This window comes from Vipera berus, assembly GCF_964194415.1.
Source record: "Vipera berus genome assembly, chromosome: 1".
In the NCBI taxonomy this organism is placed as follows: domain Eukaryota; kingdom Metazoa; phylum Chordata; class Lepidosauria; order Squamata; family Viperidae; genus Vipera; species Vipera berus.
In genome coordinates, this window is record NC_138202.1 from 315,251,730 (window position 1) to 315,540,087 (window position 288,358).

General features: G+C 39.7%; 2 protein-coding genes across 3 annotated transcripts; one reads left to right on the forward strand and one right to left on the reverse strand.

Moving 5' to 3' along the window:
* Nucleotides 1-9,174: 9,174 nt before the first annotated feature.
* KCNG3 (potassium voltage-gated channel modifier subfamily G member 3) lies at nt 9,175-31,977 on the reverse strand. 2 transcript variants are annotated; one of them, XM_081319492.1, is made up of 2 exons: nt 31,246-31,977; nt 9,175-9,909 (listed from the first exon to the last, which is right to left on the reverse strand). In XM_081319492.1, the coding sequence occupies exons 1-2, from the start codon at nt 31,923-31,925 to the stop codon at nt 9,264-9,266; spliced, it is 1,326 nt and encodes a 441-aa protein (XP_081175618.1). In that variant the 5' UTR covers nt 31,926-31,977; the 3' UTR covers nt 9,175-9,263. The 2 variants fall into 2 exon arrangements, with proteins under 2 accessions (XP_081175618.1, XP_081175617.1); XM_081319491.1 differs by having other exon boundaries at nt 31,213-31,977.
* Nucleotides 31,978-84,760: 52,783 nt separating this feature from the next.
* Nucleotides 84,761-225,899, forward strand: MTA3 (metastasis associated 1 family member 3; the record flags this gene model as incomplete). Its single annotated transcript, XM_081315101.1, has 19 exons — nt 84,761-84,831; nt 94,339-94,406; nt 99,680-99,773; nt 106,056-106,182; nt 117,253-117,316; nt 120,220-120,337; nt 129,222-129,324; nt 138,192-138,291; nt 142,751-142,939; nt 145,497-145,571; nt 148,482-148,540; nt 151,576-151,700; nt 152,034-152,185; nt 154,706-154,928; nt 171,693-171,779; nt 177,032-177,181; nt 185,755-185,786; nt 206,032-206,186; nt 225,749-225,899. The coding sequence occupies exons 1-19, from the start codon at nt 84,804-84,806 to the stop codon at nt 225,897-225,899; spliced, it is 2,100 nt and encodes a 699-aa protein (XP_081171227.1). The 5' UTR covers nt 84,761-84,803.
* Nucleotides 225,900-288,358: the final 62,459 nt, after the last annotated feature.

Sequence of the window (288,358 nt, forward strand, 5' to 3'; positions counted from 1 at the left end):
ATTCCTTATATGTTTTAGTCTCCAGTCCCCTGATCATCTTTGTTGTTCTTCTCTGTACTCTTTCTAGAGTCTCGACATGTTTTTTACATCGTGGTGTTGAAAACTGGATACAGTATTCCAAGTGTGGCCTTACCAAGGCATTGTAAAGTGGTATGAACACTTCACGTGCTCTTGATTCTATCCCTCTGTTAATGCAGCCTAGCACTGTGTTGGCTTTTTTGGCAGCTGCAGCACACTGCTGGCTCATATTTAAGTGATTGTCCACTAGGACTCTGAGATCCCTCTCACAGTTACTACTGTTGAGCAAGGTACCATCTATACTGTACCTGTGCATTTGGTTTTCTTGCCTAAATTCAATTCACCATTGAATTTCATTTTGTTAGATAGCACCCAATGTTCAAGTCTGTCAAAATCCTTCGGTATCTTAAGTCTATCTTCTGGAGTGTTGACTATTCCTGCCAGCTTGGTATCGTCTGCAAATTTGAATACTTCCCCATCTATCCCCTCATCCAAATCATTGATGAAGGTGTCGAAGAGCACTGGGCCCTGAACAGAGCCTTGGCACCCCACTACTTCCCTCCATGTAGTGAGAAGCTGGTGTTTGGTCTGGCGGTTTGGAGGGCTGCACCAGATCAAATGGAAGGGCTACTGCCCTCCTGTGATCAAGTGGGATCTCCTCCTTGTTGGTCACCCCTACAAGGTGACTTTCGACCCTTTCCAGGGTGCCCCAACGATGCAAAATTGGATGTGGAAGACAGACCATTGAGGACCACACACTGAGTACGGCCAGTCAGTTAGCTAAAATCTATCTGCTGGTGATGCTGTCTAACCCACATTTTTCTATCTTATCAAATAGTAGGTTGTGGTCTACTTTATCAAATGCCTTACTCACAAACTACTACTTGATAACATAGAAAAATGTGGGTTAGACAGCATCACCACCAGATGGACTCGTAGCTGGCTGACTGGCCGTACTCAGCGTGTGGTCCTCAATGGAACCACATCTACATGTGTGTAGTGGGGTGTCCCAGGACTCTGTTCTGGGCCGAGTGCTCTTCAACATCTTCATCAAAGATTTGGATGAGGGAATAGATGGGGAACTCATCAAATTTGCAGATGACACCAAGCTGGTAGGAATAGCCAATATTCCAGAAGATAGGCTTAAGATGCAGGAGAATCTGGATAGACTTGAACACTGGGCACTATCTAAAAAAATGAAATTCAATGGTGAAAAAAGTAAGGTGCTACATTTAGGCAGGAAAAACCAAATGTACATGTATAGTATAGGAGGTACCTTGCTCAATAGTAGTAATTGTGAGAGGGATCTCGGAGTCCTAGTGGACAATCACTTAAATATGAGCCAGAAGTGTGCTGCGGCTGCCGAAAAAGCCAACACAGTGCTAGGCTGCATTAAAAGAGGGATAGAATCAAGATCACATGAAGTATTAATACCACTTTATAATGTCTTGGTAAGGCCACACTTGGAATACTGCATCCAGTTTTGGTCACCATGATGTAAAACAGATGTTGAGACTCTGGAAAGAGTACAGAGAAGAGCAATAAAAATGATTAGAGGTCTGGAGGCTTAAACATATAAAAAACGGCTGCTGGAATTGGGTATGGGTAGTTTAATGAAGAGAAGGATGAGGGGTAACATGATAGCAGTGTTCCAATATCCCAGGGGCTGCCACAAAGAAGAGAGAGTCAAGCTAATCTCCAAAGCACCCGAAAGCAGGACAAGAAGCAACGGATGGAAACTAATCAAGGAGAGAAGCAACCTAGAACTAAGGAGAAACTTCCTGACAGTTAGAACAATTAACCAGTGGAACAACCTGCCTCCAGAAACTGTGAATGCTCCAACACTGGAAGTTTTTAAGAAGTGACTGGACAGCCATTTGTCTGAAATGGTATAGGGTTTCCTGCCTGGGCAGGGGGTTGGACTTGATGACCTCCAAGGTCCCTTCCAACTTTACTATTATGATTATGATTATATCCACAGCATTCCTCTGGTCCACTAATTTTGTCACCTGGTCAAAGAATGCAATACGTTTTGTCTGGCATGATCTGTTTTTGACAAACCCATATTGGCTTTTGGTAATGACTTTGTTTGCCCCTAGGTGTTCGCTGATTCATTGCTTATCTTTTCCAGAATGCTTAGAATTGCGGCCTCAATGAAGTACCTTATTGTTTGGATCAGTATATATAAACCAAGCAATTTACTACTATAAAACTAAAGTTTGTTAGTATCTCACAGGCAAAAGAGAAGAAGACAATTTCTGCAGGAAACTATGACCTTTAACATAAGGCATCTGGTTAATGAAAAACTACTGAATAATCTGTAGGTCATTTAGCCCAAAAACAATGGGCTTTCAAAGTCTTCTAAGATCACACAGTTTCTCCTCACACTAGTAAGAATCTACCTGCCTGTACTAAGTGGATTTCTGTATCCTTTTTGCCCACCACTTGAGTTAAAAATTCCTATCCAAAACGTTTTCTGTTCTGGATATAACCAGCTGATGCAATATCCATGTTGTGTTTACATAAGCATAAATTTGCAGAAGTAACTGTCAATCATTGACCATAACCCATTTAGAGAGAGAAGGTATAAGAGATGAATTCAATGGATATGATCGGTGACTGGCAAGCAAAATCTTTTGGTAAGCAAAAAAGAAATAGGAACTCTTAAGAAAAAAAGGCTTTTTATATTAAAGAGCTGGCACTTGGCTTCTACAATTATTTATAGATGAACAAGCATTGCTCTGAATAACCACTATAAAGGAGTCTTAATTTCCTGTTCAAAATAATGTGATATTAAAATGAAATCCACGCAATCATTTTTATACTTTACTTTAAAACCTATGGCAATTCAAACAATAAGTTGCTCAGTGATAAAATAACATGCATTGCTTTTACAAGTCCAGTGTAAAAACAGTATAACCTGTTGCTCCAAAATGTTTTATTAAAGACTGGAATAGGGATGAATAAAGAATAGGGTTTTTATTTTAATATATATTTCATCTGATATCTCACTAAAACTAATAGAGCTTACATTGCAAAGGCATGATGAAGTTTGAATTCATTTAAACAGATGCCTTTTGCTGAAAAAAAAACACATCATCCTATGTTTCAAATTTCTTTATTAGAAAAATCAGTCACAATATCAAAATACATTTTAAATTTCTTGGATGGATTCAATATTTTAACATTAAGTTACTCTGCTGACCTCTTTTTGTAAACAAGAATAACTTAGACATGCTTACTTTAGAGAATTTTTCATTACATGCAATAACAATTTATTTCCAGGTAGGTGTTGAATGATTTATTTCATATCTAATCCTTCATCACAGCATCACATTTTCCTGTTTTATTATTTGTATTTCATTTCTTATGTGATGAAATTTGCTTTGAGGGCCAAGTAGATCTCTTGGTCCAGTTATCTAAACATTACATAATTAAACAAAACAACTAAATTTCTTATTCCTTTGCTTTCTTTTTATTTTCCATAGATAAAAATGTGAATACCACTTTGCACAGATAGGCAGCTTCTCCCAACACAAAGTAACAGAAGCTCAGTAATAAATAATGAACAAGTTAATTAAATAAATACAATGGCTTCTGACTGATAAAGATGTATAGGAAAGAAAAGATATTCTGAAATCACAGACATGTCACAACTTTGTTTTCTTAGGAGTGCCCATCACATTGAAATATCTGATATGCAAAACATAATTGTAATGCTGACAACAAAGCTAAATGACTGTGGCCGGAACCTGGGTAGCTGATAAGTATATGAATCTAAGAGAAGGGGTAGTTTCAGTTATGAGTGTATCTCAGAAAGTTACATCAATGTCACCTAGATTTCATACACATTTTGTGCTTTGGAGAATGTTGATAATGGAAAGAGCAGAGATCTGCATTGGGGGAAATTGTGCCACATTCTGAATTAATGTAATGTGGTGGTGGTGGGGTGGGTGGGAAGAACTATTCTGCTAGCTGACATGAATTGATGGGTGACAAAGTCCTGCTCAAAAACTAAAGAAAAATGATTGGCTTCTTCAGAGACTCAGGAATGAATGAGAATGGTGATTGGCAAGTCTTAGAAAAAGCTTTAGTTATTTGAAATACTAGAATCAATCCATCCTATATAAACATCATCATAAAAATACAGGCAATTCCCCAGGACTATGAAATAAAGGAACAGATGTTGGGAGCAAGTACTTATTTCTCATGCTGCCATGTTATAGGGTAGTCCATCTCTGAAATAAGACTTGCCCACTGAAAGGAAGTTAATATATCCCTTCCAGAGGTTTTTTAAAATTAGAAATAATATGAGTTGCTACTATTATATCCTGACTTTATTTTGTACATTTCAAGGTGCTGTACATAATGCTCCTGCCTACTGTTTTCCTTATCCCCTCCACAAACCTTGGACTGAAGAGAGGACTAGAGACATCCAGCTGGTTTTTGTGCCTAAAGAAGAACTACAACTCACAGGCTCCTAGTTTCTAGTCCAGGACCTTATCCATTATAGCAAACCAGGTTTATTGTTAAATAATACTTCCATAATGTACGTTGTTTTGTTTTGAGGGTTTTATTATTCTATTTCTGAATGTTTTTAGTGCATTTATGCTTCTAATGGATGTTTTATCTTTGCATGCTAAGAGTCATCATTATTATAGTATAAAAATATATACTTGTTTTAAGCATCTCTATTCATGCATACACATAAAAAAATATTGACTACAAGGGATTGAAATAATTATTTATGATTTAAAGATTCATGAAATAATTGACAGAATAATGGACATGAAAGAAAAGGATGCACAAAAGACTTGTAATGAAAATACAATATTTGCAAGAAGAGAAATGAGTTCTATAAAATATTATAGATTATTTCCTTAACAAAATGAATGAAAATTGAACATATAGCAAGAGAATGTAAAAACTGCTTGGAATTGAATGAAAAGAATAATGTTTTAGAGTAACATAGAAGTATAGGAGCTATGAAAAGGAATCTCTGGTGAAATGATGAATTGAAAGGGGCTATGACTGAGAAATAAGACACACAAGAAAATGGTATTGAGAAATAGAAAAAAATGAGTTGGAAAGACTGTAATCAAGGAGAGCAAGGAACATCTAGGAAAAATGAAAAGAAAATCAGACCAATTCTGATGGCTGATTTAGAATGAAATTGAAGTGAGGGAATCCTGAAACAAGAATTTTAGAGAAGTATATGGGAATGACAGCAGTATGTTGAAAGACAGGATTTTTTTAAAAAAAAAACAACCCTCAAGAAAAATTGAGCTAATAAATGCTGTGATAACATGATGAAACTGAAAGTGCTCATATTAAAATATGGATGTAGCTTCCATTCTAAATTTTTATAATTTGCCTAATGTATGAGTGAGTGAAAATACACCTGGGGAGAACATCGTTTTCCAATTTAGGGAAAAGGTAGCAAGTAAATGAACAGCATAAAAATATGAGCTGGTTTGGTCATAAGAATGAATTGCAAAACAAATATATGAAGGAAGAGTGAATGGGTCAAATGGAAAGTCATGTTTTGGTAGAGTTGATGAAAACTTCAAAAGTGAGAGATGAGAATTATACAGAACAAAGGAAAATGCGTGATGTATGGATGTATGATGTTTTACAATGATTTGCAAGGGTAGAAAGATAGAAGAAGAGTACTGAATGGTGCAGATGGACACTAAATTAGCAATATTGACTTTCCTTTTTCTTACCTCATTGGTTAATTTCTTTGGCTTATTATTTCTTATTCCTCTTCTGCACAAAGTCAGGTCATTATGCAGCTTTTCAAGTCATATGAATAGTATCACTAAGTAGTACAATGTAAGAACATGTTTTTTTTAAAAAAAAAATCCAGTTCTACATTTAATATTTATATTTTATTAGATTTATATACCGCCCTTTCCCAGAGGACTCAGGGTGGTTTACAGGGTATTTAAAACCAAAATAGAGAACACATGCTGTATTTTACATAGTAGAACTTACATTGAGTTAGCAGCTCCTTTTACATCTCAGTGGAGTTTTATTTTCATTTGTTCAGTCAATAAATTATTTGCAAGGATGTTTATTTAGACATATTTCTCTTAATAAGAATCACTATTGGACTTGAAGATAATAAATCCACTTGAATGCAACATAGTTAATATACGATTCATGATAATCCAAAATATGTTTATTATATTAAAAAAGGGGAAAGGTTTTAGTGGTTATGATTATATAAACAATCTCAGGGAAAATATAGCTAGATAGTTTGGGCTTTTTCTCTAGAAACTAGGTGAATATGGTTATTACTTTGTGAGTCTATTCTTCAATTGCCCTTTTCCACACAAAATTTAATTTGGAGAATTATTCCATATTTCAAGTATGTATTTGTTCAATTTTCCTAGAGAACCATGTATATTTACTGTCACAGTTATAACTATCCTTCCTCCAAGGCACTCAGGTCTGACTTATGGCATTATCCAATTTATTCACACAACAGGATTGATAAAAGGAAAGATTTCTTTGTACAACAGGTAGTTAAAACTATGAAATTTGTTGCCCTCAACTACAGTAATGGCCACTTTTTTATGTTTTTAAGGGTGCTGGACAGGCTTGAGCAGCTAAATATTACCTTCCAAATCCCAGATAAGACACTTTAGAATACCAAGTGCTAGGAAACAATAGCCAGGGAAGGTTATTTCCTAAATCTATCCTGCTGATCATTCTGTGAGGCAGAAGAGGGGGACTAGATGGGCACTTGGCGCCATCCTGGCCTGATCCAGCCAGGATTTTCTAACGTTCTTAACGATCGCTGATTTAAGCTGTGAGACAAAAAGCTGCACAAGGCTGTTTAATTATGTCAAGGAACAGCAAGAATCTGAACTCATCAATAACTGTCTCCCTGGTACTGTATTGTAATATGGGGAAATTCAAGGTATTTTTATAAGTCTTCGCAGTAATGAAGCTTAGTTTGCTTCATAAGTCGTGTTTAGTTCACAAAGCAAACCCTCCCTGAAAACATCTGTCAAAGTTTGAAGCTATGTTTCATGACAGCTCTCTTCAATAATTCATCTTTGGTTCCATTGCATCACTTTGACTTATTGCCATGTAAAGTTAATAGGATTGGAATCCTAGACATTTTTTAAAAGGATGGGGGGAAAAATAGGCCCACAGAAAAATATATCAGAACCCCCCCCCCCCAGAGATGACAGATTCTCATCTAAATTAACCTTGGATGTTTTAATACAGGGCTACTTGACTTTAACAAAGTTAGATTATTTCCTGACAGTAGCACCATAAAGCATCTCATTAAATGCAGTAATGAGTTGACTGCCATGTTCTTCATTCTTCACATCACTGAAAGGATTTAGAATAATTTTTAATCAATTTTTTTATATGAAAATAAATGATACAATTTATTTTTAGTAAATTTTTTGTTGAATACGCTTCCAAGAAAAATTCTATAGTAGTATTTTACAATGGTTGATCTCAGGGCATCTGATATTAAAGATGGTATTTTACATATAATTAATAGGGAAAAATATAAATACTTTTCAAGAGAATCAGATCAGAAATAGAAATATCATTCCTTTATCTTTTTATGTATCTATTCAAACTTTGTTTTTCTGACATTGCGGATGAATGTGCAAGGTTTGTAAATGGAAATGATGACAAAAAAGAGCATGCATGATACTAGCAATGGTATATTTTCAAACCTCCACTTTGTGGACATTATAGACTTCAAAATATTATGTCAATTTTCTGCAGGCAGATTTTAAACTTGGCTTAGGATTTGCCTTCAATAGCAGCTTTTGGGAAGGAAGACAATGATTTTTCTCAAAAACATTTATACTATTGCTATAAATCAGGAGTGTCCAATATTGGCAACTTTAAGACTTGTAGACTTCAATTCCCCAAATTCCCCAGTCAAAATGACAGGCTGGGGAATTCTGGGAATTGAATTCCACAGGTATTAAAAGTTGAGAAGTTTGGACACCCCTGCTACTCATAAACAAAAATCTACAATCTGGGGAACTTCACTGGGTGTACTCTGATTGTTGTCCTTCATTACTACTATTACTACTACTGTTACTGTTCAATCTGTATTCCACCATTCTGATTAGATTTTTCCTCAAAGAAAAGCAGCCTCCCACACTAAATCAAAATACCCAACTTTCAAGAATAGCTTTCATGTAAGTTTCAAAATAAAGAATCACAATTCTCCCCATAATTCTTGGTGTACAATACCAGTCACTTTGTTCCTTATATTGAAACCAAGACCCATATGTATTGTGCCAGATCCAGACTAAATTGTACTTAGAAAAAACTTCAATGAAATAAATTGCACATAATAGTGATAGCTAACAAATTTCAGTCATTTTCATGGGTTTCTTCTACATAAACATGGATCTGACCGTATTTTTTTTAAAAAATAAACATGTATTTGGGTGAATATGTTTGTTTATATCTACGAAGGAAGCAATTTAAGGCTTCCGAGAATATATTTGCCCCTCCATCCTGGGACTATTTGTTTTGTAGCTCCGGATCCACCTCTGATTACAGTTACTAAAAATTGGTGGCATCGTTTTCTGCCATTTTGACATGAGACATATCTCCAGAATGCCCTAAAATAGACTTATCACGGTTTGTAAAATAACAGCAACTCTTCTTTTTTGATCAAAACTTCAAAGGGGGAGGAAAGAATATTTTGGCTCTGCCCCTTTGCATCCCCAATATCCTGTCCCTTAACAATCCACATGCTGTCACGTGTGGTCCTGGCAATTAAAAGTTGGACACTTCTTATTGATATGTTATTTAAAATGCATTTCAAAACTATACTATCTAGGACAGGAGTGTCAAACTGCCGGCCGGTGGGCTGGCTGCATCATGCAGAGACTGCGCCCACCCCAGCTCTGGCAATAATATGAAAAGTTGTGATACGTCATGACACGTCACGTGACGTGGAGAGTTTAACACCCGTGATCTAGGATTTGGAGAAATGAGTTGGAAATGTTCACAACCGCTGAGACTATGAAAATGAAGATGTTTTCTCCCTTATGAATCTCAGGTCTTCTGAGGTGAAGAGCAAGTGACCATCCCTCAAACAGAGTAGGGAGATATTCCTCTTAAGTCACAGAGTATTGTACCAGCTTCATAATTCCTCAGACGGCAAGATGGAAAACGATGAGGAAGAACTTACCACTTTCTTCAATATTTTATGTTCTGCTATGAAATGCAATATGTGCTATTTGTTAATTTAAAAATTCTGCAGAAAGACTCCTGCTACATCTAGCAGACCGGAACTTGAGCTCATGGTAACACTGCACAAAGCTGTGGTAGATGAATGTAATAGGCAGAGCTAGCAAAACAATTCCACTGACTACACAAATCCCTCCAAGAATCCTTCCAGGTACTGTGATAGGACAAACATCCCCATAACCAACTGTGGTCATGGAGATGATAACCCACCAACAAGCAGCAGGAATGCTTGCATAGCCTTCATTGGGTTTTCCTATTTTCAGTCCGTGTTCAAGAAGTTGGGCAAGAGCACTGAAAATTGCCATGGCAACACAAACGAAGACCAGCAGCATCACCATCTCCCTGTAGCATCGCTTCAAAGTCAGGCCGAGCGTCTGAAGGCCGATGAAGTGGCGGGCCAATTTAATTACCCAAAAAATCCGCATCATTCTCAGAACCCGTAAGGTGACTCCAGCCCTCTGAAGCTGAGAATTCTCCCCTGTAAAAATTGTCATCAGCACAGAAATATAATACGGAGTGATAGCCAGCAAGTCAATGATGTTCAGTGGTCTCTTAACAAACTCACACTTGTCTTTGGAGACAATGAACCTCACAATGCACTCTGCCGTGAACCAGCCGATGCAAATGGCTTCGATTATCCTGCCAAAAAGAACATAAGCAAAACTATTAAATTTCTTTAAAACTCTTTATTGGGAATATTTTTCAATGCTTAGAGGCTTATTTAATGGACACTTTTACACTGACATGGACTCAGACTTTTAGTAGAAAAATATGCCAAATTCAAAGTCAAATTGGAGTTTATACAGTTTTCTTATTGTTTTTTCCTTCCAAAAATCATTATTGTGTTAATTTAATTTAATTTAATTTTATTAGATTTATATACCGCCCTTTCCCGAAGGACTCAGGGCGGTTTACAGGGTATTTTAAAATCACACCAATACAAATACAAAAGTTAAAAAACAATTAAAAAGATTAAATTATCCCTGAAAATAAAAGCCCCAGTAAAAATTCTCAGTTAAAAGTCTTCCGTGTGGATATCTCACCTGGCTATGTTTTCTTAAAGCTTTTTTAAAGTTATTTTGATTTCTGGGGGAAGGGATTATCATTATCATTAAAATCTGAGGACTTAAGATGTTGGTCAGGTTAAATGTTTCATTTGCTTCTTTGATTTTGTGTATATATGTGAAACAATTGATTTAATGTTCCTATATTTGGTTCAGACTATACTGCAGTTTAATTTCTCTGTGAATTCCTCTTCAAAATACTAGTGCTAGGCCATTTAAAATGCTTTTCTGGATGAATGATTACTATTCAGCAGTAAAATAGCTCAAGCAGTCCTCTCTCTCAAAGCATTTGAAATCGCTGAATAGAATGGAACAACTCTCTGTGGTTACCATAACCTTGAGAGCAGCAGATAGTTTTTGCGAACAATTAGAATTGTTCAAACAGAAGCACTAAAACACTGAGGATTCTTCTCATTTAAGCTGAGTATCCTGTTCAGACATGTCTCTAATGCTTTTTGAACAGAACACAGATTTAATCATTGCAGCAATGCCACTCATCAAAATAAAAGCCAAAGGAGATCCAAAGATTAGGTAACCTTTATATGTGCTGGACTTCAGTTGGCCATTCTTTGAACTAGTATAGTACGGTAGGGTTGCAATGTTCCAGATGTCCAGGAAAGAGCAAAGAAAAGTGGAGTATTCTGCACTCTTTGGTTGCCATCTGGTGGGCATCCAGATATTTGCAGACCAGATGTGATAGTTCTGCTTAGGGAGATTAAAGTCCAACTCATCCAAAAGACCTGGTTTGTTGGGAAAGCAAGCTCTATAATGATTGCCCAACTTCTTTCCACCTCTAAAATCATGCTAAACTATACCCTTGCTGTGTCTTCAAAACAGCAAAGTTTAAAACAAAGTAGAGATTCCAGTCTAGCAGTGCTATTATTCCAGAAGTTGTAATGCATGAGGAAGAGAAGACTTGCACTGTAATTCTGAAAATGTGGGACAATTTGGACTCCATGTATATAAAAAGGGCCCAAAGAACACTGCATAACACCATCAGAGGTAGTTTGCAACAAACAGTTCTACCCTACTGTTTTCCTGAATTAATTAGAAATTGTCAAAAATAACATTTTAAAATTTACTTGGTTTTCATTTCTGCATTTCTTTCACTTCTATCAGCCAGGTATTGAAAAGACACACACACACACACACACACACACACACACACACCCTTTGCCTACTGCTTCCCTTGTGTTGCAGCTAGAAGTCTAAAAATTCAGAACCAGTCTCTGGAAATCAAGGATGCCAAAGTAAGCAAAATCCTATAGCAAGACAAGCATAACTTGTAACCTGTAGAAATGACCAAAGGTGGAATCCCATGTCAGCATTTGTGCTTCCACAATGGAGATACACCAAAACAGTTAATCATAGAGACTTCCCATAGCTGTACTTTTGGCTCAGGCTGTTTTATATCCACCTCCAATGTTTATGATGTTTCAATACCTGCATACAATTTCACCAAGAAAGGAAAGTTTTCCTCCAAAATGCTTACCTGTGAATTGAATGGAAAAAAAAGAAACTGCTGTTGAGAACAAAATAAAAAATAAAAAATGGGGAGATGGTGCAAATGACTGGACTTATCACTGCTGAAAAGCATGGATTCCTTTGAAGATTTGTTTAAAAATGCTTTTCTGATCAATTTTAATCCCTTTTCTAAAGTCTAAGCAGGATTTCTATTTTTTTTTAATTTCCCCTCACTTCAACTCCATCTGTTTCCTTCTTCTTTGTTGTTTCTCTGGAAGTAGAAAGGTATGTTTGTGTGCTTCTGTGTATGAATGATTTGTGTGTGCCAAAACCTAGTGGTTGTATGTGCATTTTATAAACTCAGCACCTTATTTTATCAGTAATTAATAATCAGTAATTATTAATTAATATTAATATTTTGGTCAGTTAATATTTTTGTTTGTCCTATCTTTGTTATTTTTTTCCAAGTAAGATTTCTAATAATTATACAGACAAAGCTATACGCAGGGGAAATTTCCAGTATTGAATTCAAATATAATTAGTTCCTCTACTGGACCATGTGAAGAAACTGAACGTGGCACAGGGCTTTTGCCTACATCAGGGGTCTTCAAACTTGGCCCTTTTATGACTTGTGGACTTCAACTCCCAGAATTCCTCAGCCAGCTTTGCTGGCTGAGGAATTCTGGGAGTTGAAGTCCACAAGTCATAAAAGGGCCAAGTTTGAAGACCCCTGGCCTACATGGTAGTTTTTTTTGTCTGTTTGTCTTTAGGGTTGGGGGGAAGGGAAGTATCTTAAATTTAAGGTTGACTTTTTCAGGTAAATATGGTGCAATCTTTTTGCATTGAAATGAGTGGCTTTTTATTTAATTTATAGTTATAGTGTTTTAATTTTGTTTTTCAATCATTTAGAATTATTACCATTACATATTAGAGAGACAGCAGTACTGAGTGTCAGCCAATCATTTTTATATACTATTTAAACTTAATGACATGATCTACCTCTAGTTTACTGCCTATCAAGAGAATGTACGTATTCACCTAAGACTAGAGACATATTCAAATAACAACTAGATTATGTCTTTTAAAAAATGGGAGAATTAGTTCTGCTCATCTAGCATAACATGAATGCTGTAATTCATAATAGAGCTTAAACTATTCAATTATGCATATTTTCCTCCATTTCATCTGTTTTGTTTCACTTTTCTCTCTTCGTTCTGCTTTCTGAAATATGTTTCCTGATGAAGACTAGCAGAACTTGTGAAAATCCTAATAGATGCTACAATAGCGACATTTCATTTCAGAGTGGTAACTTTGTTCTGATTTTTTTAGTTTAAACAATGAATTCTGCAATCTAGGTTTACCCTGGCCTCTGGTTTCCAATTTAGTTGCATACACAATTCTGTTAAGGAGCAAAAAAAGCAAATAAATATAGAATAATATGTTATACAATAGCTATATGTCTACTCAGTAGTAATGCAAATAATTCCAGTATACTTCCCCCACATTGTAATGCCGAACTACAATCCTTTTTTTTAAAAAACAAAAAAAACAACACAAAATTAGTTCCAATGGAGAATGTAGTAATATTTTCTAACCTGGTGCTCTGCCGAGATTTGAGAGATACTATTTATTTGACATATTTATAAGGGCACCTGACTCCAAATGAACCTGGGCAGATGAAAAACAATTGGTCAAAAAATAACGACTTACCTGGAAGGAATGACCCACAAGTGAACTCTCACACTGGCCTACCGCCTCCTCCATTCAGCCTAATCCAAGGCCTGGAGGAAAAAAACCAGGTCTTCAGAGTTTACCGGAAGGAGAGCAAGTACTCAAAGTTTTCCATGTGTTTAGGAATTAAACTCATTCAGAAATGTAGTTCAGCATTACTTGCAGGGGCGCAGAGAGAGCTGACATGAAAAATAATGACGCTAAATATTCCAATAGATATGGCCATTTTATTTCTTTTGTATTCAGTTTTCTTTATTTAGAATATTTATTACACTTCTAAGAAAATTATTTTAACAATTGTAGGATGATTCTAAACTTAGGTCTCTTACAACTCCCCGAGTCCTAGGAGGTTACTCTAGATCAATCTTTTCATTTAATCTGTTTCTTACTTTTTGCTCTTACTGATAAGACTTAAACAAAATAGTCTTCTAGTTTAAACCGCTTCAGAATTTTTTTAAAAAAAAATCAGTAATAAGGCTAGTTTGTTGTATTCAAAGTAATTATATTCTGAGCTGTCAAAACAGCTTTCAGTTGCAAATTGCACATTTTCCTTTACAAAGTTTTATAAAATTCTTCTGCAAATTTATTGAGAGCTAAAAATAGAAAAATCAAAGGCATGGCCTCATCATCCACTAAATATCTGAATAAAATGGAATATACAAGACAAGAAACATGAAGGTGGGAAAACAAAAGACAAGACAGCCTGTGATTAAAGTTGACAACATCAGTTTGTGGATGAGGATGTGCTTTTATTCTTGCATCAAAGTACCTTTAGAAACCAACCACATATACCTACTCCACCCTTACACAATCCCAATAAAATCAGTAATTAACCGTTTTTGAATTGTTTAAAAGTAAATGTGAATTTGGGGTAGAATAACATTTATTATTTCTTCAGAATGAAGATTTACTAGCACTTACCTCCAAGTATACTTAGGATTCAGTGGCTCATGAAATCTAGCACAACGCTATTTGTATTTACTTCGCTCGTTTCACATTTGCTATTCTTCATCATTCTTGCCTATGCCAACAGACTCCTTCAGAGTTGTTCTTCCTGTACCCACCCTTGCATAATTCTATCCTATGATAGGTCAAACTGGCAGGGAGAAAGCAGAACTGCTTAATTCCTTCTTTGCATCTGTCTTTATGCAAAAGGGAAAAAAATAGCCCAACCTATCAAAAGCAGCACTGTGGGAGGCAGAACAGGAATGCAGGTCAGAAATAGGCAAAATTGATAAGAGAACACCTATCTCCTTTGGATGAGTTCAGCTCTTTGGGACTAGATAATTTACATCCCAGGGTACTGAAGTAGTTCACATATGTGATCATGGAACCACTGAATGAAATCTTTTAGAACTCCTGGAGCACAAGGAAACTGCCAAAGATCTGGAAAAGAGCTGATGTGGTTTCAATATTCAAAAATGACAAAAAACAACAACAACGACGAAAAACCCTGGATGCAGGAAACTACAAATCAACCAGCTTGACATCAATACCTAGGTAAAGGTAAAGGTTCCCCCGCACATGCGTGCTAGTCGTTTCCGACTCTAGGGGCCGGTGCTCATCTCCGTTTCAAAGCCGAAGAGCCAGCGCTTGTCCGAGGACATCTCCGTGGTCATGTGGCCGGCATGACTAGACGCCAAAGGCGCACGGAACGCTGTTACCTTCCCACCGCAGTGGTCCCTATTTTTCTACTTGCATTTTTACGTGCTTTCGAACTGCTAGGTTGGCAGAAGCTGGGACGAGTAACAGGCGCTCACTCTGTTACGCGGCACTCGGGATTCGACCCGCCAAACTGCCGACCTTCCGATTGACAAGCTCAGCGTCCTAACCCACTGAGCCACCGCGTCCCTATCAATACCTACAAAACTCCTAAAAAATAATAATAATCAAGCAGCAGATTTGTGAATATCTAGAAAGGAACAAGACAATTACTGGAAGCAAGCATAGGATTGTTAAAAACAGATCATGCCAGATCAACCTTATTGCTTTCTATGATAAAGTAATTAGTGGATCAGAGAAATGCTGTGGATATAGTGCACTTGGACTTCAGTGAGGCATTTGACAAAGTGGACCAGTGCATGTACGTCTATGTGTTGGGATGCATGCAGTGGGGTACCTCAAGGTCTTGGGCCTGGTGCTCTTCAAAATCCCCACGAATGATCTAGATGAGAGAATAGAAGGGGAAACTCATCAAATTTGCAGACAACACCAACCTAGGGGGGAAAGTTAACACTTCGGAAGATAAGCTCCAGATTCAGGATCTTGACAGACTTGAGCATTGAGCCCTATCCAATAAGGTCAGTTCAGTGGTGAGAAAAGTAAGGCCCTGCCCTTAGGTAGGAAAAGCCACTTACATAGATACAGAATAGGAGGTATCTGGCTCAAAAGTAGTAACTGTGAGAGGGATCTAGGTGTCCTGGTGTATCACTGCTTAAGAATGAATCAGTAGTGTGCTGCAGCTGCCAAAAAAACCCTAAGTATCTAGGCTGCATCAACAGAAGGATAGCATCAAAATCACAGGAAGTGATAGTACTGTTTTATACTGTACTAGTGAGGCCACACTTGGAATATTGCATCCAGTTCTGGTCACCACGATTCAAAAAAAGGTATGTTTAGCTTAATAAAGATAATAATAAAGATAAGGGTCAGGGGAGACATGATAGCTGTTGTGACTCAGGGCCAGCCTGTGGGTCCGACAGCCGGCTCCGATGTATCGGATGACTCAGATGAGGGGGAGGAGGGAAACGAACCGGCTGATGATGGTTTGGAGGCTTTGCAGAGCCCTCAGCCGGGGACCTCTTCTCAGCTGCGTGAGCCCGAGAGTGCGGAGGAAGATGACCCACAGCTGGCCCTGTTCAAGGACGCCCGACGCAGGAGGCAGTCGAGCAGGAACAAACAAAGAAAGACTGCGGGACTCCTCGGGAGGAGGCACAGGGAGACCACGCCCTGAGCTCTCTATAAAAGGAGTGTTTGGGGAGGGGCTGGTTGCTGAAAGCAACTTTTCCGCTTGAGAAGACAAGCTCTAGTGTTTTTGTTAACTGCGTAATAAATCTTGGCAGATGCCTTTTAGCCTTGGACGCTCTCCAGTCTCTTCTTTCTGAATAGGGGTTTGCCTTATTACAAGGCCAGAAGAGGGCTGGTTCAGAACAGTTTGCTTTCAGCCACCCACCCCTTATTACTACGATGGAGCAGCTTCTTGCCGAGAATGCCCAGCTCACCCAGCAACTCACTTTGCTGGCAGCTCAGGTGGCTCAACTGCAAGCTCAGGTACATGCTGCACCCCCACCCAGGAGGAAATGTCAGATAGCTATGCCGGATAAATTTGCTGGTAATCCAGAACTGTTTCCTGCCTTCCTGGGACAATGCCAGCTTTTTATCAGTGTGAGAGCAGCTGATTTCCCCACTGACCGAGATAAGGTGGGATTCGTGTTGAGCCTTCTGTCGGGAGATGCAGCTCGTTGGGGCACGCCTCTGTTGGCACAGCCTAGCCCTTTGTTGGATAACTTTGGGGGGTTTTGTGACCATATGCGCCTCATGTACGAGGACCCGATTAAGGCGCAGACTGCCACCCGACGCCTGAAAGCTTTGAGGCAGGGTCAGCGCCCTCTACAGGCCTATATCAGCGATTTCCGGCTGCTTAGCCAGGATTCCGCCTGGAATGAGGCTGCGCTCGTGGATGCCTTTCAGGATGGCTTGTCAGAGGAGATGTTGGATGAGCTGGCCCGCGTGGACATTCCCTCAGATCTGAATGGGCTGATCCATCTTTGTCTGCGGATCGATGCCCGGCTGCAGCAGCGAATGAGTCGCCGTGCCACCCCACAGACCCCTGCCGCCCCTGTTGTGCGTGAGCCCCCAGTCCAGAGGGAGGAGCCAATGGAGCTGGGTGCCGCCAGGTCCCGTCTATCGGTGACGGAAATGGACAGACGACGATCGGGGGGGTTGTGTTTTTACTGTGGGGACCCTGGACATTTGGCTGCTTCTTGCCCGAAGAAGCGTCAGCGGGCGTCAGTGACCAAGCCGGCCCCGAGAAAGTCCCCTGCTTTGCTGTCGGGAAACGGCCCGAGCCCGATCTAGACGGTGTGATAGATCGGGCGACCCACAACGACCACGCCGAGCGACGCCATTCCGACGGTGCCTGTGAACCTCCACGGCATTTGATTTTGGAGGCACGTCTGATCCTTCCTGGCAAGCCAGAGGGGATTCCGGTCCATGCCTTAATTGACTCTGGGGCTACCACTAACTTCATGGACTCGGCCTTCGTGGCCAAATGGGCTGTTCCCCAGTGTCCGGTGGATCCGCCCATGCTAGTGGAGACTATTGATGGTCGAGTGCTCCTGTCTGGGCCTATTACGGCCGCCACGCAACCAGTGTGTATGGCCATCAGTTCCCATGTGGAGGCCATCCAGTTCTACATCACTTCGGATCTGCACTTCCCCGTGGTCTTGGGACTGGCGTGGCTCCGGGCGCATGATTCACAGATCTATTGGTCTCAGAACTTGGTCACCTTCCCGAGTTTGCAGTGCGTGGACCACACCCGCCATATCTGTGCCGGCCAGGTGGAGGGCTCCTCAGGAGTTTCTTTGCCTCCCGAACTGTCCGACTTTGCTGATGTGTTCAGCGAGTCAGAGGCGGACCAATTACCCCCGCACAGGCCCTACGACTGCTCCATTGATCTAGTCCCTGATGCGCCTCTCCCAGTGGGGCGTTTGTATTCCATGTCGGAGCCCGAGTTGGCTGCATTGCGGGACTTCTTGACAAAGAATTTGGCTCGTGGTTTCATCCGGCCCTCGTCCTCGCCAGTGTCTGCCCCCGTGCTCTTCGTCAAAAAGAAGTCGGGCAAGTTACGGCTCTGCTGTGACTACCGGAAACTCAACGCCATCACGGTGCGTAACCGCTACCCGCTGCCCCTCATCCCCGAGCTCTTGGACCGACTCCGGGAGGCTAAGATCTTCACGAAACTGGACCTGCGTGGAGCTTACAACCTCGTCAGGGTTCGGCCGGGTGATGAGTGGAAGACGGCGTTTGGTACTCGCTATGGACATTTCGAGTACACGGTGATGCCGTTTGGCCTGACCAACGCCCCCGCTGTGTTTCAGCATTTTATGAACGACATCTTTCGGGATCTGTTGGACCAGTTTGTCGTGATTTACCTGGACGACATCCTGATTTACTCCCCGTCGCGTGAAGCGCATCATCAGCATCTCCGTCAGGTCCTGCAGCGCCTCCGGAAACATCGGCTGTTTGCCAAGTTGGAGAAGTGCCAGTTCTACCAGGTGACCATCGATTTCTTGGGTCACCGCATTTCTCCTGAGGGCATCGCCATGGAACCGAGTAAAGTTGAGTCGTTGCAGAGTTGGCAACCCCCACGTCGCGTGAAGGATGTTCAGCGACTTCTTGGATTTGCCAACTACTATCGAACATTCATTCCTGGCTTTGCTGCCCTGACAGCCCCCCTTACCCGGCTCCTGCAGAAGAAGACTCGGTTCCAGTGGAACGCCCCCGAACAACAGGCGTTCCAAGCTTTGAAGGACGCCTTCATGAAGGAGCCCATCTTGAAGCATCCTGACCCGCAACGGCCGTTTGTCGTGGAGGCGGACGCCTCCGACATTGCCATTGGGGCCGTGTTACTCCAGGCAGCGACGCCCAACGGTACCCTTTTCCCTTGCGCGTATCACTCTCGGAAATTGACCCCCTCGGAGCGCAACTATACCATCTGGGAGAAGGAGCTGCTGGCCATCAAGGCGGCGTTCGAGGCTTGGAGGCATCATCTGGAGGGGGCGCGGCATCAAATCGAGGTCCGGACGGACCACAAGAATCTGGAAAGCCTGCAGACCGCTCGGAATTTGAACCAACGCCAGATCCGGTGGTCCCTCTTCTTTGCGAGGTTTGACTTCCGGGTGCGGTACATACCAAGCGGGCACAACCAGAGAGCGGATGCTCTGTCCAGGAAGCCCGAGTACACCCGAGTGGAAGACAAGCTTCCGCCCAGGACAGTGATCCCCGTCGAGTCTTTTGCTGCGGTGCGGGAGCCGGTGGATATACGGGCTCGGATCCGGGAGGCGCAGCAGCAGGAGGCGTGGGTGGCTCAGCGGAAGGAAGAGGTGGGGCCAGATTCGCCTTGGTCGGTCACGGATGGACTCCTGTATTATCGTGACCGGCTCTATGTTCCAGGAGGGCCACTCAGGGGACTCGTCCTCAGCCAATGTCATGATAACCCGGCTGCGGGGCATTTTGGCCTGTTCAAGACTCTGAACCTGGTCTCCCGTACCTTCTGGTGGCCCCGAGTCCGACACGATGTCCAGTCTTATGTCACCTCCTGCGTCCCATGCAGGCAGGCCAAGTCAGCGACAGGGGCCCCGCCTGGTTTACTGCAGCCTTTGCCAACGCCCAAGAGACCCTGGGGGGCTGTGTCCATGGACTTTCTGACGGATCTACCCCCATCCTCCGGCTTCACGACAGTGTTTGTGGTGGTGGACATGTTGACCAAGATGGCGCACTTCATCCCCTGTCGCGGCTTACCGTCAGCTCGCGCCACTAGTCGCATGTTCATCCAACAGGTGTTCCGGCTGCACGGCCTTCCCGATAGGGTCGTCTCCGATAGGGGGGCCCAGTTTACAGCCCGCTTCTGGCAGGAGTTGATGCGGGCGTTGGACATTAAGGTTTGCCTCTCGTCCGCGCATCATCCTCAGACCGACGGGGGTACCGAGAAGGTCATCGGCATCTTAGAGCAGTATCTGCGCTGCTATGTTAACCTGCAGCAGGACAATTGGGTGGACTATTTGGCCATAGCCGAGTTTGCCTTTAACAACTCGCAGCACACCTCCACGCAGATGACACCGTTCTTGGCCAACGTGGGTTATCACCCCAGGTTTTTCCCCCTTTCTCCCGTGGACTCACCGGAGCCGGCAGCGAACGAATTCATGGCGGAATTACAGGCGATCCATCGGTTGGTGCGACGGCAGCTGGAGAAGGCCAAGGCCGACTACAAGAGGTTCGCCGATCGGTCGAGAAGGGATACGCCTCCATTATCGGTGGGGGATCGGGTCTGGCTGTCCACCAGGAACCTACCATCCACTCGGCCGGCGAGGAAGCTGGACCACCGTTACCTTGGACCGTTCCCAGTCGAGGCCGTCATCAACCCGGTCGCCTATCGTTTAACTCTGCCACGTTCCCTGCGCGTGCACCCCGTTTTCCATCGGTCCTTGTTGGTCCCCGAACAACCGGCTTGTCCACTTCGCCAAGCGGAACCTCCCCCATCAGGACCTGGTGATGGCGACAGCACCCCCGAGTACGAGGTCGCCAGCATCAGGGATTCCCGCTGGCTGAAAGGTCGCTTCCAGTACCTGATCGAGTGGAAAGGGTACGGGCCGGAGGACTTCACATGGGAAGACGCGACTGCCGTTCATGCCCCTGCGTTGGTGACTGCTTTTCACGAACAGTTCCCATCCCGACCGCATCCGGATCGGCAGACCCGGGGGAAGGGCCCTGCGGTGCGGGATAGTGTTGTGACTCAGGGCCAGCCTGTGGGTCCGACAGCCGGCTCCGATGTATCGGATGACTCAGATGAGGGGGAGGAGGGAAACGAACCGGCTGATGATGGTTTGGAGGCTTTGCAGAGCCCTCAGCCGGGGACCTCTTCTCAGCTGCGTGAGCCCGAGAGTGCGGAGGAAGATGACCCACAGCTGGCCCTGTTCAAGGACGCCCGACGCAGGAGGCAGTCGAGCAGGAACAAACAAAGAAAGACTGCGGGACTCCTCGGGAGGAGGCACAGGGAGACCACGCCCTGAGCTCTCTATAAAAGGAGTGTTTGGGGAGGGGCTGGTTGCTGAAAGCAACTTTTCCGCTTGAGAAGACAAGCTCTAGTGTTTTTGTTAACTGCGTAATAAATCTTGGCAGATGCCTTTTAGCCTTGGACGCTCTCCAGTCTCTTCTTTCTGAATAGGGGTTTGCCTTATTACAAGGCCAGAAGAGGGCTGGTTCAGAACAATAGCAGTCTTCCAATATCTGAAGGGCTGTCATGGGGAAGAAGGTGTCAATTTATTCTCTGTAGCAACTGAGGCAGAACAAGAAGCAATGTATGGAAGCTCATGGAGAGTCAAGTGGGAACAAGAAGGAATTTCCTGAGAGTGAGAATGATTAAGCCATGGAACAGTTTGCCTCCCAGAGTTGTGGATGTTCCACCACTGGAGGTTTTCAAGAAAAGATTGGACAGCAATTTGTCCAGGATGGTATAAGAACTCCTGCCTTGAGCAAGGGATTGGACCAGAAGACCTTCAAGGTCCCTTCCAGCCCTATGATTCTATAAATCTGTAAAACCATTGGTCCAGTTTGATTAACACTGGTCACTCTGATTAAAATCCTTTTCAAAAATATTAGCAATTTTTCAAGTTCTATTATATGAAATCCTTATAATACCTATGGATTTTTACATAATGTATTATATGCTTCAATCCAATATGATGCAGGTATGTGCTAAAAGGGAACTTGTGTAACATTTATTAACCTTCCAATGTTTAAGAGCCAGCAACTTTTTTAGCATGAGAAAGAGGGAGGGAAAGAAAACGGCTCTTAGTTCTCAGTATCACTGAATATGCTAACCCCAAATAGCTCAGCTCATATTTTAGATCTGCCTCCAAAATAATTCAGTGTATTCTAGACAATGACACTAGAAAAGGAAGAAAAGGGGTGACTTGCCCATAAGAAGTAAGGGGGCCCTAAATAGTCTTGCCAGGAAACAATTGAGCATCAGATCTAATTATCAAGTAGTTTCTCCTTTTACTCTAGCCCCAGTTCAAGAGGCTTTGTGCAACCAAATTTGATGCACCGGAGGTCCTATTTGTTCTCCCTTTTTGCAAAAATCAATTAACCTTTCTTGTTGCTTTCCTTAGCTTTTATCCATTTTACCTCCCTAAGCTTCAAAGCCAGATTGTAATACTATATTTGGAAACTGACAACCTTCTGCTTATCAATGCTAACCTGAAGACATACCATTCAGTACAGACAAAGCAAGGTCTTAAGCCACAGGTGTGTCTACTTCACTGAAAGTAAGTCCCATTAAACTGTGAAGTTTTCCCCAGGGAAAATGCATATACATTTGCAGTGTTTAGCACGTGCTAAAAACAGTATGTATGTTCTTAGCTTTTCTTTCTAAAGCAGCTGTGTTAGACAACAATTTCCAGTCTCTCCAGCAAGCCTCTCTATGGTAACAGTCCTGCTAAGACCAATGGGAAAGTAATCCAACTGTACTGGATGCTCTAAATTGAGATCTAGTGATACAACTGAAATTTTAAAACGATTTGTGGATTCTTGAGTGTAGTGGAAATATGTCTTAATTTTCTGTGTTTTAAAGGGAATTTAAAATGAAGTTTAAGTGCTTACATGCTTACAAGATTTTGCCAACTTTCTTTTAGCTTATGATGAAGTTTTAGTTTTCATTCAAAGTATGAATATTCTGCTACAGGACCGACATTCTTTAGAATATCAATCAGCAAAATGATAGCTTTTGATGGATATGATTAACTGCCTAGCTAATAATAGCTAACATTTGCAGAACCAGATGCTGAGGTTTAATTTTGTTTAAGAATCCAGTCATTTTATGCTCAGACCCACAACTTTTGAATACGATGTTAAGGGCTCAGTCTTGTTTCTGAGGCTAATAGGTTACTAACAGTCATCTCTAAATCTCCAAAAGCATCCATAGACAGATTTACTGTCATTACAAAATTAGTGTGCATGTGTTCTATGTGGCTTCATAGCAGTGGTGGGATTCAGCTGGTTCGCACCACTTCAGCAGAACTGGTAGCTAATTTTTTGTTGCCCAGGCCCAGAATTGACTTCTGGAAGCAGCATCCACACAGAGAAGCAGTTGTTCACATATTTGAATCCCACCACTGCTTCATAGTGTCAGGTGGTATTACCTGTTAAAGCACTAAAAAAGCTTCCCAGGATTAGATTTTCCATAGCATAGAATTCAATAGGTTATGCTTAGAATTCATTTACTGGGAAGTTCATAGGTCAGAAATATTCAAGATCCTTTATGATGTCTCCGCCATTTAGGTTAGGGTGGAAAATACAAGTGGGGTTTACATTTTCATAAGCTAAAAAAATTCAAGCTCAGTTCTTCCATTTCTCTTTCACAGAATGAAGGGAAAACCTGCTGTGTATTATTGTACAAGTTTACCCCCATGACAGCTACCGTTCTGTTTTCCAAACAATATGGTTACATTATATATGCATTATATGTAACTGTTTTAATGTGTTATACTAACAAAATTTTTCTCCTCCTAATTCATCCTCATCAAGGTGATGCTAGCATTCTTTAAAAAATAGCAACTTTGAACATGCAACAGAACATTCAAAGAAAAAGTAATGCATATTAAGCAATGGTAAGTATGTAGTTTCTCATACCAAGACGATCCAAATAACAGGGTAAATGATTATTGCAGGATCCAATCTGGGCCGGTCACCGGGACCAGAAGTTTTGTCTTCGACCCAGATTGGATCCTGCAATATTATCCTGGGACACGCATATTTGCCTTCATTCGTGATTGTTCTGTACTCCTGGTCTTATACTTTGCTGCTTTGTCCCTTTCTTCCCTTTTTCTTCTTTTCTTGTTAATCTCCTGGCTGATTTAAGCTTTACCTGTAGTTTCAGTGGGAACAAAGGGAATGAAGTATGTATGATTGTTGCCCTGGGGACTGCACATTGTTTTAAGGGCAGAGCTAAGACAGGTGCCCTCCTTGTCTGCTTCATTGTTTTAAGGCTCATCCTCGCTTGCTCTCTATGTCACAGGAATCTATGGACACACAATGCTTGCAGCTGTCTCAGGACTGTGGCAAATCCCTTAGTTGGAAAGACATCAAGTGGCTGTGGATTGCAAACAGCCAGGTAAATCGTGCCTCTGAAAAAATCAGCCACCATTAAAATAGAATGAAAACAGAGCTTTTCTCTGACTGGCCACGGCTGCTTAAGATGCAGTGTCCCTCTCTTTGGAGATTCCGTGCAGTGATGTTTTGCTGGTTACTTGAATGACTTGGTTTTTGTCAGGAGGCTATTGCTACCTGCTTCCTCTAAAAAAAAAAAGAGCAATTAAATGCAAAGCATAAATTTATTATTGATTTCTATAGGAATCAGGTGCTTAACTTAGCAAACATGAGAAAAGCTACTTTGCATATGATGACGATGAGATGTGGCCTAGGAATATTAACACAAATTGTTTTCAATATGCAACACCAGCAATTTGGGGTTGTTGTTTTTTATATATTCCCTGCTGAAATACTGTGGGTTGCAAATGCATTACGTTTTCTTCCTTAATTGTGATAATTTATTTATTGTTGAGAGCAAAAAGGGACAACTGCTCGTGGAAAGCAAACCTGGTATTTTTAGAGACCACAAAGTAATCTTATACGTTAATCCGCAATACATTGTTTGGCAGTAATTTCTACTTCACCTAGTGGATTTTTTTCTAATCCAAACATGCAGAATTAGGATATAAGGCTAAGAGTTCTCAGCTAAATGACAACTAATCTGCACTTCCACAATCTGTTCTGGAAGGCAACATTACAAATAAAATACTTGACATACGATATCATCATACAAACATTTTTTCCTCACTATCTTTAATTCTCAAAAATATGCATGCCAATCTGGATTATTGGATCTGGAATAGTCCTACTTAAAATGAATAAAACTGCATCAACTGCAAATGACTGGCACTCTTGACATTTCTAAATAAGCTCAAATCTTCTGAAGACATTTGCTTGCATATTAAGATTGCTAACATCTATACAACTAAATTGTGATGATGTTTATGTATTCAATTCACTTCTACTTGCCCTCTTAAAAAATAACACCCAAACAAACTACATTTGTGTTCCAGTGTTAGCAAGCTGAAACTTACACTTTTCTAAGAATCTAGTAAAATGCAAAAAACAAAAAAAAACAAAACAAAACAAAATGGAAAGCCACTGCTTGAAACTTCACAAATTATTGAATTTTAGAGGATTGGGAAAATAATATTAGGAAAAGGTTTGTTCCCTAATGAAAAGAAACAAATAATTTGCTCCAAATTATTCCAATACTGACTACCAAAGTTTGGGTGTCTGTTTAGTTTATCAGGAGTGATGCACAAAGACTAGTCAACATGAGCCGTGTTACTTGCAAAGTTTTCACACAGCTGCCACTGAGTGATTTTCTAAAGTTTTGCAATTCAGATAAAGCAAGCTTACATGCTACCCCAACCTGAAATTGTACGTGTATTGTTAGATTTTTTTTCCCCCAATAACAAACTAGTGCAATTTTAGGCTGTTCACGTATCACATTAAGACAAAAATGAATGCATGGATTAGAGCATGGTAGGCCAAACTGCAGCTAATAAGTTGTTTGCTGGATCACTCTGCCAAAATTCAGCAGCAAACTGCCAAATTGAGATAGTAGTTTTTTAGTTAAATTAAAAAATAGATTTATAAGATGCATATATTTAATTTTCAGTAATTTAACAAGAGCCAAATTGAAGAAATGCATTGAAACTTCCATCTCTTCTTTTCTGTTGTCATACTTTACTGCCACATCCCCTGTAGTATTTTGTGGTTGAAAAAAAAATAGTTAAGAAAAATAAAGGGCTGGCATTAGCCCCCAAATGATTATTCACCCTTGGCTTAACATTATATATGAACCAGCAGGTACTAAAGATATTAAAGTGCTCACAAAACTGGATGTTCTTGCAATGACTACCTTGAGGTGATCAACCAGTGTTTTTTGAAATTCATGTGAATGTAAATCTTCATCTGTGACCAGAGTTATTCAAAAACACGCCTATATTAGTGCAGCTAAGTTTTAAACAATAGTATGGGAAAAATTGTAGGAGAAAATATTCTACAGATAAAGGAGAATATTGGGTAGCTCAGGGTTAACACGAGGTGGTCCTTTGTGCTCTTTTGACTTGGTTGCTTTCTTGCAGACGTTTCATTACCCAAACTAGATAACATCATCAGTGCTAGTTTGCTATCATTACCTGTAATAATGAAACAGCTGCAAAAAAACAACCATGCACAGAGAGCACCAAGGACCCCTCAAAAAATATTCTGCTGAAAATAAACTGTTCTCTGTTAGTACTGACTCACATTATCAATCAGCGTAACTGAGCACCTTGCAGACAAATTCTGCAAATTGTTTCCAAATTGTTAAGATTAAAGTAAACAAGTGAATGTGATGTTAGCAATTTTGTGAGACCAATCTCCTTGCTCAGAAAATAAAAGCAAACTGTGTGTGTGTGTGTGTGTGTGGAGGGGAGGAATGCATAAATAAACAAAATAAAAAACATTTCCAGAACTTTTCTTGTCCCTTCAGAATGTGATGGCAAAGAACAGAGAAATGGTAGCCGTAAAAACCTTTGGTTTTGAATTTCAGCCAACACTTTCATGAATAGATCTTTTTTTATTTTATTTAGGAGGTTTTATTTAACTACTTGGTATGTACAATAAAACAAACCTCTTTAACATTACTTACAGCATTTTGGATAGCTGGCCATCTCCTACAGGTAGCATAAAACTAAATTTCTTCCATTGGGAGAATGTGAGACTAGAGTTCTTTTGAGGTCTGTTTCAATTCTAGGACTCTATACAGCAGATATTTGTCTTCTTTCATTGCATGTATTCAGTGTATTATGTAGAACTCTATAACACACATTTCTGTGAGTTACTTTCCATTAGCAAAAAAGAGGTGGATCACACCCTCCTGGCAGATTTTAATAGAAAACTAAAGATCTATTGGTATAGCAAACATTCTTTTTAATGTAGGGTCCTTGGTGCACTGATGACATTACCTAGTTTGGTAATGAAATGTCTGCAAGAAAACAACTAAGCTCAGAGAGCACCAAGGACCCCACAGTTCAACCCTAGTTAAAAATATTTTCTTCTTTTAAATCTTTCTGGTTTTGTGACTTTATATGATCACTGATTTGCATTTGTGTGTGCGTGTGTGTTGGTAACATTTATTACTTTCTTATTTTATTTGTCCTGGTTTAATTGATGTTGTTTTTTGTACTTCATTGTTGCACCGTAAACTGGCATAGGGCCTGAGTACCTGAGAGATTGATTATTTTTAAGTATTTATGCCTGCCCAGTACATTTTGGCAAAGCAGGTTCCCTTCCCACCCCTTCTAATAAACACTGTCATCTTATGGGACCAAGGAAGCATGCCTTCTATGTTGCAGTCCCTGCCCTCTGGAACAGCATCCCTCCAACGATGTGGACAACACCCTCTGTCTTAGGGGAAAGCACTTAAGACCTGCCTCTGGTGTCAGGCCTGAGATTGATGTGTTTTGGGGCCCTTTATTTGGTTTGGTCTGATATAGTTTGATTGTTTTAGGCCCAGGTGCCTATGGGGTTTAACTGTTTTATTGTTTTATATTTGTAAGTTGTTGTTAGTTGCAAAGTCATGTCTGACCCATTGCAACCCCATGGCCAACGTTCTTCCAGGCCTTCCTGTCCTCTACCATCTTCTAGAGTCCATTTAAGCTCACGCCTACTGCTTCAGGGACTCCATCCAGCCACCTCATTCTCTGTCATCCCCTTCTTCTCTTGCCCTCAATCTTTCTATTTCTATAACAATGAGTGGCTGTAATAAAGCTCATTGTCACATTCATCACCATCATCATTTGCCACTGGCAGGCCTGCCAGGAGTGTGTGGATATAAATTTTAAAATAAATAGTTGTATATATTTTATACACACGTCAGATCTGTACACATTACATCTGTTCATACAAGAGATATCATTATGTTATTACTTGTCACTGAACTAATCTCTTTTTTTTGGTGGGGGGAGTTTAAAGCTGTTTTCATCACATCACCAAAGCAACCCTATCGGATGATTGGCTCCTGACCCATGCTCCTTAAAACCAAAACATATACTTAAGAATAATTTGAAATAAATATGTTGGAGATCATTAGGTTCAATAATAGAAGCTACTATTTTAAAAAGTTAGCTTTGCAGGTATGTGGACTAAAAGATCATTTCAGTTTACCCAGATTTAAGTGTCATTTTATCCTATTTTTGAATAAGCCTATAAAATTTCATAATACTTGTACACTTAAACACAAATGGTTTAAATAATTGTTTCATGTCTATGGGATTAAAAAATCTTACTGTATTCATATCTTGAGATATATAAGGAAGCAAAATAGAGCATCACGTATCTGTAAGCTTAATCAGTATTTGAGTGATGACATTAATAAGCTTGCTCACATTAAGGTTATAAAGTGTTCTTTAATTTGAAGCATACTTTATTCTGTAGCACTTTTTAAGCTGCAGAATCCATTTGGTAATCCTGCTTCTTGAAATTAGATAACTCGTTGAGGTAAGACTATTTCAATTAGTACAATCTTCTGGGTCCATTAAAAAACCAAGTCAAGAGTGCACAGGTGTAAAGTACAATCTGATGATTGCAATCAGACTCTAGAAACAGGACACATGACTCCACCACCATTTAAATTCAAATGTCGCATTCTCCCAATTCAGACAAAACTGGTTGACAACCCTTTTGGTAACCCATTTAGAAAGCTTCCTCTTAAACGCATAGCTTTCAATTTGGAGTTTGTATATAGGTATGAGAAAATTATTTAAAAAGTAAGATGATTATTTTATAATTATGTTTTATTTCAGGGGGTAGGTTAAATAGCAATAATCACAGTTTCCAGTACGCCAGTGGCAGCACGTGCTATTGTATAATAATGTAATAAGCCTTTCCTCTTATTCCTTTTGAGTACTATAAAACTTGGAAAGCAAAATCTGGATGACTGCAACCATGGTGGAAAGTAGAAAAAAATCAGAACTGCAGGAACAAGAGTATTTTAAAGGCTGTGGTTCTGCAAAACCAATAGCATAGATTATTTCATAAAGAGAAAAGATTCTAGGAATAATGGGCATTTGAAGCAAATGAAATCTGGCATATTTTCCTCTCTTACTTGGGACACAAAGATAATTAAGATAATACTATTACTGGCCCAGCTTCTGTGGGTGGAAGTAATTAAGCTTTCATGGATCTACATTAGACAAATGGAAGAATACCATTATAGGCATATTCTCAACAGCATCACAAAATAATCCAAGAAAATATATCCACTCACTTGTTTCTTATTCCATGGGATAAACCCATCAAAAGCTGTCTGTGTACAATATGTTTGTTTGATGCATGACTGGGTGCATTATAAAATCAATAATCTTTGAAAAAGTTGGTGATCTGTGGGACAATTTGTTTTATGATAAAAGGAATTTCCCTAGACCTTTTTCCCAACTTGACACCCTAAAGTATTGCAATTACAATGTCAGATATCTGTCGAGCAAAGACAGCAGTCATTCTATTTAGCTATTCTGGATTTTATAATTCTATCACACTTATTCAGAGAAGGGTTTCTGGAGATGGTATATACAGCTATGGTTCAGCAGCCAGCAAACCTGAGGAAATGCAAAACAAATTTCAGTGCTAGAAACTTGATTGCTTCTAAGATGCCAGATAATGTTGGTTCCAGCATGATTAAGAACTGAAATCTCAAGGCTATTTTTTCAAACTTCTTTTAAACTTTCATAAAAATATAATAACTTTCATAAGGGAGACGATATGTTCTGGGCAAGATGAACAAAATGTAAACGGAGTTCTACTGGTTGATTCCTGGCTGATCTGCAGTTTACCAGTAGCAATCTTTTTTTTCTAAATTAAGCTGCAGAAATTAACAACGCTTGGGGTAACCATGAGGGGATTTTTGTGGAACTGAAAGTTCAGTCTGGTTACCAAAAATAAATTCTTAGGCTCAGAATGTGCTGAAAGACACCCTGTTCTTTAACTTCTTTACCACTGACTCTGGTGGGTGGATCTTGGGGCTTTTGGTAAAAAATAAAGTAGATTCAAAAAAGCTGTTCTCCTTAGTTCTAAATGGCTTGTAAGTCACTTACCTGGCATTGAACATGACGTTAGTACACACCTAACATTACATTTCTTCCTACAGCTGGAAGTGATAAATAACTGAGAACAACTGGCAAATTATCTTTTGGGAAGAATTTTACTTGCCTCTATATGATTTTTCCCAAGATAAATATTGTTTGACTGAAGGTCAGTAAATAAAATTTGGCAACTTCTGTATAAGACAAGTTTAATAGACTTCTCTGGGGAATGATAGAATCTTTCCAACGACAGGGACAGCACATTTTTGCATGATAACCAAAAGGACATTTATTTGTTCCAAAGCAGCCATTATAGTCCAGAAAATTTGGTTGGCTGATTCATTTCAGCATTATTATATCAGTCACACTGGAGCTCAAAGTGGTTTTATCTTAAATCTGGTAGCTCTTATATTTTCAAACTGTCAACCCAAAGGAAGACAGTTCAAGACTCACACAGTGAAATCTTGTTTCTAGTAGCCCGAAATAAACCCAGTTAAATGTAAGCTTAATTCCCAGGAAAACCCATCTATTAGTTGTGTGGTTACACAGAGATCTAGAAGTTATTGATCTGGTTTTCAAGAATCACCTGGCTGTTAAACCAAGCTTACCCCTTGCCAAATGAGATGCGGAACGAGTTGGGATCTCCAATGTGGCAAACTGATGCTGGCAGAAGAAGACACAGAGACCAGAATGGGACAGAGGTCACACCACTGATGGGGGAAATATTAATCACTTCATCCTACCCTGAAGGCTCCCTGATTGAGTCTGCTGTGTACCTGCTCTGCTCCTCCAGGCTTCGGTTCTCAGCTGTTCGCCACTCTGGCATGGTGCTGGCACACAGCACCACCATGGAGACGATGACGAAGAGGATGGAAACGGTGGCCAGGATCTGGGCGGCCACCGACGAGGTGGGCTCCTCGAAAGTTCTCCTCATCCTTTCCAGCCATTTCTTCTCGCCGGCGCCAGGTGGGGCCACAGCATCCCCGCTCTCCTGGCCCTGGGAAGGTTGGGGCTGGCCGCTGCTTTTGCTACTGCCGCTCCCGGCTCCGGAGGGCTCCGCCCGGATGTCTTCTGCCGAATAGTAGGTATAAGTATCGGACATGCGGTCGTCCAGCCGGCGCTGGCAGCAATAGTCCAGGTGAGATCCCTCCAGGCCCCAGTAGATCATCTCGTTGTAGAAGGAGAGTTCACACATGTGGGGCACGAAGCGCAGGTGGCCGTAGCGCACGTAGAGCAGGATAAAGCCGAAGGCTTCGGAGTGCCGGTCGAAGAAGTACTCGTTCCGCTCGCGGTCGTAGTCGTCGCACACTTCGAGCACGTCTTGCTCCGACAGGCAGCCGTGCAGGCGGCTCACCCGCTGGAGGGGAAAGTCCTTCAGCACCTCCCGAGCGAAAGAGTAGCGGGTGCCCCCCACGTTCAACACCACCACCGGCGGGCCACCCCGGCCAAAGGTCATGGCTCGGAGGAGTACAGAAGCAGAAGCGGGGCGCGGGCGGGAAACGGCGGGTCCGGCTGCCTTCAACCCCCGGGGAGCGGGGCCAGGAAGGGCGGGATCCGGCTGACCCGCCCGGCTTCTCCTCAGGCAGCCGGACGCTCTCTGGCTTCTCTCGGTCTCTTCACCCACCCACCCACCCCTCCCGCCCCCCTTCGTCGTCCACGAGGCGGGAACGGCGGCTCTGCTGTCCCGGGAAAGCGACGAGCGCGCGGCGGTGCGCCTCCTCGAACAACCCGGAGTCTTGGCGACGCCTCGGGCTTTAGCGAGGGGTGACGGCGGGCGCCTCGCTGCGCCCGGAGCACGCGGTTACCAGATAACCGGGATAGCCTGTGCAGAGGAGCTGCAGCCGCCGCCGCCGCCGCCTCCTCTGACCAAACCCCAGCCGGGCGTGGAGGGCATGGCTTAAGAAGCTGAGGTAAACTCCTGCGAAGTTGGGTCGGTTCTGGGCTCCTCCGCTGCGCGCAAGCCGGTTTTGCGCCGCACGCCACCAGCTCTGACAGCGCCGCTCTCGGGCTGAGGCGCCCAGCGGCTTTCAGAGCGGAGACGGAGGCGGTGGGGAAGAGACACGCCTCTCTTCCCTCGCTCCCTCCCGCCCTTCTTTCCCAAGCGTCGAAACGAGCGGAGTTGCCTCTCTCCGACTCTGCGGGAAGGAGAATTAGAAGCACCTGAAATGTTTCCTTTTGCTTTTCACTCTTGATCAGTCAAGCGCCTGGCTGAAGGTCAGATTTTCTACCCACCGGCAGAGATTTCCGGTCTTGCTCCACAGAGTTCTCCTTTCTCTGGTCTCCCATTTGGGAATGTTTCATTCGCCTTGACTAAAAAGTTCTGATTTCTTTCCCAGACCAGCATGTTGTGAAAGAATCGACAGGTACACCTCCACATTTTGTGATATATTTTTGTTATTATTTTGGCTTGGCGGCTCTCACACATTGATATCAATTTAACTGATTATAAAGCACTTTTAATCCTTCTGGACTTGGATACAATAAGTACGCTTCTGAATGTTCTTTAAAACAAGCTTCTCTAACCTGATGCAATGCATATATACCCAGCCTTCTCCAAACATCCTTGGCTGGGAATGATAGGAGCTGTAGTCTTTCTGGAGAGCAACTGGAGGAAATTAGCTTGCAGTTGCTGTTGATTCTTTTGGAATTGATGCCCTGATTATGTGTAGAGCTTCTGGAGAGAAAAAAATGGGACGAAGAGAATAATAAATACAGTTCTTATTTTCTTGTAGTGCAGAGTTGGACAAAAAAGCCCTTAGCAAATGTAGGCATTACATTCATCTAAGACATGCTTTAAAAACTAGTGAAGCAGAAATATTTGATCACTACCTTTCTTCTTGTTTATTTAAAGTTTCTTGGAGTTAGATGGCATTTGTACTATGTGTGTTTCTGTATAACCACCACTGATACACATCCTTTGAAGCTTATTATAAGATTTCCCCCCCCACACACACACACTCATATATAACATTTTAACATGCACCTGAGAACATCATGAAGAGAAGCATCAGTGACAGTAACTTAGCTGTCCCTTTAAGTACTTTCTACCCTTGAAACATTTTTTTCTGTATTCCGGTTCTTAGGTTTTCTTGATTTCTGATCTTGCAACTTTTCATAATTTTGCGCTTTAGTAGAAAGGAAACTATATTTGTATTCCCCTTTAGCTCACTGAAACCATAGTCAATATTTACTATAACCCATTTCATACAGTCTTTGAAAAAAGGAGGGGCTACGTTTAGAGAACAAATACAATAGATTGTATGGAGAAGGTCCAACTTTCAGTTTCTTCCAAGAAAAGTTGAAAATGTTCCCAGTTATGAAACCTTGGAGAGCTGCCAGTCAGGGTTACAAGAACTGAATTAAGAAAACCAAAAAGTCTGACTGAGCATGAGGCAGCTCCTTATAATTCAGTGAATTTAAGGAATGACATGATATCTGTCATTGATAATTGGCAAGTAAATGGCTTCTCCATGCAGTCAAATAGTTTTCCACTTGAGGCATGTGACAAGGGTCATTTTTATATTTAGTTTATTCACAACAAGTCAGAGCAGAATCCACATGTCTTTGCACTTTAGCATAAAATCCATTAGCCATTTCCATTTACAATTGGACTGATGCCCATTTATCTTCTGAACTATACAGTTGTGTTTAGCTGGTATGTCTGTAACTGACACAAATGTGTTTGGAACAGATTTAAATAATAAAATCTTTATATGCATAATTAATCCAAACACACTCAAAATATTGTAAGTATACAAGAAATCTTTGAGTCTGTTTTGTATTGGTTGTGTTTATATTTGTGATCAAACATCTGAGAAACTGCTGAGATACAAATACAGACAAAATTAGAAAAATGAAATATATCATTACTTTTTCTTTTATTTTTAACTATGATTTCAAGAATGATAGATCTGGGAAAAAATGCATGCTAATGGAATTAAATCAGATCAGGTTTAAAGAGCTTTCTACCAAATGACTAGAAACAATGACCAATTTATAATTTATAATTATAAATTATAAGTATAATGTATTCAATTTGTGATGAAGACAACATCTAATATTTTACAAATTACTAATAATTACTCTTTTTATATACTTCCCAGTTTGGACAAAGAGGTTTACTCGGTTTTTAAACTGCCTTTAATGCCTATCAAAGGATGCTGTTTATCAGATCATTTTATAGCATTGTGTTTTGGTCAGATGTTATTCTCCAAGGCTGATCTGATGACGTTGAGGGCTGAAGACAGTTGGGTCCCCCTCCTATCCTAGTAGGAAGCTTGACATAATCTATTACTGCTCCCTAAAGAGGGGTCTCTCCTACAGTTTAAAAAAAGCATGCAAATGCAAGTAGATAAATAGATGCTATTTCACTGGGAAGATTATTGGGTTCTCTGCACCTTCGGCTCATCTAGGAAACAGAAATGAGCATAGCCCCCTAGATCTGGACATGACTTTCTCTCCTGTCTTAGTCCATTAAGGCAAAATCTTTTAACTAAATCTCTTCAAAATATACCTTGTTTTGTTCCTGCTCTCAAAATAGCCCATGCAGCGTGCAGGGTCAAATAGTGTACACAGTGTGAGATCAAACCATATCCCTCTGGAAGAAATGCTTTGAGTAGTCAAAATTTCATGCTTTGTTGTATTATGTCCGCTAGAGGTCACAGCTAAAGTCATTTCATCTATTCCTTTAAGCGCACATTGATTTTCTGAGGAGATGGGAAAGACCTGTCCCTTAGCTTCTCAATTAATTTTATTCTTTCAAATCTCCACATTCCTTTTCCAGACAACCTCCCTTTGCTCAATGTATTTGGGTCTAGAGAATTGTTTTTTAAATAAAATGACTTTTCAAGTAATGTTTCACAGATCAGTGAATTGTGTGCTGATATTTCACCTTGTATCTAGTTTATTTATTGCTAACATAAAACTGAACTCAGAAACAAATGTTGTGCCCTTATACTCTGCCTGTGTTTAGGGAGCAAAATGTCAGTTATCAAACAGACAACATTTGATAGTTTTCCTCCCAGTTTTTTGGGGGTGTTATTAATTTATTCATCAATACTTTTTGGGAAAGGGATGTTCGGTAAAGACTGTCCCATGTTTTTCTAGCCTAATATTCATTTCATCTTTTTTGAAAAATTCTGTATTCTGAGAAATACCCTGTTTATCCACTAGCACTTCATTTTATACACACACCTAGTACTTAATTTGGGGATTTTATCCTTAGAGGGCAGCAATTGTTCTAGCATGTCTATCAGCCTGGATTCTTTCTTATGCTTTCCTTGGCAGGAAGTTTCTTCATTTTTATCATTTGCTGCTAAGATGCATAGTGTTTGTAATCTTTGTATAGGCATTCTTTTCTTGTTCTAGTTAAGTCATTTATAGTGCATTCATTACTTTGATGAGCTCTATATGAGGGTTCAATATTTGATTTGTAAGTTGTATCGGATCTGTTATTTTGCTAGCTCTTTTCATTAGAGATCTAATTACTCATCTTTTTGTTGTTATTAAGGTAATTGTTTTCCTTTTCATACTTAGTGGGTTAAATGTGCATTATTATCTTGCTCTGCCAGACCATCTAGGGATGATAACCCATCAGCCATGGTAACAAAGATCTGTATGTAAGGAGGAGAACCAGTATGAATACATTGCTGTTCATGCCAGACCACAGATTTTGGTGTTCATTTTCACGTGCCCAAATTCTGAATATCAATTCATCAAAGCAGTTTTCATTCAGGCAAATGTCCTTGGTGGGTATGAAGTAGAGTCAGCAGCAGATAAAGTCCTCTTGCCTTTATCATTACATAAAGATCTTGCAATTTACTTTATGTAGATATAAAAATGAAATCCTGGTACAAAAATGGCCTATTGAATCAGCATCAAAGGCAAAGTGGAATCTATCTAACAAATATCAGTATAAAATAAAAGAGGATGTGAAACCTGGAAAATCTTAGCTTGGAGGCTAGTTTCCCCCTCCTAGCATACTTCTCTTGGCTGGTTGCCTATTTCTAAAGAAGCGTCAGCCTCAGTCCTTTAAAGCTATACTTGTAAGTCTTTTGAATAAAGTTAACTGCTACAACTCAAGAAGCATGAGAAATTTTAACGTGAGATAATAAAAGCCCAGTCTAGCACAATACCAACAAAGAAGAAAAATAACAGGACTTCCGGTGGCGGCGCGGCGCCGAAGACAGCCGTTTCGGGCTGCCCGCTTCACAGCTGAGTTGTTTTCACCCGAAACAGCGCCGAACAGCTGTTCGGGTGGATTTGAAGCCCCCTCCTCAGGAGAAGAGGAGGGGGTGAGGCCCCAGGTAGGGGTTGAGTTCTCCGGGGCCGCCTGAGCTTAAAGCTTGGGCGGCTGAAGGATTGAACTCCCCCGTAGCCTGGGTTGCTCCCAGCTGTTTAGCGTCTCTGCTAAAGGAGCAGAGCCAGGCGTTTGCGACCACCCCTGCCAGAAGGAAAGACCTTGGAATAAAAAGGAGCAGGCGGAGCGGTACAGGAGGACAAGGTGAAGAGGACTTTTATTTTTACTCTCTAGCTTAATGGATTTTATAAACTTAAAGTGAAAGTGCGCAACAAGTGAAAGTGAAAAGATGGCGGCTAAACCTCCCTCAAAAACCCTTCGGAGTGCGGGAACTTCCCCGGTGCAACAGACATCGCTGCAAGCTTTGCTTCCTCCTGCTGCATTAACGTCAAAGGAGTTACAAGATGCCTTTGAAAAACAATCCCAGGTAATATCAGAAATGCTGGGTGATAAGTTGGCAAAGGTGGAGGAGAAATTGGAGAAACTGGAGGAGAGAATAGAAGAGAAGTTTAAAGTAATGGAGGAGAAGATGGATGAGAAGTTTAGTGCGATGAGGGTAGACATCTTGTCTACAGTGGAAAGCGTGGCTGAATGTGTGCAAGGTTTGGACGAAAAAGTGGAGGATCTTAGTCAAAAGAATGCTATATTAGAAGTAAAGGTACTGGAGAATGAAGATTTAAGGAATAAAATGGACGGAGAACTGAGTCTTGTCCAGTATCATCAGATGCAGTATGCTATTAGAATCAGGGGCTTAAAAGAGAATCTTAAAGAAGACCTAAAGCAGCTGATCTCTGAAGCTTTGGAAGCAGTATTGGGTCAGCCAGCATCTGAAATAAAGGGATGCATGGACAAAGTTTTTCGTGTAAACTCATGGATTGCTAGGCAGAGGAAGCTACCTAGAGATGTGGTGGTTTATTTTATAAAGAGAGAAACTAGAGATGAAGTCATTCAAGCTGCTTATGATACTAAAGTTGTGGTTGCTGACCAAGAAGTTTTGGTTTTAAAAGAAATTCCTCCAAAGATTTTAAGGAGAAGGAAGGATTTTGCATTTCTTGTGCAGGAACTTAAGCAACGTGATATAAAGTTCAGATGGGAGATTCCTGTTGGATTGGTGGTGATGCATGAAGGTGTCGAGCCCCGCCGGCCTCCCGTCCGCTCGGGCCTCAACACTGGCTGTGCCGCCGCAGCCGCAGCCGCGCCGAGCAGCTGTCCGGTCCCCAGCTGATCGGCGCGCCCGAGCGGCACCCCCCTCCTCTCCTGGACGGCGTGGCTCCATCCTCCTCCACATCGAGCCGCCGCAGCTCCGCCGAACAGCTGGCCGGTCCCCAGCTGATCGGCGCGCCCGAGCGGCACCCCCCTCCTTCCCTGGACGGCGTGGCTTCATCCTCCGCCACATCGAGCCGCCGCAGCTCCGCCGAACAGCTGGCCAGTCCTCGGCTGACCGGCGCGCCCAGGCAGCACCTTCCCCGGACCTTGGAGGGCGTGGCTTCGTCCGGGCTACGCGAAGCGCGCCGCCGCGATTCCGCCGAGCAGCTGCCCGGCGCACAGCTGTTTAGCGCGCCCGGCCCCGGACGGTCGGCGGGCGCGCGTTCACCTCGTCACCGGGGACGACGCCAAGCGCCCACCGGCCCGGTGCCGGACCCTGGACTGCGGCAGCCGGACCCTGGACTGCGGATGGCGCCCGGGCGGCAGCAGGCTGCACCCAACGAACAGTTGGACCCGCCCCAGCAGATGGGCACGCCCCAGCAGTTGGGCACGCCCCAGCTTACTGCGGAGGGGGGTGCGACTGTGCCTGTTTTGCCACGCTCTGTTACTGGACATGGGGGGGGCTTAACGACCGCAACGCCAGCACGGCATGGGGCTCGCGAGGGAGCGGAAGGACAATACTTACCTGGAAGGGGGCTTGACAGGCTGCAGCAGCGCACACGGTGGGTGGTGGCTATGCACGGTGATGGGTGGGGTTTTTATGGGGAGGCGGGCGGATGCCGGTTTGCTTTGAAGGGGTGGGGTTAGGGTGTGGTACAATGTTAAAAGAGCGGTGAGGCTAGGAGCCTCAACGCTGACTTTACCGCGGTTTGTTTTGGAGAAGGAATAAACCTTGTCGCCCGTTCCTTTGGAAGTGCTTTTGTTTCCTGGCAGAGGACGTCGTGACAGTAAGTCAGCGTTGTTCTAGGATACCTACTGCTGTTACTCACGCTTTGGGCATGGCAGAGGATCCATCGGGGCTTGATCTGGCAGCCGAGGAGGAAGGGGCTGTTGGGGCTGCAGATGTAACTCCCCCTGATCCCGGCGAGCCAGAGGGGCCAGCAGTGCGGCCGAAGACCAAGGGGGTTATAGCCTCGGCTGAAGCTGGTGACAGCTGGGAGGTAGGGTCTCTGGCTCAAAGCGGGGGAGGGTGGCAAAGCCCTCCCTTGGAGCGTTGGGACCAAGACCGTGGTGAGGGCCGTCCACGGGCCGGTGTGCCGGCTTGGAGGGAACGGCGGCTGACGGAGGAGGAAGGCGAGGAGTGGAGCTACTCTACGGCCCCAGGGGCCTACACGATGGACGTGTTGCGGGACCGTTTTGGGGAGTTTGGCTATCAAGACACTGCACCTTGGTCACCTGCGGGACCGGCTCAGGAGTCGCGGCGCTGGTCACTACAGAGGCTGACACCCGGCCAGGCGGGCCAGCCCAGTTTCCGCCTGGCAGGCCCAAGGTTTCGGGCCCCGCCATCACGGCTGACGGAGGTGGGAGCTGTTCAGGCCGAACGACAACGCCCCGGGGTGTCAGACCGGGCAGAGGCCACCAGGTGGGCAACAACGGCCGGGGCTTCCGCCCGGCCATGGAGCGGGCGGCACCAAGCGCCAGGTACAAGGGGGCCCAGGGCCCAGGGGGACCCCTGGGGCCCGGGAGTGTTCTGGGGCCCTCCACCACTGCCGGTTACGTACGACGGCCATCCTGACCGGCTTGCCATGTTCCTAAGCCACACCATCCACCACCTGGACCAGTACGGTGCAGCCTATACCTCCCAATGGGCCATGGTGGTGGCCATCACAGCAAGCCTGCAGGGAGAGGCCGCGGCATGGGCGGCTGACCTGTACGGCGAGCATGCCCGGGAGCTTGCTGACGTCGGGTTGTTCCTGGAGTCACTGCGGACGCAGTTCGAGGATGTGGCCCGTACCCACAGAGCCGAGGCAGAGGTGGTGGGGCTGCGACAACAAGGCAGGCCCGCAGCGGAGTATGTCGCTGAGTTCCGCCGGGTGGCTCGTAAGCTCCGCTCTTGGCCGGAACGCTTGCTGGTTCACCACTTCCAGTCGGGGCTGGACGGCGCGCTGCGGAGGGCGTGCGTGGTGCGTGGAGTGCCCGAGCGACTGCTGGAGTGGTACCGGGTCACCGTGGAACTGGACGTCCGGCTGCGCGAATGCAGGGGTAAGGCGGAGGGGGTGGTCGGGACCCGTAGGACCCCCGAAAGGCCGAAGGAGGAGGGCCGAAAGGCCGTGGCCCCAACGGCTAGCCCACCTGTGCCGCCTCCAAGACCGGCTATAAGGTGTTTCCGGTGCGATCAGCCGGGGCACCGAGTGGCCGCTTGCCCCCTGCCGGCACCTCGTGCCGCCGCAGCAACTCCCACCGGAAAAGGCCCTACCGCACGGAAGTCGCTGGAGCGATCAAGAGCAGCTCACCAGCTGGCATCCCTGATGACCACAGCGGCAATCGGCACAGAACCACCCGAGGCCATCGACCCAGAGCCCTACGAGAGCCTGGAGGAGGAGGAGGACCCTATGGTGAGTGACCCAGTGGTGCCCTTCACAGTACCGGTCGTACTCATCAACCCGCGTACGGGACGTAGGGAGGCTTGCCCAGCACTGATCGACACAGGCAGCACCCGGTGCCTTATCAGCCAAGTGGTGGTTGCTCGGCTGGGATTGGAGGTACGCCGCCTGCCAACTCCTCTTCGTTTCCAGCAAGTGGACGGATCCCTTTTGGGGGGGGCTCCAGTCACTCGGGTGACGGGTCCTATTCGATTAGAGATGGGGACCCACTGGGAGACTTTGCGCTTCCTTGTCGTACCAGCAATGACGGAGACGGTGATTCTGGGACTGACATGGCTCGACAAGTGGGGTCCCACAATCTGGTGGGGGGAGGGTTGCCGGCACTTGCGGTTGGGGACAGGGCCACAACCACCACCTCACGCATATGTGGGCCCTGCAGAGCGGCCTGGTGGTGAGCGGGTCCAAGGGGCAGAGGGGGTGGCGGAAGCCTGCTTCCCACAGGTGTACGCCGACCTAGCAGAGGTTTTCGACGAAAAAGAGTGCGACACTCTGCCTCCCCACCGAACGACGGATTGTGCTATCGAGCTGGAGCCGGGCGTAAAACTGCCGAAACCGCGCATGTACGCGCTGACGCCTCGCGAGATGCAGGAGCTACGTCGTTACGTCGACAAAAACCTCGCGAGGGGGTTTATCCAACCTGCCCGATCCAAGATAGCGGCGCCAATACTGTTTCGGGAGAAGGATGGCACGCTTCGCTTGTGTGTCGACTTCCGAGGCGTCAACGCGGTCTGCGTTGAACATCTGTATCCGCTGCCACTCATGAAAGATCTTCTGGCACACCTGTCGACGGGACGCATCTTCACGAAGCTAGACCTACGGGAGGCGTATTACCGGGTGCGGATCAAAGCTGGGGATGAGTGGAAAACGGCGTTTAACTGTCCGCTGGGCAGTTTCCAGTTCCGTGTCATGCCGTTCGGACTCCAGGGGGCCCCAGCCGTTTTTATGCAGATGATAAACCAGGTGCTTCACAAGCACCTGTACCGCGGGGTGTTAGTGTACCTGGATGACATTCTGATATACACTAAGACTATGGAGGAGCACGTTGCCCTCGTGCGCCAGGTGCTTCGAAAGCTGCTGGCTGCCCGCCTCTATGTGAAGCTCACCAAGTGCGAGTTCCACAAGACGAGGCTGGATTATCTGGGGTACCGCGTGTCGGCGAGCGGCATAGAAATGGACCCTCGCAAGGTGGAAGCCGTCCTGCAATGGCAGGCGCCGCGGACGCGGCGACAGCTTCAGAGTTTCCTGGGGTTCGCGAACTTTTACCGCCAGTTTATTCCAGGTTTTGCAGCAACAGCCCTGCCGCTGACGGACCTGTTGCGGACGCGGGACTCCGGGGTGAAACCACGTCCAGGGTTGAAGCTGGCATGGACCACCACGTGTCAACGGGCGTTCGAGACATTGAAGGCCCTGTTTGCGAAGGAGCCGGTGTTGGTACATCCTGATCCCGGCCGTCCGTATGTGGTCCAAGTTGACGCCAGCGATGTCGCGGTAGGGGCTGTGCTGTTGCAACGGAACACGAAGGGCGAGTTGCAACCCTGTGCCTATTCTTCCAAAAAACTGTCATCGGCGGAACGTTCATGGGCGATCTGGGAGAAGGAGGCGTTCGCTGTGCGCGCGGCCTTGGAGACGTGGCGACACCTTCTGGAGGGGGCTGTCCATCCCTTCGAGGTCTGGACAGACCACAAGAACCTGGAGGTTCTGCAGTCCCCGAGGAAACTGGCGCCCAAGCACGTCAGATGGGCTCTCTTTTTCCGGCGCTTTAATTTCGTCCTGAAGTACGTACCGGGGGGGCGGAACTTCCTTGCTGACGCACTCTCACGGCTGCCGCAATACGACACCAAACGAGAAGCGGTTATACAAGAACTCATACCGCCCAGTGCATCCCCGAGCGTGTCCCAGGCAGTCTGCAGCGTGGGGGACGATTTGTCCCGTGCCATGGACGAGGCCTTAGCTACAGACGCCTGGCTGAAGGAGCATCCTGGACTTCTGACTATGCGTGACGGCTTGGCCTGGCACGGGGATAAGCTGTATGTGCCTCAGGCACTACGCCCCGCCATTTTGCGCCGTTGTCACGACGCCAGGCAGGCCGGTCACTTCGGCTTCCTGAAAACGTTACACTTAGCACGCCGTCAATTCTGGTGGCCGTGCATGAAGGCGGATGTGGAACACCACGTTCGGGGATGCCACGTATGCGCCACAGCAAAACCCCGCGTTGGGAAGCCATTGGGCTTGCTACAGACGGTTTCGGACCCCGTACGACCATGGCAAGACATCGCCATGGACTTCATTGTCGGGCTGCCGGACAGCAGAGGGTATTCAGTAATCTGGACGGTCATCGACCTTTTTTCCAGACAGGCGCACTTCGTTCCCTGCAAGGGGTTGCCGTCCGCCAAACGGTTGGCACGACTGTTCATGACTCACATCTATCGGCTGCACGGGGTTCCCCGACGGATTATTTCGGACCGCGGGGTCCAGTTTACAGCACGGTTCTGGCGAGAGTTTCTACGACACATCGGCTCTACCCAGGGCCTCAGCTCCGGTTACCACCCAAGCACCAACGGGGCCGCTGAAAGGGCCAACGCCACGGTGGAAAGGTTACTCAGGAGCTATGTGTCGTTTCAGCAAACAGACTGGGCAGACCTCCTGGTGTTCGCGGAAGTCGCCCACAATAACGCCGTGCATAGCAGCACGGGTTTGACACCATACCGAGTGGTGGCGGGGTATGATTTTGTCCCTGTTCCGGAGTGTGGACAGGGATCGGCGACACCCACCGGGCTTGAGGAGTGGATGCACCACATGGGGGCCGCCTGGAAAACCGCTAGGGAGGCGATGGTGAAAGCGCAGGCACGGGTGAAGGAGCAGGCAGACAGGAAAAGGGAGCCCTTCGCCACCCCCAAGGTCGGGGAGTGGGTGTATCTGTCAACCAAATATCTGCGCTTACGGGTACCAAGCAAGAAGCTAGGCCCCAAGTTCCTTGGCCCTTTCCAAGTGATTCAAGTGATCAACCCCGTGACCGTCCGTTTACGGTTGCCAAAATTCCTAGGGAAAATCCACCCTGTCTTCCATAGCAGCCTACTAAAGCCCGCTAGGGGAACAACAGAAAAGGCGGGTGAGAACGCTCCGGGGCCTGTGCACGGGGATCAGTATGAAATACAGGCAATTTTAGATTCCCGGGTACGGAGGGGCCAGGTACAGTATCTCGTAATGTGGAAAGGGTATCCCTTGGCCGAGGCGTCATGGGTAAGCAAAGGGGATGTTCAAGCAGAACGTTTGGTCACGGCGTTTCACCGCACACATCCCTCCAAACCGGGGGGTAGCACCGGGGACGCAGCGGCTTGTATACGTGGGGGTCTATCTTGTCGCTCTTCTTTTGCAGGAGGACAGATGGTAGGGGGAGCCGACTGTCGAGCCCCGCCGGCCTCCCGTCCGCTCGGGCCTCAACACTGGCTGTGCCGCCGCAGCCGCAGCCGCGCCGAGCAGCTGTCCGGTCCCCAGCTGATCGGCGCGCCCGAGCGGCACCCCCCTCCTCTCCTGGACGGCGTGGCTCCATCCTCCTCCACATCGAGCCGCCGCAGCTCCGCCGAACAGCTGGCCGGTCCCCAGCTGATCGGCGCGCCCGAGCGGCACCCCCCTCCTTCCCTGGACGGCGTGGCTTCATCCTCCGCCACATCGAGCCGCCGCAGCTCCGCCGAACAGCTGGCCAGTCCTCGGCTGACCGGCGCGCCCAGGCAGCACCTTCCCCGGACCTTGGAGGGCGTGGCTTCGTCCGGGCTACGCGAAGCGCGCCGCCGCGATTCCGCCGAGCAGCTGCCCGGCGCACAGCTGTTTAGCGCGCCCGGCCCCGGACGGTCGGCGGGCGCGCGTTCACCTCGTCACCGGGGACGACGCCAAGCGCCCACCGGCCCGGTGCCGGACCCTGGACTGCGGCAGCCGGACCCTGGACTGCGGATGGCGCCCGGGCGGCAGCAGGCTGCACCCAACGAACAGTTGGACCCGCCCCAGCAGATGGGCACGCCCCAGCAGTTGGGCACGCCCCAGCTTACTGCGGAGGGGGGTGCGACTGTGCCTGTTTTGCCACGCTCTGTTACTGGACATGGGGGGGGCTTAACGACCGCAACGCCAGCACGGCATGGGGCTCGCGAGGGAGCGGAAGGACAATACTTACCTGGAAGGGGGCTTGACAGGCTGCAGCAGCGCACACGGTGGGTGGTGGCTATGCACGGTGATGGGTGGGGTTTTTATGGGGAGGCGGGCGGATGCCGGTTTGCTTTGAAGGGGTGGGGTTAGGGTGTGGTACAATGTTAAAAGAGCGGTGAGGCTAGGAGCCTCAACGCTGACTTTACCGCGGTTTGTTTTGGAGAAGGAATAAACCTTGTCGCCCGTTCCTTTGGAAGTGCTTTTGTTTCCTGGCAGAGGACGTCGTGACAGAAGGTAAAAGATATCGTCTGGTTACTGTGACACAGGCGCGTGATTTCTACAATAATGTTTTAAAAGTGACCCCACTACCACTTCTGGAAGCTGCAAAGGGATTTGGAGAAGGGAAACCTCAAGAGGCCGAAGGTGGACAGACAGAAGAGAATGGTGACGGAGGGGATCAAATTATAGCCTCGTCGGCTGTTGCTGGAGAGCAGAGGGTGCCGCGTGCCGCTTTAAAACGAGCAAAACAAATAAAAGAGCAAGACCAGCAGAAGGTTATGGAACTTTCAAAGCGTACTTACAGTGAAGCAGTGGGAGGAGTGCGGCCCAAAGGAGACAGAGGGGCTATTAAAAATGTGCTCCAACAGCTTCGGGATGCCACGCATGGCGACTAAATTTCTAACTTGGAATGTTAATGGACTAAATTCACCACAGAAGAGAAAGAAAGTCTTTCAATATCTAAAACAATTCAAGATTGATGTTATATGTTTGCAAGAAACGCATATTAGGGTTATGGACCAAAAGTATTTATCGAACTCAAGGTTGGGCACGCAATTTGTTGCCTCTGCGATGAATAAGAAAAATGGAGTGGTTGTTTATGTTAAAAGTACTTTAACAGCGGAATTAATTGAAGCAGATAAGCATGGAAGATATGTTATGATAGATTTGTTGCTAGAAGGCAAAAAAACGCTTTTAGTTGGACTATATGCTCCTAATCAACAACAAGCTGATTTTTTTAGTTTACTTCATACAAAGCTTACTCAATTGGATTACAAATCATTTATTTTTATGGGTGACTGGAATGGTGTTTTGGATGTACAGATGGATAAGGCTGGTTCTTTTAAGCGTGCTCCGAGTCATGCCAGATTGCCTAAATCTTTTTTTGAAATGAAGGATGATCTGGAATTGCGAGATATTTGGCATGATACACACCTGCATGAAAAGGATTATACTTTTTTTTCTGATAGACATCAATCTTTTTCTAGGATTGACTTTATTTTGCTGACTAATGACTTTTTTTCTAGGATTAAGAAGGTGAAGATCTGTGCTAGAGCTATTTCTGATCATAGTCCAGTGTGGTTAGAGATCAATAAGGACAATAGAGATAGGCGCTCGTGGCGCGTAAATGAGAATTTGTTTAGAAATCAGAGAAATGTGGAAGAATGTAAACAGCGGATGAAGAATTTTTTTGAAATTAATATGAACAAGGATACTTCTATGGACATGGTTTGGGATGCTAGCAAGGCCTATATGAGAGGGGTGTTGATATATATGAATAATAAACACAGACGTATCTTGGAAGCTAGAAGGAAAGAACTGGAGAATGAAATTAGGGAAAAAGAAAAGGCCTTGATTTTGAATCCATTGGATGTGAGGACTAAGGAGGTTATTAAGCTATTAAGAGGACAATTTGACAAATTAATGGCTGATCAAGTGGCAACCAATTTGCGGTTTGCTTGGCATAATACTTTTTGCAATGCTAATAAGCCAGGTAGATGGCTAGCTTATAGATTAAGGAAAAAGCAAAGGGCTTCTAATATAGATAAAATTGAACATAAGGGAAAGGTTGTGTTTCAACAGGATCTTATTAAGGAAGCCTTTCTGGACTTTTATTCTAAATTATATGCCAAGGAGAAGATTAATGAAAAAGATATTGCTGTATATTTGGAGTATGCTAGCATCCCGGTTCTTACGCAGGCACAAAAAGAGGAGATTAACCAATTGATAACAGAAGAAGAAATTCTTACAGCAATTAAGGAATTGAAGCTGGATAAAGCGCCAGGTACGGATGGTTTGACTGCGGTTTACTACAAAACTTTGCAAACGGAGTTGATAAAGCCATTAAAGGAACTGTTCCAGATAATTCAGAGAGGGGGAAAGGTGCCTCCGTCTTGGAGAACTGCCTTTATCTCTTTGATTCCGAAGGAAGATCAAGATGCTACTCAAGTAAAAAACTATAGACCGATATCACTTTTAAATACAGATTATAAGATATTTGCTAAGGTGCTGGCTAATAGACTGATGAGGGTTCTGCAACAGGTGATTCATGGGGATCAAACTGGGTTTATTGGTGGTAGGCAAATGAAAAATAATGTGAGGCATATAGTAGATGTGTTAGAGTTTTTGGAAAGGAACAACCAGATCCCGGCGGCGCTAATTTTTTTAGATGCTGAAAAAGCCTTTGATCAATTGAATTGGCAATTTTTGATGAAAGTTTTAGATAAAATGAATTTTGGGGATAAATTTTTGCAACCAATTAGAGCATTATATCAAAAACAAACTGCCCGAATAATAGTTAACAATAGTTTGACTGAAGCATGTAATATTGAGAAGGGCACAAGACAAGGGTGTCCGTTATCACCTTTATTATTTGTTTTAACATTGGAGATATTATTGATAAAAATTTGGAACTCGGAAAAAATTAAGGGTATTCAAATTAGAGATCAGGATTATAGATTGAGGGCGTTCGCAGACGATCTGGTTGTTACAGTGACCCAGCCAGAAAATTCTGTTGTGGACCTGATGGAGATAATAATGCAATATGGGAGGGTTTCTGGATTTAAAGTTAATGCACAAAAAACTAAAATTCTGGCCAAAAATATGACAGTATCGCAAAAGGCTCTTTTAGAAGGATTAACTGGATTTGAGATTGCTAAAAGGGTCAAATATTTGGGGGTGTTTTTGTCACCCTCTAATACAAAGTTATATAAAAATAACTATGAAAAACTATGGGGTAAAATTCAAAAAGAAATGGAGAGTTGGGAAAAACTGCAATTGTCTTTGTTGGGAAGAATTGCAGCAGTGAAAATGAATGTCCTGCCTAAATTTTTATTCTTATTTCAAATGATACCGGTTCTTAAGAAAGATTCTAATTTGGAAGAATGGCAACGGGGTATCAATAAATTTGTTTGGGCAGGGAAAAGGCCACGAGTTAAACTTAAGATTATGCAGGATATTCGTGAAAGAGGTGGTCTTAAAATGCCCAATCTTAAATTATATTATGAAGCTGCTGCGTTAGCAGGGATAAGTGATTGGATAAATTTGACGCAAGAGAGATTATTAAATCTTGAGGGCCACGACTTGTTATTTGGCTGGCATGCGTATTTGTTGTATGATAAGAAGGTAGATAATGTGTTTAAAGTGCATATTTTAAGACAGGCATTGTTGAGAGTTTGGAAGAAGTACAGACATAAGTTAGATTGTAAGATACCATTGTGGGCAATCCCAAAACACGCAATAGAAAATATAAATGTTGGTTTTAAACATGATGTGACTACGTATAAGGAGATTTTAAGTTTGGAAAGAAATGTCTGGTGTCTGAAACCGTACAGCCTCTTGCGAGATGAGGAGATTGTTCAAACTTGGTTTCAATATATTCAGCTACGGGCCAGGTGGAAAGAAGATCAGAAAATTGGTTTTACAATGACTGATGAAAATCTGATAAAGCAAATTAGAAATCAGGGTCCAGCACATATCAAACGGATATATCTTGCATTGATAGAAATTGACTCAGAAACAGAACTTGTTAAAGATTGTATGATAAAATGGGCCCAAAACATCCAAGAAGTTATTACAATGGACACGTGGGAAAAGATCTGGGTGAGGAACGTAAAATTTACACAAGCTCAAAACTTAAGAGAGAACTTTTATAAAATGTTTTATAGATGGCATTTAGATCCTAAAAAACTTGCAAGTATGTATCCGAATTATCAGCCCAAATGCTGGAGGTGTGGCGATGAAGATGCAACATATTTTCACATATGGTGGACTTGTAAAAAGGTTAAGGCCTTTTGGATAAAAATTTGGTGGAACATGCAGAAGATTTTTAAGCAAAGGATAAAGTTTTGTCCGCAACTTTTTTTGTTGGGCATAATTACAGATGTTACGGTTGTGGACACTAAGTTGATGTTGAACCTAATTACAGCAGCAAGACTCTTAATAGGTCAATATTGGAAGAAGGAGGAACTGCCGACTATAGAAGAATGGACTTTAAAGGTTTCTGACCTGGCAGAGATGGCAAAGATTTCGGCTTACTTGAAAGATCACTCGCAAGAACGTTATATTATGGAGTGGAGAAAATGGATTGAATATATCCAGAACAAATACGGGACTAAAAAGTTTCATGTAGCATTTGAATAAGTCTTCCTTTCTTTTTTCTTTTTTTTTTCTTTTTCTTTTTTCTCTTTTTTATATATTTAATATTAATAGTGCTTGTAGTTATCCTATACGAGCTAGAGAGCGATAGATCTTAGAGTTTATGATTGTTAGCATATGGATGTTCATGATTGTTTTTTTTGTTTTTATACCTTGTACTTAGCTCTGGGAAGTCGGGGGGGAGGGGTAGGGAGGGATGGGTAGGGGAGGGGGAGGGGGGATTGTTAAAGATAAACTGTATGTTAAAACTTTTCAATAAAAAAAAAGAAGAAAAATAACAGCTCTCAAAAGAAACCAGCATGGTTACATAAAGAACAAAAGACAAAAAGGGCAAGTATAACAGGTGAAAAGAGGCACATAACTAAGGCAGAATATCAGCAAATAGCCCGAGCCTGCAAAGATGAAGTGAGGAAAGCTAAGGCTCAAAATGAACTAAGGCTTGCGACAAAAGTCAAAAATAACAAAAACAGCTTCTTTCAACATGTAAAAAAACAAGAAAAAAGTCAAGTAAATGATTGGCCCATTGGTGGGAGAAAGTGGCAAGAAGGTGACAAGCAACAGGGAGAAAGCAGAACTATTTCACTTGTTTTTTGCATCCATCTTTACACAAAGGGAAAAAAACAGCCCAACATATTAAAAACACTACCGTAAAAAACAGATTAGGAACACAAGTTAAGATAGGCAAGAAAATGGTAAGTGAGCACCTGTCCAGCCTAGACAAGTTCAAATCACCAGGACCAGATGGATTACACCCCAAGGTTTTCAAGGAACTGGCAGATGTTATCTCAGAACCACTGAACTATATCTTTCAAAGATCCTGGAGCATTGGGGAACTGCCAGAGGACTGGAAAAGACCTGATGTAGTTCCCATCTTCAAAAAAGGAAAAAAAAATGGATCCAGGAAATTACAGACCTATCAGCCTGACCTCAATACCTGGGAAGATTCTGGAAAAGCTAATCAAACAAAGAATCAGTGAACATCTAGAGGCAAACAAAGTCATTACCAAAAGCTAACATAGGTTTGTCAAAAACAGATCATGCCAGACAAATTTTAGTGCATTCTTTGACCAAGTGACAAAATTAGTGGACCAGAGGAGTGCTGTGGATATAATTTATTTGGACTTGAGTAAGGCATTTGATAAAGTAGATCACAATCTACTACTTGATAAGATAGAAAAATATGGGTTAGACAGCATCACCACCAGATGGATTCGTAGCTGGCTAACTGGCTGTACTCAGCATGTCCTCAATGGAACTGTACCTACAAGGAGGGAAGTGAGTACTGGGGTGCCCTTGGGCTCTGTTCTGGGCCCAATGCTCTTCAACATCTTTATCAATGATTTGTATGAGGGAATAGATGGGGAACTCATAAAATTTGCAAATGACACCAAGCTGGCAAGAATAGCCAACACTCTAGAAGACAAGCTTAAGATACAGAAGGATCTTGATTGACTTGAACACTGGGCGCTATCCAACAAAATGAAATTCAACGGTAAAAAAAGTAAGTTTCTACATTTAGGCAAGAAAACCCAAATGCACAAGTATAGTATAGGAATATACCTTGCTCAAGAGTAGTAACTGTGAGAGGGATCTTGGAGTCCTAGTGGGCAATCACTTAAATATGAGCGAGCAGTGTGCTGCAGCTGCCAAAAAAGCCTGCATTAAAAGAAGGATAGAATCAAGATCACGTGAAGTGTTAATACCACTTTACAATGCCTTGGTAAGGCCATGCTTGGAATACTGCACCCAGTTTTGGTCACCACGATGTAAAAAAGATGTTGAGACTCTAGAAAGAGTACAGAGAAGAGCAACAAAGATGATTAGGGGACTGGAGGCTAAAACATATAGGAAACGGTTGCTGGAATTGGGTATGTCTACTTTAATGAAGAGAAGGATGAGGGGAGACATGATAGCAGTGCTCCAATATCTCAGTGGTTGCCACAGAGAAGAGGGAGTCAAGTTATTCTGCAAAGCACCTGAAGCCAGGACAAGAAGCAATGGATGGAAACTAACCAAAGAGAGAACTAAGGAGAAACTTCCTGACAATTAATCAGTGGAACAACCTGCCTCCAGAAGCTGTGAGTGCTCCAACACTGGAAATCTTTAAGAAGAGATTGGGCAGCTATTTGTCTGAAATGGTATAGGATTTCCTGCCTGAGCAGGGGTTGGACTAAATGACCTCCAAGGTCCCTTCCAACTTTGTTGTTGTTATTAATGTCATCAATCATAGACTTAATTGGAAATACTTTTAACATGTGTACAACCTCTCATTTTTTAATTTTGTTTTTTTTTAATTCAAAGTCCATAACCAAATATTTTGAATTGGGAACCAGTAGTAATAAGCTTATTATAAGGGTGCTCTGGCTGACTGGCCTGTTATCAAATGGCAAGCTGACTCTGATCTATCTTTTGTTCCTAATTATGAATGTTCCACACATCTAAAACAGTGTTTCTCAACCCTGATGACTTTAAGACGCATAGACTTCAACTCCCAGAATTAAAAAAATGGGAGCAGCATTACCTGGGAACAAGAGATATGAAAAGATTGCATACAGATTTTATTTTATTTTATTTCTCAAGAAGTAGTGAATAAGCAACTCATGACAAGCACTAATTTATAGGTGTCAGTATTTAAATAATGATCAGGCACACTGAGCCAAATTTGCACAGCATAATATCTTTTAACATATATTTTACATCCAGGTGGCCAAAGCTAGAATCATGGAGTTGGAAGTGAATTAAGAAGTCATCAGATCCACCCTCCTGCACACTGCAGGATTCAGTACACCATCCCTGATAGATGTTTGAAAACCTCAAGTGAAGGGGCAGAAGCCACTACATAACTTATTCTATTCAATGGCAGCTCTTTACAGTCAAAAAATACTTCCTAATGTTTGCATCCTTAATGTTTCATCCTATTAGCCTTACTTTCTGGAGCAAATGAAAATAAGTCAGGAAAGGCCTCTGCAGCTGAGAATCCATAGCTCGGTTCTTGGCTGCAGAGGCCTTTCCAGAAGGTCTCTGACAGTGAAATGGAGGTCGGGTGTGTGTGTGTGTGTGCTGCACACATCAATCCAGAGCTCCATTCTCAGCTGCAGACACATTTCCTGAAGCCCTCTGATGGCAAATTGAAGGCCAGGGGCAATGTGCATGATTGGTGGTGAGCAGCTGCAGAAGAAGTGGGCCGGCAATGGTAAGCAGGTGAATGAACCTTTATTGTCAAAGTACAACCATGTATACATTGAGATTGGCTGAGCCTCCCTTCATGCCCCCACCCCCAACTTACAGTGACACAAACCCTCCATCTTATTACAACATGTGAGCTAATTGCACAACGCACCGGCCTCGCAAGTCAATTATACATAAAAGTTTATAAAATTATTTCCCATTCAAAAGCCTAACAGGCCATGGATAAAAGCTGTTCTTCAGCCTGTTGGTACGGCTGGCTATACTCCTATATCTCCTACCCAATGTTAGGAGAGTAAAGAGATACCGTCCAGGGTGTGAGTCATCCCTAAGAATTTTCCTCACTCTTCCAAGGCAGCAAGCCCTGGCGATGTCATCCAGTGGTGTCAGGGGACAGCCCACAATGTCTTGTGCTGTGCTCACCACCCTCTGTAATACTTTCCTATCCGCGGCTGTCAGACCAGCATACCAAACCACAATACCATACAAGAGGACGCTCTCTATAGTAGACCGGTAAAAGAGGGTCATAAGCTGTTGTTCTACCCTGTTCTTCCACAAGACCCTGAGAAAGTGAAGTCTCTGTTGGGCCTTTCTCGCCACCTGGGTTGTATTAACTTTCCAGGTCAGATCTTTGCAGAGGCAGACTCCCAGAAATTTAAAGGAGGAAACTCTCTTCACACAGTGTGGGGCAGGTTCCTCCTTTTTCCTCCAGAAGTCTAGCACCATCTCTTTCGTCTTGCCAATGTTCAGGTGCAAGTTGTTGTTACAACTCCATATGGATAGTTTTTGTACCTCTGCTCTGTATGCTGTCTCATCCCCACCTCCACCTCCACCCCCCACCTCAACCCTAGCTTGATTTTTAGGCATGCGCCTCACCCCAAAACTATATTAGGCCCACCCCCAAAAATCAAGCTAGGACTTATTTTGGGGGTAGGTCTTATTTTCAGGGAAACACAGTAGGAACCTCTCCTAATTTTGTATCATCTGCAACTTTGGCAAGCATTTCTTCAACTTCCTACTCTATATCATTAATAAAAATGTTGAACAGTAATCAGGTCCAGGACAGAGCATGCCACTTGAGATATTTCTCCAGGTAGATTTGACACTACTTATAACTACCCTTTGAGTATGATCCTTGAGGCAATTGTGAAATTGTCAAATCTACATTTGACCATTTTCTTAATAAGGATGCCATGAGAGGCTTTGTCAAAAGGTTTGCTAAAGCATAGGTATACTATATCCATATTTTCCTAATCAACTAGGCTAATATTAGTTACAAAGTGGTTATTATATGTAGGTAATCTATAGTTACGTTTACATTCTAAGACTGGTGGAAATGTAATAATTCAAATCCTAAGAAAGGATCTAAGAATTGTTATTATTGCCATTTAAATGCATATACCACCTTCAAAAAAAAACCAAAAAACCCCTGAATATTTGAAACCTAAGCATAAAGACTCAGATGTGAAAGGCAGGTTTAGGAAACAAGGTCCCGAATTACCTGCAGAAAGACATCAAGAAGAAGCCCAATACAGTCTGTAGGTGTGAGCCTTTCAGAAAATGGAAACAGTAGAAATGATGCTTGTTACCCTAAAAAAAGATAACAATAGCAATTGCATTTAGACTTATATACAGTACCACTTCATAGTGCTTTATAGCACTCTTTAAGTGGTTTGCAAATTCAGCATATTGTCCCCAATAATCTGGGTCCACATTTTACTGTCCTTGGAAAGATGGAAGGATGAGTCAATCTTGAACCGGTCAGGATTGAACTCTTGACTGTGGGCGGAGTTTGCCTACAATACTGCATTCTAACCACTGTACCACGAGGACTTATAAGAGTGGATATTGTATCTCTTAAATGATTGGGTGGAGAATTATAGGGGAGGGCATTTCTTGAAAAGTAAAAGAGGTTGATTAAAGTGGCTGAACTGCATGAGAATGTTTCTCACTTTTTCCTCTGTTTCTAAATGTAGTTTGAATTTATGAAAACATCTGGGTGCTTGGCTGGATTTCAGCAGATTCAATTCTTCCATCTTCAGTGCAGCGTGCTTTTGCCAAAATCAATTCACTGTATTACATTTTTGGCTTCTTTTGATCTCTTTTTTATCCACCCCCACCCCCCCCCCCCACATACCTTTTTACAGTTCATCTCTCATTCCAGAAAAACAAACTAAAATGCTTTAATTCAGGCCAGAAATGGATTTTAAACCTCTTTTTGGAGAAAACTTTGAAGCTTTTTGGCAGCATTCTCCATTCTTCCCTGCCCCACAGCCAACCCTTTAATGTCTGCAGCCAACAAGTAAGAACTGTTCAGGGCAGGAACCGTTAGAAAATATCCACATTGTCTCTGAATGGTTCATCTGCGTGTATTCAAGGCAGCCTGTCCTCTGGAGAGATTTACCTAGGTCATTTCCATTTACTTGGATGTTCCATATCAATAAAATTACTACAAAGAAACACTTATCACTACTAGGAATTCCCTGCAAGGGAATCTATAACAGAATGAAAATATAATCTTTTGCCCAAATCATTGGATTAGATTGGATGTACTTATTCTATTAATTAATAAAACAAAATGGTTACCATAATTTAGTTCCAGTGCCATCAATTGTATTTCCTGTCCGTAAATATTTCAGTTTAGACTTTTTTGGGGCTTAATACAATACCTGAATCATCCGGTACAACATTTTCCCCAGGAAGAGCCACAGCAGATGCTTGAGTGATTGCTAGAAGCCTGTTCTGTACCAGCCTGCTACCGGCCCTGCAGCAAAAGCAGGGACGACCCCTTTACAAACGGCAAGAGGCTGGAATAAAGCCTGCCAAATTTATTCACATAAAACAAGAGCAAGACAAGACACCAACCATAAAACACGAGCTAAGACGCAGGAACAATCCAAGCGGTTGCCTTCAGCAAACCAGCCCTCCCACACATTCCCCTTAAATACAGTTCAGGGCATGGCCTCTCTGTGCCTCCTTCCGAGGCGCCCCATTGCCTCCCTCTGTTTACTCCTGACTGACTGCCTCCTGCATCGGGCGTCCTTGAACAGGGCCAGCTGTGGGTCATCTTCATCCACGCTGTCAGGCTCACACAGCTGGGTCTGCATCGTGACCAGATGAGATGGGCCTTGCTGGGGGCTCTCATCAAGCTGTCCAATCCCCTCAGCAAGCTGTTCAACACCCCCCTCCTCCTCCTCTGAGTCGTCCGACCCAACTCCCGAACCCACAGGCTGACCCTGAATCACAACAAAGCCTAACTGTAAAAAGTAGTTGGTATCAGGAAAAGAAGTAGGGGATGACAAAACAAAAAAAAACTGATTTGATTTGATTTGATTTAATTCACTGAATATAATTACTCCCCATGTGTTTAATATATTTCCTTTTTGGATACCAACTTGAAAACTACCAAATACTTAATATCCAGGGCTTTTTTGTCATAGAACGCTCAGAACAGAGTTCCAGCACCTTTTATGGATGGAACCTTGTAGGGTAGGCAAGGCAGGTTGTATGACATGTGTGAGTTCTGGCACCTTTTTCTTTTACAAAAAAAGCACTGCTTATATCACATATACTTACATAGCACAACATTTTAGCCGTCACCATGGTTTTTCCAAGGGACCCAATAATGCTTATAGCCATTAGGGCCAGTAACTATTGCAATATTTTGCTTATCTACTTTATAAATCATGGGAAATTATAAAAGAGATACCCAATCTTGAATTAAGGAGAAATTTAGAACAATTAAGTCAGTGGAACGGTTTGCCTCCAGAAATTGTGGGTGCTCCATCACTGAAAGAAACATAGAAAACTGATGTCGGAAAAAGACCTAGTGGTCTATCGAGTCTAACCTTTGAAGTTGTTTTAACGAATTATTTTTTAAAAAAATTTGTCAGATGATGGGCATGTGTTTATCCTAAGCATGTTTAAACTCAGTTACTGATGATTGATCCATTACCTCGGCTGGAAAGTTGGTTCCAAGTTTCCACTACTTTTTCTGTGAAGTAATTTCTAACGTAACTTTTGAACTTCCCTCCTGTCAGTTTGAGGTTATGTTCCCGTATTTTTGATTCTTGCTTAATATTGAAAATGCTGCCTTCTGTAGCTTTATTCATACTCTTAATATATTTAAAGGCTTCAGTCATGTCCCCTCTTTCCTTCTCTCGGTCAGGCTGTACACATTCAGTTCCTTTAGTCTCTCCTGATAGGTTTTGTACATCAGACATTGCACCACTTTTGCTGCTCATTTGTGGACTCGTTCAGTCTTATCAATATCTTTTTTTAAGTGAGGTCTCCAGAACTGGACACGGTATTCCCAATGGGGTCTGACTAAAGCCCTATATAGTGGGATTAGGGCCTCCTTTTTCCTGATGGTAATCCCTCTAATAATGCATCCCAGATTTTTGTTTATCTTCACAGCTGCCTAGCCACATTGTTCACTCATTTTGCAATTATCTGCTATGAGCACACCTAAATCCTCTCCTTCTGTTCTTCTCTCGAAGACTGTACTCCCAACACTCCAGAGGATTCTTTTTCCCCAGGCGCGTGATCTTATATTTAGAAACACTGAACTGCAGTCTCCACATTTTTGACTAATTTTCCAGCAACGCCAAATCATTTTCCATGTTATGAGGAAAATGTGAACTCTTATTACACACCTTTGTTTCATTAGCAAAAAGACAAACTTTACCTAGCAATCCTTTTGTTATATCCCTTAGAAACAAGACCTGGGACTGAGCCTTATGGTACATCGCTTGTGACTGATCTCTGTTCAGACAGTGCCCCGTTAACAGTTACACACTGTGATCTATCCCTGAGCCAACTTTCTATCCACTGAACCGGTGGTTAAACCCTACCTCACCTGTCATCTCCACCTCTAAAAACCCTGGAAAAGTACTGCTAGGACTGGTATAACCCTCCAATCTGCTTTTGTTACTGGCATCTACTTCTGAGAAGACTGGGCAGAAGTATTGCTTTAGAACAGACATGTCAAACACAAGGCCCGGGGGCCAGATGCGGCCCACAAAGTGGTTTCATGTGGCCCACGAAGCCATCCTGGAAACAGTGAGGGAACGGCCCCCACTGCCTTGGCCCTGGCCCAGAGACCCTCCTCCTGCCAGAGACCCTCAGATCTGTCCCACTCCTGCCCAGGCCCCCATAGGCACCCTTGATGCGAACCATGTAGAGCTGGCCATGCCCACCCAGTAGGCCATACGCACTCTAGCCACGCCTACCCAGTAGGCCACGCCCACCCTGGCCACACCCACCCGGCCCCTTGAGGGCAACCTCAACACTGATGCGGCCCTCAATGAAATTGAGTTTGACACCCCTGCTTTAGAAAGTTTGCTATAGCCAGGTCTTGCTTAACCTAAGAAATGTTTGCATTTTTGATTTTGGTGATTGCAGAGTTTTTTTTCCTCTTTCTATCACTAATCAACCTAAAAAAGGTTTTATCCCATTTTTAGATTTAGCCAGTTCCTCCTCTTTCTGTGTTTTAGCAGCATTAATAACTTGTTTGGCTTCCTTCTATAGGTTCTTGAACACCTTTCTATCAGCTACATTTCCACTATCTTTGCATTTGTTATATGCTGGGTGTTTTTTTTTGTCTCCTTTACTATCCTATATACGTACCAGGCTTTTCAACCTTTTCACCGATTGTACCACTTTTAGGATATGGCAATATTCCAAAGTACCACCAGTCGCCTAGCAAGGTGTCAAAAACTTGATGACCTAAAAAAAGGAAAAAAGTGAAAAATGTACAGGTAGTCCTCGACTTAACAACAGTTTGCTTAGTGACTGTTCAAAGTTACAATGGCATTGAAAATGTGACTTATGACCATTTTTCACACTTATGACCGCTGCAGCATCCCCAGGGTCATGTGATTTACATTCAGATGCTTGGCAACTGATTCATATTTCTGACTGTCATAGTGTCCCAGGGTCATGTGATCCCTTTTTGTAAACTTTTGACAAGCAAAGTCAATGGCTGGGGGGGGCATGGCCAGCTTAGTGTTGCTCAGGTTGGGGGTGCCTGGGGGGGCAGGCGGGGCTGTGGGGAGGATCCAGGGCTCTCCAGTGGAGGGAGTGGGACTGGGACTGGGGTGGGCACCAGGGCATGGTCCACTGGAGGAGCCTCACTGGAGGAGCCTCTTGGGCCATGAGGGGAACTCCCAGACGGTGGTGCAGGCTGCCCAGAGCCCTGGGCAGCAAAGGGCAAGCACCCAGCCTGGTCCTTGAGCTTCCAGGGCACCAGGACCCTGCAGCTCAACCCAGTCCAGCCCCACTTGCCCAAGGGGGCACCTGGCTATGCTTACCTCCTCCTTGAGGCTGCTGCTGTTGCTGTGCTCACTTCCTTGGCCAGGTTGCTGATGGTGGATGCAGGAGGGCAAAGTGCGTGGGTCAGAGGGAGGCCCACTCCCTCTCCATGGGAGGAGACCTGGCTTTGTAACCAAAGCATCCTTCCGATAGGATGGGAGACTACCAGGAGAGGCCAGGAGGAGGGGGCAAGAGGATGGCCAAAGGGCAGCAGGGCTGCTGGTGAACAAGTGCTAAGGCAGGACTTCCCTCGGAGCCTCCCTCCCTCTCATTATAACCTTCCTTCCTTCCTTCCTTCCTTCCTTCCTTCCTTCCTTCCTTCCTTCCTTCCTTCCTTTCCTTCCTTCCTTCCTTCTTCCCTTTTCCTTTTTCCCTTCCCTCTTCATTCTTTCTTCTTCCTTCCCCTCTTTCCTTCTTTTTCCTTCCTTGCTCTTTTCCCTTCTGAACCTCTTTTTCTTTGTCTTTCCCTTTCTCCTTTCCTTTCCCTTCTTGGATGCTCAAATGCAAAAGGGGAAACATTTCTCAACGCCTCCTTGCCTTGTGATCAAATGCCGCTTTTTCTAGTAGTTTGTGGCCACTTAAAAGATTAAAAAAACAAAACCAGGCTCAGTTTATCCCGTACTTGCATTTAGTGGGGGCGTCCACAGACCACAGTACAGCAAAACTGTCGAAATTCTGGCTGTGATAGTTGATCAGAGCTCCTCCGTTTTTTATGTGCAATAGCTTTAGCGTTTAGAATCAGAGGTAGCTTAGTTGCTTTTCTATTAATACATAATCCTTTGTAGGGACCCTGCCTTGGTCTAATTCAGACTGGAAATATAGCAAATATTTTTCCCCATTCTGCTTTGTCCTGTTTTCCCCACTGGAAATGGCTGTTAGCAACACACAAGGAGGGGATACTTTCCTAAGAGCTCACAATTCAAGAATACCAATGTTAATACCAATGTTAAGAGCCTTGGTGGAGTAGTGGGCTAATGTTTAAGTAACACCAGCTGCCTGCAATTAGTGCAGGTTCGCATCCCACCAGGCTCAAGGTTGACTCAGCCTTCCATCCTCCCGAGGTAGGTTAAATGAGGACCCAGATTGTTGGGGGCAATTAAGCTGACTTTGTAATAATGCCGCTTGGGGGTGTGTGTGAAAGCCCTAATAAGCAGGCATATACATAGAATGAAGGCTACTGCTAAGCTTGTAAGCCGCCCGGAGTCTTCGGAGAAGGGCGGGATATAAATGGAATTAAAATTAAAAAAAATAAAAAATAAAATAAAACTTAGATTGCCAACAAAGTTCTGTCTGTGACAAAAACAGAACCGAAAATTGCTTTCTCCTCTGAACTGGAGCATTTCCAATCAAATTGCCTCTCCTTCCTTCCTTCCTTCAAGGCAAAATGGAACACATTTATCTAGGAAGCGAATCAACAATAAATTCACACGGCATATCAAATGGTTAGAATATGTGATCCTGTCAAATTGCAGCATTTGGTAGAATTTATTTACTTATTTAAAAATTATTTGTTTAACAAACTCCCCCCCCCCCGAAATAATTGATGGGGTGAAAATGTTAATTAACTGAGGAACTAAGAATTAGGCTTAGCCTCTATAATGGTTGGTGCCTGTTTTATTTTGCAATTTGGTGTTGAGTGAGGCAAGTTGGGAAGAGGAAAGAAGAAGAATTGGTGCTCAAGCTGAAGGTGATAGGTTGCACTGTAAAGGAGAACTTAAATTCTGGAAGGATTGAGGAAGAAGAGATAATTAAGGGATCAGTGAATAATGAAAGGATAGACATGCAATAGGTCTCAGAGAAGATAGGGTAACTTGGTAAATTAAATGCTATCTGCAGTTCTACCTGAAAAGTGCAGGCTGAGGCTGTTGGGATTAAAATGATAAGAAGTATTATTATTAAATTTATATGTGTTACGCAAGTTAACATACAATTACACAAATATAATTTAAATGAATATAAAATATGGTTTTTTAACATTGAACTTTATTCACTCTATGAAAGTTGATTTTTTCTTTCTCTTTTTTCTGCTATTGCTGTTGGGGGGGAAAACTGTTGCACAGACTGTGGAGTCCTTGATGCTGTCTGAGCTTCGGTTGTTTGCTTGTAGATGTTTCATTACCTGACTAGGTAACATCATCTCTGAGTGAGTGTGGGGTTTTCTCCCTGTTTATATACAGTAGCTTACCTTGCCAATGTTGGTGGAAGTTTGGTTTTGTCTTTGATTAAAGCAATGACTGTTTGTCTGGTGTTAATCCCTGCTTATCTGGGTATTGGCTGCTGGAAAGGATGTTTTTTTGTATTTCTGTTTTCTTCTTGGCTATTTTATTATCACTGTTGCACTGAGTGTAAATGTGGCTTATTTTTATTCACGGTTGAATGCATACACAGAGACTTCGTGTGTATATGCATGTATATCTTTCTATTCTTCCTTTGTCAGGAATTTTCTCAAACTTAAGATAGTTTTTCTTTGGGAGGAGATAAACATTGTATAAAGCTATGAACAGCCTCTTTAAAAAACATAAAATACTTGGACCAATATGCCTTCTGGAGCCTTTTACCATAAATGCATTATGTAATTCTCTTCTTTCTAACTTATGGAGCCAGTCTGATCTAATGGTTATGGCACTAGGCTAGAAACCAGGAGCCTTAGGCATGAAGGCCAGTCAGTTACTTTCAGCCCAATTTATCTAACAGGTTGTTTTTGTAGGGTAAATAGCAGGAGGAAAAAGTATGTTTGCTGCCTTGAATTATTTATTAAAAAAACAATAAAAGTGGGATTTAAAACATCTAATAAACATTTAAATAATAAGCTTTTCTTCATATGTTTTCTTCCTGGACAAAGAGGCCCACATTTTGCAAATTCAGTTCTTGACATTTCCATGTGGCATAGAAATCCTGCTGAGCCAGTTGAGTTCCACAGAGAGAAATCTGTCCTATCTTCAAGATTAAATTGTTTCTAAAGCTTCATGCATGGAACTGCATATCAATAGACTTAGCAGAATCTTGTGTTGACATAGAAAGAATGAAAAAATTGCTCCCTCATTTGTTAGATTGCTTCATTTCTCTTTGCATAGAAAAAGGTGCACTGCTGATAGTCCTACTGAACAATTAGTGAAGAGGAATTGGATAGTCATGTATATTTCTTTCCTTTAGGTACATATAACTATATTCCTGTGTAATAGTCGAATCTGTTTTACTTTAGTCACAAAAGGATTATACTTGGGTCATACTTTGTTTTGCCCCGTCCTCAGTGGGATTCCTGTGCAAAGTAGGGTAATCTTTCTCATTCCCTCTCATCATTCCCAAAACCATGAAAAACAGATACTCCTTAACTCTGTAATGATGTCATCACTACTAGACATAAACAATTATTTCTAAATCTTTTGATCTCATTTTGGCAGAACTAGTAAATGCATTCCAAGCACCAGACTTTAAACTCCAGTAAGATGAGAGTATCCAAAAAAAGGATGTGAGTGATGGTGATTCAAAGTCAATATAATTCCCGTAGGATGGAACCTCGATGCACACGTATAATAGAGGGTGCTTCATATTTGCTGGTTTTGAAGAGGTCCTCCCACTGCCATCTCTTTGGGGCTCCCTGAATGACAAAAATGGCATAAGGTCTTTCTTTGGCTTATTGTATCCTTCAATATCCTTCAATATTTTTTATGATCATTCTTACATATATTTTTCAGTATTCCTGAATATTATTTGATTGCTGTCTCATTATATAATTCTGTTATTTTCTTATAATGCCTTGGAATAAAGCCTTGAGTACTCAGATTGTGTGGCCTTTGCTCCCAAATCCAAAAGAACCTGTAACCTATCCCTGCTGGGCACCTTCCTCTGGGCACATCAGAGCAATAGAAAAAACCCAAACTCTTCATTCACTGGGAGATAATTGTATGCTCTGCATTAAAAGAAAGGCAACTTTATTCTACATATTGAGAAAAAAAACTCAACTCAGAGTTTATGTCTCTGCTTCTCCTCCCTCAATTCAGGTACATCAGTTCAGGAATATCTACAGCAAGTGGCGTAGAAATCATTCTATTGATTAAATAACAAATGTTCCAAATATGGAATGTGGCTTTATGAAAGAGACTCTAAGGATAGAGTGGAGAGAATTCACTGACCTTGCCTCAGCCTTGGACCGTTCCCCATCCTTGCCTTAGATAATATTAAGTCGGACACAGTAGTGAAATGCCATCCCATTCAGTGAATCAGAGAAGAAAGAGCCAATGCTTTCCTTAAATGGCAAGGAAGAATGCAGAAAGAAGAGAAGCAGTTGGGGAATGTGCCTTTCTATTAACAAAAGGAGATAAAGAACTATATGCAGTTATATGCTTAATTCATGTTAAACAAAGGTTTTTTTCCTCTTCTTTCAAGTCTAGTGCAGTTGTCCCCAGCCAAAATTTAGCATTTGAAGTCCACACAGGTACAAGTTGCTGAGGCAGAGAAACACTGATCCGGGGGAAAGCCTTTGCTTACTTAGACAAAAAGTGATAATGGTTTTTTTTTTTAAAATCTATTAATTTGCAATACAATTTCATTTTTTGTGGAGGGAGGACATTCAAAAGAATCAGCATCCAAAGAGAAGTTACTCTTCCTATAGAAGTCAAATGAGTATTTATTAGACAAGAATATGTATGGTGTCTCCTAATCCAAAGTGAGAATTCTCTATTTCTAAACAAAGAAATAGAGCTGCTTCTGATCTCTAAATGACTGCTCCTATTTATATAAATGCAAGACACTCCTGAACAACAGCATTTCCAGCTTACAGTCTCCCAAAAACCAGATCAAAGCTGCTCTGCAATTGTGTTCGTGTTTGCTGACCTTGAAATTCAGAGAAACCTATGTACTAAATAGTGCTTTTCCTCCTGGGGATCAATAGCAAAGTTCAGTCAGCCAGTTTCTCACGATATACTACTTCACATCCTGGAGCAACAAAAATCCCCATAGCCACCATTAACACAAAACATCACCACCACCATCCCAAAATTCCAGCCATTCCTAGTGTCCCTCCTATTCATGTTTCCAGAACAAATTGCATTTATTTTATCATTTGCAAAATCATCATTTTTTTCTGAGACAATGCTATTAAAGGGAGGATGGCAAGCCATCATTTTCTGGTACATTTAAAAGTTTCCTAAAAGGATCAGGTGTCAGCAATTTTGCAAATTTAGTTGGTGTTTCTCTAAGAAGGTGCAACTGTGTTGCATATTGCTGGAGTGAAGGAGAGATGTTTTGAGCAAGGGTAACATACAGGAACTAGGAACAGGATGCTGAAGATTTTCTGTAAGGGGATAGAGATAGATTGTCCTAGAATAAAAACATTATTGCAAAGCTGGGGTGAGTATGGCCTGCGCATGACACATCTGGCCCATAGGCCGCCCGTTTGCCAACCCTGGTCTAGATTGTTCTTCAAAAATGCTGAAGTTATACTGACATTACATTCTTTCCAGAAAACATTCTTGACTAACTGTAGGGGTAATTAGACATTAATTATCCAGAGAGATATAGGAGTTTTCCCCAGATATACAAAGATATGTTGATAATCTGGATTTCCCCATCCTTCTTTGAATAGTCCCTGGGGATAAAACCTGGAGTTTTGCACACCAGCTCCTCCCCATTTCCTTTCCAGGCGTCTCATTAGCTCTCCTCTCTCCATCTCCTTGCTATTTCAGTTCTAATATTCTTTAATGTAAATTCCCTATTTTGAAGTAAATTTTAATATGATGCAGCTATCTGACAGTAAGCAGAATTTAAGAATCAGCTAACTTCCACAAGCTTGTGTACTATGTGAAAGTTTTTGAAACATGATCTCCCTATAATTAATTCTGTGGCAAATGCTTCTTCCTTCCTGTTGCTTGAAATATTTTTTTTCCATTGAATTTAAAGGTTAATGAGAAATCTGTTCATTAATTTGATTTTTTTTATAAATGAATAACTGAAATTATATCTAAATATTTTGTTAATTTTCTCTTTTACATTTCAATTTAAATGCCATATGGGGAGAATATTAACATATGAAAATAAATATATTATTTGCATAGATGAACAGCTAACAGATGCCCCTAGTACGAAGAAATCTCATTCTCCTTCAGTAGTAGATCCTCTCTTAATTCAATACAAGCAGATTTCATTCAGCCATGTTAAATTGATTTAAAAGATTTCCAGTCTCTCTCATTATCAGAGCTAAGAAGATGCCCAGAAGACCATGTAGAAATATAGTTAAACAGATAATTAAGTGAAAACTGCAACTATAAGTCAATGATACAATCTATTAAGACCCAGGAAATTAAAATGCCTTCTGTGCTGTTAGTTAGATAACAAAATGTTGCCAAATTCATGGCCTGAAAAAGAAATAATGTTACTACTGAGAAGGCCATACCATGTTTGTATTTTGGAAAAGTGGTGAAGCCTCAAACAGGACACTTGATCAAAATTTTAATAGGAAGCCTTTTTTATATACATATCAAAAAATCTCTAGTATTATGCAAGAAAGAGATTGGAGGTTTGGGGCAGTCAATGAGATAATGAGAAAGTGCATTGTGGAATACTGTGTGGCCCAACTTTAAGAAATCAGCAAATTGGGTTAATTAATATACAATCTACAGTATATTGGAGGCCCCTTTATTTCAGTTATGGCTTCTCAGGTGATATCTCTCTCTCTCTCTCTCTCTCTCTCTCTCTCTCTCTCTCTCTCTCTCTCTCACACACACACACACACACACACACACACACACACAGAGAGAGAGAGAGAGAGAGAGAGAGAGAGAGAGAGAGAGAGAGAGAGAGAGTTGTCTCTGTGTATTAAGCCTTTTTTGTTGAAGAAGTAAATAGTATTCCTAAGTATTGTAAGCAATGTTAGAGTTAGATCTTTTTTGCGAAGTGATTTGGCCACAGATCACTTACACTGTTTGAAGTGCAATAAGAAAGAGAGGTTGCTCTAAGATGGGCACTGCTGGCATATAACTTTCTTTAAAAAAAACCCCAATATTTGCTAAGACATGTTTGCCTGACAAACTAAAGAATGGATCTTCCCCTTTCTGCACGTGATGACTACTTTCTTTTCTATTGAATTATATCCTGTTATGTCCTCCCTCTTCCCAAACCTTATTGAATCAGTATGGGGGAGGTGATCTGCTTTGCTATTGTAATTTTATTTTCAGCTTCTAAATTATCCCACTCCCCTTTAGAAATTTGTAATTTTCCTTATTATGATTGGTTGCACAGTCAGCCAGATGTTTAGACAGAATTTTATATTTTTATAACCATGGTTTGTTGCACAATCACCCAGATGTTTAGAGTAGATTTGGCATTTAACCCACCTATCAAGTCCTTCCCAAGGATCTGGGACAGGCATATGTTGTTTAAAAGTTTAAAAGCACTATCTTAGGATGTAAGCTGTTCCAAAAACTTCCTTTTGCAATTGACTAATTATTTCTTTTTCAATTCCATTGGTGCTCAAGTGGTGTTCCAGATATTTGGGATTGCACCCAAGGTGTCTAGTATTATTACTTTGCTTTCTTTTGTCACATTCATTGACCTCCGTTGACAGGTCTGCATTTTGTAATTTTCTCTATTTCTTCCTTTATATTTTGCTGTCTTAAGTTACTGCAGTGTCCACTATTCACTTTTTTGTCTTTCTTATCAACTGTTGTTAAGACTGTGTTGATATGTAATAGGTGCTTGTCTGTCTGAATTCTGAAGTCCCAGAACATCTTTAGCTTCTTTATTTTCTATTATTTTATCTATTTTGTGCTCTCACCAGTTCATTTGGAAGCAAATGGTATTTCTTGCAGATCTTCCAATGCACTATTGTTCCTACTTTGTCATGCCAGTGTTTATAGTCAGTGTGTGCAATCTTTTTTTATATAAATGTTTTATTAATTTTCTATTTTGACAAACAAGTGCTCAATAGACAATGTGATAACTGAGTTCATTAGTAATTCTGTGGTACATATAAGCTTCTTCCAACTAAGTCCGATATTACACCTGCCAGTATATCCTCTCTTCTTCTGGTAATAATCATTGTTTCATATTAAGCAAATACAATTATTATTATTGTTAGTAAATATACAATTGCATATCAACATTTGTTACCTTTTCCTAATAATATCAATAATATCAGTTTAAAATATCTTTTCTAGCCAAAGAATATCTTAATTGCATTTGCACTCAATTTCCACTTATTTAATCCATTGTATTTTTGCTTTTTTTCAATTTTAATTTCCCAACCATGTTCAAAGTATCCCAATAATTTATAATTTCAAAGCAAGCTATATTTGGGCAACCAAAAGGACCCCTTATTCAAAGTTCTTAACATATTCTTATTTCCCTTTTCATACCAAGATATAATATTCTGATTACAAATCCTAACTATCTAGTTATAATAATACTTCTAACAATCTATTCTTAACCATATTCAAACCTCTAATTAATAATACAGCATGCCCTCTAATAGATCAAAGCTTCTGTTTCCTTCAATCTTACTCTAGCTTTCTTTCTTTGCCAACTAACTTTCCAAGTCAATGCATTTGGATCATCAAATAATTATTCCTCTATTTTTGTATATATTATTTGGAACAAGATAAACAATTTGGTTAAAGTGCTTTTGGAAGAGCTAGCCTATTGATATTGATTAAACTGCCTCCTTCCTTCTCCAGTTTCCCACAGTTCTGTTAATGACTTTTTCTTCCATTCCATCAGCTCTCCTTCCTTGTCATCCAGTATGTTCTGAAATCTTGGTTTATAAAATGTCTTTTCTGTTTCCAATATTATCATTGTGTTTTCCGAGTTTTTATTTATCTGAGTCTGGTCATTAGTTTCTTCCTTTAGATCATCAATGTTTGTGTCAGCATTCTCTAGTTTTCCTTCTATTTTCTGGGTTGCTGGTTCCTTCTCTGTAGTTGTCTTCTGAGTTTGCACATTTATCTCCTTTGTGTTATTATTAACCTGTTCAGAAGCTAAAGTAATCAACGAGAATCTTCTCCTTGCTTCCCCCAGCAGGGCGAAACCAAACACGAAAGACAGAGCCCTGTGTTTCTGCGTCTGCATCGCTGCAACGTCAAAACCAGAAGTCAGTCTCTGCGATCTTCTTGAAGTAGCTAACTAAATGGTCTGTTTCTTCAGCTTCTTTGCAAAGGTGGCATTTGCTGTCTGTTGTTTTCAATTCTGAGTTTGTATGCCTTTGCTCTTAAGACTTGGTCTTGTGTAGCCAGAATTAATCTCTTTGTCTCTTTCTTAGCCAGATCTTGTTATATGCTTGGATGATGATGATGATTTTCATCACACAGTCAGCCAGATGTTTACAACTGGATTTGGCATCCAATATTATACGTCCCTCAATGCATTTGCCTTACTTGGCACAAAAATCTCCCACTCTTTTGAAGAAAAGATACCATTATCTTTGGGACAAAGATAAAAGGAAACTCTAATGTTCCAAGTAAAGTATTTATATCTAAAATAAAATGAAAAGGTACGCTCAGTCTACCTTCTTTGACTTATGAACCTTTCATTTTTGTAATAACTTCATTTAGTTTCTTTCATATTTCTTAGTCCAACAACCAGTTTCAGTGAGTTACTTGCCTCAGTGAAATAATTATCCAGTTAAATTGACTAATCATTCATATCAATTTAGCATTGTTTCATCAAGCTGTAATCAACCTACACATAAAAATATAGATTTCAATAATAGAAAATCATATCACATTCATCAGGACAAAAACTGTTCATTAAGACCTCAAAGCAGGTCATGAAGTGAGATCTTTTAATTATAGTCTCTTAGCTATGAAATTTGTACCACCATATGGCATTCTTACTTTAGGTGTTTTGTGAAACGTTTGTTTCTATATAGCATTTCTTTACTTTTTTGTCTGTTTTTTTATTTTACGAAGTTGTCACATGTAAATGCTATAGATGGTTATTACTCTTTGTTTTATTACTGATAATAATTTGCAAATCATCTCTGGATTTGTTTATTGCAGCAATGTAGCATATACATTTTAATAATAATTACAGAGAGCAACATCTGGGAAGTTTAGCATAATTTGTTTATTATCTGAAAACAAACATTATCTCATTTTTAAACAACTACTGGAAATAACATTAAACCTGAAAAATTGATCCATTTTTAAGCAATCAGAATTGCTTAATGGCTATTTAAATCTGTGCATTATGTGATGTTGAAATCATTCCTCTGGTTGATGTCAACAGGATTGGAAATATGTCTGAGGAGGAAAATGATTTCTAGATTTTAACACATACTTGAATGAAGGCATGGTATTTTACAAAAAATGTTTATTTTGCACTTGGAAATAAGACATTTATAGTGGATGCAATTTGATGAAAAACCTTGCTCAGCATAATATACCTCATACAGTAGTTGAGAGGATAAAATGGGGTAGGTAGAACTTTGCATACTTCTGTACCTTCAGCTCTCCAAAATAAAGTGAAATATTTAAAACCAAAGTCTTCCCCTCCCCTTTGTTTTTCACTGAGCATTCTGAATGAGAAGTATTTTAGGCGTACAGTATCACTGACAACCAAATATAGGCATACTTTTTTTTCTTTTAATTTCAGAAATTTTCAGTGCTTAATTTTGCCACAGCCAAGTAAGCCACTCTTAGGGTCTTACATTATAAATAAGTTCTAGATATATTTGAGATATATTGAAAGATTTATCATAATTGGATGTGCTTTGTTTTCAAGAATCTTTCACAAAAACTCCACTGTTGAACGTTGATCTGATAAGGATGTTGTATTTCCGCTTGGGGTGTGTGTGAAAGCCCTAATAAGCAGGCATATACATAGAATGAAGGCTACTGCTAAGCTTGTAAGCCGCCCTGAGTCTTCGGAGAAGGGCGGGATATAAATTGAATTAAAATAAATAAAAATAAAAATAAAAAATTACACTAAATAGAAAGTAATTGAAATCTCAGTTTCATAAAAGAAAAGAAAAAACAACAGCTGAATTCCTAGGTCTTTGAAAAACACAGATAATGTATTTTCTTTGTTTAACTGATTGAATATAAATTCTTACTTTAAATAAGAACTGAAGAAGACAGTTAGTGAGTCATTCATTACAAAGGCACACCAATTCTAGCTTCAAAGCTATTAGGAAAGTCCAGCAAATGCCATAGGAAAAACCATAAGTAGCAAAGCAACCCCTTTTCATTTTGCTACTTTTCACCACATTATCTCTAAATCTGATGTTCCTATACGCAATAGAAGATACAAAGCATTTTAATAAAAGACAGGACTGGCATATGCAGCATACAACAGAGATTTATTTCATACTATTGAATATATAAAAATTATTATCCAATTTTATGTAACAGTACATCAGACACTTGATGGTTTTTTTTGTCATACACTTATTTTGATGCTGTTTGCATCCTTTAGAAAGGTAAACATTGACTTAATACAGCAGGGGTGTCAGATTGCTGGCCCACGGGCCGGTTTCATCATTCTGAACGCGTACCCAACCCATTGCTGGCAATGCAAAAAGAGTCGCGACACATCGTGACACGTCATTTGACATGGTGAGTTTGACACCCTTGTTATACAGAAATTCATTGCCATTGATTTTGACAGGATGATATTTGTTTATGACAATGATAAATGAGGAATCAAAAACCATCCAACCTTGTCTGGCTAAAAGGTCTTCTTTAATGAAGAGATAATTTGTTGCCATGATAGTGAAAATTACTAGTGAAGCAAAATTTTAATTTGATTTTAAATATTAATTATAATAATGGAACTTTCCTGAATACTTTTTTAAAGGATGGGCTGGGAAGATAAAATACTACAGTGAAGGAAACTATATGGTGAGTAAGTCAGGAGATATCCACAGATATAGCAAGTCTTCCAACATGCTAATTTCTAGTTGATCAACAAAGTGAATGTTGATGTGCCATTCTTAAGGAATCTGGAAATGCTGCAAAATATTTTTCCAAGTCTTCTTCTATGTATGAGAATTGAACAGTGCCAAAATTGTTTTCTTCTTAGAGTTTACAGTTTGAAGCAATGAAGTCATAGTTATAGTTAGCTGAATATTTTAGCCCAAAGCAGACACAGGCTCAAATTATGATCAGAAGAACTAAAGAGTATAAACAACTTTTGGTTAATCTTTCCAGAAGGTAAGGCCCAGAGCAAAGGAATTTGCAAAACACTTATCTACTTCTGTCACCTGGGGTAAGGAATCACCACTCACCAGCACTCTACTTGTAATGCTGTCCTATGGAGGGAAATCTGTTCCTGCTTTTATCTAAGGTTGCTGTGTTTATTCTATAGTCCAATATAGTGGAAATGATGGAGCAGCTGTTTTATATATAAATGAAGCAGCAGCATGAGCTATAGGTAGTCCTCAAGTTATAACCATAACGGAGTCTGCCCATTATGGTCATAAGTCATGATTGTTGTACAGTCAGTTGATCATGTGACTGATCTGATTTTACAACCTTTTTTGTGGCAGTTGTTAAGCAAACTAAGTAAACACATAGTTAGCTATGATCTGGTTTTGTCAAAAAATGGAAGTAAATGACGGTTTTTAACAAAACCATTGTAAAACAAAGTCATGTGACTTTGAGACATTACAAACAAGTGTAAATGCAGCCCAATTGCTGAGTACACAAAGTGCAGCCCTGTGACTGCAGGAAGAGGGAGGGGTGATCATCAGATTCTAGGTCACAAGTACACACACACCCCTAGTAGATCTATTGTAACTTTGAATGATCCCAATAGAAGAGAATGTTTATACCTAGGGTTGAACTGGGGGTTGGGGGGTCCTTGATGTTCTCTGAGCTTGGCTGGTGGTCAACTAGTCAAATGGTTGCTAAGTGACTGGTCATAAGTTGAGGACTGCCTAAATGTCCCTTTTATTTTTCTAATTATACAGTGTTTCAATGTTTTATATCCATAAGTACATGATAATCAAGGTAAAAAAACCCAATATGTCTGATTAAAATATTTGTGAGATTAGTAAGCAAACTCAGAGGTGAACATTTGCAACCCTTCTTTTCCAAAATGAAATAAGAAATCTAAACACAATTTTTGACTTCAGATACATGTCCAAAATGTAATCCATGAGAACTGTGTAGGCATAGTAGATCATATAAGTAACAAGCCTGAACTTGCCATGTCTGGGAGATTCAATTCATGGAGTTGTTTAGTAAAAAGCATCTGGCAATAATTGGTTAAAGAACTTGCTGTTCGGGCAAAAGGGTGTGGCAGGAATAAAAAGCAATTTCTGGAATTCTAGACTAAATGTTGTCTCCATACCAGTCTCTCTCAGTCAGCAGATTAAAGTATTCTTCAACTTCTTCTTTTAAGAAGAGCAGCAATGTCTGCTGACAGAATGAGGATTATCCTTGATGTCCTTTTCTCTCTTTTTTGGTGATCAATTTTTTAAAAGTTAGTATAAAATACAAATAAAAAAAAAGAATAGGAAAAAGGGGAAGGGGAAGAAATGGAAAAGAAAGGATGCAGGTAAAGGAGAAAAGAAAAAAGCATAGACTTCCAACTTCTATCAGTGCAATAAAGTACAGAATAGAATTACACCCTCAACTTTTTACTTTAACTTCTTAACAAATGCTAGTCATTTTATAACCATCTATATTAATTAGCAAAACTGAACGTCAAGAGTTCATTTTTTCTGTCTTAAGTACAAAGTCCTGAAACAGTTTCCAAGTAGAAACAAAACTGGATGTTTCTTTTCTCTAAAGCAGTCAATTTTGCATTTCTGCTAGCTCCATCACTTTTTCCATCCACATTTTTGTTGTGGGAATTGATATAGCATTGACATCTTTTCAATATGATCAGAGATATATAAATGCTTTTCTATATAAATTATATAGAAAAACAGATTCAAAAGCAGAAGAATTTAGCATCCGTGATTTCAAGTGCATTTCAATAATTATTATTTTTGATAGGGCTGGGGAGCCTATAGCCTATAGTTAGATTTTGATGAATGAAAACAATTAGGGAAATATTCTGTCCCACACATCTGGAGGGCACTATATGGCAAAAGGTAACTAAATGGCACTTTTACTAAGAAGTAAGTTGCATTGGATTTTATGGAAATACTTCCTAAATAAGTGGGCATAGAGGTAGAACTTTAGTACCACAGTTCCATTAGTGGCCTGATTCATTTAGACGTTGCACACTCTGGAAAGAGTACAGAGAAGAGCAACAAAGGCTAAAACATATAACGAACGGTTGCTGGAATTGGGAATGTGTAGTTTAAGGAAGAGAAGGGTGAGGGGTGACATGATAGCAGTGTTCCAATATCTCAGGGGCTGCCACAAAGAAGAGGGAGTCAAGCTATTCTCCAAAGCACCTGAAAGCAGGACAAGAAGCAACGGATGGAAACTAGTCAAGGAGAGAAGCAACCTAGAACTAAGGAGAAACCTCCTGACAGTTAGAACAATTAACCAGTGGAACAACCTGCCTCCAGAGGTGGTGAATGCTCCAACACTGGAGGCTTTTAAGAAGAGACTGGACAGCCATTTGCCTGAAATGATATAAGGTTTCCTGCCTGAACAGGGGGTTGGACTAGATGACCTCCAAGGTCCCTTCCAACTACTTCTTCTTCTTCTTCTTCTTCTTCTTCTTCTTCTTCTTCTTCTTCTTCTTCTTCTTCTTCTTCTTCTTATTATTATTATTATTATTATTATTATTATTATTATTATTATAGATCATACATATTTGTTCTCTCCAGTAACTAGAATACTACCTCCTTTACAGAGATGTGATTAAATATTACACTAAAAACTTGTTGAATTGTAATAGTGCTTGAAGTAATAATCAGAAAAGTTTCTTGCGCAACTGCAGTCCATTATGTATAGAGAAAACAGCAGCATTCATCATCCTATTCCAAGTAATTGTTATTCCCTCTATTTTGCTTAGCTTTTACTCCATTGAGACTAATCTTGTCTAATTTTATTACATTTAATTATCCCAGTATCTTCGGCATTGGTCATGCTGGTTTCCCATCCCTGCCTTAGATCAATAATTTGGATGGTCAAACGATGCGAATAGAGATGGAAATAAAGCATTGGAACAAAATTGGCTATAGAAATCCACAGCGGACCAAAGTGAATGAGATGTGTGTTTGAAAGAGTGAGGTCAGTGCTTTTTTAAAAATGGAAGGAGCACTGCTGAAAGGTAACTGCTCAATTCTAAACTATTGCAAAGACAGTCATACAATCCTGAACCCAGCCTTTCCTTTTACTGAGAGTCACCAGCTGGATAAAGGAGAATGTGGACGGGTTGCTAATTTGGTCTGCCATATTTATCTCCAAATAGCGCATTCTTTATTGGTTCTAAATGAAGCAAAAATGAGAAAATATTTTTAATCTCCAGTGCACTCTTTTGCATCTCTCTGATTCTTAGAAGAGAAAGGGATTTTTTCTTCTTCTGAAATGTCTCAGTGTTGACAGGACTGGATATTCTAGAACACGTATAAAGAAGTGGAAACTGCAGTGAGAGATGATGATTATATAAATATATAATTTTATAGCAAGGAAAAAGGAAGGATAGGATCTTTTCAGTATATGGAAATCCTTCCCTATGAAAGGGATGCTTGTCACTGGATAATGCATTTCCATAAAAGAGAGTATGTTACTTTAAAGCTAAATAAATGATGCAGATTTATTCTGACTGCATATTGACAGATTGTAAATCCCAGTTATTTGTCTTGAAGAATTTCAGATTGCATGATGCAAATATATAAACAGTTTTTAGAGTGAGTTATTATTTGGCTCCTAAAAATATCAGAAGAAAGGAAAGGGGATATTCTCTTGGATTTGTGCTGTCCTTGGTGTATATTTACCGTACCTGTTTATGTGTACTTAAAATAGTAACAAGCTATCAGTATTAGACTAAAACAAAATGCAAAAAGCCTTACTGCTGCTTTTCAACGTTTGCTTTATCAACAGTGTAACGCAGGTAAGGAAGCATTCACTCAAACCATCTACCTTCACAGGTAAATTGTCTCTTTGTCCTCTTTCTTCTCTCTGCCCATTTTAAATGCCATAGCCATAATTTCTCGGAAATGCAACTGCCTCAACTTAGTGTTTACTTATGCATGCTCAATTAGAAGTTCTCCCCAATCTTTGCAAGCTCAGTGGTGAAAAGAGTTGTTAAACTTGACATTTATACTTGAAAGTAGCCAATTCTTTTTTTTCTTTTTTTTCTCTTTTGAAAATGTTTTTGTTTTCTCAGGAGCAGAGTGGCAACATTTCTTGGACTACTCAGAGCCATTTCAACCCAAGAGAGCCTCTGCAGAGAGATGGTACAAAATTGCAGTGTTTCTGGAGAGCTGCAGGGGAAAAGCACGGCTGTGCCCAATGGGATAGGAGGAACAGCCATATCTTTGCCCAGCAATTCTCTGGATTGCCAAGTCTTCGTAATATGGAAGTAAAGTGAAGCAAAATAATATTGCAGGTTGTGCCATCACTGACAAATCTAATGATGGCCATACCTTTTTTAAAATAATTGGAGAAAACAGAAGTCTTTGCTACAATTATAAAATTTCCAGTGTCTCCCATTTGCAGTGGGTATGAATTTTGCCAGCTCTGCAAATAATGTTTCTTTTCCCCACTTTTCTCCTTCCCATAACCCTTATAAATATATCCCCAAGATTCTTTTAGAATTTACAGCACACAGAACAGAAGATTTATCTGTTCAGAAAATACCTGATTAAAGACTATTTAGGGACAATCTGCTTCTTTTTTATTAAATATTTAACTTCCACTTGAACTCATTTTAAAGCCAATTCACATTCATTTACATTTCAGAGAAGCATCTTTGCCAGCCTCAGCTGGAACTACCCAGAACTCAGTTTGTGGCTGTCAGGATTACATCATGCTCATAAGCACTGAGCTATTGTTTTCCTCCTATTAAATCCAATAGGCATTTTATTTGACCAAACATGGCAACATGGACACATGAACTAGATTCACACATTTCACAAAACAGTATTTATTTCTGCTTGTTGACTATTATATACCAAACTGTTTGGGTTGTGCATATTACTAAGACATGGCTTATCATCACGGTGGCTGGGCTCATGCATATTCAAGATCAGCACTAAATAAATCACATTATGGGTTTACAACCTTCATAGGTTTACAAAAAAAAATCCTCTTTTTGAAGTAGCGTATGAACAAGACTGCAATACCACCACAGACAGACAGACACACACACACATATGGGGGAGGGGGAATGGATGTGGACATAGGAAGCAGCAAGTGAGACCCAGCCTATATTTACCTTTGCATTTAGATTATAAATTTCTGAAAACATAAATAATAAAAATGTGAATACAAGTTCCAGCTATTATATATAAGCTTATTTTCATTATTTCTTAAGTGAATTTAGTACTTTAGGAGGCAGAAAAGATAAACTTACAGTGAAAATATATAGAGGATAATATCTAACTTATTTTCCAGTGAAGCTAATTTAAATGAATATTTCATAATGGTACTGAAAATGAAAAAGATGACAATATTTGTGCTGATAATGTGATACATTAGAATATATATATATATATATATATATATATATATATATATATATATATATATATATATATATATATATATATATATATATATATATATATATATATATGGATCTTTGGTTATTCGGGTTTTTTCCCGCGTAGAACTAAAGGTGTAGGAGCGACGTTTCGACGGAATCCCATCCGTCATCATCAGGCTGGTGTGGCTTCTCCCAGAAGAAGGAAGCAGAAGCCACCAGCCTGATGATGACGGATGGGATTCCGTCGAAACGTCGCTCCTACACCTTTAGTTCTACGCGGGGAAAAACCCGAATAACCAAAGAGCCACATACGAACACCCGCGAAAACCTCAGAAAACATATGTATATATACATAAAAAGGTAAAGGTTCCCCCGCACATGCGTGCTAGTCGTTTCCGACTCTAGGGGCCGGTGCTCATCTCCGTTTCAAAGCCGAAGAGCCAGCGCTTGTCCGAGGACGTCTCCGTGGTCATGTGGCCGGCATGACTAGACGCCAAAGGCGCACGGAACGCTGTTACCTTCCCACCGTAGTGGTCCCTATTTTTCTACTTGCATTTTTACGTGCTTTCGAACTGCTAGGTTGGCAGAAGCTGGGATGAGTAACAGGCGCTCACTCTGTTACGCGGCAATCGCGATTTGACCCGCCAAACTGCCAACCTTCTGATCGACAAGCTCAGCGTCCTAACCCACTGAGCCACCGCATCCCTATATACATATATACATATATACATATACATATATATATATATATATATATATATATATATATACACACACACACACACACACACACATATATATATATATATATATATATATATATATACACATATATATGATTATATATATATATGATTATATATATATATGATTTTATATATATATATATATATATATATATATATATATATATATATATATATATATATATATATATATATATATATATGCAAATTATTCAAATTGCTAATAAAGAATTTGGGAGGCTAAGATGATCATTTCGAACTTTTTATGTTCTCATCAGTTAGTCATACCCTTTATCTGAGATTCGAACCTGGGCTGATTATATATATCAGGCAGTGTTTTAACTTCCTGAGCCACGGGTTCTTTCTCTCTTTTTTATTAGCTGGAAGGCAAGGCAAATGTATGTTTAAGTATTTGTCAAGGCTTTTTGAATGGACCTTGCTAATTAACTCTTTCATTCCTGTTTTGGCCCGACTCAGGGCTTATCCACAGGACATAGTCAACTTATGACAGCTCATTATTTGTGCAAATTATTCAAATTGCTAATAAAGAATTTGGGAGGCTAAGATGATCATTTCGAACTTTTTATGTTCTCATCAGTTAGTCATACCCTTTATCTGAGATTCGAACCTGGGCTGATTATATATATCAGGCAGTGTTTTAACTTCCTGAGCCACGGGTTCTTTCTCTCTTTTTTATTAGCTGGAAGGCAAGGCAAATGTATGTTTAAGTATTTGTCAAGGCTTTTTGAATGGACCTTGCTAATTAACTCTTTCATTCTTGTTTTGGCCCGACTCAGGGCTTATCCACAGGACATAGTCAACTTATGACAGCTCATTATTTGTGCAAATTATTCAAATTGCTAATAAAGAATTTGGGAGGCTAAGATGATCATTTCGAACTTTTTATGTTCTCATCAGTTAGTCATACCCTTTATCTGAGATTCGAACCTGGGCTGATTATATATATCAGGCAGTGTTTTAACTTCCTGAGCCACGGGTTCTTTCTCTCTTTTTTATTAGCTGGAAGGCAAGGCAAATGTATGTTTAAGTATTTGTCAAGGCTTTTTGAATGGACCTTGCTAATTAACTCTTTCATTCCTGTTTTGGCCCGACTCAGGGCTTATCCACAGGACATAGTCAACTTATGACAGCTCATTATTTGTGCAAATTATTCAAATTGCTAATAAAGAATTTGGGAGGCTAAGATGATCATTTCGAACTTTTTATGTTCTCATCAGTTAGTCATACCCTTTATCTGAGATTCGAACCTGGGCTGATTATATATATCAGGCAGTGTTTTAACTTCCTGAGCCACGGGTTCTTTCTCTCTTTTTTATTAGCTGGAAGGCAAGACAAATGTATGTTTAAGTATTTGTCAAGGCTTTTTGAATGGACCTTGCTAATTAACTCTTTCATTCCTGTTTTGGCCCGACTCAGGGCTTATCCACAGGACATAGTCAACTTATGACAGCTCTTTATTTGTGCAAATTATTCAAATCTTCGAATCTCAGATAAAGGGTATGACTAACTGATGAGAACATAAAAAGTTCGAAATGATCATCTTAGCCTCCCAAATTCTTTATTAGCAATTTGAATAATTTGCACAAATAATGAGCTGTCATAAGTTGACTATGTCCTGTGGATAAGCCCTGAGTCGGGCCAAAACAGGAATGAAAGAGTTAATTAGCAAGGTCCATTCAAAAAGCCTTGACAAATACTTAAACATACATTTGCCTTGCCTTCCAGCTAATAAAAAAGAGAGAAAGAACCCGTGGCTCAGGAAGTTAAAACACTGCCTGATATATATAATCAGCCCAGGTTCGAATCTCAGATAAAGGGTATGACTAACTGATGAGAACATAAAAAGTTCGAAATGATCATCTTAGCCTCCCAAATTCTTTATTAGCAATTTGAATAATTTGCACAAATAATGAGCTGTCATAAGTTGACTATGTCCTGTGGATAAGCCCTGAGTCGGGCCAAAACAGGAATGAAAGAGTTAATTAGCAAGGTCCATTCAAAAAGCCTTGACAAATACTTAAACATACATTTGCCTTGCCTTCCAGCTAATAAAAAAGAGAGAAAGAACCCGTGGCTCAGGAAGTTAAAACACTGCCTGATATATATAATCAGCCCAGGTTCGAATCTCAGATAAAGGGTATGACTAACTGATGAGAACATAAAAAGTTCGAAATGATCATCTTAGCCTCCCAAATTCTTTATTAGCAATTTGAATAATTTGCACAAATAATGAGCTGTCATAAGTTGACTATGTCCTGTGGATAAGCCCTGAGTCGGGCCAAAACAGGAATGAAAGAGTTAATTAGCAAGGTCCATTCAAAAAGCCTTGACAAATACTTAAACATATATATATATATATATATATATATATATATATATATATATATATATATATATATATATATATATATATATATATATATATATATATATATATATATATATGATTTTTTATATATACATACATACATACATACATACATACATACATACATACATATATATATATATATATATATATATATATATAATGATTACATACACAACACAAATAGAGAATGCATTAGCAAACAGGAAAGTTTTCCTTTCTATCATAATGTACAAAGTGTGTGCAATGTTTGTCTTCCGGCCTGAAAAGAACTCAAACCATATCTGCTGCAAGTGGTATTTATGGGAGGAATTTTCTGAGAATATATAGGATAGTAGATTTTAGAAAAACAGATTTTGATGAACTCTGAAGGGAAGTTAAATCAGATCACATAACTGACAGTTAGAACAATTAACCAGTGGAACAACCTGCCTCCAGAAGTGGTGAATGCTCCAACACTGGAAGTTTTTAAGAAGAGACTGGCCAGCCACTTGTCTGAAATGGTATAGGGTTTCCTGCCTGAGCAGGGGGTTGGACTAGATGACCTCCAAGGTCCCTTCCAACTTATTATTATTATTACTTGAAATTCTGAGGCAGAATAGTGTCCAAGAATGATGGAAATCCTATGAAATGAGATATAAGGTGCTGTATTTCAACAAAAAGAAAAAAAATGGGAAACTAAAAGATGTTAGCGTGAAGATATGTAATTCTCTGAAATGTTGCAATTAACAGGAGTCACAATAATTTTGATGAAATTATTTCCTTCTTTTATTGCGTTAATACCTTAGATCAGGGGTCTTCAAACTTGGCCCTTTTATGACTTGTGGACTTCAACTCCCAGAATTCCTCAGCCAACATATCTGCTGTCCACAAGTCATAAAAGGGCCAACTTTGAAGACCTCTGACTTAGATGATCAGGGAAAACTGAAGATTAGTGAATCCTCAAAACTGTCAGCAAAGACAATAGTGATACTAATAAATCTTAATAAAATAATAAAATATGGCCTTGATGAAATAACTATTAGATTGATGCATTATTAACTGACTTATCACTGACTTATGGCTTAAAATACACTATGCCAGGTTCCCCCCCATCTTTTTCATTATTTTTTATAATAAAATGATAAAGTAAGAAAGCAGAAGTCAGTAAACGCATACCAATAATTCTATAGTTCTCTCCTGCTTCCTGTATTTGTCTTCAAAGGAGCTTAGAATATAGATTACTGTATAACCTAAATAATCTTCAAGGGTGAGCTCTGATTAACCCTGCTGATAATGTTACCAATTCTGCTAAAGATGAGTATGTCTCTCCTATTCAGTTGCTAACTAAAGCTAAACATAGCTGGCAATTTCTCACAGCCAGCAACACTTGGATTTACTTCCTGATGTTTTTAGTTTCTTTTCAGTCTCTGTATAACTGTGCAGGCTTGATAGATGATATTTTATTTATTAAAGGAGTGGTGTAACATGGGAGTACCGAGATACTCCCATAAGCACCCACGCAGCCGCATTCTGCACCAGTTGAAGCCTCCGGGTGCTCTTCAAGGGCAGCCCCATGTAAAGAGCATTGCAGTAATCCGAACGAGAAGTGACGAGGGCGTGGGTAACCATGCATAGGGCATCTCGGTCCAAAAAGGGGCACAACTGGCGCACTAGGCGAAGGCCTGTGCGAAGGCCCCCCTGGTCACGGCCGTTAGATGATCATCCAAGTTGAGCCGTGAATCCAGGAGGACACCCAAGTTGCGAGCCCTTTCTGATATGCTCTGTTGCCCTTCTTACTTGATGATTCCTATTGTGATTCCCCTTTAGTGATCTTGAATCCCTCTGGAATATGCATATCTTCACTAGCTCATCTTTGCTTACTAGCTATTATTCTTTCTTTCCTTCATTTCTAACATCAACTTTCTTCTCAGCTTTTTTGTCCATTTCAACTCCTCAAACCCACCCTGTATGATTCCCTTTATGTTGTTTTCTTCCTCCAGACTCAGGGGATCAGCTACAAGTAGAGATTGTATATTGGGATGGTCAAGAAGAGGGGGTCCAACTAGTCTCCAAAGCACCAGGACAAGAAACAATGGTTGGAAACTGATCAAAGAGAGAAGCAATCTGGAATTAAGGAGAAACTTCCTGACAGTGAAGACAATTAACCAGTGTAACAGCTTGCCTTCAGAAATCATGGACGCTCCATCACTGGAGATTTTTAAGAGACTGGACAGTCACTTGTCTGAGATGTTATAGGTTCTCCTGCTTGAGCAGGGGGCTGGACTAGAAGACCTCCAAGGTCCCTTCCAGCTCTATTCTATTTAACAGGTTTGGCACATGCTTACCTTTTCATTTTCCTTCACCCGAATAACTCAAGATGGTGACTATATCTAACACACTTTCCTCCTCCTATTTTCCCACAACAACCCATAAGGTGCATTGCATTGAGAGAGAGTGACTGGCCCAAAGTCAGCTAGTCAGCTTTCATGGTTAAGATAGGACTTGAAATCACGTTCTCTCACTTTCTTGCCTGGCTCTCATTTTTCAATAAAACAAATTTTCCAATAAAATGCTTTGTTACTTATTTTCAGAGTAATTTTGCCCCAAGAATTAAATATTAATGAATCTCCTTATCAAAAGGCAATGTATGCCCCCCCAAAAAACAAAAGATTTCTCATAATTTACATTCCTAGAAATAAAACACCCTTTCTGCTATATGTTATATCAAAATCTTCCCATGTCTACAAGGGAAATATAGGTTTCCAACATGACCCATAAAGTATAATATTTCATTATACATATTGATAGATAATAAAATATAAGCCAAATGTTATTTTTAAAAATATTTTCTTCAAATTGTAATTTCAATTTAATTAAAGAAAATCCTGGTCCATTATCTCAAATTTTGTAAGTATTAATTTGAAGGAAATATTTGGTATTAACATAGGGATACCTCAGAGCTATAAATCAAGTGAGGGATAATGTTAATTTAAATAACATTTTTCCCCACAAACTTCAAGGAATTTTAACTCATCTGTACCCATTCATTCAATCTTTTCTAAAATATTTAACATATTTATTTCCACATATGGGGTATGTAAAATCCCAAATATTGAATATAGTCGTAAAAACTACAAAGCCCATTTTTTAAAAAAAACCTTTATTGCTATTTAGGTTCATATATTAAATAAATGACCCACTGGGAACCTCATATAAAAGCAATATACTTATGTGCAGCCAGAATTTGAAAACAACATTTAATACGTGAGTAAAATGATTTGGCTGAGATGGCATATGTGGGATTGATTTGGTTAGATTGTAGGGGTGATACTGAAACATAATTTTATCTTATTTATATATTAAATTATTGTAATTTACTCCAATTTCATTTTAAATTGTTTTTATATAGGATTTTATTAATAATTTGTGTTTGGAACTCTGTATATTGATATGGCCTATGGGCTAAATCAATAAACTAAACTAAACCTAATAGAAGTAAACAATATCCCAATTAATCTTATAAGCAGAATACTTTTCCCCAAAACACTGTACTACCTTTACAAAATTATGCAGAGATAATACTGTTCCTAAATTGCCAAAATATCAGCATATAAAAACAATTTATATCTTTTCCCTGCACTTATTAAGTAATACACTAAATGTCTAATAACTGTCTTACAATGGTGGTCAGAGGTAAAAAGGTCAAATAGCAAAGGCAGAAGCAGATAGCCTTACTAAGTGCCACCTCAGAGTCTGAAATCATTCAATTTGGCACAAGTTTGCATATAATAAACCTCAATCCACTGAACAAAGTCCCATGGAAAACATATCTTAATTATCACTAGTTTTAAAAATTTAATCAGAATCAAATTAAATCATTTTTTCAGCATCTAAAGATACTATACAGAAGACCCCATTCCTTGTTTAAATCCAATACAGTATATCAGTAACATGTCTGATTATCTTTGATAAACCCAGAAAGAGAGGCATGAATTGAATTATTATTAAATCTATATGCCACTTGATTCCCAGCAACTTTGGGTGGTTTACAAATGATTTGAAACATGAAAAATATGAAAACAAAAACCAAAAAACAAAGAGCCTGAGTAAAGGGCCTTTGAATTATCAGCATAGTGGGAGCCATTCCAAACTTGGGAGGGCATCTCATTTCAGAGTACAAGTCCTGCTGCAAAGAATGCACTTTGGGATCCCAATCAGTGGCATTGTTTAATTGAAGAAACTCAAAAGTGTGTCAATCCTGCCAGATTGAATCCACTGGGCAGATAAACAGTGTAAAATCTTCTATCTAGCCAATATAGTTGTTAACTCCTCAGAACTGACCTTAATATAATAAAGCTATAACTAGCACAAAATTTAGGATCTTTCCCTATTTCTAAAATCAACCCTATTTATACTTCTTAAAGTAATGATGGCAGTTCATACTCCTTAAGATTCATTGTATACTGTACATCCAAAAACAGGACCCAGCAACCTTGCAAAATGCTTTATAAATAGACTGTACCTCTACCCTGGTCTTAAATCTTCCAGATTTGTTGGGAAATTGTTGGGAATCACATTAAGTCAGCTCTAACCTCAAGGTGCATTTAAAAGATCAAGAACAGGGTTGTCAGTTCAGTCAAAGCAGTCTTTGGTCCTTTCCCTCTCTGGAATTTCACATCCTCCATAAGGACTCTTGCCCCATATTTGCAAGCAAGAGACAGGGATGCAGTAGTAGTAGTAGTCCTGGAGCACCGAATAGGGAAAAACAACAAAAAGGTAAACTTTAGAGTATGATGATAGCCCACATGGATTTATGGTCCACTTTGCAACACAAAAAGGGTAAACTTTAGAGTATGATGATAGCCCACATGGATTTATGGTCCACTTTGCAACACAAAAAGGGTAAACTTTAGAGTATGATGATAGCCCACATGGATTTATGGTCCACTTTGCAACACAAAGCTCTTCTAGTGCTCTCTCTTTCTCTCTCAAACTCCTAAAGGTTTTTTTTTGCCAACTACGCTACTTAGTCCCATTTTTTGTATCTTGACACCCCTGCCGATGTAGAAGGTACCTGTAAGCACACTTTCTAGCAGGTCAAACCCTGACTTGCCCGTGCTTGCCTGCACGCACAAAAACGCCCCCAGGATGCGCCTCTTATACTCTTCCCTTCCCCACGATACCCAGAAAAGCTTCTTCTCTCCCACAGGGGAGGGGGAAAGAGTAACACACACACACACACAAACACACACACTTTTAACCCTTCCTCTCCCGCTTTGCTTTAACCCTTCGCTTCTTGCGCTTTATTCGGATCCCCTCCCCCAAGCGGGTTGGCCAGCCAAGCTGCAGAGCCGCCCGGCACCCTGATTTGCCCGGGGGCGAGTGGCGTAAAAAGTAGCAACAGCAGCGAGAGCAACTGAACGCTCCTCCCCTTCCCCAGCCCGGCGGCGGCGGCGGCGGCGGCGACAGAACAAGGAGGGCGCAGAGCGTAGACATGGCGGCTAACATGTATCGAGTGGGAGGTATGTGGGGGTCCTTGGCGGACACGCCACGCGCCCGGGCCTCTAGTTTGCATTCGCCAGAAAGGCCTGGCTCCGAGCCAAGAAGGAACGGAGATATCGGGGGTGGGGGGGTGGGGGGGTAAAAAAGGAACAGGAAGGAGGAGAGGGGCGTGCAGGTTGGAAGCCGAGCTTAGCCCAACACCCGCCTCTTTCCCCCCCCCGGTAGAACCAGCCCCGTGGTTCGTTCCAACGAGAGAACCTGACGAGGGAGGCCACCACCCACCGTGGCGAGGAGATGGTGGTGGTGATGATGATGATGATGATGATGAAGGGGGAAGGCGCCCCCCCCGCTTCTCGCGAAGCCCAAAAGGAACCCCCTCGCTCGGGAACTGCAGTCGACGGGCTAATGCTTGGGGAGGGGGGCGGGAAGGGAAACCGCGCATCCGAAGTGAGCTTTGGATTGGAAACCTTTCCCTTCCTTCCTTCCTTCCTTCCTTCCTTCCTTCCTTCCTTCCTTCCTTCCTTCAAGTGTGGGAACTCTCAAGCGTCCTCGGCCGTGAAGAAACGCTCTCTGAAAACAGGCAAGGCGGCCTTGCCCAGTTGGTCCTTCTGTCGTTGAAGGGCGGATAATGCAGCAGGGCCCAGCGTGCTTGGTGGTATCGCATCCCCCCGCGCGTTGATTTGCTTGTCAGTTCCATTCTTCAGAGTGATGAAGCAGTTTAAGCGTTGGCCTAATACTAGTTTTGGGTTCAAAACTCCAGCTGCAAAACGTGAAGGTTATTTTGGACTCTTCCCTACATTTCATTCCAGGGTGCTGCATAAAGGTGGAGGGAAAAGGAATAACCAGTGTACTGTCTTGATATATAAAACAAGCGTGCTAACAAATAGTTACCCTGTGGTAAGATGAGTGGCCAATACATTTTATAAATAAAATAGAGGGTATTAGAATTGAAAGTCTAGCAAGCACATCCCATCAGCAACAGATAGCTGAAGAAATGGCTTATAAAAGTTATCAATGTAGTAGACTTCTAAAAAAAATAAAAACATTATACTATTCACTCAGTTGAAACTAATTTATAGTAGAATGGAATGTTCTTTCATCAGGTCATGATTAATCTAAAATCTGCTACCCAGAAAGCTGAGATGGGCTCCATGGAAAATAAACGTGACAAAATGCTAGTCTTAATGGCTTCTGTGTAGTATCTAGTATGCTGTAGTTCAGGGGTCTTCACACTGGCTGAGGAATTCTGGGAGTTGAAGTCCATGAGTCATAAAAGGGCCGAGTTTGAAGACCCCTGCTGTAGTTGGAAATAGGATGAACTTCTAACCATCCATTACCTATGTTGGTATGTTGGTTTGTGAGTTGTAAAAAAAAGTTTAAAGGCTACTAAGCAATCATACTTGCTAGCTGCCATAGAAATAGTTCAGATCACATTCCACTTTAGGTATGAAAGCCAGCTGGGTGACTTTGGGCTCGTCGCTTTCTTTCAGCCCATATCAGCCTCAGCGAGTAAATTAGTTGGTCAAGTTTATTTTTTATTTTATTTACTAAATTTATTTGCTGCTCATCTCGCTGTAAGATTGCCTGTTGCAATGGATGAACCAATGGATCAACCCTCAGTTGATCTGAAAAAAGCAGACATTGTGGGAAATTCCTTTGTGGGAAAAGCACTAGGAAGAAAAAATGTTTTGGTTCCTTCTCTGATCCATTACAACTTGAAGCCATCCAATCAAGAATCAATAAAATCTTACTGTGAGTGCCCAACTCTACTCCAGATGCTGTTCTTCACCTTAAAGTAGAATACCTTTCTGTAGCAGCTTATTTGAGAATCAGCTGCCTTAAATAATGGATAAATCAAAGTTTCTGGAGTGAGTCATTAGTTCAGCATTTCCTCTTAGAAAAATTGTATAGACCTTTATTCTGATGGGCTCTCCATGCCATTCCTAATATCATTTGGCCCCAAAACAAGAAGTCAAACAAGGACTGATCTGGATTTTTGGAATGATACATTCAGAATTTCTCCGTACTATTTCAGGACCATTTTCATAGCTAGTTCTGATCCTGAACTACTTCTGTAGCAGATATATTGCATATATGAAAACATACTAATGGGGTTCAGTGCTGGAGGGCTTATGTTGAGTGCTTATGTATTTTCCTAGAGGCCACTATTGAGTAGTACATGTTTTACTTCTTTGTCTCCTTTATTCCATTTTGTATGTGGAACTTATATCTTCACTTTTCACCTACTGTATTGGTTGATCAAAAAGTGAGAGTTGTTCATTTCTTACTTGTACATTATTCAGTGAAAATGTAAAGAACCGGAATAAAGTTCTACTTAAGTACTGTTGGCTTTAGGAGATTATAAGCCTGGTCTTTATTCTGGTTAGATGTATATGATTATTTCTAATGGCTTTAGATCATTATCATCATTCTTTATTATGCACTCTTCATTTTTGGTCCCTAACAAAACAAATATTTTGTCCATGGAAATGAAAACCTGAATATGAAATAGTGTTTATCATGAGAAGGCCTTTTCTGGTCATAGCTGTTTTGCAATTGTGTGGAGAAATGTTACATTTTTATGAATATAATATAAACCCAAGTTCTTATAAGTGTCAGTTGAAGGATGATTTATACATAGCTATATAAATAAATTGGGACAATAGAAATTAAAACATTGAAAGAAATGCCCCTCTCACTAATAAGCTTGTAAGCCGCCCTGAGTCTTCGGAGAAGGGCGGGATATAAATGGAATTAAAATAAAAAAAAATATTTCTAAAGCAAAAAAGAAAGGTGGACTTGACTTTTCTCAGGTACAGTCTTGCTCTATGTGCTGGAGGTTTGCTTTCTTTAGTGAAAAAAAAAGGCTGTTGAGAGAAACATACCATCAATATTCACCTACAAGGCAAATGGAAATAGGTCCATCTGTTCAGGCCATAGCTACATCCTCAAATAATGACGATAGAAAGTAATAGTAAGCTGGATCCAAAGCAATACGGAGAAATGGAAGAGGTGAATGAAAGAACTGTCTTGAGGAAACAAGCAATGGAGGAGTAAAGAGAAACTATAGTTTAATTCTTGAATCTGGGGTTGGAGAAATCAATTTTGTAGATCCAACAGATGGATTTCTGGTTGGTTGGTTTTTTTTACTCAGGATAGATACTGAGGATCAGGACAAAAGTAACAGAATTTAGCCGCACTGCCATATGTTCTGAGATCCTTCAATCTGTGCCTTTTCTTTCTGGGGGAATGTTATGGGTACTTCTGATGTTTCCCTGTCCATTTAAACATTCCATTAAAGGAATCTCCAGTACAATTTGTGGTGTTTCATCTCAAGCACAAATTTAGCACATTCTGCTGTTCATGACAATTAGACATCATATTTGATGCCAAATCTGGCCAGAGGTGTGTCACGCTTGGTGATGAGCTTGACATGGGATTACTCTCACTCCTTTTATGGTTATATGTAGACTAGCTCAAGACCAACAGGTTCTTCCTGCTTTTAGTAAAATTTGCTGGAATAGTGTGCTGATTGGCTTTCTTTATGACATGAAGCCAATCAACACACTACTCTGACAACTGCCTTTCCCCTGTTGTGGAACAGCATTTCAAATGTACAGGGGAGTTGAAAAGAAAAAAAAATAGGAAAGTCATTAACTTCAATTATTCTCCAGATGTGTTAAATTTCCACCAGTTCCTGCTTGTATAACCAGTGACAAAAAATGCTAGGAATTGTAATCTAAAATTGTAATCTAAAATTACAATTACAAAAGGTATGAAATTACACTAAATAAGTCTGCTAAACCTCCAGTGTCTATCTTAACTATCAGTGGGAACTGCAAAACAATTCATATTGCGTTTGAAGCTAGAGATATATAACATCGAGGAACAAAATAAAGTGTAACAAATTACTTTATATCCACCCCATACAGGTTTTGTTTGATCAAGCTTTTCTCACAACATACTCTTAATATTATATTCCCATCCATGCTTATTTAGAATTAAACCTAATAAATTTAAAAGGAAAGTATTCCCTAATAAATGTGTTAAGGATTGTGGCTCTAAATTATAGAATCCAGCTTGGCTGAAATTTGTTTTTATTTGCATAAGTTTCATAAATCATACCTAATGTATGATGAAGCAAATTCAGGCAGCATTGTCCCAAGATAGCAATGGGAATATATGATAATTGAATTCCTTTAGGAAAAAATGTGTCTATAACCCTTCTTATCTGACAGTGAATTTTCATCTCTAAGTTCTATTACTTTTTCTTCTTTTACCTAATTCTCCCTTTCAGGCTTAATGAAATGTAAAGGCTGCCCAGAATTACTTTTTTTGCAAAACTTGTAGCAATTTATAGTTTATAAATAAATAAAAAAATATTTGTTCTATATGGAAAAGTTTCATTGTTTTAATTCCTGTGGCAATTTTACTAGCTATAATACAATGTATGACAATTTGATCCTTCCAACCACAATTTTACTTGTCTTTCCTCATCCCACTCTCCAAGGTGATACAGTTTTGTGATTAACACAATTCACATGTGTGGAGATTGTGTTGTGAACACTTAGTAGTATCTCTGTAGTGTTTGGTATGTTGCTAAGTGGCCATGCGCATGCTTCAGCATTTGCCCAGTTTATTAACACTTATGCTGTTGCTCTGGTCCTTTTCAGCAACTTTCTAAGTTAATCAAACCAAGCATGTTTCACCAGATACTGTGTTTTGCTAATCATCACTTTATTCACTGAGTATTAATTTATTATTTTTATATTTTATTCTGAGCTTTGAGATGCCAGTATCCTCTTTGTTTTTATATGTTGTATTTCTGTGCATCTTCATAAAATTCATCTGTATGTTCTAGAACAGTGTTTTAGCAGGTAATATTACATCTAATTGCAGTAAAGAATGTTTGATTATTTCCTAATGGAAATAATGCTCTATTTTATGAAAATCTGAAGGAAGGACTTGGAAATAAAAGTTTTACTACTGATGGTCAAAACTACTTCAGTCCAGGATTGCGCCCTATGTAATTTTTTTTTCATATTTTCATTAGCTTAGAATTTCAGATTAGAATAAAAATGGGCTTTGGTGATGTAATGTGCAATTATAAGATATTTTATATAGCAATAAATGCCCTTATTTAGGAATGTCATAAAAATGAGTTTGTCACAGTAGAATAATGTTTAATTTAACTTAGCCTTATCTTAGCTTTAGATTATGTAGGTGGCTTCTCTCCTCTGAATTAAAACCGAATTCAGTTTAGAATGGACTGAAGTAAAATAATTTATACCTATCCACATGAAATACAAATATTTTTTGTTGTCTTCTCTGAATAAAGGAAAACAGTATACAGTTTTTCTTTTTCCTGAAAGCTGTAAGAAGGATGTTGTAAGACTTTTCCCAATCCTGGAAAATAAATAATTTTGTTCTTAATCCTAAGGAGCTTTTTACCTCCTGTACTTTTTATCTTTTGGTGTACCAGGAGGCCTACAATCATGTGTCAAGCTTCTTTTAAGGTGTGGGAGAATGGAAAGGAGGAAGTAGTATGGGTACTTAATACTTGCTGTTAGATTATTGTTTGGGGCAATTGGATAATTGTATTTCATGTCGGTAAGAACAAAGAATTAGAATCATTACTTGGCCAAATTTTGAACAATAAATTAGTCTGTAGCCCATATTGCTGCCCAAAAGTGTTCTCGTGCTTTCTATTTGTAAAAGTGTGTTGTCTAACTAGGCCAGTATGAAGTTTGTGCTATTTAATGGGGTGTACAAATCATTTCAAGGCATTTGGTGTGTGGAATTTCATAAAATGGAACTGTTACTTTGAATGTGAAATGGAATTTTGAGCATTTAGCTCTGAATTGAATTGAAATCTCCAAAATATAGAAAGCAGTAGATTCATATTCAGAATCAGACATTTCTTCAAAGTTCCTGAATACAACTTTTCCAAATAAAGTGTTTTGTATGCTCTCACTTTGTAAGTTGTCCAGGTTTTACATTGGCTATATTGTCAAAGGGTGACATTTAGGAAATGAAATGAAATTATAATTGTAATCCTTTGCACCACTTACTAGTGAGTAAGGACATTAAGCTTAAGACAACATGTGGAACAGGAGTCTTTCCTACATTTGTGGGCATGCTTGGAATATTGAGACCGTGTTATGATATTTCACCCAGTAATAACCTACAGTTATTTTGTTGATTGTGGTAGCATACAAGCTGATAAATAAAAAAACCAAATACACCAAAAGGCAAAATGGTAAGGTTGCTGCCCACTACACAAACTAGCTTTCCAGGATATTCTACGCACACAATTGGCTGTGACTTTTATGGTGGTTATGACACAGTTCTGAATAGAACTGGACTCCAGTTAACCACTGTTTTATTTATATTAATCCCCCCCTTTGGTCTGTAGGGAACACAATAATGTGAAAAATGCAGTGTATATCTGAGACCAGTAACTTACCTGGCATTCTACAGTAGATTTCCACCATTTTAAGATTATAAATGAATGAATGAATGAATATAAATGTAGTGGGTGCCAAAAATTTTCAGGCATGTTGAAGACCATGATGTCTGCAGTGCCATCCTAAGAAATATCTGTATCATAAAGGGTACTTAATTGAGCTCTCCTGAAAATGCAGAAATGATTAGAGATGAGAAATAATGAAAATAATTCAGAGTTGTCAGTTTAGCTCCACAATCAAATCCATATTTCCTTCCTTCCTTCCTTCCCTCCCTCCCTCCCTTCATCAGCTACTACATGATTAATTAACATACAAATATTTAGTAACTGTAAATGACTATTAATATCTTAGAAAAGGCAGTCTCATATTCCACATGAAAGGCATGCATCTTCTAACTATTTATTAAACAAATTTATATAGCCACCCAACTGATAGGTAATTCTAGGCGTCTTACAATATTAAAACAACCACATAAAAACCATAAGGTGGACGAGAGTGGGCGGGGGTTGGTTTCTGGCACACTGCATACATATTTGTCTTTCTGGAAGATGACCCTTTGCTTCCTTCTCCCAAATTTCCCACCTTCATGTTCAGACAAGTTTGTAATGGCAAAAGTTCGCAACTTGAAAATTCATTAGTACAGTAATGTTCATACTGAACAAAAATATAAAATAATTGTACATTGAAAGAAAGACATTTTTTCTAGACAGCTTGATTGGATGCAGTGGTATCATGAGTACAATACTGCAGGGTTTGTTTACTAATATATTGTGGATGCAGTCCCATACAAAGAAAATTCCCTTGAAGTTATGGGAGCTTTTTTATGAGCAACTATGTTTGAAATTGAAATGAGTCCTAATTTTATTAAGTTTTTAAAGTTCCATTGTGCATTTGTAATTTATTGATTACTCTGGATAAACATCTACATAGCGGCCTACAAATCTCTTTTCAGGCCTCCTCCAAACAATCCTACTGGAAGTAGTCCTACTGAACTCTCCCTAGAAACTATTAATTATTTCACTCTCCCACAGCAAGTGACTTTTCAGATAAATTGGATTGCAACTTACATTTGATCTATAACCTCCCACAGGGTGGCTATGCGAGGGTTATAGAGCAATACTTCTAAAAATCCTTGGATGGGATTACACTGACTTAGGTTATGAATTTTGCAGTCCTGACGGTAGCTCTCATAAGGCATTGCAAGCATTTCTTAATATCTTCCTTATTGTTACTTTGCTAATTTAAACTCCCCCCCAAGACTGCCAGCTGTGGCAGAGCTGTTTTAAGGAGCTGTAGAGTAGTGATTTGTTCTACACCTCACTTCAAAGTATCTTTTTTCTTTTGAATTTAAGCACTATCCAGCTTTACAATTTAATTTGAAGATTAAAAGGGGGAGGGATACATAAAATTGGTCTTTAAATTAATCTTGTCATATAGAACAGGGGTCCCCAACCTATGGTCTGCAGCCCACTACCGGACTGCAGCCTCTTGGCCAGTGGGTTGTGAAAATGGCTGGCCAGTGCACATGCACGTGCATTCCCCTCACGCTAGCACCCATGGCCCCATTTGCGCATGTGTGTGTGCACGAATGGGTTAGCCAGCACCGGACAAATGTGTGAGGCCCATTTGCGCAGGCGTGAATGGGGCCGCTAGTGCCATTTGCGTGCATATGTGCGCACCAATTTGGAAGCTGCTCTCCTCTCTGGGCTGCAAGCCCAGAAAGGTTGGAGACCTTTGATATAGAAGATAAAAAAGAATTACTATCTTTTGCTCTAGAAAGAAAGACAAATCAGTTGTCGAAATTGAAAAGAAGCAGATTTTGACAAAATTTTGAGAGAACCTTTCCAAGGATAATCAACAGTGGAACTGACTGATTTGGGAGTTGATGGTTCTCCTTTGCTACAGTTATTTAAGGAAGCAGTTATTAAAGCAGGATTTGGAGAGGCATTTATCAGCTATCTTATAGTCGCAAGATTCATTCATGTACATTGTGGAGGCTGAATGGATTATTTCCAAGATACTTCACAACTCTATGGTTCTTTATAGTATATGCTGCTCAAGAAAAAAAGCCTTATTGGAATGGATTAATTATCCACCATATTTGGCGTGAAAAGCTATAGTCTTGATCAAAAACATGATGGCTTCTGAAGCTCTTGCAAAAATGTTCGTAATTATTAAAATAAAGGCCTGTATGATTCACACTGATGGAAAGAAAGATTTCTTAATCAACAATAATTTGGATTTTAAAAGAGTAAGCGTATATGATTAACCCTTAATCTAACATGTTTTGCTTTAACAAATTTCAGATGCAAGCAGTGGACAAAGTGTATGCTTCTCTCCATGCATAAAATCTTATTTGGCGTTTTACACATGTGTAAAATATATGTGAATAAAACATTGCAGCCCTGTTTTGTGCATAAAACCTCAGTTGCATTTGATAAGCTATTTTGCTTTAGCAGACACCTCTTCCTCCAATAAGTGGTTAAATAATGGTTTATCCTATGGTGAAAGTTTATTGTACTAATGTTTGAAACACTGCTGAAGAATCTATGTTATGGAAGGCTAATATATTAGAGATTTTTAACATGAAAGTCAATTTTCTGCTGTGTAACAATCTATTTCTTTGTGAACCTCTAAATTTATAAGTTGGTTAGAAATTGCCATTTTCAAGTCTTATTTGGTGGAAAGCCATTATACACTTGCCTAGTTTTATTGCTTTCATGTAATACATTTGTTAGTACCTGATTAATTTAACTGCATTGTTACAAAAATAATTATTTGAGAATTGATATAATATGCGAACAAAATTTTTGAAATTAGATATTTTAATGGAATTCCAGTCATTGCTGATAGAAAAATTAATGATGTTTTCCTTGGGTTAGGCCTGGGAGGTAAGAAGATAATTTATTTATAAATTATACATTTTGAAATTAAATAAGGCCACATGCTTTCATTGTAGAAATAAAAGCAGTGAGTGCTTGAACTTTAACATGGACCATTTGATTTTGTTGTTGTAATACTGCTTTTTGAGGAATTTTAAATTTATTTCTTTTTTTACAGATTATGTTTATTTTGAAAATTCTTCAAGCAATCCATATCTTATCAGACGAATAGAAGAACTTAACAAGGTATGTGATGTTTAGGAATTTCAAAAATAAATTATAACTTATTCTTTGGGAGACAGTTTCTTCTAAGTTGGTCTAGAAAAGAATTAAGTAATATCTTTTTAAAAGAATTACTTTAGGATTTTTTCTGTATTTATAACTTTAACTGTATTTTATGAATATTTTCTGCTTATATATTTATTGTATAGTTAATAGTTGTGAATATACAGGGTGGGGTATAAATCAAATAAACATTAACATAGGGATGTTATTAATTCTGCTGTACATAATCTTGTGACTGATACGTTGTGGGCAAGCTAGAACGTTGTACTAGATGAAATCTAGCTGCAGAATTAATGCAGGAGAACCAGTGAAAGGCAGTAATCATGATAAGTGTTGGGGCAAATTAAGGCAAGGAAAAATGAATAGCAGTCACTGAGATCACAAAGCAGTCCAAGGAAAATTATTGCTGCTATAACCAGAACTGATCTAAATTTTACTAATTGATAATGTCTGGAAAAGCCCCAATCCCTGGTATAGAATAACTCCTAAAACTACAGCTAGTCCTTGAGTTATGACAGTAATTGGGACCAGAATCTCCATCATTAAGCAAAGTGGTCATAAAACGCGATGACATATGACCGCATTGCTTAATGATGACAATCCAGCAGCCCTTGTTATCATTGTTAATTAAATCCCACTGGCTGTTAGGCAGGGACCAACCCCAAGCCAAGCTATTTCCATCTTGGTCCCTCCCCGATCTCAGTAAGGTAAGGAGCTTCCTATTCTGCCTCCTCTTACAACTCCCCACCATCAATCTGTCTCCCTTCCCCATCTCTCTCCTTTTGGCTGTCCCATTCTTCGGTGGCAATGGTGCTGAGGCTGAAGTAGAGGAGCAGTGCCTTTAGCAGTCTTCCAGCCACCATTGCCCCTGGACCTCTACTTCAGCCCTGGTGCCACCACCACAAAGAATGCTGCCTCAAGCCCTGCACTGTGACCAGCCACTTCAGCGCCACATTGTGTCTTGGTGTATTTTGTGCCATATATACAATGATGTCATAACTCACAATATCACCTGACCCTCCAGAAGCCTATGGTGGTAAAGCAGTCATGGGGAAAGAGAAAAGGCAGATTAAGATTAAGGGGGGTGGAGAGGGACCTCTGTGAAGAGACTTCATTTTACTTGTGTCACTGGTGACCTGCCATTTTGCTGGAAGAGATTGAAGCAGGGCCCAATTGTGGAGGAGGGTATTCTGCCACTCAAAGATGGTGACTCTGGCCATGTCTTCTCATTCCCTTCATTTCAGGTTTGGTGGGGGTGACAGAGGAGGATTGATAGCCATAACAAGACAGGTTCCATCCTTGGTTGCTTTTTAGAAATTATGAGGGGATGGATTTCAGGGGAAGTTGGAAATCAAGGACAGCAAATCCTGACATTAGAGTTTTGTGACTGTTGAAATCCATGGATGACAAGCAACCAGTCATGCTTTGTAATCAGTAGCACCCAGCTCCCCATTTTGGTCCCAGGTTTCTTCTTTTTGGACCCAAACATGCCATTCTCGTTTTGAGGTCGCAAGCTTAGCTCACTGCCAGAGTAAAGGCAGATGCAGTTCCTCAGTTGGTCAGTAATGGTGGGCCAGGGAAGGTGGACCCACTCCTGGATTGAGCAGGCAGTGCTAAGGATGCTTAGCATTTGAAGATGTTCTCCATGGCAGCAGTGTGATAAAATGGCAAAGTCAGAATTAAACACTAACTTTTTTGGAGCAAATCATTTTACTTAAGATGAATCTGTCTGCTACACTTTCTGTGTTAGTGCTGATGAGGACCTGAGAGAGAACTTTATTTCATTCTCCAGACAATTGGCAGCCACCTGTCTTCTGTTCAGATGTGATCAGATACTTGAATCTGTTTCTCAGATACTTGAATCTTCTCAGGTGCTAAGTCACCTAAACAAATCATAATGGTTCATGGTTCATTGATGTCTCATGACATCTGAAATGAACATTAAATGTGGTTTAACTAGATATCTTTTTGGTTCCTGCAGCACCATCCATAATGCCCACAATGAATAAAGACTCTTGTAGCCCAGCTAATTTATGCAAACTGGCCACTGTCTAATCATGTCATCACCTAAACTGAAGTGGGATTTAGCTGCTACCACTTCATTGGCAACCTTCCTCCCATTCTCAGCCCCATTCCTGTGACCTACTTTCCTTTACACTTGGCAATCAATAAAATTGATTGTGTAGTACAGTGCTTTACACACATGTATTGCTAATGTGTTGAGTTTGTACCTGCAAAGACTTCAATATAATGTTGGTTAGGGCATATTGATAATTCTGAGATGGGCCTTTTGTTGCTCTTCAATTCTGATGCTAAGATTGCAGAAGATATTTAAAACTGCAAAGCCCATAAGTTGGTTTGCGTTGTTTGCTGAACTTTGGGTTGTGAGTGCACTTTAGACATTTTCTTGTGCCATGTTAATGTTTAGATTTCCATGGTATAGCTAAAATTTCAAGACTGTATTCTGGTGAACTATTAATACATATCTCTTCCTGTTAACTTCCACTGACTCAGCTCTGGAGGTGGGGACAGAATGAGTGGGTGCTTCCATGATTTTTATCCTGTTCAGAGCTTATATGCAGACTTTGGTCTCATACTGTATGATTGTGTTCAATTTATTTATTATAAGAGTTACAGTTAAACAGCCTGTAGACAGCATTTGGCTTAAAAATTATGTTTAAAAATTATTTGAAGACAAAACAACAGCAAACACAAGTGAAATGGAAACAGTACATTAAATTTATGTCTGTTGCTAATTGACTGCTGTCTTAATTAGCTGGCTTCTGTGAGTTAACTGCTGGCTGGACAATCTGCTTTCTTTGTCTAGCTTAGTGTGTTGGCTTTTAAACATATTTAAAAAAATAAACTGTTTTCTTTATTGAGAATCTGGAGGTGTTTTCTGATACCAATTTTTAAGTCAATATGATGGGCAGGTTGCCCAATTCATTGCATGATGATGATGATTGTAGCAATCTTTCTGAAAGTTGGCTGCATGAATTGCTATTGAATCCAAATCTGGTTGACCTGGGCTGCGAAGTGAATGAGCAAAGGGCTTGTTCCAGGTGTATGTTTTTAACTTATTTAAAGGACATATAGCCAGCAACAACGCTTGAGTGGCTCACAAAGCCAAACTGCCATAAAAATAAGAAAAGCAATACCCAGAACATGGCATCACAACCATGCTTCTCCAGTACAGCCAACACCATCATCTTCAAGCTCCAGCCTCTCCCTATTCCAGTGGTTGGGAGAAGAGCCAAATGTATAGCCTTCCAAAAGGTGAAAAGAGTCAAGACCTGTTGGATCTCAGAGAAAAGGTGGGGTTCTTGGTATGCTTTGAGCTTGGTGGTTTTCTGGCAAGATGTTTCTTGCAATGCTGATGACATTACTTAGTTTGGTAATGAAATATTTCTGTAAGAAAACCATCAAGCTCAGAGAGCACCAAGGACCTCATAATTGAACCCTGAACTACAAATATTCCCTTCTAAGGAAAAGGTGTTCCACGGAGCAAAGGCTGCTACAGAAAAGTTACATGTCTAAGATCTAATGGATGGCAACATTTCTGCGCAGAGATCTGGAATGTACCTACTCTTATCTGATCTGGTGAAAGAGGCAGAGACCTTCTGGGGAGGGTGGTTCCACCAAAAACCTGGCCCTATGTCACGTCTATGACTTTGAAAGTGATAAGCGTCACTAGAATTGCTTTTCTGGTTCTTTTTTTTCCAAGTTTGGAACAACTTTTGTTTGTTTGTTTGGGGCACACCACTGGTCAGAGTGAATGAAGTGTGATTGGAAGGGTTTGCAGACTTTATGAAACACGTACGTTACAATTCTTAGCCATGTTACTAGGTATCCTTGGCTAAACCTAGTTTGCCTCACAAAATCTTGAAAATAAAATTGTGTGTGATTGTGTGTGTGTGTGTGTGTGTGCGCACAGGGGAAAAAGAACTGTATAGATTATTACTATATTATGTTCCACATTTGATTAAGAATCAAATACTAGGGTTTCTTTCTTCCTTCATTTTGTTTTGTATCTGTTTAAACAGTAAACTGAGAACAAGGACTGCATGCTTTGAAAATGGTTAGGAAGAAGTGCTTTATACCTCAGTGAGCACAGCATCTTCCTGTTGCTTAACAAAACAGCCTGGCAGCTTCTTCATGAGGCAATGTTATAAAATGTGTGTGTGTGTGGGTGGGTGGGTGTGCTTTCGATTCAGTGTTGACTCCTAGTGAATGCTTACACAAATCTGGGCAGCTTCTTGGCAAGATTCAGAAGTGGTTTGGTATTGCTTCCTTCCTAGGACTAAGGGAGAATGACTGGCTCCAACTCATCCAGCTGTCTTGTTCCTAACCAAGAACTCATGATTTCACCCTTCTAACTCAGGGTCTTTAACCGCTACACCAAACTGGCTCTTTAAAATGAGTAGACCTATTAAAGACAATATGTGTACGTTGATGAAAATAGGAATGGATTGTTAAGGGAAGAAGAATACAACTTAATCCTGAAAAAGTTGTTAGCATGAGAAAGAAGTTCCAAATAACCCCACCTTGATTCTGCTTTGGCATAAGATGAAGTAGAGAGAAACTCTTGACATCTTTTAAAATCCTGTTACTATGATGCCTTTCAGCAATAAGTATTATTCCTGAAATCCTTGGGTGTCTGTTTTCTGGCCAGGCCTACCTTGATGGATGATTTCAATCTTGTTCTCTAGCAGTTCTTGCAAAGAAGCAGACCCTGCCCTCCTAAATAATTAAATACAGGAATAAATATTTTTTTTAGTTTCTTAAAGGAGTTATAGGTAACAGAGCAAGAAATAAGCAAACAATACTTTTCAAGAAAAATGTATCAGGGTGTAATGGCAACTGGGCTTAATCCTTACTTAAAGAAACAGATATTCAGTCTCAAAGCAAAGCTAGAATCTAAGATTGAAGGCTTCCCTTCAGTTGTTGTGAATGCTCCGTCACTAGAGCTTTTTAAGAAGAGATTGGACGACAGTTTTTCTGCAATGATATAGGGTCTCCTGCTTGGGCACGGGGTTGGACTAGAAGATCTCCAAGGTCCCTTCCAACTCTGTTATTCTGTCTTCTGTAAATCATTTTTTGTTCGACATGATTACTCTTATGGCATGAGCCAGCTTTAAAAAATAGATGAATTTTGGCTTTGTGGAAAGTCTGTGGTGAATGTTAAGGTTTACTTCTTAACATGTATTTCATTAATTAATTCTGTCATTTTCTAGACTGCCAGTGGTAATGTGGAAGCAAAAGTAGTATGCTTTTACAGGCGACGAGACATCTCCAATAGCCTCATTATGCTTGCCGACAAACATGCAAGTAAGTTGTTTTTTTATTTTATTTAGAAACAAATAGCATGAATTATGCATTCTTAAAATAATATTTTGTGTCTGTCTGTATGCACTCATTAGACTCTGCATTGTGAAACTGAATATACATGCAATTTATTAATACCCTTGGTGGGATGTGCATTCAGAATTTCATGCCTGTCTGCATTTTCATACAAGTAATCAAATAATATCTTGCAACCAATTAGAGCTGGAACTAAGGGCTAATAATTTTGCTGTTTGATTTTCCCCCCTTTTTTCAGCTACAGCATGATTGATCTAGCTAATTTAGTGCAGTATTATTTTTTTCTGTATTTATTCATATTGTTAATAGTTCAGTAGAAGAGCAAAATAATTCATGGTTTCTCTTGTTTCAGACTCTAAAAGATTAATGACTTGAGTTTGAAATTTAGTTAATTAAATTTTCCTTCCATGAATTTTTTTATCCTCAATTTGTGTTCCTTACAGCTCATGTATGGAACATACACGTCTCCCCAAAATTGGGATGCAATATAGAGGATTGCCAGGGAAAATAAATCAAGATTAGATAAGCTTGTGCAAGATTTTGAACAATTCCCTTTTATCCAGTATGCTGCTGCCATATTGTATCTGACGTGTAAGGAGGTTATGAGGATGCTGGTAGGAAAATAGCAGGGAACTGGAGAAGATAAAAAAAACTTTCTTTGTAGGCAATTTCATAAATTACTTCAATTTATTCCAATGTTTTAGTTATGGTGAGTTGGGGATGACATGGTTAGAGATCGTGTTGTCCTTTGGTTGATGGTGTTTAACATAATTTTTATTTTAACTTGTGAACCACCCATAATTGTGCTGAAGTTGGGCAGCCTAGAACCTCAATAATTAAATAAACAATTGATTAGGTAAGAGTTCCATATGAACTGTGTGGTCACTTTTCTGAAATAATTGTTGCTTATGATTTATTTATTAGTTACATTTGCTTTTACGGCACTGCAGTCATTATGAATCTTGAGCAGCTCATAAGCAAGAGTGACAGTGCAATATTTATAATTCAGTAATTAAAAATCAAAATTATTAAACATGTCCCAACATCACAACAATTCATCATATCAGCAGCATAAAATCATTTACAATAGTGTCTCATATCTCCAGTACCTTTATTATTAATGTCTCAGTTGTTTTTTGAAATACCACATGTTCAGCAGTTTTCAGAATTCCAGGAGTAAGATTGTGGTTCTAATGTCTTCTGTGGGAGAGCATTCAACAGAAAGGAAGCTGTTGCAGAAACTTTTTGCCTGCAGGTCTCCTCTTGCTCTGGGAGGACTGTCAGCAAGCACTTTCTGCAGGCTCACAATAGGCAAGTAGGTTCTATTTGGTGTAAGTGGTTATATAGATGAAAAGGCCCCAAGCCCTAGAGCACGGGCGTCAAACTCGCCATGTCACGTGATGTGTCGTGACGTATCACGACTCTTTTTGCATTGCCGGCAATGGGGTGGGCGCGGCTTAGGTATGGTGAAACCGGCTCGCGGGCCAGCAGTCTGACACCCCTGCCCTAGAGGGCTTTAAGGTTATAACTTTAAGGTTATAACTAACTCTATTCTTTAATTTATTTTAATTTATTTCAAATTTTTATTTTTAATTTACTGTACAGAGACCTTTAAGTTTTGTTGTTGTTAACCGCCCTGAGTCCCTCGGGAGATAGGGCGAGATATAAATCCAATAAATAAATAAATAAATAAATAAATAAATAAATAAATAAATAAATAAATAACACCTTGAATTGCACCTGGAAACACATTGCAAAAGGTGCAGCTCACAAAACACTGACTTGCTGTTCATATGTGGATTGCTACTGTTAGTATGTAGATTGTTTGTTTTATAATATTGTTTTCTCAAATGGTAGTAATCTTAAAAAAAGATGTGTTTTGTTTTCCCTGGAGGTCACTGTTCAAAAGAAATATAATAATGAGTACCTTTTATTTGCATAACAGCCAATTGTCTAATTGATGAGTTTATACAGTGTTTGACTCTTATACATACATGTCTCATTAACCAGATTAATGTCAAACTTTTAGTACTGACCAAAACTACTACATCATAAATATGCAGTAGGCAATCTTTAGTGAAGTTTCGTGACATTACAATCAATAAAAGTGTAGCTTTTAATGGTGTAAATATTATTCTTATACACTTTTATTCTACTTGTTCTTTTACATCTGTTTAAATTATTTTTATACTTCATTAAAATAGTGCTCCTAATGGTGAAGAAAAATGAAAAGTGACCTAAAATAATCTTAAAACTTTTATAAACTAAAATATTTAAAAACATAAAAGTTAAATTATTAAAATCTATCTTGGCGAGGCTATAATTTTGAATATTTCAGAACATTCAGAAATGTACTGAATTCAACTTATCTGTATATATAATGAGTGAAAATACGAAAGACATATCTATTCTTTGAACAACACACAACTATATAGGATTAAACATTGCTAATGTAGGTACCTTTCTTCATTCTTTAGAAATGTCTGTGTAAAGTGGTCTGGTGGCTTATAAAGCATGCTTGAATAAACATTGTTTTCCACCATAAAGACTATTGACTTCAGCTCCTTACCTGACATTTTAAGCTTGATTTAAGAAATTAAGTAACGCAGCCAAGCATATCATTAGGGGATAAGCATTTTTGCTCTTGTTCTTGTTTAATATCAATACACCCAAGCAACTGCTGGAACAGAATTTGTACAGGCTGACCCATATATCTAGAACTTAAATACCACCTCCTCCTCCTCCTCTTCCTCCTCCTGTCTTGGCAGTGCAAAAAGTAATTCTATGGAATTAAGTGCTTTTTTGCAGTTGCGATATTTGGCTTAGGCAAGTCAGAAACCAAGTTTGGAGACAGTAGTTCTTTTTAAAATTTATTTATTGGTAATGCCTGGCTCACCTCTCACGTTTTTCACTTATTTCTTTCTTATTTTTAATGTTGATTGAAATGCTAGTACTAAGTAATGAGGGCTAAGTCAAAGTGTAAAAATGTCATGCCTAAGTATCAAATTCAAAACGAGTTGGACAAAAGACTCCCTCTTGTATGAATTTCTGGGGTGAAGGTGGGTCAGTTAACTTAATGTAACTCTGTTTTCATGGAGTGTTTTTTTTTACAAACTCCTTGACAAGTTTCTAATTTTATTTGCTTAAATAGTGTACACCAGACATGGGCCTTTACTGGCCCACTGACTGCATCCAGCCCCTTTGCTGTCCTTGAGTGGCTTGTGGCATTGTCAGGCGGGAGTAAAGCATCAGCCGGGCATCGGCAGGGGGTAGGGCATCAGAAGAGGCAGGGCGTTGGTGGCCCTCCATAACAGTCTCAGTTTGGGAAAATTCATTTCCCACACCTGCTGTACATAGTCTCTTTCCTAATATAAGCTACACTGTAAAATTAGAGGCTTCTTCTGGTTCTGATTGGTGAAAAATCTCAGTTACTGTGCTGTCAAGAATTTTTATTAAAGTGGGAATTCTAGGAAAAGTGCAATACTAAATCTTAAGTTGCCTTTACTTCTTCTTTTTTTACCAAATTCTGTATTTCATTATGCTCAATTTACTCTTAACTTCTTGTAAGTAGCTTGTAGCATAGAAACAGATCTTAGATATGAAATGTATTACAAGTATCAACTTCACCCTTTTGGCTAGAGAGAAATGTAAGCATTTTGGAATCCTAGTCTCAGAACAAAAAGGTGGAGATGAGAGTTTTCTTAAAAGCAAGCAGTCAGTGAGATTCTCAACAGCCCCATCCTTGCTGAATAAAACTGTTGGGTTGAGATGGAAGAGAAGAGAATACAGACAGAAATATAATCTGGTATATCGCACATAAAGGTGTGAAAAAGGAAGAACACAGATCAAAACATTCCTGTTTTCCCCAAGATAGGTGATAGTTTCAGGAAAGTACTACATGACCCAGAAGCTGCACCAAAGCATTAGAGAGGGCCACAGTATGTAAAATCCAAAGGGCTCTCTAAACGTTGGTTGAACAAGTAGTCTTTCTTCTATAGACCTAATTTCACATTCTTCCCTATTAATTGCTCTATTTGTATAGTGAGAATGTACGAGCATGAATAGAAGGATGAAGTCAGATTTGAGCAGGTTAGGGATTAGAATTCTTAGGTTATGACTATGAGAATCTCTAGGGCTGATAGAAATTGGTAAAAAACAAAACAAAACAGCAAGCATTGGACTATGCTCAGTCTGGACCAGAGGTCCCCAACCTTTTGGGCACCAGGGACCGGTGCCATGGAGAAAGGTTTTTCTGTGGATCAGAGGAGATGTGGTATTCAATATTGCTGGCATCCCGAGGATGGAGCTTTGCTTGTTTGTACGGCCTGTTTGCTGGTATGCTGCGGACCGGTGCCGGTCCACGGACCGGGGGTTGCAGACCCCTGATCTAGATGTTTGTGTAATAATAGCCCAGAAACTTGTATAGAAATTGTTTTTCACATGAATCTGTTTTTTTTCCCTTCCAGTTTTGTTGTTCCCAGCAATTTAACTTAATAGGAAAAAGGCTTCATGTGGGGCTATTACACCATTGGGGATTGGAGAGTTTTGATATAGAGTTATATTAGTTTCCCTTTGGTATTGCCCCATTAACTATGATTTTCAGTCCACATGGAAAAAGGCAACTAAAATTTCATTTTTGGGCTTCTCTCCAGGTCTTTTAGGCAACATGGGATATGATCAGGCCAAAGCACTCGTTAAACAATGTCTAGCAGACACAGAACATCAAATGGATCTAGCCATTATTGTCAGTAAATCTAACAGGTACTCTGTTTCCTCCATGGCATAATTAACTAATCTTGAAGTACCTAACCACTGGAGGGCTTTTACTCTGGCACGGTGTTATGCCTTCCCCTAAGCCAGGGGTCTGCAACCTTGACAACTTTAAGACTTGTGGACTTCAGCTCCCAGAATTCCTCAGCCAGCTATGCTGGCTAGGGAATTCTGGGAGCTGAAGTCCACAAGCCTTAAAGTTGTCAAGGTTGCAGATCCCTGCTCTAAGCTGTCCTTGAAGGCCAATACAGGACAATTCTTTATCTGGAGAGTGATTGCCACTGTGACTCGGGACATTTATACCAACCTCATCTCACCATTATGGCATAATTCTATATTCCCTGCTGCTTTCAGATACAACATACAATGCTGTGCTTAAAATTTGCTAGATGATGATATTTACCATAAACTAATCTTAATGAGTATCTAACTCGCCACTGCAGAATTTTTTGTACCATAATAGCTTTAGTTTACCATATATTAGCCTTTATGCTCCTCAACATTTATTTAATGTTCCTATCCTTCCTTTTAGATTCCTTTTGAGACTTTTGTTTCTTTATATATTTCTGTTTTTTTAAATCTTTTTATAATTATTGTTAGCTACTGATGTTTTTTATAGTGTATACCTCATCCTCCTTATGCTGGTCTAGGACCATAAGAAAGATTTGTTTGATTAATATAAATAGTTCTTCCAATCATTCCTGACCTGTGATCATCTCACCTAAAATAAGTGCTGCAATTTGAAATAATACTGAATTATTTGGTGATGTTAAAAATTAAATTATAAAAATATACATTTATACATTCTACACTAGCTATTTTAAAATGCATATGCAGTGCAGATTCATAAAATATATGTAAAAACGGTGGCTCAGTCTCAAAAGTGGAATTACAGGTTATATTTTACAGTGCATTTTATCATATTTTAAGGCTGCAGTTGTAAAGTTACTTTCCTGTGAATACAATTTTTGATATATATGGATCTTTTGAGTAGGTAGCAGTCTTAGTTTATATTTTAAGTAAAATTGCTCTAAGTATCTAGGTAGAAAAATAGCAAATAGCTGAATTCAGTATAATGAAAGGAAATTTCTGCTAATACATTTGACTAAGAAAAAAAATAAGATGAGGAAAAAGAATTGTTGTTCATCTTTTTATTTCTTCTTAGCTCTTAAATGTCTTTTGCCAGTTATCCCATTATGCTGGTAGAGAGACACAGTTGCATCCAATCCAAAATGATTATAATTGTAAAAAAGCTCAAGGGTGTATTATTGTTGTGTTATAGAAAATAATTCTTGTAAATAGATTGTTTTCCCATTGAATATTATGTTTTGTTCTGATCAGTTTGGGTTACTGATGGGTGGTTGTTGTTTTTTTTGCAGAAATAGTAAGATGAGATGGAAAGTTTTATAGAGGACAGAAACCTTCCTGAAAAATGGTTCTTAAGATTACATCAGGCTTCTCTTTTCTTCTTTTATGTAGAAGAAGTTGAGGAAGAATCTGAAATTCCCAAAGAAATAGATCTGACTGATAAACAGAAGCACCAGTTGAAGCACAGAGAATTGTTTCTGTCTCGTCAGTATGAGTCCCTCCCTGCAACACACATTCGGTAAGAAGCTGTTGAGAGTAATGTTTCAGTCATGGATTTCTGTGTTTGCTGTTAGCAAAATGATCAGAATAAGAGGTTTTGATGGTTTTATGGGATTTAGTAGTGACACCGTAGAATTGGAATTCGTGAAATTCAGAAAAAGGAAGCAACTGTCCTTATGTCATCTCATAGGATTAATCCATTTGCAATTTATTCCATTTCATTTCAGTGCTTTCAATGTTTTCTTTCATCATTAGCACATCCTTGTAATTTGCATTACAGGGCAAATGAGCGAAACACTTCTGAAAATGTAAGTTACTAAATGGAACATGTAGATGAGAGTATGCAGTTTAAAAAGTATCCAACTTGGTCAGGGATGAACCTTGGAGGGGTGAACCAGCCAGATGAACACGAAGAAAATATTCTGAAGATTATTCACTGGCTGGAGGTGAAAAGAGCCTCCCTACTTTATTATCTGGCAGGCAATATGTGGAAATGTATCCCCTAATCTGTTAGATCTGCTTGACCTTATCCCCCCCCCCCCACATCTCTAGCCACCCTAAGTAGTGGCAGATTACTAAGCCTAGATAACATTTTAATTTGAGGAATTACAAAAATTAAAGGATGAATAAACCTACCCCCCTTCCCCCTTAGTAGGTTCCCCAGAATAAGGATCTTCTCATTTAGAGCCATTGGGTAGATAATTCTATTGTATTATATGATCCAGGTTTTTTTAAGGCCATAATTAAGATAAATCTTTATTGTCATTTTTTACTATGAACACACTGGCCCACATTAAAAATTAAATTCTGTTGCCTGCTCTCAAAAGAGAGTATATATCTACCCATACACATATATAACACACATAATACACATGCTATATACATATACATACACACACATATGACTGTCCATTTTGAATACATAGCGGAGAGAGGAAACTTGAAGAGTTCACAAGGTTGATACTATATGAAACAAAACTGTGACTGAATCTAGATGTTCTGTTTCGGATACCACGAAAGCTCCTCCCAGAAGGTAACAAAAGAGAGAGGTCGTGAAGAGGATGTGTAGCATCCCAGACAATCCCACAGACCTCGCTCAAGCATCACTTATATGCTATTTCCTGGGTAGAAGGAAGTGAACTACCAATATTTTTTCTGCCATCCTCATCACTCTCTGCACCTCTTTCCTGTCCGAAGCAATAATGCTTCCAAACAAGACTAGCTAGCCTACTTGTTAGCTGCACACTCAGAAACTTGATGCTGCTAACCACCTCCACAGGTGAATCATTAATACACAGAGGTGTGTGGCTATTCTGAAATTGACAAATGATCTCTTTAATTTTTCCTGCGTTTAAAATGAGGCTGTTTTTATTACACCAGTTCACCTCTACCTTCTTGCAAGTAAGCACCAATACTGTCATTCTCCACATCTGTAGGATTTATTATAAAGAGCTATTGAAATAATAAACCTTTATTGTCAAAGTACATGTGTACATTGAGATTAGCTTGAGCCTCCCCCCCCCCGTGCTCTCTCCCCCCAACACACAGTGACAACAAACCCTTCAGCCAGCCAGCCGTACCAACAGGCTGAAAAATAGCTTTTATCCGTGGGCTGTTAGGCTTTTAAATGGGATATAATCTCTGTCAACCTATGCAGAATTGACTTGGGAGGCCGGATTGTGGTGTAGTTGGTTCACATGGTGTGGTAGGATGTAGGGTTTGTTGTCACTGGGGGAGAGAGCACAGGGGGAGGCTCAGCTAATCTCAATGTACACATGTTGTACTTTGACAATAAAGGTTTATTATTATTATTATTCTACCACACCATGTGAACCAACTACACCACACACCGGCCTCCCAAGTCAATTCTGCATAAGTTCACAGAGATTATATCCCATTTAAAAACCTAACAGCCCACGGATAAAAGCTATTTTTCAGCCTGTTGGTACGGCTGGCTGTACTCCTATATCTCCTACCATCCGGTAAAAGAGGGTCATTAGCCGTTGTTCTACCCTGTTCTTCCGCAAGACCCTAAGAAAGTGAAGCCTCTGTTGGGCCTTTCTAGCCACCTGGGTTGTGTTAACTTTCCAGGTCAGATCTTCACAGAGGTAGACTCCCAGAAATTTAAAGGAGGAAACTCTTTCCACACAGTCCTCCCCGATGTAAAGTGGGGCAGGTTCCTCCTTTTTTCTCCGGAAGTCTAACACCATCTCTTTCGTCTTGCCAATGTTTAGGTGCAAGTTGTTGTTAATACACCATATGGATAGTTTTTGTACCTCCGCCCTATATGCTGTCTCATCCCCACCTGTAATAAGACCCACCACAGTTGTATCATCTGCGAACTTGATTATCACAGTGGATGTGTCAGATGATACACAATCATAAGTGTATAAAGAGTACAGGTAGGGGCTAAGCACACAGCCCAGTGGCGTGCCGGTGCAAAGCTTCAGGGGGGTGGACAAAGCAGACCCGACCCTCACTGTTTGTAACCGATCCCTAAGAAAGTCTTGAATCCAATCGCAGATGGCGGGGGAGAATTTCAAGTCAGTCAGCTTCTCGATGAGAATGCTCGGCAAAATGGTGTTGAAAGCCGAGCTGTAGTCAACAAAAAGCATCCTGACATAACTTCCAGGTCTCTCGAGATGACTTGCTACAGAGTGTAAAGCAGTAGCTATGGCATCGTCTGTCGACCTATTTCCCCTGTAGGCAAATTGATGTTTATCAAAGTCCAGTGGGAGGCATGTCCTAAGATGTTGGAGAACCAATCTTTCGAAGCATTTCATGACTACAGACGTTAATGCAATAGGTCTGTAGTCATTCAGGCATTCAACTGCAGTTTTCTTGGGGACTGGGACAATGGTAGCTGCTTTCAAGCACGATGGTACACATGCCGTTTGCAAGGAGATGTTAAAAATCCTTGTCAGGACCCCTGCTAATTGATCGGCACAATTCCTGACCACTATCCCCAGCACCCCATCTGGGCCTGCAGCTTTGCTGGGATTCATATATATTAAATCAAAATAGATTTCATAATTAGCAATGTTTACATTTTCATTAATTCAAAGTGGATGTTTTTTGATTGAAAGCAGATGAACAAATTAATGGTAGGTATTCAGGGGATGAAAGAATAAATAAGGAAAACCTTTTAAGATCACTACTCAGTTCCCTTTGGATATCTTGTCAATCTTAATCCGTGCAGAAAATAAGTAATATTTTACCAGTATTATTTATCTAATTTCATTGATTTTTCTTTTGCAGTGTGAAATGCTCAGTAATATAATATTAATAATGAATATCCTTTAATGAATGATCATTTTTGCAATTATTAGAGACTATTGTAAATATAATAATTCTTGTGAAAAAAATAGAAGACAGAATATTTACTGCCTTGATTTGTGTATAAAATGGTGGGGAAAATATAATAATAATAATAAACAAGTTGGTTAATATTAAGGTTTCTAATGAAAGTATTGTCTTTACAGCAGCTGTCATAAACTGAATGTGTGACATATCACTATATAATAAAAAGTAATGTACTTTCTGTGGTTATCTTGGCTTTACCTTTTTTCTTTGTTTCTTTAACTATGATTCTTTAAAATGCAAATAATAGTTACTAGAGATTGATGTGATCTGAAGGAGTTGTTGCTTATCTTGGGCATTTTATGCTACCCTATGATGAGAAGCCTCCTCAGATGACATTTTGTTTTGACTGTTATTCATTTACTGTTGAAATGAAATTGTGATACATGATTTGCAAAGAGGTACAATTACCCTGCCAAGATATATGATTATCTACATATTTTTAGACATTCTGACTTTTTTCTTCCAGATGTTTCTCAGCTTTGGCAAAGTTTAAATTTATTCAACATTTTAAATAATGTTTTGTAATTGTGAAAGGCATGTAAAATTTATGTAAATGTCCACATCCAGCTTGAGAATCCAAATAAAACTCCAGGTTGATTTCATCTCCAAAAATCTTACTATTTACTGAATACACTGCATGGTTATGTTGAAGCAAAACTAACTTTAAGGTTCGAACCCAAATTCATAGTCTTAAACAATAATTGTGAATGTTCCAACACTGGAAGTTTTTAAGAAGAGATTGGACAACCATTTGTCTGAAATGGTGTAGGGCACAGGTCGGCAACTGCGGCTCCCAGTCGTTGTCCGCCATTTGCAGAGAGAGAGAGAGGCACTTGCGCTTCCTCTCTCTCTCTCTCTCTCTCTCTCTCTCTCTCTCTCTCTCTCTCTCTCTCTCTCTCTCTCTCTCTGTGTGTGTGTGTGTGTGTATAAAAAAGAGAGTGGCCTCACGCTGTTCTCCGACAAACTGACAAGCTTATTGGACGGGGCTCCTGCCTTTGCTGCGTCTCCACAGGAAGCAGGAAGCAGCAGAAAGTAGCAGCTCTCAAGGGCAGGAGAGCCTGCCCAATAAGAATGTGTGTCAGCTTATCAGAGAACAGAGTGAAGGCAGCTTGCCAGGTGAGCAGAAGATCGGAGAGAGGGAGAGAGAGAGGGGGGAGAGAGAGAGGGAGGGAGGGAGAGAGAGAGAGAGAGAGAACTCATGCACAGCAGCCTCTATTTCTTTTTAATTAAACTCTTCAGTCAAGCTCCCCACCTTGCGTGTGCGCACGTGCACGCGAGTTTTGCAGCTCCCAGTGTTTTCTTTTCCCTCTGGGAAACGGGTCCAAGTGGCTCTTTGAAGTTTAAAGTTGCCGACCCCTGGTATAGGGTTTTCTGCCTAAACTGGGGGTTGGACTAGAAGACCTCCAAGGTCCTATTCCTATTCCTATTCTATTCTATTCCATTCTATTCCATTCCATTTTTCCCAGCCAACCCCCCAGCATCTTACATAGTCCATATCAACAAGTTCACTTTCTTATTGGAACCGTCTGCTTCAAATCCACACCTGTTCTAGTGTCCTTGACAAGGCTTCAGGCCCTTCATCTGAATCGTAGAAGTTTCTTTTCTCCATCTAACCCACTTCAGCCTCAGAAAAAGCTACCACATAAATAACCAGCTGCTGTTGCTTATGTATAAAGAGCATGGCCAAACAAGTAAGATGCATCCTGTTAAAGCAACTTAACACTTATATCTCAACTCAGATATTGGTTAAACAGGAATCTTTACTATTCTCTGCTTTTGTTTTTACATTAATTCCTGGGTCTTTTGTCTGATCTAGACTTCTAAAAGCTAGAAAAAGTTGATTAATTTTACTTTAGACAAATGATACTGTGATTTTATTCAAAGACATTAATTAGCCTTGGAAGAATATATATATAAGGAGCCTTGGTGGAGCAGTGGGCTAATGCCTCCTTAAGTAACACCAGCTGCCTGCAATTAGTGCAGGTTCGCATCCCACCAGGCTCAAGGTTGACTCAGCCTTCCATCCTTCCGAGGTAGGTAAAATGAGGACCCAGATTGTTGGGGGCAATTAAGCTGACTTTGTAATAATGCCGCTTTGGGGGTGTATGAAAGCCCTAATAAGCAGGCATATACATAGAATGAAGGCTATTGCTAAGCACATTGGTTTGTGCTTAAATTGTAAGCCGCCCTGAGTCTTCGGAGAAGGGCGGGATATAAATGGGATTAAAAAATAAAAATAAAATAAATATTGAAGAACTTTGTTCACTAATGTATTGATAATCACATTCTGATTGATTGGCAAAAGACAATATTTGAGTAATTGTAATCCAAGACAGCTTCACTGAACAGATAAAAGGCTTTAAAGATCTGGGTGGTGTTTAATGTCTCAGATAAAAAGACGACTCAGTCTAAAAATGAATAAACACACAAACTGTTGCAGGTAATTTAAGGTTCTTTTGCTTGAAATAAAAGTTTGGGGCCTTCTGTTATTAAATTATTTATGACTAAAGTAATCACAGCTTTTTGTACCGAGCTTATTTAGGACCATACCTGCATTCTAAATTCCTGAAGACAATATTTTAGATTCTTAAAGTCCTTCTCTAATAACACTTTGCAATTAAAGGCTGTTTATTTTCCAACATGGAACATTGTGTTCAATAATTCTTACTCTTGCTAAATGTTAACTTCTGTCCAGTGGATCCAATTTAATACTTTATGTTAAATTTCGTAGGAATAAGACTGGCACAAAGTGCATGTAAGATTTGGGTGGGTTAAAATTGTGTTTTTGTTATTATTTTAAGCTGGTGATAAAGCAAATTGAAGAGAATAGCAAAATACTTTATATTTGTTGGTGTCAAATATAGCTAATACCACTGCTTATCATTGTCTCTGCTTTCCTTTTTAGTTGATACAAAAGGAATGTTATTGTCTTTATAATACACCTACCTCAATATCTTCCTGAAGTGAAGATTTCAGTATTAAACAATTCTCATCCTATATATAGGGGCAGTTATGATAGAAGATTAACTTATGTATTTCTACTCCTTTGTCCTAATTCTGGAATTAAGGACTTACCAGAGATTCATGGCAAAATTTCTTTCAGATGGTCTGGTAACTGCCCTTCTTCTGGTATCTCATTGTAACCTCTGCATTCAATAGTTATTGTCTTTCCTTAGCACTCTTCATCCTATTCTTATCTTCGGTACATTTCTTCATATTGTGACCAACAATTCTCTTCAGCAGTACAAATATTCCTCAATTTGACTTAGGTTTACCAGGTCATATTGTCTTTTTTAAAATCCTTTTTCAAAAGCCATAGCTCCCTACCTCCCATCTATTTCCCATATCTCAATTCCAGTTCTTTTCCCAGAGTTCTGTCTGTTTTTCCCCCCATTTATGCCAGCTCAGTTCAGTAGCCCTTCCTATTTTCTATGAGATAAGCTTTTCTCTGGTAAGCTAAACTGTTGCACTACTAAAAGTTATCACCAGAGCCCCCAAGCATTTGTTTGTATTAAAGCATGGAAGAGCCTTGGTGGAGCAGTGGGCTAATGCCTCCTTAAGTAACACCAGCTGCCTGCAACTAGTGCAGGTTCGCATCCCACCAGGCTCAAGGTTGACTCAGCCTTCCATCCTTCCGAGGTAGGTAAAATGAGGACCCAGATTGTTGGGGGCAATTAAGCTGACTTTGTAATAATGCCGCTGGGGGGGGGGGCGAAAGCCCTAATAAGCAGGCATATACATAGAATGAAGGCTATTGCTAAGCACATTGATTTGTGCTTTAAATTGTAAGCCGCCCTGAGTCTTCGGAGAAGGGCGGGATATAAATGGGATTAAAAAAAAAGTCTAGACAGACGATAAGAAGGGAGATATGGTGCATCCCAAGGATGTTGTTATATAAACTACTAGTCCTTGGCCTCTCCCCAGGATTTTTGTTGTCCATGCACTATGATCACTTCAATGCTTTTTAAAAAGCAAGTCCTGGATGCTGACTGGCAAAACAAGCTAATCCTAGTCACTGACAACTTTTAAGTACCACATACTGTATCTAGCTAAATATCTTGGAACTGCTTGTTTTTCACAGAGCCTTTTAAAAAGTTTAACGTCCTCCCTTGCTGTGCTGGAAAGTAAGTTTATTAGAAACCCCTGTGAGAAATATACTGGTCTCATAGCTTGTACAATTTCGTCATTGTGTGTTTAAGAATTAGTTCTGATGATCAGATAATAGTAACTACATTTTCAGTTGCAACTATGTAAGACAGAGTATCAAACGTGTGTGTGTGTGTTTGTACACACCACTTTACAATGCCTTGGTAAGGCCACACTTGAAATCCTGCATCCAGTTTTGGTCATCACAATATAAAAAAGATGTTGAGACTGTAGAAAGAGTACAGAGAAGAGCAAAAAAGATGATCAGGGGACTGGAGGCTAACTAAAACATATAAAGAACGGTTGCTGGAATTGGGTATGTCCTGTCTAATGAAGAGAAGGATGAGGGGTGACAAGATAGCTGTGTTCCAATATCTCGGTTTGCCACAAAGAAGAGGGAGTCAAGCTATTCTCCAAAGCACCTGAAGGCAAGACAAGAAGCAGCGGATGGAAACTAACCAAAGAGAGAAGCAACCTAGAACTAAGGAGACATTTTCTGACAGTGAGAACAATTAATCAGTGGAACAACCTGCCTCCAGAAGCTGTGAATGCTCCAACGCTGGAAGTTTTTAAGAAGAGACTGGACAGCCATTTGTCTGAAATGGTATATACTGAATGTTCTGTTTTTGCTTGTTGACTCAGTATCATTGAAGTTTGAGATCACAGGGAAGTGTTATCATTTTAATCTGGGTTGCTACATATTTCTGAGGTTTTAAACTCTATTCTCAGACCAATAACAGATAGTTAATGTTATTTCAATAACTAATAACAATACATTAATAACTAATAATATATTTCAACATGGATTTCAAATAAAGATTATTACAATATCTAATAATTTCTTAAAGTTAAAATTATACAGGCTTTTAACGTATGCATATTGATCTGGAATTTGTAAATTATGGAGTTTTCTCAATTTGTAAACTTGAGTTCTCTAGAGCTCTTCTGAGTTCTCTAGTGGTCTGCATGTTGTTTTAAGCAAAACAATAAAGAGTAAGTCAATATGATTGCATTGATACAAGTGCTTCAAAATTCTAACTTCAAAATTCTAACTGCGTTTAGAAAAAATGGCCCAAAAGAAAAAAAAGTGATATAATTAGATGTGTGGAAATTAAAGTTCAGAGCACAAAAAAGTATTAAGCTATTTAGAGATTTAGAAATGAATGAGAATGGTGATTGATGAGCATCAGATATTTGTTTCAAATACATGATTTAAGCACAAGTCTATTCACAAGTATACATGGAAAAAGAACTCTATCAAAAAGCACGCTTGATTGGTTATGATGAAAATAAGAGAATTCGTAAAGGACACAGACGTGATGAGAGGACTTGGCTGTGCGAAAAGCCATATTTTGGTGATGTCAGGATTGAATATTGGGGAAAAGAGTAGGCAGAGAAGAAAAAAAAAGTGTGGGTAGAATGATAGTTTAGCCAGAACTAAAAGATGGAAAAGTATTAATCTCCCAACAAAAGAAATGAAAAATGAACTAATACAAGGATAATGGGAAGTTGCTTGGAATAGAGTAAAATGAGTTACATTAAGTGTACCACAGAAGTAATTTATGCTTCTGAGAAGAATGCAAAAAAGCTATTTGGTAGAATGGTGAAATGAAAGAGGCTATGGGGGCAGAAAAGGTACATAGAGAATGGTAGAAATAGGAAAGATAAGAAAAATGTACAGTATAGTGTACAGAGAGAGAAAACAATAGTTGCAATTATGGCCAAAAAGAACAAGAAGCAGTTAAGATAGAAAAAAAAGAGAAAGTAACTAACTGTATTGATGAAAATAGAAAAGCTTCTAAAATTAAGCGCTGTACAGTAAGTTAAAAAGACCTAAACTGGCAACTCTCAGCAGCGTGAATGGAGTTAAAATAAAGAATGATTTGCAAAGTAACTAAAAAGTGATTAAATGCTTGGGATAAAATAGTGAAAGCTGATAATTTTTAGAGATTTGTATGGGAGTACAAATAGTGGTTTATTAAAGGGTAGATTTTTTTTTCTTATTGACCAAGGGGAAAAATAATTAAAAGAGAATAATTAATGCTGTGAGAGTACTAGAAAATGGTAACTTTGGTTATATTATAGTACTATATATCATTTATTAGCTATAAGCTACCCAGAGCTGCTTCAAAACGAGATGGATTGCAAATAAATTTAATAAATACAAAATAAAATAAAATATAATGGATTATTCATTAAGTTTTATAATGAATGGGCAGACAGCTCCCTATTCTTCATTCACTCTTGTAGTCTGCCTGCCTGCCAGTCCCTCATGCCAAACAGACATCAGGTGCAATTTTTTCCATCTTAAGTAGAAGCACATGGATTTTGTAAATAATGCAGCAGCTTCTCCCAAAGCACTCCCTTCTTGTATGCGTTGTGTGCATACACACATACTAAGCTTGTAAGCTTGTAAGCCGCCCTGAGTCTTCAGAGAAGGGCGGGATATAAATGGAATTAAAATAAATAAAAATAAAATAAATACACCTTCAAGTCACATTGATAACTGGGCAACTCCCTGCAGTTTTCAACTTTGGACAAGATGTAATTTGGAACTGAAAGAGAAGGTTTTGTGTTTGTCAGTTGAAATCCAGCTAGATTTCAATCCAGCCTCCCTTACTGAGGTCTGTGTCTGGGTTTTCAGTAGTGCATCAAGTTCAATCCCAAAATGGGTGAAATGATGTGCAATTGTATAATGGAAGAGAGTACTACTTCATAGGTATAAGTCTGTATTTACAAGGTTAGGGTATGATATTTTCTTGGAAACAATAAAGGACAAATGGAAAAAGAGGCAAATCTGAAAGAGGTTCATAATGATTAAAAACATAATTTATAATTTTGCTTACAAAGGAAAATTCAAGGTGGAAAGAACAAAAAGACTATAAAAATGCATATTCTAATGAAAATACCTAAAATCAAATTCATTTAAACAAGACAATTCAATTTCCATATTTTCTACAAGAATAGAATAAAAGATATATGGTCATTGCAGGATAGTGCAGAGTTACAAGTTGTCTTTTCAACTAAGTAGTTACTCCTTCAAGCTATTCAGTCTAATTGCAGGGATGTTGTGGATTCACTCGGATTGCCAGTCCTGGTATGAAAATCATGAATTTGTCCCAGGTCATCACAGACGTGAACAGCCTCACATTAGAACTGAATGTCTTCATTTATTCCTTCCTTCCTTCTTTTCATTTGTTGATCTCTTATATTTAAACCATTTGTAAGGTAATGCATTTCATAGTAAAAATTAATGGTCACGATGGCTGAATATTATTTCCACAGTCAAAAGCAAGTTTGCTTGAATTCAAAAATGTAAGAAAGAAAACTATTTTTGCATTAAAATCCTGTTAGTTTCCTATCAGCATCCGCATAACCACTGTGGGAATAGAAGCTAGAGTAAGATGGCCTTTGGACCAGTTCTGCAGAGCTCTCCTGAAGTCTGCCTATTTGTAGAAATGATAAGAGACACAGTAACTGAACTTTTCAAACTATGAACTTGGTTGACAGATTTGCTGCCCTTTACTTTGCGAGAAAATATTTCTGAACATAAATACTTCCTTTTTTTATGCTTCTGTAGGGGAAAATGCAGTGTTGCACTTCTGAATGAGACGGAGTCTGTATTGTCGTATCTGGCCAAAGAGGTACATAATTGGTTCACCTATCAATATCATTTTATTTGCATGTTATTGACTATTTCATTTTTAATAGATTGCTGTAAAACCAAACTGTAATTTTGTTTATATTGCTGTTATAAAGGTGAAATGACTTAGTATTTGTTTTATTGCTTTGTGGTATGGTAATTCAATCTCCTGAATTATTGATGCTTTATTGAAATAATATTGAAGCCATTCATTTGATTTTCAGCCAGTAATTTGCAGCTCAGCTGATTCTCTCAAACTAATACTATTGTTTCTCTTACTACTTATTAACAATAGGGTTATATTTAAATATAAAAGAACTCTTACTGGATGGGATCATTGATACTAAGAACAGGAATTTTGCCTTTTCAACACCCTAAAAAAGAACAAGATGAGAATATGTGCCTAATCCTTAAGAGCATGAGTAAATTTTAATTTTTACTGTTATTATTAATTATGGGCTTGTACTAATTTAATTTCATTTTATTCTCTTTTTTGTACTGTTTTAACTGCCCTGTGAACCGCCCTGAGTCCTTCGGGAATAGGGTGGTATATAAATTCAACAAATAAATAAATAAATAAATAAATAAATAAATAAATAAATAAATAAATAAATAAATAAATAAATAGTAATCTCAGTATTATACCATAAATGTTTACCAAACCTGTTGCAAATACTTTTTTAAAAAAATATTATTTTTAGAAAAGCATTTAAATTCAGTCTAGTAGAGTTTAGGGGTTATAAGCTTTTATGGTATACACCTATCAGCATCTATTCATAAGTTAATATCTAGCTCTTAGCATAAATTCTCATAGTAAAATTTGAAACAGCTCCTTGGGAGTATGAAACCAAATTTCCTATTGACACATATGATACTTTTATTATTACAAATTTTTCGAGGAGGTAGGAATATGATTCAGTGGAACTATTTTTGTTGTTCATAAGTATGCATAACACTGATAAATATTGATCATCATTTTAATGGAAGGACTTGCATATAATTCTCAAATGCAATTTAAATGCCCTTTGGTATATGAAGAATTATAATTACCTTATACCACTTCCCAATTTCTACACTGTCTTATTAAAAACAGACAGAAGTAGTGAATTGAGTTCTCTGTCCTTTGATTCACAGACTAAAGAACTGTAATTTTGTAGTCACTTTTGTCAGATTGAGTCCCACTGAATTCAATGGAGTTCCTTTCTGGATAAGATATATATCATGTATTGTTGCAGTAATAAAAATACTGCTGAAATATTTTTGCCTAAACTTGTTTTCTATGTCAGCGGTCCTCAACCCCTGGTCCATTGACCGGTACCGGGCTGCAGCATGCCAGCAACCGGTCTGCACAAACAAGCAAAGCCCCAACAGCAGGATGCAGGCAGCACACAATACCATACCCTCTCTGGTCCGTGGAAAAAGCTCCCTCCATGTAACCAGTCCCTGGTGCCCAGAAGGTTGGGGACTGCTGCTCTAAGCTATTTATTTATTTTCAATATTTAATAATTTAAAGAAAAGAGAAAGTGATTCTAAGCTATGCTGGAAATTAATATAACTTTGGATTGAATCAAGATAGCTCATTCACATTGTGTTAAACCTTAGTTATTTTTAGAATTGCTGTAAACATAAAAGATGTACTTCACAAAGCATGATAGTGCAAATGAAGCACTACTTTTTGAATCATTCAAGTTGCTACTCTCTTTGCAAGTTCATCCAGGTGCTTAAAGCTCTTCATGCAAACACATTTTGCAAAGCACCTCTTTTAAATGCTTCATACAGCCTCAGTACTTAAAATAGGCTAATAGAAATTAATGGGACAGGTAAATCATAACTTAATAATTTAAATATAACTAGTTCTTGACTATAACATGAAACACAATTGTTGGAAAATGTTGCACCCCCTCACATGATTGCATTTTGGATGCTTGGCAACTGGGTCACATTTAGAACTCTGCCAAGTGTCCCACAATCATGTGATAGGTATTTCTAATCTTCTCTACCTGTTTAGCCAGAGAGTCAATGGGAAAGCCAATAGGAAGGATTACAAGGGGAATTAAAATAGATCAATGGCTTTCAGGAATGGAACTGAAAGCCTGAAGATTGTAGCTCTGTTCCTGTATCCTGCTGACAGATTTTTTTTTCTCCATGCATGGAAGGGAGGAAATCCTTCAGTGGGCTGCAGGAACATTTGGCAGCAAAAGGGTTGCCTGCCAGGAGAATTTCACCTCTACATGGAGCTGAAATCCCCCTGACAGGCAACTCTTTCACCTCATCCATTTAACAGGATATTGCTTAATGACTGCAATTCTGGTAGTCAGAATTGCAGACATTGAGTAAAACAGTCACATGTGTTTCTTTCTCTTAACTGCTTAACCCAAAACTGAGATTGCAGTTCCAATTATGGTTATGGTCAAACACTACCTATGCAGCCAAAAAAAAGGTGTGTCCCTTACTGAGAATAATATATGTTTGGTGTCTTTCATTATCTTTTTAAGGAATATATGTGGTTAATAAAGCTTAAAACACAACAGGAAGCTATCCTGTGCTAAGGTATTCTCTATATTAGGGAAACCAACCTAGTATTCATACAGTTGAAAACTCTAGATGCCATCAGATTGCCTATTTCTGGTCTACCCTGGTTTGCACCATTTGTTCAGAGTTATCAAAGAGATTTCAGTAACTCAAGTTCAATATCCAAAGGATCATTTAAAATTTTTTTTTAAAAAAAATTAATGGAGGAGGTAGCCATCACCATGGATCTCCAGATTTGCTGAGCTTCAGTGCCTAACAGCCTCAACTACTATGTCTAACTTTAAGTCATTTGGACAAAGCATATTTAGAAGGATGGGTGTAGATTTTCCCTGCTAAGTTTTATTTTTTTTTGTTCACTTTTCTTCATCTTAGGATACTTTCTTTTATTCTCTGGTATATGACCCATCATTGAAAACACTTCTGGCAGACAAAGGTGAAATCAGAGTTGGGCCCAGGTATCAAGCTGATGTACCAGATATTCTCTCAGAAGGTAAGTATGTTATATTTGTGATTTTTCAGTGCCAGCTTTTATTGTAATTGTTGTAGTTTTGCATATTCCAGTTTGTAAATAATCTGAATACATACCATGTGGATCCCAAAGATATTTTTAAGCAGTTTAAACATGCAGTTTCTAAATAGAAATTTTAAAAACCACCATTCTTATAATAGCCCTGTTTTTCCTTGTGCGTTGGGTTGTTTGGTTTTCTTTCTCTAAGCAAACAAGTTAATTTTGCCATATCTGCTAGTTCCATCATCTTCTCCAACCATTTCCTGCACTGTGGGTATATCAGAGACTTGCCATATTTGTGCATATATTAGTGTCACTGCAATGGTCATATATAAAAATAGTCTTGCTCTTGTAATTTTGCTACTCTAGCACTAGCTTCATTTTAACCTTTCCATTTAGGTCCAGTATAACAAAGCCTAAAGGATTTGGCAATATAGAAATAGATTTAAGAATAATATATATAACAAAATTGTCTCCATGTCTTAGTAATGGAAATTGGCTTAGATAAAGATCTGTAGTAAAGGAAGTTGGCATGCCATTTAGAGAAGATGGAAAAAACACTATCATTATTTCATACTACAGGTCAATTTATGGTTTGTATGATACAAATAAAAGTAATCAGAACAGAAGTAGAAAACTGGTTTTGTAATTTGATCTTGAAATTATAATCATTGGCAGACATTGCTATGAATGTTATCTCTTCCCACTAAAATGTAATTCCTGTCTTGGACTGGTCAGGTTGCACACATCTTTGAATACAGATTCAACAATAGATCCCATTAGAAAGAGACAAAATTACAGTCATTATAGTGTCCTATAGTGGTGGAAGCTGGTGTAACTTTACCATCTGGAGTTGCTGCAAGGCTAGAAAACCTTGTGGTTGGTGGAGATTGTTTTTTAGTATGTGTCATAATGTAGTAAGTATGTTTTGTTTTTCTTTTGCTCATGGAGTCTATATACCTACCACCTTCCTTCCTACCTACTTACCCACCCACCTACCTACCTACCTACCTACCTACTTATCTACATATCACACAAAGATTATGCTATAGTTTTTGTATGTTTCCTATTTTTGAATAGTGAGAAACTGATTTACTTAATTTCAACAGCTATATCTCTGAAAATTCATAATGTAATCAGAGTTCTGAGATATATTAACAAAAGCAATATGCGTCTGCATGCAGCCTTTAGGGCAGAGTTCTCTAGCCTTTCCAGCTTTACAGATCGGCTGGGGGCAGAGGATGGTTCTACATGAGTGGCAGATAAGTACATGCACATGCATGTGCACACATGCAAATGGAGCATTGGTGCATGCACTTGCCTGCTGCTCACAGAAGTGAGGATGCACATGTATACACTGTTGCCCGTCACTTCTGCAGCCCAGTTCTAAATGGCCCAAGGCCTGATAATGGGCCGTGGCCCAGGGTTTAGGGACCTCTGCTTTAGGGCACAGATTGGCCATTCCATGCCACATGAAATTAACTTTAGTGCTCGAACAAATAATATGACAGTTCTATGAAGAAACAGACTCAATATATGTTTAAAGGATTTGCAAATCTTCTGGTTGACTTGCTGTACTTTTCCTAAATAACAACAGATTTATATACCTATTTATTTATTTATTTATTTATTTATTTATTTATTTATTTATTTATTTATTTATTTATTTAGATTTATATACCGCCCTTTCCCGAAGGACTCAGGGCGGTTTACAGGGCATTTAAAAGAAAATCAATACAAACGTTAAAACAAATTAAAAAAGATTAAATAAAACCCTGAGAAAAATAAAAAACCCAGTTAAAATTAAAATTAAAAAATTCTCAGCCTGGGCCAGAGAGCTCAAAGAGCCAGGCCTTTAGGTCCCTGCGGAATGAACGGAGGTCGGGGGCAGTCCTAAGCTCCGCAGGCAGCTGGTTCCACAGGGCAGGCGCACCCACTGAGAAGGCCCTACCCCTGGGTGTTACCCGCCGGCAATCTTTAACCGGCGGCACCCTGAGAAGACCCTCCCTGTGGGAGCGCACTGGACGAAGGGAGCTTGATTCTGGCAGCAGGTGTTCCCTCAAATATCCCGGACCCTCGCCATTTAGGGCTTTATACGTCATCACCAGCACCTTGAATCTCACCCGAAGGGCAACCGGAAGCCAATGCAGCTCGCGGAGTAGAGGTGTTACATGGGAGTATCGGGAGACCCCCCATCACGACTCGCGCGGCTGCATTCTGCACCAGCTGAAGCCTCCGGGTGGTCCTCAAGGGCAGCCCCATGTAGAGAGCGTTGCAATAGTCTAAACGGGAGGTCACGAGCGCATGAGTGACTGTGCGTAGGGCATCTTGGTCCAGGTAGGGTCGCAACTGGCGCACCAGGCGAACCTGGGCAAAAGCCCCCCTGGTCACGGCTCCTATATGGTCTTCAAAAGTGAGCCGCGAATCCAGGAAGACGCCCAAGTTGCGAGCCCTATCAACGGGGGGTAACACCTCACCCCCCATCGTTAGAGATGGAATAGTCTGGTTGACCCGAGATGCCGGTATGCACAGCCACTCAGTCTTGGCAGGATTGAGACGAAGCCTGTTTCTCCCCATCCAGACCCGGACCGCTTCCAGGCAACGGGACATCACGGCGAGGGCATCGCTGGGTTGGTTTGGGGTGGAGAAAAAAAGTTGGGTATCATCAGCGTACTGATGATACCCCACCCCAAAACCTATATATATGTGTGTACACTCTGGTGAAATACTAGTTTTAGTATAATTGATTGTGAAATATGAAGATAGTTGTCTAATGTTTCTCTGATGTAACTAATTTGGAATTTTAGCCAAATTTGATCAAGTAGATAGGGTCCTTAGACAACTACCTTTCAATTAGATCCCTGTCCCTCCTGGCTGGTTAAAGCCTCCAGGACAGCAATGGCTAGGTAGGTTCAGACATTGATAAATTCTTTATGGACATTCCTGGGACCTTTCACGAATGGACTTTCCTGGGACCTTTCAAGGAGGCTCCAGTCTGCCTCCTCTTAAAAAAACAACAACATTCCTTGATCCCATCTGTCTAGACAGTTTTCACCCAGTCTCTCATCTTCCCTTTTTAGGGAAGATGGTAGAAAAGTGATTTTTGTCGCAGCTTCAGAAGGTCTTGGATGAAACAAATTAACAGAATAACAGAGTTGGAAGAGACCTTGGAGGTCTTCTATTCCAATTTCCTGCTCAATGATCTGACCATGATAAGGGGCTTGATTGCCAGAACATTTCTATTCCTGATGTTAAAAGAATGTTCATAACACTAATTTCATCTGCAGGCTGTGTGAACATGATTCGGGGAGGAACATGCCCTATGATTTTTCTGAAAAATTAAATCTATTGCTAATGGGATCAGTTGCGATTAGAGTATTAGAGGAGAAATGAGGAGGCTCAAATTCTAATTGCCTTTAGCAATGAAATACATCAGGCTAGATATTTTTCAGCCTAAATGGCCTCATAAGTTAAAAGGAAGGACAAGAGTATACAGTATCCTAGGTTTCATCAAAGAAAAATGACTTAAAAATATCAAAGCAATAAAATATAATGATAAAGTATAAATAAGTGAAAGTAATATTGGGTTTCTTGAGATGCATTTAATTGTGTATTAATAACTATTACATACTGAACAATGTTTAATATATAAATAATATCAATAAATACTCTATATTTCAATTATATGCAACATTGAAAACATTAATGTATAATTGATGAGTTATATTGATAATTTATCAAATTTATACATTGAAATGTGTTTTAAAATATTAACTACAATTTTAATTATTGGAAAATGTTATTGCTGGTTTCCTAAAATGAAAATATGGAAAATATTTACTATACTTATTCATAGTGGATAGAATCTCTGTAACAGTGATTTTTTCCAAACTTTTCCCATCTCATAGCACACATCTCATAGGTGAAATTTCTAGGTCACGAAACTGGAAGTCCTTTGACATCATAGGTTTCTTGGACTCGGAAGGAGAAATAGAGGCTGTCCACCCTGTTGATGTCACAGAAGTGGGATTCTGGCTGTGCTAGTGTGCAGCACTTTCTGCTCATTGTTGCAGTACACTTGCAGACCTTTCACAGCACTGAAATAAACCTTGATAACAGTGACTGAAAACCACTACTCTAAAAGATAAGATAAAATTATCGTGCAGGCTAATCATAGCTTCATTTTATTTCCAACAGTAGACCGTGATTGTTTAATTTAATGGTAATTTCTTCAAACAAAAAGCACCCTGAATATCTGATTTATAGAAGCTCCAGAAAATGGTGATATGCCCAGAAAATGATCATAAGTCTTAAAAGGATTTATATTGAGGTGAAAGTACAAATTTTTAAATGAACTGTTCAAAAATTCAGCCTGTATAAATAAAGATTTACAAACTGGAACTTTGCATATTGTGTCTCATATGTACAATTCGGAGATACAGACCACTGATGTTTTGTGGTTTCTTTCTTCAAAAATTAGTGGAAGTAAAGATTGGAGACAAGCTGTCTAGCCACAGAAACAAAGATATGGATTACTGAACTGCACAAATTGTTGTTGTTAGTTGCGAAGTCGTGTCCGACCCATCGCGACCCTATGGACAATGTTCCTCCAGGCCTTTCTGTCCTCTACCATCTTCTGGAGTCCAGTTAAGCTCACGCCTACTGCTTCAGTGACTCCATCCAGCCACCTCATTCTCTGTCGTCCCCTTCTTCTATTGCCCTCAATCTTTCCCAGCATTAGGCTCTTCTCCAGTGAGTCCTTCCTCCTCATTAGGTGGCCAAAGTATTTGAGTTTTAGCTTCAGGATCTGGCCTTCTAAAGAGCAGTCAGGGTTGATCTCCTCTAGGACTGACCGGTTTGATCGCCTTGCAGTCCAAGGGACTCGCAGGAGTCTTCTCCAGCACCAGAGTTCAAAGGCCTCAATTCTTTTGCGCTCAGCCTTTCTTATGGTCCAACTTTCACTGCCATACATTGCAACTGGGAAGACCATAGCCTTGACTAAACGCACTTTTGTTGACAGGGTGATGTCTCTGCTTTTTAGTGTGCTGTCTAGATTTGCCATGGCTTTCCTCCCTAGGAGCAAGCGTCTTTTAATTTCTTGACTACAGTCCCCATCTGCAGTGATCTTGGAGCCCAGGAAAATAAAATCTGTCACTACCTCCATTTCTTCCCCATCTATTTGCCAGGAATTAAGAGGGCCGGATGCCATGATCTTAGTTTTCTTAATGTTTAGTTTCAACCCAACTTTTGCACTCTCCTTCTTCACTCGCAACAAGAGACTCTTCAGTTCCTCTTCACTTTCTGCCATTAGAGTGGTATCATCTGCATATCTTAGGTTGTTGATATTTCTTCCAGCAATCTTAATTCCAACTTTTGATTCATCTAGCCCTGCCTTTCTCATGATGTGCTCTGCATATAAGTTAAATAGGCAAGGCGACAGTATACAGCCTTGCCGGACTCCTTTCCCAATTTTGAACCAATCAGTGGTTCCGTGTCCAGTTCTCACTGTTGCTTCTTGGCCCGCATATAGGTTTCTCAAGAGACAAATAAGATGTTCTGGTACTCCCATCTCTTTAAGAACTTGCCACAGTTTGTTATGATCCACACAATCAAAGGCTTTAGCATAGTCAATGAAGCAGAAGTAGATGTTTTTCTGGAACTCTCTAGCTTTTTCCATGATCCAGCATATGTTGGCAATTTGATCTCTAGTTCCTCTGCCTCTTCGAAATCCTGCCTGTACTTCTGGTAGTTCTCGATCCACATACTGCTGGAGTCTAGCTTGTAGGATTTTAAGCATAACTTTACTAGCATGAGAAATGAGTGCAATGGTGCGATAGTTTGAACATTCTTTGGCACTGCCTTTCTTTGGAATTGGAATGTAAACTGATCTTTTCCAATCCTGTGGCCACTGTTGAGTTTTCCAAATTTGCTGGCAAATTGAGTGTAGCACTTTTACTGCATCGTCTTTTAAGATTTTGAATAGCTCAGCTGGAATACTGTCACCTCCACTAGCTTTGTTGTTGCTCAGCTTTTCTAAGGCCCACTTCACTTCACATTCTAGGATGTCTGGCTCGAGGTCAGTGACCACCTCATTGTGATTATCAGGGACGTTAAGCTCATTCTTGTATAGTTCTTCTGTGTAATTTTGCCATCTCTTCTTAATCTCTTCTGCCTCTGTTAGGTCCCTGCCATTTTGGTCCTTTATCATGCCCATTTTTGCATTGAACGTTCCCTTCATCTCTCCAATTTTCTTGAAAAGATCTCTGGTCCTCCCTATTCTATTGTTTTCTTCTATTTCTTTGCACTGTTCATTTAAGAAGTCATTCTTATCTCTTCTAGCTATTCTCTGGAATTCTGCATTCAATTGGGCGTATCTTTCTTTTTCTCCCTTGCCTTTTGCTTCCCTCCTTTCCTCAGCTATTTGCAAAGCTTCCTCAGACAGCCATTTTGCTTTCTTGCATTTCTTTTTCTTTGGGATGGTTTTGGTTGCTACCTCTTGTACAATGTTGCGAACCTCTGTCCATAGTTCTTCAGGCACCCTGTCTATCAGATCTAATTCCTTAAATCTATTTGTCACCTCTACTGTATATTCAACAGGGATATGATTTAATTCATACCTGACTGGCCTAGTGCTTTTCCCTACTTTCTTCAGTTTAAGCTTAAACTTTGCAACAAGAAGCTCATGGTCTGAGCCACAGTCAGCTCCTGGTCTTGTTTTTATTGACTGTATAGAGCTTCTCCATCTTTGGCTGCAGAGTACATAGTCAATCTGATTTCTGTGTTGACCGTCTGGTGATGTCCATGTGTAGAGCCGTCTCTTGGGTTGTTGGAAAAGAGTGTTTGCTATGACCATCGTATTCTCTTGACAAAATTCTATCAGCCTGTGCCCTGCTTCATTTTGTACTCCAAGGCCAAACTTGCCTGTTATTCCGGTTATCTTTTGGCTTCCTACTTTAGCATTCCAATCCCCCATGATGATAAGGACATCATTTTTTGGTGTTAGTTCTATAAGGTGCTGTAGGGCTTCATAGAACCGGTCAATTTCATCCTCTTCAGCACCGGTGGTTGGGGCATAGACTTGGACTACTGTGATATTGAATGGTTTGCCTTGGATTCGAACTGAGATCATTCTGTCATTTTGAGGATTGTATCCCAGTATTGCTTTTCCTACTCTTTTATTGACTATGAAGGCTACTCCATTTCTTCTGAGGGATTCTTGCCCGCAGTAGTATACCTGATGGTCATCTGAATTAAATTCACCCATTCCTGTCCATTTTAGTTCGCTGATACCTAAGATGTCAATGTTCAGTCTTGTCATCTCTTGTTTGACCACGTCCAGCTTTCCTTGATTCATGGATCTTACATTCCAGGTTCCTATGGAGAAAAAATCTTTACAGCATCGGACTTTCCTTTCACTACCAGACATATCCACAGCTGAGCGTCCTTTCGGCTTTGGCCCAGTCGCTTCATTCTTTCTGGCGCTACTAGTACTAGCCCTCTGCTCTTCCCCAGTAGCATATTGGACGCCTTCCGACCTGAGGGGCTCATCTTCCAGCGTCATACCGTTTTGCCTTTTGGTACTGTCCATAGGGTTTTCATGGCAAAGATACTGGAGTGGGTTGCCATTTCCTTCTCCAGTGGATCACGTTTTGTCAGAACTCTCTGCTATGACCTGTCCGTCTTGGGTGGCCCTGCACAGCATAGCTCATAGCTTCATTGAATTACGCAAGCCCCTTCGCCACGACAAGGCAGTAATCCATGAAGGGGCACAAATACAAAGTCTAATAGCTTTTTGTTGCAAGGACAAATGACACGGCATTCAGGAAAGCTATAAATTACTTTTATGTTGAATCAGTGAGTAAGAAACAGGATCTATAAGTAATTAAGTTTGTGGAGTAAATAAGTATATATTTAAATACTGTCTGGACTGTGTTGAAGCACAAAGAAATTGGTTGTATCTTTTGTGTCTATTTGTAATCTTCGATTGAGCAAAATTGGAAGGTATAGGCAACAGTGATTGAACCAGGGTAGCTCAAGTGGACTAACTCACAAAATGTTGGTATCCATGACTCTTCTGCCAATGAATTTGTGGCTGCTTAAGCTCCATCATGCTTTTCCAACTATATTTCACAGGAATCTGTAGTTGCAGAGCACAAGGGAAGATGGGATGATATTATCCTCATCCTCTTTCCTGTCTCTTTCTGGCTCTGCATTCAACTGCCTGGTTGCAAGGCCTGACAGGCAATAGAGACTGAAATTTGAAATCTCTTAACCACAGTGGGCAATGAGGGAAGGATGAGGGTTTGAAGCTTGCTAGCAAAGTAGACTTGGCTGGGGGATGCCAATGGTTGACAGATGAGACCTCTTCCTCCCTTGAGGGAGGGCACCCTTGGGGATATACGTACAGGGATCAGCAGCAATTTTCTTGCAGCCCACAGCTCTCTTTGTTTCCCCTACCCTCAGCAAAGAGGCAGGCAGTTGCCTTGAGTTAGTTGAGGAGGAGGAGGAGGAGTGGTTTCCAAACTCCCTGCCAGCTTTTCACAAGCAATATCAATGGGGAAGCTGGCAGTCAGTTGAAAATCACTCCTCTTAACACATGTTTTTTGCCCACTCATGGTCATTCTATTTCTGTAATATCTTTGAAAAAATAACCAAAGGGGTCATGGATTGGCTAGGACCTGATAATATTTTAGAGGAATCTGAAGTGGATATAAGAGTCCCATTTCAGATATTTATTATCAAATGATGGCATCTGTAATAAATGTTATATTTCAGAGGTTATATGATGGAAACTGCTTCTTCCTGAAATAATATTTTGATTGCTTATTTAATCAGTTAATTTTAATCTGATACATTTTTATTCCAGGAGAAACAGATGACAGGGAACAGGCAAAGCTTGAGGTAAAAGTTTGGGATCCAGATAGCCATCTCACTGATCATCAGATTGACCAGTTTTTAGTGGTAGCACGGTAAGATTGACATATCCAATTTGGACTTTGAATAATGTAATAGAGTGTTAAGTAGTATTTGTTAATTTTTAATAGGCTTGATAACATGCTGAAATAATCTGTTTTTAATTTTATAGTCCAGTGTGATTCCAGTTTGACTATCAGATTCACATCTTCCATCCTATTGCCATACTTTTTTTGAAACTTTTGAGTACAGTCTTAAGAACTGAGTACTTTGAGTACAGTCTTAAGCATAAGTGTTTCTCTGCTGGATTGGACCTCTGGCCCATGTAGTCTAGAAGTCTGTTACCACCGTGGTCAGCCAACAACACAAGGAAGCCTACTAGTCTGCCAGCAGATGGCCTTCAGTGGCACTCACTTGACCATTAAGGCTAATAGCTGTTGGTCCCCATGATTTACAAGAATTGGTCTAATCCTTTCTTGGGACCAGTCAAACTAGTAGCCGGCACCACCTCTTCCAAAGTTTAATTGTGCATTTTGTCTGTCCCATTTCTTCCAGAACTTAGTTTCATTGAGTGAACTCTGGTTCTAATATTTTGGAAAAAATAAAATAACATTTCCTTGTCTACTTTATCTACACCGTGCATAATTTCTATGCCTAAACCATGACCACACTCATTCACTCATTTCTAAACAAATGTTCTTTTTTTGTAATATATTTTATTGATTTTTTTTAAAACATAAATTACTCGATAATTGGTGAACAATGTGTTGTCTGGGTTTACATTTCTAAAACCATCACTAACAATTGATTTCTATAATCCATAATCCACATAATGGTTTTAGTTGATTTCGTCTTTTCCCCAAAATGTCCTCTTTTGCAAACATCGAGTTAATAACAATTCTTATTGTTTTGATAGATACCAATTAAATATATTTTTCCCCAATATTCCTAAAAATAATAATCACATCAATATAATATTTCTTTTCTATCCAGTCATTCTGGTTGCCTTATCATAGATCCTGTTACAGTCCTTATTTAAATTTGTTTCTCCCACAAAAACCAGTATTCTTACTGGTTAAGATTTTCTTAAAAAATAATTACATTTAAAAATTTAGGTCTATTTTTTCCATATGAACCATCTCAGCACTTTTAGATTTCTTAAGGAATAGATAAAACAGTAAAAAAAAGAAAGGAGAGCAAGAGTAAAGAAACATAAAAATAACATACTACTTAAAATATATATCCCCCCCTAAGCTAATATATATTTGTTTCCAAGATTTCTTATTCTTTTTAACCATAATTAAAAATACGTTTAATTTTTTATCCATTATAATTTTCTTAAATTCAAACATTGAATAAACAAAATATTCTTAAATGTCACATCCATTCTCCATACAAAAGCTACTGTCCCCTATAACATCTCTAATTCTACTATAGCCTTTATGGGGTATGGAGATCAAAACTGTATACAATGTTCCCAGTTGACGTTGCACCCTTGATGTATGTGTGTGTGTGTGTGTATGTATAAAATAAATTGTATTATAATACTGGCATCTCTATTTTATTTTTGTATTTATTTAATTTATATACTGTCCAACTCTCAATAATTATTATATTTTCAATATCATATCTTATTATCCCTAACATGACCTTTTATTAACAGAGCCATATTGTGTTGAAATCTTCATTGAACTGTTTACCATGACTTCAAGTCACTGCTAGCTGTGACCTCTTTCTTTTACATGTTGTATCATGTTATATTTAACTTGTGTTTTTCTACTGCTTGCTACTCAAATTTATATAAATAAATAAATAAAAAACAAAACAAAACATCAAGGGAATCACCTGGTTGTTAAGAAATCACCAGGTTAGAAATCAGCAAAAAAAAAAAGGCCAGAGATCTGGATCATATGGACTGCAGGATGCTGCAACTAGTTGTAATTGTGAGTAGGTTGCCCAGTGCCCACATTGCAATCACATGATTGCAGAGTGATGCCATGGTTGTAAGAGCAAATGCAGGTCTTAAATGACCTTTTCCAAGGCTATCATAGCTTTGAACAGTCATAAGTTGAGGGCTATCACTAGTACAGTGCCTTTCTCTTGAATTTTCAATATCATTTTCTTTTCTTACAAGTTTCATAAGTTAACCATTTTCCTGGGTTATGTGCAAATATTAGCTGTCACTGTAAAAGTTTAATTTGATTTGAGATATTTATCTTGCCTGGAGGTTCCTTTAATTCTTTTTTTTCTTTTTATCACATCCAAAATAGCCTGTATTTTTTCTTCACTCTTCTTTTTAACTTCAGTATTATATTATATGAAACAACCTCTAATAAAATTTGCCTCCGAAATCATTGTTAAATTATTTACGTTGATCCCCTCTTCTTTGTGTGAGCCCCTTAAGTTGGAACACTTGCTACCATGTCACCCCTAATCCTTCTTTTCATTAAATAGACATACCCAATTCCAGCAACCATTCTTTATATGTTTTAACCTCCAATCCACTAATCATCTTTGTAGATTTCCTTTTATAAATCACACTCAATGGGTTATAATTAGAAAAGTCTTTGTAGAATCTGCACTAAAGATCCTATTAACCAAATTCCTTGACATCCACATCACTTCTGTTCTTCAGAAGGATCTTCATCTTTCTGAAAAGTAAGTATATTCTCTAGAATATATTTTTGTCCCTATGCATTCACTAACCCTAAATTACCCATCAAATAAAAAAAAGTTTGTCAATTTGTCTCACGTGAAAGTAATGTATAGATTTTTCCCTCTTAGATTCTTACCATATTAGTTGTTATCCTCTGAACCCACTTATTCCAGGTTGCAACAACAGATATTTCTTCTCTTTTTCCCTTAACATTTACTGTCTCGTATTCAAGCTAGTATAATTCTAGTTATATCAACTCAATAACATCATTATTACATTATTCAGTACATTTTTAGCTTATTCATATCTTAATTACATTTAATCTTCATAAGCAATCCATATCCTGTTATTAATTTTTACCCAGTTTTTAGTTTCTCATCAATATTCCAATTTAACCTTTGATAATTATAATTTTCAGGCTTTGGGTAACCAAGATTTCCCTAGTCTCAATTCATAGCAAAATATAATATCCAAAATACACATTTTATCTATTTTAATTTAATTTAATTTAATAATTTGATTTCTATACCGCCCTTCTCCCAAAGGACTCAGGGCGGTGAACAGGGCAATACACAATAAAAATCGAATACAAAAATTAAAAAACCATTAAACATCATGCCCATAAAATCAATACATATTAAAATTAAAACTAGTTTTAAAAACCCAACCCCATCCCGTCAGACCAGGCCAGCTTGTTCGAAAAAGAATGTTTTGAGATCGCGCCGGAAGGAGCGAAGGTCGGGGGCCATCCGGAGCTCAACCGGTAAGCGGTTCCAAAGGTCTGGCGCACCCACAGAGAACGCTCTCCCCCTGGGGGTCACCAATCGGAATTCTTTGATCGGCGGCACCCTGAGGAGGCCCTCTCTGTGGGAGCGCACTGGACGGAGGGAAGTTGATGCCGGCCGCAGGTGTTGCCGTAGGTAATCCCATGCCATGAAGGGCTTTGTAAGTCTTAACTAACACCTTGAACCTCACCCAGAGAGCAACCGGTAGCCAATGCAGCTCGCGGAGCAAAGGTGTAACATGGGAGTATCGGGAAACTCCCAAGACAACTCGCGCGGCTGCATTCTGCCCCAGTTGGAGTCTCCGGGTGGACCTCAAGGGCAGCCCCATGTAGAGAGCATTACAGTAGTCTAGACGAGAGGTCACGAGCGCATGAGTGACTGTGCGCAAGGCATCCCGGTCTGGATAGGGCCACAACTGGCGCACCAGGCGAACCTGGGCAAAGGCCCCCCTAGTCACAGCTCCAATATGCTCTTCCAAAGAGAGCTGTGAGTCTAGAAGGACCCCCAAGTTGCGGGCCCTATCTACGGGGGGTAATAGCTCACCCCCCATGGCCAATGATGGAATAATCGGAATTTCCCGGGATACCGGCACGAACAGCCACTCAGTCTTGTCAGGGTTGAGTCGAAGCCTGTTCCTCCCCATCCAGACCCGGACCGCCTTCAGGCAACGGGACATCACGTCGAGGGCATCGCTGGGGTGGTTTGGGGTCGAAATAAAAAGCTGGGTATCATCAGCATATTGGTGATACCCAACTCCAAAACCACGAATGATCTCACCCAGCGGCTTCATATAGATGTTGAACAGGAGAGGCGAGAGAACCGATCCCTGAGGGACTCCACAAATGAGAGGTCTCAAGGTCGATCTCTGCCCCCCTGCCAACACCGACTGCGAACGTCCCAGAAGGTAAGAGGAGAACCACTGGAGAACTGTGCCTCCCACTCCTAACCCTCTGAGACGTCGCAGCAGGATACCATGGTCGATGGTATCAAAAGCCGCTGAGAGGTCTAAAAGGACTAGGACAGAGGAGCAACCTCTGTCCCGAGCCCGCCAGAGATCATTCACCAGCGCGACCAATGCCGTCTCCGTGCTGTACCCGGGCCTGAAACCCGATTGGTACGGGTCTAGGTAATCAGCTTCATCCAAGAACAAAGGGAGCTGCTGCGCCACCACGCTCTCAACAACCTTCGCTAAAAAGCGAAGGTTGGAGACCGGACGATAGTTGTTTAAAATTGCTGGGTCCAAGGCAGGCTTCTTGAGGGGTCTCACCACCGCCTCCTTCAAGGCGGCGGGAAAGCTACCCTGACTCAAAGAGGCCGTAATCACTTCCTGGAGCCAGCCTCGTGTCCCATCCCGGGCTGCATACGTCAGCCAGGAGGGGCACGGATCCAACAAACACGTGGTGGAGCTCAGCTTCCCCATGATCTTGTCCACTTCTTCAGGAGTCACAGGATCGAACTCTTCCCAGATTAAATCGACAAGGCCGCCCGTATCCTCTTCGTCAGACTCTGCCCAGTCGGAGTCCAAACCGGTCCGGATCCGAGCGATTTTGTCCGACAGAAATCGACTAAACTCCTCGGCTCGACCCTGCAAGGGTTCCTCCCTCACCTCCTGATTAAGAAGGGAGCGAGTTACCCTAAACAGGGCGGCCGGGCGATTATCTGCGGACGCGATGAGGGTGGCAAAGTGATTAGACCTAGCCACCCTCAACGCTGCGAGATAAGTTCTCGTAAACGACCTTAGTCGTAACCGGTCGGATTCGGATCGGCTGGACCTCCAACAGCTCTCTAGGCCCCGTCTCCGACGCTTCATCTCGCAGAGCTCCATGCAGAACCATGGGGCCCGTTGAGATCTGCGTCGGGTCAAGGGCCGCATGGGTACAACTTGGTCGAGTGCCTCTGTGGCTGCCCTTTCCCAGGCTTCCACTAGGGTATCGACCGAGCTGTGAGCAAAGGAGGCAGGTGGGGCCCCAAGTGCCATTTGGAACCGCTCAGGGTCCATAAGGCGTCTAGGGCGGAACCATCTTGTTGGCTCAGCAACCCCACGACAGGGAGTGGCAAAACGGGAGACCATCCGCAGGAGATGATGATCGGTCCATGACAGGGGTGAATTAATTGGAGAACCCCCCCCCAAGATCATCTAACCACCATCCGGATAGAAAAACCAGATTGAGCGTGTGACCCCCCCCGTGAGTTGGGCCCAGAATAACCTGCTTCAGGTCCATGGCCGTCATGGAAGCCATGAACTCCCGAGCTAACTCAGATGATCCCCCCAGGGATGGTAGGTTGAAGTCACCCAAAACTATAAGTTTGGGGAACTCAACCACCAACCCTGAGAGGATATCGAGAAGCTCAGGCAGGGCTGCTGCCACGTGTCTAGGTGAAACATACACCAGCAGCAAGCCCAACTGAGCTCTGGGACCACATCTCAGGAGGAGGGACTCACACCCGACTATCTGGACCATGGTGGCCTCCCGCGGACATAAGGTCTCCCTCGCAACTACTGCCCCTCCACCACCCCTACCCTGAGCCCGAGGCTGGTGCAGCACCCGGAAGCCTGATGGGCAAAGATCAACCAGGGGGACCCCGCCCTCTGGGCCTAACCAGGTCTCCGTAATGCAAGCCAGGTCCGCATGCTCCTCCTCAATCAATTCCTGAATGAGAGGAGCCTTATTCATTACGGACCTGGCATTAAAATACATGAGCCTGAGCTCAGGTGGCTGCTCATCCTCCCTCCCGGTACCACGAGCCGAAATCAGAGGGTCGGAGCGCATCACCGCTTGAAGACAGCGGGGACGCACTCCCGGATATTGATACGGCCCTCTGTTCATACACCTGTGGCCATTCCCTACCGCCGTGGGAATAGGCAATCCCACACCCTGCTCCGGGGCCCCGTAGGCCCCCAACCCAAGCCCCACCACGGCGCGAGCAATCCCCGGCCTGGTCTGAGAAACGGTTGGTGGAACCCCCCCAGTCTCCAACCAAACCTTTTTAGAACCCTCCCCTCTCCCTAACCCCATAAAAAATTGAGCTAAAAAATGCACCAGGGGCCTCTTATTAAATTTGTGATGGAGGCTCCTATCCTTGCCCAACCATTATTTGAATGTAATCTTGTTCTATTTCTTAAAAGTTATCTATTTCCCACCATATTAAATCATCTACTTAATAATACAATATCCCCTTTAATAAGTCAAGACCATTATGTATATTACCTGGTGAACCCACTTATTCCAGTTGTGGCCTAGAATGGGCAGTGATTGGGCTACTTATGAAATATAAATGAATAAATGAATAAACATTAAAAAAAAAGTATTTAAAAAGCGAAGTAAATATTGCTTAAGGAAAGGAAAGGTTATAAATGCAACAGATAAATAATTATTATTAATTACTTTGCTAATAGTTGTTTGATAGACTATATCTTTGTGAATGTGGCTACTCCATTTATATTTCATAAGTAGCTAGAGATTGCCAGGGTACGAATGTTGTTAAATGTAAGTACATAACTGCCATTCATGAGCAAATATTTGAAAAAAAGAAAGGCCAGATTACTGTTATACCGAGAAAAACACCGATGACAATCACTACCAAAAATAAAGTAAAAGAACATTGCAGTCAAGCAGCATTAATCACCCAGTAGTGGTCTTTCAGTAGAGTGAAAGTAGTGGTCCAATTTCATTTAAAAGACCTTTTAAAATAAGAAAGATTGAGGAAAATGAATAGTTGATTGCCTCACTCACTTTTGTAAATTATTGCAAGAAACAGTTTATCTTGCTTTACAATATAAACCACCCAGTTGGAAAATGCTATGGCATTTCTGTTGAAAGCAAATCTTTTAAAAAATAAAATATAATTTGAAATTTTTCCTTGAAGTTGAAAGTTGACATATTGGAGTAGTTCTGATGGTGGGTTAATTCATATATTTACTTATACGATACTATATTGTAAGATATTGTTTGCACATTCTTTTGTCATGTGGAAAGCAAGAACTACCTATTTGTTAAATCTCACACGTAGTTCACAAAATCTGTAAGTGGAAGCATTTGACTGGTTCCGATATTTATAAATGTTCTCTGGGCCAAAGAGAAGTAATGGTTACATAGTTGGGAAATAATTCAAAGAATTTTCTTAAAATGCTATGTTTCTCTGTGTTATTGAAATATGGATAGCTTTATCAAGTCTGTGGTTGTAATTGGAAATTATAAGAACTGGATAGCTTTATCAAGTCTGTGTTTGTAATTGGAAATTATAAGAACTCCATTACAATAATTCTGAGAAAGATTCTGCATTCAGAAATAGATGAGTTGTAGTTATCTTCAGTTAGTTGACTACGATACTTTGGGCATGGGACTATTTTTGAAGACTATCCAGATATTACAGTCTGGACACAATTAGTTCAAATTGTGTCTGCTAAGTTGCCATCTAAGAACATTCTTGGATACAGATTTCAGCACCAACTTAAAAGAACATCACAATGAGCAAATGTTGGTGCTTTTATTATCATGCATTTGTTAGCTGTTGGAACTAAAGGTTAAGTTTTCCCAAATACAAATCTCACATGGTTCTCTTTATAGCACAGCATAATAGCATAGTAATAGCATTTAGATTTTTATATACCATCCCATAGTGCTTTACAGCACTCTCTGGGAGGTTTACAATATAAGCATTATTTGCATATTGCCCCAATAGACTGGTTCCTAATTTTACTGATCTTGGAAGAGTGGAAGGCTGAGTCTACTGTCAGCCCCGCCAGGCTCAAACTCCAGGCTGGGCGCAGTTTTCCTGCAATACTGCACTTTAATCACCAGGGCCTTAAGATGAAATTAGTATTGATTCAAAAATTCTAGCAAATGAACACAAATCAAATTAACCCTCTTACTGGGGCTTCTTCCCACAGTTCGTGAATTATTTCTCATAAAGGAGTGATAGCTGTGATTATATGAATTCTTTTCAGTCTGAGAACCAGCCCTTATACTTATTTTTCCAAAATTCTAATTGTATATCGAGGAGCACAGATTTTGTGCTACGTAGAAAAAGGAGAAAAAGAGTGAAAAAAATAAAAATAATTAAGGAGTGCTAGAATTAACTTAATAAGTCTATTTTTAAAAATTAAGTAAGCCTGTTTAAAAAATTAAATGAAATGATGGCATTTTGTTACCATTCTGTGTATCAAAATTTATGTTAATAGATTAACATATTTTTAAATAAAATGTTGCCTTTCATAGCCCAGTTTCATACATGCCATTTTAAAGAGAAGTCCCATTTAATACAGTCAATATTAAATAAATAAGCATAGTGTTGTAGCTTCTTTTGGCTGGATCAACAAGTGTTTTGAAGAATGCTTTGAAATTCTATAATGCAGTTGAATAATGTGCATGCTAATCAACAATGACATATACTAAAGGTGAAAGGATGCATTTCTTGACAGTTTTTTAAAGATATCTCAGTTTCATTGTGCTCAATAATGCTGTTTCTCTTCTTCCTTCAGTGCTGTTGGTACTTTTGCACGAGCTCTAGACTGCAGTAGTTCTGTAAGACAACCTAGTTTACACATGAGTGCAGCTGCTGCTTCCCGGGATATCACTTTGGTGAGATACTCTTTGAAATGTACTTCCTTTTACAAGAATAATTAGATAAAGAGGCAAATTAAATCCTGTTCTGATATGTTGATGATAATGAGGTTGAAAATGAATGTCTTGAAGATTTTGCGTACATACAGTAGATTTACACTATTCAGACCAACTCATGCTGCTTGCTTTAACAACTAATCTTGGCAGGTGAGGGGTTGTACTGGTTAATTGCGTAAAATAATCTTTGATTTATTTGAACTTACAGAATGGTGATGATTTTGCCAGAAATATTAAAAAAAATGTTATTTTTACTTTTATTTCCTCTAGTAAATAATTTCATATCTCCCTATTTTTATTGCATGTAGTGAAAAAAATATGCAAAATTAATATGTATATATCCAGTTCAGCTGCACAAAGTATTTGGGAGAGGTATTTGTGTTGTGTGGGAACATGAACAAATCACCTCTGTTCGAATGGTTAAGGCCATTGCATCATTTGATCAGCTGCTTCAGAAACCACTTGAGACTATTTGTAGAGGCATTTTCACACACAGCCATTGCAATAAGACAAAAGCAAAGAAAGCAAATAGGCTGTGCCTGCAGATACATTCTTCTCAGTGAAAATGTGAAGTGGCTGTTCATGTACACACATATCAAAATAAGTAGGAGTAACTTTCAAACCTGCATGAGTCTTACAAAGAATGTGTCTGCTTTGGTGATTGAATAAGAGGCCCTATTCACATTCCTAATTGTGTAGCAGTTCTTTCAAATTTATTGTGTTGACCTAATACACAGCAATAGTAATTTGAGTTCTATTTTGTTTTTCTAAAGGCAGAATTAAAGACTAATAAATGTATGTATCAACAGTATTGAGTGCCTAATCTGTGTTAATCACAGAATTCTAGACCAGTAAAAGTCATACAGACTCCCCCTCTGCAACTCCCATATCGTTTTTCCAAGCACAGATAATACACGTTAATGTTTAGCTGTTTAATCTACTAGAAATAATGCTTGGATTCTTTAAAAAATTGTATTTTTTCTGTATTTTCTGTATTTTTTATTTTTTTTTCTGCCTGCCCATCCCTCTTCTATAAAAAAAGAGATATAAGCAATTGTTATGTTATAAAACTGAATAATGTAGGATACCTCCAAAGCTTGAGACAATTACATTACATTAAAATATTACAAATTTTGTATTGTAATGCATGGAGACATGCCACCAATTTTGCAGTATGGCTGTTAACTGGTTAAATTTAAAGGGTAGTATCATTAAAGTCTGTTTTAATATAGTACAAGTGTAGAGGGTTTTTTTCCAGTAGAAAAATTACTGGGCAATTATATCCTTATAGTCATAATTTCTACTTGTCATAAATCTTAATATTCTAGTTGAACTACTGTAATGGGTTTGGAATATTGTCTCAAGTAGCATACTACAAGAGAAGGTTAAGAATGTAAAATCATTGATGTTATCATGCAGGGGTGGGGAGCTATGACCTTTTTATGATCTGTGAACTTCAACTCCCAGAATTTCTGAGCATGGGAATTGAAGTTCATAGATTATAAAAGGACCATACTTCCTCACTCCTGTTATAATGGAAGGATAATTTCCTATTTGTACCTCCTGTTCACTAAAATTCCCTTGCTATCGGCTGACATTTCATGTCTAACACACACATACAAACACATCATTGCTCATTTTGTGTGTTGAGAAATATATCTATATCTATATCTATATCTATATCTATATCTATATCTATCTATATATCTATCTATATCTATCTATCTATCTATCTATCTATCTATCTATCTATCTATCTATCTATCTATCTATCTATATTCATTTTCTGATACGTTTTCCCCAAATTTGTATTTGAAGGCATACCATTAATCCATCTCAACTATCCCTAGCTTATTCCCAGTTTTTAGCCAACAGTTACAAGCTTTGTAACTGTTCTGTTATTTCTTGGCAGCTTGTGTACTGTATACATATACACATACTTATGTACATATACATAATGTAGGCATGTGAGATGCATGTTCCACCCTATATGGTGTTTGCTTCTGTGTTCTGTGTTACATTCTTCTGAATTATCCCAATACAATGCAACCAAAGGAGTTAGGGATCTGGAAGGAAAAACCTGTGGGGGTTTTGGGTAGAATCACTGCGGATATGAAAGACAAAACTTCATGGAGCATGATAGCTGTCTTCAAGTATCTGAAGAAGTATTATCTAAAAGACAGGGCAGATAGGACCACCAATGGGTTTAAATTACCAAGAAGTAAATTTTGATTGGATATTAGGGGGAACTTTCCATCGTATAATAGCTGTTTAACAATAGAAGAGTTTATCTTTGGAGATTTATTTATTTATTTATTTATTTATTTGATTTATATACCGCCCTTCTCCTGAAGGACTCAGGGCGGTGTACAGGGCAATAAAAATAAGAATACAGGTTACAAGATTTAAAGTTAAATGATTCTGCCCAATGTTGTAGGTTAGTTAAAATAATGTTAAAACCCAAACCCATCTGGTGGCCATCTGGAGGTGGAACTGTTTAAGCAGTGTCTGGATAGCCATCTATTAGAGATACAGCAATAATAGCTCCCTGCAGTTGGCGGAGGGTTGGTCTTGGATCAGACATGTCAAACTCGCGACGTCATGTGACATCGCGCAACGTATTGGAACTTTTTCACCATTGCCGGCACGTCCGGCCTGTGGGACAGCAGTTTGACACCCTTGGTCTAGATTGTTGGCCATGCAGGTACAAAGATAGCCAAGGGAATGAGTGAAACAGGCTCCTTCTCAGTCAACAGGAATGCTACTTATAGGATACTTGGGAGCCGAGGATTTGGCAGTGCAAGGAAGCAACAGCTAATTGCTGGCCATCAACATACCAATCAACCAATAGGAAGGCACCATATACATATCATGCATAGAATAGCACAAAGCACATATTCCAGTAGAGAGAAGTTCCCTTAAGATGGACTCCAGCATGAGTTCAAAAACTTGGAAGAGTAAATCTCTGATCCTGCTGACCGATCCAGATTGAATCTTGTGTTGGAGATGTTCTCCACCTTGAGTTATTTCTAAAAAATAATAAAGATGGGATCTAAATAAATAAATATTTTTTAAAAAACATAGTATGTATCTAGTCAATCTAGTTAACTCATGAAGTGCGTGTGATTCCTTTTTATCATTATATCCTTACATTGACGACATAAGAATTGTGCTTATTTTGTCCTACTTCATGTTATTGTCTTGTGGCAGCCAATGCCAGGATTATATTTTCTTGCAGCTAATCAAGCCAGAATCAGAAGCAAGAGAGTTTATTTTATTATTATCCCAGCTTCTTCAGGTATTATGAATTATTAGCTTGTGCTTAGATATCACACAACCTTCATTAGTTTTCCCTCTATATAATGAGTGGAGGAAAATGGAAGTAAGAACTGAATTTAATACACTGATATTTATCATTTCTTAGACCAAAACAAATCCGTGCATCATGGAAAGGCAGAAATAATGGGGATGAGGAAGTAAAACACAATTATTTTCAAATTACTTGCTTCTGTGGGATGCCTTACTTGGCTTACTATGAACTGAATTATAGGAATGTGAAACTTGTATATTGGGAAAAGTATGGCAGCAGAAGTCTGTTCTTTTTTTTTTTTTTTTGATGAAGTGGAGGAGTCTGATAGGTGGCACCATGTCAGGGCAAAATAAAGCTCGTATAAAGAAATTGAGAGCTAAGGTAATTACATCCAAAACAATGTTAGCCTTACTATCCCAATTAGATGAAATAACTTATTGGCCAACTATTGTCAGTGATCAAGAGGTCTTCACTCAACTCTCATCAGCATTTTCCAAGGAAATGGTGTTCCATAATGGAACTGTAACATATGTTGTTGCCAGGTACTCCAATGCAGCAAAATACAGGTAGTCCTTGAGTTATAGCAGTTTATTTAGTAGCCGTTCAGAGTTACATTAGCATTTTTAAAAAAAGACTTATGACCATTGCAGCATTCCCTGGGTCACATGATCAAAATTCAGATGCTTGGCCGCTGACTCATATTTTATGATGATTTAAATAGTTCTAAAAAGACACATGGCAGATTCCTTGAACTGGACTTGACTATAAATCACAGCCCCTTAATTTTATATGGCATAGTTTGATAAAAACCACATAAACAGTTTTGTGCTATAAGTGTTGAAGGTAAGAATTCCCTCTTATACTCATGGTAGTTTAATTCTGTTAATTCCATTATTTTAATTTCCTGCCTTTCCAGTGTTTCAGCAGTGTTCCCTATCCATGCTTCTTGACCTTGAATCAGTGATGTCTCACTTCCTGAGAATTACTGGTTCATGGCTTAACTCTTATACATGACGGGTCAAAATGATTCACTGTAATATTTAATCCAAAAATGCATTTAGTATATTGCTATTTAATACCTATATCTGATCCTTTTCTTTTCATTCCTAGTTTCATGCAATGGATACATTACATAAACACAACTATGACCTGAGCAGTGCCATTAGTGTCTTGGTTCCCCTTGGAGGTCCTGTTCTTTGTAGAGATGAAATGGAAGAATGGTCAGCATCAGAGGCTAGTTTGTTTGAAGAAGCCCTGGAGAAATATGGTAAAGACTTCAATGACATACGGCAAGACTTTGTAAGTAGACTTATCTAAATTATCATTAAATTGCCCTTAAGTCTTTTATGACATTTTTTTTTCTATTCCACAGTTAATTAAACTAAAGATCTGTTATTATGAGCCTACTTTTCTATATAAGGGCATAGTCTGCTACAGAAACTGATATGACGGAGATACTTAGGCCACTGAAATCTTCAATAATCCTTGCTGTTAGGACTGGAGATCTTGGAAAGCAGTGAGGGGGCAGAATGAATTAACCTCCAGTTGAAAATATGCAGTGCTACTTTTTGTATACATCTATAAAATGTTATACTTTTCAGAGGTATATGGATTACTGTATTCTCATATGCAGGATTGAGGGACCTGGGTTATTGCTCATGGTGGCATTTAGAATTTAATGATATCAGAGAGACCAGAGGTTTTTTGCCTCTTTGATAATACCACACTTTGGAAATAAACAAAAGGGAAGCAATATTCAAAGCATTTGTAGAAGTTTCTAATAATTTATTTTTTCATACAGTAATTTTTTAAAAAATAGCATTAAATATAAATTCAATGAATTATACCCATTCATTTTATTTATCAGGGTTTATTACATGCTGCAGTCCCAAAAGTAGTGTACAGTAATGAAACATAAAAAATAAAAACATCTACAATAAAACATTAAAATTACATAATTACAATATTATAAAATCCAGTGCAATCATCTTTCCTAGACATCATGCATTACAGTAGGATCTCCAAAACAATTCTGATGTTGCTGGTTTCTGGAAGGTTAAAATGTGAGAGCCAATCCTGGTTGAGGCTGTTTGAGTAGGAGGCTGTTTCCAAGTATAGGAGCTACCACAAAAATCCAGTCCCCGTGAGCCTCCCCAGGATGGAAATTGGGCATCAGCAGCAGTTTCTCTCAGGCCAAATGAGTTAAGCAGGTCTCTTCCAGTTGGAGAAAGCAACCCAGAAGATATTTCAACACCTAGCATATAAAGCTTTCTAAACTCTAACCAGCACTTTGAATTGCCCTTGGACATTAATTGGAAGCCAGTACAGCAGAGATGTAATATAAACTCATGAATGAAGACGAATACACATGTCCCAGGATAATGTTGCAGAACTCAATGTGGGCTCCAGAATGAGTCCGAAAGCTTGGAAGACTAAATCTCTGATCCCAGTGACCGACCCAGATTGAATCCTGTAATATAAAGTCACTTGATGTTTCCAACATTTTTGGATATGAGGAATGTTTTTGACTCTGCAGGACTAAGCCAATTTCCTTGGAGTTGAAGTTGAAGTTGCTTGAGCCAACTCAAGTTCATAGTTTTTGAACTTGGAAAAAGAATGAGATTTAACAAAGCTCCCTAAACTTGGAATTCAGAGTTTTGTCGAGGGGGGAGGAGAGGAGAAAAATTCTTGTTTTATCTTTTGTAATAAGGTAAAGGTAAAGGTTCCCCCACACATGCGTACTAGTCGTTTCCAACTCTAGGGGCCGGTGCTCATCTCCGTTTCAAAGCTGAAGAGCCAGCGCTTGTCCGAGGATGTCTCCGTGATCATGTGGCCGGCATGACTAGACGCCAAAGGCGCACGGAATGCTGTTACCTTCCCACCGGAGTGGTCCCTATTTTTCTACTGTACTTGCATTTTTACGTGCTTTCGAACTGCTAGGTTGGCAAAAGCTGGGACGAGTAACAGGCCCTCTGTTATGCGGCACTCAGGATTCGACCTGCCAAACTGCTGACCATCTGATCGACAAGCTCAGCGTCCTAACCCACTGAGCCACCACGTCCCTGTATCTTTTGTAATAGAAACATTTAAATAAGTGATATTTAAAAATCATAAATCTTCATAGGAGAGTCTAGTCATTTCACTGTGATATATGTAGTACAATATAAGAACCATTTCCCCTTTGTTTAGTACAGGAACAGATTGTTCCTGAAGAAGTCCTAAACAGAAGATCTTTTTTTCCACCCTGGGGAAAAAAAGTTTTCCCAGCCCTTTAACAGTGTTTCTTACACAGTTTTAAATGCTAAGAATTGTGGATAAGCGTACTATATTTTCCAGTTCTTAGGAGAAAAGAAATTAGCTTTTCAACAAGGGTTTACCAAGCAAGCTCTTAATGTATGTATGTTCACTTACCACCTGAAACTATAAGAGGATCTTATTTCTTTTTCCCCGATTGTGCTCATTGTCATAAATTCACAGATTGTACATAGCTTAAATGACCACAAGGAGGCATTATGTGACAGTTTTTGTCTCATTTGGAACTTGTCAAACATAGATAGCCAGAACTTATGGGGTTCTATGGGTTCACGTCCTCTATTGGGAATCAGATATATGGGTCTTTGCACTTTAGATAACAGCATGTTAGTTTTAGGAGTTGCATCAAAATATATATTAGAATAATATATACAGTCCACCTTCCCTATTCAGAGGAGAGAAGTACAGATGTTACATAATGTTATGCCTTCGTATCCAGGTTTTTCATGACTTCCATCTCTACAAAAAATAGTTCGTCTCCAATAATCCAACTATTTCATCATTTTCATTTTAAAAGTGTAATTTTGTATTAAATGTTTTTCAGCTTCCTTGGAAATCTCTGACTAGCATCATTGAATATTATTATATGTGGAAAACCACAGATAGATATATTCAGCAGGTAATTTTTTTGCATTTATAACATTTATAAAGTACAGTATGATATGAAACAATATCAAACATTTTTAAGAGGAGACTATCAGACATTACTAAATCCCTACATAAAAAGGTGCAGCTAAATGGAAATGTACATGTAGCATAAAGCCTCCATCCTCGCTCTTCTCCAGATGTCTCTGTTTTTGTAGTTGTGTAACACATTTCTGTCCTTTCATTAAGCTCTACATGCCTGGATGTGCTCAATGCACGGGGGCTGGGAAGTTAGATCGTGTGTGAGACGCTGCTATTGAGCTTTTATTGAGTTTGTTTTTTGGCTACTATTCTAGATTTTTATACTTTTGTTGCTGTTGTGTTTTGTATTGTTTGTAGTGTGTTGTTAGTCACCAGGGGTCGCATCTGTGAGGTTGCAATGTAATTTGAGCAAACAAATAAATCTGGAGGACACTGGGTTGAGGAAGGCCATGTTCGGTTACCATGCATAATAATTTCAAAGTACTAATTCCTATAATTTCATTTCCCCCCCAAGAGGATTAATTAGACCTGAAGACATTCAAGATTTAGAGTAATTGAAACATGTTGCCCTGAATCCAGAATAACTGTTACACAAAAATGGATTTTTATGGGAGGGCAAAACATCAGGAATTTTACCAATTCATTGTCATCATGCTGGGATATATTTCAGGCTATTCTGGAGGTTTTCCTAATTAGAATTCTCTTCCCTGGATCTCTGGATTCAGGCCTTTTTCATTTAAATATTTCAGTTACACTTCCTGAAAATTGGTCTCTTGCCATTAATGGCAGCTATGCAAAGTTTACATCGCCCTAGCCAAAGTTGTATAACAAATGAAGATAAGAAATCATAGTTTGATTTAACTTATTTGAATGGTTTATGATTAGTTTTGTAAATGATATGTGATTTACAGTTTCAGGATCCAGGCATAGCTGAGAAAGATAATTTCTTGTCTTTTATTTTCTTCCTCTTGCAAACAGAATAAAAAGGGGTATACACATGCCCAAAGTCCTTTTACAGCTTGATTTCAATCACCTAAACCCTGGGAGACTGTGAAACTAAGGCATTGTTATTGCCTTTCTCCATAAAACTATACAATGTCATTGCTGCTCACTCTTTAGCAATTCCTTATAGAATGAGCCGTTTCAAAATAGTAATTGAAAATCGCATTATACTTATTTCTTCTACTTTGGCTGTTTGTGATCTAATAGATACATATTTTTTCAACTTATGGTTTAAATCTTCTAATCTGTTTCAATTAATCTATTAAAGAAGCAGTTAAGAAACAGATTGCTCCATATTGTCGCTACATACATAGTGGAGGCATTGTGAAAAAGCTTATCAGAAGTTGGTGTATAACTAAATTTTGCACCATATGGATATAGTCACACCTTCCAATTAACTTTCCTTAAATTCAGTTAAAACAGAACATTATAAATTATTCTCATTTAAACTGATTTCTTCCCAATAAATCCATGTGTGATATCATTAATTATATCCTATAAAATACATTTATATTTTATATTATAAATATATATCTTAAATATATAGATATATAAAATATATTTTCTGGGGGTGTCTTAGCAAGAGGTGAGTCGATGTTAATATGATCAGTTTTAAAGGTATGTCTGCCCTAGGTGTTTTCAGATGGGAAATCTAACAGTGATTATGATACATTATTTTTAATGTATTTTTATATACTGAGTCTGTCCCCCAAACCTGAAATTAATATAGACTTCATTATTTAATAAAAGTTTTAATGCATATATGTATGAGTGTATATGTATTGTAGTAATGATTGCATTTACTTAGTACATTTCAGTAATTACTTTAGCAATAATCCAACTTCACTGTATTTCTGTTATTGTAAAAACTCACTGTAAAGAGTTCTATAATGTTCCTTCCCTTGGATAACTCCCAGGGTTTTTGTTGATAAGCTTTTAAGCATAAGCAACAGATCTGGTCTTGAAATTATTGACTTTTCAAATGTGTAGAATCTTATAGGAACTGTCCTTGGCCAACCTCAATTTCCCTTATGTTTCCTAGCTATAAATATACAGAAACAAACCCACATTTCATTGAATGCAAGTTCAGCTTAAATTTGTGCAAGAAATTTTTAGCTCCAGCTATATTGTCAATTCAGAGAAACTCCATCTTTAAATAGAGATGTTATTAATATTTTTAAATAAATTTTATTAAAAGTTTAAAAAAGATAAAATCTTAACACAAGCTAATAGAGAATAGAGAAAACTAAAAGAAGAAAAAAAGAAAAAAATCAAAAGTGCGGGAAGAAAAGATAAAAAGAAATAGAAGCTTCTAATTTCCTTTGCAGCAAATATAAGGATGATTACAAAATTATCTCTTACTTTATGGTTACAAAAAAAACCTCACTTTTTTCCATTATCCAATTTTTTTTCTAATCAAATTTGCAAGTCATAAGTGCACTTTTTGTATTTCATGCAAAAACTCTATAAACATTTTCCTTTCTTGAATCAAGGAAATGCATTTCGCTATCTTTGCAAGAAATGTTATTAAATTGACATACTGCTTTCTTCTTATGGGATGCCTACAGTGACTGGATGATTCTTAAAAAAGCAAAGTTTTCATTAAGGCTGCTATTTTTAAGTTTAAGTTAAACTAAATTATCGAGACCCACTGAGAAGAATCCAACTATGAATACTCAAGTGAATAACAAACCTGGTACAATTTGATTGTATCTAGAAGTGAAGTGTCACTACAGCATAATCCTTTCCTTGAGTTCCTCTGCAGCCAAATCTCCATGGAAAGAGGCCTTAGAAGCCTCTGATACAAGTCTTAGACTAAGCAGTTTATTGTAATTGTTTGCACAACATTTTAATGTTAACATTGTGTTAGACACTAAATTATATTCATCTTTTCTATTAGAAACGTCTAAAAGCTGCTGAAGCAGAGAGCAAATTGAAACAAGTTTACATACCAACTTAGTAAGTATAACAAACACTAATATCTTTATTTTAAAATTAATGTCACTGTGTAGACAATAAATCTTAGTTTTTTATTGAAGAAACAGAATAAGCATTCATAAAACTTTATTTTAATATTTAACAAACTTTGGTAAAATCCAGTAAGACCCAGACTCAAGTTGACATTAATAAGATAATTTTTGACTACCTTTTATGTTAAAGTATTAATGTAAACTCATGGCCTTTTCAGATGCAGTTGAGTTTTAATTATAATTGTAACTCCAAAGTAACTGACTTTAATGGGATGCATTACTAAGCAATATAGAATTTAATAAAGAATTATAACTCAGATTATTTCTTTTTTATATATAATAATTTGTATTAAGATTGAATTTTTATCGATGCACACATAAGCAGTAGTCAAGTTTCAGGCTGGATTACAGCATTGAGGTGGCATTAATCGTGCTTCTGGGTAGCCCCTGGCAGGCCCACGATAGGGAAGTGCATTCATTGTACCCCTCCTTGCAGATCATGGTATCCTTCTGGTGCTAACTTAGAAGGTTGAGAGTGGGGGCATAGGTTCTCCTCCATTCTCTGAAACCAGTTCCAGTCAGTGTTGGTAGGGAGTGAAAAGTCTAGTCCCGGTCCTCTTGTTTTGCAAGGCTCCACAGGACTTTATTCTCCCCTGCTTCTATTTAATGTCTGTGCAGAGCTGTTTGTTGAGACCATTCAGTAGTATGGAGTTAATATCATCTGTATGCTTATTATGTCATTTATATACCTCTACTCTGGACTGTCCAAGGCTGTTGAGGCTCTTTTCCAGTGTCTGGAGGGTTTGAGGGTCTGGCTAGGGAAGAAACAGACTTTGGCTCAACTTGAATGACTGTGGATTTAAGACCCCACCCTCAGTCTAGAGATTTTCTACTGTTATCATAGATAGAGAACTCTCACAGATAGAGTTAATATTTAACTTGAAGATCTGGTGCCAATTGGGGTTGAAAAAACCTTTGCACAAATCCTTCTTGTGTACCAGTTGTGCCCATTCCTAGATCAGTAGGTATTGCTCACAGTCATTCATGCCTTAGTCACTTCCTGGTTGAACTATTGCAATATAGTCCAAAATGTAGTGGTGCATGCAATGATAGTATACCATGATACATACATGTGACATCATTACTACATGAGCTCCACTGGATCACAGTAGGCTTTTAAATGTAGTTCAGGATGCTGGATGCTATCTTTAAAACCCTGCATGGTTATTTCTGGGACTTTGTTTCTGTTTCTTGTAGTCCTCCCACTACTGGCAAGGCAAGCATGCTTCTTTCTGTGAAGCTACATCACTTAGTGGGAGTTACTTGAAGGTTTAGATTACAGCTAAATTTTATTTTACAAAATTCAAAAATCATTCTACCAAATATTGACACAAAACATTATACATATAGTGTTTGCTCAGATGTATTTAAGCATCTAATCAAAGGAGAATCAAACAAGCAATATGTCTTTGTTAGAATGCTATTCATGGACTATTTGCAGCTGTAGTGATTTGTTTATTTATTTTTTTCTTCATTCACAACCCGCCCAATTCAGCATCTGATTTTGAGACATTATGAAAATCAGTATTTTCCAACCAGATCCTAGAAAACTAAGTTTGCTACAAGGAACTATTCTAGGATTATAAATGTAACATTCTTTCTCCCAATTTTTATATTTGTAAGAAAATGTAAATGTAAAAATTGCAAAGCTTTTTTGTTAACATATTTGCTTTAAAACTTAGTTTATCCTATTGAAGTAAGAACTTGGCCATTTTAAAGAATTGTATTCATGAAAGTGTTGATGGCATTTAAATTGTTTTATTATGCTAAACATACTTTCTTAATGATAATTGCTGCTCAAGAGGAGTTAATTTTTCCAGTGTTTTCATTCATATCTCAATAGAATTGTGACTAAATAGTCACAATAGAATAGAATTGTGACTAAATTAAATCAATTAATTTACTTAAGTACTGCAAGATTGGGAGAATCTGTGGGTGACCCAGAAGTAATTTTTGTATTCTCTTCTTTAAACAAAATATATATATATGTAAATAAGGGTCCAAAGATTGATAGATCTGATATAAATACATCTTTATAGGCAGTATAAATTAAAGTGAAAAGTATTTTAATACAGTTTCATATTTTATATTAAATTGAAGTCACTGTTTCATCAAACTCTTGAGTAACTTTTAAGGCTATTTGACCCTGATTAGTTCATTTGGAAAATGTTTTTCACATCCATGGGAAAGTTTATATTCTATTACATCTCATGTTTGTAATAAATTTGGAATACAGAACAGATTGTGTTCTGCCTGTGACCCTCAATAGTAATTGATACAGTCTTACTCAGCCCAGGTCCTCTCCCGTCCTCAGTTGTACTTGGACAGCAGCCACAGATCCAATGGCCTGATACAATGGCCATATTAACAAGGAATATTGTGAGCTGAAGCACACCTGTAGCCATGAGGTTAGAGAAGAGTGCAGTTCAGAATAACTGCTAGATGCCACTCTGAGATGTGGTTGGCTGGGGTATTCTGAGAGGAGAAGTCCACAGGTCTTAAAGTTATCAAGGTTGTACATACCTGCTTTATACCATCAAATTCAGTATTTTTATAGCAGTCAGAAAACTTTCTTCCATAGTAAATAGAACTCTGTTGTATCCAGTGTGGTAGAAAAATTACAGCTTTTTGAGAAAATCTGAGCATTTCAAACATGCTTTGGCATTTTCATAGAAAATACATAGTAGCATTTACCTGTACTCTTGACAATTATGGAAGCAATAGAGATGTGTGGATCAGTGATTTGATTCAATTTGATGCGGAAAATCAAGTTGATTTAACACTTTGATTCAAATGTATTTGATTCAGATCATATTATCCATCTGAACCATTACAGCTCAGTTGAGTTGCCAACAAACCTTGGAATCAAACTATCACATAGCTCTTGTAGTTAGTTAATAATTTAAAAAAAATGTTTCTGCCATATAGCTCACACTATTAATCCATGTATAAATCATTTTAAAGCAACAAACCGAATCCCAGTCAGATATCCAGCAATAATGGAAAACCAAGTGCCATGAATGGGGCAGTTGGAGCACCACACCAGACTCAGAACTCACTAATAGGCCGTGCTTGTGAAAGTTGTTACAGTAAGTAAAAGTGTGTATGTGTGTATTTGTGTGTACGTGTGTCCTCAGAGATTTAAATGGAATCCTTTCTTCTGGAAGGAGCTTCCTCATAAAAGGGTGAATGTGAAGTGAATAGAGAAATCCAGTCACAAAAAGTTCTATGTATACATCATTCATCAAGAGTTTTAAGTATATATCAGTATATGTACTGTACATCATGTGTAAAGAGAGAGTGCACTTAGTGTACTATTTTTGAAGAAGTATATTGTCATCTTGTGCCTCTATATTTATGTGTAAATGTATTAGTAAATATCCTACATAGATTGACTAGATGTTATTTTCTTCTTCTTTTAGTCACACAGTCGCATCAGTGGTATTCCTGGGGTCCACCCAACATGCAGTGTAGATTATGTGCACCATGTTGGATTTATTGGAAAAAGTATGGTGGCCTTAAAATGCCAACTCTAACAAATGAAGATAGATTTTCACCTAATCAAACCACAGAGGTAATGTTTCTTTGCTTATGGTTGTTAGCACCTTTGCTATTTCTTCTTAATTCATTAATGCACATTTTCCTTTTTAAAGGTAGTGTACATTTTAAAATTACATTTAAACAATTGTATGACTTACTCAGCTAACTTTTACAAGTTTTGTGTTTGCTACTAAATTTCAGTACTTCCCAATTTAGCACCTTCCAAATATGTTGCGTTTATATCTACATCTTAGTAATGTATTTATTTAGGGACATATATTTAGGGAAAGATTATATAGATGTAATATCTCTCAAGGGACGCGGTGGCTCAGTGGGTTAGGATGCTGAGCTTGTCGATCAGAAGGTCGGCAGTTTGGCGGGTCGAATCCCGAGTGCCGCATAACAGAGCGAGCGCCTGTTACTTGTCCCAGCTTCTGCCCACCTAGCAGTTCGAAAGCATGTAAAAATGCAAGTAGAAAAATAGGGACCACTCCGGTGGGAAGGTAACAGTGTTCTGTGCGCCTTTGGCGTCTAGTCATGCCGGCCACGTGACCACGGAGACGTCCTCGGACAAGCGCTGGCTCTTCGGCTTTGAAACAGAGATGAGCACCGGCCCCTAGAGTCGGAAACGACTAGCACGCATGTGCGGGGGAACCTTTACCTTTACCTAATCTCTCTCTCTCTCTCTCTCTCTCTCTCTCTCTCTCTCTCTCTCTCTCTCTCTCTCTCTCTATCTATCTCTCTCTCTCTCTCTCTCTCTCTCTCACACACACACACACACACACACACACACACACACATTCACTTCCACACATACACACAGCTCTGTTTAAGAGCTGACTGATATTTGTGAACTTTTCATTTTACAATAAATTTGCGTGCAGTCAAGATGATATGGAACCAATATGAAAATATATACATATAGATAACAATAGCAACAATAGAGTTGGAAGGGACCTTTGAGGTCTTCTAGTCCAACACCCTGCTCAGGCAGGAAACCCTATACCATTTCAGGCAAATGGTTGTCCAGTCTCTTCTTAAAAGCTTCCAGATATAGTATATAGATATAAATGTTATCTGTATATGTATACACACACACACACACACACACACACACACAGTCTGCCTAACTTCCATTCATTCAGCGACTGAAGTTACGATGGTATTGAAGAAAATAGACTTACAACTGCTCTTTAAAAGTTTCAGCTCCTGCAATACTCCTATGATCATGTGAACAAAATTCAGGCCTACCTGCATTTATGACCACTGCCCTTGCTTCACTGCCCTCCCGATTGTAGAGTCAAAATGGAAGCAGTCCTGTACCTTCTTCCAAGAATGGGTTAGACCTGGGTGGGCCCTCATCTAATTACTGTTCGTTCAACAGGAGTAACAGGGACTGCTGGAACTGCCATCATGAAGTGGGTTGATCAGGTGGTGTTTTGCTCAATGATTGGTCCTTTAAACAAAGGCTACCTGTCTATATATTATATATTTAGCACAAATCAAAAGTATGTGAATAGTCCAGACAGCACTTGGCTTGGTAATGGCACTTGTGAAAAAAAAAATTAGAATTAGTAGTTGATCACAAACGGAATGAATCAGCAATGTGATATGTCTGCGGAAACAAGAAATGCAACATACTTTCCAATTTGTGATAAACACTAGATTTACTTTATTCTGTTGTGCTTTTTTCCATCCCTCTCAAATATTGTATCCATTCTGGGCATTACATTTTTAAAATGGTTTCAAACTAATTGGAACAGAATCTGAGAAGGACAGTGAGGGTGATTTGGAAACAAGATATGAAGTATTACGCAGAGAGATTAAAAGAAACCTGGATATGTTTAGCTGTAAGAATAAAAAATTGAGGGGAGATGTAACAGCACTCTTTGAGCACTTGAAAGTTAATCATAGAGAAGACAGCAAAGATGTCTTTTTCATAATTCCAGAGTGCAGGCCACTGGAGAATTGATTCAGAACTGACAACATTAGCAAGAAAGTTTTCACAGTAAAAGCTGTTTGAAAGAGAAATGGGTTACCACTGCGGCTATTTCTTCAATGATAGGCTTCAGTTCACTGACTGAGTTCATTTGAACCTAGACAGCCATATGTTGGGGAAGTTTTTTCTGGAAAGTAGTTGATGGGAGTGCAGAGACTAAGAACATTGGAACCTCCTGTTGGATATTGCAAACTCTCCACTCAGCCTGAGCCTGTCTCTTGTAAAGCTCCTTTCCGTGGAATGAACTTTTAGGTTTGTTTTTGATCATTTCAGAGGTCCATCATAGATGGGGATCGATGCATAGAGGAGATTCCAGGCAGAAATGTGTTAAATTTGATGTCATTTTTATTGTTGTTGCTATTATTATTGCTATTTATTAAATGTATATGTCACCAAACTACCAACAACTCTGGGCAATTATAGATTAAAACATTAAAAACAAGAAAAGAAATACCATGATAGACCAAAAAAATGAAGGGTAAAATGTATAACTGCCCATCTCAAACCACTGACTCTGGGTGGCAGTGTTGTTATTATTGTTATTATTTGTTTCAGGATTCATGCGTCCGAACACATATGTCACGACAAGCAACTCAGGGCATACCAGTCCGGAACACTGGTAGTCCAAAATCTGCAGTGAAGACACGTCAATCTTTCTTTCTTCATACTACATACTTGACTAAACTTGCCCGCCAGGTTTGCAGAAATACCTTACAACTGAAGCGAGCTGCAAGAAGACCTTTTGCCCTCATTAACTGTGCTGCCATTAGGGCAGAATGTAAGATGTTTCTAAATTCTTAGTTTAATATATCATTATTCCAGCCACTTTCTGTTGTCTTTTTTTGTCCATTATTATTATTATTATTATTATTATTTTGGCAATAAACATATTTCTGTCTGTATTCCTTTTGTGTTAATTTTATTTTCATTTGTCTTGTCACCAAAGAAAATTTTCTAAAACTAATGCAAGATTATAGAAAAAGTAAATTTATTACTTACTGAATAATAAAATAGGTTTCTAAAGCAAATAATGGGCAGACCATCCTAGATTTGTGCGCCTGCTTCAGATCCTTTTGCCATGTATTTGCTTTAATTTCTCAATATTTAATTTATCTGGTGGAAAACAGGCTCACAAACTATTTCTTGGTATAATATGGAGATGCCTTTGAATTGATTTTAGATCCAAACATATGACTCATTGAAATTATAAAAAAAAATCCCATTAGTTTAAGAATGAATATTCATGGAAAATATTCAGAGTAATGGCACTGCACTTTATCACTTTACCTTCTCTACTGGAAAAGCATGAAAGCAGGTCCAGAAGACTTTTTGAAAGACATACACGAGGGCAAATTTCAGGATAATTTTATGAGTTGTCCTAATGGCACAAAAACGGTTCATCACAAGAAATGAACTGTTTTTGAGGTCGCTGTAGGTTCTTGACATATGTTAATAACTTTGTATAATGACAATATCAAAAAAATAGGACCCCTGTCACATAAGATGTCCCAAAGGTGAATCCTTTCCTTTTTGTACATTTTGTGTTTTTCAGTTCACTTCATCATTGGTCAGCTAATTGTTGTCATATGATTTTCACATTTCTGAGCGAGGGAGAAGGGAGTCAAAACTGAGTGGATTTTTTCATTATCGTTTTACTGGAAAGTGACTGAATAGAGTTGCTGGTTTACATTATTTTTTTTAACATTTTATTTTCATAAATTTTATGTGGCCACTCATCTCACAAACAGGTCACTGTGTGGTGTGCAACAGTTAAAAACAATGTATACCAAACAAGGGGGGACGATATTCCGTAAAGTGGGTACCCCAGTAAAAAAGGCTCACTGCCTAGGACCCGCCAACTGTAGCTCCTTAGCCAATGGGAGCCAGAGCGTAACCCTTTCTGCTAGATCTGGTAAGATGGGTAGGTAGATGAGGGAACCACAAAGGTCAAAGAGTATCTTGAATTGGACCGAGAAACAGATTGGTAACCAGGGCAGCTTATGGAGCAAAGGTGTAATATGTGTTCTAGAAGAAAAGGTACCTGTGCTGCTGAGTTTTGCATTAGCTGAAGCTTCTGAGAAGTCTTCAAGGGCAGATCTATGTACAATGCATGGCAGGGAGGTGACTAGAATTATTAAAAAATGTGAATGTTTTTTATATGTTAAAAGTTGCCTCTGTTTTGCAGATTGAGAGTTGAAGCAAAGGGGATAAAGTAGTAGTATTTTAATTGTTGAACACTTTTTTTCTGAACAGTTCGGGAACAATTTAAGACTTATTTTATTTTTAAGCCTTTCCCCATGCGTTTATTTCTTTTCACAAAACATAGGTCTCACACTTTTTTTCCATTTATTTAAACTTTTCATGGATAGCTTTTCTTTTAAAAGTGGGTAACACTTTTTATGTAATGAAATCCTTTTCTATTGTGAAAAAGGAAGAATTAATTCTAGGCATACAACACAAAACTTACCATGTGGTACATTAGTGAATGTGAGACTGAGGAGGGAGAGATACCTTGATCCAAAGTCTGTTCCTATTTCTCTGAGCAGGACATACAAGCTTTTCTGACACTTCTACTACCTTTCTTTTGTTCTTCAAAACCAGGTTAACTTATATCCAGTGGGATGTGATCAGCAATGCCCAAATGGTCTAGTAATAAACTGCTATACAACATAGAATAGTTTGTAAACATTAACTTATATAATTCATGTTAAGTTGTTTGTATCATTAATATTCTTACAAGAGCTGGGTTAGGACTATTGCAGTTGAATCCATTTATAGAGATTTGGATCTTGTACAATGTGACAAGAATCTATCACAAATGAACATACATTCAGACAACAAATTAAAATTGTTAAGCTTTGAAATATTTTATAAACCATGATAGATTGAGATGGATAGATTGTAAATAATATGCAATATTATTTAATCTGTTACAATGTATTTCATTGTTCATGTTCTATTCCTTTATTTTTTTTCTTATTGTGGATACTTGCACACAAAATCGGTGTCACTATTGTTGACAATTATGCCATGTCATCAAATAGCATCAAATTAATAAGATGTACTGAGTATGAGCAAATTCTGAGAGCCTAAAAGTGTGTAAGTTTAGTTTGCATGTCACTGCATGTTTTCCTTTGATTCCATGATTTTTTTTTGGGGGGGGGGGCTTTCTTCAGAATCTGTGCAGTTATCTTTTTTTACTATTATATCTGCAAAAGGAAAAGAAAGGTATACTGTTAAGCCTGTCTGGAGCTCAAGGGAAATAATGAGTAAACATTCACAAGTTTGTTCCTCCAAAAATATTCTGTCTTGAAATGCCATCATTGAAAACTGCTATTTACATACTTTAGATGTCTCTCTACAGTACCATCAAACAATCCTGAAAGTTTTACTGTTGACAAAAGGTTTTAAGTAGTTAATATTGATCCAGCATCTGGCAGACCATAATATAAGAATTAGTGGCATACAGTATATTTCACTTCAATTACAAATTGCACCAATTGGTTTTAGAATGGTGAGAAGTAGATATTCTTTTTAGATATCTTTTTTAATGAAAATCTCTAAAATGATTGAAACAGACTGGCTCCTTTGAGTAACCTTTCCTTAGGTGTTCAAACTACATGCTAGCTGTATATTGGAAAATGAGCGTGGTTTTAAAATTGGAGGCATAACCTGCATTATGCTGGTGATGCTACCATGGTAGATAGAAATCATATGATTTGCAAACTCTAGTAATAAAAGTCAAGAAGCACAGTGAAAAATGGGACAAGGATTAAATATAAAAATCAAGCTAATAACAATAAATGTGAGAGCTAGTTTGGTGCAATGGTTAAGGAATCACACTAAAAACGGCAAGACAGTTCTAGATACGCTTTAGGCACAAAGCTAATGACCTTAGGCCATTCCCTTTTTCTCAGCCCTCAGAAGCAGGCAATGGCAAACCACTTTTGAAATCTTGCCAAGAAAATTGCAGGGACTTCTCTAGACAGTTGCCAGGACTCAAGACTGCCTCGAAGGGACCAAAATATAATGACAGTAAGTACAGTAAGGAGTCTTAGAACTGATAAGATACTGAAGTAGATAGTTTGTGTTAGGATCAACTATAAAGGAGTCAGATGTCAAGAAATATTTTGCAGACAATTGGAAGGGTAACCGGTCTTGGAAAATACAGTCAAATGCTGTGGTGTGTCCACCTTCAAAGAAAAGAATCAGGCATTGAAACTATCTCAATGGCTGCTTAGCATTGTCACTGATTAAATGGCATATAATCAAGACTACAGAAAAAAGAATTTGGTACCTCAGGAATTTGCACAAATGGCAGTGCCATGGGAATTTCTAGTACTAGGAAAGTGTTAACATTGAGCTATGATCTGTGATTCTCACTGAATCAAGCATGGTGCAGAAATCTCCCTGTGTAATATGTGAAAGTGCCAATTCTTTGCTATCCGTATACCTTTACTTAAATCTTTTTCCCATTCATTCTTTTAATGTGTGTTGCCAAAGAATCTCCCTGAGCTTGTAAAATGTCAAAATGAAGAATTAGTTGAAAATAAAGATGATGAACAGTAATAACAGAGAGAGCACCTTCAGATGAATAGAAGGCAAGTGCAAACGTAGGAGGTCAAACTAGTGGAATAAGTTAGCAATGGAAATAATTTAGTTTGCCAATTTTCAGTATAAAATTGATCTATAATGAAGTTTATTACATTTGAGAGTGAAGACTTGCATACTGATGTGTTTTTTAAAAGCTTTTTTAAGAGCATTCTCATAGTTATAAGTATATGTTTGAAGATAAGCTTTTGCAAAAGATTAAAATGGCTGCAGTAAATCCTGGACCCCTCAGCTTTATATTCTAACTTTGCAAGTAAAAATATGCCCAAATATCTCCAAAACATTAAACATAGGAATTACTGTTTGCATCTTAAGCTGTTTGTGCATATATTTGCACAAACTTTTACGAAGCAGTATTCATAACATTCTACAGATTTAACACTTTTGGCAGCAATGTCATCATAGTAAAACATGACTGCACAGTGCATAGTCACCTGTATCCCAAAATGGTTGATACCAATGAATGAATGGGGAATGTCCAGAAGGGCGTTATTGCTTTTAAAATATTGTAAATGTAAATATTGTAAATATCTTTCCAGAGAAACTGGTGACAAAAAATATGTTCGGATCCAGTGTTTTAAAAATATATGAGGGGAATGGGAGAAATTCTTTCCTGCTATGTCCCTCAAATGCATACTTGCACGAGCACACACAAACACATACACACATACACACACACACAAATACATGAACAGATGAATAAACAATAAAGAAAATAACGAGGAAACTTGAATTAGACCACACCTAGGGCAAATTAACTTGTTCCACTTTGTTCTTGTTGTTAGCTGCAAAATCGTGTCCGACCCATCGTGACCCCATGGACAACGTTCCTCTAGGCCTTCCTGTTCTCTACCATCTTCTGGAGTCCATTTAAGTTCATGCCTACTGCTTCAGGGACTCCATCCAGCGACCTCATTCTCTGTCGTCCCATTCTTCTCTTGCCCTCAATCTTTCCTAGCATTAGGCTCTTCTCCAGTGAGTCCTTCTCATTAGGTGGCCAAAGTATTTGAGTTTCAACTTCAGGATCTGGCCTTCTAAAGAGCAGTCAGGGTTGATCTCCTCTAGGACTGACTGATTTGGTCCCCTTGCAGTCCAGCGGACTCCCAGGAGTCTTCTCCAGCACCATAGTTCAAAGGCCTCAATTCTTTGGTGCTCAGCTTTTCTTATGGTCCAACTTTCACATCCATACATTGCAACTGGGAAGACCATAGCCTTGACTATACGCACTTTTGGCAGGATGATGTCTCTGCTTTTTAGTGTGCTGACTAGATTTGCCATGGCTTTCCTCCATAGGACCAATCGTCTTTTAATTTCTTGGCTACACTCCCCATCTGCGGTGATCTTGGAGCCCAGGAAAATAAAATCTGTCACTACCTCCATTTCCTCCCCATCCATTTGCCAGGAATTGAGAGGGCCGGATGCTATGATCTTGGTTTTCTTAATGTTAAGTTTCAAGCCAACTTTAGCACTCCTTCACTTGCAACAAGAGGCTCTTTAGTTCCTCTTCACGTTCAGCCATTAGTGTGGTATCATCTGCATATCTCAGGTTGTTGATATTTCTCCCAGCAATCTTAATTCCAACTTTACATTCATGTAGCCCTGCCTTTCTCATGATGTGCTCTGCATATAAGTTAAACAGGCAGGGTGACAGTATACAGCCTTGCCGGACTCCTTTTCCAATTTTGAACCAATCAGTGGTTCCGTGTCCAGTTCTCACTGTTGCTTCTTGACCCGCATATAGGTTTCTCAAGAGACAAAGGAAATGGTCTGGTACTCCCACCTCTTTAAGAACTTGCCACAGTTTGTTGTGATCCACACAATCAAAGGCTTTAGCGTAGTCAATGAAGCAGAAGTAGATGTTTTTCTGGAACTCCCTAGCTTTCTCCATGATCCAGCGTATGTTGGCAATTTGATCTCTAGTTCCTCTGCCTCTTTGAAATCCTGCCTGTACTTCTGGTAGTCCTCGATCCACATACTGCTGGAGTCTAGCTTGTAGGATTTTAAGAATTAACTTTACTAGCATGTGAAATGAGTGCAATGGTGCGATAGTTTGAACATTCTTTGGCACCGCCTTTCTTTGGAATTGGAATGTAAACTGATCTTTTCCAATCCTGTGGCCACTGTTGAGTTTTCCAAATTTGCTGATAAATTGAGTGTAGCACTTTTACTGCATCGTCTTTTAAGATTTTGAATAGCTCAGCTGGAATACTGTCACCTCCACTAGCTTTGTTGTTGCTCCTAAGTCTCATTTCACTTCATATTCTAGGACAGACATGTCAAACACAAGGCCCGGGGGCCGGATGCAGCCCGCGAAGTGGTTTCATGCGGCCCGCAAAGCCATCCTGGAAACAGTGAGGGAACAGCCCCCACTGCCTTGGCCCTGGCCCAGAGACCCTCCTTCTGCCAGAGACCCTCAGATCTGTCCCACTCCTGCCCAGGCCCCCATAGGCACCCTTGATGTGAACGATGTAGAGCTGGCCACGCCCACCCAGTAGGCCACGCCCACCCAGGCCACACCCACCTGGCCCCCTGAGGGCAACCGCAATGCTGATGCGGCCCTCAATGAAATTGAGTTTGACACCCCTGTTCTAGGATGTCTGGCTCAAGGTCAGTGACCACCTCATCGTGGTTATCAGGGATGTTAAGCTCATTCTTGTATAGTTCTTCTGTGTAATTTTGCCACCTCTTCTTAATCTCTTCTGCCTCTGCTAGGTCCCTGCCATTTTGGTCCTTTATCATGCCCAGCTTTGCATGAAACGTTCCCTTCATCTTTCCAATTTTCTTGAAGAGATCTCTGGTCCTCCCTATTCTATTGTTTTCTTCTATTTCTTTGCACTGTTCATTTAAGAAGGCATTCTTATCTCTTCTAGCTATTATCTGGAATTCTGAATTCAATTGGGTGTATTTTTTTCTCCCTTGCCTTTCACTTCTCTGCTTTCCTCAGCTATTTGAAAAGCTTCTTCAGACACTCATTTTGCTTTCTTGCATTTCTTTTTCTTTGGGATGGTTTTAGTTGCTACCTCTTGTACAATGTTGCGAATCTCCGTCCATAGTTCTTCAGGCACTCTGTCTATCAGATCTAATTCCTTAAATCTATTTGTCACCTCTACTGTATATTCATCAGGGATATGATTTAGTTCATACCTGAGTGGACTAGTGCTTTTCCCTACTTTCTTCAGTTTGAGCCTAAACTTTGCAATGAGAAGCTCATGGTCTGAGCCACAGTCAGCTCCTCGTCTTGTTTTTACTGACTGTATAGAACTTTGGCTGCAGAGGACATAGTCAATCTGATTTCTGTGTTGACCATCTGATGATGTCCATGTGTAGAGCCATCTCTTGCGTTGTTGGAAAAGAGTGTTTGCTATGACCATCGTATTCTCTTGACAAAATTCTATCAGCATGTACTCCAAGGCCAAACTTGCCTGTTATTCCAGTTACCTTTTGGCTTCCTACTTTAGCATTCCAATCCCCCATAATGATAAGGACATCATTTATGGGTGTTAGTTCTATAAGGTGCTGTAGGGCTTCATAGAACCAGTCAATTTCATCTCCAGCACCGGTGGTTGGGGCATAGACTTGGATTACTGTGATATTGAATGGTTTGCCTTGGATTTGAACTGAGATCATTCTGTCATTTTGGAGATTGTATCCCAGTATTGCTTTTCCTACTCTTTTATTGACTATGAAGGCTATTCCATTTCTTCTGAGGGATTCTTGCCCGCAGTAGTATATCTGATGGTTAAATTCACCCATTCCTGTCCATTTTAGCTCACTGATTGTCATCTCTTGTTTGACCATGTCCATCTTGCTTTGATTCACGGATCTTACATTACATTTTCTATGGAGAAAAAATCTTTACAGCATCACACTTTCCTTTCACCACCAGCTGAGCGTCCTTTCGACTTCATTCTTTCTGGCACTACTAGTACTAGCCCTCTGCTCTTCCCCAGTAGCATATTGGACACCTTCCGACCTGAGGGGCTCATCTTCCAGCGTCATATTGTTTTGCCTTTTGGTAATGTCCATGGGGTTTTCATGGGAAAGATACTGGAGTGGGTTGCCATTTCCTTCTCCAGTGGATCACATTTTGTCAGAACTCTCTGCTATGACCTGTCGGTCTTGAGTGGTCCTGCACAGCATAGCTCATAGCTTCATTGAATTACACAAGCCCCTTCGCCACAACAGGGCAGTAATCCATGAAGGGGATTGTTCCACTGGAAAAAGTTGATTTGATATTCAGTGATGACAGTTTAGAACTTTCAACATTAGTTATTAGTTAGACTTTTCTATTTCCAGGAACTTAATATTCCTGCTGGGCCATTTCTGGCTCAACAATAACTCAACATGATTTGCCAGTCCCACATGTTTTTATTATGAACTTCGGGATATAAGAGAATATTCTTCTTTACTGCTGAGCTTTCGTCAACAAGCTGTTGACATCAGAGCAAGGGCTGAATGATAAGGGAGTCAGTACATACAATTGTATGGCAGTTATAATGTTCAAATTGTGGAATGTGGGTGTGGCCTGTTCATGACAAGCTCACTCGTTTATAATTACAGTGTTTCTGGCTTTGCTGGAAAAGGCTGGTCTCTGGTTGATTTTTAAAAGTCATGGCGAACAGGCCACACCCACATTCCACAATTTGAACGTTATAACTGCCATACACGTGTATGTACTGACTCCCTTATCATTCAGCCCTTGCTCTGATGATGTCAACAGCTTGTTGACGAAAGCTCAGCAATAAAGAAGAATTTTCTCTTATATCCCGGAGTTCATCATTTTTATTTTTACTAACTTCAAATGTCTACACCTGGGATTCCAGTTTTTAAATTATATATGTATGTATGTACGTATGCATGCATATATGTATGTATGTATCAGTGGAAACTGCATTGAAAATGGGCTATGCTTAGTTTGGTTAAAGGAAAAAAAGTGCAAAGATTTCTATGCCATATGATCATTTCACATAAATGCATTTAAAAATACTAACAGTAACTAATTTTCCTAGATTTATCGTATTGCCATCTATAAAGCAAACAAACATGGGTGTGAAGATTAGATTTTTGGGAAGTGTTTGTAAGCTTGAATTGCTTTTGAACTGTGCAGACTTTCAAAATAATGTTTCCGTGAAATTCGGGAAAGCACTCTAGAGGCAGGAGATGAGTATAAATACTAAAATTAGGGCAACACGTATATCTCTTGCACAAATGTGTCTTATATAAATAACATGTTTGGAGACAGATGAATGTAGGTATTCCATATGCAGTAATGGACTTTTCAATAAGTCCCTACAACATTTCTTTTTGGATAGAAGTAGGGTGAGGATATGGGAGAGTTTGGGATGTTGCTTTGTGAAAGTAGAAAAGTGCAAAACCTTCTGCGTCTCCACTTGGAAATCTTGACTGAGTGACTAAGTCAGTCGTTAAGTCATTTTTGACTCCTAGCAACCATACAGATTTTCTCTATGATAATCTGTCCCTAACCTGTTCTTTCAGAGCTCCCTGCGGTGCACTCATCACCACTGCAACTGATTCCATCCGCCTTCCTCCCAGTCATTTTCTTCTTCTCTTTCCTTTTCCACCTTTTTCATCATTAGAGCCTTTTCCTGAAATCCACTAACATCAACAATGAACAAATGGGACTGAATAAAATTTTCAAGTAAATTAGGTGTACCAGAGTGACACTAGTCAAATTTCAAAGAAGCAGAAACAGGTTTTCTACATTTTGACCGTTCTTGTTTTTCTTTTAAAGAAAGGTGCATCTATTTTCCTAGACAGAATTAGTTGAGGTGCCCTGACTACGAGGAAAAAGCCAGTCAAATTTAATAAAGAGTGGTGGATATACTTTAGAGGGAAATCTTTGTTGTATAAGGATTCTTGGGTAAGAAATTGCAGTATAGCTAGGGGGCCAGGGGTTTTTAAGATAATCAACAATGATTTGGAATTCAAAGGTAATGATTTAACTTCTTCAGCCCCAGTTTGGAATTGAATGGGCTTGGCATCCAGTGCTTCAATATTGAATAGAAAGAGAAAATTGGAAGTTCAATAGGAAAGCTACAGCAAAGAAAGAACGTGATACCTGTTTGAAACTGCATGCATACAACAACATGGAAAGAAGAAGAATCTCAAATTGAAATTATCCTGGGTGAAAAAGAAGATGTACAGATGCTGAACACCATTTTAAGGCGTTGGATTGAAAGAGAAAAATGGGAAAAAGTGTCCCAAATGTAATTGACTTTAGATGCATGCAGAAAGAACTTTAGGATGCTAAACAAAGCCACTGAAGACTAATTTCAGAAACGAATAAAGAAGGATTCCAAATATGTATGAACCTGTGTGTTAGCAGATTATTCTCAACTGAGCTCTATTAAAACTCATAGAACATACTACACTTCCTCCTTTGTAGAGGAATAAAAGACTACAGCATCCCCAATGTCTCTGTCTAAGCAACTCCAACAAAAGTAAGACAGTCTGCTTTGTCGCTGAGCAGCATTTATTGTTGGGAAAATTTTGCTCCCCATGCCATGAATGTAGGGTTACAGTTAGAAGATGCTCAATATTTATTCTTGTCTAATCTCATTGATTTTATCAATATTTTTAACTCTTTTATTTAGAAATGAAGATTTAACAAGATCTTATATAAGTTCCTTTACCATAGCTTTTAATCTTTTCTAATTGATTAATTAATCTGGAGTAATTATTGGGGATACGGGTCAGGAAAAGATAAACAGAAAAAAAGGAAAGGAGAATATAAAAGAACAAATAATCTGAACCATTTGGGATTCATATATGAGGGCAATTCAGAAATAAACCTCCATTTGAGCATGTGCAAGAAATAGGTGGGGATAACAACACCTGTCCTATGGCGCCTTGCACAGTAGTTCAGTGGGCAGTGAGGAGTGGAAGGAGAAAGTTGTGTTGCAGCTGACTCGTCCACTAGACCAGGGGTAGGCAACCTTGGCTCTTTTATGACTCGTGGACTTCAACTCCCAGAATTGGGAGTTGGCTCAGGACTTCTAGGATTTGAAGTCCATGAGTCATAAAAGAGCCAAGGTTGCCTACCCCTGTGCTAGACCAATTGAAAATGAACCAGGTTTTTTTAAAAAAATGAAACAGTGCCTTGTGTCACACCATTTCAATGATGGCAATGCGCTTCATGACGCTGTTACAGGGTGGCTTCTTTCCCAGGCGGGAGATTTTTTTTTTTTTGCAGAAGGAATTTCAAACCTTATAAGATGTTATGACAAGTGCCTCAATTTGAATGGTGATTATGTCAAAAAGTAATGTTGTAGTTTTCTAATGTGTATAATACACGTTTTGTATCTTGTACTGGTAACCAAACGGAGGTTGATTTTCAAATTGCCCTCATATTTCAAATCTGCCCATTGCCTGATTTTCCAAATATGTTCTTCCTCTTATGCTGATGTTATGAAGAGAGGGGGGGGAAACTGTACCAAAGTTCATGTAAGCTATATAGATGTATTATATATTTGTTTCAATATTTAAATGGATAAAATAACTATTATAAGCATATAAATGAATGCAGTTATTGGTTTTATTTATTTCTCATAACAAGTTGGGCCCTGGCATACAATAGTCTCAAACCTGGAAGTTATGCAGTTCAGATAAATTATTTCTCTCTCTTGTATCTATGGTTTCTAGAGAATTTGGAGTGCTATTATTTTTCATATGCTGAATTAATGAAGTAGGAAATGTATAATCTTGCCTCTCTGCTTGGAATTTCTACTTAAGCAAAGTTGGCTTACACTATTTCCTTTTTATTTGAATTTTAAAACAATTAGCACATTGAGTAGAATATATGCTGATAGAATTATATTGAAAATGCTTGGGCAAAGATATAACAACTGTTCAGTTTTGAGTCCCATGTTTTAGTGCATCAAAAGCATAATAAATGAGCCATTCCTAAAAATGAAAGAAATCAGTCTTACAATATGCATATTGGGTTGGGTTGGGTTTTAACATGGTTTTAACTATTGTATTATATTGGGCATAATTATTTAATTCTTTTTAACTTTTGTACTTTGTATTTTAATATTTATTGCCCTGTACACTGCCCTGAGTCCTTCGGGAGAAGGGCGGTATAAAAATTTAATAAATATAAATATAAATAAATATATTACTTGCATAACAACTCATCCATTGTTTAATTCCATAGGTAGGTGAATTAAATGCATTCTCAGATCCAGTAAGCCTGAATTATTAGAAACCAGCTTCTGACTCTCCAATACTTTAAAGCTTTCTCTTCTTGCATTGCAATTAAAAATAAAAATAAGGTTATATAGTTATATGCATTATTTGGGTTTAGTAAATGGAATTTTAAATTCCCTTTGGTATGGCATCATTGTGCATCAAATAAACTTTTAAAAGTTATTTACATCCATTCAGGTTTAAAAATCCTCTTCCACCAAAATTTTTAAATTTCAAAAATTGCAAAATCTCTTGGTATTATTAGTGCTATGTGCTACATTTTTAAGTTCCTTCAATATTTGTTTTGAACGTTCTTCAGATTCTGCTGATATTTTAATATCCCTGAATACAGAAGTTGCTGTCTTGATACATGAATAGATAGTACCCATATTTCTCCCTGATACCTTTTTAATGAATATTTATCAATATTGTTTTAATGTACTGATATCTATTACATCATTGCTTATGTTATAATCTATTTCTAGATGCTTTGGCATAGAAGATCAATTAATAATAATTTTAAATGTATTCATTTATTCATTCCAAAACCAGGCACCCTCTAACTCATTCCCCTGCCTTCTCTTCAGAAAGAACAACGTCATGTAACTGAAAAATAAGACAAACTGAAATGAAAAATAACAGAGTATCTAAAACACCACAAAACAACAGAATAAGGCTGCTTGCATTGAAGCTTGTTCCAAGAAAAAAAGGCTGGTATAACTTTTAAAGTATGCCAATACTGTAATAGAGAATATAAGTACCAGCTCGCTGCAAGAAATAAACCAACTGGAATACAGCATGGCTGCAGTCATAAGTGAAGACCTTGGATGCAAAAGCAACAAACAAGAAACATGGCTAAATAACACATCACCAAAATGGAAGAACAGATTGGAAAATAAGATCAGCATGCTAAGATCAGATGCAAACAAGAAGAGATGAAAGAGGAGAATCTGAAGAATAAGAATAAGAAGACCAAAGAATACCTGACAAAGAAATATCATCTAGAACCAATGAAAACAATAAAGCAGCAAATAATAGGTATAGCCAAGAAGATCAGCTGATAAGAAGCTCAAATTGCACACTACAGGCAGAATCTCCAATTTCAGGGGAATCAGAAACATTTCTCCCAATCCATCAGTGGAGAAGCTGCAATGACCCAACTAACACTTAACAAATAAGAAATTGTGCAGTTCTAGCACCAGCTTTGGGATAACCCAAAGAAATGCAACAAGAATGCTGCTTGGATGAAAAAGAAGGTAGATAGGAATAAAAAGAAACTGAAATGAAAGAACTTGTAATAACAGCAGAAATGGTGGAAAAAAGGGCAAGAAAGATCAAGAATTGGTCAGCACCAGGTGAAGATAAACAGTATGAAACATTTGATTGGTCTGCAACCACTCATAGCCAAGCAGAGTAACGTCATACTTCAAGAAAGTAAAACTGAAGAGTAGCTAACATCTGGCTAAACTTATCTGATAATGAAAGAGCTAACAAAGGGGCAGCACCAGGCAACTAGAGGGCAATTACCTGCTTACCAACAACTTTCAAATTGCTAACTGGTGTTGTACCTGAGGTAGTGCAACAGCATCTGGTTGAAAAGAAGGTCTCCCCATCTCAGCAGGAAGGAAGCTGACCAAACAGCAGAGGAACAGAAGATTGTAACTCTCTGTCACATGATTGACTAGTTAAGTCCCTAGAAATAACAGTAGAAACAGCAAGTACTTCATGCAAAAATCAATCAGTTGCTGATCAATGATGATAGACTGGGAGAGACTAATATCAAGAAAGAAATCTTTCAAGAAAAATCACTATAACCTGTGCTGTTTGTTATTGCATTGATTCCTCTGCCAACAATATTGAACAAGCCAGGCCATGCATATTAAACATCAGAAAGATTTATCAGGCTATCCCATTTACTTTACATGGATGATCTGATGTTATGTGGAAAAACACCATCTGAAATGGAATCACTGCTCACCACTGCCCAAATATGCAGCTGACGTGCTGCAATAGAGTTGGACTTGACAAATGTGCCACTCTCACCATTTTTAGAAAAAATAGTGAAAACTGAAGGAATCAAGATGCGCTATGGAAATAACTTGATGTCTGGATGAAGATCATCACTATGTATACCTGGGCATCCTCCAAGCTGACAACATAAAGCACATTGAAGTCAAGAAGAGGGTTGGAACTGAATAAATCATGAGAGTGAATAAGATCTTAAAGTCTACACTCAGTGTCAGAAATACCATCAAAGTGAGTAATACCCGTACAATTCCAGTCATTGGATACATAGCTGGAATAGTGGCCTGGACTCAAGCAGAACTAAAAGCCTTGAATAGGAAGAACATAGAATTAATAATAATGAATCATTCCCTTCATCTATGCAGTGAGGCTGACAGACTCCACTTAAGAAGAAGCATGGGTGTGGAATGTTGGAAGTACACCAAACAGTTGACGAACCAAAAACTGCCAATGGAAGAATATCTGAAGGGCACAAAGAAAATGCACTGAAGCTAGTACACTAGGAAGATTTACTGAATACTGAACAGACTGAACTAGCCTACAAGAAAGACCAAATGAAGAATCGAAAAGAGACATGACAAGTCAAAGTATTATATGGCCAATACACACACACACTCATACACACAAACTAGCTGGCAAGCAAACAACAATAAGACCTGATAATGGCTAAGAACGGGAAAGCTGAAGAAAGACAGAGGAACTAATTCTGACTACACCAGACCAAATCTTAACACAAATGCATACAAAGCCAGAATTGAAAAGAGAGCAATAGATAACAAATGTCAGTTGTGCAAAGAAGATGAAGAAACAGTGGACCATCTAGTTAGCTACTGCAATAAGATCACACAGATGATTACAAACAATGTCATGACAAAGTAGCAACACTGGTGCATTGGAAGATTTAGAATAGAATTGGAAGGGACCTTGTAGGTCATCTAGTCCAACCCCTCGCCCAAGCAGGAATCCCTACATTTCTGACAGGGGACAGTCCAGCCTCTTCTTGAAAGCCTCCAGTGATGAGGCACCAACAACATCTGAAGGCAGTTTGTTCCATTGGTTGATTGTTCTCACTGTCAGGAAATTTCTCCTTATTTCCATGTTGAATCTGTCCTTGATCAATTTCCACCCATTATTCCTTGTCTGGACTTCAGGTGCTTTGGAAAATAGGTTGACCCCGCTCCTCTCTGTGACAGTCCCTCAAATACTGGAACACTGCTCTCATGTCTCCCCTGGTCCTTCTAGGTCCCTGGGAACAACTCAATAGATGGATTAAAATGCCAAATCCAAAATGCCAGTCTAAACATCTGGTTAAGTGTGCAACTAACCATAATTAAAAAAAATAGGAAGAGATGATAAAATCTAATAGACTACTTAAGCTCACAGAGGTGAGTGGAGTACAAGAGAACTAATATCAGATCAGATCGTAAAAGTAACAGTATTATTAATTCCTGTTTTTGTTCCATAATTGAGCCTTATTAGTGATATTGTGATGACATTCATGTGCCACTGTATTTCAGTTTATGTGAGAGCTAATTATGGAACATTTCAGATAATTGGCCAGACTTCTCCTCCTTCTCCTTGTCTTCCATTTGAATCTTTTCTCAATATGGTATGTGTTGGTGTTAGTACATTTCTTGCTGGATCTAAAATATTGCATCTGTGTATTGTCTGGAACCGTATAATGCATCCATCCTTTGTGTAATTTCTTTAATATAGTCATACTCAATATTTATAGTTCTGTAGCTAACCATGTTCATAGTGTCTCCACATGCACAAAAATAGTAATTTTCTCATTAGATCTTTTATATAAGTCATGGAACACAAAAGGTTTTATTTATAGACTGTAAGATATAATGTCACCATGGAGTTGGATGAGGAAAGAAAATTACTTATGTAGATCATGTCAGTGTTTCTGAAAGAAGTGGAACCCAAGGAATAGTTAGCATACCAGTCAAGACAAGGGTAACCACTGAAGGGTAACAGGAACTTAGATAGTACTGAGTCCTGCTGAATGAAATTCACTTTTACTACTAGAGCAGTAAAAGAATGTTCCATCTACAAGACTAACCGAAGTCTGACACAGGTTGCCAAAATCTATAGCAGTGTATCTCAACCATGGCAGCTTGAAGATGTGTGAACTTCAATTCCCAGAATTCTGGGAGTTGAAATCCAAATATTTTCTAGCTGCCAAGGTTGAGTAACACCAATTGATAGTGTAGTCACTTGCAGGCTACCAAGAACAAATTGCACAGATGGAAGGCAGGCAGGAAGTGTTAGGTTAAGAAAATCCTCAAGATGGGATTTATTTTGATTCCCTGAGGCCACCCCATCTGGACTGTCATATGATGGTAAGGCTGGAAGGTATGATACTTTCGAACTTCTTTCTGTTACAATGATCTCTAGATCTTTTTGCTACACACCTTTGATTCATGGAGGGACAACAGACTACTTGCTATCATTCTACAGTACATGATATGTGAGTGTCCTTTCAAGAACACCAAGCCCTGGCAGTTTGCCAAGTGAAAATCTTATATACTCCTACTCCTACTTTTTACTACTACTACTATTCTTACTACTCCTACTACTCATCTTACTAAGAACAACTTCTTATCAGAAGGCAATTGGGCAGCCAGAGCTGCTTTGGGGTATGTATTTTTTCCTCCTCATTTCGGACTAATGTTTTCTCTTCAATCCCTAGATGCTGATAGACACTGTGAATTTATTGGGAATCCTTTGAAGATTAAAAGCACCCGAAAATCATTATCATGTATCATTGGATACTTAGGTGAGTGTTTCTGGCCAAAATGAATTTAAAGGTAAATACCATTGTATACAATATGTCAGATTAACTGAATTTGGTAAATGCAGAATATTTAAGAGGAGGAAATATGCAAACATTAAGCATTGATCAAAGTGCTCTTGAAGCTGCTCCATACAGCACCTCCCTGATAGCTTTTCTACATCCATGAATACTACATTTTAAAAAGTGAAGCAGCCAGTTGAGGTGAATTAGCTATACACCAATGATTCCAATCAAAGCAGTGAAATGGAATACATCCTGGCCCAAAGTACATCCTCAAAGCAAAGCAGTGGATCAAATGGAGAGTGCCTAATTTGCAAAATCCTAATAAGCCCAGAACTTTCCATCTGTACTTAGTAGAGTGGGAGACCATACAGCTCTTCACTCTAGGCTTTGATGAATATCTATTCTTTCATGGGTAAAGAACCTCATGCAGGTTTGCCCAGCTGGAACAGTAAACGAGGAACAAACTTTTTTGATGGTGTTTAGGGGCCTTTCTCTTGCCTTCCCTTCCTGTTGCCAGAGGGCTGCAATGGCCAAAGCAATGACATGATAATCTTGCAATTACTAAAAGGAACATTTCCATACATTGTTGTAATTTTTGCAGCATTTTGCATTTTTTAAAAAATGTGGGAGAATTAAATACAGATTAAAACTAGTAGTGTTTTGTTTTGTTTTTTCTAACAACTAACAAATTTTTCTAACAACTAAAAATTATCATATTATTTTCTGTTATAATGTAATATTGAAGACTCTACATCAGGGGTCCCCAACCTTGGCAACTTTAAGACTTGTGGACTTCAACTCCCAGAATTCCCCAGCCAGCAAAAGAAATTTGGCATATATATATATGCCAAATAACACTGCCTTGTATGCAATCAGCCCAGGTTCGAATCTCAGAAGGGTATAGCTGACTGATGACGACTAAGGAGTCAGAAATGCATCTCAGTTTCCCTTTAATTCTTTGTTAGTAATTTACACAAAATATATGAATTGTCCGGTGTGACTACTGCCTGTTTGATAGCCTTCAAGATAGGCTGAAAACAGGAAATAAAGATTTGCCCCATGTTTGGGGCCTAGCAAGGTAATCTAAATAGTTAACATTTGAAATATATATATATATATATATATATATATATATATATATATATTTTCACATTTATTCTGCAGATTGAGTTATTATTTTATGTTTTTAAAAAATCTAATTCAGTATCAATTTGTGGATATATTTAGAAGTTTTGACATATACTATTAAACTTCCCTAGCATATAGGTCTTCTAGGATCAGAAACATAATATTAGACTTTCAATCATTTTTCTGAAATAAAGTGTCTTTTTCTTATTCATTCAAAATTAAAACAGATCTATTCTGCTAAAAGTTAAAACAGGTTATAATGTTATTAATAGATTACAAGGAAAGTTAATATAGAATAGAATTTACTTATTCAAATAGAATTTACCACATTACGTGCCTACCATTTCTACACTGTGGCTTATCAAAGTAATTGCTTGCGAGAGTTATCTAAACCATGCAAACGAAATCCTAGCTATCCATCTTGTACAGCTGAAATGGCTTCTCTATAATTCTATTTATAATTTTTCCCAGCTAATCATTTACTGAATTTCTCATGTTTGACTGGCAGTCATAGACAGATAATAAGAGATAACTCTATCTTCTTCCCCAGACTGTAAAAAGATCTTCTGTTAAACATTTTTATTGACATATATATTCCTGAGCTAGACTGATATAGTAACCTTTGTGATTTCTCTGGCCTGACTTTATTTCTTTTTATAACTCCCTAATTCTCTATTTCTTAAATTTGCTATTTAAGAAATGAATTTAAGACACCTGACTTTTAAAGTTCCAGGTTCACTAATGTGGTGCTAGCAGGTCCAGGCAGAGGAAAATAGGACACTTACTGTTAAATTATTGGTTTATGTCTTTCAAGAAATCTTTCCTGCAAACTGTGTTGTAGATTGTATTTGATTCACTAATGTTCTCTCCCAAATTAAAGGCTGTTTCCTTCGACACCTGTGTACTTCATCTATATACTGCTAAAACTTTCCCTGTCATGACCTTTAACTGAGCAATATGGATTTGGATTTGCAACTTCCTGTTGACTTCTTGTTGACTTTCTCCTTGAAAGCCTGACAGTGAAGGAGGAAGGAAGGAAGGATTTTTGATGCTCCCTCCCAGTTTCCCACAAGGACACTCAATGGGGAAGCCAGCAGGAAGTTGGAAATCAGTCCCACTGCTTCTTTGCTTACTCATGGTCATTCATTGTCCGTTTAGATAAGGAAATATTTCTGAAACAATAAACCAATGGGGCATGGATTTTCTAGTTACTATGTAAAATTAAAAAATAATTTTAAAAAAATAAAAAATTGTACAAAGCTAATATAAATTGAATAAAGCCCTTGGAGTAGTACAATGAACATTCTTAAAAATAAGCTAACTAAACGATATATTGATACTAATATGGTCAGGGCTTTGCTGGGGCTTGGAAGTGAATCCCTCTGGAAACTCAAACCCACACTCTGCAGCTGGGGGTGAAGGGTCAAGGATAAGGCTGAAAGAAAGAAGTTACATTTATTGCAGATACTTTACAAACCCTAATAATAAAGGTCAGTTACTGTAGAATCAAGCATGGACTCCATTTATAAACCAGACTCTTACGCCTGGATCTCTTTCAGTTCATGCTAACAGACTTCTTACCATTTGTTTCTTGGCACAGTGTTTAAATAATGCTAAAATTCTGGTCCCTGGCACTTGATCAAAACAACAGAATTACAACAACATGCAATTCAGATTGCAAAAACAAAGCAAAGAAAAATAAGTTAAGAACCAGAAGAGGTATAGGTGATGTTTCTAAAAGGTCTTCAGAAAATCTCCGTTTTTAATAATTTTCTAAGCAGTCTCATTTCTGTACAGATACCATTCAGTAGAGTTAGCACTGCTACAGCGAAGACTGGCTAGCTTGGCGTCAGTGACATCATGGAAATGTGGAACAACAAAGAGCCCTCCTAGCCAAATCCAGTCAGAGTTCCATAATTACTTACTTGCCAAGCCTTGAAAAGCTTTATAGTTATCACCAGCACTTTGAATAGTATGCTGAACTGAATTGCTCACCCGTCTAATAACCATCATGTAGGTATAGAATTCTTTGAATTTCGGAAGCCAGTTAAGACATGGGTCTGTATTCTGAGTAGTGTTTAAAGGATGGATAAGAAATGGTATAAGAGTGGGAATAACTAGTATTAGGTCCTCCTGCAGCAGGTAACAATGCAATTGGTACATCAGCTGAAGCTGGTCAAACTATGTCCCACTCATGTCCTCCTCCTGCTGTTCAAGTCATAAATCCGGGTTACAGGTGGTCCTTGCTTAACCACACTATTTGGCACTGGAATTTCCATCACTTAAACCAGAGGTCTTCAAACTCGGCCCTTTTATGACTCATGGACTTCAACTCCCAGAATTTCTCAGCCAGGCATGCTGGCTGAGGAATTCTGGGAGTTGAAGTCCATGAGTCATAAAAGGGCCGAGTTTGAAGACCCCTGACTTAAACAATGCAGTTATTCAGGGAAATATCATGTTACTTAGTGTCAGCAGTTGTCAGGTGCAAGGAATCAGGATGACCACAGCAAGTTGATCAGAATTGTATCTTTGTTACTGCTCATCTATTGACAGGAATCTCATTAGTGTAGAGAAATTACTAGATATGCACTGCAGATTTAGGGAGGGCCTGCTCTCCACTGCTTCCTCCCATTTAGCGATTCTAAGCTGCCCAGTCTTTTCCTTCCTTTCCTCACTTTGGCTCCAGATTCCACTGCATTGGTTTCAGTTGTCCCAGTTGCAGTTGTTAGTCCAGATCACTTCTCTTGCCCTGTCGTGCTCATCCCTGCCTCTGCTACCTACCTCTGCTGTCCTCCATAGCACCAGATGACCTTTGCTATCTTCTTCTCTCACTGCTGACAAGGACACTTGGCCTTCAGTGGAGTGCAGGATACTGGAAAGGACAGAAATGGGGAGGCAGAAATGCAAGCGGGCTATCAAGCAGTGGAATTTTGATCATGTGACTGTGGGGCGCTGCAGTGGCCCTAGGTTCAAAGAGTGGCTGTGACTATCATTTGTTTAGTGCAGTTGCAATTTTGAATGGTTGATGAATGAATGGTAGCTAAGCAAGGACTATTGGTACCTGTTCGTTGAATACCATGCACTTTGTACTCTTATTTTATTTTATTTAATTATTTATTTAATTACTTTTCTATACCGCCCTATTCCTGAAGGACTCAGGGCGGTTTACAGGGCAATATTTAAAAGACAATATAAAATTAAGATAAAAATAGGATTAAAATGAATTAAATTAATTATAGCCCAACAATAAAACAATGTTAAAAACTTAAAACTAAAAACCCCCTCAGTCCAGGCCAGATAGATCGAAAAGCCAGGTTTTCAGGTCCCGGCGAAACGAGCGCAGGTCGGGGGCAGTCCGGAGTTCTTCACATGTGTCTTGCATGTACAATGGAAGAGAATTTTATCTGTTTAAAAATGAACTCTGTCAAGTCACACCAAAGTTTGTTTAGTTAATTGGTTAGACCAGGGGTGTCAAATTGGTGGCCGGATGCGTCACATGCAGGCCACGCCCACCCCAGCTTTGCAAAGGCAAATAATGTCACGATATGTCATGATACATCACGTATCGAGTTTGACACCTGTGGGTTAGACCATCCTTCCATTTGTCGATCCAAGCATTATCTACAGATCATCAGATTCTTTGCAACTCTATTTATTGTAAGTTTACCTTTCTTAATGCAAAGCAAAGACTTCATCAGAGAGGAACAGCACAGCATTAATTATATGAATATGAATAGAATTCCTGCTAACAACTGGAACACTTGCAAACATCTATTTAAATATGGAAGCAGCTTCCAAAATATTTGCAACCTTGAAAGCAATATGCTTCATTAGCATATTGCTAATGAGCAAATGCTGAAAGAACAAGTTATCTAAAACATGCTACTCTAATTGGTAAACAAATATTATATCTCTTTTCACAGTGGCAGATAAGCTCAAGTAAATAATTTCCACAGATCCTCTGATTATGATAATAGGCTTCCAGATTAATCCAAGGTTTATCAATTTCCTGTCAGAAAACCAGGAAATTTGAACTATGTAAGTCCTCAATGTGATGATATGATCGTGATTTGAAATAACTGACTCCTTTAACAAAATTACAGAGATTCATCCTGCCATGAAGCCTAATATAATCAAGTCAACACCAAGCCTTCAGAGCTCAATGTCAAAGCGACTACTTGCTCCTCCTGGTCATTCATCGTTAAGTATTTTGGGAAAGAGAAATTACAGTCATCATCACAATGGCCTGGATGGTATGTATGAAGGCCTGATATCTTAACATTCTTCCTGCCTGTTCTTTTTAACATTCTTCCTGCCTGTTCTTTTTTTTATTATTAAAATTTGGGAGGATGCCCATGGCTATATGTATCAGCTTTTGACTTTTATTCTAAGGAGTTGGTATAAATAAAATATGGTACAGGTAATAAATCAGGTTTGAATAAAAATAGGAGCTATTTTTAATCTTCCTATAAGAGAATATATCTATAACATATCACAATAGTGCTTGAATGAGAAACCTATTAACTATCCCACTGAGAAGGCTTTAACCAATTTCTGCAGTATACATCTATGATACAAGCAATTTTAAAACTTCACATATATTTAGCTGCAGGCTTAGTATCAAGTAATAGATTTTTTTTCTTCTGTTCAATCACATCTGATTTTTGGAAGCTGCCAGGACAAGCCCCTGCAGTTTTCTTGGCAAGCTTTTCCAGAAATAGTTTGTCATTGCCTTTTTCCTGGGGTGGAAAGAGAATGACTGGCCCAAGGTCATTATCAAATTGGATAACTATTTTTTAAATAATGTAACTGATTTGAATTCTGTAACACTTCCAGTTAAACCTGATCTATTTTAAATACAATTTTAACATCAATCCATATCTTCTAGTAATAGAGTAAAACCCTCTAGAAAGACTAGCGTAATTTTCATTCATAACTTTTTATGGTACTCATGGATTTCTGTTGTTGCATTTTGTTGGAACATGTGCAAGGTAGTGATAGTTCTGAAATGTTATGATAATGGAGGGTAAACACACAGGAACCAGCTATATTAAAAGTCTTTCATTAGAAAGATTTCAGTTCTTGATATGTTAGACTTTTCCTCTAAACCAAATGCTTTGCTTATTTGATTGATTACATTAAAAAACCCTGCTTTTTAAAATGAAAAATCAAGAATAAATTCTTAGATTAAATTTACCCCACTGTTTATCTCATTAGTTAGCTTTTGGGAAGCAACGATATCAATCTGAACATCTGAAGGCCATCATACTGATTTATTCTACTATATGTAAAGAATACTGATGCCCAAAATAGGATGTGTCTGCTATGTGTAATGGTGTCTGAGACTAGATTGCCAATACCGAGTGTCAAACAAGTCAGAACGATAGAATTCATTACATCCTGGTTGTGGTCTTGCAATTTATGACTGTTGGAGACAAGATTATGGGTTTGCCTAACCAATCTTATTTCATTCTTTAACAAAGTGACTAAATTATTAGACCAGCAAAATGCTGTGGACATAGTATATTTAGACTTCAGCAAGGCATTTGACAAAGGAGACCTACTTCTTGGTAAGCTAGAAAAAATTGGGATAGACAACATCACTACCAGATGGATTTGTAACTGGCTGACAAACCATACTCAACGAGTAGTCCTTAATGGTACTACATATACATAGAGAGAAGTAAGCAGTGGGGTACCACAAGGCTCTGTCTTAGGCCCAGTACTCTTCAATATATTCATAAATGACTTAGATGAGGGAATAGAAGGGGATCTCATCAAATTTGCAGATGATTCTAAGCTGGCAGGAATAGTCAACACCCCAGAATAAAAGCTCAGGATCCAAAAAGATCTTGACAGACTTGAACAATGGGTCCTATCCAATAAAATGATATTTAATGTGGAGAAAAGTAAGGTTTTATACCTGGGCAGAAAAAAAAAAGGTACAAAGGAGACGGGGCCTAGAGAGCGGTTGGAGATCCAGCCGATCCGAACCCGACCGATTGCGACTAAGAACCTACACTAGGTCTTATCTCGCTGCGATAAGGGAGGCGAGGTCTAACCACTTCGCCACCCTTATCGCGTCCGCAGATAATCGCCCGGCCGCCCTGTTTAGGGTGACTCGCTCCCTCCTGAATCAGGAGGTGAGGGAGGATCCCTTGCAGGGTTGTGCCGAGGAGTTTAACCAGCATCTGTCGGACAAAATCGCTCGGATTCGGACCGGTTTGGACTCTGACTGGGCAGAGTCTGTCGAGCAGGATGCGGGCGGTCTTGTCGATATCACCTGGGAGGAGTTTGATTCTGTGACTCCGGAGGAAGTGGACAGGATCATGGGGAGGCTGAGCACCACCACATGTTTATTGGACCCGTGCCCTTCCTGGCTGGTCTATGCAGCCCGGGAGAGGACACGCAGCTGGTTCCAGGCAGTTATATCGGCTTCTCTGAGTGAGGGTAGCTTCCCCGCTGTCTTGAAAGAGGCGGTGGTGAGGCCTCTCCTCAAGAAGCCTGTCTTGGACCCAGCTGTATTGAACAACTTTCGTCCTGTCTCCAACCTTCGCTTTCTTGCGAAGGTTGTTGAGAGTGTGGTGGCACATCAGCTCCCTCTGGTCCTGGATGAAGCGGATTATCTAGACCCGTACCAATCGGGTTTCAGGCCCGGGTACAGCACGGAGACGGCATTGGTCGCGCTGGTGAATGATCTCTGGAGGGCTCGGGACAGGGGGCATTCCTCTGTTCTGGTCCTGTTAGACCTCTCAGCGGCTTTCGATACCATCGACCATGGTATCTTGCTGCGGCGTCTCAGGGGATTGGGAGTGGGAGGCACGGTTTTACAGTGGTTCTCCTCCTATCTCCAGGGACGTTCGCAGTCGGTGTTGGCAGGAGGGCAGAGGTCGACCGCGAGGTCTCTCATTTGTGGAGTTCCTCAGGGGTCGGTCCTCTCGCCTCTCCTGTTCAACATCTATATGAAACCGCTGGGTGAGATCATTCGTGGTTTTGGAGTTGGGTATCATCAGTATGCTGATGATACCCAGCTTTTCCTTTCGACCCCAAACCACCCCAGTGATGCCCTCAACGTGATGTCCCGTTGCCTGGAGGCGGTTCGGGTCTGGATGGGGAGGAACAGACTTCAACTCAACCCCGACAAGACCGAGTGGCTTTGCATACCTTCATCCCGGGTTTATTCGGACATTCCACCTCTTACTATGGGGGGTGAATTATTACCCCCCGTAGATAGGGCTCGCAACTTGGGAGTCCTCCTAGATTCACGGCTCACCCTGGAAGACCATATAGGAGCTGTGACTAGGGGGGCTTTCGCCCAGGTTCGCCTGGTGCGCCAGTTGCGGCCCTATCTAAGCCGGGATGATTTATGCACGGTCACTCATGCGCTCGTGACCTCTCGACTTGACTACTGCAACGCTCTCTACATGGGGCTGCCCTTGAGGACCACCCGGAAGCTCCAACTGGTACAGAATGCAGCCGCGAGAGTTGTGTTGGGAGTCTCCCGATACTCCCACGTTACACCTCTGCTCCGTGAGCTGCATTGGTTACCGGTTGCCTTCCGGGTGAGATTCAAGGTATTAGTAATGGTATTCAAAGCCCTCCATGGCAGGGGGCCGGAGTACCTGAGGGAACACCTGCTGCCGGCATCGACTTCCCTCCGCCCTGTGCGTTCCCACAGAGAGGGCCTCCTCAGGGTGCCACCGGTCAGAGAATGTCGACTGGTGGCCCCCAGGGGGAGATCCTTCTCTGTGGGCGCCCCGGAGCTATGGAATCAGCTCCCGGTTGAGCTCCGGACGGCGCCCGACCTTCGCTCCTTTCGCCGCGAGCTAAAAACATACTTTTTTGAACAAGCTGGCCTGGCCTGATGGGGGGATCGGGGGCTATTTATTAGGTTTTAAATATCTATTTTAGTATGTGGGCATTTATTTAATTTAGTTTTAACTTTTGTAATTTGTATTTTTATTCTTGCCCTGTTCACCGCCCTGAGTCCTGCGGGAGAAGGGCGGTATAGAAATATTATTAAAATAAATAAATAAAATAAAATTAGGTGAAACCTGGCTCAAAAACAGTAACTGTTAGAGAGACCTTGGAGTCCTAGTGGACGATCACTTAAACATGAGCCAGCAATGTGCAGCAGCAGCCAAAAAAGCTAATACAATCCTTTGTTCTATAAACAGAGGCATAGAATCAAAATCACGTGAAGCATTAGTACCGCTTTATAAAGCCTTAGTAAGGCCACATCTGGAATACTGCATCCAGTTTTGGTCACCAAAAAGGATGTTTAGACTTTAGAAAAAGTGCAAAGAAGAGCAATTAAGATGATTAAAGGCCTAGAATTAAAACATATGAAGAACAGTTTCAGGATTTGGGAATGGCCAGTCTAGAGAAAAGAAGAACTAGAGGTACATGATAGCAGTATTCTAGTATTTGAGAGGCTGCCACAAGGAGGAGGAGGGGGTCAATTTATTTTCCAAAGCACCAGAAGGCAAGACAAGAGAGGACAATTAACCCGTAGAACAGCTTGCCTTCAGTCGTTGTGGATGTTTCATCACTCAAGGTTTTTAAGAAGAGAGTAAACAGCCACTTGTCTGAAATGACACAGGGACTCCTGCTAGAGCAGGGGGCTGGATTAGAAGACCTCCAAGGTCCCTTCCAGCTCTATTCTGATTCTGTCCTCTTTTAATTAATTTGGGTAGATTTCTATCTCACCTTTTTTCCATCATGAAACTCACTGAGCACATATGCTTTTCAAGCAGTCTTTCCTATGTGACATAATCAGCAGACTGTTTTCTCATAGTTTTCCCTGTAGATGATCAGAAAGGTTAAATTCATATAGAAAGTTTATCTAATATTTAGATAGATTTTGAACCCAGCTACTATTGGTAAACTAAATTTATAATTTAATGTGATCTGTGAGCTTAAACAATTGTAATCCCCTAAATTATGATTAAATCATGGCTTAATATGACAAGGAAACCCTATTTTAGTATCATATGATACATACCATTTAGGTAACATGCCGGTCTATAATCTGGTTTACAACTGTCCTGAAAATGAGGACCAGTCTATCAACATATAGCATCTTTTCTCACCCTGCTTTTCTTTCAAGGTTTGAAGAACTGACCTACTGTATAGAAAAATAGAAAAATCAGGAATGAAGAAATTTAATCCCCCAAACCATTTCAGTTTAATCTCTCTTTCCTCACTCTTATTTTTCCCAATTAACATGATGAGAAGACCTGACATTTATCTCTATGTTTACTTCATAGCTCATTTACTTGAAATTTTTTTTTAAAATTCTAAGGTACAACCTTGAGTCAGCACAACATTTTCTTTATGATGAATACTTACCCTGAAAGTTGCTAGAAGGAGCTAATCTTTAGAATTAGTTTATTTGAGAATGGTGGAATTTTTCATATTCCCACATTTTATTTATGTGCAGCTTCAATTTGATATGAAAATGCATGTGACCTTAAGTCTGTGCACTAACAATTTATCACCTGAATTTTGTTTTGAAAATAAAAATGATAAACTAAATAAAAATAATGTAATATATTCCTCTCAAACATTATCTCCCAAATAGAGGTAAATAGGCACCTTAAATGCATCAATGTTTTTAATTTCAGTTAATACATTTGGTCTTTGATCACATTTACACATTTCTAGGTGCACTGTGAGATTATCACCTCCTGACTTAAAAAAAATAAAAAATAACCTGGGGTTAAAACGGTAACAAAACAAACAGATAACAATCACATTGCATTCCCTGTGTAGACAGAACTGCAAGGGAGAGAATGGGGAGGAATGTATCAGTTCCACCATTTTGCATGGCATGACCCATCAGTCTCCTTGTATCTGAGGGTGAGCATCTCAATGGGGAAGTGTTCTATTTGTTTAGGTCTGACTCTGTGATTCAGAATCCCGGGGAGGCAATATTCTAAATTGCTTCAAGAATCTATATGAGTCAAACGTTCCCTGCTGCCCTAATTCCTAATTCATTCTTCATCTCAGCAGTGGAGGAGCAGAACACACACTCCTTCCCCTGCTGTTCTTCATGTGCTTCTAATTTTGTGAGGGTTTTTAATGCCCCTGTTGGGATCCAGTAGTACTATATAATTTTAGCATACTGCATTCTTCATTTTGGGATACATGCTATTTGTCTTTAGCTGTTTTACTGAAATGTTAGGAAGCAATTGATTCTTGCAGAATGTTTTGTACCATATTTTTTAAAAAATGTACAACTAGGCACTTTAATTTCTAGTCATGCTTCCCCAAGTGATTGTTCTACTTTTAGCAAAATTGATTAGTCATTTAGCCAAGCTAAATGTTCACCTGATACAAAATTGTCAAAGTAGCTATGTGTTTATTTATAGGAAAAGAAGGACACAGAGAACACTTCAGAAAAAAATATGACTTTTTTTTAAAAAAAAAATGAAAATCATGTGTAAAATCCCAGGTCTCTGATTACTACCAGCCAATGTAAATTTATTCAGAACAATTTAATTTTTTAGTGATAAGTAATTGCTTCAGAGCATGGCTTAATATTCAGATTGCAACCTTTTTTACTTCTGGATTAATTAAGTCTGCTACTTGAGCAGAGGATGTGTCTGGTAACCCTATGAAACCCTATAAAAGTCATGTTTAGTTCTTTGGAGAAAGAGCTGTAATTAAATGAAACGAAATAAGAGTTTTAATAGGTATTTTACAGGAGCTAGCAAAACTTTGCAATCAAATAATTTTTGATTCTGGAGTTACAGTCTTAGACATTCTTTTTTCAAATGATAGTATATGGTATTTCAAAGTGGTGTAACATATCACAACTGTCACTGTGACCCTCCTATTCATCCACCTAAATGAGATTCTGGATTCTTTCCCCAAAGTCCTGCCTTTACTAGATTGCTGTCCAGCTTTTAATCATCTTGTAGGAAGAAGCCCAGTTATGAAATTGGAAAGCCAGGAGTTATCAATCACTCAGATAGAAGGCTGTTACTACAGGGAAGGAAATGCTTCTCCAGGACTATATCCCATCCCTACCTGTGAAGGAATAACAATCACAGTCCCCTAGTTTCTTCCCTATTAGTTTCTATCCTTCAGTGGAACGTATACTTGTAAAGAGCATAGGGCCTGGCTCTAAAGGACAGGAGGAAGAGCTGCTAGTAAAGGAATAATCAGATTGATATGGCTTCATTCCATTCCAAGGACCTAATTGGAGAAAACGTCTCAAACAAGCCCCTCCCTAGTTCACACAAAGCTAAAGTGCAGGAAGAGGGAAGTACATTCAAACTTGCAAGATTCTGTTACTTATAGCTATTCCAGTAAAAATAGTTGTTGTTTTTTTAACCTACTGTATGTGGTTTCTTAGTCTGGCCTAACTTTATAGGATTGATGATACTCATGGCAATACCAAACTGTTTTGATAGTCAGGGAGTAAGGCTGTTCCTTCTTTTAGTAGGGCATGCTGTAACTCCTTGATCTGCAGGCTTTTTTTTCCCTTGTGTACTTGGACTTGGCACCAAGGACAATTCTTGTGGGCCAAGTGGGTCCTTTAAAGTGACAGGACAGAACAGTTTTCTCAACCTTGGCAACTTTGAGATTCCCCAGCCAGCAATGAGGTAGTGTATCCATTTTGGGTCTCACTTAGCTTTTCAGTTTGGTCAGGAACAAGGAAGATTTAAGGATCTGACCTTTCTGATAATTTGCCTTTTTCAGCATGCATGCTTGGACACTCCTTTTACTTACACCCCCACCTTGTCTTTCCATTCCCTTTAATTTAATCTCAAAATATTTTTTTTTCCTGAAAAGTAATGAGAGGCAGAGAGAGGGATCCATCCAATTGAAAAATGAACACTCAGTTTTTAAAATACACTTATCCTAATATAGATTCTTCAGATGAAATAATTCCAGCATACTTATGACTCAGATAATTATCAGTGGATGTAATGTACTCTACCCAAAACAATCCTTATGCGGGAACATAAAGATGTGCCTACTTCTTGATATATGAGGTGAGATGTGAGGCAGACATAAAGCAGATAGACATGAGTACAAGAAGTCTGTGAAGTGTGTTCATTATAGTTGAAGCAAAGGGCTGAATGGAGTAAGCAGATTTCTGCTGGTCTTAATAGAAGAGTGCAGAATGATGAAATTAGTATTAATTAAAAGGTAAAACAGCAAAAACTGAACATAAGCAATAGTGTATTGTGATACTAGAGCAGGACAAGAGTATACTTTTAGGGTTGAAAGGCATTTTGAAAGTTATAAAGCAAGTTCATCCCCAGCTCAGCCCAGAGGTCTTGTAAGTATATCTTGTGTATTTACAAAGTGTTTTCTTTGGAAATCTTTGAATTACTATTTGCATGGTACTTAGTAGGACTCAGTGTGAAGAAAGAAAGAAAGAAAGAAAGAAAGAAAGAAAGAAAGAAAGAAAGAAAGAAAGAAAGACCTATCTAGCTTCTACTTAAATGTCTCCATTGTTCATGATGTATTTCTCTGTTCTACTATCAAGCAGCCTATAATTAAATGTGTAATACTTCAATCTGCTTTCCTGTTAGTTTCATGTTCACATCCTGCTCATTGAAGTAAGGAAAAAAAACATTTGCTCTATGTTCAGCATAACAGCTTCTCAGATCTTGTAGCTCCACCTGCTATCCTGGCTTTTGTATCTGTTGTGGCTACCTTTATGGAGAGGGAAGATACTTTGACCTCTTATGAAAGTGCTGGGATTCTACAGCCCTAGATTTGCTTTCAAGTAGATTGTAAGAAAAATAAAACTTTAAAAAGCAAATGCTAACTTGGGTCTAATTAGTTCTGTGTATGTATATTTTAGGACTCTCCAGTTATGCACATGGAACTAAAATGGTAAGTATTCTTTTTTTTCCATTCTAACCTGTTTAAAATGCAAAATACTCAGTGAAATCTTATACAAGGTTATTTAGAATTTAGCAAGGCTTATTCTCAGGTGAAAGTACGTAGGAGTGCAACCATAGCCTATTCTTTAAAAGTATTTATTTGTTAGCATTGTAGAGCCACCCATCTTGCATACATGACTCTGTGATTCTGGATGCTTTGCAACAATTAAAAACAACAGCAAGAATAATAAAAATATAAAAAACATAATAAATACAAATCCATACCAAAATCACTATTGAAACTCAATCAGCAAGAGAATACAAGCCACACATCTTGTTCAGTGCAACTACTGAAAAGCCTCACCATTACCACTGGACCCTGAAGTTCAGTGGCACAGTCATGTCTTTAGGCCCTTTCTAAAGGTTAGAAGGGTAGGGCCAATGTTAAGTGTTGTGGGTGGGAATGGTGTTCCAAAGGAATGGCAGAAAAATCATGGCAGAAAGTCTGTTTGCTTGGGTTGCTGATAGTATTTCTTAGTATTTCTTCTTCTGGACTAGAAGACTTCCAAAGTTCTATTCTATTCTATTCTATTCTATTCTATTCTATTCTATTCTATTCTATTCTATTCTATTCTATTCTATTCTATTCTATTCTATTCTATTCTATTCTATTCTATTCTATTCTATTCTATTCTACTCTACTCTACTCTACTCTACTCTACTCTACTCTACTCTACTCTACAAGATCCATAGCATGCCTCTCCTGCCAGATCAGATAGGATGGGTAGATGTAATTGTGAATAATTATTTTTGGAAGGAAGGAAGGAAGGAAAGGGGGGAGGGAAAAAAAATCCTTTGTCTATAAATTGTTGGAGCAGATTAAGAAAGAAACCTGCAGAATATTTTAGTGTTTCTCTTTGAATATATTCTACCGTATGTGCTTCCTCATCTCATAATTTTATTCATGGAAAGAATTACGTATGGGAGAAATGATGCTACAAGTCTGGAAAACCCAAACAAAATGAACTAAATAAACAAAACCACTGAAGTTCTATGGCATGGCATTCTCAACAGCTTCTTAATGAAAAAGATGAGTAAAGCAAGAATTTATAATGGATGGAAAGATGGATTTATAGCACAGTTAAATCCCAGAGATGACATATGCATATTACAAGTCATCAATCAAAAACAAACTGGAGGCAATTCACAAGGGACTTTGTAACAAAATGAAAACTGTAAGGCAATATCTAGATATCTGTCAACAGGCATTTGGACTATGTTAAGTGGTGGTTTCATACACTTGTCAGAGATGTTTAGAAATCCATATATATATATGGCATTGCTTTCAATGTTTTTCCTTTTAATCATTCTCTCTTATGCTGGTACACTCCAAATGTGTTGGGACTACAGCTACCAGAAATTCTAGCCAACATGCTGAAATTTCTATTTTGAGTAATGTGAAAGAAATCAAGCACAGGAAGGCTACTGTGCCTGAATATTATTAAAAATTGACTTGAATCAAGCTAACCATCTTTTATAGCATCCTAGACTTACTCTAGATAACCCCCTTTTAAAAACTCTATCACCACCAGTTACAGTACAGTATGTATATACAGTATCATCTTCCTTTTGTGTACAATGTTCATGAAAAAGAAAGGTTAATCTTTCTTCGAAGATGCTAAACATCGGAATAAGAAAAATCTACTCATTCTTCCATACAAAAGTGAAAGGAACTTCATATAAAATAAAACGCAATAGCTTGCTACTTTGCATGTTAGCTGGTCACTTTCAGTTTTCGTCCTGCTCATTTTCTCTGGGTGACTGAAAAGGACCTGCAAAACCCAGCAAACTAGCTTTTCCCTTATAGGGCCTAGAGCAGGAGTGTCAAACTCACAATGTCACATGATGTGTTGTGACGTATCGCGACTTTTTTTCCATTGCCAGCAATGGGGTGGGTGCGGTTTCACCATGACGCATCCGGCCTGCGGGCTGGAAGTTTGACACCCCTGGCCTGGAGTTTAGGAATGAAACAAAAATTTCTCTCCAATACAGTAATAAAGAGACAGACTACCTACAGGGCTTTTTTCCTCATAGAACGCTCAGAACGGAGTTCCGGCACCTTTTTTGGATGGAACCTTGTAGGGTAGGCAAGGGTTGTATGACATGTGTGAGTTCCGGCACCTTTTTCTTTTACAAAAAAAGCACTGACTACCTACATTTTAAAGTTCTAAATGCCCAACTATTTTAAGGATTGCCTTTGCTGAGATTGGTCTCCTGATGGTCTCTGTTCAACATCTGAAATATTCCTTCCTGTTATCTAAAGTTAGGTTGTTCAATTACCTTCTCATAAGTGTATCAACTTTATGCTCCCCTGCTAAGCACCTGCTTATACAGTATATACTGTTTTTATGCACAAAGAAAAACTTTGGCACTTCAAAATTCCATGGGAAGTTGTATACAATATTTCTGTGCTTTCCCTCCTCTTCATCCTCTTTTCACCCTAGATCAGGGGTAGGCAACCTCGGCTCTTTTATGACCCATGGACTTCAACTCCCAGAATTCCTGAGCCAGTTGAAGTCCATGAGTCATAAAAGAGCCAAGGTTGCCTACCCCTGCCCTAGATGGACATCTGATACTTCCAGAAAATAAGCATGAAAGTGAGAAATGCCTACCACCTTTGAGATTTTTCCAGTATGAAAGTTTTGGGAGGTAGGGAAATGACAATCTGCCTGTCATGTAGGATGCCTGGCAGGCTGACTGGTTGAATCCATCTGTTTCTGTCTGCTTGTTCATGACAAGCATGTACTGGACAGACTTTTGTTCATATTCCAAATTTCATTTTGAATTTCTGAATGAATTTTAATGCATTTTCTCAACAATATGCACTTTTAAACATATTTCTTCTTCAAATATATATTTTAAAACTTTTCTACACATTTTTGTATAGATTTGACAATGGAGAAATATGCACAAGTTGAAGGATAAATTCTAGGCCATGTATTAAACTAACTTTAGGAAATTTGTTGTTGTTAGCGGCGAAGTCATGTCCAACCTATCGTGAACCTATGGACAATGTTCCTCCAGGCCTTCCTGTCCTCTACCATCTTCTGGAGTCCATTTAAGCTCACACCTACTGCTTCAGTGACTGCATCCAGCCACCTCATTCTCTGTCGTCCCCTTCTTCTCTTGCCCTCAACCTTTCCCAGCATTAGGCTCTTCTCCAGTGAGTCCTTCCTTCTCATTAGGTGGCCAAAGTATTTGAGTTTCAACTTCAGGATCTGGCCTTCTAAAGAGCAGTCAGGGTTGATCTCCTCTACGACTGACCAGTTTGATGGCCTTGCAGTCCAAGGGACTCGCAGGAGTCTTCTCCAGCACGATAGCTCAAAGGCCTCAATTCTTTTGCGCTCAGCCTTTCTTATGGTCCAACTTTCACTGCCATACATTGCAACTGGGAAGACCATAGCCTTGACTATACGCACGTTTGTTGACAGGGTGATGTATGTGCTTTTTAGTGTGCTGTCTAGATTTGTCATGGTGTTCTGTACCAGCCTGCTACCGGCCTTGCAGAAAGGCAACCCCTGTACAAACGGCAGAGGCTGGAAAACGTCTGCCAAGTTTATTACACAAACAAACAACAAAACATGAAACAAGATACCAGAGCTTAGATTCCTCTATCGGAGCGGTTGCTTTCAGCAAACCAGTCCTCCCCCAAACACTCCCTTTATAAGAGTTCAGGGCGTGGCCTCCCTGTGCCTCCTTCCGAGAAGTCCCACAGCCTTTCTCTGCTTGCTCCTACTTGACTGCCTCCTGCGTCGGGCGTCCTTGAACAGGGCCAGCTGTGGGTCATCTTCATCCGCACTGTCGGGCTCGCACAGCTGAGTCTCCACCAAGTAAGAGGGGCCTGGCTGGGGGCTCTGCAAAGCCTCCAAGCCATCATCAGCAAGTTCATCTTCAACACCCTCCTCCTCCCCCTCGTCTGAGACATCCGAGTCATCCGACCCAGCTGCCGAGCCCACAGGCTGACCCTGAATCACAACACTATCCCGCACCGCAGGGCCCTTCCCCCGGGGCTGCCGATCCGGATACGGTCGGGATGGGAATTGTTCATGGAAAGCAGTCACCAACGCAGGGGCATGAACGGTGGTCGCGTCTTCCCAGGTGAAGTCCTCTGGTCTGTAACCTTTCCACTCGATCAGGTACTGGAAACGACCTTTCAGCCAACGGGAATCCCTGATGCTGGCGACCTCGTACTCGGGGGTGCTGCCTCCATCACGAGGTCCTGATGGGGAAGGTTCCGCTTGGCGGAGTGGACAAGCCGGTTGCTCGGGGACCAACAGAGACCGATGGAAGACGGGGTGCACGCGCAGGGAACGTGGCAGAGTTAAGCGATAGGCGACCGGATTGATGACAGCCTCGACTGGGAACGGTCCTAAATATCGGTGATCTAACTTTCTCACCGGCCGTGTGGACGGTAGGTTCCTGGTGGACAGCCAGACCCGATCCCCCACCGATAGTGGAGGCGTATCCCGTCTTGACCGATCAGCAAACCTTTTGTAATCGGCCTTGGCCTTCTCCAACTGACGTCGCACCAATCGATGGATCGCCTGTAACTCTGCCATGAAGTCGTTCGCTGCCGGCTCCGGTGAGTCCACGGGAGAAAGGGGGAAAAACCGGGGGTGATAACCCACATTGGCCAAGAACGGTGTCATCTGTGTGGAGGTGTGCTGCGAATTGTTAAAGGCAAACTCAGCTATGGCCAGATAGTTCACCCAATTGTTCTGTTGCAGATTGACGTAGCAGCGCAGATATTGTTCCAGGATACCGATGACCTTCTTGGTTCCCCCGTCAGTTTGAGGATGATGCGTGGACGAGAGGCAAATCTTGATATCCAACGCATGCATCAACTCCTGCCAGAAGCGGGCTGTAAACTGGGCCCCCCTATCGGAGACGACTCTATCAGGGAGGCCGTGCAGCCGAAACACCTGTTGAATGAACATACGACTAGTGGCACGGGCTGACGGTAAGCCGCGACAGGGGATGAAGTGTGCCATCTTGGTCAGCATGTCCACCACCACATACACTGTCATGAAACCAGAGGATGGGGGTAAATCCGTCAGAAAGTCCATGGACACAGCCCCCCAGGGTCTTTTGGGTGTTGGCAAGGGCTGCAGTAATCCAGGCGGGGCCCCTGTCGCTGACTTGGCCTGCCTGCATGGGATGCAGGAGGTGACATAGGACTGGACATCGTGTCGGACTCGGGGCCACCAGAAGGTACGGGAGACCAGGTTCAGGGTCTTGAACAGGCCAAAATGCCCCGCTGCCGGGTTATCGTGACACTGACTGAGGATGAGTCCCCTGAGTGGCCCTCCCGGAACATAGAGCCGGTCACGATAATACAAGAGTCCATCCGTGACCGTCCAAGGCGAATCTGGCCCCACCTCCTCCTTCCGCTGAGCCACCCACACCTCCTGCTGCTGTGCCTCCCGGATCCGAGCCCGTATATCAACCGGCTCCCGTACCGCAGCAAAAGACTCGACGGGGATCACTGTCCTGGGCAGAAGCTTGTCTTCCACTCGGGTATATTCGGGCTTCCTGGACAGAGCATCCGCTCTTTGATTGTGCCCACTTGGTATGTACTGAACCCGGAAGTCAAACCTCGCAAAGAAAAGAGACCACCGGATCTGGCGTTGGTTCAAATTCCGAGCGGTCTGCAGGCTTTCCAGATTCTTATGGTCCGTCCGGACCTCGATTTGATGCCGCGCTCCCTCCAGATGATGCCTCCAGGCCTCGAACGCCGCTTTGATGGCCAGCAGCTCCTTCTCCCAGATGGTATAATTGCGCTCCGAAGGGTTCAGTTTTCGGGAATGATACGCGCAAGGGAAAAGGGTACCGCTGGGCGTCGTTGCCTGGAGTAACACTGCCCCAATGGCAATGTCGGAGGCGTCCGCCTCCACGACAAATGGCCGTTGCGGGTCAGGATGCTTCAAGATGGGCTCCTTCATGAAGGCTTCCTTCAAAGCCTGGAAAGCCTGTTGTTCTGGTGCGTTCCACTGAAACCGGGTCTTCTTCTGCAGGAGCCGGGTGAGGGGGGCTGTCAAGGCAGCAAACCCAGGGATGAAAGTTCGGTAATAGTTGGCAAATCCAAGAAGTCGCTGAACATCCTTCACGCGACGCGGGGGTTGCCAACTCTGCAAAGACTCAACCTTACTCGGCTCCATGGCGATGCCCTCAGGAGAAATGCGGTGACCCAGGAAATCGATGGTCACCCGGTAGAACTGGCACTTCTCCAACTTGGCAAACAGCCGATGTTCTCGGAGTCGCTGCAGGACCTGACGGAGATGCTGATGGTGCACTTCACGCGACGGGGAGTAGATCAGGATGTCGTCCAAGTAGATCACGACAAACTGGTCCAACAAATCCCGGAAAATGTCGTTCATGAAATGCTGAAACACAGCGGGGGCGTTGGTCAGGCCAAACGGCATCACCGTGTACTCGAAATGTCCATAGCGAGTACCAAACGCCGTCTTCCACTCATCACCCGGCCGAACCCTGACGAGGTTGTAAGCTCCACGCAGATCCAGTTTCGTGAAGATCTTAGCCTCCCGGAGTCGGTCCAAGAGCTCGGGGATGAGGGGCAGCGGGTAACGGTTGCGCACCGTGATGGCGTTGAGTTTCCGGTAGTCGCAGCAAAGCCGTAATTCGCCTGACTTCTTTTTGACGAAGAGCATGGGTGCAGACACTGGCGAGGACGAGGGCCGGATGAAACCGCGAGCCAAATTCTTCTCCAGAAAGTCCCGCAATGCAGCCAACTCGGGCTCCGACATGGAGTACAAACGCCCCACTGGGAGAGGCGCATCAGGGACTAAATCAATGGAGCAGTCATAGGGCCTGTGCGGGGGTAGTTGATCCGCCTCTGACTCGCTGAACACATCAGCAAAGTCGGACAGTTCGGGAGGCAAGGAAACCCCTGGGGAACCCTCCACCTGGCCGGCACAGATATGACGGGAGTGGTCCACGCACTGCAAGCTTGGGAAGGTGACCAAGTTCTGTGACCAATAAATCTGTGGGTCATGCGCCCGGAGCCACGCCAGTCCCAAGACCACGGGGAAGTGCAGATCTGAGGTGATATAAAACTGGATGGCCTCCACATGGGAACTGATGGCCATACATAATGGTTGCGTGGCGGCCGTAATAGGCCCAGACAAGAGCACTCGACCATCGATAGTCTCCACTAACATGGGCGGATCCACCGGGCACTGGGGAACAGCCCATTTGGCCACAAATGCTGAGTCCATAAAGTTTGTGGTGGCCCCAGAGTCAATTAAGGCATGGACTGGAATCCCCTCTGGCTTGCCAGGAAGGATCAGACGTGCCTCCAAAATCAAATGCCGTGGAGGTTCACAGGCACCATCGGAAAGGCGTCGCTCGGTGTTGTGGGACGCCCGATCTATCACACCGTCTAGATCGGGCTCGGGGCGTTTCCCGACAGCAAAGTAGGGGACTTTCTCGGGGCAGGCTTGGTCACTGATGCCCGCTGACGCTTCTTTGGGCAAAAAGCAGCCAAATGTCCAGGGTCCCCACAGTAAAAACACAACCCCCCCGATCGTCGTCTGTTCATTTCAGTCACCGATAGACGAGACCTGGCGGCACCCAGCTCCATTGGCTCCTCCCTTTGAACTGGGGGCTCACGCACAACAGGGGCGGCAGGGGTCTGTGGGGTGGCACGGCGACTCCTTCGCTGCTGCAACAGAGCATCGATCCGCAGGCAGAGATGGATCAGCCCATTCAGGTCTGAGGGAATATCCACACGGGCCAGCTCATCCAACATCTCCTCCAACAATCCATCCTGGAAGGCATCCACGAGCGCAGCCTCATTCCAGGCGGAATCCTGGCTAAGCAGCCGGAAATCGCTGATATAGCCCTGTAGGGGGCGTTGACCCTGCCTCAGAGCTTTCAGGCGTCGAGTGGCAGTCTGCGTCTTAATAGGGTCCTCGTACATCAGACACATATGGTCACAAAACCCCACAAAGTTGTCCAACAATGGGCTAGGTTGAGCCAGCAGAGGCGTGCCCCAACGAGCTGCATCACCCGAAAGAAGGCTTAACACAAACCCCACCTTATCCCGGTCAGTGGGGAAATCAGTTGCTCTCACGCTGATAAAGAGCTGGCATTGTCCCAGGAAAGCAGGAAACAGTTCTGGAGTACCTGTAAATTTGTCCGGCATTGCAACTTGGCATTTTCTCCTGGGTGGGGGTGCAGCATGAACCTGAGCTTGCAGTTGAGCCACCTGAGCTGCCAGCAAAGTGAGTTGCTGGATGAGCTGAGCATTCTCGGCACGTAGCTGCTCCATAATATTAGTAAGGGGTGGGAGGCTGAAAGCAAACTGTTCTGTACCAGCCTGCTACCGGCCTTGCAGAAAGGCAACCCCTGTACAAACGGCAGAGGCTGGAAAACGTCTGCCAAGTTTATTACACAAACAAACAACAAAACATGAAACAAGATACCAGAGCTTAGATTCCTCTATCGGAGCGGTTGCTTTCAGCAAACCAGTCCTCCCCCAAACACTCCCTTTATAAGAGTTCAGGGCGTGGCCTCCCTGTGCCTCCTTCCGAGAAGTCCCACAGCCTTTCTCTGCTTGCTCCTACTTGACTGCCTCCTGCGTCGGGCGTCCTTGAACAGGGCCAGCTGTGGGTCATCTTCATCCGCACTGTCGGGCTCGCGCAGCTGCGTCTCCACCAAGTAAGAGGGGCCTGGCTGGGGGCTCTGCAAAGCCTCCAAGCCATCATCAGCAAGTTCGTCTTCAACACCCTCCTCCTCCCCCTCGTCTGAGACATCCGAGTCATCCGACCCAGCTGCCGAACCCACAGGCTGACCCTGAATCACAACACTTGGCTTTCCTTCCGAGGAGCAAGCGTCTTTTAATTTCTTGGCTACAGTCTCCATCTGCAGTGATCTTGGAGCCCAGGAAAATAAAATCTGTCACTACCTCCATTTCTTCCCCATCTGTTTGCCAGGAATTGAGAGGGCCGGATGCCATGATCTTAGTTTTCTTAATGTTTAGTTTCAACCCAAGTTTTGCACTCTCCTTCTTCACCCGCAACAAGAGGTTCTTTAGTTCTTCTTCACTTTCTGCGATTAGAGTGGTATCATCTGCATATCTTAGATTGTTGATATTTCTTCCGGCAATCTTAATTCCAACTTTTGATTCATCTAGCCCTGACTTTCTCATGATGTGCTCTGCATATAAATTAAATAGGCAGGGCGACAGTATACAGCCTTACCGGACTCCTTTCCCAATTTTGAACCAATCAGTGGTTCCGTGTCCAGTTCTCACTGTTGCTTTTTGGCCCTCATATAGGTTTCTCAAGAGACAAATAAGATGGTCTGCTACGCCCATCTCTTTAAGAACTTGCCAGAGTTTGTTATGATCCACATAATCAAAGGCTTTAGCATAATCAATGAAGCAGAAGTAGGTGTTTTTCTGGAACTCTCTAGCTTTCTCCATGATCCAGCGTATGTTGGCAATTTGATCTCTAGTTCCTCTACCTCTTTGAAATCCTGCCTGTACTTCTGGTAGTTCTCGATCCACATACTGCTGGAGTCTAGCTTGTAGGATTTTAAGCATAACTTTACTAGCATGAGAAATGAGTGAAATGGTGCGATAGTTTGAACATTCTTTGGCACTGCCTTTCTTTGGAACTGGAATGTAAACTGATCTTTTCCAATCCTGTGGACACTGTTGAGTTTTCCAAATTTGCTGGCAAATTGAGTGTAGCACTTTTACTCCATTGTCTTTTAATACTGTCACCTCCACTAGCTTTGTTGTTGCTCAGCTTTTCTAAGGCCCACTTCACTTCACATTCTAGGATGTCTGACTCGAGGTCAGTGACCACCTCATTGTGATTATCAGGGACGTTAAGCTCATTCTTGTATAGTTCCTCTGTGTAATTTTGCCACCTCTTCTTAATCTCTTCTGCCTCTGTTAGGTCCCTGCCGTTTTGGTCCTTTATCATGCCCATTTTTGCATGAAACGTTCCTTTCATCTCTCCAATTTTCTTGAAAAGATCTCTGGTCCTCCCTATTCTATTGTTTTCTTCTATTACTTTGCACTGTTCATTTAAGAAGGCATTCTTATCTCTTCTAGCTATTCTCTGGAATTCTGCATTCAATTGGGTGTATCTTTCTTTTTTTCCCTTGCCTTTCACTTTCCTCCTTTCCTCAGCTATTTGAAAAGCTTCCTCAGACAGCCATTTTGCTTTCTTGCATTTTTTTTCCTTTGGGATGGTTTTGGATGCTACCTGTTGTACAATGTTGTGAACCTCCATCCATAGTTCTTCAGGCACTCTGCCTATCTAATCTAATTCCTTAAATCTATTTGTCACCTCTACTGTATATTGAACAGGGATATGATTTAATTCATACCTGAGTGGCCTAGTGCTTTTCCCTACTTTCTTCAGTTTAAGCCTAAACTTTGCAATGAGAAGCTCATGGTCTGAGCCACAGTCAGCTCCTGGTCTTGTTTTTACTGACTGTATAGAGCTTCTCCATCTTTGGCTGCAGAGCACATAGTCAATCTGATTTCTGTGTTGAATGTCTGGTGATGTTCATGCGTAGAGCCATCTCTTGGGTTGTTGGAAAAAAGTGTTTGCTATCACCATCGTATTCTCTTGACAAAATTCTATCAACCTGTGCCCTGCTTCATTTTGTACTCCAAGGCCAAACTTGCCTGTTATTCCGCTTATCTTTTGGCTTCCTACTTTAGCATTCCAATCCCCCATGATGATAAGGACATCATTTTTTGTTGTTAGTTCTATAAGGTGCTTTAGGGCTTCATAGAACCGGTCAGTTTCATCCTCTTCAGCACTGGTGGTTGGGGCATAGACTTGGACTACTGTGATATTGAATGGTTTGCCTTGGATTTGAACTGAGATCATTCTGTCATTTTGAGGATTGTATCCCAGTATTGCTTTTCCTACTCTTTTATTGACTATGAAGGCTACTCCATTTCTTCTGAGGGATTCTTGTCCGCAGTAGTATACCTGATGGTCATCTGAATTAAATTCACCCATTCCTGTCCATTGTAGTTCGCTGATACCTAAGATGTCGATGTTCAGTCTTCTCATCTCTTGTTTGACCACATCCAGCTTGCCTTAATTCATGGATCTTACATTCCAGGTTCCTATGGATAAAAAATCTTTACAGCATAGGACTTTCCTTTCACCACCAGACACATCCACAGCTGAGCGTCTTTTCGGCTTTGGCCCAGTCGCTTCATTCTTTCTGGTGCTACTAGTACTATCCCTTTGCTCTTCCCCAGTAGCATATTGGATGCCTTCTGACCTGAGGGGCTCATCTTCCAGTGTCATATCATTTTGCCTTTTGGTAATGTCCATGGGGTTTTCATGGTAAAGATACTGGAGTGGGTTGCCATTTCCTTCTCCAATGGATCACGTTTTGTCAGAACCCTCTGCTATAACCTTTCCATCTTGGGTGGCCCTGCACGGCATAGCTCATAGCTTCATTGAATTATGCAAGCCCCTTCACCATGACAAGGCAGTAATCCATGAAGGGGAACGTTAGGAAATATGGCCACTTTATTTTAAACTCCAGGCTTAATGAATTCTCTGGCAGTGGCTTCTCTCCCTTCTCAGGATTTCGCTTGCTTTCTGAGACATGATGGCCCAGAGAAATATAGATGTAAAGGTGGATATCTGGAAAAATCAAAGGTACTGGACCCTTCTAAAGAACTCAAGTCATATGAAATACAAAATGGCTTTTAAATGGACTATGTGTTCCTATACCCTACAATATATCAGAAAAAGCCCACCGGCCATTTAATCACAGCCTTTTATCTCAAATTTTACACAAACAAGGCAAGCAATATTTTGAAAAACCCAGTTTACTTTAAAATTGGCAGGAGTAAAACTCAGTATGGAATTGTTTGTGCTAATCTGAACCGTTATTATTTTTCCTTTTGGCCAAATATTTATGAAGCATGTGTTTTCTTAGGTTGGACTTGCATAACTCCTGCCAAGATGTAATTTCCATCACTGGGAGAAAACAAAAATCCTTAAAAGCATGATATATGGATATGTTCTTTTCAGTCCTCTGTAAATAAGAGAGCAAAGCATTCTGAAGGTTGGATCTGCAAAATTGCTTTTTATGGACAGGGCAAAAACCCGAGGTGGATGGAATTTAAGAGTGCTTCCTCTATCACTTCAGCATAAAAGGAGAGCAATTTGGCATCAATAATACACAAAGGTTGCCAAAGCAGCCCCTGGAACACCATATTTAAGTACTTAAAGCCTTAGCTTTAAGGCTTAGGATTTAATTGATTATATCTGAGGCAAACAACAGATATGTTTTCGAGTGGCTTTTGAGAGAGCAGTCAGTACTCAGGTACATGATGATGTTCTGTTTATAATAAGAAGCAAAGCCCTCTGTTTCCTTTCACCCTTTCTCTCTTTCATTTCTTCCTATTAATGACCTTATGTTCACTCTTCCTCATTTCTCTGAATGCATCTTTAAAATAAAGTTCACTACATAGTCAAAAAATACATCTACTAGGTCTAATTCAAGGTGCTACCCCAAGGCTGGTATGGCTTTCCTCCAAAACCTGCTCCATCCCAATTTCCTGATGTACACCTATTGTGGGAATGGTCAGAGATAACTACGATCTATGCAACTGACCAATGAAGCTGTGTAGAAATCAGCTCTTAAGCAGTGCCCCATACTTGCCTTGTGTTTGCTAGTGAAGATGATAATGGCAGTGGTAGGAAACAGCTGGTTTACTACAATTATGTTATTAAGCCTTCGTAGCTGAGGAAAAAGCAGAAAGAGTAAAAAAAAAGAAATTCTGCAATTTCAGCTGGAAAAAAATCAGCTGGTTGCTAAGTGTGAATGCAAGCATAGAGGTTAAAGATGCAGAGTCATTGGGGCGAGTGGAAGTGTCCTTAGAATTAAATCTGACAGATGTCTAAACACAGAATAGTGACTGGAGTTTTGAGATTTTCCACCTGGAATGAGATACAATTTAACATCCAGATTTGTTCCAGCAACAAATGCGTCTGTTGTTAAATTTCTTACCATAATGCTATGACAAACCCTGGACTGTTTGTTAATTATTATTAGGTGGAATTCATAGCTACTAGAAGAAAGAACAAGGTTAAAAAAAACACAACCCAGCAGCAGGAAACAAGCCTGCTTTTCATTTCACTGAAATTAAGATAAAGCATTTGTCACTTTTTAATTTTCAGAGCCCAGAAGTTAAATGAAATATCAAAATGCAGTAAAGATCATCAGTGCTTTATGCATTGCAATTGTAAATGTTGCAGCATTAAGAGTTCATCATATTTATCTCCTGAATTATAGGATACAACTTCTGCTTAAATCTTACTTAGTGTGTAGTTCAGGCTATTATGATTATATGCTACCTTCTCCCCAGTCTAAGACACAGTTTTAAATTAGGGCAAGGATGGAACCACTGTGCCTATCTAGCATTTATTAAATTTTAACTTTATTCAGTTTTTCTCAGTCTAGTCAAAATTAGAGTCAGAAACATTTGGCTTATCATGGCTTCCCCAACCCTGTTTTAAGGCTCACACTTGAGCCAAGAATTTTAGGTTTCAAAATACACTCCCAAAATTAGGCTTGGCTTTTCTGTTAATGGGCTCATCCATAAATATATATGGCAATACTTCTTAAAAGTACCTGCAAATCCTCGCAGAAGCACAAATATGCTTAACTTTGAACTTTTAACCAAAATACCATGAAAAATGCACCAGGATAAGCCAATTGTGAAAATTAGAATATGAAATTTTGAGAGTAATCTTATCCATCAGTGGCACATTTTTATAGTATTTTGTTTAAAAATTCAAGGGTTGGCCTATCTGCATTCAGAAAGTATTCAGACCCCCTTCACTTTTGTCAATTTTGTTATGCTGCAGCTGTCAAGCTACGAACCCTACGGTCTTTAGGACCGCTACATGCTTCTAACTTGCCAACAGTGCGGGAGGGAGAGAGGGGAGAATTTTGAATCCACAGATGTCCTCCTCAGTGTGAGAGCCGGAGCTGTTGAAGAGTTGTTTTGGTGAACTAAAGTTTCTTCTCATAATAATTACTGAATGATGTATTGGACAATGTGACCCAAAGCTGTCAGAGAGGGGAGGGAAAGTTCTGTCCTTTTAATTAACGTCTTCCTGCCATTTCCTCAGAGCTAGCTTTCCTTTAACCCTGCCGGTTTGTATTTGCTTAATAAAGTACACATTACAGAACGCAATGGCTCCAGTGTTCTGCTTTGGTTGGGCTTTTCAGCTGGATGTTGACACTAAGCTAGCACTCTAAACAATTTAAATTCCAGTGAGGAGTCTTGAGCCCCTCTGCCCATCTGGGAGCCTCCAGGGGAGTGGTGAAGACTCAGGAGAAGATGCCTGGAATGGAGAAGCCAGCTGGAGCTGGTTAGGGATTGATCAGTAGAACTCCAGCTGGAGGGGAAGGCAGCTTCATAACCCCACCAGCCTCAACCCAACCCAAGCAGTGAGTTGAACAGAGGGACCCAACACCAGAGCAGATGGAGGGAATGGTGGCGTTCAACCGGCCCAAGTTGGAGAGGTGGAGAGAGGAGTTGCAGAAACCTATCAAAGCTGTGTTCTGATCGTACTGCCTCCAGCCTGAAGGAGCCAAGGGGTTAGAGTGGTGGAAATGTGAAGCCTCGGAGGAAACGGCACCCAGGGAGCGCTACCTGCCAAGGTGTGACAGCCAGTCAGTGGAGCACCTGAGGCAGCAGTTCAACAACATGGAGTCTGTGAAGGAGGGTCAGTCCCACAGCTGGATACCAGACCCCAAGGGGGTTCAGCCCTGAGTCTGAGGCCGACGCTAATCCCTTCACCCCAGCACTCGGTGGGAATAGCAGCTGCAATGATGGGGGAGGACATTGCTAGCCTGGTCTACCTTCCCTGCTGGGACCCAGTTCAGGATGGAGAGCCTACAGCCCACCACCAGCACCTGCTCCTCAGCTTGGGGAAGTGGGTTGGCAACCCCCGTCGAGGCACAGACAGGGAGCACAAGCAGGGATGTACCCAGACCACAGGGCATGGGTGCAGTGGCCTCAGCTGGTGCCAGCACCCAGGCCACCTCCATCCTCACCACTGAGGGTAATATTTGATGGGAGCCCAGAAGAGCAGGCATTTTCCCCCAGTCAAGTCTGGACCTACCTAGATCGGCATGGAGATGATTACTGTGATGATGAGGCCCAGGTGGATGTCACAGCTAACCTCAAAGGGAGGCAGCAGAGTGGGTGACCATCCTCCACAACAAAGGTGCCCTCAAGCTGGCATATCCAGACACTTTCTTCGGTGGCCTCAGAGCCTGGTTTGGGGACCCCGCAGAGACCCAGCAGGAGGATCTGGAAGTCTGGAGGGTCAAGCATGGAACCAGACCCATGGTTGAGTACATTCAAGACTTCAGGCAGATCACTGGGAGGCTGAGGTACTGGCCAGAAAAAGCTCCTGACCCAGTACATTCAAGAGGGGCTTAGCCATGGCCTATTCCATCTGTGTCTAGTCTGCAGGATCTCAAATCGGCTTCGTGACTGGTACCAGCTAGTCACCACTGTGGAGCTGGACCTGGCAGTATACAAGGGTAGTGGAGGTGTCATCCCACACACAAAGAAAGTCCAGGAGAAGCTTTCCTTGGGGAGAAAGCAATCAGCGGCAGCAACCCTGACACCTGCAAGGCTGGCTGAGTGTGCACCCATTGTGTGCTTTTGCTGCAGCCAGGGGAGCTGCAAGGTTCCTGGTGCCAATGCCCCAGATAGCTCCTGTGACTCCAATTCCTTAGAAGCCAAAGAAGCCACCCAAAAAGGGAAAGGAGAAGTCACAGGCTGCAACTCAGGTCATTGAGACTCCCCTCCCAAGAGTGGAAGGGATGGAACTCTGACTGAAGAGGAACCGTCGATGGTCCTTTATGACAGTGAGAGTGAGGGACAAGACCTGATGGTGAGTGGACCATTTAACCACCCTAATGTTAGTGTGGGGCATAAAGGCATCTTGCTTAGGGGTGAGGGGAATGGTTAAAGTCCTCATGGACTCAGGTTGCTCTCATTGCCTAATTAGTCAGGCAGGGGTTACACACGAGGAAGCTTTAAAAACCCATGAAGTTTAAATAGGTTGATGGCTCGCTGATAGGGGGCAGGGCCCCTTCCCTTCTGATTGAGATGGTGCAACTGAAAATAGGGGAGCAGGTCAGGTGGGCACAGTATTTCAGTTCAAGTTTGAACTGAAATACATCCCCAGGGGAAGAACTTCCTGGCTGATGCCCCATCCCACATGCCCCAGTACAAAAGCACTTGGCAAGAGGTGATGAGTTCTGTAATTCCTGATAGGCAGCAAGCAGCACAAGCCTCAACCTGATGACAGGAGAGAAAAAGGAGTTTGCATCCTACTGATGCATTTGCCCAGCAGCTGAAGCAGGAACTGCAAACCGACGCGCGTGGTTCGGGGATAATCAGGCCTAATTGACCATGAGGGAGGAGTTGGCATGGAAAGGGGACAAGCTGTATGTCTCAGACTGCCTGTGGCTGTAGGTCCTACAACACAGTCATGATGCCAAGCAGGCAGTTCACTTTGGTTTCCTGAAGACACTACCCCTGGTAAATTGTCAATTCTGGTGGCCAAAGATGAAGAAAGACATTGAGAGTTACATGAAGAGCTGTGCAGTTTGTGCTGCAAGCAAAAGACTGCCAGGGAAAAGTCTATACCAGGTGGCTGACCTGGCTTGACTGTGGGAGGAAATAGACATGGATTTTATAGTAGAGCTACCGGATAGTGGGGGGAGCACTGTGATTTGGACTATGATAGACCTGCTTTCCAAGCAAGCCCATTTCATCGCCTGTACCAGTCTCCCCTCAGCCCATAAGCTGGTGAAGATGTTCTTGCAACTCATCTACTGATTGCATGGACCACCTAGGCAAATAATTTCAGATCAGGGGGTCCAGTTTACAGCCATGTTCTGGAGAGAGTTTGTGAGGATGATTGGATCCTCCCAGGAACTCAGCTCTGCATTTCATCTGAGTATGAATGGCTCTGCAGAATGGACCAATGCTATAGTGGAACATATGCTATGTTGCTATGTAAACTACCAGCAAATGAGCAGAGTTGTTGCCATTTGTGGAAGTGGCCTATAACAACAGAGTGCATAGTAGCAGTGGGTTCACCCCTTTTAAGTTAGTATCAGGGGTGGATTTTGTACTAGTACCAGAGTGCCCACAAGAGCCTTCCTCCTCAAGTACCCTGAGCAACTGGGTAGGTTTGTTCCAGCAAGTCTGGAGTGATGTGAAGAAAGCTTTAGTCAAAGCAGCCAAGAGTCAGAAAAGAGAGGCAGATAAGAAACGGTCTCCCCAGGAGATGTTCCATGTAGGGGATAAGGTGTATTAGTCTACAAAGTATCTTGAGCTGAGACAAAGTTGTAAGAAGTTAGGGCCAAAGTACATAGGTCCTTTCCCCATACTGAAAGTCATTAATCTGGTGGCAGTGAAACTAAAATTGTCATGGTGGTTGGGTAAAGTGCATCCAGTGCTCCATTGTAGTTTATTGAAGCCATACAAGGAATCCACAATGAGGCCAGTAGGGATGGCAGCACCCTAACCCTAACCCTAACCCTAACCTTAACCCTAACCCTAACCCTAACCCTAACCCTAACCCTAACCCTAACCCTAACCCTAACCCTAACATGGAAGAAGGGGAAACACATTATGAGTTTAAGCAAATCCTCGATTCCAGAATCCACAGGGGGAAGTTGCAGAACTTAATCCAATGTCAGAATCTAGGTGGATGAAAGCACAACACGTAAGCACAGATCGTTTGGTAAAATGGTTCCACAAAAAGTACCCTGGCAAACCGGGACCAGCGGAAGGGAAAGATTAGCAAGCATTAATTTGTATTCTTTTTGCTTTCTGGGTTCCCTTTCCTTCCTAGGGGGGCAACCTGTCAAGCTACAAAACCTACGGCCTTTAGGACCGCTACATGCTTCTAACTTGCCAACAGTGCGGGAGGGGGAGAGGGGAGAATTTTGAATCCACAGATGTCCTCCTCAGTGTGAGAGCCGGAGCTGTTGAAGAGTTGTTTTGGTGAACTAAAGTTTCTTCTCATAAAAATTACTGAACGATGTATTGGACAATGTGACCCGAAACTGTCAGAGAGGGGAGGGAAAGTTCCATCCTTTTAATTAACGTCTTCCTGCCATTTCTTCAGAGCTAGCTTTCCTTTAACCCTGCCGGTTTGTATTTGCCCAATAAAGTATACATTAGAGAATGCAATGACTCTGGTGTTCTGCTTTGGTTGGGCTTTTCAACTGGAGGTTGACAGCAGCCTGATTCTACAGTTGTTGAAATTCATTTTTTCTCCTTAATCTACACTCAGTACCCCATAATGACAAAGTGAAAACAGTATTTTAGAAATATCTGTAAATTTATTAAAAAGAAAAAACTGAACTATCACATTGGCATAAGTATTCAGACCCTTTGCAACAACAGTTGAAATTTAGCTCTGGTGCCTCCCATTTCTCTTGATCATTTCTTACATCTTTCTACACCTTGATTGCAGTCCATCTGTGGTAAATTAAATTGATTGGACATGATTTGGAAAGGCACACACCTGTCTATAGAAGACCTCACAGCTGACAATGCATACTGTAGCAGAGCAAAAGCCATGATGTCAAAGAACTGCCTGCAGAGCTCAGAGACAGGATTATTGCAAGGCACAGATATGGGTAAGGCTACAATAAATTTCTGCTGCAGTGAAGAGCCCTCCATAATTTTCAAATGGAAGAAGTTTGGCACAACAGGACTCTTCCAAGAGCTTGTCATCTGCTCAAATTGAGCAATCAGGGAGAAATAAGAAGGGAGTAAGAGAGGTGACCAAGAACCCAATGGTCACTCTGACTGAGCTCCAGAGATCCTGTGTGGAGATGGGACAGAGTTCCAGAAGGACAACCATCAGTGCAGCCCTCCATCAATCTAGACTTTATGGCAGAGTGGCTAGATGGAAGCTTCTCCTCAGTGGAACACATGAAAGCTTGCTTGGAGTTTGCAAAAAAGCACCTGAAGGACTCTCAGACTATGAGGAGCAAGGTTCTTTGGTCTGATGAAACCAAGATTGAATTTTTTCACCTCAATTCTCAACATTATGTCTGGAGAAAACCAGACACTGCTCACCACCTGCCCAGTACCATCCAAAGAGTGAAGCATAGTGGTAACAGCATCATGCTGTGAGGCTGTTTTTCAGCAGCAGGAACTGGTCAGGGTTGAGAGAAAGCTGAATGGAGCAAAGTACAAGAATATCCTCAATGAAAACCTGTTCCACAGCACTCAGCACCTCAGACTAGGCTGAAGGTTCACCTTCCAGCATGACAATGTTCCTAAGCACACAGCCAAGACAATATAGCAGTGGCTTAGAGACAATTCTGTGAATGTCCTAGAGTTTCTCAGCCAAAGCCCTCACTTGAACCCTACTGATTATTTCTTGAGGGACCTGAAAATGGTTGTCTACCGATGGTCACCATCCAACCTGACTGAGCTTGAGAGTATTTGCAAGGAAGAATGGCAGAAAATCCCCCAATCGTGTGCAAAGCTTGTTGGGTCATATCCAAAAAGAATCAAGGCTCTAACTGCGGCCAAAGGTGCTTCAACAAAGTACTGAGTGAAGGGTCTGAATACTTATGCCATTGTGATATTTCAATGTTTTTATTTTTAATAAATGTACAGACATTTCTAAAATTCTGTTTTCAGTTTGTCATTATGGGGTACTGAGTGTAGATTAATGAGGGAAAAAAATGAAGTTCAACAACTGTAGAATCAGGCTGAAGCATAACAAAACTGACAAAAGTGAAGGGGGGTTGAATACTTTCTGAATAGACTGTATATACTGAACTTTCTGTCTTCAGAAGACCTGATCAGTTAGGAATTACTAAGCAGCAAAAGTGTTTAGAAATTAACATCTTGTTGCAGCGCCAGTACATCAAATTAAGATTAAATATTTAAAAGTTCAGGAACAATGTATTGATCTTGGGCTGCTGTGGAATATATGTCAGGCAAGTTTCCCAAAAGCAGGCCTGTGATTTAGACCCACAAGCAGCCCAGCCCAGCCATATTATTAGGACTGAGACAAGAGCCGTTTGTCCTGAATAAAGAATGAGGCAACTCTCTCTACCTGGATTATAGTCTATGTTGCTGATATCTCTCCCTTTTATATTGATTTCAGCAAGCAGCACAAGATTTCTATACAACTAATGGCAAAACTCTACAAGTCGGCACAAATGACCTTATGCCAAGTGTTATGCCATTGCTCAAGAGGCAGAGACAGAATTGGCTCAATGCTCCTGATGATGGTTTATTTATTGCTACAGAAGAGACCAGGTAAGAAAAAGAGAGGAGCAAGAGCCTACATTGGGGGTGGTGAATCCAGATTTGCTCAACTACAATTCCCAGCAGTCCTCACTTTTGAACATGCAGGTTGCTGAGTTTTAGCAACATTAGCAGTCCCAAATTTTCTGTCCTCTTGTACCGAAAGCATTGGTAGGCCCTGTTATTTAGTATAATTTGGGGAAAACTAAAAATGCATTCCTGTTCATGCGATAGCTATGCATATACAAACTCCAGAGTGTTTGGCAGCTTTGGGACCAGTTCCGTGGAGTGTTACAATCAAATGTATAGGTCCATACCCAAATGGAAAGCCTGAAAGCAGTAATTAAGTAGATATTCTGTGTAAAAGTATCTGCATCAAAGGCAGAAGCTGGCTTGCTTTGTAAAAGTTTTTATTCTTTGGAGTGGGGCATGCAAAGAGAAGGATTAGGACCTGCATGAACTCTTAAATTCATGCCATATTAGTTGATGGTGCAATTAGTTCCTATGGAGAAAAGTAATCGGCTACCCTCAGGGTCAGTTCTGGGCACTTGTCTTCTGAGACTTATCGTGGCCCTTTGATAGTATAATGACAAAAACAGTGACTTTGCTGGGAGTCTCTATAGTATTATACTCATAAGAATAAAATCCCTAAATTTCTTTTAATAACTTATTTATTCAGTCATTCCAGAAAGAAAACTATGGCTTTTTGGAAGAAAATGCCCTTCTGTGTACTTTGAGTCTCTTGTGTTTGAGTCACAATTGTATGATTGCGTGGGATTTTTATTCTTTTTAATTTGCTTGCCAGAACCTTATTTGCTTCATCTTGGTATGAAGAACCAAAGGCAGACCTTTTTTAAAAAAGTCCATCCATTCATATTTATAAGCATCCAGCTTTACCAGAGAAGATGTGCTGATTGCAGTGAAAAAGTGTCACTTGTAATTCATCACTTGAATAGTCTGATGGTGGAAACCAGTCTTCAAAATCCAAGAGAAGCACGTGGATCTGGTTTAGGCTTATATACATCTAAGTGCTTAGAAAAATCTGCAGCTCAGCCTCATTTACCCCAAGAATCTGAGAACAGTTGAAAATTGGAATGTCATCCTGAGTATCTACTTAATCATTTGGTTAGAAGAACTGACAGCTTCACATTTCTGATTCCTGCAAACAAAGGCATCTGTACAGGTGTGGGTGGTGGTGGGGAGAGATGTTTTTAAAAATAAAAGTATAGCTGTAATTGCATCTCACCCTCTTTTTTGTGACTGGGTCTAAGATCCCTGGGGCTCACTTTTGTGATCCAGTTTGAGTTTGAGTCAGTAAATTTGAAGAAGTGGACAAAGAAGAATTTTGTCACCTGTTTTGTTGGATCATGTGCTTCCTGATTAATTAAGGTAGCCAATGAGGTGACTTGCAGTTGGGTTCAAGAGATGATGGTGATGGTCTCTGAGGGAAGGGGTGGTATCTTTGGCTCTGAAGGATGTGGTGATGTCATCAAAAAGCCAATCCAACAATCTTAGACAATTATTATACTGTCTCTAACCTCTTTTTAGGAAAGTCTGTTGAGAAGATGATCTATTTGCAGTTGTAGGGGACTCTAGAGGAAGTGGGTTACCTAGACCTGTTTTAGTAGATTTCAGGCTGGAATTCAATATGGACAGAGGCTTGGCTGCACTTGTAGATGATCTTTGCTAGTCCTGAGATGGAGGTGCCACTTCCATTCTTATGCTCCTTGATCTCTCAATGGCTTTTGATAGTGTTGACCATGGTATTCCTCTGGATTTAGTTTGTGGGTTGGGGTCATCATCTAATGGTGATTTTCCTCCATTTGGGATTGGTTCCAGTTGCTGTTGGCTGGAGTGGGGGAAATGTTAGTCCCTAGGTTTCTCTTTTATCAGATGTCACAGGGTTTGACATTCACTTCTTGTTCAACATCTTTAGGAAAATATTGGATTATCTGCAGCTTTTCAGTTCAATATCACTAGTATCTTAATGATATCCTATTATATCTTCTGATCTGGTCAACCAAGTGAGGCTGTTGAGGTCTAATTCCAGTGCTTATGCAGATCTGGGTAGGGAGGAACTAACTCTGACTCAATCTTAACAAGACTGAGTGCCTGCAAGTATTATGTCCATTTGAATTTGGGAATATTCTATCTTTAATCTTGGATAGGATTGCACTTTCTTATCCAAGAGTGATGCAAGATCTTGGAATCTTCCTGAACTGTCAGCTTCAGTTCAATAAGCTGATGGCGACTTTGGCCAGGAAGGCCTTTGCATAATTCTAGCTGGTGTACCAGTTACACCCTTTCCTAATTGAAGAGGTCATAGTTACAGTTTGACAACTGAGATGCACTGTTCATGTGGTTGCCTGTGAAGTCAATTTGGAAGCATCAACTCATCCAGATTGCAGCACTGTGGGCAATTATGGGCATGCTTAAGTTCTACTACTAGTTTGCTTTCAGATGCAATTCAAGGTGCGGGTTATGACCTATAAAAACCTACATGATCACCTATTATCTAAGTGACCACCTATCTCTTTTTTTTTTTTTATTGAAAAGTTTTAAAATACAGTTTTCCTTTAAAAAACCCCCCCTTCCCCCTCCCTCCTCCCCTCCCTACCTCCCCCCTATCTCCCCCCTCCCCCTCTCCCTCCTCCCTCCCCTGCCTCCCCCCCCTACTTCCCCTCCTCCCCCCCTCCCCCCCCCCCCCCGACTTCCCAGAGCAAAATACAAGGTATATATCTAAAAAGCAATCATAAACAATCATATACTAACAATTATAAACTCTAAAATCCATCACTCTCTAGCTTATATAGAGTAAACCAATCCTTAATAATACTAAATATGTATAAAGAACTAAAATAAAAGAAAACTAGCGTCATTCCCATCTATGTTCTTCCACAATTCACTATTTCCTAAACATATTCTCATTTACACATCACAAACACCTATCCCTATTAACCTCTCTAACCACCTATCTCAAATGGGTCTGCCTCTGGAATTCAGCAGGTTTGCACCACTTTGGTAGAACCGGTAGCTAATTTTTTGTTGGCCAGGCCCAGAATGGACTTCCGGAAGTGGCATCCACACAGAGAACTGGTTGTTCACATATTTGAATCCCACCACTGGTCTGCCTGACCAGTATGAGCTGACAGGGTTGGCATGCTCCAACAGCCTTCAATTAAATAGTGTCATCTATTGGGGTCCAGGTAGCGTCTTCTCAGTTCTAAAACCTGCCCTCTGGAACAAAGTCCCCCTGATGTTCTTGTGGCTACCTGGATATTCTGCCAGTCCTTGGATTAGGATGGTTGGGGCTCTGCCAAATATGTTTAGGGGTATATGTATTGTTAGTAGACTCACCATCTCTTCTTATTCTTTATTCCTTCCTTATTATTTTGTGGGTTTTTTTGTAATTATATTACAGTATATTGAATTTTCCTATTTTGTTTAGCTTTATTGTTCACTGCTCAGAATCAGTTTGCAGCTGGGTAGTGCTTAAATTAAGTAAATTAAAGTAAATCAATTACAGAATCACAACCATATCTGGGTTGTTTTGATTTCCTCAGTGGACCTCCCCAGCTGCAGGGCATTGTTTTTATTATGCTGATGTTTTTCTGCAGTAAATACATTAAATGTGGGCACACACAGGTCCCTGATCTTTTGAGATCCAGAGCAATTAGAGCATATGCACATTTCATTCACTTGTATGTCTAATCCAAGAAAGACTGGTTATTAGTTATAAATATACAATATATGTTTTATCAGCAATTATCATACCTAATTGTTAAAGCCTAAAACCATAAGAGACAATAATGGGGATTCAGTGAGAGAGTTAGGGAGATGAAGAAATCTATCTTAAAGGGAGCATGGCCTCTTTTTTGTTTTGAAAGTTTGCAACTTCCACATGGAGAGCTTGCAGGGGGAACAAATATCTAGATTTAAGGGAGCAGCCCAAGTAGACTAAATTGAGATTGGCAATTAAGTAGGCAGTTACTAAACAAGGACTACCCAGTCCTGACTTGAAGGTACACATACATTAAAATACCCTAGGGAGAAAGGACATTTTATAATATTTTTCTGTTTATAGGGTCTAATGACAAATCAAACTTTAGCACATTTCAGGAAAGTAAGGGGCTAAAAATTGATGTTCAAGTGGTTCTTGTTTAGTGACTACTTCACTTAGCAACTGTTTGCAGCTGAAACAGTGGGGAAAAAGTAGCTTTGTAACTGGTCCTCAGATTTACAACCTTTGCAGACCTGTAAAACCAAGTAAGATAGTAAGTAGAGTCACTGTTTCACTTAGCAACTAACCCTAACCCAATACATAATGGATTCAGCCCATGTCATCACTAAGTATGAATGAGATAAGCCCTTTCCCGAAACTCAGGGGAACCATTGCCAGTCAGTGGAAATCAGTAGTAGCCAAACGGGTGCTGCCCACTTATTTTCTACTATGTCACAGCCATACAACATATAAATCTATTACTCTAACCTTGTTTCTTCTGCCATCATAGCCCATTCTAGGTTGTTGTTGTTGTTGTTGTTTCTTCTTCTTCTTCTTCTTCTTCTTCTTCTTCTTCTTCTTCTTCTTCTTCTTCTTCTTCTTCTTCTTCTTCTTCTTCTTCTTCTTCTTCTTCTTCTTCTTCTTCTTCTTCTTCTTCTTCTTCTTCTTTCCTGTTGCCTTGAACAGGGAGCATCCTTAGCTGTTGACTCTACTGCCACATTTCTGTTCTTTCTCTTCTGTATGGCCATTTTAAATGAAGGATTTAGGCAAAAAGTGTTTTGGTCATGGAAAGGAAATGGGCAATGTTATGCTTATTCAACTTGCTGGAATAGAATAGCATATTAAGTTCAGAATTATGACAAGCTGCATTTAACAATTCAAAAGTAGTTTGCCAACAAGGCACATGGAATAAGATTTTGAAACTTCAGCCTCACTGACATGTGTGTGCATATAGACACATATACAGAGATAGAAGGACAACATTTGGAATCCCTTATTTGTTGTAAATTTCCCAGAGTTCTGATCCACCCAAACCTATAGGCTTAGGTAATATAACTTTATATTTTATTTTTTGTGTGTTGCTTCTTAATGTACTGAAATAACATTCTCAATTCTTCAGAGTGAAGGAGGGCTTGACAGTAGCCAATAATCATTAGAAATAATCACAATGAGGAGAGAGAGAGAGTGTGTGTACATGCTTGTTATTTATCTGATTGCTGTTCCAACTTAAACATACATAACAAAAGCACAGATAATGAGCCATTGTTTGCTATGACATCTGAAGCTTTGGTTTTATTTTTTTGTTTTTTTCCTGTTCCAATCAGGCTATAGGTCAAACTGGGCAACTAGTTGAGAAAGAATCAGATAAAACTAATGAAGATTGAATGATAACTGCTGGATGATATCAAAAGGTCACCTAAAAATTAAGACATTTAGAGACAGACAGGAAAATATCTATTTTAAAAATTTTACATTCAAAACTGAAATATAAAGTTCCTGTTTAATGATCATTCTCCACTAGTTGATTTCCAATCAGCTTCATTTGTTTATCATAAATTCTTCAGAAATATATGTTTAAAAGCTGTAACATTAAAAAGTGTTACATAAATAATCATAATTTTAAATATTTCCTTGATGCTATTAAAGCTTCATATTGGTATTTTAAAGTTTTTAAAGATGCACTTTTTATATTGCAGATGCTGTTCTCTTAATTAAAAGATTATTCTTCCTGGCTAGTCCACTCTGTGAATTAGAAAAAGTAAAAATAAAAGCAGGCTAGGATTATGCAAGGTGGGGAGCTATTGAATGAAGAAGAAAAAGCTCACTATTAACTTCCTCCATTCCTCTAGATATACAGATTGTTTGTTCAGACAATTCAGTCTTTATATCTAGTCTGGCACAGAGGTTTATTGGCACTTTTGTGTGTACTTATCTCTTTAATTATTGTCATGTTTTTAATACCACAACCTATTCTTATATAACACACACACACACACACAGAGAGAGAGAGAGAGAGAGAGAGAGAGAGAGAGAGAGAGAGAGAGAGAGAGAGAGAGAGAGAGAGAGAGAGAGAGAGAGAGAGAGAGAGAGAGAGAGACCCGAAGAAGAATTTGCATTTGATGGCCAAAGTCTTGACAGATAATTTTCTCATGCAAAACTATGACTATGGACCTCTTTATGTATTTAGAAATTTGTATTATATCAATAATATATTAAGCTACTTCTTGATATTAAGCAATGACTAATCTATTGATATTTATTTGCAGCTATAGTGTAGGGAAAGCAATCTGTACTTGAAAATTGGACACGGGGTGTTTGAACATTAAATAGTATTTTGCAGTGTGATTGTTTCATATGTTGGCTGTCAGGCATTCAGTACCATATAACAATGTAATAAATAAATCAAGTCACATAAATCAGGGGTCTCCAACTTTTTGGGCACCAGGAGAGAGGTTTTTCCATGGACTGGAGGGTGCGTGGTTTTGTGTGCTGCCTGCATCTCGTGGATGAGGCTTTGCTTCTTTGTGCGGTCCAGTTGCTGACATGCTGCGGCCCGGTATTGGTCCCTGGACTGGGGGTTGGGGACCCCTAACATAGATACATTCATGAATTAATTATAATAAACATATGTTAGAATATGGTAGCTGGCAGTTGAGATGTGGCTAGATACTGCACACTTACCTGTAGAAGTGGTTTTTAAGAATGTAAGTTCTCAGTCTGTAGCGTATTGGTTTACAGCCATTTATTAATTTCTATATATTTGTAAGGACTTCAAGATACCATGAACACATTTATTTATTTAATATGTCTCAGTTTGGTGTGGGCTGCAACAAAAAGCTTTGATTTAGTCTTTCTGTCCTCATATGAAAGAATTGTAATATAGACTCAGTTTTTAGCATGGCCTTAGAAGCTATGAGGCAGAATGACGCAGACTTTCCTTGTGGAGAGAAAGATTCACTAATAAATATCTCATAGGTTGCCCTTTAATGCCAACTGTCAAAATGACAGTGATAATGAAAAGGTGATGATGATCCCTCACTTATGAGAATAGAAGAAAAAATATACCATTTCCAGTATTTGCATTATTGTGGAAAAGAAAGACCCCCATTTTTCATCTTTAACTTACTAGGCCTGAGCTCATAAAATCCATAGTAGGCAGAAAGTGACTGATAAAGACAGGACTATACATATTAATTTTGACCAAATCTGTTTCAATTAAATGAGTTAAGCAATGAATTGAAAAATAAAGGGAAAACCTCCCAATTTCCCTGCCTCTCTAAGAATTTTTTTAAGGGTGTGAAAATTAAAAGAAAGAAAAAAAAGATAACCTTGACATTAGCAGGAAATCAAAAACTAATTCAAATGAGAGTTGAAGTAAGAGAGTGATATAATATTTTTAGGAATTAAAAAAAATAAGAGTAGCTTTGTGTGCTAAATAGCAATCGTATTTGCTGTGGATACCTTTGTGTTATAGTGAGGTTATATCACTAGCAAACATAACAGCATATAAAGGCAGATTTTCTACTGTAATATTTATTCATGTACATCTGCCTAACTGACTTTGGTCCATTGACTTTTGGTATGCATACCAAAAGCCATGCATAATTCACACGTTATGTATTTACTTCAGGAAGCACTAGTGCAAAATCAATCTTTTTCTCTCAAACATGATTAAAAGCAAAAATAATGCCTCCCCAAAATACTATACAAAAAGAGAACAAAATTGCACAGTGTAATATGAAAGTACATTTGGTGGAAATCCAGTTTCCTTCAAGTATTACCTTCTCAGAACAAACATGCAGAGAGATAGGATAAAAATTGCAATATTAATTCAAAAATAAAATAGATTATAAAGAAATTCACATAAGAGCTTGGCTGTAAGCAATAGGTACATTTTTAAAAATGCCTTTGTTTTATGATATTACTTTTTGGGAATTATACAATAAATGTGAAGGGTATATTTATGAAATCATATTTAGAGTTCCTAAGGAAGATTTTGATTGAAATGTGTTGGAGATTATATACAATATTTATTCTATAAAGGACTGCAGGGTTTTTTCCCCATCTCATTTTGTTAAGCATTCAAATAGTCACAGTAGGTTTATTACAACAGCAGCATTCAAAGAGTTATCTTTTGACCATAAAAAGCACTGAAAGAAAAGTAATAATATTTCTTGGAATATATTTAGGGACAGAAAGATTTTTATGTTGAAGAATTTATATTATATTATTTTGGAAAAAATGTGTAACTGTGTAAGTAGTGATAATTCATACCAAAATTATGAATCCAGTTACAGGCCTAAGAAAGGTTCTGATCTCATAGAGACTAGTTGATATTGAACTTACTGTGTATGCCCATACATGAGAATAAGCAACCTGTTGATCTCCAGCTGATTGGATTCCAAGTTCAGTAGTCATGTCTACTCCTAACACATTCTGAAAACCCCTTAAAGAATGCCAAATTGCTACCCCTGTAAGGTTTCACAGCAGTTTCAATCATATTAGACTACTTACAGTTTTATACATTTATTTATGAGAAGCATCCTAAACTTATATCCACGTATGCTTAAAGAAACTTTTTTTCTCCTTCTTGCTTCACTGCATTCAAACTAGGATTTGCTTGTATTCTCTTCACAGTTGTTTCTAGGTCCTGAAAAATTAGCTGCTCCTTGCATTCATCACTTTCTAGGACTTTAGTGGAAAGGAGTCCATCATCCCACCATTAATTCTGGTGAATGTTTAAGGGCATGCAAAATTTATGTGTATTTTTTTTTTGAGGAGCAGAAGTTTGGATTAATAATGTATGAAAGCTGAGCAAATGCAGAAATAAGGCAGTAGTGAACATTGTTGAGAACAAGCTGAACATTTTATTGACTGTTGTTTTTAATGATGTAAAATCATGAAATTAGAAAATGGGATACAAAAATGTGAAATAAAATATTTTCCATGTTTGGAGGCATGTATCTCTTGAAGGAAGTTTTTTTTTAACATCACTTGATTGCACTCTCTCTGATTTGGTAGATCTTTTAAGCTGCTGTGTTCAGCAAGTTTCTTCAGATCTGAGCCCATCATATATCAAATCAGGAGCGCTACTGAGATTCTGAACTTTATAAAGGGGACAGAACTCAATCCATGAATTCTTTTAGAGTTTTCATGTGTTCATAAGAAAATGCTTGAAGACGGCTACAGTCACATGTACTATTAGAGGCATCATTCTTAATATTTTATAGTTTTAATCATCCTTATACACACAATTAGCACAGTACTATATAAATCCAATGGTTATTTCAGTAGACTTTCCTTCAATGGCCCAATAAAAATATGCCTAGAACAACTTTTGAATGACTCAATGCTTGTTTCATTTCAGTGCGGAAGCAGTTAGAAATCTTCTCACGGTAAGTGTCAACTCTATTGTGAACATATTCACTATAGTGCCAGCATGATCTTCCGTTTCATATAAATCTGCTGATCATACCTTTTGATGTTAGTAAGAGTGGCAACAATGATATCATATTAGAGAAACACTTAATATAAAATGTTCTTAAAAACAGCTTTTGTCTCCAAATCATTGCCTTCTCAGTATATAATTCTACTTTATAATCTTTATAAGTAATTCTACTTTTATCTACAATATTTGATCCCCACCCTTTGCAAAGGATTCTTTTAAGGAATTTTTTGAAACATTACTTAATCTTGCTGTAGTTATTCTTGAACTACTCACTGGGGTGGGGGGAAGATATATTGCTATCATTTCAGTAGGAAATGAGATTTATCTGCATTTGATATTAGGAAGTTTGCCGTGGTTTCCTCATCCATGGTCTAGATCAGAATTTTGTAATCTACAGCCCTAAACTAACTATTCTGGGAATAAATCCCATTCAATTCAGTGAAGCTTGTGTTTCTGAAAAGAAACCTATATAGAATTGCATATCAGGATCCCAACTCTCAGTTTCATTAGTCTTCAGCAGTACAGACAGTGAAAGAAAATATTGTATTGCATTAACATTATTTTAAATTCATTGGTATTTGATAAATAATGCCTTTGAAAACACATTGTGTATTGTTCTGTGAGTGCACATCCAGATGCATATATTTATGTGAGTGTCTCTCAAGAACCAGATATACTCAGAATTATTCAATAAGACAACCAGAGTTGTAAAGATTATACCCACTTGTACACACAAAAAGTTCCAATATTTTTCCTCCTCCAAAAGGAGCATTCAAGTTGGAAATGTCATTCAGATCTTGGAGAGAAAAATTCAGAATTAAGGTGAAAAGATACCCTTTCCTTTCCTTTTCCATTAGTACCCATCTGCACAGTTTTGCTCCACTGAGTGTGTAAGTGTGCAAATTACTTTTACTGCTCTTTCAAATCTATCTGTCATAAACATTTCCCCTGATTAAGTGAACATACAGTACTTCTAGTGACATTGATTAAAACTGTAGTACTTCCTTCCTTAAAATGCTTAACAATCTTCTATATATGGGCTGATTCATCTGGTTATTTCACCATGAAGGATACTGGAGGAATCTGTATTATCCTGATAGTGGACTGTGTCTTCAGTCTGAAAGATTCAAATATTTAGTCTGGTAAGAAAACAATCAGATAATTTCATTTATTTATATCTTCAGTGCTTGTACTGCTTCAGAAACATCAGTCTTTTAAAAGGGATATTTGGGGGGCAAAAATCCATTCTTTTTAAGGTTTTAAAACCATGGCAGTAATTTTGTGGAAGATGAAAACATTGAGTTACGGTTGTTTTGCAGTCAGGCAATATTTGCAGTGCCAAAAACAAAGGCAAAACACACATGTACACAAAGCTGTAATAAAGTACCAAGAAACTAGATGATAAACTGTGTTCAGAGTGAACGTTAAAAAAAAAGGCATTAAATCTCTAGTGAAATTTGGCACATAAAAAATGAAGGACAGGAAAATTTATATAGTAACTGAGGTCCTCCAAAATGTCTCATATTAATGTTTGCAGTTGCAATTTATGGGAAAGGGAATTAGTAAGAGTAATACAGAATGCCTCCTTTGAGTTGTGTTCAATTCTAGATGATTTCATGGACGTGTTTCTTGGCAACCATTCGGAAGGGATTTGCCACTGCCATCTTCCTGGGTATTTTCTGACTTCCTAGTCTAGCCTGGAACCCTAAGATTTCCTTATATTTTCCACTCCAAATTTTAAACAGTTCCAAGTCTGCCTAGTTCTGAATCCAAACAAGTATTTCCTCCATTCTCTTTATAATTTATTCTACAAAATATTTTTTTAGAATGTATCTTTTCTCTGTGTAGAAGATGGCTCTGATAGTTAAAAATAAATCTGAAATAATAAAGTGAAGAGGGAAGTATACTTTTCTCAATGCCCTACCTACAGCTATTCCTAAATTGGATTGATTCTTCAAGCTTTTTCCCTTAATCATTCTATGCTATTAATCAAGGGCGATATCTACTATTTCACTAATCCATGAAAGTAAAAAGAAAGGGGCAGAAGGAACAGTGGACTCAATTCTATGGTTATTATATTTCTGGATTTTCTATGCAGTGCTTGCCCTAAGATTTCTAGGAAAGCTACTTTATTCATGGTATATTTTTGTATAATAAATAATCTCTAAATACTTCAGAGTTCTTGGATCATTATCTAGAAAACATAGTGTTCTTGCACGTCATAAAGGTTTACAAACTAAAGCTTTGTGGGGGTGGAAAAAACTGTGTATTTAAAAGGGTTGACAAGCTTATTAGTTTCATCATCCACTGAAACCCTCATCCTCTTCCTTGTTATCCACCTTTGTCCTGCAATACCCACAGATCCATTGAAACCAGCAAATAACAAGAAATAAGCTCAGCACTTCACTAGTTTATGTACTTTGGCCTTTGATTCAGTGTCACACTGGAATAAATTGACCAATATAATGAACTAGTATTTTATGAATAATAAGTCGAGTAAATGCTTTAAATCTGATTCCTGTTTCTAAATAGTCTGCAGTATCTCTTCTACTTTTGTTTGTTTATTTTTGGTGCGATCAACTCATTGTTGACTACTGGCAACTGTCTGGACTAGTCTCTCTGCAGTTTTCTTGGCAAGATTTTTCAGAAGTTGTTTGCCATTGCCTGCTTCCCAGGGCTGAGAGAGTGTGACCGATGTAAGTTCACCCTGCTGGCTTTGTGCCTAATTTGGGACTGCAACTCACTGTCTCCTAGGTTCTAGCTTAGTGCATTAACTACCAGACTAAACTGGCTATACTGTATCTCTTTTACAGCTCTGGATTTCAGATTTGAATTTAGCATAATACAGATTGTCCTGCAGAGCCAAATAGTCTAAAAAATTAATTGTGTATGGGACGTCCACAGGTTGTATATATGGGTTTGCGTATCAAATAGACATGATGGTTATCATGGTCACATATAGAAAGTATGGGAAACATTACTTGAATCTCAACGATGGGAGGTGATTACAAAAACATTACAAATAGACATCCCTGCCCCCCCCAATTCACATCAAAATAAGAGAAAGAGAGGAGAGAAAGCACCTGCAGGCTTGCAAGATCAAGTTATTATAACCAATCTAAATAAAAATTATTTTAGTCTACCTGGAGCCTATTTCTTGATGTAGTCTGCATCTTAGGGCTGACATCATGTGATCAAAGTCCATGTCTTTGTTACAGGTATCACATAAAATAGGCATGGTTTTGATCACACAATCATGGTCACCATCTTGATTTGTTTTTAATCTCCTTTCTGCAGCTCCTCCTGGTTTTAAAAGAATTTAAAGAGTCACATTTCATCATTCCAGAATATAAAATGTGTCCATTGTTCCTTGTTGTGAAGATTTGTGAATAATACTCTTCATTCTTCCTCATGGATTATTACAGCATAACTAATGGGCATGGTAGTTATGGGGACAACAACACAGGTTTATGTATTAGGGAGCCTATGAAAGAAGCAGTAACATGTAGAAAATAAATAGTTTTTAGTTTAAAGCTTTATATAGAGTCCTTTCATTCACAGTAGAGATCTCTTGTTTAGCAGCAACCTCAGCTAGAGTGGGCCAAAGGAACTAAGGAGTTTATTTCATTACAATACTCTAGCAACCAGGGAACCAAGTGAGAAAGTATAGAGTCCTATAGATGAGCAGGACATTTTTAAACTTTAAAAGTTGTTGAGACTATAAGAAGTTCAGAGGCTCAAATGATACATGATCAAAAATGAAGGATAAGATAAAGACATAAGGAACAGAACTGGCTCAAAGCTTGATCGAACTTTTGGCATAGATTTTTCCTCCAGCATTTAGCTAAGATTAAAATACAATACAAACAAATTTATGCTAAAAAAAAAAAACCATTTCTTTCTTTGACTCCGTCTCCCCTGCTTTAAAAAAATGTCTTATTTATTTGTTTGTTTGTTTAATATACCACAGGAACCTTAAGATTTTCAAAGAAAGGATAGTCTGTTTTTAAATTGATGTCATTTTTAAGACAGACAGCAATTTCCCAGCATAAATATTCTCCTAGGTCTGTTGAAGATCATCAAGGGCGGAAAAACATCCACTGATAATAATGAAGTAGCTTCTTATCTATTTATATCAGTGGTTGTGATACTTAGAATGATGCTGTGGCCATGGAACTAGTCCCTTGTGTGTTTGCTTGCTCTTGAATATCATAAATTGCAGGTTGTCAACCATAATAATATCACAATAGAACAAATAATACCTCCAAGGAATTTGCTTTAGTATTCCTATTCCTTCCATGCAAAATCATGTTTGCACCACTCTACAAGAATGAAACACTATCAAGAATTTATGGGACAGCATGAAATGTGTGCCTAGTGACATCTCTTAGACTGTCTCAAACTTCAAACTGCTTTTCAGATTTACAGGTAGAATAATGGTCCCTGGAGTTCAGAATGTCATTCAGTGTTAAACAGAAGATGCTAGCAGCAAAACTAATGAACTGTTTACTTCTTAAAATTTCACAGGATCTAATGTTGGGCAAGGCCATCGATAAGTCTGGGACCCTTAGTTTGCCATCTCCAAATAGGTCTGACAAAAATTCACTGGTGAGCCACTGCCAAGCAAAATATATAACATTGAGTTAAATGGATGAGAAGATGGTTCAGATTCCTACAGCATGTTGGTTAGTCATTTCTAGGGTGCATAAAATGCATTGTGTCTGCTTTGTGGCCTCAGTCCAGAGCTGTAGGAACAGCAAGTCACTTTGGGGTTAGTCCAATTTGCAACTTATGATTATTTGGAGAAATGCCTCACCATTACTATTATCCTGACTATTGACTTCTCCCTTCTTCCATTTTGATGCCTGATTATATGGATGGATCTCTAGTTACTAGTATCTTGGGGGAAAAAAGTATAAGCATGGTGACTATGATAGGAAAAGAACAGCCAAAATCCATATTGTGATATATACCAGGCTAACTCTCTAGCATTTCAAGCCAAAAAGGAAGAAAAATACAGCAGTTGACAAAAATGTGTTTTGCTATTTTTTTGGTTAAGAATTTGTATTGAAATGTATGAATGTCCTTGTAAATGGGATAAACTGTAAAGCCTAATTCATTCTTTAGTACAAGGTGTTTGGGATTTTAAATATGACAATATGTGAGAAAACCAAAGCTGATAATTATTCTCCCTTGTTTTTAGCTCATTTATTCATAGGATTTATATGCTGTTCTAAGCCGTAAAGATTCTGAGAGATTACACTGCTCTCTTGCACTAACAATACAAATGAACTACCATAACAACGTAGTTACAATTGCAGTTACAAATCCTTTGCGATCTGAGGAACAATCAAGCACCAAGGAAAAACCTATGATCAAGGTGCATTGCCCATAGCAGCATCACTCCTAGTGTTCCCTTAAAAATCCAGGTTTTAACATCTTTTCTAAAATTTAGCAACAGGGAAGTTACTCTGATCCCAGAAAGTACATTTTTCTGAAGGGGGGGGGAGCTTTAACCACAATCCTTAAAGAATGAGAATAATTCCCATTAAGACCCCAAATGGATCATACTGATTAGTAAACATGCATAAGATTGTACTATTGATTTGTAATAATTAGCAATATCAATATATTGCTTACACTTTCTATATATTCCTCTTGCATAATGAATATATATGTTGTTGTAAAAATTGTTTGTTGCTCTACCTACTGCATGTAGGTATAGCAATAGTTATTATTAGTTTTGTAGCCCTCTCTAAGTGGTTTACAGAGTCAACAATCTGGGTCATATTTTACCATCTTAAGAAGGATGGAAGACTGAGAATTCCATGGCACATGTATATAATGAGGACCCAAATTGTTGGGGGCAATATGCTGACTCTGTAAACCACTTAGGGCTGTAAAGTACTATGAAGTGATACATAAATCTAAATGCTATTGCTATAAAGAAGACAACTAAGGCAGTAGTGATGTGCATGGATAGTGGTTCCATGTACCGAGTAGCTCGAAAGAATACTATTTGTTTGTTAGATTTGTTTGCCACCTATCCCGGCTCAGGTAACTTTTTTCTTAGGACACTCTCTTTCCCCAGACTAGTGTTGTATCTTTTAATACCAAACAAATGTGCTTTACGTGTTCAAGCACATGAACCTGTCTATCTATACCCAAGGCTGCATGGTCTCCTCATACACGGATCTCTGAAAAGTATCTAATTAAATCCATGAGAATCTGGCAGTTCCTTGTCCTCTACACACTTCAAGAATTCTCAAAGCAACTAGAAGGGGCAACATGTGATCCCCCCTCTTCAAAAGTGGCTTCTCATACGAGCACCAAATAATATGTTTTACTCTTAACCATACTGAATTAATTGCCACTGTAAAATCCATATTTAAAATAGGATAAAGCAACGGGAAATTGAACTTCCTAGACAGTTACCAGTGCTGTCCCCAATTATTGCCTTTTTGATAAAAATATATTTCAAAGAGAAAATGAGCTAGAGTCTTTATCTTTCTTCTTCTTTGTCATTCAAAACTATAGCAATACTTTGTCAAGCTGTCTAACCGCAAAGTAGGGAATCCTAATATCCTACAGATAATCATCCTCTGTTAATGAAAATCTAATTTAAAGGGCTCAAAAATATATATATGCAGAGATGTTTACACTATTTGGCCAAAGAAGTCACAATAGTATCACACAATAGTGTGATTTAAATTGTGTGACATGAACAAATAATGGGCAAAATTGTAATTGTACCATCATGGTACATACCACAAAATGTTAACTTTTGCCCTGGAAAGTAGAAGTGCAGGTTTTCCCCACCACCACCACCAAAGATATATTAGAAGATTGAACATTGCAGGAGTGGAGAAAAGTGGGTGGCATAGCTTGGCACATTTTTGTCATTGTAAAAAAAAACACCACATATGTATGTTAGCATCCAATTTTTATTTGGCTCATTTATGTTCAAATATTAGTGAATTTGTGCATGCTTATAACAGAATTCCTTATGACATTACCAAGCTTGTAAGTATAGGCAGAGTAGCATGTGGTTTAGATGGAGCAACAGACAATTTAAGAACTACAGGATCCAATCTGATCAATTTAAGAACAATTTAAGAACTCTTCAGAGCATGGGTGTCTGCAGGATATGATTAAAAAAAAATCATGATGGAGGTCATGGAAGTGTAATCAAAATCTGTTTTTGTGTATCGATGCATAAAAATGTATGGGGCTTAGATTATACACAATTGTAGATGCCATCTTGACTTCTTTGACCATACCCTGCAAAACAACATAGAATGCTCATCAGTGTTTCTTCCTCAAAAACTAGCAAGGTTACTAAAAAGATGTTGCAGGGTTGGAATGTCAGATTAATACTCTTCAATTTTTTTTATTAATAATTTAGATGAGCAGATAAGTGTCAAAGCTGATCAAATAGACAGATAATATAAACTAGGTGAGGTACCTAATACTCTAGACCAGTGTGTTGCCAAACTTAGCATCTTTCAAATACGTGTACTTCAACTCCCGGAATTTCCCAGCCAGTTCCTGAGAAAGAAATGAAAGGAAAATAATAGAACATAATATTATGGAGAAATAGCAAGGTCTACTGGTCTTCCATAAGACCGTATTCCAGCATATGTAAGGAGTCTGAGTAATGTCTGAATTGCAGGTGTGGCTCAGGTACTATGCAGGCAGATATTGCTATATAAATGAATTGTGTCTGGTGTCTCCTGCAGCCAAAGCATTACCAGGTCTCAGGATGAGGGGGTGTTCTCACTGCTGCATTGACAGGGCATAAGAACCTGGCAAACATCAGCCCCTGATCACTTTAACAATGAATGAGGGATGAACATCAGTTTGTACATCAAGAATCAAATCAGGATAGCACTGAAAGTTGGAAAAGTTAAATTTAGTGAATACTGAGAAGCAGGGAGGCTGCATCATGTGGACCTGACCTTTAGAAATGATGAGGTGGATATCTTCATGTTGTAGTTAATAAGATACATGGAGTAGAGGTATATGTGGCCCACTGAAAGCTTTATTGACCAAAGATTTATTTAGCAACTTCAATCAATTAAACCATAAATCAGATTATATACAGAAAGTATTAATGCCCCACCTCAAAATTTTTCATGGCTTAAATAGGAAGACTGACTACAGCATACACAATCTTATGCAGGCTAAACACAGAATAATCCCCTGGTATTTCCTCATTACAAAGATGGCACTGTTTGAACAACATAACTCAAATCATATCTCCTTACTTGTGAGGCTGATGGAGCATAATTGCATTAATTGGATAACGAGCTGCCATCTGGGAGATGCGGAATACCTGCTCATATCCTATCATGACCTTTCATGGTATTATTTGGTTCTAATTATTTGGTTCTAATTATTGGTTGTATTTTTATTCTGTTTTTTTTAATTGTTAGCCACCCAGTCACACATGTAAGATAGGCGGTCAGATCAATTTATTAAATAAAATAATAGTTAACCTGGAAAGAGTACTTTACAATAAGACAGTCTCAGTTAAAGTTAATACTCACCTTCTCCATGGCTGTCTGGGTTTGGTTTACCTTACATACTAGTCCAGAATTTGACACAATAACTTATTGTAGCAATCCAACCAGACATGCATATAATGGCAGTGCCCCAAAACTTACAATGGGAGAATTTGTACTTCTTTCTGAACAAAAATACATTTTGGTTTTGCCTGAAATGTGAAGATAGCCAGTGTGTTTGTTTAACAAACTATGGCTAAAACAATCCATGGTATAGCTTGATGATGAATCCATTTATAAGGGAGTCTTCTAAAATTTATGTCAAATTTTAAACTAGTGAGTTCAACTGTGATTTTATGTGGTGGACTATTCGAATTTGGGCATAAGTAATGGATATTTTCTGAAATTTTGAGATATTAATATGATGCAATTTAACAATTAAATCACCAATTTTAGGGTTTTTATGTATTCTTATATCCAAGATAGGTGTGAGTTAGGCATTGATTTCAGACATATATCATATTTACGGAACTGTAAAAATTGAGGTATTTAAAACATGTCACATTATTTATACAAAGATTTCAACTTTTTTCTTCCAAAAGGATTTCTCAAAAAGTTAATTTCTTTACCTATTTTGGGATTTTGGTTTTAGTTAATTGGTTAATCTAAATTAATTTAATTAATTCAGTTAATTCTGGCAATGAAAAAAATTATATCTATGGAAATTTTCAATCATTTGGAAAAGTTCCATGTCAATTAGAAGTATGATGCCAGTATGGAAGCATTATACTGTATTGCAAACTCAAATATCATACAATTATTATAGATAGTTTTCTTATAAATCTTATAAACCTAAGAAAAGCATTGCTGGACCTAACAAAATATCTGTCCAATTCAGTATTTTGTTTCCACTGTGGGCCAACTAGATATAGATGTTTATTTGAATAAAAGTAGCATCTTCCTGCTTGTGGTCTTCAGTAGTAAATTCAGCAGCACAACACCTGCAATTCTGATAGTAGCACATACTAATCCTAACCAGTAACCATGGGGGAAGTTTTTTTTTAAATCCCATTTATATCCCACCCTTCTCTGAAGACTCAGGGTGGCTTACAATCTAAGCACAAATCAAATGTGCTTAGCAATAGCCTTCATTCTATGTATATGCCTGCTTATTAGGGCTTTTGCCCCCCCAAGCGACATTATTACAAAGTCAGCTTATTGCCCCTAACAATCTGGGTCTTCATTTTACCTACCTCGGAAGGATGGAAGGCTGAGTCAACTTTGAGCCTGGTGGGACTCGAACCTGCAATAATTGCAGGCAGCTGGTGTTACTTAAGGAGGCATTAGCCCACTGCTCCACCAAGGCTCATCCTGATATTGTGAATTGAATCAAACTTTGGGAAATGAAGAAGTCTTTCTGGGAATGAACTCTCTGATTCTGATAGGGCTTAGTGCTGCATAGAAACATACAGGATTTCACTATCAGTCAATTTCCTTTATAATATATTTCCTCTGAGCCCTTCATCGATTATTAACATTCCTCTTACAGACATAAGGATTATGTAGTTATTCTTAATAAATGACTTATCCCTCCATTTGTCTATTTTCTTTTTCTCTACAGAAAACGCCGTAAGCAGTTTACGCGATCCCAGCTGAAAAGAGCTTGCAGAATGCCATGCACTTTAATTCTGAGGAAGGCAAAGGCCCTTATGACTCACAAAGAGACTCAAGAGAATTTGAGCAGTCATTCACAGATGAAGACACAACAGTGAAACTTCTTTTTTTGTGGTTATTTTTAAAAGCTCCACCATTCAACACCCCCCCCTCCCATAACCAAACATTTTTGGAAGCTGGGCAGAAGTCTGTTGTTTTCTATGTCCTTACATCACTACAACAATTGAGGGCACGTCTGGGGCTTATTTTACTAAGGAAGAAAACTCAGATTGCGGTCCTGTCCTAAATGCAAAAAAGAACTTTGTGATAAAGCAAAGAAGGATAGTGAATGACTTACCTAAATGTCTCTTCAGTGCACTAATAATTGCAGTCTCTTTTCATTGATGAAGAAACAGAAAATGCCTTTTTTCAGGCAAATTTAAAAATCTACTGGTTACTGATGAACTTTCTTCTGCCAAGACTATCTCATAGTGACAATACATTTCATCTATTCAGAGAAGTGCTGCCTTTTGAAGGTCTGCATATATTGCACTAGCCCATCCTAACTTTGGAGCTATGTCTGTTGAAGCACAATTGCCAAATTGCATTGCCTAATCTTTATTTTAAGGTGCTGTCCTTGAGACATAGCAGTTTCATCAATGCAGAGAATCTAATCTATTACTGAAGTGGAGAGGAAGAAAAGGGGCAAAGCTGTCTGAAAAATCAGCATATACGGTCTGAATTATACATCCAAACATCATCAGTAAAGATCTCTAAAAGATATTTTTCTGTTATATCCTGAACACGAGCAATGTTTCACCATGGTTTTTATGGATAGGAACTGCTAGGGCTGAGAGTTATTTCTTTAATGGAACTTTAACTCTGTGTCTATCATTATTTATAGAAACAGATGCATAATTTAGTGGTCCTCTCCAGTAGCTCAGATAAACAAGGTTCCCCCTTGATAGTTGATGGGGAAGTGGCTTTGAAAAATAAATTGTAATTGCCTAGGTTGGAGAAAGACATACATTTCAAATAACTCTCTACCTAAAGTAAAACAGACCCTGTCTCCTCTCCCCTCCATCTACTGTTTTTTTCCACATTTGGCCTACAGAACTGCTTTTTGTAATTCCCCAGATCCATCTTTCCTTTAGACTGCAGCTAAACACCAAGAACAATGTAATCTATCTTGAGTGGTGCCAAATCCCTCTAAAGCAATGGTGACAGCTTACAATTCACTATGATAGGTGGTTTTTTTTTACACACTGCTTGGGTTTCTATAACTGTCCTTCAACTCAATTTTCTGATAGGAGATATTCTGGTCATGGATTATAGTCGATATGAGGCAACTTTAGATTCTGGTCATGGATACAGCATGAGACAAAGTCTTCAGACTGGGGACAATAAAAACATAAATTTTGGTCCCAAAATGCAGAGGTCCTCTTTGCTGAAGGGCAAAGTTGCAGATGTGAAACTATGATTGAGTTGCCTTAAACTTTTCATAATCCTGCCCAGCATTGAGATTTAATGGTAACCCAACTTTGATACACAAATTTCCTGTATCTGAGTCTTTATGAAGAGCCTCTTTGCAATTTTTCTTTTCTTTTCATGAAGGACAATCAACTGTAATTCAGAAATCTCAGGAAGGTTATAGAATGCTCACCTTGCTTCTGTTTTGTTTTGTTGGTTAACAATATTAACTAGTAACTACTTCTTACTTCTTTTCCTGCCTCATAAGTATTCATCTAAAACTCTCCCCCTTCCTTAATTTTTCCAGAAGTTACTTCTATTCCTGCCTCATAAGTATTCATCTAAAAATCTCTCTCTTCCTCACCTTTTCCACAAGTTAATTAGCAAAGGGCCCAAGTGTGGCATTTTTAATAAGTTATGCCATAAGGAAAGCCCATGAATGGGAAAAGCTCATTTCATTACTGTTGTAAGGCTTAAACCGTAACAGTAATGTTCACTTTTCCAGATGACATGTGCTAAATGGGATTTTATGTCCCTATTCCCTTCTCAAAATAAGACAAATGCATTGAAGCGAATCATGATACTCAGTGTAGCAAACTTTATGATGGTGGTAATGGTTTGGCATTTATAAACTTCCTTTATATACTTCCTTTAGCGAACTGGAAAACTCTTTCACGTGTTCTGTGAAATAGATACCTATTTAGATAAATAGATATCTATTTATCTAGCCATATATGCAAAAAGGGAGTTAATGTTAGAATAGCCTGAGAGATAAATTTCATTGACTTCAATGGGAAATGCACAGTACCAGCCAGTAGGTTACAAATGTAGAAACTCCAAGTTCAGAACTTGCATCTTCCATGAATTAATTCAGTAAGCATAATCAAATAAGATTATCCCCATCAATCCCTATAGTATGCAGATCAAAATTCCCTCTTAGCTTGCACCCTTGGTGAAGGATTACTGAAATGTCATTGCTGAAGTGCTTTCATTACTGTAAGAGTAATATCACCACTATCGTATTTGGAATAAAAGCTGATTAAGCTTCCCCCTCCCTTCATAAAGCCTCCTGTATCTGGGCTATAATATTTATGTACTGGACTACATGCATGGGAACCTGGAATAGGCTCCAATGTCACATGGATATTTCTTTCATTATTCAAATTATGCAAATTACATATATCCTGTAACCTGTGTGATGATGTCATGATGCATATGATGACTTTTGTCCCCCCTCCAGTGTCCATATTTACCTGGGAATACCCTAGGGAACCACCTTGACTCCTGTTAAAGAATAGGAAGGTCTAAATGATGTTAAGAGAAATATTATTGTGTCTAGGTCCACTTAGTGAATGTAGATGTGATAAGATTTGAAATGACTTTTCAGTCTGAAAATTTCAAATATAAGCAATTTGGGGGCATCACAAATATCAGCAAAGGCTAGTCCTGCAATTTCCCCTTTCATTGCAACTAAAGACAATGGTAGAAACCAGCAGACAGGGTAGTGATCCCTGTTAAACATTAGATACCTGTGCATTCATGAAATCTGGGAGTTATGGTCCATCTTGTTTTTAACAAAGAGAGAAAATTCCACTATTGCTGTTACCAAGGTTATTTTACTTTCAAAGGTAATATATTAATGTCATCAAGCATATGTAGACTACTGATTATGTGATATATTAATTTGAATCACTGGCCCTCTGGAGACAGCAGGACCATTGTGAAAGAAGTGGAAAGCACCTGTAATATAAGTATAATTGTTGGTTTCTTTCTTTTTTTAATCCACAGTAATGGTAATCGATGCCTTTTAAAAATGTTTTAGTTATAACAAGAAAAATAATCCTTCAGTTATAACAAAGTTGAAAAATTTATGACTCTGCAATATTGCAGACAAGGACCAATATTAATCATCAACAGGAACAAAATTATTTTTAATGAATTGCCTTTCTTGGAGTACACCAATTTTTTTGAATAAGCAGATCCCATTATTCTCTCTAAGATGCAAGGACTGAATGCCAACAAAACATTTTGTTGCAGACTCTTTTCATAATATCTTTTTTGCCATCTTCCTATAGAATTAAATTGTGATTTTGGCTGCAATTAATTTCACGACATATTCCCAGATCATTTGTGGTAATATATTATTTTAAAATCTGAATAAAACATAGTTTTTGCCTTTAGGCCAATATCTATTAGCCTTTCTATAGCACCTGACCCTCTGTGTTAAAAAAGCAATCCAGAGATTCCATATCTCTTCCAATAATATCATTCAGCTGATACGTATGTTCCAATCTATAAAGTGTTCTGTATCATTGCTAGATTTTATTTTTTTTAACACATCAATTGTGCAGCAAATACTTAAATAGATAAAGATGTTTATTTCTCAACCATCAAAATGATTACTTGGAGGATTTCATTGTTTTTACGAGTAAACATGTGAATATATTTTTATTGGGATTTTAAAGTCCTGGATGTGTTAAAACCTTTACCAGAAATGCAAACATTTAAGGAAGAGTTCCAGGTAATGTCTACTGAACATGTTGGGCATATATTTCAAAAACCTGAGGGTTGAGCTGCTACAGGATCATTGCAACAAAAGATTGACATGCTGAAAGAAACCGCATCATCATCATCAATTCTATTTCAATTCATTCACTTGAATGGAATATGGTGGGATTTACTTCTGAGTAAGCATGCATAAAATTGCAGCATTAGATTTAATCAGGGCAAACTTTGCTGCTTTTCTATCTTCCAGATATGTAGGACAAAACAAGAATTTGGACCACAGTTTTTGAAGGTATCAGCTTAGGGAAAGCTGTTTCAAATCAACCATTAAGAGCTATCTAGACTAAAAGAAGAAACATAAAAGAAATCAGGAGCATGTCAACAGAGATTTATCTTGCTTAAATGCTCATATATATAGCCTGAAACATTAAGAGCAAAGGCATTATTTTAAAACCCAATTTTCAATTTTATAGCCTGGAAGCTTTTTAAAATATTGACTCTGAAATTACATGTTTCATTTTAGAAAAAGTAAAGTAAAATTCCTGTGTGAAGAAAAACCTGAGATCTGATCTCAATAGTTAAAAGTCAAAGCTAGGACTCTGGAGAATTTGGTGGTGTTTATTTAGTATCTGCTAAAACAGATATTGCTGGGCATTCATGTATATGTCTCTCTCTGTACAATAAAACTTCACTGATACTCAGATGTGTCACTTGCTATTTGCTAAGTTTTGGAAATGCAAAATAAGTCCGAACTTTCCCATAAAGTCATGCATCAATTTTTCCCATAAAGTCATACATCACTAGTTGCTATAAGTGCTTGAGGAGATGGAAATATATTAAAGTATCACATAGATGGAAATCTATGGCCTAATATTAATGTCTTTTCCCTAGTCACTGATGATCTAATGGGAACTGTTATAAGAACAGCACAGTGTCGACTCTGTCAGCAATAGTCCAGTCGAAAGTACTGTATGTATTTTTGTTTCTGAATGAGACAGCAGAGATCAGGACAGTTGATCTTTTACAATCAATTGTTGGTTTCCAAAGCTTTTCTACTTTCCACCAAGAGGATTTGGGATAGAACATCCTTTTCTAGTTCCCTGTGACTATCGGGACTTAAAGTAACCATTTGAATCAACCAGCATAGCATAGCCAAGTTTAATTCAATAAGTCAAAAGAAAAGTTGGATCAAAACTACAAGAAAAGAAGCTTCTTTTGCCTTTCCAGGTTTCTACTTTGTTTTGAGTATTATATATATATTGTACAGTACACATATTGTACATTGTTTAATCAATTCAGAGGCATCTATCGTGTCTGTTTTATCAGAATGACAATGTGACTATTGCAACATCTATACAAGGTTGGTTTCTTATGTCCATGTGTGCAACATCATGACCATAAGCCTGAATTATGAGGTCTATTTTGTTATTCCCCCTTTGCTTGCAAAGCTAACTTTTCTTTCAGAATATAATTTAAAGGAGCATTTTTCCTAGGTAATTTTGTCTATATCTAGAGCTGATAAACTTTGGAAAAAATATGTATTCATTTATCTATCCAATTTGTATGCAACTCAAAGACTCTGGGTAGCCCCCAACAAATAAAACAAGATAAATACAATTACTAACAAATGAAAAAAAAAAAGATGAGAAGGTCAAACTAGACAGGAACCAGGCAAAGGGGTTTCACTCTCCCTTGCCAAAGGCCTGGATGAAGAAATGTCTTCATGCTATACTCTGTGATATTTGGGGGGGAAAAACACCCTCTTAGATGCAAGTACAATTCTCTAAATGATTTGATCCATGTTCAAATGTCAGGTCTATTCACAGGTTTCACAGATTACAGCTTTAAAACTGATCTACTGCATATCTTAATTATTATTTAAAGAATCGAACCCATTGTCCCCCTTCAGCTATCTTTCTATCTTCCATTGTTCTATCTATTTAATTTATAAATCGCTTTCATCTTGAAAGCTGTAAGGCCCCAGAAGCAATAGCAGCAAAACCAATATGTGCCTCACAGAATGAATGGTACCATAAAACACCTAACAAATATTGTTTGTTACAAATCAGATTTTCATTCTTACAGCTCAGGGCAAAAAGAGCTAGGTTGTTCAATGTACAGCTTAGGGCAAGTCATTTCTGTTTTGTTTCACAGTGTAATTTACTTTCTTGGTGGAATGGTGGCAAACAAACCAAACAAGCTAAAACAAACAAATCTCACATGGGGCAAATCCTGTTGTCAAGGATTTTTTTTTCCTGAATAGTGTCGTTCGGGCATTGGATGGCAGTGTGGGAGGGGTGAGTGAGCAGTCTTGTAAACACTGAGCTTGAGTCATATAAGGCTTTATAAATACAGGTAGTCGTCAACTTACAACAGTTCATTTAGTGACCATTCAAAGTTATGACACTGAAAAAAGTGACTTATGACCGTTTTTCACACTTATGACCCTTGTAGCATCCCCATAGTCAAATGACTAAAATTCAGACACTTGGCACCCAATTCATATTTATGATGGTTGCCGTGATCACTTTTTGCAACCTTCTTACAAGCAAAGTCAATGGGGAAGCCAGATTCACTTAAGATCCGTTTTACTAACTTACCAACTGCAGTAATTCATTTAACAACTGTGGCAAGAAAGGTTGTAAAATCTGGCAAAATTCACTTAACAAATGTTTCACTTAGGAACATAAATGTTAGGCTTAATTGTGGTTGTAAGTCAAGGACTACCCGTAATAACCAGCACTTCAAATTTCACTCAGAAATCAGTACAGCTTCTCAGAAAATAACAATTATTCACCACAATATTAATTTGGGAGTTTGATCCACCACATAATGGTAGAATCTGTTTAAATGATTACTGTAGAATCTGCTTTATTACCTGGTTTGAAGGTTCTGTGCAGTATTAAAACCCAGAAATACTTGCTTTCAGATTTTGCGTCAACATGAATTTGATGCTTATTGGGTGAGCAGAGTTGTTACAGTCTTAGTCTAGAGCAGGGGTAGGCAACCTTGGCTCTTTTATGATTCGTGGATTTCAACTCCCAGAATTCCATGCTGGCTCAGGAATTCTGGGAGTTGAAGTCGACGAGTCATAAAAGAGCCAAGGTTGCCTACCCCTGCTCTAGAGTCTGTGAGGCAATATTTCTTATGGCTTCCATGGTATCACAAACTAAGAAGCTATACATTCATTCATGTTGTATGCACAATTACACACAGGCACACATACAAAGCAGCAGTAGGAGCTAGCACATCTGAAACTCAGCACAATATTTTGCAGCAGACCCCCAGATAGTTTTTCAATATCCAGTTCCTATAATGAATTATGTGTAACTTATATCTAAAATTTAGAGTTTTTATTTAACTTGGTAATATGGCCTAAGTATCTAATATATGAAGGTATTTGATAATTGAGGGGTATGTCCCATTTAATAAAAGTGCATAGTGACAAATTAAATCAACTCAACGAATCACATAAGATCTTACCAGCAATAAGAACAATTGTGGATATGCATTTATTTGGAATCAAAATAAAAAAAAGGGGTGGTGGTGGTGGTGCAGGGAGACAGGGCGTGCTTTCTGCACCTGTAATCCTTCATTAAATAACCAAGATGGCACAATAGCCATACAACCCCAGAAAAATATGTGTTTGTATTGTAGACTTCAGGAGGCAATGACAGGATGCAATCAACTAATTCAAGTAAAACTTAACTCAAGTGCATATTTTTTCCAGATTGTACTATTCTGGAATGGTGCAACTTTTCAAGGAGCTGGAAACAGGTATGGTGAACTTGCTCTCAACCCCTCCAAAGTATGTTTTCTGCTTTCGATCCAAGCAGCTGTAAACCGTTAGCTATAATATAATAACTCCTTGAATTTAATAGCTGGCTGGTAGCAGTAATTTTTAAGCCTGATGATAACAAACAGATGGCATGCAATGAAAATTTAATAACATTTGGCCTTTAACAGTGAATGGAATTTGTTTATTTATTGATTCACTAAAGCCTATGACTATGTTCCTGGGGTCAGTCTGAAATAAAATGATCCAATCATCTCTTAGAAACAGTAAGTAAAAATCTCATAGAACAAAAGACACAGGGAGACTGTAAAATATGACAAAAATATTTCAAGAAAACTTTCAATATTGAAAAGATATGAAAAGTAAACAAAGCTAATGTTAGCTTACTATCCAGTGGAAAGACATTCTAGCAAAGACAGAACTCAACAAAAAGCAATTTGTCTCTGTTTTCATTCATCTTGCATGTCCACTCCCATTAATTATAGTTTTTGAGTAGTGCCCAAATACAACACTTTGAAGCAAACCAAATAAGATGGTACCCATGATAGGAAAAAAATTGTGACCAAGCTATTGTTCCTCAACATCAGCAACTTTAAGATATGTGGACTCCAATTCCCAGAATTCCCCAGCCAGCGTGGAGTAATCTGGGAGTTGAAGTCCATGCATCCCAAGATTGCTGAGGTAGAAAACACTAGTTTAATTCACTGGCTAGGACACTTTTCTCCCAAAGGTTCAGTTAATGCCTACTAAGAACTAGATCACTTGAATTTCACTTTTTGACACAGATTTCATGGTCAAAGCTTAAATCTGCCATTTGAAAGCAAAATTTCATATTAAAATTGCCACTGCTGAAAACTGAGTATTTTGTCAAATAACTTTGATCTGAACATCATTCAGACCTAGTTTGAAAGTTTCTAGTCTGAATCTCAGCCATCTCTAATGTTTCTCAGCCATTTCAGAGGAAGTTAGTAATCAAAGACACTGAATTCAATGGGATAAATGCAACCAAACCCTTTTCCTGTGTTGGGATTCCTGTTTGTTCCTTTTATTCTGTCTTCTGAAAGAAGGATAAAAAAAATATCATCACCACATCTATATGTGCAGTATTTTTGAAAGATCAGTTTCCTGTACAGACTCCCAGAATGTTAATGGAAGGGAACACAGTTCCTAGCCAAAAAATAGAATTACACCATGCTTGTTGCTTCAATCTTAATTAGTTGCCAGCTTAACAAATTATAGTCTAGTCTGTATAGAAGCTTTAATGTATAGGAAGCCACCAGGAAAATCTGCTTGTTTATTTGCCTTAAAATTAGAAATGTATGATGATGGATTGCTGGAAGCTATTTATTTAACACAAATCAAAACATGTTTTTGATGAATGTAAATACCATCTAGTGTGCACTGTATGTATGATATCATTTTAGTATTAAAACTTATAGGTACAACACTTCACATTGGAAGACAATTTCAGGTAGAAAGAAGACAAATTACCCTCCCTTGCATTTTCCAGCTGTGTTTTATTTTTAATTGAACATTATAACTAACACATATGATTTATATTTATTCATATATTTAAAAATTAAGACAAATGAAACACACACTTTGTGGTTTAATTATCAGCTCCTCTCTTTTGCTTTATCTTCTTGCATAAACCAAAACACTTGTATCTGTTGTGATCCTAGGTTTTGCTACTAAATTTCCAATATAATGTGTTCTAATATAAATTTCATTTGTGCCTTGCAATCAGTATGGTTACTTTTGCTATGTATGACTTTCCTCCCTTCGCTGTCATTGCACCACCTTCAGAATTTGGACTGTACAAGAGATAAGCTGTTCTAAAACGGAAAGGGATAGTGGAAATAAATTTCTGCAGAACCATTTTCTTGGAGACAGAAACATAGCAGGTATCTTTGCATCACAAATTAATATATTTACCTTTTTCTCTTCTGAATTCTAGCCTGAAAGGACAATACTTTCTACAGGCCCATTCTTGTCATAAAAATCACAGTAATTCAGAACATTCTCTGAAGCCCACAGCAAAAAGGAGCCTTGGTGGCGCAGTGGGCTAATGCCTCCTTAAGTAACACCAGCTGCCTGCAATTAGTGTAGGTTCGCATCCCACCAGGCTCAAGGTTGACTCAGCCTTCCATCCTTCCGAGGTAGGTAAAATGAGGACCCAGATTGTTGGGGGCAATAAGCTGACTTTGTAATAATGCCGCTTGGGGGGGGGGCAAAAGCCCTAATAAGTAAGCATATACATAGAATGAAGGCTATTGCTAAGCACATTGGTTTGTGCTTAAATTGTAAGCTGCCCTGAGTCTTCAAAGGGCGGGATATAAATGGGATTAAAATTAAAAAAAATTAAAAAACTTGTTAATTGCTATTTGTATAAATAACATGATCAGAAAGTGTTCATTTGTCTACTTGAAAATCACTTCAACAATAATGTGATCTCATTATAAAAGAAAAATTATGCAAGATCAGTCATAATAGGATGTATACACTCTTGTAATTAGTAAAAATAAAGCAGCAGTATGTTAATTGTTTGGCTTCTAGCTACTTTCCCCAATAATTGAACCATTGGTTGCAGGTTGTCATGGCTGCTAGATTCAGGACAATATATGCAGGAAGAGATAAGCTCCAGGAAACATAAATATTAGATGTTGGAAGGTCACAGCTAGCTTGATTTGAAGAGGCACATTATGAGATGAGGCAAGAGTTCCTCTTATTAATGGGGAAATAGGGTGCCCATGAGAAAATTTCCAGCTTGATTCTGCTTTCTACTAAAATATAGTAGCACTAGAAATATGTTGACTTAGGGCTGTTCCACACTTCCTGCTTGCCTCTATTCAAGGATAGGCCATCTACAAATTTGGGAAGGTGGGAAAGGATGGTGTTCTCCTCAGCCACTCCCAAGACTGCTAGAAAAGTGATCTGTTTTCTGATTCCCTGTAAAAAATAGTGTTTTGTCTCTCTGTTGGTGAAGTGGAGCTGTCTGGTCCAGTTGCAGTGCTTTGCTTCATCTCTCTTTCCCATTGGCTGGGATCCCAGCTTCCTGCTCTCTGCCTTACATGCATTTTAAACAAGGCTACTAGTGGTCCACCATGAAAGGGTGATTTTTTTTTTAAACAGGCAGAGCAGTGGAATAGTGAGATACTCTTTCACTTTAATGGAGTGAAATTGAGCAGAATTTTCCCAAGTTTCCTTTGTAGCTCAACCATCCTCCACCTCTTGACTTGAACCAGTGCTCAATAAACTTACCTACAGAAGCAAAAATATTTTTTGCATGCTTTCCTGGCATGGATGGGAGAGGAAAAATAGCAAAATAATCCACCAGTCAGGCTCTATGTTATGAAGAATACCAGGCCACTGCAGTGACCAAGGTGAAGAAAGGGATTCCTTCAATTGGCTTCATTTTCAACTTGATGATCTATTGCAGAAAAGTAGATGTGGAAAGGCCCTCAGTTCCTCAAAATACAATAGCCATCAGATGCAAAATGGCACAAAACACCAGTGTGAAGGTGTTGTAATCCCAAACTTATCAGTCTCCAATTTTCATTTTTTTTCATTTTCATTTCATGAATATACATTTAGCTTATTCTCATAGGCCCCCACCTTTGCTGCCTACCTCTAAGCTCATATCCTTCTGAAAATATGGGGTCTAGAATACTACTCAGTATTCCAAGTGATGTCTCACCAATGTCAAATAAAAAGAATAATGACTTCATCTATCACTGATATTGTGAGTCTTCTGATGCAGCCCAGAACTATGTTACGTTTGCTTAGCAGCTCTCTTGCACTTCCATTTTCTGCACCAGATGAAGTTTGATCAAGGTTCTCTTGGTCATAGTCTTACTTTGCCCATCTTAGAAGAGAATCCCAAAGTCACAGACTAGTTCCCATAGCAGCAGGGCCAGCCATATGAAAAACAACACTGTAGCTAGTAGTGTGGGTGAGACACATAATATAGGTATATAAACTCTACTTTGCATCAGCATTTCTTTTAAAAATAATGGATAGAGAAAGATTATCCATGCAGATTAACTGTGCCTTAGGTCAAACTTAATGTTGCAATTCAACTTGGAGCTTGTGTGACTTATCAATGTTTTTCTACATGTCTTTTGGATCTCTTTGTCTTGAAATTGCTCCTGATCTGACTGCATAGAACAAGAACAATTAAATCTGTCACTTGTTCTGCTGGGAAAACCAGCTTTGCTGAATTCTAAACTTGCCTGGTATTAATTAACAGTTTTTCCTATGAAAGACTTGACACCTTCTCACAAACAACTCTTAAGCCTCTGGAGACTCAATTCTGTCACTTGTTTTGCAGTGGTTGCAAATCTTGTTTTCTTTTCTTATTAGCATAATAACATTGGGATGCTTTTGTTGTTGTGCTTAAATCAGGCGAGTAACCTCTATTTGACTAGTATGGCACATAGGATATTTCCTGGACTTTACTCAATATTTCTAACATTTCTTTTCATCTTCTGTTTCTTTTCCCTACTTCTTCTTGTGGGAAATTGGATTTTAGGGTTGCTTCTCAGTGTTTCAACTGTTGAAGGAAAAGTCTTCATCATGGTTCAGTCCAAGCTGGGACTAAACAACATGGAGACTGCTTTAGAAACCAGGTTGCAGTTTATTGAAGAGGAGAGCCAGACAGAAAGATGGCTCTGGAAGAAAAAAGAGAGCACATGTAGGGAGTGGGTTTTTATACCTTCTGGAGCCTTTTGTTTGGAGTTGTTCCCTGTTTCTGTTTGAGGCTTTGTATTTCCTGTGTCATGTATTCTGACCTGAGTCTGGGTGTGCCCTTTGGCATGTCTGTGTTAACCCTATTATGTCCTGTTTTAGACTTTGGGTGGGTTATGTAGATTTTAGGTCTTTGTCTTCTTAATCTTCCAGCTGGGGGCCTACAACCTTCCTGGATGGTTTACATCTGCATTTCTATACAGCTGGTTTCTGCTTGGGGGAGGGAGACTTGGGGCTATTAAGAAAACTGGGCATGCTTTTCTGCCTCTTTAAGATCCTTTGAGGAAATATATTTTTCTGCCCTTTTAATATTTCCTTCTCTGGGGGAGGGGCTGACTTCCCACACAACTAAAAGACAGATCAGCCAGCCTGCAAGTCGGGATCAGTTTGTGTCTCTCCTTCCAGTGCCACAAAAAAAAAACAACACAAAAAAACCCAACCAACCCATGAACTAAAGAAGAAAAAGACAAATTCAACAAGTAAAAAGCTAATTGCTAAAAAAGAGGTTAAAAAATGTGAGTCAAGCATTGCTTTGAACTTATCTGGGGAAAAGAGATTTGCAGGCAGAGAACTAGATATATTCAGTGGTGGGATTCAGCCAGTTCACACTACTTTGGCACAACTGGTAGCTACATTTTTGTTGCCCAGGCCCAGAATGGACTTCCAGAAGCAGCATCCACACTGTTGTTGTTCACCTATTTGAATTGTTTCCTTCAGCTATTCTTTCTTGCCTGCTACTGAACTGGGAAACTATGAATAGTCTAACAATTTATCTCTCAGCTTGTATATCTGTGTGGCTATGAAGGTACACATCAGACCTGAATACAGATGTGATTACAAAATGAATTAAACTTCCTTGGAAATCAGTGCTGCCACTGGGCATCTACAGTTGCACTTCTTCCTGAGTTTGAGGAGCTGGATCCCTGTGAGAACTCTCAAGCAGGATTGCCCCCAGCTTCTTTGTCATCTAAACAAGTCAGCTCCAGGTTTTCAAGTAGAGAGGTGGGGTTGTAAGGGAAATGCCCTCCACCTCTTGGGGCTTCCAGTAAGCAAAATGATCAACTTTTAATTCTGAACAGGTAAAAACTACTTCGTTATTTGAATTAAATTAAAATCGTATAGAGAAACAGTATGAAACAGGGGATCACTGTAAACAATGGTAAACTACTGAATACAAGGGGATGAATCTGCCTGTGTCCTGTAGAGAACAACTAAGCTGTTTCCTGTAAAAGCATGTAATATATTTAAACAAATTAATTTTTTCCCCTCTGTCTTGGAAAAATGGTCAGTGCCGAAGTTGGGCTATGCAAAAGTAGTTTTTCCTAGCAGTTTGATCCCTCTTAGTCTTCCTTCATCATGGCTTGTCTGAATCTAAACCCTTTCTCTCTCTTCTTTTTTTGTCCACAAAAATGTGATTGCCCACCGATGAGTTTTTCATGCACCAAGCTGCCAATGGATGTTCCAAATCCTTTTGCGACTTTTAGGCTGCTTTGCAAGTTGCCAGGAATGGAATCCTATCTGCAGGCTGAAACATTCCCTCCTTATTCACAAGTGGTCTTTTCATATATCTTGACTTAAACACTGTCTCTTATTCCCTTTATCTCATTATTTTGCCCCTCTTTAAGCTAAGCTTTCCCTTTCTTGCCTTTTTTTCTTTTTCCTAGCACTTGCTGCATTCTTCTCTCATTTATCCCTATAAATGTTTATGCATCTGTGCAATTCTTCTTTCATTTTTCTTGTGTCTCTAATTTTTTTTTGAACAGACCCCCTCCTCCCCTTGAAGTGATTTCCTAATTTTGATTTATTTACTGATTTAAAGCTATCTGCTAAGCATCTCTTCTCACTTCCAGGATCCTATTTCCTCTATTTATGACTTTATTCCACTTACAGGGAAATATATATATATATGCAACCAGATCATAGTATCCAGGTCAACTTCCTTATTTCTTAACTCTTTTACAAACCAATAAGATTGCATCTACTTTGTATTAGTGCAACCCCCTCTCAATTCTGTAGCACTGCCCTTTCCCTTTAGCATCCAGAATCTCATATCACTCACCCAACCCTCATTTTGTTCCAGGTTACTCTGAGCAATGGTTTGGCTTCTACTCATATGGCCTGCCAGTTTCTTTCTTTCAATCAGCAGAGGTAGAAATGAAGTCTGCAGCAGGGACACTGTGCGCTACTACTGGCCATATGATTGGCTCAGTAGGGGACAACTTTCTGTATATTTTAAATACACACAGAGAGTACCTTAGGGATCACCTGCTGCCGGCATCAACTTCCCTCCGCCCTGTGCGTTCCCACAGAGAGGGCCTCCTCAGGGTGCCACCGGTCAGAGAATGTTGTCTGGTGGCCCCCAGGGGGAGGTCCTTCTCTGTGGGCGCCCCAGATTTATGGAATCGGTTGCTGGTTGAGCTCCGGATGGCGCCCGACCTTCGCTCCTTCCGGCGCGATCTGAAGACTTATCTGTTCGAACAAGCCGGCCTGGCCTGATGGGGGATGGGTTGGGATTTTATTGTTGTTGTAAATATATTTACCTATTGTTTTAGCCTGGGCATTTTGTTTAATTCTTTTTTAACTTTTGTATCTTTGTACTTTTATATGTTTGCCCTGTTCACCGCCCTGAGTCCTTCGGGAGAAGGGCGGTATACAAATAAAATTAATAAGTAAATAATAATAATAATAATAATAATAATAATAATAATAATAATAATAATAATAATAATAATAATAATAATAATAATAATAATATATAGATATCCATCCATCCATCCATATTATTAGGTTTCTTTGTAACCGAGTAATTGGTTTTCTGCAGATTTTCATAAGCCAGAACAGCAGCTAACTTCCTGCACATGAAGTAAAACCTATTGTAAAAAGATTAGATGTTTGGCTTTCAAAATGTTGAAATCTTTATCATAATTTTAAAAATGACAGAAAAAGAACAAGTATTTCTTGTAGGCAGAAGGGGGAAAAATATACAATGCCTATATGACATATGGTGTTGATTTGAAAAGAAAATTATGTTTTTCCTAAATAATTTAACTTACCTTTAAAATGTCAAAGCTACATCCAATTTGCTGAGAATAAAGTGGGATTTTGGTGTTTTTTTTTGTCTTTTGTCCTTTGTGCCAGGACTTTTTAAATTCATGGATATCTTTTCTTTAGTTAAAGAAAGGAAGGCATTATCTTGCACTCCTTGTGTTCCCAGCAGGAAGAGCTTTAGAAAAGCTTTCTTCTAAAAGAAAAAAAAAGTGAACATATGCAGTTAGTGCTTCATAGTGTATTATGCACTATTACATATTTGGATAATACAGATTTCAAATTAATGAAATACCATGCTCATGGATCATTAAAATATTACATAGCTATAATCAAATCTAGGGAATCTACTGAAATATGTTTCATTTTCATATGCCCCCTCCCTTATGGCTAAATTTGGAATTCAAGCTCCTGCAACAAATAACAAAACAAAGCATCCAAAAGTATTTGTGATTAAAATAATTTTAGACAAGTACTGTATACTAAGAATATACCACATCATGCTGACTCTGAAATATCTTCCTATAAAAAAGGTATATCTTTGCACCTGAAAAGGTATTTTTTCCTTAATGGCACAATAAAAACAATAATAATTTAATCATTTAATAATTATTAGAAGGGACATTGGAGGTCATCTATTTCAACCCCCTTTTCAAGCAGGAAACCCTATACCATTTCAGACAAATGGCTGTCCAGTCTCATCTTAAAAATTTCCAGTGTTGGAGCATTCACAGCTTCTGGAGGCAGGTTGTTCAACTGATTAATTGTTCTAACTGTCAGGAAATTTCTCCTTAGTTCCAGGTTGCTTTTCTCTTTGGTTAGTTTCCATCTGTTGCTTCTTGTCCTGCCTACAGGTGCTTTGGAGAATAGCTTGACTCTCTCTTCTTTGTGGCAGTCCCTGAGATATTGGAACACTGCTAGTCCTTCTCTTCATTAAACTAGGTAAAGGTAAAGGACGTCTCCGTGGTCATGTGGCCAGCATGACTAGACGCCAAAGGCGCACGGAACGCTTTTACCTTCCCACCGTAGTGGTCCCTATTTTTCTACTTGCATTTTTACGTGCTTTCGAACTGCTAGGTTGGCAGAAGCTGGGACGAGTAACAGGCGCTCACTCTGCTACACGGCACTTGGGATTCGACCCGCCAAACTGCCGACCTTCCGATCGACATACCCAATTCCAGCAACCGTTACTTATATGTTTTAGCTTCCAGTCCTCTAATCATCTTTGTTGCTCTTCTCTGTACTTAATAATAATAATAATAATAATAATAATAATAATAATAATAATAAACCTTTATTGTCAAAGTACAACATGTGTACATTGAGATTAGCTGAGCCTCCCCCTGTGCTATCTCCCCCCAACACACAGTGTTTCTAGAGTCTCAACATCTTTTTTACATTGTGGTAACCAAAATTGGATGCAGTATTCCAAGTGTGGCCTTAGCAAGGCATTGTAAAGTGGTATTAATACTTCACTTGATCTTGATTCTATCCCTCTGTTAATGCAGCCTAGGACTGTGTTGGCTTTTTTGGCAGCTGCAGCACACTGCTGGCTCATATTTAAGTGATTGTCCACTAGGATTCTGAGATCCCTGTCATAGTTACTACTATTGAGCAAGGTACCTCCTATATTATACCTGTGCATTTGGTTTTTCTTTCCTAAATGTAGAACCTTATAATTTTTCTCTCATGGATTTTCCTTTACCTCCTAGTTCTCCATGAAAACAGGATGAAATCTGATTACAAATACATCTAAAAGAACTCAGAAAAGCACCTGCAATTTTTATATTTGAAATGTTATACAGTTACAAATCAATAATTATGTGCAGACTGAAGAGTGGAAACTTTTTTTTAGCATTGTCAAAATGATCAATGCATTGTTCTGCTACTCCACTCTTGAATCAACATGTTAAATTCCCTGAAAACAGTAGCTAACCGAGACGATGATTGTTAGCTTAGTGACAGCTTCTAATATATCCTTCTGGCTCTTGGAACATTAATTGTTACACTCAAATCTCAGGGTACTTACATTCATTTTTGTTAGCTATCCATATCTGCACACAAATATGAAACAAACAGAAGCTTTCAAGATGAGTATTTAATTAAACTCTTTTATTTGTTACCTGTGGCTTATAATTAAGGTTAAAGATCTCTCTCCCTCTCTCCTTCTCCCTATGTTAATAAAAAGATAGATGAACAACTTTGTATCTCTCTCTCTTCCTAAAGAGAAAACTGAACATAAGGATACAACTGACTATTGATGTTTTGCTTTTAAAAGATGTTTATTTTACCTAAAATCTGTCACAATATAAACAAATCAGTGGGGCATTAGATTATTGAAGCCTGAAAATGCATGACATATGTTTCATGAAAACAAATCCATATGTTCATATACAATAGCCGTATTATAAGCAGTTGGGAACGTGAAAGGTAGGGTGATATTAGGATTAAATATTAAAGCCAAATTAAAGATCCTGGCGATTATACATGCCTGTAAAAACACTTGAGATGTACCATTAAAATACCTTACCATGCAAAAAAGTAATTTTTCCCCTTAATACCAGTTAATGAATATAAGCACATGTATAATGAGGATGTCTTTTTATTATTATTTGTCAGAATTTTCATTTCAGGCTAAATTTGCTAGATAACTGAACTTACTTTTATTTATCCCTAGCTTCCTGCCTTGTGAAAATAGAGGTAATTTTCTTCTGAACCACTTGCTTTGTGACAACTTTTTCCCCTGTGCCTACCAAACAACACTTTGCTTCTTAGCTTCAAAGAAATAGCTATATTTTTCTGTTTCTCAATTTAAAAGAAATAGAGAAGCAGGAGTTTATTTATTTATCAAATTTATATGGTGGCCATCTCATAGAAAGTAACTCTGGGCAGGGTAACAGCAATCCAGTAAAAGCAGTAAATAATTCTTTTAGTTAAAAGAATTGTAAAAAAAAAGAATTAAAATTATAAAAGCAAAGATAAAACAGAAAAAGAGAATAATAGAGGGATGTTAATAATAAGAGAAGATTCCACAATAAGGGCACCACAGCAGTAAAGGCCTACTGTTGCTCTCTAGACATCAGAACCTGTGACCTACCCTTTCTTGTTGGAAAGGAATAAATCAGGAAAAGGCAGCCTCTCAAATAACCAAGTCCCATGTCATGTAGGGTTTTGGAAATAATCTGGTAACCAATGGAGAGTCATTCAGCAGAGTTGTAATGTGTGCCCTACCAGAAACACACATAACTGCTGATACTGCTGCATATTGTACCAGATGAAGTTTCCAGATACTCTTCAAGGGCAACCCTATGCAGAGTGCATTACAAAAATCCAACTGAGGGGTGATTGGGGTACAAATGACTGTGAGTAGGGCCATCTGAATGTGCCAACTGGCATGCAATACAAACTTGTGCAAAGACTCTCTTAGCCAAGACTGCCACCTGCTCCTCAAGCAAGAGTGAGGAGTCTAGGAGGATCCCTAAACTTCACAGAGGGTCTGTTTGGGACAATGCAATCCCATCTAGCATTAAAGATGGTGTAGTCCTAGAACCAGAGGACCTCAAAGCCACTCAGTCTTGCTAGGGTTCACTTGAAGCTTGCTATTGTCCATCAAGACCTTCATAGCTTGCAGACATTAGAACAGAATTTTCACAGCATCACTTCATTCTCCAGGATTAAAAAAGTACCATTACAATGTCCCAGCATGATGGATAAGCTTACTTAGTGGTCTTATGTAGATGTTGGATAGGAGAAGAAGAGTACTAGCCACTGTGGCATCCACATAGGAGGGCGAGATCTCTCCTCCTCAATCACCACCAGTTGGAATTGGTTCTAGAGAAAGGAGATGAACCAACAGAATACTGTGTCACCCCACCCCACCCCCCACCCCATCCTCTGAGTTGATCCAGAAGATAACATGGTCAAGGGTATTGAAAACCACTGAAAGGGGAATTAATGCAAGGATGGTGGCATCAGCATGATCCCACCCATGCTGAAGTTCATCTAAAAGTTCAACCAATGCCCACTCTGTTCCATATCCAGATCTGAAATCTGACTGATATTTATTTATCAATCAATAGTGTATGTTACACATCAGTCTCTAAATCAGTCATTTAAGACCAGGGGAGATGCATTTTGATGGTAGTCAAGGAATTATCAAGCAATCTTCAAATGCTAAATAGTGCAAAAGAAAGCTCTTGTTAAGTCACATTGCTCTACCAATCAAGTGTTGTGTTTTGTTTCAGACCTATTTTCTGCCACAATGGTGCTAAAAATAAGATAAATACCGGTAAATAACAGTGGTATGATAAACCCCAAGAAAAACTATGAAAGTCAGAGAGAGCAAAATATGCTATATCCTTTATATATGTCTCATAATTATTTACAGTTTGTCCTTCTACTATGACAGTTGCCCAGTTTTCCAGTAATTCATATCCCTAGCCTTACTAGGCCATTGCACATTTAAAGGCTCAGTCTGCAAAGACTGCATGGGGAAAATAGCTAGGCCAAAGAGTCAAAGTGCCATCTGTACACACAGCTGCTTATGCATAATCCAAAGTGAGTATCAAAAAACCCACACGTTGTGGATGGTAGATTATGGAGCCATATGGGAGAAAGATGAACAACCTGATTGACAGGCATTTCAGATTCTATAATATAAATGTCATGCAGACAGTTGTGCACAAAATTCAAAGCCTGCCACCTGCCACTGGGAAAGCTACCAAAATCTCTTTTGAAAATGAATATTCAGAAACACGCCTTTTCTGTGAGAAGGAAGAATTTACCAAGATTAATCTCTTCCAATCCCTTCTTAATGGACATGGAAGCAGGCAAAAGAGTCCTCAGAATGCTATGTCTGAAAAATTCCTGTCTGTTCAAAGGATCATGTGCACCTTTGTGCCTATGAGAAAACATTTCAGAGTTGCAGTCTACAAACTAGCCAAGGGCTGGACAAAGAACCAAACAAGAGAGGACCAAAGTTACACTTGATTCTCTATTCCCATTCCTATTAAATTACATTAAATGCCTTCAACATGGTTTACTTCAGAGCTATTTAATCTTGTTTTGTGTAAAAAAATGCAATGTATTGTCTTTGGGGGTACATTGAAGACCATTTGTAGCTTTTGAATATTGGGATGTGATTGCCTAAAGTGGAATACAGTAGATTTATTCTCTAAGAATAGGATGAGCTCTAAAAATTGGAATTGTGAGAGAAATAGAAAAATTAGAAACTTCATGCTCTTTCTGATGGCACAATCACCATTCTTAAATTTTTCAAAACCACGTTGAAGTATGTAATCATTGTCACACCTTGAGGTAGTTGGATGGCTGAAAAAAGGGATTGAACTGCCAGGGCAATTTCTGGGGTATACTCCCATTCCCCCCTCTATATACTGGAAAAGTACTTTTTTTGATTAAAACAAGATATAAAGCTGTGCCAGTCCTTTTTCTCCACCTTCTTGTTTTGATGATGAAACTCTGAAGATTATTTGGCTGATATCTATTATAAATAAAAACCTGGCATGATTGGTGTTCCTGATTTTATGGAGAAATGTGAATGTATTCAGCTATATATAACTACAATTCCTCTTCATCTTCCCATCAACACAGGGACAACAGGTCTGGCACAAATGACTTCCAACTGTACGTTTATTAAATGCCAGATGATGATTGATTGCACTATTTAATGTTTTTCTACTTATACTGGTGTTCAGTGAGATACTTTAACAAGACACAGGTGCTTTTTAAATTGGTTCTGTGCACATCAGATCCAAAACACTTCAGAGTTATCTTAACATGCAACATCATGATTCTAAACCATTTGCATGGTATAGATAGATATATCTTACACAGGATAATGCACATTATTTATATATAAAATAAAATATACTGTATACCAAACCCCATGATATACTGAAAAATCTATTTTCAAACAGAAGAGGGGAAAAATAAGGAGGAAGGGAAAACAAAAAGAGAAGGGAAGATAAAAATAATACAACTTTCATGTCTCTCTTTAGGATAACTAGCTTGTAAAATTGTAAAAAATGTCAGTACCATAACTTTAAAGCAAACAAGAAAAAGCCATAACCATAACAAAAGGCCATGTTCTAATAAAGAGAGCCATGGTGGCATAGTGGTTAGAAAACAGTACTGCAAGCTAATTTTGCCCACACATCAGGAGTTCGATCCTGACCAGCTTAAGGTTGACTCAGCCTTCCATCCTTCTGAACTCAGTAAAATGAAAACTCTGATTGTTGGGGGCAATATGATGATATGCCATAAAGCACTGTGGAGCAGTATTATAAATCTAAGTGCTATTGCTAGAACAAACCCCAGTTCAATCTGCACTGTTATTTATCGTAAACATAACACAGTGAGCTTAAGAATAATAAAAAATGATATATATAGATATCAGTGATGAATAAAAGTGCAAATGTGCAAAGAAACCCATTTCTTTCTTTCTTTCTTTTTTATTTTTCCCCCCAAAATTAAAATATAAAATAAAAAAGATGAAATAAACTAACAACCATCTAACACTAATAATAATAATAATAATAATAAATCATGTGTACAAAAAATAGTAAGAAATAAAGAATATATCATTCATACTAAAATTAAAGTCCCCCCTGGCTGAATGCTGACAAATGTATTAAAAGTATTTGATGCATTCTCCTCTCCTTACATAATGGGTCAACAAACAGTTATAAACTTGCCCATCTGTATTTGATACAAATACTCTGTTACATTTAAAAAGGTCTGGAAATCTAGTTATCTAGCAACTCAATCAACCCAACTTCTGTTCACTACATAAAATAACAGACAACAGGTAACCCCAATTATATTTCTCACACAGAAAATCCACAAACGGCTTCCAGGCACTTATAAAATTATCTAATCCATTGTCTTTAATCAATGCAGTCAATTTCATCGTCTCTGCTAGTTCAATCAGTTTTAGAAAGAAGCCCATTTCTGATGACATGCTTGTTGTTTCTGTTTGAGCTTTGAATCACTAGACACATCCTTGCTTTAAGCTGATAGAAATCCTGGTCAGTTGTGACTGATGGGATGCCAATGATGTTGTCTTGTGTAGCACTTCTACACAAAACCATTTCTGGAGGAGAGGGACAGAGAAAAGACAGCAATTGCCCACTGTGCTTCTGACACAGGCACATTTCCAAGGGCAAAGTCCAATTTTGTGAGATAACAAAAAAATCCTATTTCATAGCTCTGTGAATGAGAATATTAATAAAGCAAATCAAAAGTGGCAGGACATTTGCAAGCACTCACCATGAGACTGACTAGCAGTGATGCTGCCCCCCCCCAAAAGCAAATATATAGGGAGTCCAAAAAAAAAGGTGAAATTGGCATGCATACAATTGACTTTCTCAAGAAAGGAGAAAACCTCTCATTCTTCCTGTTGCTACACTTTGACTTAAAAATAAATGATAATATAAAGAACACTCAACTTAATAAGTACATTTGAGACTATGGCCAATTCCCTTTCTAATTTAAGATATTTTTTATTAAACTGTAATCACTATGTGCTCTTTCTCCTTTCTGCGTTGAGAACAATAAATGGAAACAACTTCAGTGTTGTTATCTGTCTCTGAATAATAGGTTTCTCTGCAGAATGAAAGATTTGCTTTCACAGGCTACATGGAATAAAATGAAGAGAAGAAACCTGTCTATAGACAATCATGGCACAGAATATTTATTCAAAGAATTTCTGCCCTAGCTTGGAGTGGAGACTGGGTGGGGAGAACAGAAGCTAAGATGAAATTCATAGGAAATTGCATTACACATATGAGTATTTTAGCAAGTGAATCTGCCAACATTATTTTGGTATCTTGGATGACTGAGAAAATAAGGAAATTAAAGATAACTGGAGTCTTTCCTTTCATTTTCTCAATAAGGAAGGAATCAAAATGATATCTTACATTGTAGGAACATAAAGTTTGAAGTAAGCATTCTGTTCTGTTCAAGAACATGCCTTTAAGAACATTGTAGAATCAAGATGGTAGATTTGGAGCCATGTAATATCAGCAAGCTATATTTAAAATACTGACTAATCATTTCATGACTCCTGTAACATCCTAGCATTCTAATTTGCATGGGAAGCCATTACATTTAGAACAGAGACAACCACACAAGATCTCCTGAAAATACACGTTCAGCCCCATTCTTTCCCATGTACCACAGTAAATCACAAATGACTTACTTGAGTGAAAGGGGGGAAAAAGAAGAAAAGTTGAATAAAGTTACACTGAAAAGAATAACAAGCCATCTATATCACTCTGCATGTTATTTTCTGGTACATAAATTTGTGCACACAATATGGTAGCCTTCTTCAGCTTGTATGTTTATGGCTAGAATGTTACAAAAATTATTTACAATTCAGGCCTTCACATACAGTATGCCATTCCTACAGATTTCAGAACCAATAGCCCTGGACAGCGATAATAATTGTCTATAGCAGGGGTGTCAAACTCGCAACGTCATGTGATATGTCACGACGTATCACAACTTTTTTCCCATTGCCGGCAATGGGGTGGGCGCAGTTTCAGCATGACGCATCCGGCCCATGGGCTGGCAGCTTGACACCCCTGCTCTATAGAGGTTTGTAACTCAATTGGATGTCATCTCCCCTTACAGCACCCTTATTCTTTTCTATCAGACTTCTGCTTGACACAAATATGCAGGTCTAGATAGGGATGAATGAGGTTTAATAATGCATATTCCCAGTCAAGATAAGGTGAGGAAAAAGGTGAAAGTAATTGAATTAATTCTTGATAATTAATTATTGAATTAATTAGGCAACACATTTACAGGAGGTACAAACCTCAGGATTCTATGAAGTAATTGAAATACTGAAGACGAAGCATGTGGTATTCATAAAAACTTTATTAACTTGCAAACTTTTTACTGAATACTGTAGTTTGCTTAAGCATCACATACATGCACTCTCATACATCCATGTATGTTCCCAACTATGAATTGGTCATTCATAAGGGGTATTGACAGAGACAGAGCTTCAAATTGACAGAGTGACAATGTATACAAATAGTGAGGTTATTCAATATGAGATCCATTACAGCTTTCATTTTAATACTATGCCAACATATAATTTATCTCCCTTTCCTTTCCATGTCATCTCAGTTTTTCCCTGATAATTATGTGTCCTGCATTGTATAACTGGTAGCTGTCATTCGGGACCTTGCTGTTATGGATTGTTTCCCTATGAATTGTTTTATAGTAATTGCTGTCTGGTAGCTCGTTTCCAGATTTGGCCTGATGTTTTATTACTTGTAACAAAGATGGAGTTGAATTTCTGTAGTCTCCAGTTTGATATACTTGACCAGAATTAGGGGTGTTGTTTGAAAGACAGCATTATACTGAATACTTATACAGACATTATATATAAGAATCAGTTGACTTAGTTTTTTTTTAAAAAAAGGATAGATCAACACTCACTAATAAAAACTGTGATCTATCCATTTGTCTGTGCAGATATTTCCAAGGAAAATGGGTGATTAAGAAATATGAAATATAAATAAATAAATTTCCACATACTCTACTGATTTATTTATCACTGTACCCTGTTCTTAATCTAACTTTCCATACAATGTGGAATATCTATCTTTCAACCTCCTACAATCAGATTTATTTATTTATTTGTTTGTTTGTTTATTTATTTATTTATAACCCACCTTATTTTTTTTACAAATAACTCAAACTGGCCAGCATATCCTCCCATTTTCCTCCCAATAACCCTGTGAGATGAGTTGTGCTGGTAGAAAGTGACTGGCCCAAGGTTACTGAGTTGGCTTTCATAGCTAAGTTGGTATTAGAGCTCATGGTCTCCTACTTTCTAGCTTGGTGCTTAAACATCTGTGCTCAGAAGAAAAGAGCCTTACAAAGAGCCTTGGTGGAGCAGTGGGCTAATGCCTCCTTAAGTAACACCAGCTGCCTGCAATTAGTGCAGGTTCGCATCCCACCAGGCTCAAGGTTGACTCAGCCTTCCACCCTTCCGAGGTAGGTAAAATGAGGACCCAGATTGTTGGGGGGCAATTAAGCTGACTTTGTAATAATGCCGCTTGGGGTGTGTGTGAAAGCCTTAACAAGCAGGCATATACATAGAATGAAGGCTATTGCTAAGCTTGTAAGCCGCCCTGAGTCTTCGGAGAAGGGCGGGATATAAATGTAATAAAAATAAATAAATAAAATAAATAAATAAAATTCTTAAAAAGTAGGCAATTCATTTTGAGTACTGAACTTCCAAAATAGCTATCCCGACCAAAGAAATCCTCATATATTATTAAGTTTTTTAAAAGAAAATCTCCGGTGGGATGGCAGAAACATTCACCACTTAAAGAATTCTTGCCTCTGTTGCATTCTTCTTGTCAATATTCCAAAATGTGGCCAACATAGTAGTTGAAGTTATTTGTCTCTGAAGCCTACTGCCAAACTCATAGTCCCTAAGACCGGTGTACAAGTGGACTCAGGGTGCTCCCAGTGCATTATTAGCTTGCCACTTACCCTTAAAATGGGTATATGGGGAAGATTGTTTTCCAAGCCTGTGAGATTTGAACAAGCTGTTGGCTCTTTAATGGGAGGAACTTTAGTCACACAATTGACACAATACACTTAGAAACATTGGGAGTTCATTCACTTCATGGTGGCTCCGAAGATGACTGAGGCTGTGATTCTAGGTCTAGCCTGGTTAGACAAATAGAAACCTTTTATTTGGTGGCAAAAGGGGATGAGGACTGTGAGATTACCTGTAGGGCCCAAACCTCCTCTTAATTCGGCTGATATTAGTGGAGAGTCTAGGCCATCTACCGAGTTAGCAAAGATAGCTACTAAGCCACAACCAGGCAAGCCACTCATCCCCAGTGGGATCTAGTGGAGGTGTTTAGTGAGAAATAATGTGACATCCTGACACCTCATTAGCCCAATGACTGCACCACTGAATTATTACTGGGAGCTAAACTCCCACGGCCCAGGATGTACGCCATGACCCCACTCAAAATGGATGAACTGCAACAATATGTAGGCAAGAGCCTAGCAAGAGGATTCATTGAGCCAGCCAAATCTCAGGTGGGGGCTCCAGACTCTCCTTCCTCGCAGGGCTGGAGATCAATGCTGGTGGCTTTGAGGACGGGGAAACTGCCTGAGCTCCACCAGCAGGGTTGGGGCTTCTCTTAGGCACAGATTGGTGTTGGCCCCACTGATCATTGTGTTCACTGGCATGCGAAGAATGAGAAAGTTGTTCCCCACTCTTCACCTCCAGCCCTTCGAAACTCTCCATCAATGTCGTCAGCCATATTTGTGCTATATATCAGGATATCATCAAGATACACCAAAACCCTCTTGTACAAATGATCATTTAGCACCATCTCTTGGGCATAAGGATAGTAGGTCCTGCTGTTGCTGTTGTTGAGGCTTTAGCTGAAAGAGATTGTGCAGAAGTTAAGGTAGGTACAACAAAGAGAAAGGGAAAAAGGAAAGTGAAATAGCTGCGCTTACACAATGAGGAAAATGATCCACAATTTCTTTCTCTAGCAAACTTCTGGAAAGAAACAAAAAAGCCAGGGGGTGCAGGGAATGAGTAAACAAGTTATGGGGAAGGGGGGTTGTCAGGCTAGAATGCAAAAAAGCAGTGATAACCTGATGGAAGATGGCATCAGAGGTTACTGATTGGAATAGCAACTTTGTGAGATATCTTCTCTCTGATTGTTATTCTTAAAAGGTAAAGGTAAAGGTTCCCCCGCACATGTGTGCTAGTCGTTTCCAACTCTAGGGGCTGGTGCTCATCTCCGTTTCAAAGCCAAAGAGCCAGCGCTTGTCCAAGGACGTCTCCGTGGTCGTGTGGCCGGCATGACTAGACGCCAAAGACGCACGGAATGCTGTTACCTTCCCACTGTAGTGGTCCCTATTTTTCTACTTGCATTTTTACGTGCTTTCAAACTGCTAGGTTGGCAGAAGCTGGGACGAATAACAGGCGCTCACTCTGTTACGCCACACTCGGGATTCAACCTGCCAAACTGCCGACCTTCTGATCGGCAAGCTCAGCATCCTAAACCACTGAGCCACCATGTCCCTTGTTATTCTTAGGTGAGACCTAAAAAAAAGGCAAGAAAAGAGAAAGGGTTGTTGGGGAGATTCTGTTCTCTTCAGAAGTCAACACAGAAATATAAAAATAGTCATGGAGGCACAGAAACCCACAGCTAGATGGGATGGTCAATCCTACAAAGTCAGATAGAGTCTACAGATCATAGATTTCCCTTAAGTTCTCCTCCATGTAAATCAAAATGTTTGCATGGGAAGTCTGTTTTGAATACCAACTCCCTATTGGATCACTATGATCCAGCTTCAGTCTAGCCTAGTGGTTGCAACATGTGAGGATCAAGCATCATGCAGTCCATCTTGACACTGGGGTGTGAAGGTGCATGGATGAAAGGTATAGGGTTGTTGGTCCAGTTGGTCCATTTCCAAAAAAAATGACAAAAAAAATATGCATGCCATTATAACAAGTGATTACAATTCTATATATACTTATCTAAGGCAAATATTATTCAAGCATGTATTTCTAATTTATTTATACAGCTATATTTTTAAATTTATTGTATCCTGTATAAATTAGTCCCATATTTCATTATAACTGTCCATACAAAGCCTATGTTTATATGCAATCCATTCATAACTAGAAAATATGACTAAGTCTTCTATCCATTTAGTGAAAGCGGCCATAACTTTATCTTTCCAGAGCTGTAATATGAGTCTTTTGGCCATAGTAAGGGCATAGAGAATCCACTGACTTTTTCCTGTTATGAAATTCCATGTACTAGGTATGTAGCTTAAGAGAATAATAACTGATGAGAATTTTAGTTTTTGTCTCGTAATCATTTTTATATCATGCACTATTTTACCTCAAAATGTAATAGATATCTGACATTGTAAAAACAAGTGTTTTAAAGAAGCATTATTCTATAGCATTTCCAACACAGTCCTTTTTTTTATTGAAAAGTTTTAAGGTACAATTTTCCTTTAAAAATCCCCCCTTCCCCCTCCCTCCTCCCCCCCTACCTCCCCCCCTCCCCCCTCCCCCCCCGACTTCCCAAAGCTAAATACAAGGTATATATATAAAAAGCAATCATAAACAATCATATACTAACAACTATAAACTCTAAAATCCAACACTCTCTAGCTTATATAGGATAAAACAAGCCTTAATAATATTGAATATATATAAAAAGAAACTAAAATAAGTTCAACATCAACTTGGTGTCCACAACTGTAGCGTCTGCAATTATTCCCAACAAAAAAAGTTGCGGACAAAACTTTATCCTCTGTTTAAAAATCTTCTGCATATTCCACCAGACTTTTATCCAAAAAGCCTTAACCTTCTTACATGTCCACCATATGTGAAAATATGTTGCATCTTCATCTCCGCACCTCCAACATTTAGGGTGATAATTTGGATACATACTTGCAAGCTTTTTAGGATCTAAATGCCATCTATAAAACATTTTGTAAAAGTTCTCCCTTAGATTTTGAGCTTGAGTAAATTTTACGTTCCTCACCCAAATCTTTTCCCAGGTGTCCATTGTGATAACTTCCTGGATGTTTTGGGCCCATTTTATCATACAATCCTTAACAAGCTCTGTTTCTGAGTCAATCTCTATCAATGCAAGATATATCCGTTTGATATGTGCTGGTCCCTGATTTCTAATTTGCTTTATCAAATTTTCATCAGTCATTGTAAATCCATTTTTCTGGTCTTCTTTCCACCTGGCCCGTAACTGAGTATATTGAAACCAATTTTGAACCACCTTCTCTTCTCGCAAGAGGCTATATGATTTCAAACACCAAACATTCCTTTCCAGGCTAAGGATCTCCTTGTACGTGGTCACATCATGTTTGAAGCCAGCATGTATATTTTCTATTGCGTGTTTTGGAATTGCCCACAATGGTATCTTACAACTTAACTTATGTCTATACTTCTTCCAAACTCTCAGCAATGCCTGTCTTAAAATATGCACCCTAAACACGTTGTCTACCTTCTTATCATACAACAAATATGCATGCCAGCCAAACAACAAATCATGGCCCTCAAGATTTAATAACCTACCTTGCGTCAAGTTAATCCAATCACTTATTCCTGCTAATGCAGCAGCTTCATAATATAATTTAAAATTAGGCAATTTAAGGCCACCTCTCTCACGAGTATCCTGCATAATCTTAAGTTTAACTCGTGGCTTTTTCCCTGCCCACACAAATTTATTGATACCTCGCTGCCATTCCTCCAAATTAGAATCTTTCTTAAGAATCGGTATCATTTGAAATAAAAATAAAAATTTAGGCAGGACATTCATTTTTACTGCTGCAATCCGTCCCAACAAAGACAATTGCAATTTTTCCCAACTCTCCAATTCTTTTTGAATTTTCCCCCATAGTTTTTCATAATTATTCTTATATAGCTTTGTATTAGAGGGCGACAAAATCACCCCCAAATATTTAACCCTTTTAACAATCTCAAATCCAGTTAATCCTTCTAAGAGAGCCTTTTGCGAAACTGTCATATTTCTGGCCAAAATTTTGGTTTTCTGTGTATTAACTTTAAATCCAGAAACCTTCCCATATTGTGTTATTATCTCCATCAGGTCCACAACAGAGTTCTCTGGCTGGGTCACTGTAACAACCAGATCGTCTGCGAATGCTCTCAATCTGTAGTCCTGATCTCCAATTTGTATCCCCTTAATTTTTCCCGAATTCCGAATTTTAACCAATAATATCTCTAATGTTAACACAAATAACAAGGGCGATAACGGACACCCTTGCCTTGTGCCCTTCTCAATATTACATGCTTCTGTCAAGCTATTATTAACTATAATTCGGGCAGTTTGTTTTTGATATAATGCCCTAATCGGTTGTAAAAATTTTTCCCCAAAATCCATTTTATCTAAAACTTTCAACAAAAATTTCCAATTCAATTGATCAAAAGCTTTTTCAGCATCTAAAAAAATTAGCGCCGCAGCGATCTGGTTGTTCCTTTCCAAAAACTCTAACACATCAACTATATGCCTCACATTATTTTTCATTTGCCTACCACTAATAAACCCCGTTTGATCCCCATGAATCACCTGTTGCAGAACCCTCATCAGTCTATTAGCCAAAACCTTAGCAAATATCTTGTAATCTGTATTTAAAAGCGATATCGGGCTTTTAGAAGATGGCGGACGTGCAGGCGGATCTGTTAGGGTGAGCTCTGCAAGTCTCAGAAAATAGGCGTCCTAGGAGCCCCCCAGGGGTGTTTATACCCTCTGGGTTGGGGGGATAGTGAGGGCAATTGATTTGGCAGCTGAAGGATGAAGGTTTTGGACTGCTGTTTTGCTGCCGGCCCTGCTGCTTTCTCGGACTGGATGTTTGCGGCGCCGACCCGCTCCCTCGGGCGTTTTCTGGGCCGTTTTCGCGGTACCTGGTGGTTTCGGCGGCCGGCGGTTCCGGCAGCGGCGTCCTCGGCGGTGGCGGACCCGGCGTCCTCGGAGGGTCCCTCGCTGCTGGCGGTCTTGGCGGAGACGTTTCGGGCCATTCCGGGCCGCTTCTGTGGTCGGCTTGGTCTCCCTCGGCTGTGGCGGCGGCGGCGTTCTTGGCTCGTTCCGAGGGCGACGGGGACGGCGGCGGCGGTGGCGTTGCTCCAGGGCCGCTCTAGGCCTTCCTTTCCATCGACAGCTTGCTGGGCGTCCTCGGCGGTAGCGGAGCCGGCCCTCGGATGGTCCCTCGCTGCTGGCGGTCTCGGTGGAGGCGCTTCGGGCCATTCGGGCCGCTTCTGTGGTCGGCTTGCTCTCCCGCGGCTGTGGCGGCGGCGGCGTTCTTGGCTCGCTCCGTTGGCGACGGGGATGGCGGTGGTGGCGGCGTTGCTCCAGGGCCGCTCTAGGCCTTTCTTTCCATCGACTGCTTGCTGGGCTGTCTGTCTGACCGTTTGCCCGTTCCCGCCTGAGCCTTGTTGGCCCGTTTTCGATCGGTGGCGGGAAGGGCTGGATTATTCTTGGTTCCATCAGCGTCCTGGCGGCGGCAGCAATGGCGGCGGCGTCTGCAGCAACGCTCCGGTGGTGGCAGCGGCCCTGGCGACTCAGCGGCGATGCTGCACTCAACTTATCGCTTCCTCTGCTTACTTTACTCTTTCTAGATGGCCTGGTACTCTCACTGATGTTGGTGGCCTCGAAGGTTCCTGGGCTAGCCGGTTAATTCCGGTGGATCCCAGTGGAGCCCAGTGGTCCCTTGAAAGATCTATGCTTCCCGTGGCACCAGTTGTGACTTTGGTTGGTGCCATTGGATTTGTGGCCCTAAAAGAATTAGATAATTTGGAAGACCCCAATGACTGCAGAACTGGCCATGATCAATCTTCTCGAAGGACAGAGCAACGGAGGATTTGGCCATCTAGTAGTGCAGACTTTGATGATGTAATACACTATCTCATCCCTGCCTTCGGACTGTTCTTTATTGCCATTCACATATCGTCCCCAAAGGATTCAGAGTTCCCTGGGTACTGGCCACAGTGAGAGGGTGGCCTGAACTTACATCTGCTGCCCCTAGAGGTGAGAGCTCTAGGGGACATGCGGTACCCAGGATGGATGTTTCGGACCATTCCCCCTGGTATAGGCTCTCCAACTGTCGTGAGAGGGCGGTGGTTGGCCTGTCCTGGGGTGGCACCCAGCTGAGTGGCAGTGGCTGGGTGGAGGCTCGGGACACCTATTTGCTCTCTGTTGGTTCCTCCTTAAATCAATTGACCATGGACTGCCTATATCTGGACTGCTCTTATGCCTTGTTTTAGGTACTCCTCTACGGACTTGCTCGCCCTCAGGGGTGCTCCCCCTTCCTGGAGGCGGCCCGCCTTTCCAGCCGAGTACAATCTCGAGGAAGGTCCCATTTATTGGGATCCTGAGAGATGGCCGGGCACGGCTATGGGCCTCCGACGTAAACCTAATAGGAGGTCCTTGGTTTGCTTTTTGTCAAAATTTTTTTGGGGGTTAGGGAGGAGGGAGGGTTCTTTTCTTGGTTGTTTGGATGAGGGGGGCAGTCCAACTACCTCTGTTCAGGCTAGTGCTGAGGCTGATCGCGGAGGGGGGGAGCGGGGGTCGGCTGCTTCTGGGGCTCCAGGGCCAGTCGTGGGACTACCCATCCCCACGACGATAGGGAATGGCAGCAGGTGTAGGAACAGAGGGCCGTATCGGTCTCAGGGAAGGCCTCTCCGCTGCTTACAAGCGGTGAGGCACTCCGACCCTCTGGTTCCGCCCCGAGGTCCCGGGAGTGAGGATGTGCAGCCTCCTGAGCTCCGGCTAGTGTACTTGAATGCCAGGTCGGTCGCTAACAAGGCTCCTCTCGTCCGAGACTTGGTCGAGGGTGAGCAGGCTGACCTGGCTTGCATCACGGAAACTTGGTTGGGCCCAGAGGGCGGCATTCCTCTGGTTGATCTTTGCCCACCAGGTTTCCGGGTGCTGCACCGGCCTCGGGCTCAGGGTAGGGGTGGGGGAGTGGCTGTTGTTATGAGGGAGACCTTGTGTCCGCGGGAGGCCACCGTTCCCCAGATAGTCGGGTGTGAGTCTCTCTTTTTGAGATGCGGCCCTGGTGCGCAGTTGGGCTTGCTGCTGGTGTACCTTTCGCCTAGTCACGCAGCAGCAGCCCTGCCTGAGCTGCTCGATGCCCTCTCTGGGCTGGTGGTTGAGTTCCCGAAACTTATAGTTTTGGGGGACTTCAACCTACCATCGCTGGGAGGGTCATCTGAGTTGGCTCGGGAGTTCATGGCTTCCATGACGGCCATGGACCTGACGCAAGTAATTTTGGGACCGACTCATGAAGGAGGCCACACCCTTGACCTAGTTTTTTTGTCTGGACGGTGGTTAGATGATCTTGGTGGGGGCTCTCCAATTATTATGCCCCTGTCATGGACCGATCATCATCTCCTGCGGCTGGTCTTCCGTTTTGCCACCCCCCGCCGTGGGTGTTTGGAACCACTTAAATGGTACCGCCCCAGACGCTTAATGGATCCCCAGAGGTTCCAGGCGGCGCTGGGGTCCCCACCTGCCTTCCTTGCTCACAGCTCGGCTGATGCCTTAGTGGAAGCCTGGGAAAGGACGGCCACTGAGGCTCTTGACCGAGTTGTACCCCTGCGGCCCCTGACCCGGTGCAGATCCCGTCGAGCTCCATGGTTCTCTGCGGAGCTCCGGGAGATGAAGCGTCGGAGACGGGTCCTAGAGAGCGGTTGGAGGTCCAGCCGATCCGAATCCGACCGATTGCGACTAAGAACCTACATTAGGTCTTATCTCGCTGCAATAAGGGAGGCGAGGTCTAACCACTTCGCCACCCTTATTGCGTCCGCAGATAATCGCCCGGCCGCCCTGTTTAGGGTGACTCGCTCCCTCCTAAATCAGGAGGTGAGGGAGGATCCCTTGCAGGGTCATGCCGAGGAGTTTAATCAACATCTGTCGGACAAAATCGCTCGGATTCGGACCGGTCTTGACTCTGACTGGGCAGAGTCTGACAATCAGGACACGGGTGGTCTTGTCGATATCACCTGGGAGGAGTTTGATTCTGTGACTCCGGAGGAAGTGGACAGGATCATGGGGAGGCTGAGCACCACCACATGTTTATTGGACCCGTGCCCTTCCTGGCTGGTTTATGCAGCCCGGGAGAGGACACGCAGCTGGTTCCAGGCAGTTATATCGGCTTCTTTGAGTGAGGGTATCTTCCCCGCCGTCTTGAAGGAGGCGGTGGTGAGGCCTCTCCTCAAGAAGCCTGCCCTGGACCCAGCTGTATTGAACAACTTTCGTCCTGTCTCCAACCTTCGCTTTCTTGCGAAGGTTGTTGAGAGTGTGGTGGCGCATCAGCTCCCTCTGGTCCTGGATGAAGCGGATTATCTAGACCCGTACCAATCGGGTTTCAGGCCCGGGTACAGCACGGAGACGGCATTGGTCGCGCTGGTGAATGATCTCTGGAGGGCTCGGGACAGAGGGCATTCCTCTGTTCTAGTCCTATTAGACCTCTCGGCGGCTTTTGATACCATCGACCATGGTATCTTGCTGCGGCGTCTCAGGGGACTGGGAGTGGGAGGCACAGTTTTACAGTGGTTCTCCTCCTATCTCTTGGGACGTTCGCAGTCGGTGTTGGCAGGGGGGCAGAGGTCGACCGCGAGGTCTCTCATTTGTGGAGTTCCTCAGGGGTCGGTCCTCTCGCCTCTCCTGTTCAACATCTACATGAAGCCGCTGGGTGAGATCATTCGTGGCTTTGGAGTTGGGTATCATCAGTACGCTGATGATACCCAACTTTTCTTTTCGACCCCAAACCACCCCAGTGATGCCCTCAACGTGATGTCCCGCTGCCTGGAGGCGGTTCGGGTCTGGATGGGGAGGAACAGACTTCAACTCAACCCCGACAAGACTGAGTGGCTTTGCATACCTTCATCCCGGGTTTATTTGGACATTCCACCTCTGGCTATGGGGGGTGAACTATTACCCCCCGTAGATAGGGCTCGCAACTTGGGAGTCCTCCTAGATTCACGGCTCACCTTAGAAGACCACATAGGTGCTGTGACTAGGGGGGCCTTCGCTCAGGTTCGCCTGGTGCGCCAGTTGCGGCCCTATCTTAGCCGGGATGATTTGTGCACGGTCACTCATGCGCTCGTGTCCTCTCGTCTGGACTACTGCAACGCTCTCTACATGGGGCTGCCCTTGAGGACCACCCGGAAGCTCCAACTGGTACAGAATGCAGCCGCGAGAGTGGTGTTGGGAGTCTCCCGATACTCCCACGTTACACCTCTGCTCCGTGAGCTGCATTGGTTGCCAGTTGTCTTCCGGGTGAGATTCAAGGTACTGGTAACGGTGTTTAAAGCCCTCCATGGCATGGGGCCGGAGTACCTCAGGGAACATCTGCTGCCGGCATCAAGCTCCCTGCGCCCTGTGCGTTCCCACAGAGAGGGCCTCCTCAGGGTGCCACCGATCAGAGAATGTCGATTGGTGGCCCCCAGGGGGAGATCCTTCTCTGTGGGCGCTCCGGAGCTGTGGAATCAGCTACCGGTAGAGCTCCGGATGGCGCCCGATCTTCGCTCCTTTCGTCGCGATCTCAAGACATTTTTGTTTGTACAAGCTGGCCTAGCCTGATGGGGATCGGTGGGGTTGTTTTATCTTTGGTCTTTTAATTTTATCTTGGGGTTTTTAGAATTGTACTTCTATTTTTTTAACTAGGGCAACTGTTTAATCTCTTTTTAATGTTTGTATTTGCTATTTTATTCTGCCCTGTGAACCGCCCTGAGTCCTCAGGGAGAAGGGCGGTATATAAATGTTATTAAATTAAATTAAAATTAAATTATAGTTTTTAACTTGAGTAGCATCTTGGTCTTCCTTCGGAATCAAAGAAATAAAAGCTGTTCTCCAAGACGGTGGCACCTTTCCCCCCCTCTGGATTGTCTGGAACAGTTCCTTTAACGGTTTTATCATCTCTAATTGTAAATTTTTGTAATAAGCCGCAGTCAAGCCATCCGTACCTGGTGCTTTATCCACCTTCAATTCCTTAATTGCTGTGAAAATTTCTTCTTCTGTAATCAGTTGATTAATCCCCTCTTTTTGTACTTGCGTAAGAACCGGGATGCTAGCATTCTCCAAATATATATCAATATCTTTTTCATTAATTTCCTCTTTAGCATATAATTTCGAATAGAAATCCACAAAAGCATCCTTAATAAGATTCTGTTGGAACACAACCCTTCCTTTATACTCAATCTTATCTATATTAGAAGCCCTTTGTTTTTTCCTCAATCTATAAGCTAACCATCTGCCAGGTTTATTAGCGTTGCAAAAAGTATTATGCCTAGCAAACCGCAGATTGGTCGCCACTTGATCAGCCATTCATTTATCAAATTGTCCTCTTAACAGTCTAATAGCCTCCTTGGTCTTCACATCCTCTGAGTTCAAAATCAAAGCCTTTTCTTTTTCCTTTATTTCATTCTCCAGTTCTTTCCTTCTAGTTTCCACTGCACGTCTATGTTTATTATTCATATATATCAACACCCCTCTCATATAGGCCTTGCTAGCATCCCAAACCATATCCATAGAGGTACCCTTATTCATGTTAGTCTCAAAAAAATCCTTCATCCGCTGTTTGCATTCTTCCACATTTCTCTGATTTCTAAACAGATTCTCATTTACGCGCCACGAGCGCCTATCTCTTTTCTCCTTATCAATCTCTAACCAAACTGGACTGTGATCAGAGATAGTTCTTGCACAAATCTTCACCTTTTTGGTCCTCAAAAAGAAATCATTAGTCAGCAAAATAAAATCAATCCTCGAAAAAGATTGATGTCTATCAGAATAAAAAGTATAATCCTTCTCCTGCAAATGTCTCTCACGCCAAATATCTCGCAATTCCAGGTCATCCTTCATTTCAAAAAAAGATTTAGGCAATCTAGCATGACTTGGAATGCACTTGAAAACTCCAGCCTTGTCCAGCTGTACATCCAAAACACCATTCCAGTCCCCCATAAAAATAAAAGATTTATAATCCAACTGGGTAAGCTTTGTGTGTAGTAAACTAAAAAAGTCAGCTTGTTGTTGATTAGGTGCATATAATCCAACTAAAAGCGTCTTTTTACCTTCTACCAGCAGCTCAATCATAACATATCTTCCATGCTTGTCTGCTTCAATTAAGTCTGCTGTTAAGGCACTTTTAACATAAACAACCACTCCATTTTTCTTGTTCTCTGCAGAAGCAACAAATTGTGTACCCAACCTCGAGTTCGATAAATACTTTTGATCCAAAACTCTAATATGCGTTTCTTGCAAACATATAACATCTATCTTAAATTGTTTTAAATATTGAAAAACTTTCTTCCTCTTCTGTGGTGAATTTAGTCCATTAACATTCCAGGTTAAGAATTTAGTTGCCATGCATATCCTCCCAAAGCTCTTGGAGCACAGCTTTGATAGGACTATCTTCTTTAGGCCATGCTCCTCCCACTGCTTGGCTATGAGTACGTTGTGAAGATTCTGAAGACTTTTGCTGGTCTTGTTCTTTTATTTTCTTTGCTCGTTTTAAAGCAGCACGCGTTACCCTTTGCTCTCTAGGATCATCCAAAGAAGTTATAGCTTGATCTCCTCCAGCACCATTATCCTCTGTTTCATCCTCTTGATGTTCTCCTTCTCCAGATCCCTTTGCAGCTTCCAGAAGTGTTGATGGGGTTGCTTTTAAAACATTATTGTAGAAATCACGCGCTTGCTTCACAGTAATCAGCCGATACCTTTTACCTTCATGCATCACCATCAGCCCGTCTGGAATCTCCCATCTGAACCTTATATCTCGTTGCTTGAGCTCTTGCACAAGAAATGTAAAGTCCTTCCTTCTCCTTAAAATCTTTGGAGGGATTTCTTTTAAAACCAAAACTTCTTGATCAGCAATCACAACTTTAGCATCATAGGCAGCTTGTATAACTTCATCTCTGATTTCTCTTTTTGCAAAGTAAACCACCACGTCTCTAGGCAACTTTCTCTGTCTGGCAATCCATGAATTCACACGGAACACTTTATCCATAGCTGCTCTTATTTCAGATGCTGGCTGGTTCAATACCACTTCGAGAGCCTCAGAAACCAGCTGCTTTAAATCTTCCTTAATATTCTCCTTTAAACCTCTGATTCTAACAGCAAACTGCATCTGATAATATTGGGCAAGGCTTAACTCCCTTTCCATTTTGTCTCTTAAATTTTCATTCTCCCGTACTTTTACTTCTAATATTGCATTCTTTTGGGTCAAATCATCCACTTTTTCATCTAAATCCTCCACACATTCCGCCACTTTATGCACTGAAGACAAAATGTCTACCTTCATCACGCTGCACTTCTGTTCCATCCTCTCTTCTAATCTCTCCTCCAGTTTCTCCAATTTCTCCTCCATCTGTACAAATTTATCACCCATTGATTGGTTAATTGATTCCAAAAGTACCTGGGCATGTTTATCCAGCGCATCTCGTAAATCCTTCGGTGTCAATACATCAGGAGGATGCAGCGCCTGTAACGATGATTGTTGCACCGGAGAAGATCCACCACTCCGAAGAGTTTTAGGGGGAGGTTTAGTCGCCATCTTTAACTTTCAATTGTGACGCACTTTCACTTAAAGTTTAAAAAGTCCACCAAGCTCGAGAGTAAAATAAAATAATCCTCTTCACCTTTTCCTCTTGTACCGCTCTGCCTGCTCCTTTTAATCCATAGTCCTTTCTTCAGGCAGGGGTGGTCGCAGACGGCTGGCTCTGCTCCAAGAAATCCGGAGCAGAGACGCTGGCTAGCTGGGAGCAACCCAGGCTTCGGGGGAGTTCAATCCTTCAGCCGCCCAAGCTCCAAGCTCAGGCGGCCCCGGAGAACTCTACCCCTACCTGGGGCCTCACCCCCTCCTCTTCTCCCGAGGAGGGGGCTTCAAATTCACCCAAACAGCTGATCGGCGCTGTTTCGGGCGAAAAAACACTCAGCTGAGCCGCGGGCAGCCCAGGAAGGCTGTCTCCGTCGCCACAGAGCCACCGGAAGTCCTTTTTTATACAAAGGTAGTGTAGCCCAATGCATTGTAAATATTATTTTTTGTTGTATAAGTCATAATTTAAGGTCCATTGACACTCTTGCTATAGAAAGACACTTTCCCATTGTCTAGACCACAGGTCTGCAACCTGCGGCTCCGGAGCCGCATGCGGCTCTTTCAGCTGTCTCCTGCGGCTCCCAGTCTTCTGCTATGTGCAGTCCAAAAAAAAAAAAGAAAAGTTCAACCAATCAATTCAAATATGCAGGGTAGGTGCATATCTCGCCTTGGCTCCACTCTTCAGTCAAACCCTGTTCTGCGCATGCGCGCATGCACACACATTTTTTGCGGCTCCGTTTATCCTTTTGTGAGGGAACCGGTTCCGAGTGGCTCTTTCACTGTTTCAGGTTGCTGACCCCTGGTCTAGACCATGGGTAGGCAACCTCGGCTCTTTTATGACTCATGGACTTTAACTCCCAGAATTCCTGAGTCAGCATAGCTGGGAGTTGAGTCATAAAAGAGCCGAGGTTGCCTACCCCTGGTCTAGACAATATAAGAATCTTTAATTCTTTATTCCATTCATTTCTTAACATCTCCATATCAAATTGCTTTATTGATAACAAACATCAATAAAAACAAACAGCAAGTTTTTTAAAGGATTTAACAAGTTGTTCTAGTATCTTTGATGCCTCAGAAGCCAATCTAAATATTGCTGATCTAAACAGTTTTTAATTGTAAATGTTACCATTAGTTATGTCTGATATCTGATATTTATCTAACAGAATATGTTAAAGACTGATCTTCAATTGGTCCTAAGTCAGTATCCCCTTCAATTGATCCAAAGTCAATATCCAATTTTTCCATATCATCATCTTTTCCCCAACTTTCAACATTAGGTTTCCTCATAATAAATCAGCTGGGAATGGAAAAAAAGGATTCAATCCCCTTTTTATTAGATTACATTCCATAACTTTTGAAGTGATGCAATTGTTTCCAGATATACCAGAATTTTACTACATTTGGATCCTAATGCTGTCCATCCACCCAAAGGTGCTATATATGTACTGTATATTCCAAAGTTGCCCAAATTGGAAAGTTAACATTAATATTAAACAACAAATAAGCATGATGATACAGGTCCAGATTCAGAAAACTGATTCCTCACTTATTAATTTGTTGTATTGGCTTCCAGTTGCCCTCTAGGTGAGATTCAAGGTGCTGGTGATGACCTATAAAGCCCTAAATGGGTTGGGTCTGGGATATCTGAGGGAACACCTGTTGCTGGCATCAAGCTCCCTTCGTCCTGTGCGCTCCCACAGGGAGGGTCTTCTCAGGGTACCACCGGTAAAAGATTGCCGGCGGATAACACCCAGGGGGAGGGCCTTCTCTGTGGGTGTGCCTGCCCTTTGGAACCAGCTGCCTGTAGAGCTTAGGACTGCCCCTGACCTTCGCTCAATCCGCCAGGACCTGAAGACTTGGCTCTTTGAGCTTTCTGGCCTGGACTGAGAGTATTAATTGGGGTTTTAATTGGATTTTAATTGGGGTTTTATATTTATTCAAGGCCTAAATGTAATTATTTTAACTGTTCTTAATTTTTGTATTGTTGTATTGTTATTTTAAAAAACCTTGTGAACCGCCCTGAGTCCTACGGGAGAAGGGCGGTATATAAGTCTAATAAAGATAAAGATTTCTTGGAACTGAAGAACTTTGTAGTTGTTCAATTCCAAGAATGGATAAACAACAAATTTATTTTCTGAAACTGTTTTCCAGATATATAAATTGGATTTCCTCTCAGAATAAAAATTAACCTGTGAATAATATTCATTTTGAGAGCGTGTATCAAATTTATTTGCCACTCATTTCACAATTCAGGCGACCCAGAGCATTCACCTTTCTGCATAGGATAAGCTTTAATTACTCCCATTTATCGATATATGAAGAAATCTCTCTCAATATTTGGTTTATATTATATGTTACTTGTATAGTATGGTATAGTGTGGTGTGATGTGGTGTGGTATAGATGTATAAAATAAATAAGTTAACAAGAAGATTGTGAAACACAGTGAGCTCTCATCTGTTCTCTTTTATATGCTTTGTGCATATGTGATGTATCTATTCAAAATACCATTTAAATCTTTTTACACCAAAGCCAACAAGTTTTCAGAATAGTGTAGATTTGAAAAAATGGAATAAAAATATATTTTGTGTTTCTGGTTCATTTCCCAGGTTATAATTTATATGCCAGGAATAATACCCAAAGAGAAAGAAAAGCATACAGATGGTGTGTAATATTTTTGCTCACTGGGTGTGCATATTGTTGCATGTAGATCAATGTAGAGGAGAACAAAAAGTCTTGGGTTACAGAAACTATTCAACTGCCAAGGGAGCACAAAATAGTATAAATAGGTTTAAATAGTAGGTTTAATCAGCTGTATGGAGCACACTGTTATCTGAGGAAAGTTTTAAAGTCCAGCTCCAGCCCAGCATGAGATTATCACCATCCTGCTGTTCAGATTTTCAGCAGTGCAGGGATGGTGATGGATTATGGCTCAGAAAAGCCAGACGAACCATAGCTACTGTGTTTTGATTATTATGCAGTCAGATTTTATCAGACAACATACGTTCCTTGACTGAGATTTTGTTTGCCCGAAAGAATCCATTGTTATGCCATTAACTGAAGAAGAAAAAAATTGTAATGGGTACAATCTGGGTTTTATTAACTTCATTAAACTAGATATACAGTGGCTATATACAGTGGCTGGAGAAGGAAATGGCAACCCACTCCAGTATCTTTGCCATGAAAACCCCATGGACAGTACCAAAAGGCAAAATGATATGACGCTGGAAGAATGTTCAAACTATCACACCATTGCACTCATTTCACATGCTAGTAAAGTTATGCTTAAAATCCTACAAGCTAGACTCCAGCAGTATGTGGATCGAGAACTACCAGAAGTACAGGCAGGATTTCAAAGAGGCAGAGGAATTAGAGATCAAATTGCCAATATACGCTGGATCATGGAGAAAGCTAGGGAGTTCCAGAAAAACATCTACTTCTGCTTCATTGACTATGCTAAAGCCTTTGATTGTGTGGATCACAACAAACTGTGACAAGTTCTTAAAGAAATGGGTGTACGAGACCATCTTACTTGTCTCTTGAGAAACCTATATGCAGGTCAAGAAGCAACAGTGAGAACTGGACACGGAACCACTGATTGGTTCAAAATTGGGAAAGGAGTCCAGCAAGGCTGTATACTGTCGCTCTGCCTATTTAACTTATATGCAGAGCACATCATGAGAAAGGCAGGGCTAGATGAATCAAAAGTTGGAATTAAGATTGCCAGGAGAAATATCAACAACCTAAGAAATGCAGATGATACCACTCTAATGGCAGAAAGTGAAGAACTAAAGAGCCTCTTGTTGCAGGTGAAGAAGGAAAGTGCAAAAGTTGTGTTGAAACTTAACATTAAGAAAACCAAGATCATGGCACTCAGCCCTCTCAATTCCTGGCAAATAGATGGGGAAGAAATGGAGGTAGTGACAGATTTTATTTTCCTGGGCTCCAAGATCACTGCAGATGGGGACTGTAGCCAAGAAAGTAAAAGACACTTGCTCCTGGGGAGGAAAGCCATGGCAAATCTAGACAGCACACTAAAAAGCAGAGACACTACCCTGTCAACAAAAGTGCGTATAGACAAGGCTATGGCTATGGTCAGATGCAATGTATGGCTGTGAAAGTTGGATCATAAGAAAGGCTGAGCACCAAAGAATTGAGGCCTTTGAACTATGGTGCTGGGGAAGACTCCCGCAAGTCCCTTGGAGTGCAAGGCGATCAAACCAGTCAGTCCTAGAGGAGATCAACCCTGACTGCTCTTTAGAAGGCCATATCCTGAAGTTGAAACTCAAATACTTTGGCCACCAAATGAGAAGGAAGGAGTCACTGGAGAAGAGCCTAATGCTGGGAAAGGTTGAGGGCAAGAGAAGAAGGGGATGACAGAGAATGAGGTGGCTGGATGGAGTTACTGAAGCAGTAGGCGTGAGCTTAAATGGACTCTAGAAGATGGTAGAGGACAGGAAGGCCTGAAGGAATGTTGTCCATGGGGTCGCGATGGGTCGGACACGACTTCGCAGCTAACAACAACAACAACAGTGGCTATATCTAGTTCAATGAAGAGAAGGACTAGGGGTGACATGATAGCAGTGTTCCAATATCTCAGGGGTTGCTACAAAGAAGAGGGGAGTCAAGCTATTCTCCAAAGCACCTGAGGGCAGGTCTAGAAGCAATGGATGGAAACTAACCAAAGAGAAAAGCAACCTAGAACTAAGGATAAATTTTATGACAGAATAATTAATCAGTGGAACAACTTGCCTCTAGAAGCTGTGAATGCTCCAACAGTGGAGTTTTTAAGAAGAGATTGGACAACCATTTGTCTGAAATGGTATAAGGTTTCCTTCCTGAGCAGCAGGTTGGACTAGGAGACCTCCAAGGTCCCCTTCCAACTGTCATTCTGTCATTCTGTTATACAAGCAAGAGCCTGCAAGCAGCTGATGCCTATAGGAATCCTATGTTCCCCTCCAGCTTTGAGAAGTATTTTTTGTGGGATTGGACAGTTTGGACTGTTGTTGTTATTACTTAAATTATTTTGTAATGTGGTGGTGGGGACAGCTTTCTTTTTTAACATAGTACAGTACAGAGAAAAGACTTATATTATATTTGGAAGCACATATTTTTACAGTAACATAAAATAATAGAGATGTTATTATCAATGATGGCAAGGTCACTTTGCACAGCCTGGGCTACTATATATTCCAATTGCACTATTTATATAGTGCTGGAGTATAAAGTATATAGACTTTGTTGGGCCCCTTTTTAAGGCTTTTAGTGTACTTATATGTTCCCTTTAATACATGGGGTAAAAGTTCCTTCTATTGACAGGAATTTTACTCTTGTTTTGAAAATTTATATACCCAAATTTATCACCTTCTTAAAATATGTCAGTCATGAAAAAGTAAAGCAATGCATGAATTGATGTTCCTTGAAGGAAGGTTTACTAAAGATGGAGAAATGGATGGAGAACTTTCGGGAGTATAAATCCTGGTAGAAAATGAATGGATAATATGTGGTTTGAAACAAGGAATGAGTCTTCGTTCCTAGAAGCAAAAGTAATGAAATAAGCACAGGTTTCTATCCATTCTTTTCTGCGGAATTGGGTATGTCAGAAGAAACACAAAAGTAGATTGAATACACTGAGAAAGGGATACCGAAGAAGTGCACAATGAAGTGGAAGGGTCCAGAAACTATGCTAAATAAAGATGGATTGAATATAAAAATGACTGAACAGGCTGAAGGAAAGTATGGTGAGGTGATTTGGTCATGTAGAAAGAATGAATGAAGATAGAATTGAAAAACAAATACATGAGGGAAGATGAAGCAGAAATTCAAGAAAATCAGGATTGGATGGAGTGGATGAAATTATCAAAAAGAAAAAAGCAAGAAGTATAAAGAGCAAATGTTAATACAAAAAGCAGTTTTGCAGTGATGATATTAGGCAACTACTAGCTCTGGTGAGAATTCATTCTTTTTCTTCCCCTCATTCTCAAACATAGAAGGCTGGCTACAATGTTTATTATCCCTCTCTCTCCCCTCTACTCCTCATGGGATTAAAAATCTCTTTCCGGCCTTCCCTGAAAAATTGTGATTATTTCAACAGTATAGAAGGCTGGACTCCGGCAACAAGCAGAATATGTGTAGAAAACATAGTGAGATTGATACCCAGGTTCCGGTTCAGGCATGACACATTGTAGGAAGAATTGAAAAAAATTAACAGATTTATACAAACAGGCTACAGAGTTACTACAGAACTGTAATTCATAATTAGACAGGGGAAATTATTATATGGGAATTGTCATAATAACGGTAAGTAATTAATTAAAGAACCACACCACAACATGTGAATCCACATATGTAAGATCACTACCACCACCAATAATAATAATAATAATAATAATAATAATAATAATAATAATAATAATAATAATAATAATAATAATAATAATAATAATAATAATAATAATAATATACAATGGATATGAAATTAGTTTAGCTTATTATTTTTATGCCAGCATTTTGCTTCTACAGTTCAGACATTAACTTCCCTTTTCCAGTTAGTTATTTTTAACTGATCTGATTTTGTATGTTGCTGGGACTAACCATTTCTGATTTCCTAACAATCTTTTGTGGCCCAATTGGCCTGATCATATGTGTAATTCTTATAACATGGCTTCTAATCTTCAATTACTGAATAAAAAAGGGAGAAAACACAGTAGGCCTTTGAACATTAGAGAGTTCTAGAAGAAGCTCTAGAAGATGCTAAAAGTGGGGAAATGTTTACTGTAAATAGTAGAGCTATGTGGATTAAAACTTAGAATATTTAGGTTAAAAAGGATTTACTGAATCTGAAATTGCATAGGAATGTGTCACCAAGTTCAGAAGCAGAAATGGTTCATTATACCATCTTTGCCATCTGGAAAAATGGGATTCTGTTTGAACAGACTGTAAGTTTTCATCACATTCTGTTTCATGTATTAATTTGGCAATTTTAAAAATTACCATGATGCCATTTCTTATCTTGCTGAAATCTTAGTTAAACATTTGTCTTGTGCATAAGTTGTCAGTATTAATAACCAGCCTGTCTTCTTTCTTTCATGAGGACAGTGCGTTCTATTGGGAGATTGTGGCATAAACAAGATAAATGTGGGAAAGTTGTCAAAATATGCTGGAAAATAAGACATCTGTAATTCTAGAACTCTGCTGCAGTTTACAACTTGACCTCCCTGGACTTTGTGATGTCTCCACAAGGTTGCTATTCAGTACAATTGGTGCCATACTTTACCTTCCACCTGGAGGTATGTACTTTAGATCTTGGAGGAGGGTATCATACAATATGTAACTTTTTTGCTAGTCTTTGAATGTAATTTGAAGTTAAAGCAGAAGACAGGAAAGAAAGAAGGAAAGAAAGGGAGGGAGGGAAGGAGGATGTGTACAAAACATTAGGAGGCACTGGAGCATTCCAAAGGGCAGGGGAGTAATGGGAGACAAACAAAAGTCAAGGGTGTGAAATCTCTCTTTCTAACTAGAAAACACAGATGCAGATGCAGTCACATGATTTTCCCGTTAGTAACTATTTCACTTAGTAGCAGATTTGCCAATCCCAGTTAGGGTTGTTAAGCAAGGACTACCTATAGTGTTTTTTTTTCTAATTGTAGCAATGCCTTTATAAGCTTCAGTGTCAAGGCAGAATTTTTCTTTTTTTTTTAAATATTATATTATAAATCTTGGTATATTGTATTATTTGAATTCAGTAATGTTTATATGATGTGATCAGAGTGTATATATATATATATATATATATATATATATATGTATAAAATTTTAATTCCATTTATATCCCACCCTTCTCCGAAGACTCAGGGCGGCTTACAAGCTTAGCAGTAGCCTTCATTCTATGTATATGCCTGCTTATTAGGGCTTTCACACACACCCCCAAGCGGCATTATTACAAAGTCAGCTTAATTGCACCCAACAATCTGGGTCCTCATTTTACCTACCTCGGAAGGATGGAAGGCTGAGTCAACCTTGAGCCTGGTGGGATGCGAACCTGCACTAATTGCAGGCAGCTGGTGTTACTTATTAACATCCATATTAACATCCATTATTTAGATAGATTAAAATATTGAAAACAAAAGAAGAAATTATATCAATATTAGTTACAAATTAGGATGTCAATACTAAAAGCATAACATTATTTGACTTTTTTATCCAAGGTTAAATATAACATTAAAAGAGCACTGCTGAGAGCACTCATCAATGTATTTGCTTTATAATAATGACAGATGTATTAGATAGTTAACACTGATTCATTTGTTTCTCAATGTATTCTACATAATATGAGTAATTACAGAGAAAAGATATTTTTTGGGGGGGAAATAATCTGCTAATATAATCCACATACATATTATTTAATTACCAGCTTTCCATGTTCTCCTGAGTACAAGTAGTAAGATCTGGCAAGCAAAGACGTATCTGAAATTTGGATTTGCATATGAAAGATTGACAAATTCAACTAAAATGTGCCTAACAATCCATCTGCTTTGTCCTGAAGCCAATGCTTTGCAATGTTGATTCTGTAAAGCCAGAGGCCTAGAAGCATTGTGTTTGCTTAATATGTGTTTGCTGCCAGGTTCTGTCTGAGATGCATGTCTGCCAAGCCCTGAAGAACTGTTTCGGTGAGAAACATCAACCTTCCCTTCCCAAAGTTTCATAAAAAATTGGTCCCATTCTCATAAGAAATTTTCTTAAAGCATCCATTTTACAGAAAGACACACAACTGCCTAAGTGATTACTAACCTCTCCTTACTTATATCCTTGCTCATTTATCTTATCCAGCAAACACTTCTTTCATCTTTTAGCAATACAAGGACAATTCGGAAATAAACCTCCATTTGGTTATGAATGACAGACACTCACAGATAGAGAACTTTTATTATACACATTAGAAAACTGCAACATTATATTACCTTTTGACATAATTGCCATTCAGATTGAGGCACTTGCCATAACGTCTACAAGGTTTGAAATTCCTTAGTAGTAATCGCTAATTATACTTTATGGTAAGGCTAGATTAACAGAATCTTGCAAATCTCAAAATATAAACTTTCTGCTGACATTTTTTAACTATTTGATCCCAGCCCCCACCCCACGGCCCACTATAAGGCCTTGGGCCCTTTGGAACCAGGACGTAGAAATGGTGGGTGACCATGCACGCATGCGCTCACAGCCCCACTCACGTGAGCAGTGGGTGACCCCATGCACACATGCTCTATTTGCTTGCCTGCCGCATGTGGGACCATCCTCTCCCCCCACCCCCACCGGTCCACAAAGCTGAAAAGATTGGGGAACTCTGCATTAGGGCAGGTCCTTCCTAAGTTTCTTTCTCTGACCATTCAGCAACTCCTTCTTTTCTTGTCTGATTGTTTCTTAGGAAGCATCTCTTCCCCTCTTTCCCTAAATGATCCACACATTCCATTATAACACGTGACTATTTATTCAGATATTTGGTTAGATTAGGATATCTGTTGCAAAAGTCAATGTTCAGTAAGCAACTTTTTAAATTCTTGAAAAGGGATGAACAACTATTTTTGTCACCATGGATGGCTTCTATGGTGGTATGAATTTAGTCAGAGTCACAAACACACAAGTACATGCTCAGCTTTTTGCTTTTTCTCTAATTCACACACACACACATACTCATGCAAACAAAGATACTTTTCCTCTCAATCATCCTGTTTATTTCTGCAACAATCAGCTGTTTAACAGAGAGTGAATCATAAAGGGATTTTATGATTTTTTTTCTTCCCTTCTTCCTTCTATATGGATCTGTTTATTTCTGATCTCTGCCCAATGGCAGTCAACTATTGGATTGGGTCAGGGGAAACTCACACAGAGAAATTACCAACCCCACTGTACACTTACCTCTGTCACCAAGCTCACTGGAAGAAAGTAACTATCAGGGTTTTCCTCTGAATACATAGAGGTGAGGGGAGACAATTGAGGTAGAGAACCTTGTAGAAGTTGGCCAATGTAATTTTTAATTTTTAATTTTTAATTTCCAATTTTCACATAGGCTCTAGAGCAGACATGTCAAACACAAGGCCCGGGGGCCAGATCCGGCCCACGAAGTGGTTTCATGCGGCCCGCGAAGCCATTCTGGAAACAGTGAGGGAACGGCCCCCACTGCCTTGGCCCTGGCCCAGAGACCCTCCTTCTGCCAGAGACCCTCAGATCTGTCCCACTCCTGCCCAGGCCCCCATAGGCACCCTTGATGCGAACAATGCAGAGCTGGCCACGCCCACCCAGTAGGCCATACGCACTCTAGCCACGCACACCCAGTTGGCCACGCACACCCAGGCCATACCCACCCAGCCCCCTGAGGGCAACTGCAAAGCTGATGCAGCCCTCAATGAAATTGAGTTTGACATCCCTGCTCTAGAGCCACAAAAAAAGCTGCAATTGCAGAGGTCTAAGAAATGGAACAGGAACTATAGAGTGAATCACTGCAGATACAATCATAAAAACATGTTTTGTGGAATGACCCCCACTGAAGACAGAGTTAAATGTACTTATGACTGGAGTTATGGCAGATGTATAATTTAGATATTACAGAACTCCATACAGATTAGAATTAGGGATCAATTCATGCACTCTAGAAAAGAGAAAGTGATATTGTTGCACAGATACACATTATCATCCTTTTAGGTCACTTTCTCTCCAGTTTCATAGCCTTAATTCAAGTTTCAGAGACCTGGATTAAATTTCCTGCTTAATCATACTCTTTTTACTTTCCAAAAATGAGAATAAGGATTGTTCTGGATCTCAGCAGTGATAGATAAGATGATTGAAATAATATTTGAATATATGGTGTGAAGTATACATAGTTCCTCAGAAGATACATAATTGTTTACTTTTTTTCTTTTTTCTCTTAATTTGTTTCATCCAAAGAAGGGGAACTTCAAGAGAATATATTGGACTGCATGCCACGGGCAAGCTGTGGCACCATAATGAGTTCATCAAACTTAGGTAGAACATTTTTGCTGTGATCATGGTGATTTTTGCAATGAGAGATTACAGAAACAGCATATGTGTTGATCTACCTATGCTTGATTGACTTGATTAGAAATCTTGGTTTTTTAATGATTGATGTAAATTTGTTTTGTCTGTAATTGTTTTTATTGGGTATTTTTATTAACACTACTGTTATGGATATCAAGCAGATGTTGAATTTAACTACAGCAGTAAGACTTTTAGTAGGGCAATATTGGAAGAAGGAAGAACTGCCGATTATAGAAGAATGGACTGTAAAAGTTCCTAACTTGGAGGATATGGCAAAGATTTTAGTGCACTTGAAAGACTATTTGCAACAGAGAAATACTGTGGAGTAAATATGGGACTAAAAAGTATTATCCAGCATTTGAATAATTATTGATGTGATATTTATACTGTTTGGAGTTAATTTATAAGAGTTAAAGTGCGATAGTTTTAATAGTTTATGATTGTTTGCATAAGGTAGATTATGATTGTTTGTACTCTTATACCCTGTACTTAGCTCTGGGAAGTCGGGGAGGGGGGAGGGGGAAGGGAGGGAGGGGTTGGGGAGGGTCGGGGAGTGGGAAGGGGGTGGGGTGGGGTTGTGTTTTGTTTGATAAAAATAAAATGTATTGTAAAACTTTTTAATAAAAAAAGAGAGAATATTTTGGACTGCATGCCACAGGCAAGCTGTGGCACCATAATGAGTTCATCAAACTTAGGTAGAACATTTTTGCTGTGATCATGGTGATTTTTGCAATGAGAGATTACAGAAACAGCATATATGTTGATCTACCTATGCTTGATTGTCTTGCGTATGCCATCTACAGAGCTACAAGCACAAGGGTAATTCTCTGCTGCCCTTACTAGGGGATCAAAATCCAGCTGAGGAAAAAGAAGCAGAAAGGGCAAAAAAGGATCAAGTCTTTCTCTTTTTTAAAATAAAGCTTTAATACTCTTGGTAGTTGTTACTATTGTCTCTCTGGGATGCAAAATAGCCTATGTAAGTTTTTTATTTATATAAAAATTCATATCCTAGCCTTTTAGTGCATAGACACCACCCAGAATGACTAACAGCACTTAAAACTAAGAGAAAATTAAACTCATTTAAAAGAAAGGGGGGAAAAAAACAAGAAACAAGAAGAAAAGTTGATGCAAAGGATAAAATTAATACTCCCTGTTGGGGGGGGGCAGGATGCCTTTTTGAATGGGAAGAACTTGATTGGTTGGCAGAGGAATGCCACAGAAGATGCCAACATATTCTCTTGAAACCTGTGCGTTCAGGTGAAGCCGCTGTGATGGCGTTTTCCCTTATCTCCACCAACTGTGCCTTAGTTAAAACTGGAATAAACAGAAAGACTTCCTATTACTTTTTATAGTGCAGGCAGGCCAATATTAGACAAATATTCCCTAATCAATCCTGCAGCTAGATGCTTTAAATAGCCACTTTAAATTGTGTACAAAAATCATCTGGCAATCAGCACAATCCGCTAATATCATGTGTGATATATCTCTGTGAACTTATGCAGAATTGACTTGGGAGGCCGGTGTGTGGTGTGGTTGGTTCACATGGTGTGGTAGGATGAAGGGTTTGTTGTCACTGTGTGTTGGGAGGAGGGAGCACAGGGGGAGGCTCAGCTAATCTCAATGTACACATGTTGTACTTTGACAATAAAGGTTTATTTATTATTTATTTATTATCAAAGCTCTTTAAGGTCAAAAGTATTCAGCTCACATTCAGTGGGCAGATTTTATGCTGGTCCATTCTTTCATGAGGGCCAACATAATCACTGAACTTGTGAATGTGAAAAGGATCAGGCCTGCCCTCCATCTTCCCTGCTGATGGGTTCAATTTCTACTGGATGAGAAAGAAAGAAAAAATGGCATGACAACAAATTCCAAAATTAGGCAGAAAATTCACAATGACACTAAAATGCATGCATATCTACTTTGAAAAATCTGCATATTTTGAAAGACTGGGCTGAACCAAATTATATCATTTATACTCTCTTGTTTGGAATTCAATCATAATTAAACTGGGGCAAAACCAATGTAATATTTTAACTGAAAACAATTTTTTTGCTACTCCAGACCTTCTTATCTCGAAAGACCTTCATGAAAGACCAGAAATGAATTGTTACAAGTACATGCATAATTTACCAAGACGAGGGATTCAGCATTCTTGAAGGTCTTATCAGCACATTTTATACTGCTTTCCCCCTCCCTCCTGAACTTCAAGGGGGTAATATAGTAAGAGGGATCAGATGTATAAGTAGTATAATACTTTTATAATATATGAAATGTAAAAATATTGATACGGTGTATTTGAATGAAAAGTTTGGATATTCAAAGGTAATGAACTTTGAGAAAGTCATGACTGATAAGAGTGGTTTGAATACTGAGGGGAAATTAAGCTTAAATAAGAATCTTGAAAACAGGACATATAACGACTTAATAAGATGACTTCTATAAATACAATTGAAACATGAGCTGGTTAGAAAAGATGTTATATGTTGATGTTATCATTATATGTACAAATACTATAAAAATGTTTATATTATCTAGACCCGTACCAATCGGGTTTCAGGCCCGGGTACAGCACGGAGACAGCATTGGTCGCGCTGGTAAATGATCTCTGGCAGGCTCGGGACAGGGGCTGCTCCTCTGTCCTAGTCCTTTTAGACCTCTCAGCGGCTTTTGATACCATCGACCATGGTATCCTGCTGCGACGTCTCAGGGGGTTAGGAGTGGAAGGCTCAGTTCTCCAGTGGTTCTCCTCCTACCTTCTGGGACGTTCGCAGTCGGTGTTGGCAGGGGGGCAGAGATCGACCTTGAGACCTCTCATTTGTGGAGTTCCTCAGGGATCGGTTCTCTCGCCTCTCCTGTTCAACATCTACATGAAGCCGCTGGGTGAGATCATTCGTGGTTTTGGAGTTGGGTATCATCAATATGCTGATGATACCCAGCTTTTTATTTCGACCCCAAACCACCCCAGTGATGCCCTCGACGTGATGTCCTGCTGCCTGGAGGCGGTCCGGGTCTGGATGGGGAGGAACAGGCTTCGACTCAACCCTGACAAGACTGAGTGGCTGTTCGTGCCGGCATCCCGGGAAATTCTGATTATTCCATCTCTGGCCATGGGGGGTGAGCTATTACCCCCCGTAGATAGGGTGCGCAACTTGGGGGTCCTTCTAGATTCACAGCTCTCTTTGGAAGAGCATATTGGAGCTGTGACTAGGGGGGCCTTTGCCCAGGTTCGCCTGGTGCGCCAGTTGCGACCCTATCTAGACCGGGATGCCTTGCGTACAGTCACTCATGCACTCGTGACTTCTCGTCTAGACTACTGTAATGCTCTCTACATGGGGCTGCCCTTGAGGTCCACTCGGAGACTTCAACTGGTGCAGAATGCAGCCACGCGAGTTGTGATGGGGGTTTCCCGATACTCCCATGTTACACCTTTGCTCCGCGAGCTGCATTGGCTGCCGGTTGCTCTCCGGGTGAGGTTCAAGGTGTTAGTGATGACTTACAAAGCCCTACATGGCATGGGTCCGGATTACCTACGGCAACACCTGCGGCCGGCGTCAACTTCCCTCCGTCCAGTGCGCTCCCACAGAGAGGGCCTCCTCAGGGTGCCTCCGATCAAAGAATGCCGATTGGTGGCCCCCAGGGGGAGAGTGTTCTCTGTGGGCGCGCCAAACCTATGGAACCGCTTGCCGGTTGAGCTCCGGATGGCCCCCGACCTTCGCTCCTTCCGGCGCGATCTCAAAACCTTCTTTTTTGAACAAGCTGGCCTGGTCTGATGGGATGGGGTTGGGTTTTTTTATAAATTAGTTTTAACTTTTAATATGTACTAATTATTACGGGCATACTTGTTTAATTACTTTTTAAGTTTTGTATCCTGTTTTTTATTATGTATTGCCCTGTTCACCGCCCTGAGTCCTTCGGGAGAAGGGCGGTATACAAATTAAATTATTAAATTAAATTATTAAATTAAATATTCAACTTTGTATATATTGAAAGTATTAAGAGTTATAGTTGTTTGATGTAGACTAAAGGAGAATATTACTGGAAGAAGAGAGGATCAAAGAAATATATTATTAACCAACATATTGATCAATTATAGAAATTGATTACTATTGGTTGTTTTTAAATATATGAATCCAGACAATGCAGTGTTCACTAAGCACTAAGGATTGTAATTGTAAAAAAAATTAATAAAATATATTTTAAAAAAGAAAGCATAAATCAGAAAAGTTAGTAGCAGTATAGATAACCCTCAATTTACGACCAGAATTGAGTCCAGAATTTCAATTGCTAAGCAAGACATTTGTTAAGTGGGTTTTGCCCCACTTTACAACAGTTGTTAAGTGAATTACTGCAGTTGTTAAATTAGTAACACAGTTGTTAAGTAAATCTAGCTTTCCCATTGACTTTGCTTATCAGAAGTCCTCAGAGGGTGATCACATGACCCCAGGACACTGCAACTGTCATAAATACATGCCAGTTGCCAAGCATCTGAATTTTCACAATATGACCACAGGGATACAATAGTCGTAGGTGTGAAAAACAGTTGTAAGTCACTTTTTTCCAGTGCTGTCATAACTTTGAACAGTCACTAAACGAATGGTTGTAAATTAAGGACTACCTATAGCAGCAGTAGCAGCAACAACTATTGGTTAGCTATCTCCATTTAATTCTTCCACTCTTTTCTCCCTCTTTTTCTTTTTCCTTTTCCCTCTCCTCAGTTAAACTCCCACACAGATCTCCCCTATTCACTCTCCTTGTTTGCTTACCTAAACCTGGAATGATTTGGGGTGCAGGGTCATTAAACTGAGTTCACCAACACTGTAACTACAACACAGAAAAGATACACTGCTAAGGTGAAATCTCTCTTTTTTGCACACACAGAGCTTTTACATGAAGTACATTCAGAAATGGAGTTTGAAATCCTGTTATTTCAGAATGCCCATTGCACATTCGGCTGACATGTCACCACAAATCAAATAAATCACAACATATCATTGCCATTGTTTTCTGTTCTATTAAGTTATCTACTATTTTCCTTCACCATCTTTTCAGGAAAAGTGGGTTGAAGTCACGGTGTTACAAATTTCTTTCCCACTAGAACTGGAACCCATAGTTCTCTCCACAACAAAGAATTGCAATGGGAAAATCAGGATAGGATCACACATTATAACATCAACACAGAATCAAAGGCACAAAACTGAATACACAATGTCAGTCCTTAATCTCTTAACCACAGCTGCATTTGCCCACCTGCCTCCATTTGCCTACCTAGTTCTGAACGTGGGCAAATGATGGTTGGAAAGATGTATATAACAGTTCAGATTTATGCAGAGAAGTGGTTAGTATCAGCAACATCAATGCATCAAGAACAATGAGTTGTTTGATTATTCAAGCATAACTTCCGTTTAAGTCCACCTGTTATCCGCACCTACTATCCATCTTATTTCCAGAAGCTCAAAGTATTCCAATAGGTAACCAAGTAGATGAAGTCCTAGAATGTGATCGTACAAGAATGGTTGAAGTATTAACTTCAAGCAATGCATATCTATATCTATAATGCAAATGTTTAGGATACAACCTGGGACACCTCAAAAATTTATTAGGGTCCATATTTAATGTCTTATTCTAGAAGACAACTCAACTCCAAAGTCATTCTCTTTCCTCATTGTCTTCTTAAGCAAGATGGTTTATATGAGTGAGATTCCATGCGTCCCCAGACAGGGTCATGGCAAGAAGTAGATCAATTGAGGATGATGTTTTTTGGGACTGAAGAGTCTCTGACTTTTTTGGCATTCCCCCAAATGCTAGGATGGCCTAAGCATTTTTTCTCCCATTGCTATAAAGGAAGGATGTTTTATTTTTAACCAATAAAAGGAATACTGTATGTTCTTGCTGTATTTGGATATAGAAAAGTGTTGCTCTATTCACTACATAGTAATTATATAAGTGCTAAAAATAATATTGTCCAGAAGCTATAGAAACCTAAGTGCTACTATATACCCCCAAACATTTGTTGAGAATGAAAAATTGTTGATATGAGATTTCTAAATAAGATTGATTTCTGACTCACTCAATAGGTACATACATTCCTGCTTATTATATTATTATAAAACAGAATAAATATGGCATATATTTAGAGATACAATGAATAATTAATATGTAAATCTCTTATATTAATATATTTAAGGGTCACATTATTGTTTTGCTACATATATATGTCTTTGAGTTTTGTTAAAGTATTTCACTTTTAAAGGTAAAAACAGAAATACATATTTGAACCCAGAGAAATCCAGTTAGAAACATGAACCAGATGGATAAAAGTATAAATCAAAGAAGATCAGTATACTAAGTAAGTAAGTAAGTAAGTAAGTAAGTAAGTAAGTAAGTAAGTAAGTAAGTAAGTAACTTGCTTTCAAGTGTCACTGCCCAATGTAGGATGCATTAATGAAATCATGTATTTGCTAAGGGAAAAGAACTGCTTTGTATGCTGAAACCTCCAGATTAAATTTAAAGGAGGTCCAAATGCAGAAAGTAGCCTTGTTTCATTTGAAATATGGATTATATTAACTGAGAAATATTGTTCCTGCAGCTAACATCCTGCATCCCTTCTAATCAATTCTCCTGCCATTCCGTATTTTAGTTATAATTGTAGTTGTGGTCCTGTGGGTTTGAATATCAAATATGATCTGAGAGATTATCTGACTCCATGACCTTCTCACCCACAGGATAATGATTAAGATATAACAGAAGCATGGAATGCCCCAAGGACAGGATGTTCCAGTTGGTGCCAATGTGTGCACGTCATCAAAGGGATAAAAACAAGCTGCTTGTCCACTTGTTAGTCATCTAACTAGTAAATAACAATCTGAATTTCTTCTTTTCTGACTTAGCATTCTGGGTAAAGTATTGAGATCTTCCATTTTCAAGATGCTCTCCATGTATCAGATCTTACTCTTTGCAACCTGTGCCTTCCTCTGCTTCATACCTGGAGGTAAGTTTTTTTTATCCCCCAAAAAGGCTAGGAGAAAGGAATCCAAACAAAAATGTCATGTGCAGAACAATCCTAGCAATAAGATAATCTGATCAGCAAAAGCAATTGCTCATTAAGATGACAGACTTCACTTCCTCAATATTGTTCTGCTTCAGACTGAACATATTCATGCTGAAGATATTCGAATTGCAATTGGTTTAGTGGTAAGTAGCAATGCAATCCAATGCAAAGGGACAGAGAGCCATTGGTGCAGATGCATGCATGCCCTGGACAGATATAGGAGAGCAAGTTCTTATCTGAGAGCCAAGCGGCTTGGAGTTTGGTCCAAGTTAAACAGAGCACAGGTTCAGAACAGCAAACATGATCTCATGACTGTTCAAGAATCATACATCAAACAAGTTAGTCAGCCACTCTGGATTAAAGAGCCAAGATCATGGAACACAGCAGGAAGCAAGGACTCAGAAATGCAAATGCAAGATGGATTGGCTACTGGCCACTGCTTTGAAATTGTCCAGATGCAGGTGTGGCTCATTTATAGGCCTTGGCACATTGGTATCTTGAGCAGACCATATATGTTCAACTCTCAGGAGCTGATGATGCATCTTGGGACTAGGAGCTCTGCCAGAATCTGCCCCTTCATCCCTTCATCCCTCTTGCAGCTGCTTCAGTTAATTTTGTGCTGAGAACCTCTGAACTCTCCTGACTCCTGAAGTTGGCAATTTGATGGATCAGGCCTCTCAGACTCAGCTTCTGAGTCTGATGAGTCAAGATTCATTCCTGATATCTTCAAGCCCAGGATGGACATTTGCCTGGATGCTTTAACCTGGATTTCTGCCTTGAAATTGGTTGGGTTCAGTGATCTAAATGGAGCCATTCAGTCATATGTTTTTGTGACTGTTGTTTGGCAATAGCTTGAGATATTCTTCAGAAAAGACAAAGGAGTTCGGGTTAGTTAAATATTTAAGCATAAAAAAGAAACATGAGAAATATGTGTTGCCCTTCCAATCACTGCATCAGCATCAGTCAAGTGTACTCTGATGCATCCCTGCCACTGCAATCTGTGGAAGTGTATTCAATTTCCCCTGCTAAACTCTATTTTTTATTATACTTTATTTAGCATATTGCATATACCATATACTTTTATTGTAATCTCTTTGATTGTTGTGAATAGTTAGACTTGGTGGCATACAAGTTTTATGGTTCATTGCATAGTCAGCCAGATGTTTGGACTAGATTTGGAATTTTTATCCACCTATCGAGTCCTTCCCAAGTACATGTGATAGATAATTGTAATTATTAGTAATACTCCAAGCATATTTTTAAGATAAGGCTCAATCTATTTTATATATGAAGACTGAACTATTGAACTGTTAGTTGCTTATAAACTCCTTAATGTATTAATTAGTCATACAATAGAGCCTACAAAATATGTCCAGATGCATCTTGCCTTACATCACACAAAAAGGTATTTAAAGGCCAGTGCTCTGAAAGACAAGCACAATTCAAAACTCACTGAAGATGTCCCTCTTGTCGTCCTCCCCTGAATGGAGACAAAATGTTTGCAGCCAAATTGCCAAGCTCGGAGATCAAACCAACAGCCCAATATCTTACCCAGTTTAGAGAACTTTGTTTACAAGCCCAGTGCCAATATCTGAAGAATTCAATCTTGAAATATTTTAAATTTCATATTCAGTTAATGTGAGATGGTGGTTCCTTTGTTGTTCTAACTGTAACAAATAATATCCTTATTTTCCTTTAAATACAAATTAGCTAGTGTTAGTTAGAATTATATTAAAGAATGGATTAGCAGGGAACATATCTTTCCCCTGCTTAATTAAGTTATCTGTGCTCTCTGAATAATACCTACAATTAAAAACTGGTTCTGATTATAATCCTTTGCTAACAAGTTTCAAATACCTTTATTTCAACAGGACTTGGAGCCCCACAGAGCCCTCCAGCCAGCCAAACTACTCCAAGTAAGTTCTCTTACTCAGCACTTTCTATTTTATGCTAAGTGATTTGTATGACTACAAGCAGCTATAATTTGCTCCTGTAGAAATGTATGGCTTCTGTTGGTTTGAGGGCCACACCCCATTTTATCTGATGTATAATTAAGGGCTGCATTCCAAAAGTGGGAGAATTCTTTTAAAACAGAAGCAGAAATGATTGCTGATGCCTCTTAAAAATCGTATTACAGGTAGTCCTTAACTTACAACAGTTCATTTAGTGACCCTTTGAAGTTACAACAGCATTGAAAAAAGTGACTTATGATTATTTTTCACACTTACGGCCATTGCAGCATCCCCATGTTCATGTGATCAAAACTCAGATGCTTTGGCAACTGACTCATATTTATGATGGTTGCAGTGTCCCAGGGTCATGTGATCACTTTTATAACCTCCTGACAAACAAATACAAATCTCTCTTAGCAAGATAAATTTTGGGCTTGATTGCGGTCATAAATAAAGAACTACCTGTAATGTTCCCCAGGCTGGAAAGGGCCTTTGTGGAATTCCCTTGCTGGTTACAAAAGTAAACTTGTTGGGTCTCACTTTTTGCATACTGAGCTGGACGAGGGACTAATATGGCATAAATTTCTGTGATTTAGGTAGGGGATGTTTGTGATATTGACTTGCATAGCAGAACCAATTTAGGATGGGGGATTTGGGGAAGGGATCAGCATGCTCCTTTGGAATTCCATTATGCTATTTTTCTGCTTGTGAAGTGGATTTGTGGTTGTATGCCAGAATACAGCCCCAGAGCCAATGCATCTTCTTCCTCACTGGCTTGTATGCTTTATCCTGCTTGTTTTAATTCCTGCCTTCGCTCTGAAGAGATGAAGATTTAGAACAGTATTTCTCAGCCTCAACAACTCTTAAGATGTGGGGACTTCAACTCCTAGAATTCCCAACCAACATGCTGGCTGAGGAACTCTGGGGATTGAAGTCCACATATTTTCAACCTGCCAAGGTTGAAAAACACTGCATTAATCCATCTATACATTCTGATACACATCCTGCAGCAAGTGTATCTTTGTTCTTATCACCACTGAGGTCAGGGACAACAGTGTCTGGTGTGATTACCTTGTCAGTGGCATCTCCCAGCAGCATGCTGGCTGGAGAATTCTGGGAATTGAAATACACACATCTGATATTGAAAAACACTAATCTAGAAGAACATTATCTCTATTTCCAAGGTCAAAGCATTTTCTGGTAAAGTTGGTCAGTCACTTTGAACACAAGGATATACGTCTAACAAATGAAAGTAATAACAGTAGCAATTACCATTTACCTTATGGATCTCTTCACATAAAGATCCTTCCATTCTGATTAAGTATTTTGTGCAAAGGCCATAGAAAATGGAAACTCAAATAATTAATGCCCTGTTCAATATAATTTGAGCTTCAAAATGATAGACCTATGATCCCAAGATCTTCTTTTTTCAAGCAGCCAATCTGCAATGCCGAATGTGCACGATCCTGCGCCCAGGAGACCTCTGCTTCCCTTCCATTTCCTGCCCAATTACTGGAAAACAACAAACCTGCCATGCCCTGACCGTCTATTTCAGTAAGAAATTTAAGTTCCTTTCTTTAGCTTTTGTTAAAAGGTGGGATAATGTATTCATATGATTCAGACTTGTTCATTATTGATTAGCATGATTATCTTCCATATAGTGCATTTAGTTTACCCTCCAGCTTTGTCTACAAAGACCAGGGATCTTCAAACTTGGCCCTTTTATGACTTGTGGACTTCAACTCCCAGAATTCCTCAGCCAGGCACGCTGGCTGAGGAATTCTGGGAGTTGAAGTCCACAAGTCATAAAAGGGCCAAGTTTGAAGATCCCTGACATAGGCTTTTCAGTTGCCCATTTTGATACAGTATATTTTAAATTGCAGCCTACCTAACAGATGCTTCCTTTTCAATCTATTGACCTTTCAATTCACATATGTATGGAGGTGTATATGCATATGGACATGGACACGTCTCTGTGTATTCCTTTCAGTCTGGAAAGAGCAACATTGTTTAAAGTGAAGAAACAAAACAAAAAACAAAACCTCATAGTAACCAACAAAAAAAAGACATAAGAAAAAAAGGAAAACAGGCGATATACACTTAAGATGAGTTTGCTGCAACATCAACATTCAGTAAAATTGACCACTTTTTTCCATCCTTGCAAACCGCTCTTGCTTCCACCACTCCCATCCACCACTCCATACATTGCCTTTTGTTCTTTATCTTTTTTCAGGAGTTCATAAACTCCATCTCAGCAAGACTTGCTTAGTCTTCCCCTTCCTCTCAATCCACATTTGTTTTGTGATTCAGTCCTCATTTATACTCTCTGAATGATTAACCAATTCACTGCATTTCTTTTATACTGGTCACTTTTGTATTCAGTCTACATTCATTTCTTATTTGTTCCATTTTAATCCTGTTTCTTTGTATTTTACTACACACACTCATCTATTACCTTATTCCCATTGCACATATGTTTTTCCTGAAATACCTAATACTCAGTTTCATATAATAAAGTAGACAGAAGCATAAAGTGGTTAAGTAAACCATTCCACCAAGGAACACCAATTTGTTTACTTGCTCATCATTTATGTATACCTTGCAATCACTTACTTCATTTTCCTGTCAAAAACCATTACCTTGGGCTTTGATGCATTACTTTTCATGCCCATATCACCTTCACATCATGCAATTTGCCTAATTATTTGATACAAACTGTTTGGATTCTCAGACCAAAATATGACATCACTATATACAAAGTACACATATATTCATCTCTCCAAGTAAAATACAGCTTACATCTCAACAACCATTATTTACGCTTCTATCTATAAATACTTTAAACAATCACAATCATAATATATTCCAGTGTTGACTACCAAAATATAAAGTATTGTGTTAACTACTAAGAGTTGGCTGATGGTAACAGGATAGAAATGTATAATCAACCAACCAACCACCTGCACCTCACACATCACTGGTTCAATTTCTGCTAATGGTGTCCTTGAGGGAGATGAGCAGTTCAGGAACACAACAATAGATAGAGAGGGAGGGAGGGAGAGGGAGAGGGAGAGGGAGAGGGAGAGAGAGATTCATATTTATGTATGGCTTACTTCATTATGCATCACTCTTGTTGGATTCAGCAAACACATTTCTATTCTATTTCTATTTCTATTCCTATTCCATATTTGTACAAATAAGTAAAGCCTTCCCTTTATTATACTCTACAGTATAATTCGTCTCAATCAATAACTGTACAATATAATTTCCTCCTAACATCCTCACCTTTCTTAAAGAACCCACCTTGCTTGCATAAAGCCGCCCTGGACTTCCCAAACATTGCTGATTGTCACCTCTCATAACCTTTCATTGGATTTCTCTCAAAACTTTCTTACTCTTCACGTACTAATGACCCTGTATTGTTATTATTCACTTTTGCACTTTTCCCTGGGTATAGAGGAAGAGTAATAACTTCTTTTAGAGGGACGTGGTGGCTCAGTGGGTTAGGATGCTGAGCTTGTCGATCAGAAGGTCAGCAGTTTGGCACAAACCAGTCATACCACCATGGCATAAGCAACATTTCAATATTATCATAGCACTGATAACATCATCATCATCGTCGTCGTCGTCGTCGTCATGATGATGATGATGATGATGATGATGATGATGATGATGATGATGATTGCACAGACTGACTACAAGCAGTGGCATGACAAAGTAGCAACAATGGTGCATTGGAAGATCTGCAAGAAATATTATTTGCCTGTAAGCAAGAACTGGTGGTATCATAAAATAGA

Coding starts and splice junctions, on each gene's coding strand:
- KCNG3 (XM_081319491.1), bottom strand. CDS start 31,925: ATGACCTTTGGCCGGGGTGGCCCGCCGGTGGTGGTGTTGAACGTGGGG. Junction 9,910..31,212: donor TCAATCAGGGAGCCTTCAGG/GTAGGATGAAGT, acceptor TCTTTTTGGCAG/GATAATCGAAGCCATTTGCA.